The 274,248-nt window shown below is 43.6% G+C and overlaps 5 protein-coding genes and 2 non-coding genes across 25 annotated transcripts; 2 read left to right on the top strand and 5 right to left on the bottom strand.

Moving 5' to 3' along the window:
- The first annotated feature begins 10,449 nt into the window (after window positions 1-10,449).
- Window positions 10,450-14,220, top strand: PCARE (photoreceptor cilium actin regulator). The gene has a single exon (XM_053306275.1). It carries the CDS (start codon window positions 10,450-10,452, stop codon window positions 14,218-14,220), a length of 3,771 nt encoding a protein of 1,256 aa, XP_053162250.1.
- A 36,692-nt stretch (window positions 14,221-50,912) lies between these two features.
- TOGARAM2 (TOG array regulator of axonemal microtubules 2) lies at window positions 50,913-175,241 on the bottom strand. 10 transcript variants are annotated; one of them, XM_053306558.1, is made up of 20 exons: window positions 175,180-175,241; window positions 126,505-126,633; window positions 119,490-119,624; window positions 118,753-119,025; window positions 115,486-115,715; window positions 103,855-104,030; window positions 102,815-102,864; window positions 97,976-98,142; window positions 94,410-94,566; window positions 90,950-91,114; window positions 86,155-86,296; window positions 81,584-81,689; window positions 77,043-77,278; window positions 75,290-75,448; window positions 71,940-72,057; window positions 71,600-71,703; window positions 70,176-70,377; window positions 67,906-68,122; window positions 57,605-57,691; window positions 50,913-53,958 (listed from the first exon to the last, which is right to left on the bottom strand). In XM_053306558.1, the coding sequence occupies exons 2-20, from the start codon at window positions 126,530-126,532 to the stop codon at window positions 53,705-53,707; spliced, it is 3,006 nt and encodes a 1,001-aa protein (XP_053162533.1). In that variant the 5' UTR covers window positions 126,533-126,633; window positions 175,180-175,241; the 3' UTR covers window positions 50,913-53,704. The 10 variants fall into 10 exon arrangements, with proteins under 10 accessions (XP_053162533.1, XP_053162525.1, XP_053162502.1 ...); XM_053306550.1 differs by lacking the exon at window positions 175,180-175,241 and adding an exon at window positions 156,962-157,109; XM_053306527.1 differs by lacking the exon at window positions 175,180-175,241 and adding an exon at window positions 137,573-137,770 and having other exon boundaries at window positions 126,505-126,713.
- A 15,453-nt stretch (window positions 175,242-190,694) lies between these two features.
- Window positions 190,695-228,326, bottom strand: WDR43 (WD repeat domain 43). The gene is made up of 18 exons (XM_053306509.1): window positions 227,837-228,326; window positions 224,075-224,209; window positions 222,193-222,311; window positions 215,386-215,506; window positions 210,671-210,810; window positions 209,512-209,614; window positions 207,817-207,881; window positions 207,162-207,333; window positions 206,695-206,781; window positions 202,803-202,931; window positions 202,026-202,166; window positions 200,098-200,184; window positions 197,583-197,614; window positions 195,367-195,430; window positions 193,674-193,787; window positions 192,747-192,816; window positions 191,962-192,014; window positions 190,695-191,855 (listed from the first exon to the last, which is right to left on the bottom strand). Exons 1-18 carry the CDS (start codon window positions 228,122-228,124, stop codon window positions 191,715-191,717), a joined length of 2,061 nt encoding a protein of 686 aa, XP_053162484.1. The 5' UTR covers window positions 228,125-228,326; the 3' UTR covers window positions 190,695-191,714.
- LOC128341369 (small nucleolar RNA SNORD53/SNORD92) lies at window positions 215,188-215,271 on the bottom strand. Its single transcript, XR_008314378.1, has one exon. It is a non-coding gene; the product is annotated as a small nucleolar RNA SNORD53/SNORD92 (small nucleolar RNA).
- Window positions 219,702-219,779, bottom strand: LOC128341368 (small nucleolar RNA SNORD53/SNORD92). Its single transcript, XR_008314377.1, has one exon. It is a non-coding gene; the product is annotated as a small nucleolar RNA SNORD53/SNORD92 (small nucleolar RNA).
- A 7,047-nt stretch (window positions 228,327-235,373) lies between the features above and the next one.
- TRMT61B (tRNA methyltransferase 61B) lies at window positions 235,374-246,412 on the top strand. 3 transcript variants are annotated; one of them, XR_008318924.1, is made up of 7 exons: window positions 235,375-236,706; window positions 238,467-238,569; window positions 240,931-241,121; window positions 244,896-244,987; window positions 245,334-245,426; window positions 245,928-245,999; window positions 246,195-246,211. XR_008318924.1 is itself a non-coding variant. In XM_053306420.1 (7 exons), the coding sequence occupies exons 1-7, from the start codon at window positions 235,873-235,875 to the stop codon at window positions 246,260-246,262; spliced, it is 1,596 nt and encodes a 531-aa protein (XP_053162395.1). In that variant the 5' UTR covers window positions 235,376-235,872; the 3' UTR covers window positions 246,263-246,412. The 3 variants fall into 3 exon arrangements, 2 of the variants coding, with proteins under 2 accessions (XP_053162384.1, XP_053162395.1); XM_053306420.1 differs by having other exon boundaries at window positions 235,376-236,706; window positions 245,334-245,569; window positions 246,195-246,412; XM_053306409.1 differs by having other exon boundaries at window positions 235,374-236,706; window positions 245,334-245,569; window positions 245,928-246,412.
- Window positions 245,895-261,462, bottom strand: SPDYA (speedy/RINGO cell cycle regulator family member A). Of its 8 annotated transcripts, none has more exons than XM_053306447.1 (8): window positions 261,320-261,461; window positions 259,295-259,391; window positions 257,103-257,352; window positions 256,636-256,694; window positions 255,007-255,092; window positions 252,272-252,443; window positions 248,348-248,642; window positions 245,895-246,579 (listed from the first exon to the last, which is right to left on the bottom strand). In XM_053306447.1, the coding sequence occupies exons 3-8, from the start codon at window positions 257,332-257,334 to the stop codon at window positions 246,491-246,493; spliced, it is 933 nt and encodes a 310-aa protein (XP_053162422.1). In that variant the 5' UTR covers window positions 257,335-257,352; window positions 259,295-259,391; window positions 261,320-261,461; the 3' UTR covers window positions 245,895-246,490. The 8 variants fall into 8 exon arrangements, with proteins under 8 accessions (XP_053162422.1, XP_053162411.1, XP_053162430.1 ...); XM_053306436.1 differs by lacking the exon at window positions 261,320-261,461 and adding an exon at window positions 260,384-260,674; XM_053306455.1 differs by lacking the exon at window positions 261,320-261,461 and adding an exon at window positions 260,060-260,322.
- Between the last annotated feature and the right edge of the window lie 12,786 nt (window positions 261,463-274,248).

Here is a 274,248-nt window from a genome sequence, read left to right as displayed (position 1 = left end):
TTAAGTGCCACTTTTTGGAGGGAGAAAAAGAGAGAGAGAGAGAGAGAAGTCTTTGGAGCTAAAGCTAAAATACATTATTATAATAGTGTGAGCTTCCCCCCGCCCTTTCAGTTTCATACATGCTGCAGTCTAAATAAGGTTTATTAGGTTTATTACCTCATCTAGGAAAATGAGGCCTTAATTCCAGGCTGCTTTTACATTTTCTTGCCCAGACTTGATTTTTATCAGCTTTTGCAGGTTAGAAACAAGGCAAGATCAGACTGGTAACTTGCCTAGCTAGTTACTAGCCGGTGCTTGAAAAACAGCTTTAACTTGCAAGGTTGCACTGTTTCGTAAGGGAAATGGGGCTAAACTCACATATGTAACAAAATTACCTGCTAATTCTGGAGCTATTCCTTGTGATAGGATACTAAGGCAAGGGCGCTTTCCAGACTAACTGCTCATCAACAGCAAAATGCCTCCATTCAAGCAAGTCATATTCGAAACGTAAACAGCAGGGGGAGCAGGGGCATAACTACCATTAGGCAAGGGGAGGCAGTTGTCTTGGGGCCCCACTGCCTCAAGGGGCCCCCCAGAGGCACATCACATGACTCCCCACACACCCATGTTGCACCCCCTATGAATTATGTTGAGTCTCTTGGAGATCGGCAGGAGCAGAGAGTAAAAAAAACTAGATTCAATGTGAACTAGATATTCACCGTATTCATAATGGGGATGTGAGTGTGAGTGCACTATATATTGTGAAGTGTGTTTGTGTGTGTGTGTGTATCAGCGAGGGGCCCATTTTAAAATCTTGTCTCTGGGCCCCCTCCGACCTTGCTACACCCCTGAGGGGGAGCAGACTCACAGCAACTAACAACCTGAAAAATCAGCAACTTTTTCACACCAGATATACGATGTCCTAGCTCTTTATTGCAGTGATTAAATTTGAAACAAGGCATTGGAAATGTGAATGGTACCCTGCTGTCCACGTAGGGACTGCGGTGCCACGACGCAGGAAGTGTGGAAATACACTTCCGAAATACGTCCTGACCCTGTTATAGGGTCTAGTCTGTAAAGCGCCAAGAGCATGCTAATCTATTACATAGGAACATAGGAAGCTGCCATATACTGAATCAGACCATTGTCTATCTAGCTCAGTATTGTCTTCACAGACTAGTAGCGGCTTCTCCAAGGTTGCAGGCAGGAATCTCCCTCAGCCCTATCTTGGAGAAGCCAGGGAGGGAACTTGGAGCCTAGATGCTCTTCCCAGAGCGGCTCCATCCCCTGAGGGGAATATTTTACAGTGCTCACACTTCTAGTCTCCCTTTCAAATGCAACCAGGGCAGATCCTGCTTAGCTAAGGGGACAGGTTATGCTTGCTACCACAAGACCAGCTCTCCTCTCCCCACAAGACCAGCTCTCCTCTCCTAATCTTAGTCTATTGAAACTGGCTAAATATAATCTAGAAAGCCTGTGTGGTGAGGTGATTAGTGTTGGACTAAAACCAAGAAGAAACTGAGTTCAAATCTCCGTTGCTGTCCTGAGGATTTGGAATGCGCTCCCTAGTGCAATAAGAGCCTCCCCATCTCTGACATCCTTTAAAAAGTCCTTAAAGACGCATTTCTTCACCCAGGCTTTTAACTGATATTGTTTTGATTGTTTTGAATGTTATTTTTAGAATATTGTTTTAAAAAATTTTAAATTGTGTTTTACATTTCTTGCTTTTAAATTTTTGTTTTGTTTTGTTTTTGTTTTTAATTAATGTTTTACTTTTTAATCTTCTTGTAAACTGCCCAGAGATGTACGTTTTGGGCGGTGTAAAAATATGATGAATGAATGAATAAATAAATAAATCCCCATTCAGGCATGAAACTCACTGGGTGACTCTGGGCCAGTCGCTTATCCCTCAGCCTAACCTACCTCACAGGGTTGTTTTGGGGGGAAACATAACCATTTACACCACTCTATGCTCCTTGGAGGAAGACAGGGATATACATGTATAAATACATGAATAGATTTCTGCAGTACCAGGTCAGGGAGCATGGGTCTTGCTGTCCTAACACATGGTTGTACATTGCCAGTTCAAATCCCTACTGGTGTGTTTCCCAGCATCGAAATAGGAAGATGCTGAAAGGCATCATCTCATACTGTGCAGGAGATGGCAATGGTAAACTCCTCCTGTATTCTGCCAAAGACAACCACAGGGCTCTGTGGGTCCCAGGAATCGAAACTGACTCATAAGAACAGAAGAACAGCCCTGCTGGATCAGGCACAAGGCCCATCTAGTCCAACATCCTGTTTCACACAGTGGCCCAGCAGATGCCTCCGAGGAGCCCACAGGCAAGAGGTATGTGCATGCCCTCTCTCCTGCTGTTGCTCCCCTGCAACAGGTATTTAGAGGTATCGTGCCTCTGAGGCTGGAGATGGCCCACAGCCACCAGACTAGTAGCCACTGATAGACCTCAATATCTACTTCATGAAATATACCTGATTCTACTACATTGCTTGTTCCTTGTGTGCCACAACTCTTTCCTCTGGATTCTATACCCCCCATTCCTCCTAGTAGTAACAGGGGGAACCCCTAGTTTCCCCCGTTACTACTACTACTACAACAAATATTTATATACTGTTTTTCAACAAACGTTCTCAAAGCCGTTTACATAGAGAAATAATTATTAAATAAACAAGATGGTTCTCTGTCCCAAAAGGGCTCAGAGTCTAAAATGAAACACAGAAGAGATACCAACAACATAAGAACAGCCCTGATGGATCAGGCCCAAGGCCTATCTAGTCCAGCATCTTGTTTCACACAGTGGCCCATCAGATGCCTCTGGGGAGCCCACAGGCAAGAGGTATGTGCATGCCCTCCTGCTGTTGTTTCCCTGCAACTGGTATTGAGAGGCATCATGCCTCTGAGGCTGGAGATGGCCCACAGCCACCAGACTAGTAGCCATTGATAGACCTGTCTACCATGAACCTGTCTAAGCCCCTTTTAAAGCCATCCAAGCTGGTGGCCTTCACCACATCACAAGCTGGGGGCACACTTTACCTTCCCGCCCCACCCTACACACACACACACACACACACACACACCATTTTTGCCATCTGTTAGTGATTCTGGTAACACAGGCATGCATGCTTCCCATTGCTATTGGGTGCATTTTTTTCCCTATTTTAAAAAATTCCACAAGATTCTAGAGTAAGGGTAAGAAGTGCCTTCACTTTGATTTGACTTCAGGGAGCTGTCATATAGTCAGTGAGATATGGTGCGTTGATCACGGTAAGAGATTGGAGAGGATATTTGTTTATCTACCCCACCTGCAGCAGAAGTGCACAAGTAAGAAGAGCGCTGCTAATTACTATTATCTGGAGACCCAGAGTTAAGAGTTCTAAGTGAAGTAGTTCATTTAGGAAATACATCAAAGGGATACAGAAGCCTGGTGCCTAGCTGCTCTACATCAGGGCGCTTCCCAGTTCAGCCGCTCAACAGCAGCAAAATGCTTCCGTTCAGGCAAATCACATTCAAAACGTAAACAGCAGGGGGAGCAGTCTCACAAAAACTAACAACCCCCCAAAAAGCAACTTCTTTACGCCGGACATATGACATCATAGCACTATGCTGCAGTGATGAAATTCGAAACAAGGCATTGGAAATATGAACGGAACCCTGCTGTCAGCATAGGGACTGTGGTGTCACAACACAGGAAGTGTGGAAGCACACTTCAGAGATACATCCTGATCCCGTTGCAGGGTCTACTCTGAAGTAAAGAAATAAAAGAAAGCTTATTTCATCGGGCAGACTCACAGCACAATCCCAGGTATGTTCACTTGGAATTGTGTCCTACTGTGTTTAGGTCATAGTATCCCTATATTTCTGACCTGAATTCCCAACAATCCTTGCCTTCTTTCTGTGTGTGTATGTGTGTGTGTGGGTGTGTGTGGGTGTGTTTTAAGGTTAGTGGATAGGCCAAGCTTTACATTTTTAGGGGGGGAAAGACAATTTAGCTGAGAAAATGTTAACACTACAAGGTCATTCATACAACTGAAAACACCGGTGGGTGGGGGAGGGGGCTGGCGGAGAGGCAGGCTCCTAACCAGGAGTGTAGCTATAATTGAGCAGATGGGTTCAAAGAACCGGGGGCCCAAGCTCCTGAGGGGCCCCCCAGCTCTACCCCTTCCTATTTCCTTCATTATCCCCCTCACTCCAAGTAGTGAACAAGGGCCCCCTCTCCCCTAGCTACACCCCTGCCCCTCCCTGCACGTGATTAAAATGAGTTTTAAGGCCCTGCCGCTCGCCCAGCACACATGCCGTGCCACAGTAAGCCGCAGAGCAGGGAGCTGGAGGAGGAAATCCTCCGGTATCGCTCAGTGCATCGCGCCTCAGTTGTGCATCGAGGGATTCCCCCTCAGCCGGGTGCTCTTGCTGCCTGGCTCAGTGTGTGCTTGGGCTGCCCACAGCCCATGCACGCACACGAGCAGGTACCTGGGTAATCAAAAGGGTCATCAAATTAATCAAAAGGGCACTCGCACCCTTCTACCTAGGCAGAAGGCAGGGCAGCGCCAGGCCTGGCCTTGATCGCAGCACTTCACACAAGCAGTCCTACTACCTCAGTAGGACTGTGCAAGCCTAGGTAGGGCTGCTCATGTGGATAGCCTTTGTGTCTAGATTTCTCTCTCAATGCTAGTTAAATTTTTTAAAAAGGAAAATGTTACATAAATGTGATTCATCCTTTATTGAAAAAGCAGAACACTTCGTGTTCAAGACACTACTACATTTCCTTTGTCACCGGAGCTCTTTATGTCATGATGATTCAGATAATTAGGGACTACAGGAACTGAGAAGTAGAAAACCACAGCTAATCTCCTTGTTCCACAAAATCTACATTAATATTGATTTTCTGATTTATTTTTAAGTGAAACAAACTCTTTACGTGACTTGCAGCTGCTGAAGTTACTATTGTGTCCTCTCTCTGCAACCTAATGGGAGTGTGATGCAAAATTAATTAGTTATTTATCTTGTACCAGCTCTAAATGTGTATTTTCACAAGCTGAGAAATGGCTTTACAGAAAGGATTGCAGCATACCTTGCTCAGTTCTGCCTCGTTCTTGTATTGCTGACCACTGCTGACCTGCATGAAAGGAACATGGAGTCCCCATTGTTTTCAGCATATTTTATAACACCGCGAAAAATGCACCAGTACATTAATGCTTTCCAGCTCAGGACTCCTTGTGGAGAATCAATGAAACTTAAACCAGTTTCAGTTTGTACTGCAGGCAACCAGATTTCTTATACAAAATAAAGTAGATTAGTTTAACTTTACATGAATCTCCATGCTTATCATTTACAAGCTGATGCCCCTGAGATTCTGTTAACTTCTGCTGTAATGGGAGTGAGTTAACTCCTGAAATACTCTGCTATATAAGTAATTTTCTCAAACAACCCCTTTCCAGATGACTGCTTGAATACTGCACCTGGGGTGAGCCTGCTTCCCTCTTTAAGAATTACTGTACAGCACATAAAGTGTTGGTTTAGAGATGGCAGTTCTGGATTCAGTCTCCACCCAGCCCAGTAGCAGCTGGTGTGGGCACTGCTGGGGGAGGGGGGGGCAGCAAGAGGCACCTTTAAGAGTAAATTAGTAGGTGCTTACCTCCACTACCGCTGCACCTGAAAGCTGCTTAAAGCAGTGGCACACCACTTAGCAGCTGCTGTGGCAGGGATTGGCTCAGCCACTCAGCTGGTGGAGTCCATATGCGTAGCCAGCAAATGGCCTCCAGGCATGTGCAGAGGCCAGGTGAGTGGTGGAGCTAATCCCCCGCCACAGCGGGTGCTGGGCAGCACGCTCCTGCTCCGAGGAGCTTTCAGGTGCTGCAGTAGCAGAGGTAAGCACCTACTAATTTACTCTTAAAGGTGCCTCTCATCCACCCCCTGGTTGCACCCGCTCTGGCCACTACTGACCCAGCCATTAAATGTGCTGAGTGGTCTTCAGTAATTCACAAGATCATTGTATGTAGCGATCCATGAGATAAGAATCATAAAATGATCTGTATGCTGAAAAAAAGGTGATATAGAACAGGGATCCTCAACGCTGGGTCCCCAGATGTTATTAGACTTCAACACTCATAATCCCCAGCCCCAGTGAACTTTGGTTGGGGATTATGGGAGTTGATGTCCAATAACAACTGGGGACCCAATGTTGAGAATCCCTGATACAGAAAATGAATCATGGCCTAGGCCTCGTGTGATCCACCATATCTGTGCAAATATTCACTGGAGAGTTGTAAGTGTGCAGATCTTCACCTGGTCGGCACACAGGCTGCGTCTATTGTTTGTTCCAGCTGTAAACTGGTCTGGAACCGATCCAAGACAAGTTAAAGGGCATTTGTATTAGTCTAAGCAACTGCACCTGCTTCCAGAGGCGTATCTAGGGAAAGTGGCACCTAGGGCAAGCACTGAAATTGCGCCCCCTGTCCAAACATCTGACACCTATCTTTCAGATAACTTTACCATAATATCAGCTCAAAAATACAAGTCAAGCTCATTAATCTTTTAATATTTCAAAAACTATATAGCAGTGGACGTAGCCAGATAAAAAAATGCTGGAAAACTACAAATTTCAGTTTGCTGGGGCTCATGATTTACCCAAATACTATGTGGAGATGGAAAACTATTTGGAAAACTAAACAGAAGTGCCTGTCTAATTCTCTACTATGCATTGTAGCATCGCTATTACATACGTTTTAAAAATAAATGGAGAATTTGACTTTTCCCAGATACTCTGAAAATAATTCAAGGATATGCTGAGTAAACTGTGTCACTGCTTGGAATATATTCTAGTCTTTCAGAAAGACAGTGAAAATGAGAGAAAGAAAGCAAGAAACTCCCAGTGGGCCTCAATACTAAGGATTTCACACTGATTCAAAGACAAACTCACCATTAATAACCATATTAAGACACCACATTTAACTCACTTACCATAAGAAGCAAAGTAAGAGCAAATGAATACAATCCTAGCTCATAAGCTTCAGCTCAGTATTCACAAGCCTTGATTCTCTGTACATAGTGCCAAACTGAATATGTGTACAGTGAATTATATTATATTAATTTTAATTTTTTTAACCTGTAGCCCCTTGGGGGGGCTTCCTAAAGGCCATGGGGGTGTCTTCAAAGGTTCCCCTCCTCCCGCTGGCCTCTAGGGCTTTGCAGGGACCATTTGAGCATGTGCAGTGGCCATTTTTTAATTTATTTTTTTTAAGTGGCCACTGAAAACAAAATGGCCACCGTGCATGCTCAAATGGCCTCTGTGAGGCCTGGCATGGCCTAGGGCCTTACAGAGGCCTTTTGAGCATGTGCAGTGGCTATTTTGTTTTTGGCAGCCTTTTTTAAAAAAAAATAATTTTTAAAAATGGCACCACCCTTCAAGTGGTGCCCGGGGCATGTGCCCTACCTGTGCTACCCTAGATATGCCCCCGTTGTCTCCATCCAACTTTTTGGCACCTAGCACATTACTGAACGCAACTGCGATCTGATGCTGAGAAATGTAGCTCCAAAAAACAATTCATAGGCCACCCAAGAATGGCTTTAGGCATCCTTGCATTTTACATATAAACACTTGAAGAAGTACAGGCAAAATAAAGGGAGCAAGAAGGCAAAAAGAAGGTGAAGCATTTGAACAAATAATATTTTGCTTAAGCATAATTTTCTCTCTGCAGATGTTGAGCACCTTACAAATGGTCATAATCAAGCCTTGTTGGGGGGAAAACAATCTTAGTAACTTTGACTAAAAAATCACATTGACATTTCTCTGCTAACACCAACTGAGGAAACATTTCAAGAGAAAAAAAAATCAATTTCAGCAAGAAGCTTCACAGTCACAGTAAAACCTAAACGATATTACAAATCTGATCTTCCTGACTGCTGCTTCAACAAAATCTTGTTCTTTCTTAAAGCTGAATCTAAAGCTTAAAAAAGAAAAGAAAAGGATTCTTCCTAATTATACCAATTGGCACTGGATTAGACCAAGAACTAGAATTACATGCGATAAGCTAAAACTAATAGATGCAGATAATAATTATGTCTGGATAAGCTTGGTTATCTCAATTTTTTTAATGCAAAGGTAGCTTCATAATCTGTCCCAGTAGCATTCAAAGAATTTCCCTATACATAGTGTTCCTAGGATGCCCATATAATTTTTAGAATATGATCTCAATCAACTAATCAGACATTATTTGTGGGAAAGCTTCTTGCAGAACTAACACACATATTCATCTTATGTCCTGACTCCTACTCATTTTTAGTGGCCTTTTAAGTGGTGGTGTATATATGGATACAATGGTGTTTAATGTATCTTTAATAGATCTGCAAAGTTTGATAATACAAACTCATTCAAAACTAATCAATTAATGTACTAAAAAGAAAATAACTAAATTATTTAAGCAGTTCATATTCTTAATTTTTAATATTACCCTTTTGGAATGCAGAAGGCCATTGGGTTCTGTTCAGTTAAGTAAGATCTCTACACTCCTAGTATTTCATGATTCATTCAGCAGAGATATGATCTCATTTCACGAACATTGCTCCTCGGAGAGTGAATTGTGACATCTGAGAGTTAATTGTGGTAAATAAAATATCATTGAATGAAGTGGCAGAGATCAGAGAAATATTGGCAGGCTCTTTCCCTCCCCTCCCCTCCCCTCCATCCAGGATGCTGGGAGAATAACATGTGTGCATTTGTATGCTGCTCATTCATCTTCATTTTTGATGTATTGCTCCCCAGCCTCCTTCTTGCACTAAGGTACCAAAAGATTAGCACAGTAGTCCAGATGAGGTGTCATCATTGCTAAGCAGAGTGGTGCTGCTTCTGTGGGGTGTGAAGTTATAAAAACAGAGCAAAAATTAATCTTAAATCAACCAGGGGAAATGTTGCTATATAAAGATAGGGCTTGTTTGGACAATACTTCATCTGCTGGCCCAACCACCTGTGATAGAGATGTGTGCATGCCACTGAATATGTATGTCCTTCCCTGCCTCCTGGTGCACCAGGGCACCTTTCCCTAATTGTGTGGTTATCAATTTGAACAAATCACTTCTCTGCATACACTGCATATACTACTTTAAACCCCTTTTTGTAGTCTAAACCACACACTGCACATTATTTGGGAAGGACAGCTGGTCCTGCGAGCATAAATTGCCCCCTGTGCTAAGCAGGATCTGCCCTGGTATCATTTGGATGGGTGACTACAAGCTAGAATAGATTCCCCTTCAGGGATGGAGCCGTAGGTCAGTGGTAGAGTATCTGTTTGCACGCAGAAGGTCCCAGGTTAACTCCCTAGCATCTCTAGGCAGGGCTGGGAGAGACCCCTGCCCGAAACCTTGGAGAGCCACTGACAGTCAGTGTAGATAATATTGAGCTAGATGAACTAATGGTCTGACTTAGTATAAGACAGCTTCCTATATTCCTATGATTAGGGAAAGGCACCTTGGCATACTGGGAGGGGAAAGAACATATACAGTCATGGCACACGCTCATCCATATTATATACGGTAGGGAGATATCTTCTAAACCACCCCTTTGTATCAATCTCTCGCTCAAAATTTCACTTCTTCTGCATCCTCCACTTTTACTTCTTGCCTGCTGCTGCAAAGGGTTTAGCCTTCATTCATAGATGTATTTTAATCGTTCTCCATGGAATTATTTCATTCTATTATGAGAAATAGACAGAAGGCAACTGTTTTGAAGTTGCAGGTCAGAAGAGGCTGAGAAACCCTTCGCTGGATGGCCTAATGGGCTTTTCGCTCCCTCACCTCTTTTGACTCTGTGTCTTGTGCTTTCTTCCTGATCTGTATTATTCTCCAAGGTCATGTTTTGTCTTTGCAGGTGCCCGCATACTGTCATTTTGCCATTCACAGAGTATTTCCTCAAAGATCTGATCTTTAATGGCCTCTTTTCTTGGATTTCAAAGATCCAAGTACAGTGCAGACATGAGGAGTAGCAGGACAACTTATTGCAGGACATAAGAAGCTAATTTGTCTCAAAATGCAATGTGTAACAAGAAAGTCCTGTTACAAGCGCAGCAAACTAGCTGAGGGTTACTTAGCCTAATGAGCTTAAAATCTTATTTCTGGCTGACATCTGTCAAGGCAGAAGCAAGATACCCAAGCACCCGTAATCCACTAGCTCTAAATGCAACACAGCTCATGTGCTGCCAGTTCGCATCCCAAGGGAAACTAGTTAAAAGGGAGACTATGCTGTGTGCCTTTGTGAAGAAAAGCACCAACCAAATTGGAGTTGGAAGTGCATGGTAATTAAGAAGGATATCTACAAAACAGGGACCATTCAAGATGAAGATTTCTTCACAAATATCAGATCCTAATATCGCCTGAACTTGTAAGTGTTCATTCCTTTTTATTCCTTATTTGATCAGTTGGATATTTTTCAGCAATAAAGAAAGCTAGCAAGGGGGAGCATAATGGGCTGTACACCTTCTCACAGTGATATTGCTAACCACCATGCAAACCATGGAACAAAACCCTTGAATAAGGGCATCTTGCCAGTTGATCCGGGGGGTGAAGGTTTCTCTCTTCCATTACTGATCAAATGCTCCTCCTCTTATGAAATTGATGATTTGAGTCAGGGGGAGACTCAGATTAAAGATAACTTTTTCAGAAATGCATCAGACGAGGACAAAAATGTTAATTTCCGTTCCTCAACTGAGGATCCTTTGCTTTCTGAGCTTGACCAGGAAGAGAAGGACACAGAAGGAACCATCTCAGAGGCTGAGATAGCCCTATCTGGGCTGACAGGGTCTCAAAAACATATAGCAGAAGATATAAAGGTCAAAAAGCAAAATTCTTGGGAGTCAAAGGAAGTTGGTTTTGATTTGAAAAACAAAAATGAAAACAATGAAAAGCAGATCGCAAAGAAAGCAAAAAAACAAAAGCACAGTAGACAGGGAAAGCAAGGCCGTGATTGCAAAACAAAAGAAAAATCCAGTCCACCTGTATGCCAGGCTGAGAAAAAGGTGGATTTCCCAGATCTACTTGTTAAAGCCCATCAAAATGCTTATGCCTATTTAAATCCCAACCTCTCCAAATATGAGGTTATCTTGTGCATGGCCAACCAGGCCACCGAAACGCAGCTAATTCTACAGCAAATGGTGAGCTTTTTGCTGTTTCGTTTTGATGAAATCAACCATCTTTTGGAAGAAATTGCCCAAGATGGAGAAGACCTTCTCAAAGAGGTGGGAGGGAACCTGGCTTGGCCTCCTGGGAAAGGAAGCCCACAAGAGCAACCAGATCTCCTACAGCAACTACTGCAGTACACAGTCAACAAAATGCAGATGTTAAATGGAACTGTGGCCTCCTTAACCTCTAATGCCCTCCAGGAATCATGCAGCTTCTTACAGTCTGCAGGCAGCAATTTAGAAGAAAAGCTGAAAGCAAAACAAGGTTTTGATGAACGCCTGTTCAGGACAATAAAGCTCCTTGAAACATCTGCAGTCAAACCTTTTCAGCCTCACCCTGATGATATGACTCTCTATTCTGAAGACAGTGGAATTGGTATTGACAGTGAATCAGTCAAAGACTTGAATGTTCTTGATAAACAGGGAATGCAAACAAATTGTGGTTCTTGGGCACATGATCATCCATCTCAAAATCAGACCAGAATATCAGGAGAACACCAGTGGGCATGCTCATCAGTGTATGCCACAACCAGATCCCATGACTGTGCACTGGAAAGGCATTTTAAAGACATATTTTATGCCCCTTCACACAAAAAAGGTGTGTCTTCTCTGGGAATAGTTCCAGAAGGTTCAGTCACTATTTCTCAATGTCAAAACATTACCCAAGCTCTCTCTCTGACCTCTGTGCCCCCTGGTGTCACCCATGAGGTTGATTGTTTCAAAGAGTGTGAATCAAATGATGTTTTCCCCACAAATGAAGACATTGATGATGATAGTTTGTCTGAAGAAGAAGATGACAATATGTCAGAAACAAGAAAGGATGTTTTATCTAAAAGATTGACATCTCCAATTGTGGCAGCAGACAGCAAACGGCGGCTTTCCATGAAACGTTTAGAGAGCCCAGAGAACGAGGAGATAATACTGAAGATGAAAGATGCCATCAGCGAAAAGATCAAATTTGTCCCAGCTAAGTCTGGAAAGAGGGAATGGATGGAAGATGAAAATGGACGAGGATCACCACGACCTAGTACAGCAACTGAAAGCCAAAAGACTCAAGTGAAGCAGAAGAGGTCCAAATCTGAGGAGTCCCTCAGAAGTCGTGCTGAGGACCCAACCCTTCTAGAGCTCCAAAGAACTCAAAAAGGCCTCAGCAAACGCCTGGAGATGTTTTACACTCATAATGGAAACAAGGAAACAAATGAGAAGCCAGGACCCACAAGCCCAAAGGAACCATTTAATCTGCAAGATTGTGAGCACATTACTCATAGATCTTCCACTAATAAGCTGAAGGCATCTCTTGCGAAAAACTTCAGCATACTGCCTAATCAAGATAAGGTCCCCTTGCTAAGGCATGATCAAAATGTCATCAGTCAGCAGCCTGATGAAAGGAGATGTAGAAAGCCCTTCACAACCACCATGTCTTCACAGCATCCAATATCCAGAAAAGAAAATGAGCCTCCTGGGTCACAGAAACTGAACAGTGTTGGTTGTACTCCCCCTCGCAAATCTGTAAAAAAGCTCATTGAAACCTTCAGCCCACCTGAAGGCCTTGTTAAGTCTGCAAGTTTAAGGCCTTTGGGGCCAATTAAATGTATCAGAAAGTTTGGACTTCCAAGCATTCCTCCCAGTTTCCCAATTCCTAGAGCGCTTGTGCCTTTAAGCCACAAACACAGAGTTTCACCACTAGGAGAAATACATAATCCAACTCTCCATCCAACCCACTGTGCTTTCGGTAGTAGTATTCCACCGGTATTCGCAAGCGAAAGTGACACAAACGAGGAAACTGAAGATGAAAGTGAGATGGAAAACCTGCCCCCGCCACCTCCTGAAATGCTATTGGGCATCTCATGCGACTCAGCTGAATCTTTGGACAGTGCAAGGACTGAGAAAAACTACTCAAAAGTTGCCAAAAAGCCTGCCAAGACAAATGATCATCGCACTACTAGGAAAATATCTCAGATTTCTCAGCGGATGAAAGCCTCTCTATGTTCCATGGACTTGCTACCAAGTAAGAATCTCAGCAGTCTCAATCCCATTGCCAACAAAGCACCAAAAAACACTGGGGTGGACCCCAAACCTCGAAAATATTCCCTGGAGTCAAATGCTAGCCTTATGTCTGACTATATCCGAGAAAACTCACTAACGTCCCAGAGGTACCATGAAATGCAAGAGACTGCAGAGCTGTATAAGGAGTCGCATAAAATAATACCTCTTCGAAATCCCAAAGAAATGCCAGAGCAAAATGAAAGTGATTCAGCAAGCAAAGAATGTTGCACACCTCTAACTCCGGCACAGAAGCAAAGCTCCTCAGACTCACTTGGGAAAAGTGGGAAAGTGGCAGGTTTTGTCAGGCAAATGTCCCCGGCAAGAACACCACCTTCATCACCCCCCAGTGAGAAAAGGCTCCCAAGTCCACCACTGCATCAGAGACACAGTCGTCAAGCTTTTTCCTCGATGACCCATAGGCAGCCCAGCCCCCCAGCTGGCCGCTGGACATCAAGCCCTCCAGCGCAAAGGAAGTTGCCTTCACCACCAACCCAACAAAATCTGTCTAGCCCTCCACTAGGGCGTAAACAGCAAAGCCCACCAACCCGCTCCAAGGTGTCAAGTCCACCAGTCCACCGCAAGGAAGCAAGTCCACCTCCTTTCTTGACTACCCCATCTCCACCAGCTTCTCCATCTTGGTTGCACAAAGGATTACAAAACTACTTGGACTTGGGGGATGAGCAGCAATCTGCTTCCCCAAAGATTGTCACAAATGCACATTCCATATTTTGCCCAGCCACTTCCTCTTTGTTTGAAGCCAAGCCACTGTTGCCACCTAACAGCTCTGCAACAGAAATGATTATGGGACATCCTGAAGGTTTCGCCTTTTCACGGAGGAACAGCACACAGCTCAGGCAACATGGGGACCCACAGAAACGGATGGCCCTCAGTGCCATGAACCCCCAGCCTTTTGTAAGGAGAAGCTTCTCTGACCGCAGACCAGGGTTCCAGATTCCACTGCCATTATTTGCCTCTGCTGGTAGTGAACCTGTCCTTAGCAAGACAAGGTAGGAAATACTGTGCAAAAGTATTTCTCTGCAAAAGTTGCATTGAGATGTATAAGTTGCCTTGTTTCAATGATATCCCACTCACAACACCTAGTTGCTCACAAGTAGCATGTATGTAAGGATTTGCAAATATGATTTAAACTCTACCACTGACATCTTGACTAATAAAGTGTCCACACTTCAGGAAGCTGCAAGGATGCTGTGAGAGCCTGCACACTGCTCTGTTGCATTCTGAATTATGAGCTCAATTATGTAAGAGGCATAGAGTGCTAATATTTTGGAGTGCTCTCCAATGCTCCGGAAGTGCTCTGTAAAAGAGGAAACATGTCCCTTAAGGCAGGAGTGTGCTTCCACTTCTACAGAGCACTTCCAGGACATGAGAGTACACCTTGGAATGTTAGCACTCTGGCACAATTGTGCTCTTAATGCAGATCACAATGGAGCAGTGCATGGGCTCTCGTTGCACACCCACAGCTGCTTGAAGCATAGACACTTCATGAGGCATGATGTCAGCCTATGCTTCAAGACATATCTGCACATTAGTTTTGGTGGCATACATTCAGGTACTGCACTTACTGCCCTACCTCATATCCCTGGTAGTCCACACCACAGATGGGGAAAACAGCCCTGCATCAACGCCAGCCGTATTCCAGAAGGTCATTGACACAATCAAAAATTGTGTTCTACCAGGGTTTGTTAGCTGTGTGTGCTCCCATGTGGAAGAAATTTAGGAGGAAAACCTGGGTAGAAGTGATTGTATGGAAGCAAGGTGGAAGGAAAACCTGGGTAGCTTTTCCTCCTACCTTGCTTCCACACAATCGCTTCATCCTAGGTTTTCCTCCTACTTTGCTTCCACACAACCAAAATCGGGAGCACACACAGCTCCCAAACCTGGGTACAACACAATGAGGCTGTTCTTACAGTCAGCCAAAACTGGACTAAGGAAGCCAAGCCCAGTCTTGGCTGATCGTAAACACCAGTAGGATCGTGCCCAATTCCGGTGGCACTTTGGTGGCAAACCTCCTTTGGTGGCCAGCCTCTTAAATGTGGTTAAGGGAGTGAGTGCTCCTTTATCCCCGTTTTTTCGATCGTGTGGCAGCACACGATTTCAGCCAGGGTGGGAGGTTGCTGGGCTCCCGCCCATCACCAGGGAGGTACCCAGAATGCACCACACAATCATGTGGCGCATCATGGGATTTCCGGGGACCGTCCTGGCCCCTGATCCTCTGTGCTGCCTGGGGCAGCAGAGGATCGTCTGGGTGTGCGAACTGTGCACCCAGCTCCTTTGATGAATTGTCTGCAGGGAAGGTAAGGTTAGTTAACCTTCCTCCCCGCCCGCCCGCCAAGCCCTTATCATGGATCGTGAGAAAGGGCTCTATTTTTGATTGTGTGAATGACCTACATGTATCACCTCCATGAGAATCAGGTGTGGGTGTGGGAAACCCGGGATCAAATCCCTGCACACCTATGCAGCTGACTAGGTGGCCTTATTTTTCACCAAGCCTATTATCCAAATCAGGGGCAGTCCTTTCATGAGATAAAACGGGGCCATCACCTTAGGCAGCAAATTACTGAGGTGCCAGCAGGACAGCAAAATGGCCCCTGCCACCTCCATTAGAGCAGCTCTTCTGAACGAAGCTGACCCTTGCAATCTTTGCAAGGAGAGCTTCTCCTTCTTGCAAAGGAGTCACGGGAGAGAAGAAGAGGCTGCTGGCCACCTTCCCTCCTCCCTGTCCTCTATGCCACTTTTAATGTTTGCAAAGGTTGGTTGTAGGGTTGCCAACTGTCCTGCATTACACAGGACGTCCCTCATTTCAGGGATGAAATGTTGGTCCCTATAGGGACAGCATTTGTCCCACATTTTGGTGGTGAGGCGAGCAGGGCAATGTAAAATACTTGCAGGTGGGGGGCATTTTATTCCTTTTGCTATGTAAACTATTTTGAGAAGTTTTTGGTTGAAAAGTGGTATAACCTGAATATGTTCTAAATAATAACAATGCTGGCATTATTATTCAATAACATATACGTCATTGATACTCAGGCTCTTGATTACCACTGCATACACCTCCCTCCCAGCCCACCCCCTAGCCCCTCCAGATTTGTGTCCCTCATTCTGGCAATGAAATGCTGGCAACCCTAGTTGGTTGTGAAAGGGAGCCAGATCCCACCAGTGCAACGGGGCAAGGCAGCATTTGGCCCTACACCTCCAGCCACCACAATACCTTGGGCCAGCCTTGAAACCAAGTTATTGTGAGGCTAAAAGCCTCTCTGGCTTCTTGAAGGAGGAGGTGTGCGATGAAAATGTAACAAATAATTGATCTAAGAAGGTGCACCATGTGCCTATATTAGGAGATGCAGCTTTATTGCCTAATTCAGACTAAAGTGAGTGTGTGAAAGTTGCCCCGCGTGGATTTTCCCCTAGTTTGAAATACATAGCAATTATTACCTATTACTAGCTTATCTTAAAGAAATTAGCTGACATTCCATGCAGTGGAACATCAGCATTAGTGACACACTGGAGCTGCTAAACAATGGGAAAAGTAGCCCCGATGATATTGTGCTACAGGTATTGCACCTGTGTTATTGCACATGGTGGTATTGCACCTGTGGGACAGCTTAAAACAGGCTTCTGGGCAGTTGCACAGTGTCATTTCCATGGGAAACAATGGAAGTAGATCTGCACAATTGCCCAGAAGCTGTTTTAAGCCATCACAAAGCTGCCTTCTCCTGTAGTACCGATGGGGCTGCCTTTCACGTTGCGCGGCAGCCCCAGCAGATCCCTAACACCGTCACTGCGCAGCCACCATTTCTTTGTTGGTTCCATTGTAGTGCTTTCCAACAAGAAGTTCTTAAAGTTTTACATAGCAAAAGGAATAAGAACCTGGGCCAGACTGACCCCTTGGGCCACTTCTCACACTGCTGCTTAACGCACGTGTGCATGCGCATGACTTATTGGAATGACTAACTTATACAACTGGTTTCCACAGACATGTGAAGTCTGAGGATCTAGAAGCAGCCTTCCAGTGAGCATATACGCCCTGCAGTTAGCTATGTGCACTGATGATTTGGGCACAACATGTACAGACACGGAAGTGTTCTGGTATCATTGTGCTGCAATGTGGGGAGTGGCTGTAAGATTTAGAACCTGTTTACACACACTGGATGCAGCATTCTTTATCCTAGGGTTATTATCCTAAACATGACATGGGACCTCTGTGTATGGAGTTCCCAGTATCTTTTACTTTCTCCAAACGAGTCATGGAGGGGGTATCTGATTTGGATCGGGGTGATATGTGGGAGTACAAGACTCTAACTATTTGCCTTGCATTGTGGTTCCAATCCAAACTGACCATCCCCCTTAACCTGCTACTAGCGTAAGCTTTCCCCTCTGCAAGCAGCAGCAGCTTCTGGGATGGGGCAGTTTAAACTGGGAGATCAGCAGGGGCAAAGTGTCCAGCCTCTCTCTCCTTTTGTGATGGCAATCTGAGGGGACTTGGGTCCCCTCATAGCTACTTCCTGAGGAAGAAATAAGACACAGAACTCCCACATCAAATCTAGTTTGGCCCTAAGAACTCCCACATCAAATCTAGTTTGGCCCTAGTTTGGTCAAGGAACCTTTGAGTGCTTCAGATTGTCAAGTGGACAGTCTTTTACCACTGGATCCGGAATCTGGAGCACCAAAGCCTGGTAGAATTCTCCTTACCACTTGGCAGGATGAAACAGCCAACTAGCTTACCAGATGGTTCTGTGCAGGCCATTAGTGAATGATTATTGGCATTTGCCCTGGTCTTCACTGCAGGGCCCATGTGGCACCCAAACCATCATCTTCTCCTTTTCTTTCCCGCAGTAATTTCTGGTTCTACAAAATGTGTGTTGTGACATCATTGCACAGGGAAATTCCCATGTCTGCAAATGACAGCCCCTGAAATAGGTGCAAAGACATGGAAAGTTGTACAGCAAGAGTTCTTAACCCCTTTGCACCTCTGGATCCCCCAGATCCTCAAGAATTACCCGTGGGTGTCCCTCCCACTTAATAAAATATATTTTCATAACTCTTCAGTAAAAATTAGAGAGAGAGAGAAGTACTCAGGATAGTTATTTTCATTAATTATATTTTTAGTAACTTTATTCTGGCTCGCCAAAAAGCAGATTAAATTCAATGCGGCCAAGATTTTCCACAGACCACCTGGATGTAACCCATGAACCTCCAGGGGTTCCATAGACCCCAGGTTAAGAATCTCTGTTGTAAGGTGATGGTATTTTATTTATTTTATTTATTTGTTGTTAGAGTTCTATACAGCCTTTCATTAAAACAATCTCAAGGTAGTCCACACAAAAGTTAAAACAAAACTACAAAAATCACATAATTAAAATATCAGCTAGAATATAAAAATACAGCTCTGATTAAAAATTTAAAAACAAGCACAATATAACCATAAAAGATACAAAGCAGCAGCAATAGGAACAATCATATAAAAGCCTGCGTAAGAAGCCAAGGTTTTACATGCTTTCTAAAAACTGTGATGGAGACTGAGAGGCGGATGGCCAACAGGAGAGCATTCCAGAGTCTGGGGGCAATGACTGAGAAGGCCCTGTCCCATGCACATGGCAGCCGAGCCTCCCTCATTGTTGGCACCTGGCGCGCGCGCACACACACACACACACCCCGCCCATGATCTCGTCAAGTGGGCAGCAACCTTTAGGAGCAGGCAGTCCTTCAGGTATCCAGGGCCCAAACCATTAATGGCTTTAAAGGATGTGATGCCAGCAGTTTGCTCCAGATAAAATTCTAGATGCCACATGTTGCACTAGCTGCAGTTTCCAAATATTATTCGAAGGCAGCTCCACGTAGAGCACACTGCAGTAATCTAGCCATGATGTGACTAAGGCAGGGGTAACAGTGGCCAGATCTGCCTTCTCAAGAAAGGGACGCAGCTGGCGCACTAGCTGAAACAGTGCAAAGGCACCCCTGCCCACCGCCTCCACCTGAGCTTCCAAAAGCAGAGCCGGATCCAGCAATAACCCCAGGCTGCATACTTGCTCAGGTATCACTTCTTGCATTTGTTGTACTAGGTGTCATGAGGGCGTGAGAAGGAGATGAGGCTTCAGTTTTCAGCAGCAGCCCCACATGTACCATAACATCGAGTTAAGGCTGGTGAACTAGAAGTCAGTGAAGCCCTCAACTCACCAGTGAGAGCAGTCCTAAAGTTTCATTAGATAGTCATTTATTCTGGGGTGAGAAGCAGACTAGTCAAGAGCCTCTGGTTTTATTATGGCTTTTTTCTAGTCCTTTCCAACCTTGGATGCACCGTTTCAGCACATAAACAAATAAGGTTTGGAGTTTCAACATATAAGCAATAAGAGTCTGGAGTTCAGGGATTGTTATCTCAGGGTAACTGAGATGTAAACAAGCCTGGGATCAGTTTCCTATGAAGCAGTCACTCGCCCTTCTCTAACTCTGCAGTCTCAAGAGAGAAATGTGTCACTGGTCCCAATTAGAGCTCTAGCAGCTGTTGCAGCTTCATAAGTACCAAGGGAATTGACTTTCAGTGTTTTAAGCCATTAGCCATAGGAACAAGCAGCCATCTGGTCATGTAATAGAAGGATATACACTGAGTTACTTTGCTCTTCAGTGCCTGGCCTTTGGCTGGAAATCAGCCCAGAGGGGCACGTTTTCACGGCACGAATGCTGTGTGTACAAATCCTGCTAATCCATAATAGGATTTGTGCATGTGTAATAGGAAAAACAAAGACTATTTCAGTCGAGTGATGGATATCAGATTAAAGGCCTTTCCATGGGGCAACAGCTGGGATGGATGCTTAAGAGAAAAACAGCTCAAAAATTCCACTTAACTTAAGGCTATGAAGATAGTTTTATGACTCCAACCCAAAGAAAAGCCCCAGATCTGTATCCTTCTTGGAGTAGATGTGTACTAGGGTAGGGACCTCATCAGTGGAGAAGAGTCAGTATTGTGGTGGCAAGCATGGCTTGTCCCCTTAGCTAAGCAGAGTCTGCCCTGGTTGCATTCCAATGGGAGACCACATGTGAGCACTGTAAGATATTCCCCTTAGGGGATGGAGCCACACTGGGAAGGGCATATAGGTTCCAAGTTCCCTCCCTGGCATCTCCAAGATAGGGCGGAGAGAGATTTCTGCCTGCAACCTCAGAGAAGCTGCTGCCAGTCTGTGTAGACAATTCTGAGCCAGGGACGTATCTAGGGTAGGGCAGGCAGGGCACGTGCCCCGGGCGCCACTTGAAGGGGGACGCCATTTTTAAAAATAAAATAAAATTAAAAATTAAAAAACGGCCACCACAAACAAAATGGCCACCATGCAAGCTCAAATGACCTCTGTGAGGCTCTAGGCCATGCCAGGACTCGCAGAGGCCATTTGAGCACGTGTGGTAGCCATCTTGTTTTCAGCGGCCATTTTTTTTTTAAAAGTTATTTTAGAAAATGGCCACCGCACATGCTCAAATGGTCCCTGTGAGGCCCTAGAGGCCAGTGGGGGGAAGGGGAACCTTTGCAGACCCCCTCACGGCCCTTAGGAAGCCCCCCAAAGGGGCTAAAGGTTAAAAAAAATAAAATTAATATAATATAAGTCACTGTACACATATTCAGTTTGGCACTATGTACAGAGAATCAGGGCTTGTGAATACTGAGCTGAAGCTTATGAGCTAGGATTGTATTCATTTGCTCTTATTTTGCTTCTTGTGATAAATGAGTTAAATGTGATGTCTTAATAATATGGCTATTAATGGTGAGTTTGTCTTTGAATCAGTGTGAAATCCTTAGTATTAAGGCCCACTGGGAGTTTCTTGCTCTCTTTCTCTCATTTTAACTGTCTTTCTGAAAGACTAGAATATATTCCAAGCAGTGACACAGTTTACTCTGCATATCCTTGAATTATTTTCAGAGTATCTGGGAAAAGTCAAATTCTCCATTGGTTTTAAAAACTTATGTAATAGTGATGCTACAATGCATAGTAGAGAATTAGACAGGCACTTCTGTTTATTTTTCCAAGTACATCTCCACATAGTATTTGGATATTTCATGAGCCCCAACATACTGAAATTTGTAGTTTTCCAGCATTTTTTGGTCTGGCTACGTCCACTGCTAAATAGTTTTTGAAAGATTAAAAGATTAACGAGCTTGACTTGTATTTTTGAGCTGATATTATGGCAAAGTTATCTGAAAGATGGGTGTCAGATGCTTGGACAGGGGGTGCAATTTCAGTGCTTGCCCTAGGCTCTATTTTCCCTAGATACGCCTCTGTACTGGGCTAGATGGACCAATAGTTTGACTCAGTATATGGCAGCTTCCTGTGTTCCTATGTCCTTTGTTCCAGTAATTCCTGTCTATATTAATATAATTTTATATTTAAGGGCTTAGCAGTGCCTTATTTGAATATTTGCTGGGAAGTCATTCCCACTATGCTCAATGGGGCTTACGCCCAGGTAAGCATCCATAGGATTGAAGCCTGAAAAGTATACGAAGCACTTTACGATATTTTTAAATTAATGGGCCCTTGATAATATTGGCTCATAATCTCCACAAGAATAAGACCCAGAACTAAAAGAATAATAGATGATGAAATCAAGGAAAGGCAAAAATGCAGGCACAGAGATACATATTTGACTCTGCACTTAATACAATCCATGTGCATCTATAACTCTATAGAGGTACTTTATATTTTGGTAATATATTTGGCACATAGCCACCTTAATGGCACAGCAGGGAAATGACTTGATTAGCAAGCCAGAGGTTGCCGGTTCAAATCCCTGCTGGTATGTTTCCCAGGCTATGGGAAACACCTATATCAGGCAGCGGCGATATAGGAAGATGCTGAAAGGCATCATTTCATTCTGCACAGGAGGAGGCAATGGTAAACCCCTCCTGTATTCTACCAAAGACAACCACAGGGCTCTGTGGGCTCCAGGAGCTGACATCGACTCGACAGCACACTTTACCTTTACTTTATTTAGCACATGCCCTTTTTTATTTTTGAGAATTTTTTCTTGGTCTGAAAAATGGTGGCAAGTCCAATATCTCCTGCTGAGATACGATCCTCCCCATCTCTTGCAATTTTCAGAAAACACCTGAAAACACATCTCTTCAGCCAGGCTTTCTCAGCTTTTTAAAAATTTGTTTTTAAATTGTTTGATTGTTTAATTGTAGTTTTATGATGTTTTTAATTGTTAATTATTGTTATGTTTTATAATTTTTATTTTAATTATTAACTGATTTTAAGGTGTTTTAATGTAAACCGCCCTGAGCCTTTTGGAAGGGCGGTATAAAAGTTTTAATAATAATAATAATAACCTCTTTTTAAAAAATCTTTCTAGCAATTACTTGATGCTTTAAGTAATTTAATATATAAGTTGTCATTAAAAATATGGAAGTTGTCATTTACTTCTATGCATTGGACATATGAAGCAGCATTATACTGAGTCAGGCCATGGGTCAAACTTGCCTAGTATTGTCTGCAAGGTCAGGCAGCAGCCCTCTTGGTGCATATGCAGCTTTATTTTGGCATTAAAAAGTCAGAATTTAAAATAAGGGTACTTACCTTTTTATTCCACCCATTCTTCTTGTTTCTCCCTCCCATTTTATCCCCACAACAACCATGTGAGGTAGGTTAGACTGAGAGACAGATACTGGCCCAAAGTTATCCAGCTTCATGACTGAGTGGGAATATAAACCTGGGTCTCAGCAATCCGTTATCCACTAATCATACCCCATGCTGGAGTGCATGATAACAAATAGTACAGCTGTGTATCTATTTTAATTGTAAACCACTCAGAGACGCAAGTTTTGGGCAGTATAAAAATATGTTAAACAAACAAATAAATATTTGGATCCACATCAAAGCAGACCAGTTTGACCTGCTTCAACCCAAACAGAGCGACTGTCCAATTTGTGTTGAACTGCGCCCTGATTCGGCCTGATTTGCTTTGGGGGCACTTAGGCAATCCACAGCAGCAGCAACAAATCCCACCCCATACTTACCGGGCAAGAAACACTTTGCTCCCAGCAGCAAGGGAAGGATGTTAGGTCTATGCAAACTGTAGTAATTTTACCCATTGCAGTCCCCACCCTACCCCCCGCCCAAAAGACTACAATTCCCAATAGACCACACATCTTCCCCAGGAGTGTTGAGAGGGTTTTTACTCTATTTGTTTGTTTGTTTGTTTGTTTGTTTGTTTGTTTGTTTAAAAACCACCTCCACTACAACTACCTGAAAGTGGAGCCCCTGTGGCCACCACAGCTGCTGCCCACATCTGGTGGGCCATTGTGCGAAACAGGATGCTGGACTGGATGGGCCTTGGGCCTGATCCAGCAGGGCTGTTCTTATGTTCTCCCTCACCACTAAGGCTAAATAAAGTTTAAAAAGAAAATGCTCTGTTTCTGTTTCCTACAAAGGGACTTACCTGTAAGCACAGGGGGCAGGGTTCTTTGCTGTTCCTGCTGCCACGGCCACCTAATTGGCCCTGCTTTTAAGTTGGCTGAATCACACACAACACTCTCCTTCTCTCCTTTCTTCCCTCTTCTCCCCCACAACCAGTGCCGAGGGGGGAAGGGAGGGCTAGGTCCGGGGGTGGGGTGGGGTGGGGACAGGGGAACATGTTGTAAAATACAAAATGTCAAAAAAAAAATTTTTAAAGAGAGTCATGTCAAGTCAAGTCAAATCAAACCAAATCATTACTACCTCTCCAAAGTAATGAGGGGGCCTCCAAACTGAATCCGTGCTGCTTCAGACAGGTCTAATGCTTTTAAAGAGGGTTGGTGGCATTGTTCTTTCATGTGCTGACATGCTCTATTTATAATTATATTTTTTTAAAGGTCACACTTCCCCTTTTGTCTTAAGCATCTCTCTCTCTCTCTCTCTGCAGCATGGAAGAGAGCCCTAGGAAAGATGGGGACTCTTGGAATGGCTCATGTTTCTCAGAGGGCAAAGGAGCAGGGAAATCTTCTTCTCACCCTGAACTCTACATTGTGGGCCAAGGACTCCAGAAGGACTGAATGGAGATAGTGAGGCTGGGAGCTGGAAAGTGTCACCCCGGTTTAAGGATTTTTGTGTGATCCAACCAACACACTTGCCCCATTCTGCATAAGCTTGCTCTACATTCAAACAAACCACACCAAAGAAGAATTGGGTTGGAATGTCTTTCACTTCTACAGAAGCTTTCCCAGGCAGCAGGCTTTAGCCTGGGTTTTCTGTGAGGCTTTACTGCGAGTTCAACGCCCCAAAAAACTGACACAAAATGTGGATTTTCTTTACACCAGGTATAAATCAGGCTACATTCTAACGTGCAATGCAAAATCTGAATGGTATGTAAAATGCTCCCCGATAGCTCACAGGGACTTCAGGATAAATTTGGTCGATATGTGAATGCACACCTCCATTCTGGAGGAGATGCCAACTAAAAGCCAGGTATGAAAAACCTCCAGTTGTTTGCTGATTGATTGATTGATTGTTAGATTTCTATACCGCCTTTCGCTAAAAACAACCCCAAGGCGGTTTACAAAAGTTAAAACACATAATAAAAATGAATCAAAAGTATTTAGCTAAAAATATGAAAACAATCCAATATTTATATATTTAGTATCACACACAAACTTTAAAAGGTACTGAAAGTCATCTAGTAGTCCAACCCTCTGTTCAAAAATGAGGACCATCCTAGCCATTGGCACTCAGGACTAATGTACACAATCCAGACTATCACAAGCCAAAATCAGAGAGTGTGCAAACTGCAGGAAAGTACCTACAGAGGCAGAGCAAATAGCCCCAGATGACTCAAGCAAGGGCTGCCAAAGCACATACTTTAGAGGAAGGCAAGAAAAATCACAAAGGACCTTCCATGCCATCATATCATCTAACTACTTGGGGAGCAATCAGTATCTAAGTATCATTAAGTATCCACGAAAATATTTGAAAGGACAGGTCAAATAAGTCCTGTGTCGTAAACAAAGGATCCTCTATTAGAGTTTTTAAAACAGAAGACAAATTGAACGATCTAAAAATAAGAGTTGATGTCACATCTGCTCTGTACTGGTAGAGTTCCCATTCTTTAATGCAGAAAAAACAGGAGCATAATAGGGCACAAGCTCATAACATCATTCTTCCCTGAGCAACAATGAAATGTATTACTACTACAATTTATATACCACTTTTCATTTATATGCCTCGTAACAGGAAAATCAAGGATTTCATGCTGTAGTACGGACTTTGCTCTGGACCAAGGGTGTAGCTATAATTGAGCAGATGGGTTCAAAGAACCCGGGCTGCCCAGCTCCTGAGGGCCCCCCAGGTCCACCCCTCCCTATTTTCTTCATTACTCCAAGGAGCTGCCAGGGAGAGGGGCCTTTCCCCTAGCTACACCCCTGCCCTGGACACCAATACCAGTGATTTCTGTCTACATAATGGTGTAGTCAGAGTGCTCAGACATGCCTTGAATATACACAGTCTAGTTTTTCAGATGTTAGCCACAATATAATCTCTTTGCTTCCATATCTTGACAGTCTAGTGCTCTATCCTAATTCAAACATATGTGCCATGCCTAGTTAGGCTGTTTTGGAAGTTTTAAAAAATCTGCATATTTCATGGTATGGTTTTAGAGCACTATCAACTAAGCATTTCTCTCATTCTGTTAACTTTCATTTGGTTCATAATGTGGAGTAGTAAGAAGAACTGAGTTCTTTCCCCATTGCTGTACAATTTTAAAGATATATATTGCATAAAGTATAAGGATGAACCTAAAGGTCTAGCAGTCCATAGATTTATGGATGATTGCTGACAACCAGACTAAGTTACTCAATAGTACTACTCAGGAGTTAGCCTAACGGGTTAATTATTTCAATAGAATTACTCAGGAGTAATTTAGTCTGGATGTCAGCCACTATTTTTTTGAAAATAATTGTATAAGCTGTATTGTATAAGACTGTATATTGGTTTCTGATTTATGTAATTTCTGTATAATAAGAGTTATGTGTTTATTTGTGTAAATACCATCTCCATTTTGTTCCCAGTTTTGTATATTTGTGTATATGAATCACTTGATATTTATTCAAAATGTATATTTGTTGAATTTTTTAAAAAAATCACCATGAGCAACTCGGTTATGGAATAAATTCTTTTTTTTTAAGTTGCAAAAATTTAGATTGCTTTTGTATTTATGTGGTTGTAAACCAAGGAATCATAAAAGCAAATATAGACCTGAAGTTAAAGCTATAAAATGTATCAGTTCTCAATGTTGATATAGGGTGGATTCAGATGGCACAGGGATAAGTCTGGTTCTGCTAACTGCCGGTTTCTGGCAAGTGAGTGCTCCTGAGCCCCATTCAGACATCATGCTGTACACATGTACAGATATCTGTACACCCATACATGTTGTGTGCATGACTGTACCTGGGTTCATTTTTAAAGTGAACCTGGGTACTGGACCCTCAAATGCATGTGAATTGCTGTACTTGCATATAGATCTGTACCTGTGTACACTGTACACTTGTTGTATGAGTGTTGAACATAACATGTTAATGGGGCTCAGGTGTTGGCTGTTGGTTCTCCACCTTCCATCTTGTCCCAACCCACCAATGTCAGGTTACTGAGCAGCACTCTCCCCCACCGCGCCGCCACTCGGCCCGCTACAGGCCATCGCCAATGCATGCACGCCGCCACCCTCGGCGGGCGATCCAGGGTGGTGCGGGGGGAAGCCACTTTTTGGTGCCCCCCACGTGACCCGCCGGGGTGGCGCCCGGGGCACGTGCCCCCCCTGCCCCTCTATAGTTATGCCCCGTCTTGATTACAGATGCTGGGTGCAGAAGGAAGTGCGGCTCAGCAACCGAACACTGGTGGGTTCAGATGAAATAGAAGATGGGGAACTACTGGCTCATGCCAGGAGTGCACACTTACCAGGAACCAGTGGCAGGTGGAACCAGACTTGCTGCTGTGTCATCTGTACCCACCCACAGTGTTTGTCTGTCATCAGCACTTGGCCCAATATGGCTCCCAAGCCCACGTGGCAAGGAACAGCATGGCTGTTGCACAACCATTTGGCTCTTTGCTGGTGGGATTTCTAAATTCTCTGTCAATAGGACAGCTGAGTGTTGATGGAAAACAGGATGTAGATGTCAGCAGAACCCAGACTGAGGGCCAAAGTAGACAATATTGCATTATTAGGGCCTGTGTGTTTGTTTATTAATACAAACAGAAGGCATGCAGGGCCCCAATCTGGATTAGCACCAGTGCAGGGGGAGGAGCTTTAGCTTTTTGTCCTCACCCTATTCTTAAACTGGATTTCCCCACCTGCGTGGTTGCCATTTACCCTGAGAGGAAAACTACCATGGGCACCAATCAGAGTTTTCCTCCCAGAGCTAATTGCAACTGTGGTGGAGGAGCCCAATCTGGATTAGGAATGTGGCAGCGGGGAAGGGATGAGACCCTCCTCCTCCCACCTGTGATCCCAATTCAATTGACATCTCTGTGCTGCTGCGATTTGCATTAAAAACAAACTTGGAAATCAAAGTCCTTACCCTTTCCCAGGGATTCATTTTGATTGGCATTTTTGTATTCCCTGTTTCATTTTCATTGTATCGTATTGTTTGTTTTAACGTCTGAGTTTTAACTTCCATTTGTAATTGGCGGTCAGAGCTGGGTGAAGCAGCAGTGATGCAAGTCTTTTACCCAGCTTGTGCCAATGGTACTGCAGGTGTTCAGGGGTCAGTGTGGCTGGGTGGGCCCTCTGATGAACATGGTCCCAGCCAATGCACAACCTGACAGACCCCTGATGCCACCCCTGATCGCAACAGTTATTTCTACTGGGTTTTTTAAAGCATTTATTTATTTAAAAGATTTATGTGCTGCCATTCTTTGTTATGACTTCATGGTGGCTTACAACAAAATTATTGAAAAGTGGTATGTAAATATTATTATTATTATTATTATTATTATTATTATTATTATTATTATTATTATTTTATATTTTTGGCCCACATTCTTCACCACATAAGGAGAGTGAAATAAGAGGCTTGTCATGCAACCCAGTGCATGGGAGGAGGAGGAGAAGCTATTCTTTTGCTCCCAGCAAAAGCCCTTTTCATTTCCACAGATTTGTCCCTGAGGGTTGTGCAGCCCTCAGGGACACATCTGTGGCAATGAAAAGGGCTTTTATGGGGCGGGAGATAAGTGAAAATTGTCCCCGCCTCCGTATACTGGGCTGCATGGTAAGCCACTTATTTCACCCTCCTTACGCAGAGAAGAATGTGGGCCATTATTATTATTATTATTATTATTATTATTATTAACCCCCAGCAAAACATCACTGGACACTGTAGGACTGAAAAATATCACCAAACATCTAAGCTAACTTCCTGAGACTTAGCAGCGTTCAATGTTGCAGGAGCACAGCTGCAATTGAACAAGGGGAAAACAAATGTCCCTGGGCCCCTGAGGTAGGAAGCCCATTGGCTGGATGTCAGCTTGCTCCTTGCTCTTCCCCTCATGCCTTTCTGAAAAAGAAGGTGAGGGGAGACATGGACCCAGAAATGCCCTCAGAGGTCATTTCTGGCTGCCATTTTGAGATTGGAAGCCTCAAAATGGCTCCTTTTGAAGGAAAACCCCAGGGGGAAATTGCAATTTTCGGCCATTTTCGGGCATTTTTTTGGCGATTGGGCAGAATTGCTGTGCTGCTGGGGACCCGCAGATCATGGTAGGCCACTTTCCCCCTGCATTTTTAGGGCCATCCCCCCCCCCCTTTTAAAAACATTTTCCTGACCTACAGGAACCTAACCCCTGCGATCCCATTGCTCCAATGCCTCCACATTCTCAGTATCCGTGGTAGCAGCGGAGAATGGAACCCCCGGAGAATGGAACCCCCTCTTGTAATGTGCAAGAAACACATTATTGCTGCTCCATGGCCTCAGCCAAAAGGTTAAAACAGGATTATGTTCAGCAGATCCACTATGCTGGACTAACCAGCTTACTTTATATACACAGTACCGAAGCAGGAAGCAGTGAAATACAGTGGAGCTGCTTATATACTTCTCATCACATTTCACTTACAATGCAAGAAAGTTCAAGTGGTGTCAGCTTTCCGGGCAGGAATTACCTTTTGCGCAGCCAAAAGGCAAGGACTTCATGCAGCCGTGCATCTGCAAGCCTGTGCTTGAACAATAGCTGTGTTGGCACCTAGACCATCAGCACGGATTCATTTGTAAACTCCGGACAGTGTGAAATCCTCAGTGCTAAGAAGATAAATCTCAATTAGGAATGTGCACGGATCGGTTCGGAGGCCATTCTAAAGGCCTCCAGACCGGTCCGGTCACGGGGTGGTTTTGGTTCGGGTGGGGAGTTGGGGGGGTTCCATCAAGGGCGGGGGGGGGCTTTACTTACCCCTCCCGCGCTTTCCACACACTGCAGCTGTAATTATTCTAATAATCGCTCCTCCGTTGGCGGCTCCTCCGATGGCTCCTCCAGTTAAAAAAATGGCCGCCCCCTTGTAGTCCCGGCCCCCTGCTGCTGCCGCCCCCCTGAAACCCCCTCCCGCCCCCTTGAAGCCCCCTCCCGCCCCCTTAAATCTCGAAGAAGCCTTCCTAAAGTCATTTGCAGCCTGAGCCCGGCAGGGAAGGGGGCGGGAGGATATCTCCCCGCCGCTCGCCTCTGAAGTTATCGATCGGGGCCCGGGGCGAGATTTAAGGGGGCGGGAGGGGGCTTCAAGGGGGCGGGAGGGGGTTTCAAGGGGGCGGCAGCAGCAGGGGGCCGGGACTACAAGGGGGCGGCCATTTTTTTAACTGGAGGAGCCATCGGAGGAGCCGCCAACGGAGGAGCGATTATTAGAATAATTACAGCTGCAGTGTGTGGAAAGCGCGGGAGGGGTAAGTAAAGCCCCCCCCCGCCCTAGATGGAACCCCCCACCCCAGTGCCGGACCGCAGCTCTGCGGTTCCGTGCACACCCCTAATCTCAATGCTAAGAACATAAATCAGCAGTAGGGTCATTAATCTAAAACCCATATACAACGTTCTGCTCATCTCCTGCTAACTGAGCAAAGAGGCACCTTTTAAAAGTGATGGTTCTTTTTATTTGGGGGGGGAGAGAGCAACTGGTGCTATCCATCCCCAGCACAGCACCACTCCAGTGGCCATCGCTGGTGTCTATCCTATGTTTCTTTTTTAGACTGTGAGCTCTTTGGGGTAAGGGAGCCCGTTTATTTATTTATTTATATCTATGTAAACCGCTTTGGAAATTTTCATCGAAAAGAAGGATATAAATATTCATCATATTCATATTTGTTACTTTCTTTCACAATAAAATACAGATTTCACATAAAATCCCAATACTAGAAGTAACTTGAAAAATGAATGGCCCAGTGTGCTGCATCAGGACAACAGTTAGCTGATATGACTGAGATTGTTTAGGATTTCCAGTAGAAATAAGGTGTACAAGAAGTGTTTGTGGAGGCATACATTCATATAGGTCAAGTAAGTCCAACATGTCACAGACCGTGCAACAGATAAAAGATCACCAGCATGGATATAATTACATATGGGTGATAATGAGAATACATTCCCCTTGATGTATGTATGTATGTATGTATGTATGTATGTATGTATGTATGTATGCACTGCCTATAAGAATAGTCTGAAAGTGGTTCACAATTTAGAAACAAACTTTGAAAAGTGTATACAATTCAATTTAAAACAATAAATCAATGAAAATTCAACTAAAAGCCTGGCTGAACAGGTGTGCCTTCCATACTTTATTATTGCATTAAGTTCAATTGCAGAAGTGGGATGACCAAAACAAACAGCCATCTCTGGAGAGACAAAATGGAGACTAACACTGGAAGAACAAAGAGGGGAGGAGTCCAGCACTTTTATCCATGACTCTAACCCCCGCCCCAAGTGGTCACTATGAGACATTGCAGCTGAGAGCTGATGCTGCCAGGGTCCTAGCTCCAACACTCCTTCTCATCGGCTTGTGCTGCTATCTATAAGTCCCAACTTCTCTCTCAAGGTTTTGAAACAATCCCTGAGCAACAGCTTAGTTAAAACATTTGCTACCATTTGTTCACTTGGACAATACACCAATTTTACAAGTCCTTTTTCTTGTGCGTCCCGCACATAATGATATTTTGTTTCACTTTGTTTTGTCATAAATGGGAGAGGAGAGCTGGTCTTGTGGTAGCAAGCATGACTTGCTCCCTTAGCTAAGCAGGGTCTGCCTTGGTTGCATATGAATGGGAGACTAGAAGTGTGAGCACTGCAAGATATTCCCCTCAGGGGATGAAGCTGCTCTGGGGTGGTCATATAGGTTCCAAGTTCCCTCCCTGGCTTCTCCAAGATAGGGCTGAGAGAGACTCCTGCCTGCAACCTTGGAGGAGCCACTGCCAGTCTGTGAAAACAATACTGAGCTAGATAGACCTATGGTCTGACTCAGTATATGGTTGCTTCATATGTTCCTATGCTCCTAATTTCTTCATTTGTGAGATCTGGATATAGCTTTGATTATCCTCAAACATCTCAGTGGGTTTTGGTTCATCTATGTTGAAATCTAACATTAGCTTGTGCAGCCACACCCCCTCTTGACATGCTTGAGTCTGCATCTCTCAAGTTGTAGCAAATTTTTGTTACATTGCAATTAGAATTCGTAGTTCATTGATTGATGCTAAAGCTAATGGCTGAGTTAATGTTGAAAGCTGAAATAATGTTTAGTGTTTATGTTGTTATTTTGTTTTGGTCATCTGCCGTAAATAAAGTATCTATCTATCTTGAGTGGCAGATATATATTCTGCCTCAGTTGATGAGAGAGCAACTGTTGATTGCTTACAGCTATGCCAACCGACTGTTCCACCACCATAAAAGAATATATAACTGTAGGGGAGAATGGCAGTTCAGTCCTTAAATAGCAAAGCAAAACCAGTATGGTGAGAAAGCAGCAAAGCAAGAGGTCTTGAGAAAGTTCTTTAGTATTGAAGAACTATAAGGATTCATTTAAAGAAAAGGTTACAAACAAATGTGAATAAGACTGCAGCTTAATTTCAGCTGTAGTGAATGGCTGAAGAGAGACCAAAACAAATAGCCATCTCTGGAGAGACAAAATGGAGACTAACACTGGAAGAACAAAGCAGGGAGGGGTCCAGCACTTTTATCCATGACCCTAATCCCCCCAGTGGTCACTATGAGACATTGCAGCTGAGAGTTGATGCTGCCAGGGTCCTAGCTCCCACCCCCACCTATTTGCCCACTAGGATTTCAGGGACTTGGAGGGGAAGCTCAAATCACTTGCATTGCCGGTCTCAATTGTCACATTTTGTACATTCTCCAGACAATGCACGGGTCTCCTTACGAAGGTCCACCTCATGTTTTCAGAGTCATGGCACTAGAGAAATGAGAATCTGCTAGAAGAGCCTACTAGCTCTTCTAGTATAAAAGTAGAGACACATCCCTGCTGTTCATGGATAAATGCTTCAGTTACATAATGTGTTCAAATCCTGGAACAGCAAACCTGTGCCAATGTACAAGTTGGGATTTGTGCAGCTGGTCCTGTCTTTTGGTTTCTCTCCCTATCTGAGCTGTCCATCTTGGCACTATTGAATGTTTGTTCTGCAGATGGAAAGGCTGGAAAGTTTCGTTCATAGCTTGAAAATAATGCTCACCTTTCATTAAGCAGCCAAAATTTTTGTCTAGCATGCTTTTTTTCTGATTTTTAAAAAATGTTTGAACCTGGATGGAAATTGCTGGTTTGTTGTAGAAGCCCAAACAGTTGCAGCTTGAGAAAATTCAGCTTCCCCACCCTTTTTCTGCTTTGCTTAATATCCGGCCAGCTGAAGAATTCTGTGGACCTCAAAAGCATGCTCGTTCTTTATGTCATGTTGATTGCTCCTAATAAAGATGAATAAATGTGGCTGTTGGATTTTTGCTAATGGGCCAACATGGCTACCTATTATTCAGTTCACAAGACTTCTTTGCTTTCTTGTTCTCCCACCCCCATCATTATGTCTTTTTCCATGTAACTCTCCATGCCTGGAATAAAGTAGTTTGTCACAGAGAAAAGCTGCACCTGTTGCAATTCCCCTTTCTACACAATTATTAAATGCCCTATTCTTCTTTGCCTCTGGCCTCCCTCTGTAAGAGTGGCTACTTAGAAAGCAGGCATATGAGACAAATACAACGAGTGTGACTCTCCTTATTTCACATGTGAAGGCCTGGTGGAAAACTGGGGGTGGGGGTGGGATGAGGTGGGGGGGGTGTCAGTTTTTCCCCAGGCCTTCACATCTCTAAACTTGCATAAATCTACTCCAATACATATGCTTTATTGGATGACCCTCCACTCACATGAGAAGTGTGAGAAAGCCTTACCATATAAATGCACAGCAAAAACAAAACAAAACAAAAAATTGCCCCATGTTCACAGCAATACAGATGACCAAGCAATCTTGCAGTGGAGTTGCCCTACCGTGTTGCAAGCTGGTCGCAGTATTTGTGCTTTGGTGAAGAACTGGTGTGTATGGGAGGCAAAAAGCAAGGAGATAACAGGGAAAGAGTATGGATAAATGACTTAGCCAACATGTTAAGTCCTGTGTAGGACAAGTGCAGGTGTAGCAGAACATACCTGGAGACTATGAAATACACTAGAGGCAGCCCTTTTATAAGGCAAGTGAGGAAGTCACCTCAAGCGGCAGATTTTTGGAGCATCAGCAGGCAGCAAAAATGCCCCCTGCTGCCACCAGCAGAGCAGATGTTTGGGACCAATCTGACCTTTGCAAGGAGCATGAGGTGATAAGAGGAGGCTGCTGGCAACCTTCCTTCTTGCCCACCACCCAGGCCACTTTAAAAGCTAGCAATGGTTGATTGTGAAAGAAAGAGGCTATTCACACACGCGTGTAAAACTGGGGTAAGCGAGCCCAGCGGCACCATGGTAGCAAACCCGCCTATGAAACCTCCCTTTAAAACGAGGTTAAGGGAGTGAGCACTCCCTTAACCTTGTTTTAGTTATCATAGCAGACTCGGGGAGGGGAGGGGAGGGGATCCCCATAATGCATCACGGACTCGCGTGATGCATTATTGGAGCTCCGGGGTAGGGACGACTCTGACCATCAGAGCAACCGGCAGCAGCTGGTGATCATTTGGGCGGACGATCCTTCTGCCCAGAGGCAAGCACCTTCTCGTCTGTGGGCAAGGTAAGCTTTTTGAGGCTCCCTTCCCTTGCCCCGTCAGAGCCCTTTCTCAGCTCGTGAGAAAGGGCTGAACGTCGGCTGGTGAAAGGAGGTTGGGGCAAAGCAGCATTTGACGCCTCACTTCAGGCACTGCAATATCTTGAACTATCTGTTGTCATCTGATAGCCCTTGGTGGGCATAGAAACCCTGCCTCTTGGACATTATAGGCATTTCAAATACAGCTTGCACTCTTCCAGCTCCACTTCCCCAGCCAGGAGGAATCGGTGGGGGGGGGGGCGTGGTTAGAGGGGAAAGAAATCAATTCAAAAGAAATCACCACCCAGAGCCTTTGGATGGGGCGGTTTATTATAAATGAAATAAGTAAGTAAATGGATGGATGAATGAATGAATGAATAAATAAATAAATTTTAGAACGGCAAATTCTACATCCAGTAGCCGAGTCAGTCTGTGCAAACTGTGCACTTGTAGATTCATAGAAGACAAACATTTCTGGTCCATTTATTATTTCTGATCTGGAAGGGAAATGGTGTATAGCATTTCTGCTTACTTGTATGCCACAGCTATGATGCCTATGTTTGTAACAGATGGTATCACGGACTGAAACAGGGTGGCCAGATGTAAAGGACGACGGGGTCCCAGCATCTTTAATAACTTGACAGAATATTCCAGGGCCAAACTTCCACAATAATTTCAGTGACATGTAGCTTTTCCCTGAGGGTTCTTTAAATATATATATATATTATTATTTATTTAGAGGGAGTTACCTCCTGGTCAATTACCATGTATTCTCCTCTAAACTCTACTGCAGTTTTACTGACATTGTTTTAAACTGAATTTTGTATGTGTCTTAATTTTGGCCGGTCAAAGACCGTAATAAAGTCTTTCTTTCTTTCTTTCTTTCTTTCTTTCTTTCTTTCTTTCTTTCTTTCATGTGTTTTGATCTTTGTTTTTAAAATTATTTTTGGCTATTTTTATTTGTTTGGGAACCACCTTAAGACTTTTGTAATAGGTGGTGTGCAAATGTATTAAATACATAAAAGAAAAGCTCTCGGGGGGAAATGACCTGAGACTGAGCATCATGTGTTTCCTGGCCCTCAAAAAAGTGCATATGAGATGCAGTTCCCTACCCCACCCTCCGCCCGCCCTGCACAATTGTTACAAGTACTGTCCTCTTTGCATGTGGACACCCTAAGCTGAGAGGCTGCTGTGCATTTAGCAACAGGTGGGGAAGGATTGTTCAGAGATCTATTTATATGCCCTCCCCTTCTCAAGTGGCTGCTTAGCTCAGAGGTAAATGATCACGGGCAGAGCTGAGGCTGCACTTCCTTTTCTGGTAAAATCTTTTTGTTGGGGTTGAATTAGCATCTTTGAACCTGGCACAGGGGAAAAAATGCCCACTGTTGGTCCAGTTTCCTTCGAAATGTAGAGACCGCATTTGCTGCACTCTGATAAGCATAGCTCATCCCCATATAGGACTGTTTTTCCACATTAGATACTTATCTATGCTGGAAGTTAAAAACCCGCTGCGCCTGCTAAGTTTATAATCATTCTCAACAGGTGGGGAAGGTAGACTCAGTGTGAACAACAGCAGCTCGAAAGTAAATGCTGCAGCAGGGGAGATGGTTTCTCTGGTTTCTAATGCCCTGGTCCTGTGGACTGGCTATATTTATATATTCCTGCCAGTAAGACGCAAATACAGTACAGTATAGAGTGTTTGGATACTAGTCATGAGGGTCAGACTAAATGATTGCATCATTGGGGGGGTGTCTGCATTTTTTGTTTTTTCATCACTCCAGTTAAGGAGTTTATTTATCACATTCATGGCTATATCCATCCTGTCCCCACCTCCAGCACAGCATCCCTCCAGTGGCTGTTGCTGGTATCTATCTTATGTTTCCTTTTTAGACTGTGAGCCCTTTGGGGTCAGGGAGCCATTTGATTTGTTTGTTTGTTTATATTTATGTAAACCACTTTGGGAACTTTTGTTGAAAAGCAGTATTTAAATATCTGTCATATTCAGATTCAGATTCAGATTCATATACATTTCCCCTTAAATTTCAGGGAGGCAGAGGTGAAGATCTCTGGCAGTCTGCCCCCAGACACTGCCCAGACCCAGATCTGCTCAGATGTTGCCCAGTAGGTTCTTATCTGCAAAAATGGATGCCAGGAAGTCCCCAAGGTGCTCTAGCAATTTCCCTCAAAATTTCAAGGATCATTTTGCTTGATGTTTTGTTAAAAGCCACCCTAGGTGGAAAGTTCACCCTGGGTCATATAGTCCACTGGAACTGCTAACAAAACAGGGAGCACCAAAAACAGAAACAAAAAAACTAGGCTTCAAAGAAAGCCTAGTGAATTTTGGGCTGGAGACTGAAAGGCCTCCTAGTTTCTCCTACTGCGAGTTCTCCCATTTTCTAGTATCTAAAATGAAGAGCAACTCTCTCAGGCTTTTTGAAGGTCAACCTAATGAGATAGAGTGGAAACTGGAATCCTCTGTTTGTCAACAGGGTATGGTCTAGTAGAGGCCAATGTAACTAGAGAGGTTTCTAAACTCTTGCCAACTATCAACTGTCCTGACACTGACCGGTCTTTTTCTGGGAGTGCAGTGTAAATGGGATAATGATTCAGACCATCTCTGCTACAGCAGAAACTGCAGATTATGACTCTACGTTAGATTATTTCTGTGAGCTTGTTGTTGCTACTTCAAAGAGGAACAAAAAGGAGTGGAAAATCAATCTATAACAGCAAGATGAAACAGACGTATTGAAGTTTTTAAAAAACCCTCTAAGAACCCACAGATTTATAAAACTGTAACAAACTATTTTAAAAATCCAGCATTTATACATTTTAAACATTGATTTTCATCAGGGAAACATACATAGAATACAATAGCTATTGGAACTCAAGACAAACAGAATGAAACAGGAGTATGAATCAGGGGCGAAGCTATAATTGAGCCAATGGGTTCAAAGAACCTGGGGCCCCCAGCTCCTGAGGGCCCCCCCAGCTCCACCCCTCCCGATTTCCTCCATTATCTCCCTTGCTCTGAGGGGCCACCAGGGAGATGGGTGAACACAGGCCCCAGGCCCCCTAGCTAGCCCCTATATGTAATCCCGATTATGTCATTAAAAACATAATATTTAATAACATGGAAACAGAAATGTATTATTTAATATATATCTCTTTTAAAAGTACAAAATATATGCAATAATATTATATCATATTAATCGTAATATTTTATTGTAAAACATGTTGCTTATGCTCTTGTATAAAGCTCACTAAAACACATTGCAATAATCATAAGATAAATAATATGCAATAAAAGCACAATCATACTCGGGGAGGGGACATTTTAAGCCACTGACAGGTTAAAAGCTTGGTGAAACTAATGTTCCTTTGCCTGGCTGCAGAAGACCATCAACCATCCTAATTTAAATAATGAAGAATTTAAATAGGGTTGCTACCCAAATTCATTATATCAAAAATGACAGTTCATATATCTCATTTGCTTTGTCTTATAAATCTATGAAGCTTAGTCTGCCCTCTTTCAAGACTGTAGGGATAAAAATAATTATTTTGCTCTCATTTCTCCCCAGTTAAATGTTTATTTTGACTATATCTTAATCATATATATATATTATTTTCCTACATATACCTGTCACTAATCCCATGTTTGGCAGCTCTCATGAGAGTTTGCAAGCAGCTGCCTGGGGATAGCGACGAGGACGGGGATGACAATGGAGGTGGCAGCCAGTTGACCGGAGGAGGTGGCTGCGGGCCGGCCTGGCTGGCAGGACCAGAAAGCACAGTGGGCGGCCTGGCCACCAGGAGGAGGAGGCAGGCCAACCTGGCCCAGCCGGCAGGAGCAAGTGGCAGTGCCGGGCCAGCCGGCTAGGAGTAGGAGGAGGCAGCGGGCCGAGTTGGCCGCCAGGAGGAGGTGGCCGCTACCGGGAGTGGGCGGAAGGAGGTGGAAACCCTAACCAGCTTTCCAGTTGTCCCGCCAGCCAGAAACCATGGGGTGAGGGCGAGAAACAGGTGGAGTGGGGACGAGAGGAAGCCGGCCAGCTGGCCAGCCTGCCAGAAAGCGGGGGGGGGGAGAGAACGGGGGGAAGTGGCCAGTTGGCCAGAAAACCGGGCGTGCCAGTAGAGGGGGGAGCAGCGGCAGTGGGTGGGCCGGCCGGAGGTGCAGATGCTCTGCGCCTGGCGGCCCAGCTAGTATAAGATATATTTCCTCCAGACATGTGGCCTTCCTTTACTTATACCTCAGGTCTCCTAGAATAGAACTTGTTCTCTTCTAGAAAAAAGATGTGATGATTAAGGGCTTTTGATATAGAAACTCACTCTGCTTTTCAGAGAATTGTTTTAAAATATACTCAACTTGTTAAAAATAAAATACACCAAAGTGTGGCTGCTACATTAGCAAGTAAAAAAAATGATTTATAAACAAAATGCTGGTTTCAGTTTTGGATTTGTGTTTCAAAGCATTTTACGCCATCCTCCTGGATTTTACATTTATTAAATGACATAGCCTAGAATTATAAAACATAGTTTAAGTTGAATAAATATGTATTATCCAAAACTTGTGGACTGGGAGAATAATTCTTTGCCCCGCTTTTGGTGCTTTTCAGTACACCAAAAGCCTTGCATTTCTTCTTTAGCGCCAACAGAAGAAGAAGATAGAGGCTGCAGCTATACTGTGCTAGAATAACTTCATATTTACACAAGTTGTACAGATGTAAAAATTGCACAAGTTGCATCACACAAGAGTAAGCCCATTGTATCCAATGGGCATACTCATGTGTAATGCAATTTGCACACGTTTTGCATTTGCACAACTCACACAAATTGTGCAAACACAGCATTACTAAGGTGATGTACTCTTGTCCAGTATGTCAGGCAGCAAGAGCAAGGCCAGATAACCAAATTCAGTGGGCCCCATTCTGCACAGCCAGCCAGTGATCTAACTGACAGGTGCGCTTGCTGATTCCGAGATACGCTAGACTAATATAAAATATGATGAGAAATTATATTCCGCTTTTCAACAAAAGTTCCCAAAGCGGTTTACAAACAAACAAACTAATAAATATTTAGATATTTAGATATATGAATGAATGAATGAATGAATGAAATGGCTCCCTGTTCCCAAAGGGCTCACAATCTAACAAGCACACACATGCTACTTGTGATGGCAGTTGGAGGAGGGGCTGCTGTGTGTCTACTAAGGACTGCATAAACTGCCCTGAGACATTTTGGGAGGGGCAGAATATAAATCCAATCCAATCAATCAATCAATCAATCAATGCAGTAGTGATGGTACTCCCATTGAGACTTGTGCAAGTACCATTGCTACTGCATTTGCACAGTCCTCAGTAGGCAATCAGCAGCCCCACCACTGGAAGCAGTGTGGGCAGAAGCAGCAAGCACACCTGTTGCTTAGTTTGGCAACTCACTGGCAGTATGGGGGCCAGTATGAATTCTTGCTCGTTCACAAGGCTCAGGGGTCTCCCCAATATGCCCTGCGTGCTCACGCAGGGTATACTGGAGCTTCCGGGGGCCACGCGTAAGTCACGACTGATTTTATTTGTTTTGGCTCTTTAATTGGATCTTTTATGTTCTAAAAAGATCCAGAATGTTGGGGGCAATATGCTAAATCATTGTAAACCGCATTATATAAGCGGTATATAAATGTAAGTGCTATTGCTATTGCTATTGCTAAATGATTCATTGTTTGGTTATACTGATATTATTCTGGGGATATATTATTAATAATAATTATTATTATTTCTTGTTTGCACAGTCAGACAGGTGTTATTGACTGGTTTGTTTTATCCAGAGATCGAGTCCTTCCCAAGGACCTGGGATGGCTGAATTTTATTATCAGTATTGTTGTTATTATTATAGGTATCGCTGCAAAATTTAGGCTGTTCCCAGTAAAGTTGTTTTTTGTAGTTGGCTGATGGTGATTTCTGTGGCCCCTATAGTGTTGAGGTGCTCTTCAAGTTGTTTTGGAATTGCACCTAGGGCACCAGTTACCACTGGGATTATTTTGGTCTTTTTCTGCCACAGCCTTTCAATTTCATTTTGTAGATCTTTGTATTTTGTTGTTTTTTCTATTTCTTTTTCTTCTATTCTGCTGTCCCCTGGTACTGCTATGTTGATTATTTTGACTTGTTTTTCTTTCTTCTCGACTACAGTTATATCTGGTGTATTGTGTGGCAGATGTTTGTCTGTAGTCGGAAGTCCCATAATATTTTTACATCTTCATTTTCTACAACTTTTTCAATTTTGTGGACCCACCAATATTTGGCTGCAGGTAGCTTGTATTTTTTGCAGATATTCCAGTGTATCATCCCTGCTACCTTGTCATGCCTTTGTTTGTAGTCAGTTTGTGGGTTCTTTTTACAACTGCTGATTAGGTGGTCCACTGTTCCATGTGCTTCTTTACAGAGGGGGCACTTGCTATTTGTTGTTGATTTTTCTACTTTTGCTCTTATTGCACTTGTTTTTAGTGCCTGTTCTTGTGCAGCCAGTATTAAACCCTCGGTTTCTTTCCTCAAGTTGCCTGTCTTGAGCCACTGCCAGGCCAGGTCTTGGTGATGTTTTGATGAAGAAGAAGAAGAAGAAGAAGAAGAAGAAGAAGAAGAAGAAGAAGAAGAAGAAGAAGAAGAAGAAGAAGAAGAAGAAGAAGAAGAAGAAGAAGAACAAGAAGATTATTTAATCACCAGATTTAATTCTTGGGAACATTATATTTTTAAAAGCTGGCTATAAACTTGTGAAATAAATATAACAGAATGAATAATAAATAAATAGATAAATAAATAAAACCTTATACTGCAGGCAGCCTTTGCAACAATGATAGGAAATTGGCAGCCCAGAGGCTCAGTCTGGCCCTTGGTGTAATTCTCATGCCAGGAAAGTTATCCTCTGGCACTTCAGCCTCTTTATCCCATACAAACGAAAGGTTCTTTCTTTCCTTTAGCCCAGTATGAGAGGCAAGCAACAGAGGCTCTGTCAAGACATTTCTGTTATGTGCCTCCAGTGCTTATTCTTGTTTGCTTGTGCCTCGGGATAGAACTACATCTTTCTTGGCAAACACATAATTTCCAAGTTTGCATGTGCTAATGGGGCCATGCAAGTGCTTACTAGAGCAATTCAGTGGAGGGAAAGATGCTTAATTCCTCTCATGCATGCTACATTTTCCCTGCAAAATACACCGTCAAGTAGTGGTTACTTCAGGCTGGGCCAAGCCATAAGAAACCTAGGTCATTCACACAATCAAAAACTGTGTTCCACCCGGGTTTGGGAGTTGTGTGTGCTCCCAGTTTTTCAGTTGTGTGGCAGCAAGGTAGGAGGAAAACCTGGGTAGAAGTGATTGTGTGGAAGCAAGGTAGGGGGGAAACCTGGGTAGCTTTTCCTCCTACCTTGCTTCCACATATTCACTTCTACCCAGGTTTTCTTCTTTCCTTGTTTCCACACAACCGAAAAGTGGGAGCACACACAGCTCCCAAACCTGGGTAGAACACAGTTTTTGATTGTGTGAATGACCTCAAAGATGAATAACAATCTTGCGGGGGGGGGTGCTGGGGAGAATTGTGGGCAGAGGGAGAGTTAAACCCTTCTCTAACTCTGAGTCTCCCAGCAACTGCCTCTCCTCTGTATTTGCTTTGTGAGGAAAACACAGGGCTGGCAATTATAAAAAAAGAAACTTTATTTGTTAGCCATCCCATAACAAATTGTTCTCTGGGCAGTTCGTAACAGCACAGTAAACACATCCAGTTAAAATACATAACACAAAACAACTGACAATAGAAAATACTATGCACAATGCAAAACATTTTTAAAACTTTTAAAAATCAATCTTAAAAATCCCGAGTCTTCAGAAAGGCCTTCACATGGTGTCTAAAAGAACAATTTTATAACACCATGTGTCATGTGTAGATAACTGATGATATGACCAGCTGTCCCTGTGCTCATGCAGTTAGGGGCATGAGCACACTGTGTATTCATATTTTCCGTCTCCCTCCCATTTGCGCCATTATTCCATTGCCTTATTGTTTGAGGGGTAGTTTGCCCAAACTGCTCCTCCATGTGTATTTGAAATACTACTCTAAACCAATATTTAAATCATGTCATGCATGGAGGAGCAGTTCAGATGTCCCCCCCACATGATTACGTGGTAGTGCCCTGGCACCCTGGGAAGGGTCCAGGATGTGTACACTCACATCCCTAATCACATGGGATCAAAGCTAGTTCGACAATATCATCCACGCTGACCCAATGAGTGGCTGATCTGGATTATAGGTGACAGCCCTGTTAAACCTCTGTTGCTGAGGGAGCAGATTGTCAAAGTGCCTTATTCTCAACATGTGTGGGAGTGAGCTAGTTTGGAGCCAACGTTCCTGTCCTTCAGGTGGACACAGCTGGCGTATCAGCCAAAGCTGATAGAAGCGTGGTGTAGTGGTTAGAGTGCTGGACTAGGACCGGGGAGACCCGAGTTCAAATCCCCATTCAGCCATGAGACTTGCTGGGTGACTCTGGGCCAGTCACTTCTCTCTCAGCCTAACCTACTTCACAGGGTTGTTGTGAGGAGAAACTCAAGTATGTAGTATGTAGAGCCTCTGGGCTCCTTGGAGGAAGAGCGGGATATAAATGTAAAAATAAATAAATAAATAATAAAATAAAATAAAATAAAAAGCACCTCTGGCCACCGCCTCAACCTGGGACACCAAGGAGGGGTTGGGATCCAGAAGCACTCCCAAACTGCATACCTCTTCCTTCTGGGGAAGTGTGACCCCATCCCGAACTGGCAGATCGAAATAGTTTCCTGAGCATTGACCCCGCACAATAAGTACCTCTCTGTCTTATTTGGATTCAGTCTCAGTTTGCATTCTTGGTACTTTATAAGAGTATCAGTATAAGATATAATGCCGATGGAGGTGCACTACAGTTTTTTTTTATTGTGCACAAATCCCTAAACCTATGATGTACAAAACAGCAACACCAGTAAATCAAAGGATATGGGGTATATTGGCATTTTAATTTATTCCCAGAGCAGGTAAATTAGCCCAGGCCGTGCAGGTGATGGAAATGTTCTTCATTTCTGCCCCTGTTCTCTACAACCTTCAGAATGTGATGCCTCCTAGCGTACTTTTCAAGAATATGGCAAAGGCTCAAGCATTCTGAGAACCTTTAATTTTATTTGCAGGTCTTTTTCTAGCAATGACCCAAGCAAATTGACACCTCTGGCATTGTGGTATCCAGATCCAGAGTCAGCTGGGCAGGAATTAGCAATTACAACTGTTCCTTTGCTGTTTTCAGCATCACTATATAATTAAGGACAAAAATAGAAATGCTCTCTCTTTGCAACATTGTGTTCTTTGTGAAGCATAAGACTCAGATAATATATCAGCCAGAAATAAACACACTCAATGGAGCCTTCCCTGCAATTTCAACCAACTTTGCTCTTCTTTTTTCTAGTCCTTCAATTATTCTTGCAGCACTTTGAAAAGAGCCTTAGAGAGAACTGAGAAGATCCTATCACAACAGAGATCTATCTCTGTTGGCGGCTCTTCCTTTTCCTTCTGGTTTGTGTTGCAAAGAGACAAACAGAGAGACAAACCACATGGCCACTCTGAAAGACAAAGAGGCTATTCTCACAACCTCCCCAAACCAGGCCAAGGGAGCCTAGCCCAATTTGGGGAGGTCGTGTGCAGCACCGGGAAACACGCAGCTCCCGACTGCTAGCCCTCCTAACCCTAAAATAAGGGCAGCGTTGCTCCACTAACCCTGTGATTTTGATCGTGAGTCAGTGCTGCTCCACACCACGGTGACTCATGAGGAGACCCCTGACTGGGAGGCTGCAAGTTTCCTGGCCTCAGGTGTCTCCCCAGAATAGCCAGGCAGCCCCCGATCCCCGCCGTCCATGCCAGCTCCGTGATGGAGCTGGTAATCATGTGGGTGGTAATTGTGTGGGTGGCTAGGTGGATGCTCATGTGCAGGGAGAGTGGGCTTGACCCGCTTTCCCCACCAAACTCCTTACGGCTCTCCACACTGCTCGTGTGGAGAGCATCAAAGGAAAGCTAGTACTGAAAGTTAAGAACATAAGAGAACATAAGAACAGCCCTGCTGGATCAGACCCAAGGCCCATCTAGTCCAGTATCCTGTTTCACACAGTGGCCTACCAGATGCTGCTGGAAGCCTACAGGCAGGAGTTGAGGGCATGCCCTCTCTCCTGCTATTACTCCCCGCAACTGGTACCCAGAGGCATCCAGCCTTTGAGGCTGGAGGTGGCCTTTAGCCCTCCAACTAGTAGCCGTTGATAGACCTCTCCTCCATAAAGTTATCCAAACCCCTCTTAAAGCCATCCAGGTTGTTGGCTATCACCACATCTCGTGGCAGAGAATTCCACAAGTTGATTATGCATTGTTCTTTACCAAAAACCAAGAGCTATAAAGTGGGAATGATCACAGACAAAAGGCATGATTTTACTGTGGACTCCAGAGCCAGTGAGAATATTTTGAATACTGCTGATTGGTTTATTGAACTAGACAGAAATTACAGATCACCTGTTACTGTGGGAGACAGCAGACAGCTGATCACTGAGGGGCGGGGAGTCACAAAAATCCTCTGCCGGGGACCAGATAATGAGAATCAAGAGGTTTTAAGAAATGATGCACTCTTCGTCCCAGAAATGCAAACCAATTTAATTTCAATTGGGCATGGAATTAAAAAGGGATGCATAGTGATTTTTGAAGAGAAAGCTTGTTACATTTCCAAAGATGGTGAGTTAATTGTGACTGCTCATATGCGTGAAGATGGACTTTTTTCAATTAGACTGTGTTACTAAACCAGCAAATGTAGCAGGCATATGCCAAACCAGAAATTGTCAGTTCTTATAGCACAGGAGGTTAGCACATCAAAACTTAAATATTAAAGTTGATCTTCAGATGAGCAAATTGATCATAGATTTTAAAATAGAGTTATGCAAAGAAACGGCCACCAGATGTCAGGGTTGCATAAAACCTCCTCTAAATCATATCAGTGTGCTTGGATCAAAGGCTTATGCCTTTGACCTACTTCACAGGGTTGTTGTGAGGAGAAACTTAAGTATGTAGTATACCACTCTGGGCTCCTTGGAGGAAGAGCAGGATATAAAATGTTACATAAACAAACAAACAAATAAATAAAATTATGCATATGTACCAAAAAGCCAAAGGGACCAAACTCGATTGCAGATGTGAACTGGGAGTGTTAGTTAGATCTGCATCTAGCCATAGGGTATACAGAATTCTTGACCTAACAAGGGGAGAGGTCAGAATTTGCAATGTGGTGTATTTTGATGAGAGACAAAGGCCAACTAGAGATGATATGCCAGGACTTGTACCAGAAATCCAGATGAATGAGAAATCATATGATTGTACTCTAATGAAACTGGAAACAGACAGCGAACCCAAAGAATCAGTGGCAGAACCAGTGCCAGATTCAGAAGGGGCTGCACAACCTGAACCTGCTGAGGCACTCACAGAAGCCAAATGAAGGGGTTTCGCCCAAAAGACTTTCACTCATGGCCAAAGGAGGAGAGATACAAGAACCCACAACATGGCATGACAGAGAAAAGATGCCAACTGATGAAGCTGAGAACTGGAGAAAAGCAGCAATGGAAGAAATTGATTCCTTGCATAAAAAATGATACTTGTAGACTTGTGGAACTACCCACAGAAAGAAAAATTGTGGGATGCAAGTGGGTCTTCAAAGTCAAGCAGGATGCAGAAGGGGATGTACAATGCTACAAAGCCAGACTAGCAGCCAAAGGATACTTCCAAATCTATGGTCAGGACTATGATGAGACCTTTGCACCAGTCATGAAACACACTTCAATTAGGACATTGCTCGGTGTGGCAGCAGCCAGAAAGATGCAAGTTGACCACTTGGGTGTAAAGACTGCCTTCCTTCATGGGGAAATCGAGGAAGACATCTACATGCAACAGCCACCAGGCTTTGAGGAACCTGGAAAGAAGGGGCGAGTGTGCAAATTATAAAAGAGCATCTATGGCTTAAAGTAAGCAGCCAATGCATGGAATGAGAAACTGAATCAACTGCTACTTAAGGAGGGGTTCACACAAGGAAAAGCTGACCCCTGCCTATATTCAAGATTCAAAGACAATAGATGGACTTACATCTTGAGTTATGTTGATGACTTGATTCTTTCACATGAGGAAAAACAAGACAGCCATGAGATTGTACATCACCTGAACAAGGAAATAGAGGTGAAGGAACTCGGAAGCATCTCATATTACCTTGGCATCCAAATAGAAAGAGAAAAGAATGGGACATTCCTTTTCAACCAGAAGCAGAAGATAAAGGATCTTTTAGAATGCCTGGGACAGACAGATGCCAATGAAGTCAGTACACCAATGGATGCAAATTTCTGGAACCGAAATGGAGACAGTGAGCCTTTACCAGCTAACAATCAATACAGAAAGGCAATTGGAAAGTTTCTGTATATAGCCACAGTGACAAGGCCAGATATTGCCTCAGCAGTGGGAATCCTGAACAGAAAAGTAAGTGCACCAAACAACAATGATTGGATAGCAGTCAAAAGACTGGGAAGATACCTAAAAGGTACCTCACACTATATATTGGAGATTGCAGCAAGCAGCAGCCCCAAACTAGAGGGATACATGGATGCAGACTGGGGCAAAGACAGAACAGATTGCAAGTCTACAAGTGGACACCTGTTCTTGTATGGAAATGGAGCCAGAAATTGGAGTAGCAGCAAGCAATCACTTGTTGAGCAATCATCCACAGAAGCAGAATACATTTGCACAGCTTATGCATGCAAAGAAGTAGTGTGGATACACCAACTACTATTGGACTTTGGGATTGAGAAACCAAATCCCACAGTGATGTTTGAGGACAACCAAAGTTGTATCCAGATCTCCCAGATGGAGAAGATGAGGTCTTGAACAAGCACATTCCTGTAAAGTATCATTATGTTAGAGACTTGCAAGAGAATGGGGTAGTCAAGTTGGAGTATTGCCCAACAGAAGAGATGGTGGCAGATGGATTGACTAGGCCATTGCCCAGAGACAGATTCCAGATGCTTTGTGAGAAGATGGGAGTTGTGAGCCGGTGTGAGTCAGTGCGGTGAGAAGGGGTGTTGGATATGGAGTTCCAGTGCATCAACTTTTTGTACCAACTATCCCGATGATTACTAGGGGCACTGGGAGGTAGAGATAGTGAATAAGGGTCTCCCTAGCTGTTCCTATCTGTCTCTACTCTATGGCCCCTGATATGACTCCTCAGGCATTTCCTGTGGTGAGTCAGAATCCCTTCTTTTTCTCTTAGAGATCAGATGGAAACATCTCTCTCTCTCCCTGCCTATTCATTATGTAGCCTTTAGATAGGATTAGGTCTTTCCTATCCAAAGTGTACTTCACCAATAAATCTATTTAGTATTTAGATTCTACAAGAATCTCCATGTGTCTTCTCTAAATAGCTGCAACAACTAAACTCTGCATTCTACTCTGTAACTGGAGCGGGTAGCTTCTTTGGTGCTCTGCCGATTAATCATAAAACCCATCATGGGTAAATTCACCCTCCAACAAGAATAAAATAAATAAAATGAGAATTTTACAATATAGATTACTTAGTACTATAACAACTGCTGACTAAGCTAAGAGCAAGTAAAGAATTGAGGGAAGGAGAGGCAGTACAGTGATTTAAAAAAAATACTCTCACAGTCTTTCTACAAAAATAATGAGCTCTTTCTCATGATCAGGGAGAAAGGGTTCCACACTGCAGGGGAGGAAGCCTTAAACTGCTTACCGCCCCCACAGATGATCCTTGTCTTCTGGCTGGGTGAGCGGATCACTTGCCCTGGCAATCGCTGGCTGCTACTGGCAGCTGGGAGGTTTGGGGGTCAGGAGGCCCCTGGATCTTCCATCATACACCTTGTGAGTGCACGGTGCATTGTGTGAAGCCTCCTGACACAGGCCAGAAGTTTACTTGTGTGGCCACGCAGAACCTGCAGCATCGACACACGATCAGTTAGCCCTGGATACCCAGAATGTTGGGGGCAATATGCTAAATCATTGTAAACCGCTTAGAGAGCTCTGGCTATAGAGCGGTATATAAATGTAAGTGCTATTGCTATTGCTATAAGAGTATGCTCACGCCCTTAACCCTGGCTAACAGCTGGAGCTCCCTACAGTGTTTGCCACTGTGCCGCTGAGGGAAGCATGTGGGTCTCAGCGGCTCTCACATGCAGGCAAAACCAGGCTGGGCTTCCTTACCCCAGTTTCGCCTGCTTGTATGAATAGCCCCAAATTATATCAAGCTAATTAGGATTCCTTTTCTAAATATATTGTAGCACATGAAATAAACAGGTTTTCTTGCAGTGGGTGCACAAATGGGCAGTTTGTGCATGCAGTTTGTGAGTTTTCATTCAGGTTACTGATCCACACTGTTACTTCTCTTTCCTCAAGGGTCCCAGACAGGCAATAGGCACACACTCACATGAAGAAAGATCCAAGATATAGCCAGAACTTTTCTCATAATTGTGGGGGTTAGACAAAGCAACCACAGGAATAGATACGTGTGCACAGCCTTTTGGTACACATTTCCATTCGGACTGTTGGGGTGGTCCCCTTTGGGGAAAGTACAAACTATTGTAGCAGAGTGCCAAGGAAAGCTACTACTCCAGTTACAGAGTGTGGAGTTTAATTGTTGCAGCTACTGTATATAAGAAATGTAAGAAACACGCACGGAGATCACTAGAGTATAAATTACTTAACTATTGGTGAAATACATTAGGATAGGAAAGACCTAATCCTATCTAATAGCTGCATGATGGAGCTATTCACACGCACAGGCAAAACTGGTCTAAGGAAACCCAGCCCAGTTTTTCTGGTGCGTTTGAAGCGCTGGGAGCTGTGTTACTCCTGGAGGTGGCATGGCGGCAAACCTGCTTAGGGAGTCTGTTGCTTAGCCCAGGTTTGGGGCACAAGGGCGCCCAGAAACTGGGCTAATTGATTGTGTGTTGGTGCTGCACGGCTCCATGCGTCACCTCCATGTGTGTATCATCTCAGCCAGTGCTGGAAGGATCCCTACAGTACATTATAGAAAATCTGGGGGCTGGGAAGACGCATCCCATGCCCTGACACTCCACTTAGCCAGCAGTAGCTGGCAATCATCCGGGTGGGCGATCCACCCTCCCATGAAGGAGCCCTTGATCATCTACTGGGGAGATAAATATTTCAAGGCTTCCTCCTCTGCAGATCGGAGCCCTTTCTCCATGATTGTGAGAAAGGGCTCAATGAATCGGTAGGGAGAGAGAAGTTTCCATCTTCTCTCTAGGAGGAAAGGAAGAGGACTGACTCAACTCAGGAAGTATCTGAGGAGTCAAGGCCGGGGTCATAGAGTCAATCCCTGTAAAAAGGGGCAGGTAAGGAGAACCTCACTAACTACCACTACTACTCCCAATGCCCCTAGTGGTCATTAGGATAGTCCGTGCAAAAGGTCAATGTCACTGGAACTCCATCTGCAACACCTACATGCCACTATGGAGTAGCTGAATAGGTCTCAGGGCTGCTCACTCACAGGGTAACATTCTTCATATTAATAAACTTTCTGGGATGAATCTGCATAAAATGCCCCATGGCCAGTCATAGCTCTCAAAAACGATGGGCTAGCAACCCTGGATTGTTTTCCTGATTCAGTTGAGGTCCACCTACGTACAGAAACCATGCTGTCGGAAATCACATCAAACATACTGAAGCCCTACATACACATCCATAGCCAATATTAATCCTCCCATGCTTCCAGCAGCAACCCCAATTCAGACTTCACCACTGGCCCCCACACATCCCTCCGTGGAAGTAAGAGAGTTATCCATACCCCCGTTTCTAAGCAAAACCTCTCTTTCATCTAGCTTTGACCACTGTTAAACTTTTAGTCATTAAACACATGAGACACTGGAGCAAGTAAAGAGTTTGCTTTAGCTCTTGTTCCTGCTCAGTTGACATGATATCACTTTCCTTTTGCATATCAGAAAGAGCAGCAATGATGCCCTGATCTTTCTCAAATGCACTCCCTGGGCTGACAACCATCTTTCCTATTGAAATGCCAAAGTCCAATCTTTCTAGACATCCTACATTGAAGATTCATGGGAGGGATGAGAATATCTACTTGAAATGTAGATTCTTGCTCTCATAATTCCAGTGATATCGTGATTTTCATATACCCTTAAGAGCTGTCAGATAAAGGTTTTTAAGTATCAAACAAACAGGATTAGCTCATAAATCATATGGAGATTCTGACAACCCCTGGTGCTAGTTCAAACAGCAGAGCAGGCATATCTAATCCAAATCAATAACTGCAGTGCACTTGCTGATATCTCCTCCTTGTGCTAATTATTCCACCTCACTCCCATCTTAGTGGTACAGTGCAAATGAATGAGGAAAGAGGGTACCTTTGGGACACAGATGTAAAGAGGATCCAGAACTAAAAGACAAATAAACAGGGACGCTAAATCATGATTTTTTAATATTAGACTCAACCATCTTCGACATGTATACCACATACAAGACTTTCCCCAATGTTAACATTTTATAAAGATGTCTTCCATAGTGTTCTTCAAATGTTGCTCTAGAGCATTTCAGAAAGATAATAATGAAATATTTTGTTCTTCCTAATTATTCAGATTGAGATTCTGGGTGTTCCAGAATCAGTGCAGAATGCTGGTGTTCTAGAAACATTCCAATAATCCTGTATGTTTTAAAACCCTTCACCTCATCACTGAAGCAAGCTCTGTAATAATATTGGATAGAGAAGGGTGGTAGGTTCACATTCTACAAAGTAAACAGCATCATACTGCAAAATCTCAGGTATTTTAACAAGTCGGAACCAGGAGTCCTTCTGAGTGGCTGAATCATTGTGCTTATCTGTCTTCTTATGTTTAGAGATCTTTCTTTCTGCTCTGTTTTTTTAAAGGGTTTTTAATCCCCATTTAGTTATATGTTTTTCTAATAGATTTCCAGTTGGGCATACACATGATCACAGCCTTCCCCCCATCTCACCTCCCTAGTTCTCTCTCCATACACACGTCCACTTCCTGCTTTCCACAGTATGTCTTAGGTATTACTTTGGGTGGTTTACATGGCTATTTTGAAGTGGCAGCTGAGATAGTGAAGCCACCTCAAATCCCCTGGCACAGTGAATTTTAAACCAGTGGAGATAAAAGTCACAATTATAAAACGGGTCACCACACTGAAAAGAAACAGCCTGTAGCAGCTTCAACACAACATACGTCTCAAAATGGCCATATAAGGTTAGTGATCACAGCCACCTTTGAGGTAGTAACATCACCATGCGGTGATTTGTACTCATAATTTACATGTTATTGGGTGTTTCTGCAATGTTGTCTTTGTATAGTAAAATCAAAAGCTACCACGCCAAAATACTAAATTTTCTGAATATGCTATATGTGTTCTGTTTAACATAATAAAACTGGCAGCTACTGTATACAGATAATTTGTATTCAGGGCATAGTAACTTTTGCTTATAGCACATGAGTGCAATATTAAAAGAACACCTTTTTAATTGCAGCACAATTCCAGCAAAAAGTCAGTGGTTTGTATCATGACCTTCTGTGAGGCACTTCACTGGAGCTCCTTCTGCTTAAGGAAAGAGTCTTGTGTTTACAACTCTTTCTGCTCATGGGAGGACTTGTTATGTAAGCACAAGTATCCATCTATTCACAAAAGAAGCTTTCTAAGATGCAGGAGCACTTTGCAAAAGGTTAGGATACAACCCACTTTTTTGGTGACTATCAAAAAGTTGTTGTATCAAAAGTAGTTGTATGAACCAGGCCTCAATCTTCCTCCCTATCCCCCCGCCAACCCTGTCCCATACATACACACACACACACTTACAACGCTTACACCACTTATGTTCTATCCCTTGCATATATATAATTTGTTACTCAAATTCTGCTTATGAACGAGCGGTGCTGGTGTTATGACTGAACTCCCATCTGACACAACAAATTCTGCCAACTTGGCATCAGACTATAAAGACCTTATCAATTCTTTGCCAGGAATGATCTTAGAACTAGTTCTCACTGAGGTAGTAAATTGGTGACTGGACACTGTTGATCTGTGATAGGAAACTAGGTGTCAAGAAGGCTAGAGTAAAACGCTTCTCCTTGAAGTCTAATTATCTGTGTAGAAGGAACGGTATGCATGGAGGTCCATTCAAGCATTCAAGTCCCTTCTTGCAGTTTGGATGGTACAGATTGAACAGATGAACCATTCAGAGATAACTAGTACAGCCCTCTTCAGATGTGGTCGGTGTGAGCAGCGCTCATACTTACGCAGGGGAAAGTGGCGATGAAGTCCCGCCTCAGCGCTGTCACTCATCCCCTCCCTCTTGTCTGAAAGAGGAGGTGCCATAAGCATGTTCACCACCAATTCCATGAGCTACAACCTTGATTGATCAAGGTTGCAACTCACAAAATCACCAATGAACATGCTTATGTCACCTCCCCTTCAGACAAATGGCACCATAAGCATGTGATCCCCATGGGAGCAGGTGAGCGGCAGGGCAAGACGTCTTCCCTTCTTTCCCTGCTGTAAGTGTGCAAGTGCTGCTCACGTTGATCATGTCTGAAGAGGGCTTAGGCCTTAAGCCTTATACACCTGTTCTGTGAGGAACTTGGTAACTAGCCAGGCCAGCTGGCTCCTCCCCTCACTATCTCCTAAATTTTCCTGTGTTGGCATTCCAGCTACATGGCAAACCAGGCAGGCTTCCCCATTTGTTGAGGTGTCATGACACAACATCTGTACAAATAGGAGAAGTCCTACAGGCAAATAATGTGGATGCACGTGCAGTCCCCCAGTAAACAAACACACCTTCTTGTTTGGACAGTCTACTATGGTGGATCAAGTTGCCCATGATTTAAGGTTCATCCTTGTCATCTTCACCCTCTTTTTGACACACATGTATTACATAAATAAATTTTTCTTTTTTATATACAGTTAAGAATTACAATTGTACATACATTTTTTTAAAAAATAGAAAAATCTATTTTAAACTCTATCCGACAATAGTTAAGGACGTTAAACCTTAGAAAAATATGTGATTTAATTCTACAGGAAAATATATTATATACACTTTCCACAGTGGGTTACTACTATAAACTTTCTGTAGTAGATCATTACACTTTAAAATAGCATAATTAAATAATGTCAAACTCTCATTGTCCACCACTTCATTCCTGCCTTCTGAGGTGCCAAACTGGCTACTGGATCTCCTTCACTAGTGTTCATTATTTAGAAGGTCCTGGAGCATTTTGATCACGTGTTGTGGTTGGCTGGAAGCATTTTCTTCCAGTCTCGGCCCCATTTGCTTGTGCAGACTCTTAGCAAGTTTCGAAACCACAGTTCTGACATTCCCACTTTTTCCAGGTAATACGCCATTGCCAATCATGTTGCTTAGGAAGTACCAGAGAACAGGAAGGACATGACGCTCTACAGCCTGGGGCCTCTGTGGATAAGCAACAGCCACGAGGACTGCAAAACAGAAAACAGAGCACCATTATACATTCCAAGAGCTGCTCATTATTGTGAATTTGCTCACGCAGTCAAGATTCAGATAATTTTTCTTATGATGGTTTTTGTTTGTGCAACCCTTACTTGGGATGGGGCCATTGTTCAGTGGCAGAACACATGCTTTGCATGCAAAGGGTCCAACAGGCAATACTGGCATCTCTAGGTAGGGCTGGGAAAGACCGCTGTCTGAAACTCTGGAGAGCTGCTGTTGTCCCCTGAGACAATACTAAGCTAGATGGACTAGCAGTAGCAGCCAGTATGGACAGGATGGGGGGTGGCGGGCGGGAAACAAGCCACAGATGCAGCTCGTTCCTGGTCTCCTCTCCCCATCTCAGCTGCCACACCCTGCGTTGTTTCATCTGCCACAGGATTAACTCTTGGCACGCAGACTGGTTATCTGCCTGGTTTGGGGATTGGTTAGCTTGCATGCCAAGGGCTGACCCTATGGTGGGTGAGACAAGGCAGAGTGTGGTGGCTGGGGTAGGGAGAGGAGAGTGAGAATGAGCCATACCCACGGCTCACTTACCACCCCTCTATCCCACCCATGCCAGCCGCTATGGTGGACTAGTGGTTTGATTTAGGATAAGGCAGCTTGCTATGCTATAAACAAGAAATTCTGGAGTGTTTCAGCAACACATCCTTCAAGACCATTCACAGCACTAGATATCTGACACTGCTCTTGTTCCATTGCCATTCGTTTACTTTATTTATTTATTTATTTATTTATTTATTTACTTATTTACTTACTTATTTGTTTTATTACATTTATATCCCGCTGTTCCTCCAAACAGCCTAGAGCGGTATACATGGTTATGTTTGTCCTCACAACAACCCTGTGAGGTAGGTTAGGCTGAGAGATGCATGACTGGCCCAGAGTCACCCAGTGAGTTTCATGGCTGAGTGGGGATTTGAACTCAGGTCTACCTGGTCCTAGTCCAGCACTCTGACAACTACGCCATTAAAAGTGGATTATGCCTTTAGTTATAGGCTTTGAGAACGGTCTGTTTGGTAGGTTACAAGTTGTGTGTGTGTGTGTGTGTGTGTGTGTGTGTGTGTGTGTGTGTGTGTGTGTAGCAGATCTTTTTCTTTCTTTCTAAATTTCTTAGGGATATTTTACCAAACAAGCAGAGGAGCTAGTGATCTTGTGGCCTTATACTTTCCAAACCAGAGGCATCAATACTATATTTCCTCAGGAAAAATATAGCTGAGTTGTAATGCCCTCGCTATGATGAATGGCTTAGTTACTTATTTCATATATTGAGCTGTCTAAAATGGCCCTATCAGATTTCCAGACTGTAACTCTAAAGGGCACATTATGGGTTGAACTCTAATGACACCAGTGACCTTCTGGTGACATCTGATGAGAAAGCGACAAGTGCAATTTAGGTCTCCTAAGTGCATGTGGTCAGTGGCTCATGAAGAATAACTTCAGCAGGTTTTAGAGTCAAGGGTTGATTACAGAAACCAAACTTTCTGGTGAAGATCTTTCTGACACTTTTGACATTGGAGGAACTAGGCTTAGTTATTGCAGGGTTTTGCCTGTTCTCTGGGCCCAGTAAAACATTTCACAAAGTGATCTCAAGTCTAGTTTCAGGAATGGATTGGGCCTGAGGTCGCTATTTCTGCTTCCCTTCTTCCATTTTATTTAACTGATTTCTACAATGCCTTTCATTAGAAATAAGCCAGTGCAATGTACATCATAAAATCAATCAAATCAGAGAAATACTAGATCATGTTTAAAAATCCATGAGAAAGCAGTGGCATCAAGAGCAATGAGAACTGCTTATAGCAACTAAAACCATTTCCAAGGGATAATATCAAGGCTTTACAATATCAAGGCATGAACAGACCTGGGAGAACAGAAAGATGTGGACTTAGCACACAAAAGAAAGTGGTGAAGGTGTCAAGCAAGTCTTCTTACGGAGGAAGTTCTATTGGCTGGGCATGGCAAATGAAAAAGCAGTTTGTAGCCACCTTCTGCAATGAGGAAGGCAGGGGCACCCACAGGAGAGTATGACCAAAGTATCCAGCTGGATACTTTGTACCCCCTGGTGCAAATGGGTAACAGCTTGCCATTTATGTTATTTTTTAAAGGCATCGATATTCTCTCTTGTGTCATGAATGGACATGGAAATGTGTTGCTAAAGGTTACACTGAAGTACCAATACGGGAGTGTAAAATGTAATACACCCCACCCCATTAAATCTCCCTCTCCCCACGTATTCCACCCAATCGTCCATCCTTCCCTCTCCTCTGAGTGTACAGAGCACACAGCCTGCCCAAATACCCTTCTGATTGATCTCCATTTCCTCCCCACCCCTTTGCCCAAATACTGTCCTCATCTCCAATTAATTGTCTGCTGCCCTTTCCTTTATCTTGAAGGCCATTGGGGGATATCATGGGGCAGAGCACTGCTCAGTGATACAGAGCACTGTACAGCACTGCTCAAGGTATCCCCTGCTGCTACTTCCACGCTGCTTTTTCGAAAGGCAGCAGGTGGGGAATGGAGTGGGAAGAAGTGGTTCAAAACACTTCCTGCCGCTCTGCGTCACCCTCGGTCTTTTCAAAATAGCAATAGCAATAGCAATAGCACTTACATTTATATACCGCTCTATAGCCGGAGCTCTCTACGTGGTTTACAATGATTTAGCATATTGCCCCCAACATTCTGGGTACTCATTTTACCGACCTCGGAAAGATGGAAGGCTGAGTCAACCTTGAGCCCCTGGTCAGGATCGAACTTGTAACCTTCTGGTTACAGGGCGGCAGTTTTACCACTGTGCCACCAGGGGCAAGGAATGAGCAGAAGGGAGTGGGATAAGGATGGTGGCAGCATCTGTGGCACACCACTGAGTGAAGGGGGTGCGGGTCAGGTGAGATAGCAAACTGGGTGAGGTGGCAGGCTGGTGGGAGTGGCCACTAGGCAACTCACTGCCTACAGGAGAGGAGAGCTGGTCTTGTGGTAGCAAGCATGACTTGTCCCCTTAGCTAAGCAGGTTCCACCCTGATTGCATATGAAAGAGAGACTTGATGTGTGAGCACTGTAAGATATTCCCCTCAGGGTATGGAGCCGCTCTGGGAAGAGCAGAAGGTGCCAAGTTCCCTCCCTGGCATCTCCAAGATAGGGCTGAGAGAGCTTCCTGCCTGCAACCTTGGAGAAGCTGTTGCCAGTCTGTGAAGACAATACTGAGCTAGCTAGACCAATGGTCTGACTCAGTATATGGCAGCTTCCTATATTCCACCAATCTGCCTCCTGAGGCAGCTGCCTCATCCGTGGCCAGCCATGGAAGACCTCCATCTGAAAACACTACCAGTCACTGTAGACAATAGTGACCTAGACAGACTGATGGTTTGACTCAATACAAGGCAGCTTCATATGTTCAATATGCCTGACAGACTCCTTAGAATGCTCTAAAAGGAAGTGTATAGGAAGAAGAGCCCTCACATCTACTCAGAATAGGTGTAAATGGCAATATAAGTCACTGTGCTATGAAGACAGAAGCCCTTTGCCTCCTTCTGTTACCTAAGCTATTGCTTTATTCATTTAGAAGAAATTCTTATCCATGTTCTTTCATTTCCTGTGGGTATTAGTCAAGCTGTTTGTTACCTGCCAGGCGGTCTGTGACATCCTGCAGAGCCCGGCCACTGATGAAACGCACCCTGCTGGCCCATGTTTGAAGCAGCAGCAGATTATCTGAAAGAGACAGACACTTTTTTTCATGGAAATTATTGTGAACTATGGGTGAAAGAGGGGAGAGAGAAAGTTATTCCTATGATAAATGAGATACATTTGGATTTTATTTAATTATGCCTTTTAAAAGTATGGCTTGAGAAGGTTTTCGATGTTTACGTAGCTGAGGCTGAGTCACATGCGCAGATGTATCTCTACATTTCATTTCATTACATGAGTTTCAGCTGTGAATTGAGTCCACTGGAAAGCACTGCATTTGAAATGATATTAGCTGGTATGAAGGTCCCACCTATGATGTTAGATTTGTGATGGCCCAGTCACATGTCCAAATCATCACAGGATGTTGCAGTATTACTGACGAGCCCTGCACAGCACCCTTTTCTTTTCATGGGACTCATCCAGACACTGATCTAGCTGTACAGTGTTTTGCCTGGCTGGACCCGGCATCTTTCCCCCAATACATCAACCTGGACTCATGCCCCACATGTGTCACCTTGAATAACCCATACCATAGAAGAACAGTTCAAAAAGCAAAATGAATAAACTCTAGAACACCATGTTTTTAAAATATAATGTAATGGTCCACAGGGGGAAAAATACCGCACTTTATGCTTCTATGTTGGTTGTAATAAAATTAAGTGATGCTGGGGCAGGCATGTTCTCACTGCAGCCCCAATATTATTGCATGTAGAAGTCTGTGAATTCTGAACTGGCCCAGAATTGAACATATATTATGTTCAATATGGTTGACATAATCCACAGCAGTTGGTTAGTGTAAGAAGGGCTGCGGGGAGCTTCCAGCATCCCTGCAGCAACAACTGAGCAGGTGCGGAGGGGGAGGGATTTTCACTTCTCTCCCCTTCCTCCAAGAAGCCCTTTCGACTTGCAGGAATATGTTCCTGAGGGCTGTGCATCCCTCAGAAACATCCTCCTGCAAGTGGAAAAGGCTTTTTGGGGGAACAGGAGAGAAGCAAACACACACACACACCCCTCCATGCTTGCTTGAAAACTCCATCACCACAGGGTCCCTGGAGGATTCCTGCAGATCTGCAGTGCTTCTTACGCTGACCTACTTCTGTGCGTCATGTCGGCTGCCACTCTTAATTTGCAACCCACCCCAAGCCTTCAAAGTGGGGTAGAAGAGAACCAGAAATAAAGGCAAATAAATAAACAATCTTGCATTTATTTATTTATATATTCATTCATTCCCCAAATTTGTAGACCGCCCCAAACTTCTGTCTCTGGGTGGTTTGCAACAACATAAAATAGAATAAAAAATGAAAACTTTAAAAGAATTTCAAACCACAATCAAGTTAAAAAGCTTGGGTGAAAACATAAGTCTTTAGAGGCTTTTTAAAATGTTGTCAGAGAAGGAGATACTCTTATTCCAGCAGGGAGCACATTCCAAAGCCTTAGGGCAGCAACAGAGAAGGCCTGTCCCTGAGCAGCCACCAGACAAGCCAGTGGCTGTTGGAGATGAACTTCCAGTGCATCGACCTTTTGCACCAACTGTCCTAATGACCACTAGGGGCATTGGTTGTAGAGACAGTGAGTCAGGGTCTCCCTGTCTGTCCCTACTCTATGACCCCTGAACTGACTCTGCAGCACTTCCTGTGCTGAGTCACAATCCTTCCTTTCCTCCTAGAGAGCAGATGGAAACATCCCTCTCTCTCCTTACCTATCCACTATGTAGTCCTTTAGATTAGAGATAGGTCTTTCCTATCTAAGTGTATTGAACCAATAAATATTTAGTGTTTAGTCATACAAGGATCTCCATGTGTTTTCTTTAAATAGCTGCAATATCCGAACCATCCTCTGCTACCTACTCTGTAACTGGAGTGTGTGCTCATTCCTTAGTGCTCTGCTGTTTTACCTACTGTGGGTAAAAATCAACAACCTCTAACAGTGGAAACTGCAGATGAACCACTCCAGATGATCTCAGTGGGAGGTTGGGGCTCATGGTGAAGAAGATGCTCTCTTATATACCCAGGGCCTAAGTTGTTTAGGGCTTTATAGGTTATAACCAGCACCTTGTATTTTGCCCGGAAACGTATTGGTAGCCAGTGCAACTGGTTTAGTATAGGAGTAATATGGTCTCTCCAAGATGACCCAGAAACCAACCTGGCTGATGCATTCTCTACCAATTGCAGCTTCCAGACTAAATACAATGTCAGCCCTACATAGAGTGCATTGCAGTAGTCAAATCTGGAGGTTACCAGCAGATGTACCACTGTTCTGAGGACGTTTATATCAAGAAACAGACACAGCTGGCATACTGCTGTTGTCGTTTAAAGTCCTTTACTTTAAAAGAGAGGGAGAGGGAGGGGGAGGGGGAGGGAGGGAGGCCTCTTTTAAAGAATTACTTGAGCCTTTGCTACAGCCACAAATGGCAAAATGGAGAGAACAGAAAATTTGTGTTCAGATTGACGCTCCCAGTTTTCTGATAGTGACGGTGTGTAACCCCCGTTGAGCAACACTGTTATTTTAATGCAGGGGGAAAAAGAATAAGTGCTTGCTTCAGCGGGATGAATAAATGCTTTGAAATGCTAATATCAGGAGTAGGGGAGTTGCAGAGTATTAATTATTGAAGACTGTTCTTGTGTTAGTTCCCATAAAGATTTTAGTTCACCTTTAAAACTCTCTTTGAAATGCATTTTAAAGCAAGCACACTACATGTGTTCTTCTCTGTTTTCTTTTTCTTTTTTGTCAGCCTTGTGCTATGCATGGCATTTTGAAACATTTACTACCTAAGAAAGCACTAATAAGCAACTGATGGGGGTTGAACTTCAAAGTTAGACGTGAAGCACATCTGGTGTTTTCAGAACATACAATGAAGCTATTCTCACGCTCAGCTAAAATCGGGCTAGGGGAGCTAGCCCTATTTTAGCTGATCGTGAGAAGCACGGGGCTCGCAGGCAAGCCACAAAGCGGGTAACCTGCTTGCGAAGCCCTCCCCTAAGCCCAGGTTAGTGGAGCGAGTGTGTTGATCATGTGTTGCCATGTGTGTGGATCGTGTGTTGCTGTGGCACGGCTTCCTGCCGCAGCAACTCTCAAAGAGACCCCTGACCAGAAGGCTAAAAATCAGCCTCCCAGCTTGGGGGGGGGGGGTGTCTCTCCAGGATGCTCAGAGCGCTCGTGCAGAGCATGCGGCCCCGATCCCCGCAGCCCCTGCCAGCTCCATGATGGAGCCGGCAGTCATGTGGGTGGCCAATCTGGCCGCCCAAGGAGGGCTTGATGATCGTCTGCGGAGAGAGTGGGCTTAGCCCGCTCTCCCCGCAAACCCTCTGGAGGCGGGTCTCACCGATCGTGAGACCCGCCTCAATGTTTCTGTACAGAGTAGCCCTTGGCCCATCTAGCTCAAAGATATCTATACTGACTGAGTGGAAAGAGATGGACAAGGAAACGGCTTATAAGTCTCCTTGCGATGAATGTCATCTTTTTCTACCCAGTCATCACAGGATGCGTGCAGCCATGTAGTGAACCTATCTCCTGTAGCATCTGGCTACATGGTTAGACCTACCTTTACTACCTTTTACTTTCCAGTTGTTTGGGTTTGGTAGACTTCACTTCATCATGGGACCACTATGGACAGTAGTCACGATGGACAGCTGGCAGCTCACATGGTCACACATGCTCACTTGTAGTGAGCTTAAAAATGGCTCCCAAGCCGAGGCGCTCTGACCCCTGGACTTCGGGGCTGAAGTCCAGGGCCTCCGCAGCTCCTGCTCCCACCCCCCAGTCTGCCCTGGGTGATGTGGTCTCCCGGCTGAGCATGATGATGCTTAATTTGTATGGGGAGGGTGGGCTCCAAAGGCCTTTAGGTCCAGGCTCCAAAATTACCTAGGTGCACCTCTGCTCCTGAGGCTTCCAAACCCAGCCCTACATGGAGATGCCATGGACTGAACACAGGACCTTCTGCATGCAGAGCACATCCATTCTACTGAGTGATGGGTCCTTCGACAGAGGAAGTAAGTGAGGGTAAATGATGTATGACAAGAAAGATTTCCTTTACCCGTCTTAATGCTAGCCAATAAATGATACATCAATTACTAGACAAGAAGCTAAACTTGTAAAACACAGCAGAAGGGCCTCCTTGAATTTGTCTTGTCATTTTGATTACATGAGCACTAATCTCTTATCAAGCACAGAAAACCCAATATTAGATGATAAAGTACATTATTAATATTAATATTTTTGGCCTTTTTTATTGCTCATTCTGACAGAAGCATGTGAGATTGGGATGGCAAAACATGACACTATAGAGGCATGTATTTATTTATTATTTTATTTATTTTTACATTTTATATCCCGCTCTTCCTCCAAGGAGCCCAGAGTGGTGTACTACATACTTGAGTTTCTCTTTCACAACAACCCTGTGAAGTAGGTTAGGCTGAGAGAGAAGTGACTGGCCCAGAGTCACCCAGCAAGTCTCATGGCTGAACAGGGATTTGAACTCGGGTCTCCCCAGTCCTAGTCCAGCACTCTAATCACTACACTACGCTGGCTCTTATTTAGGCTTACACACAAAGCAAAGGACTGCGCCTTCATACACTACATTTTTCCTGTATGGATGGAGGCCATTTCTAGACTGGCAAAAAACATGGGCACACTGTAATGTAAGCAGTACAGCAATGTAACGAGACAGACAGTACCTAGAAATAGAGGAAAACTAGGAAGCTGCCTGACACCAAGGCAGACCCTTGGTCAATCTAGGTCAGTCTACCAAGGCTGCTCAACTTCGGCCCTCCTGCAGATGTTGGCCTACAACTCCCATAATCCCTGGCTATGGGCCTCTGTGACTGAGGATTATGGGAGTTGAAATCCAAAAACTTCTGGAGAGCCAAAGTTGAGCAGGCCTGGTCTACATTGACTGGGAGCAGCTCTTTGGTCTACACTGACTGGGAGCAGCTCTCCAAGGTTTCAGGTAGGAGTCCTTTCCATTCCTACTTGGAGATGTCAGGGATTGAACCTGGGACATAGCAGATGCGTTACTAATAAGATATGGATGGCCTCATCCCTAACTAAGCCCGATTTCAATAACTCTTCTTTAAGATCTCAATATTATATGTTTAGCAAAAATGCAGAACTTATGACTTTCAAAAATCATGAGAGTGCTACAACAGTAGCTGACAATCTTGAATCCCCGCAAGAGCTAGCATAGCATAGTGATTAGAGTGTTGGACTAGAACTGGGAAGACCTGAGTTTGAATCCCCGTTCAACCATGAAACTCACTGGGTGACTCTAGGCCAGTTATGTAGCTCTCAGCCTAACTTACCTCACAGGGTTGTTGTGAGGATAAAAATAACCATTTACACCACTCTGAGCTCCTCGGAGGAAGAGTGGGATATAGGTGTAAAAATAAAAAATAAAAATAAATAAATAAACAGACATTTGCTCATGCTGCCCATCAGTGATGTGGTCCTAAAGCATCTATCAAGGATGGCAAAGTGGTTCCTAATTAGTATTCAGGGAAGCTGCGCAACTGTATTCCAAAGTCAGAACATACATAAGGTATCCCCATTTTAAGAATCTCCAGGAATCCCTATCAAGATTTACGCAAGTCCCATTGACTAACATCCAGACTAACACTGCACTTATTTATTATTTTATGATTTATTTGATTTGATTTCTATACTGCCCTTCCAAAAATGGCTCAGGGCAGTTTACATTAAAACAAAAACTAAAATCAATTAACTATTAAAATCAAAAACTGTAAAAACAACATAAAACCATTATTAAAACAATTAAAACAGTTTGTAAAACATGTTGCACTAGTTGAGGACATTGTGCTAGCCAATTCCACTGAGTTGAAGCTTGCTTGAGCTTGAGTTCCAGAGCAGTGTTGCAACAAAGTGTGCTTGCGCAACCCGTGATGTGTCTCTTGCTGTGAAACCTTTTCCTCAGTCCAGATAGGTTGCAAGGAATGATGCAAAGTGGCCAACTATCTTTTTGTGCAAGAGCAATGCTTGCACAAGTGGACCAAGACAGCCAGCGAATGAGCATCTTTTAGCATCTGCTCAGCTATACGACCTTGTGTGCATGCATCTTTGCTTGTTGCATTAGTGCAGCGTTAGTCTGGTTATCAGCCACTTAATTTAAGTTAAGATTTAAGTTAAGAGCATAGGAAGCTGCCTTCTACCGAGTCGGACCATTGGTCCATCTAGCTCAGTATTGTCTACACACTGGCAGCAGCTTCTCCAAGGTTGCAGGCAGGACTTTCTCCCGGCCCTATCTGAAGTTGCCAGGGAGGGAGCCTGGAACCTTCTGTATGCAAGCAGACAGATGCTCTTCCTAGATCAGCCCCATCCCCTAAGAAGGATATATTATAGTGCCACAGCCTTCTTTCTCTGGATTAAGGCCATGCCATCCAGTACCAAAGAATTCAAGAATCTGAATGGCTCAAGTGAACCAGCCAAGTCACATATCACAGGGGAACACTACCCACACACTCTGAGGTCAGAACGGGCAGTAAATTCCATTTTTGACACAAAACATGCTGACCATTCTCTTAAACTAGGACTGGGAAGACCTGAGTTTGAATCCCCATTAAGCCATGAAACTCACTGGGTGACTCTGGGCCAGTCATGTGCTAATTGCATCTCTCAGCCTAACCTACCTCACAGGGTTGTTGTGAGGATAAACATAACCATGTTTATAACATAACTGCTCTGAGCTCCTTGGAGGAAAAACAGAATATAAATGTAATATTTTTTTTAATCCATGGACAGAAGTATGTTAGTGCCTATCTCAGTACTAACTCTTGAACACCCTACAGAGTGTCTGGCTATACACCCACTGCAATATTTCCACAACTGACATAAATCCAAGTGGCATGGGATTTATTGCAATCCTTGGTTGTGTAGTTATTGGCAACAGCAATTTCAACTTACAGAGAACAACATTTGGAACAAGCCGTCATTTAGATCAGGATTTATGCTTGTTTGTTCTTCAGAAATGAACTCAGCAAAACATAAATTTCCTTTAAAAAAGAGGAGTGCAGGTTGGAGATATTTATGAACCAGGGACAGAAGAAGAAGCTAGCTGGAGCTCATAACTTAGGACTTCCACGCAGCCTGCACAGAAGAAGCTTATGTGGGAAAATGTTCTCCTTGTATCTAGAGCAAAATAACTCACTAAGAAGTCCCGATAGCCCCAAATTAAGCCTGCAGAGCAAAATGCCATCTGGCCACACAGTGGGGCCTATTTTTACCACATTCCTGCAATCTCTTATTTCCAGTTGTTCAGGCTTGATAAACTTCAGTTCATCAGGCGGCCAAACTATGGACAACTGGCAGCCCACATAGTTGCACACACTCACTTGTAGTGAGTTTACAAGTGGTAAATGGCCATCCATATTTAGCACTTTGACACCAACCTCTGGGGAAGCTGTAACTCTTGTTATGAATCAGAATGGAAACCAATTTGCAACATGGTGCTTTTATGGTGATATAAGTTGATGATTTAAGTGGATATTAGCATCTTCTCCATTTAGAAAGATTTTCCAAGATTTAGGAAGATTTTTTGTGATCTGGCAACTTCCAACCTGAACATACATTGAAGTATCAACTTCCAACCTGAACATAAATTGAAGTATCACAAGTCTGGTTGAACACGCCAAAAAACAACAACAACAAGTTCAACCAATCATGGACAAAACTCAACCCCCATTAACTCCACTACCTAAAAAATGATGCTGTGAACTGCACCTGAGATCTACATTACACATCTCAAACATTTCTCATTGTTTTGTTAATATTTTAAAAACAACTGACTTCCCATTGCAGAGTCTCATTTCATGACATTGCTTCCTACAAACACGCTCACTTTTCATTTCATAACAAACTCTTTTCAGCTTGGATCTGTGCAGGCTGCAGAATGAGGTGGGTATGAGGTGGTATCAGGTATGGTGACAGTTCAGACTGCAGGCCACATCTCTGAATGTCACTCTATTTAAAGCACTCCCCGCTAGAAGAAAATTAACACAGCAGAGAGATGGATGAGCTAGAATCTTTCTCTCTCATGTGCTAGTTTTCTACTTGCATGGTGTTGTTTTTTTAATGTAGTGGTGCATGCAAAATGGCAAACTACAATGATTGTAGTTTGATGTGGTAGGGTCCCTTCTACCACCTTAGAATTCCACCACTTCATTCTCTTGCACATGTGAATCTGGGCTCCACCATCAACACTGGGCAGCCCCCAACATTCTATTTGAAATTAATATGTTCTGGACATCCCACTGAGAGTGATACATACATCTCTCCATTACTATTGAACATAAGTCTTCTAGGGCATACTTTCACTGCACTATCAGCTTTTAATGAGCTGTGGTCCCATGCCAACTTACAACATTTCCCCATAGTGACCTTCACTGCAAAGGTCATCTCTCATTTCAGATTCAAGTTTGCCTCCATTCCAAATATATAGTATTTCTTTTCTTGTAGGAATTCAACTCAGGTGAAAGGTGACAGATTTACAGCCTCAGGGACCGGTTTACTCTATGTACAGAAAGGGGAAAACCAAAGTAGCACAATTTAAGAAAGAAAAAGAAGAAAATTCCATTATTTTACTTATTACTATCAAATCAATCTTAACCCATAAAGGATAACTGGCAGAAAGGTCTGCAATCTTTACCCTGCCATCTTTGGAGTATCATAGTCACAACAGGGGAATTTCTCTAGAACAGGGGTTTGTTTGTTTTGATCACCAAAAAATGCATACAGTACAAACCTTGTCTGAACCCTCACAGTTTGAAGCCTGCCCATCCTAGACTCCTAAAGCTCCATCAACTTCCAGAGCAGTAGACATGTTAGTCTGTTGCAGCAAAACCAACAAAGAGTCATGTGGCACCTTAAAGATTAACATACTTATTAGGGACGTAAGTAAATAGAAAGCTGCTTTATACTGAGACAGATCATTGAGCCATCTAGCTCAGGCCTGCATAACATAAAGCCCGGGGACCAGATCTGGCCTGCAGGAACTTTTTTGCTGGCCCCAAGGTAGGAGTATCCTGCAGTAGGAACCATGAACAGCAGGATCCATGAAGAGCTCTAGGACTGCATGCCTAGAATTGGAGCTTAAAAGCAACTGTGATTGAGGAAGAGGAGGAGACGACTTGATATTTATTGGGGCTGGCAAGCATACCAGGTGCCCCACTGACTGAGCACGGATAGGGCCTATTTTATGGGCACTCTCCTTGGTTAAAATTGTGGGTCCCTTGACAGGGGGAAAGATCCATAAGTAACTAATAGTTGCTTCCATTATGGCTTTTAATAATTTTAATGTCATTATGCACTGAACATTGACCTTGGCCCCTACATGCCAGGTCGTGGTTGGTTCTGGCCTACTGGGACATTTGAGTTGTGCACCCCTGTTCTAGCTCAATATCGTCTACACTGACTGGCAGCCGTTCTTCTAGGTTCCAGTCTTACCCATCCCTGGAGATGCCAGGGATTGACCCTGGGATCTCCTGCATGCAAAGCCAATACTCTACCAATGATCTATGGTCCCAACTCATTTCACCACATGCCTGAATTGGCTCACACTCTATAATACTGCTTGCATTCCATGCCTATTAGTCCAGTGGAGATACTGTACTGTTTACCGTTTTCACCCCACGTGTATGTGTTAGCCATTAGGATGCCACAAGCCTCTTTACTAGTCAAACTGCATAAACGTCTCCATCTGTAGATGTACTTTCCTTATGATGATTGTAATAAGGTTAGGAGAAACAGCCAGGTAGTTTCTCCATCTTGATTACAGACCCAGAAATTCAGCCACCATATTGCATATGCATGACCATATCTGAGGTAAACACAGTGCTATCTTGGATATGGATCTTGAATATGGCAGCCCATTCCTATCATTACAACTATTAATGCACCATGTTAATCAAAATGGCAGCTACCATCTCACTGCAAATGTCACAGAAAAAAGAGCTAGTTATGGTTGAGAGATGAGGGAAATGACCAGTTGACCTGTCCCCAGTTCTGAGATGAAATGCCATTGTAGAAAAATTATTTTAAAATATGTAAATTTTGGCCTAGAAATGATTAGCTAATCGCTTCTCAAAAGAACATTCTATGGAGATCTGTGTGGCTTGTTTGAGGGCCTCACAGTTTGAAGCCTGCCAATCCTAGACTCCTAAAAACTGAAAGGTGACATGTGAAAGCAAATTTTAAAAAAGAATAAATGCAAGCAAAAGGAAAATAACTTTTACCTAGATTAATAATCATGATGTCCAGCACTTTCACTGCTGCACTGTAAATCCCAGAATTCTTTGAGTTTAGGTTGTCCGTGACTACGGTCAGCACAGAGACTATGACTGGATTTAAGCCGTCTTTAAGGATGGGGATCATGGAGGCAACTGATTCTAATGCATACTGGTTCACTTTCTTGTTGGAGTCTTGAAGTCTTGGGGTAAAGGCATCAAAGATCTGTTAATATATTAAAAAAAGTAAATTCTGCTATAAATAGCAGACTATGCATGGACAAAAATATAGGAACAGATGTTTCCTCCAAACCACAAAGAGCCTAAATACAAGGACACCCTGAAAACACCCAGGGTCAATATCTAGCTTTTTGTTGATTTATTTACTATCTTTAGTAGACGTAATTTCCAGTAGATGAAAAAAAAAAAAAAAACCCAAAAAGCTTGGCTGACTTTGGTTTTGACCAACAAGATGGGGTGATATTCTATTCTAATTTTACCAAAATGGACTACATTTCCAAATTAGTAGGTCTTACAGAGGAACTGCGCTATATTTTTATGTGCTATATCATGAACATTTTTATTTCCATTTCAGTCAGATGTAGATATCAAAGGTGACTCATATTGTTAAAAAACCCTTCTTTGATTTGGTAGTGTTTTCTTCTTTGTTCAGGACAGCAAACACCCTAGCTGATAAAAGCTTATTGGAATAATCAGATTTAACTGGGGACATCTCTTGTCTGAATAGGACCCTCAGTTGGAATACCTTTTTCATTTATTTTGAATTTTGCATTTTAATTAACAACTCTGTATGGGAAGAAATCTTCAAAGAATTATGCCTGAGTGGTCTAAGCGTAAAAGGAAAACCAGCAAGAGTGGTTCCCCCAGAAAACCATGTTGCTTTCCCCAGAGCCCCCTGGAGTTTATTAATAAAAAGGGGAACTGGTAGACATGGTTTTTAGATTGCATGAATCTAAAGATTCAAAAAGGGAGGCTGCTGGATTGCATGAATGACCACTTTCATAACATAGCTGAAACTCTGCATGGTTGGGAGGAGGCCTCTGAACCATGAGATAAAAAACAAAGCTGTGGTCATCTGTAATGTAACTCAAAGGAAGCAAAGTAAACCTACTCTTGATTTAAGATACATATATGACATCTGTGGTGCATTGATTTCCTTTTGTTTCAATTGTCTGCTTGTCAATGTTAAGTTAGTTATAAGTTTATTCGGTCATTGACCAGCAAATTGTCAATGTTAATGTCTGCTGCCCTTGTACAACAGCCTGTCTGAAAGCCGGTTTGAAATGGGTCCAGATAATCTACTTCTTCCAAAACTGATTGGAGTTGAGGAGCCACCACCCTCTTAATCACCTTGCCCAACCATGGAAGATTGGATACAGGCCTATAATTTTCCCGCTCCGAGGGATCCAGTGCAGGTTTCTTGAAAAGTGGTCTGCCTCCTTGAGAAAAGGAGGGATCCTGCCCTCCCTCAGAGAGGCACTGATGATACTAACAAGACCCTTTCCAATACTTCCCTGTTAGATTGTATAAGCCATGTAGAGCAAGGGTCAAGAGAACAGGTGATAAGGTGAACTTCTCCAAGCAACTTGTCCACATCCTCAGGAGTCACAAACTGATACTGATCCAACCTAACCATACAAGAGGAGTTTCTGGACACCTCCATAATAGACTCTGCAATAATAACTGAGGAATCCAGTTCAATTTTTGGTTGTGTTGGAAGCAAGGGAGGAGGAAAAGCAAGGCAGTTTTCCCTCCTACCTTGCTTCCACACAATCATTTCTACTCATGGTTTTCCTCTTAGCTTGCTTCAACACACCCAAAATTGGGAGCACACACGGCTCCCAAACCTGGGTAAAACACAGTTTTTTATTGTGTGAATGATCTCATTATTTACAGAGAGGCAAGTGCAGACTGCTTTCTATGCTCTTGCTGCTGGTTGTTTGTTAGCCCCGGCTCCGCTCCAGGACTGTACTAAAACTAATCTAAAGCAGCATTCAAGAGCTGGCCCAGATCTAGGAATTGATTAACCAAAAACACCACAGAGGGTGGCTAGTTGTGCCTCATGAGTGATCTGCCTCCAGGGCAATAAGGTAGATGGGAATGGACATACCTCTAATGGGAATTGATATACCTGTACACATAGACCATTTCCATGTACCAAAAGCATGTTAACAGTGCGGAGACAACTCTTTCAAATGGAAAGTATTACCTCAATGAGTGACTTGCATCAGTTCATGACATGCAAACTGCCTCAGTACCTGGATTATGTTTGAGGAAACAAGCTGGGTGTTGTTCCTGCAGTGCTCCATTAACAATGTTATTCCCTCCATTCGTAGCTGAAATTCCTTGGACATCAGCAGCTTGTTCAGATCCTTAAGCTGCTCCATCACTTCTATACTGCGAAGGGATGAGCGGCGAGCTACTGGCTGTGGCAAGGCAAGGGCATTGCAGGAGATGGACCTGTGTTGAAAATCAAAGGCATTTTGATTGCATTTAGAATATATCAATATTCTATACAGGATGGCAGTCAGCATTATCAAGCGCTAGTAAATATATTCAGCACTGAAAGAAGCAAAAAGAGGTGTAATTTCTGAAGTTCAAAATACATAATTCAAATTAAAAATTTTTATTTTGCCCAAAGGTTCAGTTCTTGTGTAATGTCAAACTATGGTTGGGCGGTACATGAGTGAACCTTAAGCTTATCGGTCCCTCCGTACCTCTCCCCTCCATTCACATGCTCGGATTCCTCCCATTTCACATGGTAAACCATAATTTGCCACTGCATCTGATCCACAAACTATGGTTTGTAATTGCTTTCCAAACTAGAATGCAAACCATAGTTTGACTGTAGTTTGCAATTCTGTCTTAGTGGGCAAATGCAAACTATGGTTTGCTGGTTCAAATGTAATCAGGGGCGTAGCAAGGTTGGAGTGGGCCTGGAGACGAGATATTAAAATTGGTCCCTCACTGCTGATTAAAAAAGGAAACTTTCAACCATGTAATTCAATCCTATGTAAGTTTTCTCATAAATCCTAACACATTCAGTACAGTTTGCTTCCAAGTAAATGTGTATAGAATTGCCGCCTCAGGCAGCAAATCTAACCACATTTAGCTGGAAGTACACGGAGGCCTCTCTGGAAGCCCCACCCACTCACCAAACATCTGGGAGGCGGAGACTGAAGGGGCTGCAGCAGCTTGCAGGCTGCTTCACTCCCCTGACCAGAGCAGGAGGGCTAGCAGGAGAGGGGGCCAGCAGGCAAGGCAAGGGGGACTGGCTAAGGAGCCTTGGGGAGCCCTCCAGGCCCTGTAGGCCTAGAGACATTTTTCTCCCCTTGCCCAATGAAACTTACGCACCTGAATGTAATGACAAACTGGTTTGCCATGGACAAGAAGGTGCGGGGGGGGGGGGGCTCCTTGAAGGAAGGAGGGAGAACTTGAAGCCCAAGGCTCACCCACGAAATGTCAAACCATTGTTCAACATTACATCTGAACTAATCCAATGAAGCAGAAAAAATATGTTGTGCTAAGCTGGTAGCAAAAAGCTACAAACGCTCCCCCTTCAATGTAGCCTGCCTGGCAGGGTAAATATCCAACAGCCTACCATTTACAGCCACCAGGGATATTTTTTTAAAGCATCATCCATATTTTTAGGAATAACAGAAAAGAAGTGAGTGCTGCATACCCTTCATCTGAAGGCAGACTGTCCAATGAGGTTGTCAAGCTGCTGTTCTTTGAGCCTCTATGGCTTTTGGCAGAAGGAGCCTGGGATACCTGATCTTCTGTCCCCTACACAGAGAAACACATCAGCATTTTGATATAATAAAAATAATCTCACATGTTCCACAAAGGAATAGTCCCAGCATTTTCATAGGGCGTGGATCTTTTTGAGAAGATATGAAAAAGAGACATACACACCCAAACGCATTGACCATTTCCATGTACCAAAATATGTTGTGCTTGATTTTCTGATTGTGCTTTTGATCCAGATATTTCCAAGATATTTCTTGCTCCCGCATACTCACCTTCTGCTTAATTGCAGCCATGACATCACGCAAGTTATGTGATGGTAAACACTGCTTCAAGTACCAATCAAATTTTGAATGGGACATAAGTATATTCAGCATCTTCCGGCCATAAAATCTAGCACAGGAAGGGAAAGGTTAATTACCAACCTATGCCAGCAAAGTCTCATCTTCACATTTCATTATTTATTCATTTAATTTATTTATCAGATTTATATTCTGCCTGATATACTTATCTCTCTCTAGGTGGTGTACATAATCCAAATTACAATATTTAAAAAAAAAAACAACCAATCAAAACACTTCCATACAATTAAAACAATTTCACAATTAAACAGTTTAAACTTAGTTTTAATTAAAATCCTGAGGAAACAGGTGCGTCTTAAAATAAGGGTCTTTTAAAAAAGCAGTCAGAGATGGAGAAGCTCTTGTTTTGACAGGGTGTGCATGCCAAAGCCCTGGGGTAGCCACAGAGAAAGCCCGGCCCCGGGTCTCTACCAGAAGAGCCAGTGGCAGAGTCTGACTGCCAGTGGCCTGTGTGCGGCCGCTGACCTCGCCCCCGCATCTGATGTCAGACGCAGGGGCTAGCCACGCCCCCACGTCTGACGTCAGATGTGGGGGGCGTGGTCTGGCTCCTGAACGGAGCCTTGAAGCTAAGGCTGGCATTGCTTTCGCAGTGCAGCCAGGAGCAGCTCTTTCCTAGCAGGGAGGAGCCGCTCCTGGCTGCGCTGTGAATGCAGCACCAGCCTTAGTTTAGTTCCCGAAGGGGCCACGCGGCTCCCGCTCAGGAGCTAAACTTGCACCCCCGCGTCTGACGTCAGACTCGGGGGGCGTGTCGGCCACAGCCCTGATTGGGCTCCACCCCTGAGAAGAGCCAGTGGCAACTGTAACTGGACCCCCCCCAGATGATCTTAGGCTGCAGGATTCGTGAAAAAGGAGGTGGTCTCTTAAGTACCCTGGACCGAAGCCATTACACCATTCAGAAAGTGAGTAATGGCTCATACTGAAATTTGAGACATTATACTCTTGAAATACACACAAATTGGCAGATTTATTCTTTTCAGACATGTCTTGTTATATTATCCTGTCCTCCTTCCTGCCCTATTAACTGATAATGCTTCCTGCAAATAATGATGAACAGAAGATGCATACATATCTTATTTATTTAAATGTATTTATTTATTCATTTATTTTAAGGGTTTATTCCCTGCCTGTCCTCTCATAAGAAAGCCCAAGATAGTTTGTTGTCTTCTGTTTACTCTTAACTGATTGGCTAAATAAAATGGGTTCTGCTTTCTTTATCTGGAACAGACCTAACATAAACATCTATTAACATTATAAGATATAAAAGAACCTTAATTGACTTGGCTTTCATGTTATAGAATTTCTAGTGACTGAAGAGCTCTCTTCTATTCTACAGTGAAGTGGTTCTTCAGCATTTTTATATAACAATGTTAATAATGTCTCTTTTTGATTTTATATGCCTGCCTTCTCCTCTTGAATTATCAGCAATGAGAGTTATCGTTGGAAAGGAAGTGAAAAGGAAGTAAATGAACCCCTTCTTATTAATGTATTTGTTACAGTCTAATACATGACAGAAAGACTAGGCAAACGTAGTGGCTGATATGTCCCGCAGCATAATGTGGGCAGTTCTGCATTGCCCATACTGCTGAGGGCATCTAAAACAAACATCCACGTTGCTGTTCCACGACTACTTACCATTGTGAAATTGCACATTGTGACACGACTTGCATTGGAAATAATGCAAGTCATGTCACAAAATGTGTTTGTGCAATGGCAAGTAGTAAAGTTTTTAAGTAGTTTAGTAATTAACTACTACTGAGCAATAGTTTCATTGTACTCATATTGTAATGCATTATTCCCAGTGCAAGTCATGCCACATGCAATTGCACAACTGTCAATAACAGCCCTGATGTGCAGCAACATGGATGTGTGTGTTAGATGCCTGCAGCAGTGGGGCCAGTTCAGAACCACTCACGTTTTGCTGTGGGACATGTCAACCAGTGAAGTATGCCTGTGTTAAGATGGATCACTAGCAAGGGTCAAAGGGTAGTTGCAAAACTGCATTTTATATCCTTAATTTGAGGAAAGGGGCAAGTTTAGTCTGGTAAAGTCCATAAAGACTACGCTTACCCTTGTTCCCAAAAAACATTTTGAGGAGAGTCTCACGATCAGTAAGACTCGCGGGGAAGGGGTTTGGGGGAAGGAGAAAAGGGGGAAGGAGAACCTTCCCCGCAGACAAGTGGGAAAGCAGCCCTGGGTGCCCAGATCAGTCACCCACGCAACTGCCGGCTCCGTCACGGAGCCGGCGGGGGCTGCGGGGTTCGAGGGTTGAGTGGCCCCTGGAAGTTCCAGGATGCCTGCGTAAGCACACGGGGCATTCTGGAGAGACCCCCAGGGCCGGAAGGCTTGTTTCAGCCTCTGGTGGGGGTCTCCTCGTGTGTTGCCGTGCTGCAGAGTCAATCGAAAAGACAGGGAATTATTTTTCACGATCGAAAAGACGGGGTTAGTGGTGTGCTCGCTCCGCTAACCTCGTCTAAGGGGAGGGGGAATTAGGAGGGTTTGCTGCCGGGAGCCACGCAGCTCCCGTGGCAGCAGACGATCAGGCAAAAGTGGGCTAGGCTCCCTTAGCCCGCTTTTGCCCAATCATGAGAATCTCTTCATTGAAGATTGTTCTCTCTTATCACCTGCTTCTCTTGAGCTCCATGTTTGCTTTAATGCTAATGCCATCTACATTACCATATCTACAAACTAGGCAGATGTTTATCACTATAGATTTTGTATTAATTTCCAACTATGAAACAATTTACCATTGCAATTCAAAGCAGCAACAAAAAGTAAAGGAACTTCTAAAACAACAACAAAGCCCCCACAAATCTATTGCAATATTTAATCAAATTCTAAATGCTTGCTTCCCTTCCTAACACCTCTTGCAAGGTTTATGATACATTTTATATGTTAATTGTTAATTTAGGATATTATAAAGATAGCTCCTTTCCTAGACAAGGAAATAGATTTTCAAAAAATGAATAATATCTTCTTAGCTGGCCATAATTATACAGAGGCTGTCAAAAAAAAATCCTAGGTAAAAATATGGACTTGTTCCTTTATGAATTATGCTCGTGCTATAGAAATTGACACCTGTATCAGAGCACAAGCTGGAACCCTGTTCAGTTTTTCTTGTCCATATATCTCAGCGTATGCTTTCTTGACCCAACTAAATCTTGAAACGAAGCACATTCAAAGACTCCGTATTCCTAATTGACACTTAAGAGATTTTCCCTCCCCACATACAATAGAATGTTTCAACATTTAAGGGCAGTTGTTACCTTGTCTCTTGATTGCAGTCCTGAGCAAGCTTGACCAATGTCTGTACCAGTAGTTCTGTGCTCTCCCGGTTGCCCGAGAGCAGTTTCTCAGCCCCAATCTGTTCCACAGTGGTCAGTAAGTGCTCAGCAGCACATTTTCGAACAAGGGGGTTACGATGGCTGCAATTAATACATCAAAACCATCAGAAAAGAGTCAGCAACAGCTGCTAAAAGGGAGAAGAAGAACCTTTTAAAGGGGTGGCTCTAAATTGCCACCCCTTTAAATACTGAGTAGGGGGAGAGCAACTGTCCTTAGGCAACCAGCACAGCATCCCTTGCAATGGCTCTTGCTTGTTTCTCCCTTGTGTTTCTTTTTGAATTGTGAGCATCTTTAGGACAGGGAAATATCTTCTCATTCCTTTTGCTACGTAAACCGTAGTGTGTATTTTTTTGTTGGAAAAAAGTATACAATGATGATGATGATGATGATGATGACATTCTTCATCATCATCATCACCACCACCACCGAAATCACCATCAGCCAATTACAAAAAGCAGCTTTCCTGGGAACAGCCTAAATTCTGCGATGATATCTATAATAATAACAGCAACAATATAGATAATAAAATTCAGCCATCCCAGATCCTTGGGAAGGACCTGATAGCTGGATAAAACAAACCAGTCAATAACACCTGTCTGACTGTGTAAACAAAATAATAATAATAATAATAATAATAATAATAATAATAATAATAATAATCCATTAGGTTTTTAAAAAACTAAAGTGATAAAACATGGGCCACTAGAGAACATAAATGGCTGAGAGACCAGGAGAGCTGGTCTATGGGAGGAGAGCTGGTTTTGTGGTAGCAAGCATAAATTGTCCCCTTTGCTAAGCAGGGTATGCCCTGGTTTGCATTTGAATGGGAGACTACATGTGTGAGCACTGTAAGATGTTCCCCTTAGGGGATGGGGTTGCTCTGGGAAAACCACCTGCATGCTTGCATGCAGAAGATTCCAAGTTCCCTCCCTGGCACCACCAAGATAGGGCTGAGAGAGATTCCTGCCTGCAACCTTGGAGAAGCCGCTGCCAGTCTGTGTAGACAATACTGAGCTAGATGGACCAATGGTCTAACTTGATAGAAGGCAGCTTTCTATGTTCCTATGAGAGTAGGAACTACTCTAGTTTGTCTAGGCCAGGAGATCCTAGCCTCTTCTCCCCGACCCTAAAAGTTTCTCTTAAATCAGGGTTGACAAGCAGAAAGACCCAGAAGCCTGATTAGTCTCTAGAAGGATTCCCAGTGTGGCAGTCAGCAGTACTACCACATTTTTTAAAAAAAGAAAAAGAACAAGATTCATAGCTAAGATGAATGCCTTTTGTAGGACTCGCTGCCCCAATCCACTCTAAATTAGCAGTGCAAATATTAAGGAGCATATTAAGGAAGAAACAGACTGGGACAAAAAAAACCACTGCCCAGTGACAGATTAATTATCAAAGGGCAGCATTGCATTATGTCTGCCTGGCTTTCATGTTACATCCTGCAGTCTTCAGCTGACTGCACTGCTTCAGAAAGGTTGTCACCCATCCACATGTGTGTCAGCAAAGAGCTGACAGTCCTAGGACCCTGCAGCCCCCACAGCATCCCAGTAACCGGTCAATACGGAGGCTGTTTTTCTGCCTCTCCCTTCCTTGCACCATGTCCTGAAAATCCTATTGGCTTCCTGCCCATGCCCAGATATCACTGAGGCCTCAAGGGAAAGGATAGTTATGTACTTCACTCCGTTGGCCATGAGGGCTGCTAGTGCTCGTGAAGGAGTCACACTCCGTGCCATGACTCCTAAGGATTCGTCAGCTGCTTTCTGGATGAATTCACTAGAATCAACAGTCTTCTGGAGAAGGACCCGAGAAATCTCCTCAGTTTCTTGATCCATGTGCTTCTTCAAGGTCCTGAAGAGTTCAGCAAGGGTCTCAATAGCAAACCGAGAAACCTTTGACCGGAGGTTGCTAACCTGGCAAAAGAAACATTATGAACGAAATGATCAAAAGTCATGCAATCCTATTTGCCTTTGCAATTTCTAATTGCAAAGATGGGTCAATTAACTAGAACAGTACAGTCACTGGAATGGACCAATTAAGCAGACACACACATCCCTAGATCAATCTGTGTAAGGTAAAGTGTGCCGTCAAGTCGATTTTGACTCCTGGCGCCCACGGAGCCCTGTGGTTTTCTTATCATTTTAACCATTTTACATCAGTGCCTCTCCCTATTTGCTCCAGAGTTTTCAGAAAAAGTCACTTAAAACCAGCATTTAAAAAACCCAGAAATACATTGAGATAAACTAGCATTTGGAAGACAAAGCCCAATTTGTGTGAGGTGTGCTTCCAAGGATCTCAAATGGACTTCAGAGTAAGTTTGGCTGGTGTGTGAACATACACACTCTGTTCCAGAGGAGATTCAGGGTAGCAGTCCTGTCTGTAAAGCCTCCTGGTGAGGAAACAGCCGGGTGTGTGGGTGGGTGCGGGGGTAGATCGGGGGGGGGGGGGAATGTCTTGTGGGGAAAGGCTTAAACATCCCTCCCTGGCTCTGATCAAATCTGCAAATCCACCCACCCTACCTTTCTCACTAGAAAACCAAAACCAAAAAGAGTCAAGAGACTGCTTCCATTTCTCCCATTTCTCTCCTATACAGCTGCTCTGTTTTGTTTTTATGGCTATTGCTTTTGGGTGTTTTAATGTTTTTATGGTCTTAATTGATTGTAATATCTTAATGTGATTTTATGGATATTTTTGAAGATATTAAAGATTGCCCAGTACTTCACACAATGGGACTTGCAGAACAAACCCACTCTCCCAATGACTGGAATAATGTCAGGAAGACTAAAGCTCACAGTAAATCCTGACCCTGGTACTTGAGAGATGTCAGGCAGTCTCTGTACCATTACCCAGTTCTGGCTGAAGCAGGAAGGTCAGGCCAACAAAGAATACTATAAGCCAAGTTAGGCATGTTGTACTCCCTAAGAAAAACTCCTCAGTCAGGATTGCTCATCGATTTGAATAGCAGGGGGCTCTGCTGTTGCGTTCCATGTGAGAGACTGTGTTGCCCTCCCCCTACATCAACTTTGTCTTCACACACACACACACACACACACACCTTGAGAAGAGATGAGTTTGGCAACTGGACACTGCCAGTATTAGGATGCAGCTAAATCTAATTTCCTATATTACTTGAAGACTGCAGACTGAAAAAAATGCAGTCCTTCACTGTGAAAAAGAAAACTGGGCAAGCATTAAAACTGAAGATGGAGCCGCATCTCTGATCAAGGACTATGAGATGGGGAGTGGGGGGTGGAAATCAATCCCTCTGTGTCTTCCTACAGATCACAGAGATTCTGAAAAGTGTTCTCTATCCTCACTTTTTCCAAAAGCATACTTGTGTTTGCAAGATGGGAGAATATGAATCCCACAGAACTAAATTCCACACAGCAACAATTAACATTTGAAGATGCTGCAATCCCATAACCTGGGAATCAATTATACATCCACAATAATTTCAGAGAGAGGTTGGAGACCACAAATTACACAAATGGCCAACTATTATTTGCTACAGAGGACAGAAGTCTTAATAGACTTGCCAACTTTGCTATGTTAATGGCCCAGTCAGCTGCTCAAACAATGAACAAGCGTAGAGATGGCCCCTGTGGCTTCGTTTGGCTCCTGCTTTTTATTAGAAGGGTTTAAAATGAGAGCAATAAAATCTCTCCATTAAGTGGTCAAATAAATAGCAAAGCTGCTAAGAGCAGCCATGGGTGAATAAGCTTTCTGGAATCCAAAGGCTAGATGGCTCACACAGTCCAACACAGGCTCTCTAGGAGAGCCAGATCGTATTTGGGCTTGGAGAAATGTAGCACAAGATAAGTGTAGAAGTGACTATAGTTAAGTATTATTCCCTCTCTCTTGGTGGAAAACATTCCAGGCACTGAGATGCGATAGATAAAAGCACAGAGAAGGATTACTTCTTATGAGACACATTGAACTTGGATTTTGATATTCAAGTTCAAAAAATAGAGACATCAGGCCAGCTTTGAAAGTAACAGGCACGGATAAATTGTGGTTCCCATCACCACCAAATATGCCCAAGGAAAGTCCTTTCCTAGTCACTGTCATATGTGATATATACCCAGATGTGCCCTTCATAACTGATAACACAGTTCTTTAACACATAACACAGATATTTTGTATAGCAGTATTAAATGAGTCCAAAACCTCTTGTTTATCACAGGCAGATAGATTATAAGGCTATACTGATGAGTGAGCAAAACCAGGCTAAGGGACCCAAGCCGGTTTTGCTCACTCATGAGAACCACCGGGATCGCAGGCGAGCCCGGTGGCTGCATGGTGGCAAGCCCATCTAAATACCCTCCCCTTAAATGAGGTTCATTCATTCATTCATTCATTCATTCATTTGATTTCTATACCGCCCTTCCAAAAATGGCTCAGGGCGGTTTACACAGAGAAATAACAAATTAATAAGATGGCTCCCTGTCCCCGAAGGGGTCACATTCTAAAACGAAACATAAGATAGACAACAGCAACAGTCACTGGAGGTACTGTGCTGGGGGAGGATAGGGTCAGTTACTCTCCCCCTGCTAAATAAAGAGAATCACCATGTTAAAAGGTGCCTCTTTGCCAAGTTAGCAGGGGTAAAGCAAGTTAGCAGGGGTAAAGGTTAGCAAGTTAGCAGGAGCGACCGCTCCATTAACCTCATTTCTTCAATTGTGTGTCAGCCACGGCTGCTCGCAACCACGACAGGCACAGTGGGGGAGAGGGAAGGGGGGATCCCAGGATAATTAGGCTATTCACACGCACATGCAAAACTGGGCTAAGGAAGCCTAGCCCAGTTTTGCACATCCGTGTAAACTTCCAGGATCGTGCCTGATCCCAGTGGTGAGTGCTCTCCTAACTCTGTTTTGGCAATCATGTGTCAGCCATGGCTGGCACACTCAGGGGGGATCCCAATATTGCACCACGCACCATGTCCCAGCACCTCGAACCCCGGAGCACCAAGGAGGAACATACACAGGAACATAGGAAGCTGCCATATACTGAGTCAGACCATAGGTCCATCTCGCTCAGTATTGTCTACACAGACTGGCAGCGGCTTCTCCAAGGTTGCAGGCAGGAATCTCTCTCAGCCCTATCTTGGAGAAGCCAGGGAGGAAACTCTGAAACTTTCTACTCTTCCCAGAGTGGCTTCATCCCCTGAGGGGAATATCTTACAGCGCTCACACCTCTAGTCTCCCTAGGCAGCACTGCTCATCTGCGAGGAGAGTATGGTTAACTTGCTCTCCTTGCAGACCACCCTGGAGCCCTTCTCTCTGATTGTGAGAAGAGCTTCAAGATGTTTCATAATTTGTAAATTATCGTATCTCAGCTATTTTTCAACGGATCCGCACTAAATATGGTGGGGTGGTGTCTCTTGTCATCTAATTGATGTCTGCATGTGGTCAGGTACATTTGACAGAGGATTTTGATTTTATGACCAGTAGAATTTTTAGGGCTTATAATAGCATGTTGAAACAACTCCTCATCTTAACTATACTGGCATTACCATGCCAGTATAATCAAGAAGCCTTTGGATTCTGTGCAGGTTTATAAAAACAGAAAGTAGAAGCTGACATTGTACTGGGCAACCAGCGAACCTCAGTCTTCATATTTAAAAACTAGTAGCTAAGCCTCTGAGAAAAGCTTGAATGGGCCACTCAGTGGGGCAAGGCCTCCAGAGGCCAGGAAGTAGGGCTTGAACTTGCTGAACAGCTTCATCTTCATCTTCGATGGATACTATTCCTTGGAAGAAGGTGCAATTGTTCTTGCCCAGAGAACAAGTTGCTATGAAGCGGCTAACAAATAAAGTTGTTTATTATTTTCCCTGACTTACTGAGCCTCTATCTCTCTTTATTCCATTCTCTCTCTCTTCCCCCCCTCCACTACCATATGCCTTGCTAGAATAAAGTGATTTTTCCCCCCTGGAAGAAAAGGACAACTCTTCTGAAAAGCATAATTTTTAGAAGCACTTTCTATAAAATTAAGATGTAATTTTTTTTCCTGCATAGAATGTGAACTTTTCTGGGCAGATTCTAGATTGTTTATTAATTACATATTTTTCAGTACAGATAAGTAGCATATTGGGCAGATACAAGTACAGATAGTTATAAAAGCTGCTTAGAGACAGTTTGGCTAAATAGAAACAGATTGGAAAGCATCAGGTAACACACAGAGAAGGTAGATTGGACATATGTCAAATACACATTTCCCACCTCTTTCGTGGCTGCCAAGGAAACATCATGAAGTCTACACAGGAGAACTTCAGAATGGCAGGTAGCCAAGCATTTAATGCTGAAGAGTCCTTTCTCCTTCAGCTGCCTGAGAAGCAATTATCAGAAAGATGGAGGGAGAGAAGAGAAGAAAAAGTATTAGTCTCGCCTAGCATTTTTCAGAAACAGGATTTCTCACAGCAGCCAAAGAGTCTGAAAATGAGATGTGTCATATAAGTCACACATTGGGAATACAGAAAAGCAAAGATGCTGCATTTCACAGAAGCTGCTAGACACCATGGTTTTAAAATGACTGTGGGGAGAAAGACCTTTCTCCACCAACCTATGTGCCAGAAAGCATCTCCTGCGAATTAAACGGAATAAAAAGTGTGTTTGATTTGCTCGTTCCACATGAGAGCCTCCATCGTTGGGGAAGGGCTAAGACCAGCATGGCAGACCTGCTCCTGGGTGACCCCAGGACACAATGCTTTGCATCTGCTAGTTCCAATTTTGCTAAAATTCCTCCTGACTTCCTTGCTGAGTTAACAGCCCCATCTATTGGTAAGTAACGAAAATTAGCACAAGTGACAGATTTCAGTTCTGTGTCACACTGCTACAACAAACACCCCCAAAAGAGCAGCTTGTGGCACCGTAATGATTAAAAGAGTTATTGTAGCACAGGCTTTTATACACATATGCATAAAAATTGTAAATGGTGGTAGCAAAAGACCATGGAAGACAAGTGGTGCAGTTCCTTTGGACCACTATTTACCCTTTTTTCTTGACACCATGCATATATCTGCCATCTGAGGATAACCATGCATCTGGTTAATTTATTAGCACAATAAATATGTAGGTCTTTAAGGTGCCACAAGGATATGCTTGTTTTGGAAAAATGCACATGGTTGATAAGGAGTTCTTGGCTTTGTTTCTTTGGGAGTGTTCATTCACAAGGCATAAATCAGTTTTTCCTAAAAACAGACCGGAACCCAAATGTAAAACAACTCAAACATGTATGTTTGATTCCTCCTCTCCTTTGAATCTTGTAACATTCACATATGGTGCAAATAGCATTAGAGAAGAACAAAGATATGTCTTGCATGAAAATCACCTTTGACAAACTAGGGGGAAAGTGGAAAGAAAAAGAGAGCCAAAGGTTTAAGCCAGGGAAAGACATATTTGCCCACTCAGGCCTTTTTAATATTTATGTTTAAATTTTGGTTTTCAAAGAGTTTTTAAATTGCTTTGTATTGTATTCCATGCATGCACGCACCCAACCCACTTTTGTATTCCATGCACCCACCCACCCACCCCGCTTATAATTTAATGTGTTGTGTGTTTTTATTTCATGTTTCACTGTTGTGCTGTGAGCCACCCAGAGAACAATTTGTTATGGGGCAGCTAACAAATGAAGTTGTTATTTATTTATTTATTTATTTATTTATTTATTTAAGTTGCAGACTAAAAAGGGCACAGTTCAAAGAAAGTTAGTTGCACTCCAGTCCCATTGGCTGACATACTGAGGAAAATTTCTCAAAGTACTTCCATTGAAACTATGGAAAGTTCCAGGCTGCACCTAAGTTGTCCTTTTAAGTTCAGTGCAACTACTCTGAGTAATCTCCCTCAGTATGTTAGCCACTGCAATCAACAGGACAAGTCAGTCCCATTGACAACGGATACCTGCTGAAGTGGGCCAGTGGACCTCCTCCTTGCACTGGGCTCTGCATGAGCTTCAACTGCCATGAAATTATACAGATGTGAATTTGGTCAGAAAGCAGCCTCTGTCTTTTGAAATCCCTGCAGGATTTCCTCCTTCTATTGACATTAATTTTGAGATGCAGAGTTGTTGTTGAGAGATACATAAATATTTTTAATATAATAACGTTAATAATAAGCAGTCTCTTTTGAAATGGGGCTTGATTCATTTTAAGGAATGTCTCCAAGCAAGCCCCAAAGATGAGGCAACATCTTCCACAACATTTTTTGTAAGGGGGAAACAAATTCTTTTGGAACAGAAATGTTGAGGGTCTGTTTAGACCTCTGTACTCTATATTGACATAAATGGAAGCTTTTATTCCTTTAAAAACAGTATAAGTTGTGGGAGGTGATTAGAATCAAGCCAATGTCAGGGGGTAAGGATATACCAACCCTACCTTCTGCCATGGCCTCAATCCACAGAGCCCCCAATCCAGCTGCTGTTTACCAAGGAACATTACATCCATACCCTTCAACATTCCACCAATGAAATCAGAGGGCATGGCCAATGAAATCCACCAGTGAAATCAGAAAGTATACCTGGGAGGTGTAGTGTACAGTTCTGATGCCGAGCATATCACAAATGGAAAGCAGATAATAAAATGCATGCAGAGCATATTATTTCAGATGATCTAAACAGATGAGCCATACCCTTCAACATTTCACAGATGAAAATAAGTATACACTTGTAACCAAGGATTCTCATACTAATACTCATACCAATAATTCCGCCTAAGCCCCCACCCATTATTAACACAATGCTGAAGTCTGGATTCTACCTACTGTATGCATCATGAAATACTGCACACCCATTTACCTGCAAATAAACAGGTGCACAACACTCAGGCACTACTAAAGTGTGCACCCATTTGCATACAGGTGCACTTTAGGGATGTACACGAATTGTGGTTCGAACTGCGTTTTGAGCACTTTTGTGGAAACTGGGCAGAGAACTTTAAGAAAAAGGAGAGCAGGTCCTTACCTGCTTCCCGCTGCCTCATGCAGCTTCCTGCTGGGGCGATGCACATCCCAATAACCCCTCGCGTGGCGCCAGCAGACTCATGGCTTCCACGAATGCATGGGTGCCATCTGTGGGCGAAGCAACACCATGCTGACCATGCAAATGGCTACCGCGCATGTGCGTTCTGGTGCCATGCAAGGAGTTATTGGGATGTGTGCCACCCCAGCAGGAAGCTGCATGGGGCGGGAGAAAGCAGGTAAGGACGTGCTCTGCTTTTTCTTAAAGTTCCTGGTCCAATTTACCTAAAAGTGCCCAAACCATGGTTCATGCACTTACAGACATGTTGCATCCACCCACATGGAGATTTAATTTCCAGAGACTCTGAAGAGAGAACTGAATCTTGACGAATGACAAGGCATTCCCAAAAGGCAAATATAGGGACAAAATAGGGGCAGTGATTTCCAGGGAGAGTTTCCAGAAAACAGGGTAAATAGGGACAGCTGAAGCATGTGAGAGCTAGTGAGGCATTTAATGTCACATGCCATTTGGCCCCAAGGGTGTGCTTTTTGTAAAGATCTGGGGAGCAGGAAATATCAGCTTCATGGAACTATAGGATTGTCTGTTTTACAGGGTTCAACAGAGATGTGAGGACCTCTGTAAAGGAAGGGAATGGCCGGGAGTGAGCTGGTTCCAGAGGGCTCCTTGAATGCTGTGCTGCCATAAAACTTCCCACTTCTGAACTAAGCTCCCTGCTTTTCAAAACTGGCTTTGCAGGCCCACTGTTATTTCAAGATCCTCTTTGGGGAGGGAAAGAATGCAAAGAAAAAGAAGTTGGGTGTGTTTTGTCTGGAATGTAGAGTTTTTGAATCCCCCCTGTGGCCTTGCCAGACAGGGACACTCACCAGTCTTTATGACATGAGTCAGAGGAGGCAAGCAACAGGGGAGAAGGTAGGTAAGTCAGTAAGTAATTCTTTACTTCACTCTTTGACCAGCAAAAAGATTGACATATGCAAAACATATAGAGGCACTCCACACGAGCAATGTGGAGGGCCTTACCAGGCTCTGCGGGGAGAGCGGGCTTAGCCCTCTCTCCCTGCCGCAGATGAGCAGTCGCTCATTGCTGGGTGGCTGGATCGGCCACCCGCATGACTACCGGCTCCGTGACGAAGCCAGTAAGGGCTGCAGGGATCGGGGGCCACTCGGCCCCTGGAAGTCCCAGGATGCTCCGTGCGAGTGTGCGGGGCATCCTGGGGAGACCCCGAGACTGGGAGGCTTGTTTTAGCCTCCCGGCGGGGATCTCCTCACAAGTTGCTGTGGTGTGGAACCGTGCCGTGGCGACTCACGATCAGGAAAATGGGATTAGCGGAGTGCTTGCTCCACTAAACCAGTTTAAGGGGAGGGCTTCTTTGGTGGGCCAGCCGCCAGAGAACCACCAGGCTTGCCTGTGAGCCCGGTGGTTCTCACTATGGGGGAAAACCAGACTGGGCTCCTTTAGCCCGGTTTCCCCCCATTGTGAGAATAACCTCATCGACTCCGAGAATGTATAAATCAAACCAAGAGGTCATTCACACAATCAAAAATTGTTGTAACTGGGTTTGGGAGCTGTGTGTGCTCCCAGTTTTCGGTTGCGTGGAAGCAAGGTAGGAGGAAAACCTGAGTAGCTTTTCCTCCTACCTTGCTTCCACACAATAATTTTTATCCAGGTTTTCCTCCTACTTTGCTTCCACACAACCAAAAATTGGGAGCACACACCGCTCCCAAACCTGGGTAAAACACAGTTTTTGATTGTGTGAATGACCTCCGATTTAGATTACTATAATGGGAGAAGGTATCATTCTTTCTTTCTTTGTTTCCTTACCAATCATTACTATTGAGCCATTTCAGAGCATCCATCAGCCCTTGCTCTGGATGAGACAAAGGTCTTACTTCTAAGGCATCTCTGTTCACAAGGTCCTCCTCCCATACTGAAGAATCCAGGAGGTTTGCTGGCAAGGAGTTGGCTATAAATTGAAAAACACCAAATATAAATACTTATAAATATAAGTCTTCAAGTAAGGTTGCTTTTTAGTTTTAATTCTCCTCTCTCAGTTCCTTTAGCTGCTGATGGTTTGAATTGGACTTCAATAATGGATACAATTACAGGACGAGTTTCTGAAATTCATGACCAGTATTCAGAACATTCTGTCAGTGATAGACCAAAGTATTGTGGTACTTGAGGCGAAGCATCAAATGCTGCCTGGCTCCAAAATGGACCCTTGCAGGCTTTGAAAGTGTCCTGGGGTGGTGGGGAGGAGAGAAGGTTGCTAGCAGCCTCTTCTTCTCTCCTTGCAGGCTTTGCAAGCACTGTGCAGAGAAGCACTCCTGCAAAAGTTGCAGGGGTCACAGCAGTCCTAAGGAGCTGTTCCCAGGGTGACAAAGTAGGGAATCTTGCCATTCTGCAGGTGCCCCAATCATCTGCTGCTTGAGGCACTGCTTCACTTTGCCTCATGAAGGGCACTCTGTTAACCCAAGACTGTTCCCTGCACTCTGTTAACCCAAGACTGGCATTAGTATAAGAAGGGAGGGCATGATGGGCTTATGCCCTGATTCTTAGTTTATTTACCCAGAAGTAAAGGCCACTTTCCCCGTGACCACCAAAGTGGTATTTTGAGAAAGTGGGTGGGAATGAATCCTCCCCTACATTTAAAAACAAACAAACACCCTCCCTTCAGTAGAAGAAGGCTAGGGAGAGGGTTGTGATAGAACCTTTCTCTCTGATGTGCTAGTGTTCTACTTTCAGAGAGTTTTTACATGGAGGAATATTTTTTAAAATGGCATCCCCTATACTACCACATTTTGCTGCTTGTCTTCTAGACCAGGCTCAGTCATAGTATTCTGAAAGCAATGCAGCATAGACCAGCCACACTGGAATGTGCTTCCAGATGCCCATCCCTTTTATTGCGGGTCCAGTTTTGGAGGGTGGCACACATCTTCTATGGCCACTCACCTCATTTCCCAACCTTTAAACTGTGAGAGAATAGACCCCCTCACAGCTCAAAGGACAAGTTGCCACCTGGCAAGCATTCCTAACCAAGGTGGTGGCGGGGGCAACAACACCTCCGGAGCTCAGGTTGTGGCTGATGCCTGGCAGGGACTCCTCTGGCCTTCTGGCTTTTGTCATTCAAAATGCAACAGCAGCACCAACTCTTAAGATACCTCCAGCATATTCTACTCCCAAGACACCACTAGGAGGAGGATAGCTTTCCTATAACATCCACCCTCATGCAACCAAGCAGTTGTGCATATATTTGATTAAACTCCAGGCTTGTTAACATGACCACCAGTAAGCCAGGAGAAGCACTTAGCCTGGGTGTGCTCTCAATTTTCAGTCATGTGCTTGCAAACATTAAGGTAGGAGAATGAATATGTGCGGACACGTGAAGCGCACGCGCGATGTGTGCGCACGCTACAGGCTTATTGAAGCCTTTTGCAGCGTAGCCAGTAGCAGCAGCAGCAAAACGTAAGAAGCCGCCCCAATTATTAACAGAACTACGGGCGCCAGAGGGGGAAAGTGGTGGGAGGGGTAAGTAAACCCTCCCCCTGCTCTTAAAGGAACCCCCCACCCCAGTGCCGGACCACGGTTACGTGCACACCCCTACTCCTTGTGGGGGAAAGTACCTTAACGTTTGCAAGCCCACGACTAAAAATTGAGAGGACACCCAGCTCTCCTATCCAGTCTGGGCACTTCTCCTACCCTGCCAGATCATGTGAACAAGCTTTCTATGTCCTGCCTTTCAGCACACCTGACAAATCTGCAGAGTTGTTATACTGCTACAAATCTGCAGTATTATCTATATATTTAATTCTCTTACCGCTGACCACGTAGAGAACTGCGTGGGGATGCATCTGGATGTCTGGTGGAACTCTCGCGAGGTCCTGCAAGAGTTCCAACCATTGCCTTGGGAAGGAACAGCAATGAGGGGGGCAGGCGGGAGAAAGGAGGAAACCAGACTACAGAGAGGGTGGCGAGACAACGGACACCCACCGTCAAGGAGCAGGAGGAAAAGCGGCGGTGGAGGGACAACAGGGAGGGGGCAGCTGGGACAAAATAAGGACACAGGACCCCTGTGAGGTAAACGAACCCAAGGGGAGCCCTCAAGGAGCAGGAGGAATTTCAGCAGTTGGGCAAGCAGTTGTGAGGGGGCAGCTGGGGCCGGTACTGATGACTGAGGGACTGCAAAATGGCAAGCGGCTCAGCCGCAAAGTTCACCACTTTCTGCCTTCAAACAGGCCCGTTTGCTCTGTGCAGGTTGCTCAGGGCAGAAGGGGCGGGGTGGGGGGAGAGGAGACTGGGGCAGAAGGGGGCAGGGGAGGTGGGGGGCGTGTACTGCTGCACAGATGCTCTGTGTGGGTTCAGCTAGTTATTATTACTTCACAGCTGGGCTCATGGTTGCCTAACAATTATGCTGCATTATACCATATCTTTTTAACTAGGCACAATTTTCTTGCTATCAATCAGCAGGAACAAGTGAAGTGCAGGCCTAGCAATACTAGCAAATCACCCCAACAGTCTGCTTTGACTGCAAAATCCAACCATTTCATGGGACAAGGTGATACAGTTGCAGGCCAAAGCAAAAAAAGAACACTTTCTACAGACACAAAAGGAAGCTGAGTCATATGCTATTTGCAGGGACCTTGAAAGGGCAGGAGAGGCAATAGGGAATACGGTAGATGTTCACCATTTCAGTAGGGAAAGGGTAGGGGTTTACTTCCTGACTGCTGAGTGGCCAACCTAATCATTAGGAAGAGGACTGAAAATAAAACTGCTAATATTTTCATGCACTTAAACAAACCTATGGTGCAGCCACATTCAAAGAACTGTGTACAGTTCCTGTCACCACATCCCAAAAAAGACATTATAGAACTGCAAAAAGTGCAGAAGGCATCCAAGATGATCAGGGGCCTAGAGCAACTTCCTTATGAGACAAGGCTACAACATCTGGGGCTTTTTAGTTTAGAAAAAAGGAAACTGAGAGGAGACCCCTCAGTTATATAGAGGTCTATACAATTATGCACGTTATGTTATGGATAAAAACACAACATGATCAGGGCAATGTCATGGTGCAGGCAACAGAGAGGAGAGAGAGAGAGATTTCTCTCCCCCTCTCATAACACCAGGACCAGGGTGATTCTGCTTCTAAAAGTGATTGCCAGGAGATTTAGGACTGACAAAAGGAAGCCCTTTTTCACACAATGCAAAATTAATTGATGGAATTCTCTGCCACAGGATGTGTGATGGCCATCAGGTTGGGTAGCTTTACAAGGGGTGTGTAGACAAATGTATGGAAGATAGATCGATCAATGGCTACTAATCTTGATGAATATAGGGTACCTCCAGGCTCAGAGACAGGATGTCTCTGAATATCAGTTGCAGGGCAGCAACAGCAGGAAAGTGGGCATACCTTCACCTCTTGCCTGTGGGCTTCACAGAGGCATACATGGGAACACAGGAAGTTGCCTTCTACCCATTGGTCCATCTAGCTTGGTTTGGTCCCAGGGCTGTCCTTAGAGAACCCTGGCAGGGTGGGGGGCCCGGGACGATCGCCCTGCTTGCCATGCCCTAAGGACAGCCCTGTTTGGTCTACACAGACTGACAACTGCTTCTCCAAGGTTACAGGCAGAAGTCTCTCTCTGCCCTGTCTGGAGATGCTGGCAAGGGTGGGGGGAACACTTGGAACTTCCTGCGTGCAAGCATGTAGGTGCTCTTCCCAGAGCAGCCCCATCCCCTAAGGGGAATATCTTATAGTGCTCACATGTAGTCTCATTCAAATGCAAGCTAGGGCAGACCCTGCTTAGCAAAGGGGACAAGTCATGCTTGCTACCTCAAGACCAGCTCTCCTCCCATAAATGGCACCTGGTGGACCACTGTGTGAAACGGGCTGCTGGACTACATGGATCTTGGGCCTGATTCAGCAAAGCTCTTCTTCTATCTTTTATAAGAAGGGGCGGGGGGGGGCAAGGCATCTCCTAGTGAACCTCAGCCTGTCAGGAAGAAACCATTTTTTCATTCTAAAATCAAATAATTGGATAAATAAATTTTTAAAAATGGAGAGTTAGGGTTCTCTAAGTGCATAAAGTGGGAGCAGGTGGAGGGGATTATGTACTCTGACATGTACTCTGACACTACCCAAGTGGCATCGTTGCACCTAGAAAACAGAGCAGGGAAGCCTGGACAAAGACATTGCCCTGATCGTTGTGTTGTGTTTTTATCCATAACATAAAATATTAACATAACACACTTTGTTTATATAGCCGCCCCATAACAATTGTTCTCATATCCAATATATATGTCCAATAGGACAAACATAAGAACAATGGCTTTCATCCAGACAAAGAGTTGCGCATGATGAATGCCTCCCTGCACACACAGAGGGCAAGGGCAATTTTCAGCAATGTCCCTTCCCTCTGCTGCTGCCTGTGCCTTCCAAACATGTGTCCTTGAGGATCCAGCAAGCCTCAGGGACATATTCTTGGGAGGCACAGGTGGCTGAGAGGGAAGAAGAGATTGCCAAAAATCCCCCTTCCTCTCCATGAGCACATGGTTGCATTCCCTACTTGCAACTTTTAGTTTAATGCAGGCCAGTAATTCTAACAGCATTAAGACTGTGTCTCACCTGAAGCATGCCTCAGGAAGCTACTCTCATGGTTGATGACAGGAATGCTAGGCAGAGAGGGCCTATTCACCCGTTTTTTTAAGGCCATCCCAACAGGCGTTCTGCAAGAGTTGTTCAGGCTGAGTGCACCAGGGGTGGCCCCAATGCTGTTCAGTGGATCAGAACCTGTAAAGTAATTAAGAGAGGTCAGCAAAAACTAAAGAAACAGAGCTGAAAGAACAGGCTGGGAGGCAAGGGTTAGTTCTTTGGTAGACTGGTGGGGGGTGGGCGGGCGCGGTTTAGTATCCATTACAGTACTAGAGCTGTGCCTAATAATAGCCCTATTCACATGTTGTGTTCAATGCACACACAATCTGTGTACAGTGTATGCCTGTTAGTCTTCAGGGTGCCACAAGACTCTGTGTTGTTTCATCTCAAAGAGGCAAATGCCTCGTGCTAGAATGACAACAAGGAATGCCTCTTATCTAAGACAGCATTTACCACCCATAGTTTTTGTAAGTACAATTTTTAAAGAACTCTGCTGCCTACTTTTAATTAGATTCATAGCATCTATTATTGTTTTAAATTGTTTTAATGTTTTAACATGGTTTTTAACTTGTGTTCTTTTATTGTAAACTGCCCAGAGGCATGAGTTTTGGGCAGTAGACAAATATGCTAAATAAATAAATAAAATAATCAATCAGCTATGTCATGTTAGTCAATCAAAGGGTTTGTGTCTTATTACTGAAACTCGGGGGATCTCATCTGATGGTACTCCAGATGCTGCTGATCTATAACTCCCATTATCCCCAGCCAACAATAAATTGTAGCTGAGGATGATGGGAGTTGTAGTCCAACAACATCTGCAGTACCACCAGTTGAGATCCCCTGCTGTAATTGATCAGCCAACTAGATATCACCACCCTAGTTTTGATGAAACTTTTCTTTGTGAATGCACCATGAGATCACTTTTAAAAGGCCATACCAAACGTTATGAGAGGGAGGCCCAAACCCATGCAGCTCTGAGTCTGACATTTCAGCACCTCATACCAGTGCTAAAGAACACAAGTAAGTGACCTTGCATCACAGTCAAGTTCTGGCAGAGTGCTGACTTGCAACTTTCTCTGCTGCTGCAGCTGCCCTTCTTAAAGTTTCCACTGCAGCAGTACAATCAGTGCATGTCGGTTGCAATCAGATCAGTCCAGAGAGTTCTGTCACATGCCTTTTTTTCTTATTTAATATGCACCGCTATTGTAACAGCTTTGGTTTTTCATCTTAGCGTATCGTTCCTCAAGAGTGTGTGTGGGTGTTAAAACAGGGAATTTCTTTCTGTATGACTAAGTGCTCCCTTTGAATGAAAATGTCCTCCTGGCTGTAATTTAGTGAAAATTAAATATTATTAGAAAAAGCATCTATTTTGCCTGACTGTAAGCGCAGTTGCTATGCTGAAATATGTGTGGGTTTGATCACAGTGAAATCAGATCTAGGATTCAACATTGTCGGGAGCTAGAATATTAGGGGCATTTTCTTTACTACTCTATGACTCAGTCCTCCATTGCTCAGACAACTCCCTTTCTTCTTCCCCTCTGTAAAGTGTAGCAAAATATTTGATGAAATGGACTGTAAAATAGGCAATAACAAACAGGAACAAAGAGACATAATGTTAAACTACTTTTGTAGGAGTTGTTCAGCAATAAGGGCCTTATTTTGATACTGTATGGGCACATCAAAGTATATGAGGATATGCCCTTCTTCACTAAAAAGAGGATCAAATTCACTGAAGACGGTGGCTGCAGAATAGACTCAGAGCACCCCACTGAATGGTCTGGGAATGCCAGTGCTGTAGCTTAATATAACAATGTTCAACTTCTTACAAATAGCAAATGGGGAAATACACCTGTGTTTGGACTGTACCACTTCAGATTGCAGTGGGGCAATATGATTAAATGTTCCTCTCTACAAAAACAAATCAAATAAAAATTAAAAAGAACCCTGCAGATATAAGAATAGCATGTCAGATAAAAGGCTAAGCTAGAGGTTTTCCCTAGCATCTAGTTTTCTATATGCAATGTTGTTGTTCCTCCCACCAATGGAGGAAGCATCCAATCATATGGATGCCACCTGCAATATGAAGTGGTCCAGCCCAGAAACAAGTTTACCTCCTCATTCACTGGCACTAGGCCATTGTTGAAACCCTAGGGCAGGGATAGGCAAACGTGGCCCTCCAGGTGTTGTTGAACTACAACTCCCATCCTCCCCAGCCATGTGGCTGGGGGTGATGGGAGTTATAGTTCAACAGCTGCTGGGCCAAGTTTCCCACCCTTGCCCTAGGGGCAAAGATATAATCAGTGCCTAGAGGGAAGCTTCCTGTGAGCTGTTATGAGTTTTCAAAAGGAAGAATTGGACATAAGAAAAATAAATGAACATTTGGGGATTTCCTGTTAACAACAGTATTGGCAACAACTTAGAGTGCTCTTCAGCAGCCATGCTGCTGGCTGGTATCTATTTTCCCTATAAAGCAACATCCCTGCCCCCCATTGCTCCACCCAATGATGCCTCAGCAGGAAGGTCAAGAGCACTGCATTACAGGTAAAAGAAAGATGGTGCCACAACTGATGGGCACTTTCCAGACTAGCTGCTGGAACAGCAGCAAGATGCCTCTGTTTGGGCAAGTCACACTGAAAACGTAGACAGCCGGGGGAGGAGTCTCACAGCAACTAACCACCCAAAAAAACAGACGACGTCCTAGCTCTATATTGCAGCAATTAAATGCGAAACAAAGCATTGGCAATGTGAACGGCACCCTGCTATCTGCGTAGGGACTGCAGTGTCACAATGCAGGGAGTGTGGAAGCACACTTCCGAGATACAATGTGACCCTGTTGCAGGGTCTAATCTGGAAAGCGCACTGGAGAGTGTTCTGGGCCACTGCCACTATAGTAAGCTCCCACTGGGATTTATCTTACCTTTACTACCTTACCTTTAAAGCAGCTGAGATAGCAGCTGCCATCTTTTCTCACCAGTGGGGGTCAGCTGTGGGCCCTTTAATGGCCCTGGGCCCTCAGCCAGTGCCCAAGTTGGCTAATCCCAGATGTTGGCCCTGAGCAAAAGTGGCCTGAAAAGATGGTTTCTATGTCAAGATAAAATGGTGTTTTCTGCAAAGAGTTATTCCTGGCTTTGTTGTTCCTTCATTAAGATTAGAAAATAAGATTCATCACGCTTTTTCCCCTGACAGAGGCGTTATGCCTTTAGGCAGAAATTGAACAGGTATCATTTTCTTTTCCTCTATTACTATGTCTATGGGCTGAGGGAAAGTGCACTTCTAGAATTTCTGCTTATCATCCAGGTGTCAAAGACTGAGGTGTTTTCTCATCTCTGCAAGATAAACAATCTGGATGATGTAAAATGCTACTGATGCTACCGTTGTCCAAACATTACAAAGCTTGTACAACTAGCCATTTTTTCATCAAGTAGCTACATACCTTCCTGAGCAGTTTTCTGTAGTTGCTCTTGGAACATCATGAACCTCTCTTTTTCTCTCTCTTTCTCTTTTTCTCTTTCTTTGCGCAAAAGCTCTATCTCCTTTAGCTGCTTCTGACGCATTTTCTCTTGAGCAGACTTGGATATAGTTACATGGATCTGGTCACAACAGAAATACGCCATAGTGCATGAGATGGACATATGCCTTGCTGTACACAACAGTACATTATTTCTGACATAGTGTGACCTAACATCTTCATTTATTTTAAAGCAAGATAAATAAGTCAAAATGAACAATGTTATGTTTTTCTTTTCTCTTCTGATGAAGAGGCACTCCGTGCCTTGACAAATTATTTGTCAAGTGTGAACTCCATTACCAGAAATCCCAATGTATTTTTTCATTTTCAAAAAGCAACTGGAGAAACAAATCTGGATTATTTCTGCGCCTATATGTCTATCTCTCCACAGCCTTGTGAGGAATGGTGTAAACTGGGGAATCAGTGCAGGAGTAAAGGGTTAACCTCCTCTTTCCCCAGATCATGGTCCTGATTAAAGTCCACACACACACACACCCTGCCAGGAGTGCTTTTTGAAAAAGAAAGCAGAAGTTTCAGTTATGAAACCCATCTCACAGTTAGTTTGGCCCTCCTCACTGAAATCTGAGAGAGGGTTTATCTAGAAAAGCTCTCAAGGGAAATGTATATCAGACTTGTTCAATAGGTGTTTTTGCTTGGTCTCCAAATGTGGTTTGTAAAATACTAGTAGCAATACAATAATGACATAGTCCTCTGAGTTTGGTCTCTCTGGGACACACAGGGCCAATTTCCCCATGATGAGAACTCCTGACATAATTTTATTTCCCTGAGAGAAACCATGGAGAAACCTGAATTGGATAGGGACTGTGGCACTGGGGGAGAGGGGCTTAACCCCTTCCCCCAACATTGTTTTACAGACTTAAATATATCTCCATTGTGATGCTATTAGCTGTGGAGAGGGCAAAAGACAGGTCCAATACAGGTATTTTATTCTTCCTCCACCTGTAACAGCATTGTGGTCCTGTCAGTAAAAGGGAAGGGGGGGTATTAAACCCCTCTTTCTCCGCACCATGGGCCTGATCCGATGCAGGCCCCACACCACTGGTTGCTTTCAGGGAAATTATATTAAGACATCTAATCACAGATCTTTCGTGTCACGTCTAGTTAGCTTTCAGAACTGGAAGCAGCTGCAGGAAAAAAGTACAAGTAGAAGCAGAGATTGAGCCACCTAATGGCTCAGCAGGGAAATGCTTGACTATCAAGCAAGAAGTTGCCGGTTCCAATCCCCACTGGTACACCTATATCGAGCAGCAGCGATATAGGAAGATGCTGAAAGGCATAATCTCATACTGTGCAGGAGATGGCAATGGTAAACCCCTCCTGTGTTCTACCAAAGACAACCACAGGTCTCTGTGGTCACCAGGAGTCGAAACCAACTGGACAGCACACTTTACTTAGAAGCAGAGATTACAGCCAAAAAACCTAGGATGGAAATAGTACAAGACTGAGAAAAGTATATCTAGAGGGAAGAGGGGCATGCAGTCATATTATTTATATAATTGATTTTGTATATATTTTCAGCCTGATTTTTTAAAAAAACATGCTGAGTCTAATGTTCTTTTAGTCCAAGAAATAGAAAAGTTTTAGCGGGGATATGGTGAGCAAATTATAAAGAATCTGGCTTGACATATGTAAAATGCAAGCAATTTCCATTAGTAGGAATATAGAAGGGCAGTGTGCCTTGAGCCCAGATCCTCGGAAATTGTTAATCTACTTCAGCATCCCAAGACTTTACGCACAGACTTTGGTTAATGAAATGTAATGTATTCTTTTGGTTCATTTTTCCATCACAGAAGAGCACTCACGTAATGAAATAGCCTTTAAAGGAGGACCTTTCTGTACAATCAGCTTAGTGCAGAAAATGCACACTTGATTTCCTTTAGCTGCATACAGTTAACATATCTTCCTTCAAGGTAATCCATTATATTTTGTTTCCTACTCTTCCTCCAAGGAGCCCAGGATGGCATTTATGAGAATCTCACAACAACCCTGTCAGGTAGGTTAGACAGAGAGAGTGCCTAGCTCAAGATCATCCAATGAGCTCATCCAGTGGACACCCAGCAAGCAGGGATTTGAACCCGTCTCCGCAATCCAACTCCAGCCACATGTATTGCAGAGAAAGAACATTTCTCAAGCATTCAAAGTGCAATATTTATATTGCAGAAAATACAATGCTTCAGAAGCTGCTTTATAGAAAGGTAGAACAGAAATGCTTTAAATAAATGAAATGTAACTGTGCACGTGGTGTGCCCACCTGTTGGGTGTCATCATGAGATTAGTGACACACGACACAACTAACTCCTCCTATACTCAAACACACAATGCCCATTTGAACAATACTTTATCCACCAGCACATGCAATCAGTACATGTGTACTCCATGAGTGGGCATGTCCTTCCTCTCTACCAGCATGCCAGAGCACCTTTCCTTAATTGTATGGGGGAGTATTTCATCCAAACATCTCCTTTGCATTTGGCCCAAATGGAGGGGTTTGCTCCCCCACCCCAGTGATTAGGGAAAGGCTGCCTGGCACATGGAAATGGGGGGAGAACATGAACACTCACGGCATGTATATGTCTGGATCATGTGTGTTGGCCCTGGTAGATTTAGCATTGTCTAAACCAATAGGGATGTGCAAATCATTTTGCGGTTGAATTGATTTGACTCGAATCTGGTCGATTTGAGTGATTCAAGCTCAAAACAAATATGCCATGTGCCAGTGGAGAGCCAGCAGGGTGTAGTGGTTAGAGTGCTGGACTAGGACAGGGGAGACCCGGGTTCAAATCCCCATTCAGCCATGATACTAGCTGGGTGACTCTGGGCCAATCACGTCTCTCTCAGCCTAACCTACTTCACAGGGTTGTTGTGAAAGAGAAACTCAAGTATGTAGTACACTGTTCTGGGCTCCTTGGAGGAAGAGCGGGATATAAATGTAAATAACAACAACAACAACAACAACAACAACAACCCCCCAAGGCAGTGGGGTACTCAGTGTTCCTCACAAGTTTATATCTTCCTTCACATGTAGCTTGTGGTCAGCTGGCAGCAGAAGTTGGTGTGGCTGGACACCAGCCAGGGCCCAAGGGGCCCACCGCCAAAAAATCTCTGCATGGGGCCCACTGACAAGAACCCCCTTGACCCTCCTGCTGCTGCTGCTGCTGCTGCTGCTATGCCCCCTCCTCACCATTGCCACTGGCTTGTTTGCCTCCTTTGGCCAGTGTGCAAACAATAGACATGAGAAGGAAGAAGAGGAGCAGCTATCATCGAATGCTCACTCACTTGCTAGGCAGCTCTCTGACCTACCAGTGAGAAGGCAACAGTGGTGAGAACAAAGCAGCAGCAACGAAGAAGGGGGCCCTTCAGAATGCCCCTGCTACAGTTGGTGTTATGAACACAAGCCCTAAGATACATTTCAGCTATCCCAATAAAACACTTGTAATAGAAGTAGGCAAGAGGAAGCTGGTGGCACATACCCTTCCATGGCTCTCCTTCCACTCCTCATCTTTTAAATGGTGAGGACTTGAGAACTGTGCTCCTTCCTTGAGCAGAGTGAGAGAGGAGCTGGTTAAGGGCAGTAGGGATTCAACCTTCAAGGCTGTAGACAAGCCATTTTTGAAAGCAGGTTCTGACGTTCTGGTTTCTGAGAGCCATGGGGAGAAACAACAGGTTACCATGGACAACGAGGGTGAAAGAAAAGTGTTACTGCAGAGAGCCTATGCCAAGAAATCACACAATGAGGCTATTCACACCTGCATGTAAAACCAGGCGAAGGGAGCCCAGCCTGGTTTGACATGCGAGTGTGAACCTCTGGGATTGGGCCTGATCCTGGCGGCTACATAGTGGCAAGCCCGCCTATTTAGCTACCCTATTAAACAAGGTTAAGGGAGCGAGTGCTCCCTGAACCCCATTTATTTGCTCATGTGGCTGGCACACTCAGGGAGGGGAGGGGGTCCCCATAATGCACAGCGCACTCACACACTGCATTATCGGCGCTCTGGGGGGCTGGGTGACATGTGGCACTATGTCCTGGCACCCCGACCCCCAGAGCTGCAGAGGGAGCTGCCACTTGTCCGGGCGGGTGATCCACCCACCCAGGGAAGGAGAGGAGATCACCTGCAGGGAGGGTGAGTGTAACCCACTCTCCCCGCAGACCACCCCAGAGCTCTTTTCACTGATTGTGAGAAGAGCTCCCCTATATTAAGATAGAATCCAGAGTATGGACTAAGATACTCTGCTAGACTGAATCACTCCCTACAGGGGGATGTGTGTGCGTACATGTGCATGGGAGAGAGAATGAAAGCTGGCCCCACCTGCCATATGATTAGGAAGTGTACAAATCCTCTTCCCCTCTCTCTGCACTGTCTCATAATCACATGGGGGGCAGTTCATTTGTACTGCCACCTCACACACAATTTAAATACCAATTTGATGTAGGGCTCATGTCCCATTCCTTGTATCTGTGTGCTGTTCCACTTTTCACAATTGTGTGGATGGCTGGGAACTTTACCCTCCTGGGACAACCATCAGCCATAAAGGTGTCCAATCCTGATTCGGACCACAGTGGCAGCAAAGGGTTATTGCTGCCCTCCCGCACACCATAAGCCCAATCCAGCCTGGGCCTGCTTTCTATTTAGTATAGAAAAGTTAGTATGCCAGCTCTAATGACATGATTAACATAATGAGGCCATTCACACAATCAAAAATGGTGGTTCTACCTGGGTTTGGGAGCTGTGTGTGCTCCCAATTTTTGGTTGTGTGGATGCAAGGTAAGAGGGAAACCTGGATAGAAGTGATTGTGTGGAAGGAGGAATAGCTATGGTGCTGCTTTCATTCCTAAGCGCTCACCCCAATGCCAGCTTGGGAAAAGACTGCCGGTGTACAGAGAATACACACTATTCACTGCGAAAGGCTGGCCTCTGGGAGCCAGTACAGGGGTGTGTCTGAGCAAAGACAGGCCTGTGTTTCCCCCAGCTTCTGGTTAGAGTGCTGAACAAAAAACAGAAGGAGTTGCCATGTGGACATGTCATTAAAATCAAACCAGCCCAGGGAGATTGGACAATAGCCATACCAAAATTAAGGGAGTAAGCAAATCAATAGGAGCCATGAGACCCAAATAGAAATGAGTGGCTGGTTTATCTCCCAGGGCCTAAACTGAAGCACCTCACCACTGACTTCCATAAAGAGTGGGCAACACCCAGACTGACTAAGGACCATTGACATCAATGAGACAAGTTAGTCACAACTAATGCAAGTCTCGTTGAATTCAATGGAATGTGGTTGTGACTAACAAATTTTGGATGTTGCCCAGTATTTTTTATTGTCTTCTACTTATTCAGGCCTGAGTTACATATCCAACCACCTCCTTCTGAATGAAGAGGGATTCTTTTTATATGATGCCATTTTCTCTTATTCTGTAGTGACAGGCAAGTATTTTGATCCAGGGAGACAGAAAATAAAAACCTTTTTTCCTTTGATAAGAAAATTGCATATCTTTTTTCAACAACAACAAGAAGAAGAAGAAGCTGCTGCTAAAGTCATTGCCAAAATAAATTCCCTCCTCACACATTCCCTGCCAGGGATTCATTACCAGAGCTAGCAGCTCAGCCCCCTTGAAATTAGCACCTTTGACCAGGCAGTCACCCTAGAGACAGAAGTGAGATTTCATTTTCAAGTACAATTCAGACCTTGCTCTCCAGCAGAGCTACCTGAGGCACAGAGAACTAAAAACGCCATGCTTTAGAAATGATAAAGTCACATTAGAAACTAACCCTAGCTTACACAACGGTGCTGTTGAAATAACATATTTTATGTTATTAAAATAGTAAAATTGAACAGCAGCATTAACTCACTGATTGCTTTTATTAATTTTTATGCCATGTAAATCCCATCACCATGCTGCTCAGTCAATCAGCAATGCAAGTTCTCATGGTTGCCAATGGCACAGTGCCCAGCACTGTGGCAACCAAAGCAAATCCTGTCATCTTACCCCTAAAAGTTAACTATATAGCTAAAGCCTAGTTCATATATTATCCAAATGGTGTGGGTACCATTGTCCTGGAGCTTTCCCAGACATCAGGCTTTACCGGGGTTTACTGTGAGGCTTCACTGCGAGTTTGAATTTGCCCCGAAAAAAGACACAAAAAGTGATCTTTTTTAAAAAAAAACAACTCTGGACATAAATCGAGTTAGGTGCTATTGCACAACGAAAAACCCAATCCTTGTGTGAAGTGCTCCCCAATATCTCACATGGACTTTGGCACAAATCCAGCTGATGTGTGAATGCACACGCTCCATTCTGGTGGCGAAGTGAGCTAAAAGTCCCGTCTGGGAATGCTCCTGGGGTTATATTCCATTCTGCTCCCATAATGTATGGCATTAGGAAATTATTGGGATCATGTCTGGGAAGCTCTCACATCAATGTTCTCCTCTATTCAACTGGGGCCAGCAGCACTGACATGAGAACTTCTTATGCCATCTTCCCCATCTTACATAATCTTCTCATTTCACATGTTATCAGAGCAACGTTGGGGCACAGGAACACAGAATTTCCTCAGCCAACATATGACACTGAAAGTACATGACGGTGATTTATCCCTTCCTCCAGGTTTCATGGCCATCTGTGTCTCATCATGATTCTCTTTCTCCTACATATGTATTCTGGGGGCAGCATTGTTTATTTATTATACATTTTTAATACTGCATTGCTATGCCATGAAACCATGCCTAGACAGTTTCTCAGAGCAGGGGTTCCCAACCTGAGGTACTCCAGATGTCGAGGAACTAAAACTCCCATCTTCCCCAAGCTGCAACTGTCCCCTGCTAACTGAGCAAAAAGGCACCTTCTTAAAAGTGGCGATTCTCATCTCTCCAGTGGCTGTTGCTGGTGTCTCTCTTATGCTGCATTTTTAGATTGTGAGCTCTTTGGGGACAGGGAGCCATTTTATTTATTTAATTTGTTTGGTTTTTTGTGTATACCTATGCAAACTGCTTTGGAAACTTTCATTGAAATGCAGTATATAAATATTCATTGTATATTGTACAATTTATCAGCGCTGGGGATAATAGTTGTAGTTCAGCAACATCTGAAGTACCACAGGGTTGGAACCCCTGAATTTGTGCATTCACGTTTCAGGACTGTCCTGCACCTGAGAGTCTCTCCCATGCTTTCATTCCAGTGTGTTTGCTTTATTTCCCTGATTCCAGATCCTGATCCCTCTTGGCCCTGTGGGTTCAACCCTGGCTTCCCTACCTTCTAGTGCCACCGTTCAGTTTGACTTCCTGACTTTCATTGTTATTCTGACATTGGCCTGTCCCCAAATTCTGTTTCAGAGAAATGACTCTCTCCACACACTGGATAAACATCTGCCAGGGATGGTTAAGTCTAGTGATTTCTGTGTCAACACAGAAAGATTAGGCTTGATGAACATGAACAGTCCCTGCCAGGCTTTGTGATTCTTTTTAATCAAGAGGAGCTGCTGAGGACCCTTCAGTGGACTTTTTCAATTCCATTTCCTCTCAGCAAGTATGCAAATTCATAGGCTGTACCTGGCAAGAGCACATCACTCTGCTAGACTCTGAATGCATTTGCTGTGCTTGAGCACCTTTTTCCAAGGGCTGTGTCTAGTGCTACTAAAGATGCATGCAAATGTCTCATTGGATGGCTAAAATGAACTTCTGTTCCTCTGCAAAGAGGTACATTCTCCAGACTGCCTTGCTATATTTTGCATTGGATGGCTAAAATGAACTTCTGTTCCTCTGCAAAGAGGTACATTCTCCAGACTGCCTTGCTATATTTTGCTGACCGTGTACCTTCGGTGGGAAACAGCTGCAGATGTTATCCACACCTTATGGCACCAGTGCATACTTCTCTGTCAATAAAAGTACCATTATAAGCATCCCAAACAAGAACAAGAACATAGTGGGCTATTTATAGTGTGATAATTTCAATATTCAATATTTAAATTTTTAATGTTGGTTTTAAATGATTTTAATGTTAATGAATTTAATGTTTAAATTATCTTAACTATTTAATTGATTTAGTTTTGATTTAATTTTTAATTTATTTTAATTAAGCTATAATTAAAGCTTAATTGCTGAGCTATACTGTAAGGGTAGTCTAGAAATCGAACAAATAAATGAATAAATAATAATTGTTTTTATTTTGATGTAAACCACCCTGAGTCATTTTTTGAAGGGCGGTACATAAATCAGATAGATAGATAGATAGATAGATAGATAGATAGATAGAATCGATTTATCCTGAAAACCGTATGTATACTCTTCAATAAAGTACATAGACAATCTTCACGTACCTAGAGTTTTGAAAATGTTCTCCTCAGTATTACAAGGCTCTGGATTTGACCTTAAAACAATTGGGAGGGAGGAAATGTGAAGACAGAAGAAGATAATATAACAACTTAACAGTTATATAGTCATTTACAGAGTGTTAAAAGAACTTCATATGCTGGTCATTGTGTGAGCGGTTGATCTGGCCATCCACGGCTCCGCGGGTGCTCATATGCGGGGAGAGCGGGCTGGGCCCACTCTCCCCGCCTAATCCCTCAGACAGAAACAGTCTGTAGTATTTTGAATTAAGATTTTTTTCTCTTTGTTCTTTGCATTTTACAAGCCACTGAATTGATTTTTAACTCAGGAAAGGGGATTTTACTCTGGTGCAACACACGTCTCAATTTTGATTGCTCAACAACTCTACCAAATTTTCTCACTACGTTTAAACTGCACATGGAGGATTTTTGTACTTTTCCAATAATAAGAGAAGAGAAGAATAGTCTCCCTGGACATTCACCCAAATCTAGGATGTGTGTGTGTCAAAACCTTGATAAGTGGGTGTGGTGGCAGCGTATTATCTACCAGGAAAGTTGTGGGGAGCAGTCTTTGTGGGTGAAAGCATAGAGAGGGGATGATTCAGCATCCCCCCTCCATATGGGCTTGCCTTAAGACAAAGGCTGGGTTAAATCCGCTACAGGCTCTTATTCCAATAACTCACCAATTAAAAGAGGCGAAAAAAGACATGCCCTGCTCCTCATCTCTTTGACCAGCTAGCAGGGGAAATGTTGTGTTATCTGGTGAGCTCATGACAGAGGTGATATTTGAACCAGAGACTTCCTGATGCACAGCTACTATGCTACACCTGAGTTGTCTTAGAGAGCTATGTTCAGATCAGTAATTCACATTTCAAATCTTCTGTTTATGACGGACTATTAATTCACTAGCTAGTTAAGGCACACAAGCAGACTCTATCCTAGAATCTACACATGTGGCCTCTTGGACTTGGCTTTGGGAAATAGGTCTGGAAGGAATGGACCAAAAAGAGACAGCACATGAGGTTTACCTTGTCTCAGGGGACTCTCTTGCAACACCAGGAGCTGGCTTCAACTGTGATGAACTTGGAAGAGGTTCCTGAAATGTCTGAGAATTATCCTCACATGCCTTCGCTGATTTGGAGATTGGGGGGATCAAGGCAGTACCTAAAGACTTCCTCAGATTCTCATTATGGCCATGTAGGATCTGCAGGGAAGAGAAGCAGCTGGAATTCAAACAAAAAACAGCTTCAATTCTTAAAACAGCTTCAGTTCTTTGCTAGCTGGCCCTGGATAGCAGACTACAGTGCCCAAACTAGCCGAGGAAACGCCTCACCAGTTGTCTAAGACCTCATGCTCACCTGTACTCCTTTATCTGAGGAGCCAGTAGGTCCCAACACTGAGTGCTTCCTAGGTTTTGTTCCAGACACCAGCCCTTTTAAGAGATTTCTTCCTCACCAAGAGGACGGGGAGTGTTCGATCAATATTTAGAGTCTTCTCCCTGTACAGGCTTTAAAGGTAAGGTTGTGCCATCAAGTCAATTCCGACTCCAGGCGCCCACAGAGCCCTGTGGGTTTCTTTGGTAGAATACTGGAGGGGTTTACCATTGCATCCTCCCATGCAGTAGGAGATGATGCATTTCAGCACCTTCATAAGAACAGCCCTGCTGGATCAGGCCCAAGGCCCATCTAGTCCAGCATCCTGTTTCACACAGTGGCCCACCAGATGCTGCTGGAAGCCACAGGCAGGAGTTGAGGGTGTGCCCTGTCTCCTGCTGTTACTCCCCCGGAACTGGTATTCAACTCACCTGCAACTAGTACTTAACTGGTACCTTCCTATATCGCTGCTGCCCGATATAGTATCAGTGGGGATTCAAACCTGCAACCTTCTGCTTGTTAATCAAGCATTTCCCCGCTGCGCCACTTAAGGTCTTAGGTACAGGCTTTAGCTCTTCTCTAAAGATTGTCAGAGGAGATTGTGTGCTGTGGAGTGGCCTATAGTCCTGCAGAACTTATGTCCTTGCCCAGGGCCCTATTTTCCCATGGTCATATTTATCCTAGGGCTGTCCCTAGGATAAATATGCAGACAATTTATCCTAGGGACAGGATAAATATGCACCCTCGCCATGGTTAGTTTATCAGTATTATCAAGTTTCATTGCTTGTCCAGGACTGTAAAACCTATAGCCCTTCCTCACGACCCGTGAGAAGGGCTCGAAGAGGTGAGGGGAGGAACCACTTTGGGAAACTTTTTTTGAAAAGCGGTATATAGCAATAGCACTTACATTTATATACCACTCTATAGCCAGAGCTCTCTAAGCGGTTTACAATGATTTAGCATATTGCCCCCAACATTCTGGGTACTCATTTTACTGACCTCGGAAGGATGGAAGGCTGAGTCAACCTTGAGCCCCTGGTCAGGATCGAACTTGTAACCTTCTGGTTACAGGGCGGCAGTTTTACCACTGCGCCACCAGGGGCTCTTTATATACATATATATACATATTATATACATATGCATATTTTTCATATTCGTATCTATACACACATCAAATGGAAAGCCACCAAGTTCAGCATGGCACCCTCTTCAGGTAAGTGCCTTGGTTCACCCACCCTTAAGGCCAGCCCTGTGTCCACTGGACGGTGGGCACCCTGCCTGTCTTAGTAGTTGGACCTACTCTGGCTCTTGCCCAGACCATCACCTTGGGTTTGAGGCCGTGACAGCCTGCTGCCTCCATTTTGCCTCTGCCTGGCTTCACCTCACCCACTACTCAAGGGCTCCCCTTGCCCAAATGGGCTTCAACTAAGCATTTATCAGTAAGTTCATTCCCACTCAGTGTTTGTTTATAAGCAAGAGATGTTTCTAAATCAAAGCCATAGTGCTAGCCATTCAATTTTTGATGCCCTGCATGGATTTCACTTAAATTGTATCCACACCACATGAGCAGAACTCCATGTCCTTTGACTTCCTGATAACTCCCGCCAGCAGGGGCAAATCTAGGGTAGGGCAGGCAGGGCATGTGCCCCAGGCGCCACTTGAAGGGGGCGCCATTTTTTAAAATGAAAAATTTTTTTAAACGGCCACTGAAAACAAAATGGCCACCACACATGTTTAAATGGCCTCTGCAACACCCTAGTATCTGGGAAAAGTGAAATTCTCAATTTATTTTAAAAACGTATGTAATAGTGATGCTACGATGCATAGTAGAGAATTAGACAGGCACTTCTGTTTAGTTTTCCAAGTACACCTCCACATAGTATTTGGGTATTCCATGAGCCCCAGCATACTGAAATTTGTAGTTTTCTAGCATTTTTTGGTCTGGTTACATCCACTGCTAAATAGTTTTTGAAATATTAAAAGATTAACGAGCTTGACTTGTATTTTTCAGCTGATATTATGGTAAAATTATCTGAAAGATGGGTGTCAGATGTTTGGACAGGGGGTGCAATTTCAGTGCTTTCCCTAGGCACTATTTTCCCTAGATACACCTCTGCCTGCCAGCTGACTCATATCACTTGAATGCACAAACTCATATGGGGGCACAGCAAGTCACTTGACTAAAAGCCAATACAGAAAAGCCATGTAGGACTTCAGAATGCAAGTGGCTCCCAAGTGCCCGTAGAAAGCGAGTATGTCAGAGAGAAGAGTTCTGGTCTAGCCTTCTCTCTAGTCATCTTAGTGAAAAGGATGGGACTTTGAAGCAGACGAATGAAGCGGGATGGAGTAGAATGTAAACTGAGAAGACTGTGCAGTGAAAAACTGGGACTAACTTCTCACTTCATGTTGCACCTTTAAAAAAATAAAAATAAACAAAGATCCGATGTCAGTCCCACAGAGTAAGAGAAGAAACACAAACTGCAATTTTTATTTTTGCCAAATAAACCAAACTCTGTTGGCACACAACACAATTTTTTGAATTGTGCATAACTCTTTGGGAGATTTTAAAAAAGAAAAAACCCAAGGAGTTCTGTGTAGCATGAGAAGTCTACATTTCAGCAGAAGTATGCAGTTGGGAAATTACTTGACTAGTAAGCATGAGGTTCCTGGTTTGAATCCCTGCTGGTATGTTTCCCAGACTATGGGGAACACTTATATCAGGCAGCAGTGATATAGGAAGATGCATAATCTCATACTGCGTGGGAGATGGCAATGGTAAACCCCTCTTGTATTCTACCAAAGACAACCTCAGGGCTCTGTGGTCGCCAGGAGTCGACACCGACTGGACAGCACACTACTTTACCTTATTTTGGTAGGTTTTGACACTGTTCACATCACCTGTGGGGTCAGAGCTCCCCCTACTTGTCCTTCTTCCCTTCTTTGCTAGCAGAAATGGCAGCTCTAATTCTTCCTTTCTTTTTTTTAATTACTGGAATGAATTTAGATCACACTCTCCAGGATGTATCTATTATTCCTCCCAGACAGCCTTGAACTCCAGCCAATTTTGCAACTCCTCCGACCTTCCGTCAAAATCTGCTGCTCAGAAGTCTATTAATTTCTTGCATTCGTGCTCCTCCTGCCGGCCCTCATCAGCTTCCCAGCCTGGATGATAAGGGGTGATCACCAGATCTTTGGTCCTCTTCAAATGCCACTTAAAAATCTGGCATATCTAGCTTACCACAGGTGATTAACTCCAGAGCAGCTTTATATCTCATTGACTATGTAATATAATACATATGATCTTTCTAAGAGAGGAGTTGTGCGTTAGGAATAGATATCTAATGCAGCATAGCTTGCTTAGCTGGTGTGTCATATAAACAACTTTTTGATAATCTGGCATGAAACATTCTTTGCCTACATAGACTGGTGTTACTCTGCTTCCCAACAATGCCCATAAGCAGATCCTCATTTAACAGGAGCTTTCTCAGACAGCAGGCTTTACTGTCTGCAGACAGCAGGCTTTTACTGTTTACTGTGAGTTTGAAGTTGCCCCCCCCCCAAAAAAACACCACAAAAAGTGGTGATTTTTTTTTTTACCCCGGATATAAATCAGGTTACACTATAATGTGAATTGTGTGTGACATGCTCACTGACAGCTCGCAGGGACTTCGGGTTAAATTTGGCCAATATGTGAACACACATGTCTTCCATTCTGGAGGAGATGCAAACTAAAAGCTGGGTGTAAAAAAACTTCCAGGCAGCAACAGAGTAGAAATTTATCTCCGTCTCTCAAGCTGGCAAAAATAGCCTGGAATACCAGGAATAGTCTCTTTCCTTTCCCCTCTTTTCACCATTAGAAAATAGGTGGGTATGTAGGTCAATTAGACAGAGCAAAAGAGGCACTTTTTAAAGTATTTGCTCTCTTATATTTAACAGGGGTATAGCAACTGTCCCTATTCAACAAAGCACAGCATTTCTCCAATGGCTGTTGCTGGTGTCTCTCTTGTGTTCCTTTTTAAATTATGAGATCGAACAATTTCTGCTCAATCTCTGACATCCCTATTTATTTATTTATTTATTTAACATATTTTTATACCACCCAAAACATGTGTCTCTTGGCGGTTTACAACAAAACAAATAAATGACAACAGAAAAAATTAAACATTAGTTAAAATAAAAGACAGCAAAAAAGTTAAAACATTACAACAATTTAAAATTTTTAAATAATGTTTTAAAACAATATTAAAACTATGAAAATGGTATTTAATTAAAAGTATTTAATTAAAAGCCTGGATGAACAAATGCGTCTTTAAAGATTTTTTTTTTTTAATTGTCAAAGATGGGGAGGCTCTTACTTCAGCAGGGAGTGCATTCTGAAGCTTCAGGGCAGCAGTGGAGAAGGCCCGTCCCCGAGTAGCCACCAGACAAGCCGGTGGCAAATGCAGATGGATCTCCAGAGGATCTCAATGGGTGATGACGTTCATGATGAAGAAGGCGTTCCCTTAAATACCCAGGGCCCAATCCATTTAGGGCTTTATAGGCTATAACCAGTACCTTGTATTTTGCCTGGAAACTTATCGGCAGCCAGTGTAGCTCTTTCAAGACAGGAATAATATGGTCTCTCCTAGATGACTAGAGACCAACCTGGCTGCCACATTCTGGACCAACTGTAGTTTCCAGACTACATACAAAGGCAGCCCCTCATAGAGCACATTGCAGTAATCCAGTCTGGAGGTTACCAGCGTATGTACCACTGTTCTGAGGTCATTTATCTCATGAAATGGACGCAGCTGGCTTATTAGCCGAAGCTGATAGAAGGCACACCTGGCCACCACCTCAACCTGGGACACCAGAGAGAGGCTTGGATTCAGAAACACCCCCAGACTGTGTACCTATTCCTTCTGGGACAGTGTGACCCCATCCAGTACAGGCAGATCAAACTCACCAACTGAGTTTCGACCCTGCACAATGAGTACCTCCATCTTATCTGGATTCAGTCTCTGTTTGTTATCCCTCATCCAGCCCATCACCACCTCCAGGCAGGCATTTAGAAAGGGTATGCCTTCTCCCAATGATGTTGACATGGAGAAATAGATTTGGGTGTCATCAGCATACTGATAGCACCTTGCGCCAAATCTCCTGATGATCTCTCCCAGTGGTTTCATGTAGATGTTAAACAACATCAGAGACAATACGGAGCCCTGAGAGACACCACACAAAAGTTCAGATTTTGAAGAAAAACAGTCTCCAAGGGACACCATCTGGAACCTGCCTGAAAGGTAGGTGTGCCAAAGCAGTGCCCCCTATTCCCAACCCCCTCAGATGCTCCGTAAAGATACTATGGTCGATAGTATCGAAAGTCGCCAAGAGGTCCAAAAGGACCAACAGAGTCACACTCACTCTGTCAGTTCCCAATTGGAGATCATCCATCAGGCCGAACATAAAAGGATATCAAGTAGCAGGGCTTTGAAAACTCCTGGCTAAGGTGCTGCAGAGCTACTAAGGTGTTGCAATCCAAGTAGGCTAGACCGACCAGTGATCTCTCAGTCAGTATAAGATGGCTTCATACATTCACTTTCTATCCCTGCACACATTTTTCTAGCATGCAAATAATCTCTGCCTCCCTTCAAAGCAATGCAACCTGAATTATACAAATATAGCAGGGTTACATATGCCAGTTTCCTGATGTTTCTGCTATATATTCTCCAAGTCTGCTGCAGATTAAATCAAAAGCAACTGAGTGCTATGGACATAAAAAACAAGTTTGTTGGGCAGAACAGGGATTCTCAATCTTTGGTCTCTAGATGTTGTTGGACCACAACTCCCATCATGCCCTTTCCATCTCCTAGTTAGACTACTGTAACACAATTTATATGGGTCTGCCCTTTAAGACCCTCTGGAAAGTGGATAGAACAGAGCATAGCGAACAGGGATAGCAAACAGGACGTAGGAGTTTTGCAGGAGTTTAGCGGGAAGTGTGCGAGGGAGCCTGGAACAAGCCCCTGCGATCACAAAGATCACAAGGAGCCTGGAGGAGAAGAGAACATAAGTACATATCCCTCCCTCATTTCCCTCATATTCTTGGGAAAGGCTGATTGGACAGTTAAATAGATGACCATTACAGCTGAGACCTATCCTAATAAACTATCTAATAAATGGACAATAAGCTCCCTAAATACTGTAAACAGCCAACAAAAACAGTATGAAGATAGAAGGTCAGCAGGGGAAGGGGCACTTCCCAGTGTATTGCACAGAGTGCCACATGTATGACTATTTGCCCCATGGGCAGAAGTCATGGGTGTGTGCTTGGTGCAAGGAGCTCCTGGCTCTCAGGGAACAAATCTGTTCCCTTGAGACCAAGGTGGCAGATCTGGAGAAGCTCAGAGAGACAGAGAGGCATGTGGACGAGACCTTCAGGGATGTGATAGAGGCATCCCACTCCAGGGCTGCTAGCTCCTCTGCTGTCAGGGAGAATAAAGGTCTTGGGCAAGGAGGACATCAGTCTGAGGAAGAGGGAAATGCTCCTTTAGAAGGGACCCCTTCCGTGGATGATGAGCCCATATCCTCTCGCACAGGGGATACTCCTCTGGTGGGGGGCCTCCTTGTAGTTGGTGATTCGATCATTAGAGGGATAGAGAGATGGGTTTGTGACCCGCGTGTTGACCGCACGGTGACTTGCCTGCCTGGTGCGAAGGTTGCGGACATTACACAGTGTCTAGACAGGCTCCTAGGCAGTGCTGGGGAGGAGACAGCTGTCGTGGTGCACATCGGCACCAACGACGTGGGAAAATGCAGTCGGGAGGTCCTGGAAGCCAAATTTAGGCTAATAGGTAGCATTTTGAAGTCCAGGACCCCCAAGGTAGCATTCTCTGAAATGCTATCTATTCCACGCGCAAGTACAGTGAGACAGGTAGAGCTGAGGGGTTTCAATGCATGGATGAGACATTGGTGCCAGGAGGAGGGGTTTAGATTTGTTAGGCACTGGGACACATTTTGGGGCAAGCAAGGCCTGTACAAAAGGGACGGGCTGCACCTGAACCAAGATGGAACCAGACTGCTGGCGCTTAAAATCAAAAAGGTTGCAGAGCAGCTTTTAAAATGACACCTGGGGAACAGCCGATGGGAGCTGGGCGGTATCCCGTTTGGCAAAAGCCATCCTTTAAAGTGTGAGGCTGCAAAGAATTCAGATAAAACAGAAGGGGACAGAGCAGAACCGCATAAAGAGCAGATGGGAGCCTGTGCCAGCAGGTCAAAGAGTCAAAAGAATAGCATACATCAGGGGAGAGATTCAGCATATAGGTGCTTATATGCCAATGCCAGAAGCCTCCGAGCCAAGATGGGTGAGCTGGAGTGCTTGGTTGCTAACACAGAAATAGATATAGTGGGCATAACAGAAACATGGTGGAACAGTGAGAACCAGTGGGACACTGTTATCCCTGGGTATAAACTCTATAGAAAGGACAGGGAGGGGCGCCTTGGAGGAGTGCTAGCACTGTATGTTAAAGAAGGGATAGAATCTAACAAGCTAGAAAACCTAGGTGGACTGGAGTCCTCCACAGAAACCCTGTGGGTGACTATACAAGGCCAGAAAGGGAATGTGCTACTGGGGACGTGCTATCGCCCTCCTGATCATAATGCCAACAGTGACTGGGAGTTGCAGGAAGAAATCAGGCAGGCATCAAGGAGAGGCAGGCTGTAATTATGAGTGATTTCAATTACCCACACATATACTGGGTAAATTCACATTCAAGTCAGGACAAAGAGGTCAGATTTCTAGATACGTTAAATGACTTTGCACTAGAACAGTTGGTCATGGAACCAACCAGAGAGAAGACGACCTTGGATCTAATTCTGAGTGACACCCAGGACCTGGTGCATGACATCAGTGTCATCGACCCTTTAGGGAACAGTGACCACAGTGCCATCAAATTCAGCATACATGTGGGGAGAGAATCACCAAGGATGTCTAACACAGACATTTTGAATTTCAGAAGAGGAAACTTCTCCAAAATGAGGAATATCCCCCCTGCTAACTGGGCAAAGAGGCACCTTTTACCATGGTGATTCTCTTTATTTAGCAGGGGGAGAGTAACTGGCCCTATCCACCCCCAACACAGTACTTCCAGTGACTGTTGCTGGTGTGTGTCTTATGTTTCTTTTTAGAATGTGAGACCTTTGGGAACAGGGAGCCATTTTATTTGTTATTTCTCTTTGTAAACCGCCCTGAGCCATTTTTGGAAGGGCGGTATAGAAATCGAGTTATTGTTGTTGTTGTTATTATTATTATTATTATGAAAAGAAAGCTGAGGGGGAAAATCAGGAGAGTCACTACGCTCCAGAGTGCATGGAGTTTACTCAAAATCACAATACTAGAAGCCCGATTAGATTGTATACCCAAAAGGAGGAAAGATACCACTAAGTCCAGGAGGATGCCAGCATGGCTAATGGGTACCGTCAAGGAAGCCATAAAAGGGAAGAAGACTTCCTTCCGAAACTGGAAGGCCTGTCCAAACAAAGAGAACAGAAAGGAACACAAACTCTGGCAAAAGAAATGCAAGGTGACAATAAGGGAGGCAAAAAGAGAGTTTGAGGAACATTTAGCCAAAAGTATCAAGGGGAAGAACAAAAACTTCTTTAAGTACATCAGAAGCAGGAAACCTGCCAGGGAGGCAGTTGGACCATTAGACAATGAGGGAGTGAAAGGGATTATTAAGAAGGATATGGAGGTTGAAGAGAAGCTGAATGAGTTCTTTGCATCTGTCTTCACAGCAGAGGATACTGAGCACATACCTGTTCCTGAACCAGGCTTTTTAGGGATGGAGGCTAGAGAGCTGAGTCTGATAGAAGTGACAAGGGATGATGTTCTAAACTGTCTGGAAAAACTGAAAGCTAACAAATCACCAGGGCCGGATGGCATCCATCCAAGAGTCCTCAAAGAACTCAAATGTGAAATTGCCGACCACCTTGCTAAAATATTTAACTTATCCCTGAAATCGGGCTCTGTACCAGAGGACTGTAGAGTAGCAAATGTAACACCGATTTTCAAAAAGCGATCCAGGGGCGATCCGGGAAATTACAGGCCAGTTAGCCTAACGTCCGTTCCAGGCAAATTGATGGAAAGCATCCTCAAGGATAAAATTGTAAAGCACCTAGAAGAACAGGCCCTGCTGGGAGTGAGCCAGCATGGCTTCCGCAAAGGTAAATCTTGCCTCACCAACCTTTTGGACTTCTTTGAGGGTGTCAACAAGTGTGTGGATCAAGGTGATCCAGTTGACATAGTCTACCTGGACTTCCAAAAAGCTTTTGACAAAGTTCCTCATCAAAGACTCCTGAGGAAACTTAGCGGTCATGAGATAAGGGGACAAGTACACGTGTGGATTGCTAACTGGTTGAAAGACAGGAAACAGAGGGTAGGTATAAGTGGAGAGCTTTCACAATGGAGGGAAGTAAGAAGTGGGGTCCCCTAGGGATCTGTACTGGGACCGGTGCTTTTTATTTTATTCATAAATGATCTAGAAGCAGGGGTAAGCAGCGATGTGGCCAAATTTGCAGATGATACCAAACTCTTCCGGGTAGTGAAATCCAAAACGGATTGTGAGCAGCTCCAAAAGGATCTCTCCAAACTAGGGGAGTGGGCGACAAAATGGCAAATGCGGTTCAATGTTAGCAAGTGTAAAGTGATGCACATTGGGACGAAAAACCCCAACTTCAAGTATATGCTGATGGGATCCGAGCTGTCGGTGATAGACCAGGAGAGGGCTCTTGGGGTTGTGGTGGACAGCTCATTGAAAGTGTTGACTCAATGTGCAGCAGCTGTGAAAAAGGCAAATTCCATGCTAGGGATCATTAGAAAGGGGATTGAAAATAAAACAGCTAACATTATAATGCCCTTATACAAAACTATGGTGCGACCACACTTGGAGTACTGCGTACAATTCTGGTCACCACACCTTAAAAACGACATTGTTGAACTGGATAAGGTACAGAAAGAGGGCAACCAAGATGATCAGGGGCCTAGAGCACCTTTCTTATGAGGCAAGACTACAACACCTGGGGCTTTTTAGTTTAGAAAAAGAGACATAATAGAGGTCTATAAAATCATGCATGGTGTGGAGAAAGTGGAGAGAGAAAAATTCTTTTCCCTCTCACACAACACTAGAACCAGGGGTCACTCCATGAAATTGATTGCCAGGAGGTCTAGGACCAACAAACGGAAGTACTTTTTCACACAACGCATGATCCACTTGTGGAACTCTCTACCACAGGATGTGGTGACAGCCAACAACCTGGATAGCTTTAAGAAGGGTTTGGACGACTTCATGGAGGAGAGGTCTATCAATGGCTACTAGTCGGAGGGCTGTGGGCCACCTCCAGCCTCAGGGGCAGGATGCCTCTGGGTACCAGTTGCAGGGGAGTAATGGCAGGAGAGGCGGCACACCCTCAACTCCTGTCTGTGGCTCCCAGTGGCATCTGGTGGGCCGCTGTGCGAAACAGGATGCTGGACTAGATGGGCCTTGGGCCTGATCCAGCAGGGCTGTTCTTATGTTTCTTATGTATGTTATGAAATAACAGCTGGTGCAGAATGTAGCAGCAAGGGTTCTGGCCAGGGTCAGAGGCTTGGCCCATATCACTGTACTGCTGTGCCAGCTATATTGGCTGCCTGTGTTTTTCTGGACATCATTCAAGGTGCCGGTTTTAGCCTTTAAAGCCTTTAATGTCTGAGGGCCAAGATCCCTGAAGGAGCGCCTACGCCTGTGTGGGTAAGCTGTCTCAGTGGTGGTTCCAGCTCTCTATAACTCCCTGCCCCTTGATCTTAGGCTCGCTCACTCCCTGTTTAATTTTAAACAAAAGTTGAAGGTTCTAGCAGGACTTCCCCTAACTTTACACATACTTCTCCTTGACTGCTCTGTTTTAATGATTGCCTTGTATCTTGTGTTTCTATGATTTTTGGGTTATCGTGTGTCTCTAACAAACGTTGCTGTAATTCTGAACGAATCCTGCTGCCATGAACAGCAATATATACGTCTTTTAAATAAACAAACAACTAAATATAATCCTCAGCCACAATGGCCTTTGACAATGAGATGATGATGGGTGTTGTAGTCCAACAACATCTGGGGATCCAATGTGGGTTCCCCAGATGTTGTCTACTGTTGCTGGTGTAGATAAACTTTAGAAGAACTTCACTTTTTCATAACAGAATCCCCAACTGCTGATCCTTCTAGATGCGCACATTTCTCAGGCACAACCTACGCACTACAAATCCATATATTTATTTTGTTGCACCTGTTGGGTAGCTGCTATTGACTCTGGGTGATCTGTGCCAACTTCCAAGTAGCCTGTTCCATTCTCCAGCACTTTCTGCTCTTTTCCATCAGCTCCATTTATCTCTGGGGAAGTGGGGATGCTCTGAATAGGAGGCATGGGCTTGGAAGTAATCAGCAATCTTTGAGAAGAAGATCTGGAAAGGGCTGGTTTCAGCACAAGTCCTTTTGAACCAGAGGAATCAAGCATGCCTGTGAAGACATAACATGATTGATTTCAAAATGGAAATACTGCAGGCTAATTATAAACTTTAGTGTCTCTCAGCTACACTGAGTGGATTATACAAAGGGCATTCAGTTGTTTATACATCAGCTTGTTGCTGTAGTGTAGGGAACAAACAGAGAACTGGAAAATATCCTTAGGCAATCCTTAGAGACTATGTATCCTGCAATGTTCTCCGTCAGTCATTTTGCTCGGCAGGGCAGGTACCAACAATCGACCAAAGCATCCTATGTTGTGAACTACACCTGGTTTCGCACTCTGTACATGCTCAGAGGGAAAGTCACATCATACACAAACTGAATTGGTTCTTGGAGATGGTGACCATGTAGGATCTGGGCGCACAAACAGAGATAGAGACACACTCAGAAAGTTCAATGGGCTTTATTATAAAAAGTTAAACATCAGGACAAAATAAAAACATGTTTCCGATTCAAAGTGTAGTGTAATGTGCCTAACTAACATATGTGTGTGCAATCAGTAATTGCAGCTATCTAACAATCTAACAAATCCTAAATAAAACATTTAGAGAGAAGCAGAGAAAGAAGGAGGAGGAAGGGGGGGGCTTAGGAAGGGGGTAGCAGTGATTAGTAGGAAGGAGGGAAGAGGGATCCAAGGCTTGTGAAGGCAGCATATTACCCGGATAGAGGCTTGAGAACGGTGGAACTTTCAGCTGAAGGAGAGGAGCTTTTGGCTGGAGACAGGAGCTTTTAGATCAAGCATGCAGTTTGCTCAGAGCACGGCTGAGAGTCAGAGCACCATGGTTGGGGAAGTCTTGACTTCTCACTTCGCAGCAGAAGTCACAAACAGTCCCTTCTCCCATGGAAAGAGTTCCTGCCTCTAGCCCCGCGGCTTGGGCAGCAAACCCTTGGATTGCTCGTGAGCAGATCTTGCTTGTAGGCACAAGATTGCTTGTAGGCAAAAGACTGCTTGTAGTCTCTTGCCACTTCTCTGTCCAGTAAGCTATTCTTTATAGCTGTATCTTCCTTTTATCTCCCATCATCTTTCCTGGGTCCCAAAAGGTGACAACTTGCTGCTACCTTCTGGATAATGTCTTTTAATTATTCAGGATATTAGCCCAGTCCAGGGAGATCTTAATCCCATCTTCTGTTAGCTGCTATCTTGAGGAGGGGACTTTGCCGAAGGCAAATCTGCCTCTCTGAGCTGCAAATGGGCATCTTCTCTTGTCCCCAGATTTGGGCCTGGTCCCAGAAGGTGTTAGTAAAAGGACTAAATCTACAGGTGTTCTCCTAGGGTGGAATTTCTATAGACAGCAACTGAGTAATCCCCTTTGGGCATAGCAGAGCAATCATTGACAAAGATTAACATAGACTTCTTGCAACAGGAAAGGGGAGATCAGCCCCTGGCCTCTTCCACAGACATTATCTGATAGTGAGTTACATTTTAGCATATTGATTAGCTCAGGCCTAGCCCTTGTGTTTCTGTGAGTGTCCATTTCACAATACAATGCTGGATTGCCTCCTCCTTCACAGAGCAGTACATGAGGCAGGCAAGAGACCTGGGTGTCAGTTCACCTTGAGTTCAGGCAACTCTTCTAAAATGGAGTCAGACACGGGCCTGAATTCCATATAATTCTGGGTTGGAATCTCTGGGTCTAATGTTGGGTGTGTGTGTGTCCCCAATGGGGGGGCGTCTCCAACACCTATGAAAGTGGGCTTCTGGAACAGGATCAACTGCATGTATAAATTCCTAAAATAAATGGCAAATGGGCATGCCCCTGTTTGGAATGAGAGAGGAAATACTACTTTAAAATATCTGGGCTAACCAGAAGGAACATAGCTTAGTGCTAGACCATGCCTACACTGGCATAGTCAATGAAAGCCAATGAGGGTTTTTTTCACATGCTATGTATAGAGTTGGACAAGATCTTGTGGGACATCTAATCCAACCCCCTGCTTGATGCAGGAACTCCAGAGGTACAACATTCCCCTCAGATGGCTGTCAAGTATCTGCTTGAAGACCTCCAGAGAGGGAGAACCCACTACACTCTTAGGTAATGAGTTCAATTGGCAAGCTTTTCTTAACATTCAACTGAACGTTACCCTCCTGTAACTTAAACCCATTATATCTAGTCCAGGGGTGGAGATATAATAGAGCGGGCAGGCTCACAGAACCAAGGCCACCCAGCACCTGGGAGCTGCCAGCCTCAGCTCCCCCACCTCAGTACTTATTTCTCAGCTGGATTTTGCTGGATGGGGGCATCTATTTTCCTTTCTCTCCCTCACTGGAGGAGCTCTGGAGGACTTGCTGGACCTGCCAAGGCTCTGGCCATGCACCCTTGCATGTGACCTCACACACAAGGGGAGTGTCTGGCACATGCATGGTGCATGCCCAGCAGGGCCGCAGTGATGAGGGTAAACACAGTCTCCCATTCCCCTGGTTATGCCAGTGATCTAGTCTGAGCCCCTGAGAACAAGTCTCTGCCCTCTTCATTGTGACAGCCCTTCAGGGATTTGAAAGGTGCTGCCATGTCCCCCCTTAGGCTTTCTCTTCTCCAGGCTAAACCTACCCAGTTCTTTCAACATTTTCTCATAGGGCTTATTTACAGTCCCCCAGCACCACTCACAGGCATACCAGCGGCTATATTTACATATTTATCCCATTATAGTTATTTTGTCTTGAACTGGCCTATTTCAGATAAATAAGTTGCCATTTGCAGTACAAGTGCCTTGACGATATATGATGCCAGGATGGTTGGCTGGTTGGTTGCTCAGTATGTTATCAGGGGCAGATTATAGCCTTTCTGCATTTGTTGAGAATACTGAGCCAGCCCTTAGACTAGGAAAAAGATAGCCAAGTCTCGTGATCACACTGGGCAACGATGGCTCCATCTCAATGCCCTATTTGCAAAATTGAACAATTGTGATCTACCTCACAGGAGTGCTGCACATGGATTTAAATAACTTTGCACACAATGATATAAATTATTGCTAACAACAACAACAACACATTTAATCAAAAAATCACTGGTGAATATGCATCTCTTGCCTTTGTTGGAGTTGCCCTCAGACATTCTCCTTTTCTTGAGTTTGTCCTTGATCTGAGTGGTCTCCACAGCTGCACTGCTCACCTCCAGCTTGCTGGGATCCTGTTTTGGTCTGGGGCTGGGCACCAGAGAGGAGTCAGCCATAGCTGTAATATCCGTATTCTTCTTTGGAAGAAGGTTTTTAGTGTCCCAGCTCTCCAGAGGACCAATATCCAGAAGTTCACCTTTGTTTCCCCACAAACATGCCTGCTTCTTTAGCACTGAATGAAGAGACGCTGCAGGACAATTTAATGAAAGGGGCTGTTATTCAACCAGTCTGCCTACTGAAAAATCCACTTCCATGCTTCCATTTATTTCTGCAGAAAACTAGAAGATTAGTGGCACAAATGGCCAGAACCATGGACAGCAGGCTCATTAGACACAAAATAAGATGAGGCACCTGTACTTTTAAGAACTATGTACAACAAAAGATCCTAGCAGGCTTTGGGCAAGAATGGGGAAAGTAGCATCTACCTGAATTCCCTCTTCTATCATATACAGCCCCTGGTCACCCTAATGCAGGAATGCGCAACCCATCATCCTCTCAGCCACAATGGCCAAAAGTTAACATGTATATGACAAACTGAGCTGTAAGACAAATAAACATCTCTGCCAGATATCAGGCATCTCATTTATGAGTGGGGTTTTATCATCTCTTTGGACTATTACAAGTCACATACTCAGTATGCCCTTTCCTCACCCTCATCTGCTGTCATCCATCTGTTCCCACACAGCTGCAAATTGGAATCGATGCTTTCTCCTCTCAGTGCTCTGCATCCAGGCTTCGCTTGGGGGATGCTCCCACAGTACATTGCAATGGAGGCTCGGTACTTAGCTTTGAAATGAAAACAGCAAGAATGAAATAAAATATAAAGGGGAGAACAGAGATGTGCAAATTGTTACGATACTAAGCAAAAGATGTGTAATTTCTTACACGGAGTTCAGAAATTTCCCCTCACAGAATCACTTCCATTTTTAAGGCATTTCCCCAAAGTTCAGACTGGAGTATATTTGGGGAAATGCGATTTGCTCTCAGCTATCATTGTGATGGAAACTTCTGAGAGAACAGTGGATTTTTAAATTAGTGATCTGGATATTTTAACCTATAGATTGTTTGTTTTTGTTTTTCAAACTTTTTTCAAGGCTGGCCACTCTCCTATGTGTTGTCTATCCTGATCTCACTATGTCATCTGATCCCAGGGAGGCAGAGGAGGTTCTGAGCCATAGTTTGGAAGCCATGATGAGCTGGATGGAAGCCAACAGGATGAAACTTAATCCTGACAAGATGGCATAAGGTGATGGTGGTTAGTAGAAGCCCTGATCAGGGTATGAGATTTCAGCCGGTTCTAGATGGGCTGGCACTCCCTCTGAAAGAGCAGGTTCACAGTTTGGGAGTTCTCCTGGATCCAGCGCTGCTCCTAGAAAATCAGGTGTTGGCTATGATCAGGACAGTGCCCTTTCTCAGCTTCAGCTGGTGCACTAGCTGTGACGCTTCCTTGAGAAGGCTGATCTGGCCTCTGTTACCCATGCCTAAGTCACATCACATTTGGATTATTGCAATACAGTCTATGTGGGGCTGTCCTTGAAAAGCATTCGGAAACTACAGATGGTGCAGAATGTGGCAGGCAGATTGATTTCTTGGATGGCTCACGGTGCACGTATTACTCCAGTCTTGAAGATACTGCACTGGCTGCCAGTCTGTTTCCAGGTACAATTCAAGGTGCTGGTTATTGCCTTTAAAGCCCTAAATGGCTTGAGTCCCGGGTACCTTAGGGACTGCCCACTACCAGCTGAATCTACCCACCTGACTAGATCAGCTGGGATGACTCTATTTCCTGTGCCAACACCTGCTGAGGCTCATTTGTTGAGCACGTGGGACAGGCCCTCTCAGTGATTGCCCCTAGGCTTTAGAACTCACCCATGGTTGAGATCCACATGGCTCCCTCTCTCCTAGCCTTTCAGAGGAATTTAAAGACTGGCCTTTTAAATACAGGCTTTTGGTCAATGAGTGGCCCCCGGCTCTCTTTTAAACATAGCTGTGGTTTTGTTTTATTTTATCAGCATGCTTTTATTGAAGTTTTATTACTGTTTTTATCTTGTTGTTAACTGCCTTGGGGCGGGCGGTATATAAAATATAAGTAACAGCAGTCCCATTGCAAATATGATGGATATTTATATACCGCTTTTCAAAACAAGTTTACACAGATATAAATAAATAAAGTGGCTCCTTTTCCCCAAAGGGCTCACACTCTAAAAAAGAAAGAAAGAAAAGAAACATAAGACAGACACCAGCCACAGCCACTGGAGGGATGCTGTGCTGGAGATGGATAGGACCGGTTGCTCTCCTTCTGCCAAATAAACAGAATCACCACTTTGAAAAGGTGCCTCTTTGCTCAGTTAGAAGGGTAGTGGTGGTGGTAGTAGTAGTAGTAGTAATGATGATAATAAATACTAGTGCTGCAACATTCACATTCAAGAGGACTCATTTTAAAATGTGGACTACACCAGCAAGTTTGTCACCTCTTCTGCAGCGATGTGCTTCCATTTTGTGAATGCTTTCTTTCTCGTGGATGGCATCCAGTGCAACACTCCATCAGCACAAAGCTCTTTCTGTGTCTCAGCCCAGTCTCTTGAATTCCCCCCTCCCACTGCATCCATGGCTTTCCCACATTATTGCTGAGAGTCTGTTGACACTTGGAAAGAGCTTTTCCGGTTACTTTGGAGGCTACAGTGGGAAGTGGGGGTGGGGGCTAGCACAACAGTGCAAGCACTGCTCTGTATGCTACTAGCCTATGCTATTTTCTTTTTCTGGAGAGAATCCAAGAAATGAGTAACAAATGCACATACCTTGCACAAAAAGAAATTTCTTGTACCATCTCCTTATTGGACAGTGAAATCAAATACGGAGTGCATAAACAAAATTCGCTAAAAAGAAACTGCTATCCCATACTCAGGGTGGCTTCATGAGACTGATTTGGACTTAGGTTTTGGATCCGTTGTTGTTGGGGTTTTTTTAACCTGAATAGATATTTGCACTTTTGTATTTTTGTGAGCAGTGATTCTGCTCACAGTGGGACTTAAGGTCAATAGGAGTTGGGTGGGAACGGGGTGACTGAGGATGACCGAGGACTTGTAAATCTTGCCTCACCAACCTTCAGGGCCGGATTAAGCTAGTGCGGGGCCTGTAGCGTATGTTATGAAGGGGTCTCAAATTTTAAAAATGCACATAAATATTAAAACATAAATTATTCACTTGCATAGTTAAATGATTACATTTTTTTCATTTGCTATACAGCCAGATAATACAACAGATGTCTGACACTTCAGTAATACTGTTATTTACATGTAGGTATCAATTTCAAATGTCAAAAGTAAGACAACTACAATTTAAAAGTTACATTTTCTAGATTTAGCATAAGCAAATTTCTTGATGATACTGGAAATGTCTATTTCATGCAGAAGTTCATGTTCAATGCTCATTAGAGTGAGATTGCTTAATCTGTTTTGACCCAACATCTGGGAATCAAATAGGACAGCAGAATGTTACATATGGAGTTATCCCAATTTTGCAGAATGTAAAGATAACCAATCATTTCATGGGCAAGGGAGTTTTAAAAATGAGTTTCTTGTGAACTGATTTGCAAAGCCTTATTTTGAAGCAAGTGTACAAAAATAGACTTTTGGTGGGGGAGCCTGTTACAAGCACAAACAAAATAAAATAGTAATGTTTAAAAGGGGAAACATGTTAAGAGAACCATGTTCTCATATTTTGCTATTTAAGCCATTTTGAGAACTCTGCTGCTAAAAAGGCAGCATATAAATATTTTTAATAAGGGAAGGGAAGAGAAAGAAACCCACACAGAGAGACCAGATTAGAGCTATAAGCAGTGTATCTTCAGGAACAAGATCCATTTTGTCAGAGCATCCCCACCACATTCTTTTCAAAGCTTTTAATATTTTTGCACTGGCTAATTTCCTCACAAGAAGGTATACTGTTGGGATGGGGAGGGGTTTTCTTTCAAGTTTGCACTAGAACAGTTTTGGAAATGTTTTTTTTTTTAAAAAAAAAAAGCTTAAGACTCTCTCCCTCACACACACGGGGTGGAACTTCTCTCACATGTACACAGAGGCGTAACTATAGGGGGGCAGGGGGGGCACGTGCCCCGGGCGCCATCTTTTCTGGTCACATGGGGGGCGCCGACATGACAAAATTTTTTAATTTTTTTTGTTAATACAAATGTTTCCTGCTCAGTGCAGCAGCGCTGCAGCAGTCAAGGGAGTGTGTAGGCAGCCCATCCCCCACGAGCGGTCCCTTCCGCGCTGCCCGCACCCCCCCCCCATTGCTTTGCTGGCACCTGGCGGCCAGTCAGTGGCTTGGCTTGGCGGCAGCGGCGGGTGCTTGTGAGGAAAAACCTAAGTATAATGTAGTATGTTGTGGTGTGGGGGGGGGAGCGCAGGGGGCGCCATTTCAGTGCTTGCCCCGGGCGCCATTTTCCCTAGTTACGCCTCTGCATGTACAACTCACATGGGGGTGGAGGGGCGGGGAGAGAGAGCAACACAGTAGCTTGACCAAGTGGAACAAATCACACACAAACCAAACAAACAGCAAAGGGTTGGTTTTTACAAAATGTTTTACTTTCCTTCTTGGAGGGAGCCCAACAGCCAGCTTCCTCGGCTCTGCAATTACGTACAAACTAGCTGATCGGGCACAGAGCATCTGTGCCCCTAGTTCTCCCTGACTCTTTCCCCCTCTTCAGCCCCATTTCATTCTCCTCCCGCCCAGTTTGTTCCCACCCCCAGTTCTTTCTGACCCCCACCCTCCCAGTTTGTTTTCCCTCAGCAGCCAGACTTCTCTTCCCCGCCTGCTGCCGCTTCTCCTCCCCACAACTTCCAGAAATCCTCAGTCAGCCGTTCACTGCTCCCTGGTGCTAGTCCAGGTGTGGCGGCCAGCCAACCGCCTCCTGTCACGTGTGTGGCTCCACCGCCCAGCCCAACTCCTTGCCGCCTGCGTCTGCCAGGAACTCTCGCGAGAGTTCCATCACTCTCACGAGGTTTCTGCCACGCCTTAGAACTGGCATGTCTTGGAGAAATAAGTATATAGATTCCAAGTTGGGGAGGTGCACAAGACTCCAGGAGAACCAATAAGGCTGGGAGAAAGGTTAACCCTTTGTTTACTCTCTGCTACTGCCGATCTCCAAGAGACTCAACATTAATTCACATGAGTTGCAACTGCACCCTTGTACCCCCCCTCCTGGATCTGCCCCTGGACTGTGAATAAAACTGTTAATATCATAATGCCCTTATACAAATCTATGGTGCAGCTACAATTCGAGTACTGTGTATGGGGTTGAGACAGCCTTGGTCGGCCTGATGGATGACCTTTACCGGGGAATCGACAGAGGGAGTGTGACTCTGCTGGTTCTTCTGGATCTCTCGGCAGCGTTCGATACCATCAACCATGGTATCCTTCTGGATCGCCTGGGGGAGCTGGGGATAGGGGGCACTGCTTTGCAGTGGTTCCGCTCCTATCTCTCGGGTAGATTCTAGATGGTGGAGCTCAGTGACAGTTGCTCCTCAAAACGGGAGCTGCTATATGGAGTCCCCGAGGGCTCCATTCTGTCACCAATGCTTTTTAATATCTACATGAAATCTCTGGGTGAGGTCATCAGGAGATTTGGTCCTGGGTGTTATCAGTATGCTGATGACACCCAAATCTACGTCTCCTTTTCATCTTCAGGAAATGGCACTCATTCTCTAAATGCCTGCCTACAGGCAGTAATGGGCTGGATGATGGATAACAAATTGAAGCTGAATCCAAGCAAGACGGAGGTGCTCATTGTGGGGGCTCAGAATCTGAGGGATGAGTTAGTTCTCTCTGTGCTGGATGGGGTTACACTCCCCCAGAAGGAGCAGGTGAGCAGCTTGGGAGTATTCCTGGACCCAGGCCTCACCCTGGTATCTCAGGTGGAGGCCATGGCCAGGAGTGCTTTTTAACAGCTTCGGCTGATTCAACAGCTGTACCCATTCCTTGGAGAGGATGACCTCAAAACAGTGGTGCATCAGGTGGTAACCTCCCAGCTCGACTACTGCAATGCACTCTACATGGGGTTGCCTTTGTACATAGTCTGGAAACTTCCGTTAGTTCAGAATGCGGCAGCCAGGCTGGTCTCTGGGGCAACCCGGAGAGACCATATTATGCCAGTTTTGAAACAGCTACACTGGCTGCCGATATGTTTCCGGGCAAAATACAAAGTGCTGGTTATTACCTTTAAAGCCCTGAATGGCTTAGGTCCGAGTTATCCAAGAGAGCGCCTTCTTTTACATGATCTCCACTGCATGTTAAGATCATCTAAGGAGGTCCAGCTCCAGTTGCCACCAGTTCGTCTGGTGGCAACGCCTTCTCTATAGCTGCTCCTGGGCTGTGGAATGCACTCCTGCCAGAAATTCATAATTTGAGATCATTGCTGTCCTTCAGGAGAGCCCTTAAAACCTACCTATTTGGCCTGGCCTTCCAGGGTTTAAATGATTAATTGTTTTAAATTGTTGCCCTGGTTTTCAGGGCTTTTAGCTGTTTTATTGGTTTTATTGTGTTTTTATAGTTTGATTTTAATTGTTAATTTGTTTTAATTGTTTTTATCATGCTGTGAACCACCTTGAGCCATTCTGGAAGGGCAGAATATAAATCAAATAAATAAATAAATAAATAAATAAATAAATAAATAAATAAATAAAGTTCTGGTTCCCATACCACAAAAAGAACATTATAGAATTTGAGAAGGTGCAGAAGAGGGCAATCAAGATGATCAGGGCCCTAGAGCATCTTCCTAATGAGGCAAGGCTACAACATCTGTGGCTTTTTAGTTCAGAAAAAAGGCAACCGAGGGGCGACATGATAGAGGTCTATAAAATCATGCATGGTGTGGCGAGAGAGAATTTTTTTCTCCCTCTGGGTGTTCTAGTCCCTGAAACTGATTACCAAGAAATTTAGGACTGACAAAAGGAAGTAATTTTTCACACAACACATAACCTATAGAGTCCTCTACCATAAGATGTAGTGACAGCCACCAGCCTGGATGGCTTTAAGAAAATAAATTAATGGAGGACAAGTCTATCGATGGCTACTAGCCTGAGGGTTCTAGGTCAGGGTTTATTAACCTTGGGCCCCCAGATGTTGTTGGACTACAACTCCCAGAATCCACAGATATGGCTTTTGTGGCTGAGGATTCTGGGAGTTGTAGTCCAACAACATCTGAGGGCCCAAGGTTAAGAAACCCTGTTCTAGGTCACCTCCAACATAAGAGGCAAGATGCGCCTAAATAACAGTTGCAAGGGAGCAACAGGAAAAAAAGGGACTTGCCTTCATCCCCTGCCTGTGGGCTTCCCAGAGGCATCTGGTGGAAACAGGAAGCTGGACTGGATGAGCTTTGGGCCAGATACAGCAGGGCTGTTCTTACGTAATAGTCACCGAATTATTCATAAAATCCTGAAGGCATATGGATGACCACTGCAAACAAATGTGAGATTTTGTGTATCTGTCCTCACTGATGACAGTATTTGGTACTATATTTGCATGGAGTGGTCTGGTATACTTATGCATCCAGAGACAAGCCTTAGTGCATTATGATTGACCAGGAACATGATAACTTAGCAGAGAGTTTTTGATGTGAAAAATGAAAATAAACGAAAAATGAAAATAATTTAAGCCAGCTTTTTACCTGCTGTAAAATCACCATGTGCTGCCATGAGCAAGGAAAGGCACAGGATACCTTTACAGCTGAGAGATGGCTGGTTTTGGTTCTTTCTGCTGGCCCTGCTGCAGCTTTTCTCCCTGAACTTCCAAAGGTCTGTATGGAACAACACCAAAAACACCAACATGGGTGACATGCAGGTGCACCTCATTATTTGCAGGAGTTCTGTTCTTTGCCTACAACCATGAGTAACAAAATCATGAATAACAAGTCATTGCACATTGTACCTATGCAAATTGGAGGGTTAGGTTCCTGGCGGCTCAAAAATCACAGGGAAACAGCCAAAACACATTTAAAAGGGTGAAATAAAGTGCCCTACCATGCTCTTCAAGCCTCTAGCTATGTAGCAATGTCCCACCAGAAGTCCAAATTCTTCAATTTTTTAGCAATTTTTAGTCGGGGGGGCAGGGAGAAAGGTTTTGGTTTTTTTTAAAACTAAATGAGCCATAAAATGGCTCCCTTTTACAAAATGGCAGCCAGAAATTATGTCTGAAGTAATTTCTGTCTACAAACTGCAGATACACAAAATCAACCCCTTTTTGTCCTTTGAAGAGCCAAGGTTGGTTGTTAATTACCCAGCCGCGGATATGTGAAACCGTGGATAACGAATCCACATATAACATGGTTCACCTGTATTCCTTCTTCTATCTGCCACTGGAAATCTGGAACACTTATTTAATGGACTAATTCAGATGTCACACAGATAATTGGTAAAAGCCAGGTTCCACATGATGTCTCTGAGCCTCAGGAGTGCACAGTTCCCTCTCACATTCCTGAATGAGCATCCGTTTCCACTCTAGGATAAAGTAAATCAAGATCGGTCGTGATGTCCAGACCCATGGATCTTGGTTTATTTTAGACTACTTCCTTCAGATAATCTGATATCTGTAACTTACTTCAGATCTTGGGTACAGATCTCAGCTAATTTGAAGTAAGCAAGCTAGAAAAAACAGAGATTGGTGGTTTGGATGTCACAACCAATCTTGGAGGTCATTCATACAATCAAAAACTGTGTTCTACTACCCGGGTTTATGAGCTGTGTGTGCTCCCAATTTTCAGTTGTGAGGAAGCAAGGTAGCTTTTCCTCCTACCTTGCTTCCACACAACCACTTTATGGTTGGATGCTTGCATGGGCATGGAGTTCATACTCCTGAGACTCAGTTATGTGGAGCCCAGCTTTAAGCAAGGTTTCGTGTGACATCTGAACCAGCCCAAAGAGTAAGGGCTGCTTCACACCATTATATTTTCCTACACATAAATCATCTCCATGTAGGAAAACAATGTGAATTCAGTCTTGTGTAAAGTCAGCATGAGTGTCTGTATTGCTACCAAGGTGCATCAGGAAGTTGATATTATTGTAGGCCAGCATTAACTTTCCCTGCCCTGGTCATAACATACAACTGGCAACTGCTTGCTTACAACTGAAGCTTACAAACTGCTGATAGAAATTTCTGAGGGAAGTTAATGTACCTGTGAAGGTCAAGACATGTATGGTTGGTCATGAGGAAGCCATTTTCTGTAGCCTTCCCATGGCTACGGGACTCTAACCTGCATTCCATCCCAATTTGGTACAACCCACACATTATCGGGTTCTGTGGCCCTAAGGGAATGTAGTTATCAGTTCATTATGAGATAGCCCAGGAAGCTCAATGAAAACAGGTGTAGAAATGACATGTGGAAAGGCAGGCAGAAATGATAACTGTACTGGGAAGGTGTGAACATATCCTCTGAGCTTGTAACAGAGGTCTCATTCCTTTGGGAATAATACAGTCAGCCTGGCCTGTATTGTCAGAAAGGCCCCATTTTGCTGATATAACAACTTAAGGTAAAGTTCATATTCATTTCAGTAGTAGGGAAGCTCAGTTATGATGATAAACACCTTTGACTATTCCACAGAGGGGCTCTAAAAGAGAGAAGAGCCATTTCAACAATAAACCAACTGCAATGGGGACCCAAAGCAATTGATTTGTGAGGGAAAGATGTGGCGGGGGAGGCGAATGGATATGCTATGCCTGGTTAAACCATAACAAAAGAGCGTGTGCCGGGAACGGAACAACCAGAAGTATTTACTTCTTCTTCCAATAAAAATGAAATATTGAGAAAACCTCTATATGCCTCCCCGTGAAATAAATGTGGAAGGATAAAATACCAGCCAATTAACTGTAAATTTAGATGACTCGAGCATTTGTTAATTTATTTATCCATTTATCATACCGCAGCCTGCCAGCCATTTCTCAGGCATCTTCCCTATGCAGCAATATATTTCTGTTTCTGCTCTATATTATACTCTGCTACATGAATTCCTAAATTTAATCGGATGAAGGTGTAGAATAGTTTCAAGCACTAAGATGATTTCGATGTTTCATGCTCAAGAAATCCCATATTGAGAAGAGACCATGCTGCATATAAAATCCAATTGACAGTGAGTGTGGCGGACAATAAAAGCTCTCATGCCTTCTCTATATTCTTGTGGCCATGGGATTCCATCATGCAAACTGAAGGAATTCCCTTCCATTTTCAGAATGATCAGACCTGTGAATTGCATATGGCAATGGGAAACTTGATAAATGAGCAGCTAGTTCAGGGTCATAGTTGTTGTTGATCTTCACTCTAACAATCTCTGTTTCCACCACCACCTGTCTCTTGATGGCTAACGCTAACCACCTCTGATGTCACTGGTATACCTGCCATTGGTTTACCTGCGGGAGTTGGAGACTGACTGATACAAGACTGAGCAGGTCTTTTATTTTTGTAGTTTTCCTGTTGTTTTTAATGTGGGCTTCTTTCTCTTTCTGAGAGAAATAGCAATTTATTTTAAAAATTAATTATTCTAAGGATTCAACTCCCACAGGTAAACCAGTGACGCCATCTGGGTGGCACTGTTTTACAGTGGCTCTGCTCCTACCTCTCTTGTAGATTCCAGATGGTGTCACTTGGAGACTGTTGTTCTGCAAAGCGAGAACTAAAGTGTGGAGTTCCACAAGGCTCCAAGCTGTCTCCAATGCTCTTTAATATCTACATGAGACTGCTGGGAGAGATCATCAGGAGGTTTGGTGTGGGGTGTTATCAATTTGCTGATGACACCCAGATCTACTTCTCCATGCCTACCTCATCAGGAAATGGCATATCTTCCCTAAATGCCTGCCTGGAGGCGGTAATGGGCTGGATGAGGGATAAAAAACTGAGGTTGAATCAAAATAAGACGGAGGTACTGTCTGAGTGGGGGTTGGGACCCAAGAGATGGTTTAGATCTGCCTGTTCTGGATGGGGTTACAATCCCTCTGAAAGATCAGGTACATAGCTTGGGAGTACTCCTGGACCCAAAGCTCTCCATGGTTTCTCAGGTTGGGGCAGTGGCCAGGAGTGCTTTTTATCAGCTTTGGCTGATACATCAGCTACGTCCATTCCTAGAGGTAAATGACCTTAAAACAGTGGTACATATGCTAGTAACCTCCACACTTGACTACTGTATTGCACTCTACATGGGGTTGCCTCTGTACATAGTCTGGAAACTACAATTGGTACAGAATGTGGCAGCCAGATTGGTCTCTGGGACAACTCAAAGGAACCACATAACACCAGTTTTATGGGAACTGCACTGGCTGCTAATATGTTTCTGGGTGGAATACAAAGTACTGGTTATTAACTATAAAGCCCTTAATGGCTTGGGTCCAGGCTATTTAAGAGAGGGCCTCCTTTGTCATGAACCCTGCCACCAGTTACGATCTTCTGGAGAGGTCCAGTTATGCTTGCCACCAGCTCGTTTGGTGGCGATTCAGGACCAGGCTTTCTCTGTGGCTGCCCCAGGGCTTTGGAATATGCTCCCTGCTGAAAAAAGAGCAGCTCCTTCTCTGTTTGTTTTCAGGAAGACCCTCAAGACTCTCCTGTTCTTGCAAGCTTGTAATTTAATAATTTAATAATTTGTTTTCATAACTGTTTTATACTTTTTATTGTCATGTGCATTTTAATCTGTGTTTTTTTAAATTTTGTACACCGCCTAGAGATGTACATATCAAGCAGTATAAAAATATGATAGATAGATAGATAGATAGATAGATAGATAGATAGATAGATAGATAGATAGATAACTTTGAGTAATTTTTCTTCATCCTGTCAGCCAGTTACATTTAAAACCATCTAAACATTTTTGTACTAAACTTGCTACAGTAATAAATTACTCATTAAAAGTCCCCCTTCCAAAAAAAATCCCTTCTTAATTCTTAAAACAGTTCTTAATTCTTTAAACTCACCATGCTCAGATTTCCTTTTCCTTATAGCAAAATTTTCTTTTAAAAAGATGGAGGCCACAAACCATATTAAAAAGCTGCAGAAAGCAGATTCATCAAAAAATCACCACCACCACCCCCCAATCACTAGCAGGAGCTCAAGTGGAAATGAGTGTGAGATCTGGGCAAACCGGTTTGGAATCCAAACCCTAGCAGTAATTAAACCACAGTATTGAGTGCCGGGCCTAGGACATCACAATTATTCAAGTATTGTACCCAATGTTTTCAGAGTACATATCGTTACTGTGTCCACTAGAGATGCAGCCAAGATACACCAATTTCTGAAAGATGGCTGATTGATTGTTCTGCAAGTTTTTCTAACTAAAGAAAAGCAAAGAGGCAAGAACACCAAGCATATTTTCATTTGTACTTCCTTGGGGCCTGATTTGGTAAGCAGTGAAGGAAACAAAATGCTTTTTGTTGACTCTGAGGAATTTTGGATCAGGGTCTTTTGCAGACTGGTTAAGTCTTATCCAGTATGAAAGGCCACAGACATTTTTACCCACTCATGCATCTGGGGCAGCCATATGGAGAAAAGGACAAGTCTCCTATACCTTTAAGAGATGTACAAAAGAAAGAATTTCAGCAGGTGCAGCTTGTTGTGCAGGGGAAAGAAAAATTGCACCTACTGAAATTGCCTCTTCTCTGCATCTTTTAAAGGTACAGGAGACCTGTCCTCTTTTCCATTGGGCAGTTCTACATACACACACACTCCCTCCTTCATGCTGGTCTCAACAGTAGGCTAGCCTAGGAGTGATAATTCTTTAGATCTTCATCAGAAAGAAGGCTGGTTCACACACGCATTTGTGATAGGGATCTGGATGAATGTTAGTTCGTGCACATCCCTAATCCATGAAGATCACTTGATAACTTGTATAGATATGGTGGTGTGGTATAGTAGTTAGAGTGCTGGACTAGGACTGGGGAGACCCAAGTTCAAATCCCCATTCAACCATAATATGCTGGGGGACTCTGGGCCAGTCACTTCTCTCTCAGCCTAACCTACTTCACAGGGTTGTTGTAAGGAGAAACTTAAGTATGTATTTACCACTCTGGGCTCCTTGGAGGAAGAGCAGGATATAAAATGTAAATAATAATATTATACAAGGTGATAACTTGTATAGATGAATAGGCCATCACAGATTTAACACTAACATATGCCCCAGCTTCCTTTAGTTACTCAGGTGCAACCCTCTGTTGGTATTTGTCCTCATTGCTAATTTGCCTTTTGGGGGAATATTTGGGGGACTTCTTATTTTTTGTCAGTGTGGGTATATGAGGATTAGGGTATATGTGCTTCTCTTCCACCCACTTTCACGCCACCCCTATAACTGCCAATTCAGATCATAGATGTTGCTGAATGCATGTAAGTTATCACTATTCTACAAGAAGTACAATCAAATCCAGTATGAGGTTGAGCATTTAATTAAACATGCTTATGGGTTAAAAAGAAAAAAGAAAAGATTAGTTTCTGTATTAATTAATTAAAGTATTAATTATTAATTATTATTACTGACTGACATGGCTTACAAACTGCTCAGCCCTTCGGAACATAATTCTACAAGTGATCCAGGCTTCTGTGGAGAGGGCCAAGAAACAAAAATCATGTCTGTATCTCCCTCCCTTCGCACTGCCCTGTGAGACAAGTCTGCAGGCTAGTTTACTCACTTCTAGCAAGGTTCTCTAAGCAGTACATATAATAGCAAAAGCAATGAGGAGGAGGTTCTCTGGTCCAAAGGGACTCCTAATCTAAACAGAAACAAAAGGGAGACATCAGCAACAACCACAAGGAGGGATGCTGTGCTGGGTTAAATGGGGACGGTTGCTCTCCTAGTCTAAAATATGAGGAAAGGAAAGGAAAAATTGTGCTGACGAGTCAGTGTCAACTCCTGGCAACCACAGAGCCATGTGGTTTTCTTGGTGGGATGCCTCTTTGCCCAGTGAGCCGGACAAAGCCAGTGCAGAACAGGCTATTTCAGACTAAATGAATTCAGTGTACAGCAGTATACAGCCATCAGCAATACACAGTAGTGAAGGAGGCAATTGCTTAGTGGAAAAGCACCTGCTTTGCATCCAGAAGGTCCCAGGTTCAGTTCCTGGCATCTCCCAATACATCTAGGCAAGGACTCCATCTGAAACTCTTGAGAGCTGCTGCCAGTCAGCGTTGTGGCTCATTAGAAGGTAGCTGAATTTGTTCCTGTGGCCTCAGTGTCCCTGGTTTAGTCTATGGAATGCTGGGCCATGAATAAAAATTTTCTATCACTCAAACGGAATTGGTTCCACATTCAGCTGCCAGTCATCTGGGTTCACGCATATGCACACATGTGAATTCATCACAACATCAAGGGGTGACTTGCTTCCCTGCATGAATGAGCCTTTACAGATCTAACACCATAGGTAAAACTTACATATAATTCCAAATGCAATTAAATTGTCAAAAAAGAAAAAAAGCTTTGCCTGTTCAAACACTCCACTGCAAAGTCATCAAGTGTAGAGAGAGCAAACGATGTACACTTACTATCAACCATACACAATGGTTTTTAAATTGCATATAAACCGCCTGGAGGTTTATATACAATTATACAGTTTATATAAACCATCAGGTGCTTTACAAAACAAACAAACAAACCAGTCCAGAGAGACTAGCAGGAGAAGCCTTGTAGAGCTCACTGCAAGGCTCTGTTAAGTAGCAGTCGTTAGGGAGAGCTTACAAGAGCAGATTTTGAGGGCATGGGTATTGTGAAAGGTTTCAGTGCTGCAACAAATTGGTGTAAGCAATTAATGGCAGAATAAGAGCTATAAGGATTTGGAGAAAACATAAAGTTTCAGAGTGGGAACATCCTTCATTTTCAAGATTCTTGCATAATTTTGAATTGCAATGGAATTTCCACTTGAAACACAGAACAGTAGGTGTCCTGGACTTGACATCTGTATGCATAAAGGACTCTGCATTCTTGATTGGTTGTACAGTGTCTGTCTCGTACAAAGATGTCTTGACCTTGCTTTGAACAGCAGCGTATTTCATATAGCTGTCAATGGGAGCTCAGGGCTTTACATGCTGGCACTTAGCCCAACACTTTGACTGAGGAAGTGTCCAGAGCACAGGTACATGGGCAACCTTAGGCCCTTGCAGTTACCCAAGGGAACCGCTTGGATTGGCCAGAAATAAGGGTCCATCCATTCCATTTGTCTTCCCCACAGACGGATGGTTGCTGTACAGGTTGTTTGTCTAACACAGCATACCCAGCCAGCCAATTGTTTCCCAACCATGACTTCAGCAGGCCCCTACCAGCTTGAGCCTCAAGCTCTCCGGCTTCCATGCTTCATTAGTCCTTGTTTCCTCAAGTTATTGCTACAGTGCGCCTAGCAATTTATGTTTCATTTAGAAATCTGGTTCGCTTGGAACGGAGGCTGCAGAGAGCTCCTGTTTCAATGGGGAGTCCCCCTGATTATTTCTCATTGAATGAATTTGTGCTGAACATAAGGGAATAGGGGGAAGTGTTCTGAGTTTGGGCATAGTGGCTATAATCCAAGACAACAGTCCTAAAGCAGCTGCTTGCTTCCTAACAGATAATTAGACCATCTGGCCATCAGATTCATGTTACTCAATGTGCTGCTGCAGCACATACCCAGTGAAAAATATTAGACCAAAATTAGATTACAAAAAGGCTAAATCTTGAAATCCCAAATGCAGGGCTTTCTAGAGAGTGCTTGTGTAGGGTAGTTGTGAGAGTACCAGCCTAGAACTAGAGAGGGTCAGGTTATTAGAATTCACCAAGTTAAGAATCATAGCTTTCATTTAAAAACACACACAAAAAACACACTACATAGTAAGAACGTAAGAACAGCCCTGCTGGACCAGGCCCAAGGTCTATCTAGTCAAGCAGCCTGTTTCACACAGTGGCCCACCAGATGCCTCTGGGAAGCCCACAGGCAAGAGCTGAGGGCATGCCCTCTCCCTTCCTGTTGCTCCCCTGCAACTGGTATTTAGAGACATCTTGCCTCTGAGGTTGGAAGTGGCCTATAGCCAGCAGACTAGTAGCCTGTCCTCTGTGAATTTGTCCATTTTAAAGCCATCCAATCCAGTTGCCATCACCACATCCCGTGGTAGAGAATTCCATAGGTTAATTATGTGCGGTATGAAAAAGTGCTTCCTTTTGTTGGTCCTAAATCTCCTGGCCTTCCGTTTCATGGGATGACCCCTGGCTCTAGTGTTGTGAGAGAGGGAGAAAAAATTCTCTCTGTCCACTCTCTCTACTCCATGCATAGGTTTATACACCTCTGTCATGTCTCCCTGTAGTCACCTCTTTTCCAAACTAAAAAGCCCCAGATGCTGTAGCCATGCCTCATAAGGAAGGTGCCCCAGGCCCCTGATCATCTTGGTTGTCCTTTTCTGCACCTTTTCCAGTTCTACAATGTCCTTCTTAAGATACAGTGACCAGACTCCAAATGTGGAGCAGTACTCCAAATGTGGCCACACCACAGATTTGTGTAAGGGTATCATAATATTAGCATTTTATTTATTTATTTATCTATCATATTTATATATTGCCTGATATAAATATATCTAGGCAGTTTAAATAATCTAAATTACAATACAAAAACAAAATAAAAACAATTACAACAACTTCACAGCCTAAAACCATTAAACAGTTTAAAATTAGTTTTAATTAAAAGCCTGAGAAAACTGGTGTGACTTAAGGGGCTTTTAAAAAACAATCAGAGATGAGGAGGCTCTTATTTTGATAGGGAATGTATTCCAAAACCCTGGGGCAGCCACAGAGAAGGCCCAGCTCCGATTTGGCACCAGACAAGCCGGCGGCAACTGTAACTGGACCTCCCCATATGATCTTAATAGATGTCAGGGTTCAAAGGAGGCACTCTCTTAAGTACCCTGGACCTAAGCCATTCAGGGCTTTATAAGTAATACAGTAACCAGCACTTGGTATTTCACTCAGAGAAATATCGACAACCAATACATTTCTTTAAAAATCAGTGTTATATGGTCCATTCGGGTTGTCCCAGAGACCAACCTGGCTGCTATATTCAGGGATCTGCATGGATTTGGCGGGGGCATGTTCAGTGCCAGGGGGTAACTTTAAGGGTGGGGGAGGGTACATTTCCTCCCCCAGCCGCATTCCCCTTGCTGCTGCTTGGTTTCCTAAAAGTCCATCGAGGCGGCAGCATACCTCCCTGCCACCCCGTTGCCCCCTTTACAGGAAGTAACCGGAAGTACGCAAAGCACCAGTGCACATTGGGCATGTGCACGCACCCAACGTAAAGGATAAAGGGGGCAAGGGGGCAGCAGGGAGGTACGCTGCCGCCCCGATGGACTTTTAAGAAACTGAGCACCAGCAGGGGAAACGCGGGGGGGTGTTGTGTACCCTCCCCCATCTTAAAAGTGACACTCCCCCAGGCATCGAAACTTTGAACCCGGCAGTGTTCAAACCATAGAAGGGCCTCTGAACAGGTTCGTGCACATCTCTAGCCACATCCTGTATCCGTTGTATTTCCTGGACTAGGTAGAAATGCAGCCCCACGCAGCGTGCATTACAGTAGTCAAACTTGCAAGGTAGAGTTTCAGTCCCCTTTCTAATGATCCTTAGCATGGAATTTGCCTTTTTCACAGCTGCCACATACTGAGTCAACACTTTAGGAACATAGGAAGCTGAAATATACTAAGTCAGACCATTGATCCATCTAGCTCAGTATTGTCTACAGAGATTGGCAGAGGCTTCACCAAGGTTGCAGGCAGGAGTCTCTCTCAGCCCTATCTTGGAGATGCCAGGGAGGGAACATGGAACCTTCTGTGTGCAAGCATGCAGGTGCTGTTCCCAGATTGGTCCCATCCCCTAAGGGGAATACCTTACAGTGGTCACACTTCTAGTCTCCCATTCAAATGCAACCAGGGTAGACCCTGCTTATCAAAGGGGACAATTCATGCTTGCTACCACAAGATCAGCACTTCCAATGAGCTGTCCACCATGACCCCAAGATCTCTCACCTGGTCTGCTATTTCCTTCCTGATCTTTGGGGTGTGAGGGACTAGGAAACACAGACCCTGCTTGTATTTTTCTAGGGTCAGAGCCTCTGAAGCAATCCTCAGATCTTAGCAGGTCCAACTCCCTGCTCAGATCTTGTACACATTACCTATTCCCAAATTAAAAATACAGTCCAGACTACATTGTGCTACAAGCAAGCAGCAGAAACCACCAAGGTGCTAGCAAAGAAAATAACTCCAGATGGTTTGAGACTCCACAACTCCACTGAAGACAAGAAAACCAGGGGCTTTAGTTAAAGGGTATCTTCCTGCCTCAGAAAAGGGGGTGGACTAGCCTATACTGTATTTACGCCTTGGTGAGGAGACATGAGAGGATTTTTATTTTCACCTATCTTTCACACAGACGTGAAAATCTTAAGTAATGATCTTAAAGGCGGAAGGAATTATTCATGGGTAGTCAACGGACCAGAAAAGGCCAGCTGGCCCTTTAACGGTAGACTGCTCTACAGGAATCTGCAGGCAACACTTCTCAAAGCATGGAGATATAAGTATGATTACTTGGCAAACATCTTCAAATGAAGCTGCTGTTAAAAGCTCAGGAGCAAAATCTAGTAAAATGTTGGTAACCCTAAAATTTACTCAGGTATTCTCTAGTTTTCCTTCCTACCAAATACACGCTGCAACTCTGGGACCGTTTAACACTTCTGCATCACTATTTCCCTGTCTTCAAGGTACAGGAGATCCTTACCTGCCTTTTGCAGAGTTTTGATACTGAACAGCAATAGTCTTTCCATGCACCAAAAGCTTCTCTTCACCCCCCAGAAGCCTCTCTTCATCTGCTGGCCCTCACAGAATGGTTCCTTGCTTCAGAGCTGAGATAGACTCTCTCGAAGTAACACCAAGCACAGGTGTCTCTCCAGAGAGGGAAGAGAGTAACCAGCAAACATCTCTAATCATGACCTGAGGGAGGGAGGGCCTCTCTTATATCCCTTGGAGGAGCTGAGTCTCTGAACTCGCCTGCCAGTGATGGGAGGATCAGGATGGCATCTCTGCAAACATTCTTAGGAATTTTCAAGTGGAAGGGGGAGCCGGCTTTAAGCATTCATGCATCGCTCCCACTCGTGTTTTTGCAGATTTGTTTTCTTTTGAGAGTGACTGCACCCCAAGCTATACTTGCAGCTCCTTCACAGAATTTTATGCCCTGAGAGTTGCCATCTCTGCACTACAGAGGATGCTAGCTGAGCAAGATCCATTTATCCAAATGCACAGTAGAATTCTTCCCCACTGTACCTATTCATGTAACCAATATCTCAGACCACTGGCTCTGTAGCCTTCAGAACTCTTTTTTGCAATATGCTTATGCTGCGCCAGATAAACAGAGCCAGGATGATGATGATTATTTAAGGCTTCAGATTTGGAACTTGCTTTCCCCCTCCTTATCCACAACTTAACAATTACACTTTTAATTGCACAGCCCTCAGGAAGCTATTGCTCCTTGACAGCTCCATAGTTACTGCCTGAGTAGTCAAGAGCATCCATTCTAGGAAAATTCTGATGCATTTGGCCAGGGACTGTTGAGCAATTACTGAATGGGTTCAAGGGGCAAGCTCTATTGCCAGTCAGCTGAAGAATGTCTTAAGAATGTCTGAAGGCTGGTGATTTTTACAGAGACTAGTTAGGTCTGAGGGAACATGAAGTACTCACCTTGCTCAGAGCTGGTCTGGTGGTAGCAAGCATGACTTATCCTCTTAGCTAAGCAGGGTCTGCCCTGGCTGCATATGAAAGGGAGACTAGAAGTGTGAGCACTGTAAGATATTCCCCTCAGGAGACAGAGCCACTCTGGGAAGAGCAGAAGGTTCCAAGTTCTCTCCCTGGCAGCATCTCCAAGATAGGGCTGAGAGAGATTCCTGCCTGCAACCTTGGAGAAGCTGCTGCCAGTCTGTGAAGACAATACTGAGCTAGCTAGACCAATGGTCTGACTCAGTATATGGCAGCTTCCTATGTCCTATGTTCCTTACCTAAGCTGGTGTAAGTCTGGTCTATGCCTGGATGGGTGACAGCTTGAGAGCCTCAAATACACTGTCTTGAGTTCCATGATGGAAAAGGTGAGATGTAAATTTAAAAAAATAATTATCCATCCTATTTCTAGCACATCCAAGGAAGTATGAATCAAGTTGTGTCACAAGCTAGACCCATAGCCAGAGAGGCTCTTGCCTGCCCCCAAATTTGTATCTGCCCCCCTAAAGTGTTTACAAACAAATAATTTTAAAATTGCTATTTTGTAATGTAATGGAGAGCACCTAAGGTAGTAAAACCTGGTCCTTTGACTTATTTTTTTGGTGCCCTCCCTAAACCTTTGGACTGGCTATGGGTCTAACAAGCATACACATGGTCAGCCACTATCACTGAGTACCTCTTGTTGAAATACCCGATTCTACATGGCTTGGACTGAAGTAGGAATATCCTGCTCAGGGTTGCTAAATTTCATTTTTAGGGATTCTGACACATTGGACTGAGCATTTTCTCAGAGAGGAACACAGTTTTCAATAGGACCTTCAGTGCTACTACCATACACAAAGTATGTGTCTCCGCAAAGTCTTTCTAGAAACTAGCTGGGCATGCCACAGGATCTGGTACTGGGCACCTCTTCCTCAGCATGTTTGCTAGGCCAGAGCAGCTTTGCTGATGCTACGCCGGCAGGGTGCCATCTGGGGCAAGCTGGTAAACATTCACATGCTTAGAAGAGAGGCTGAATTTCTGCTCTGGGATGGTTAGCTGGTCTTCTCTGTATTGTGCCTGGGAGACACATGCCTGCAGTCTCACCAGAACAGCCACCTCCCTATGCCTCTTGTAAAAGGGCAGATCTCCTAATGCTCACCGAGCACAGCATTCGCAGCAAGTAAATGCACCATATTCTGCAAATGCAGCTGCCATCTCACTCACACAACTCCTGTATGTGTGCACAAGTGTTATGACAGCTCATATTCTTAACAACAACAAAATGCTGAACTTGCTTACCCTCCCCCTTCTCATTCCTACAGTTCTTACACTGCCCTAGTCTGACTTACTGGCAATTCTACTCCAAGTGCATTTCTGGCCCTGTGGTGTAGGTTCATGCTAGGAGTGGCCCTCTCATGAGGCAAGGTGAGGCAAGTGGCCTCAGGCGACAGATTATTGGAGCACCAGCAGGGTGGCAACTTACTACCAAACTCAGAGCAGCTTTGGAAAGAACACAAGGAAAGTAGCCCCTCCCATGCTACTTTCAGACTTTGCAATGGCCGACTTTGAAGACAGGCTGCCCCTAGTAGAGTTGTGGAGCACGACAGCATCTGGTGCCTCATCTCTGGCACTGTGATACCTTGGGCCATCCCTGCTTCATCCCCAGTGACAGAATTTAACTTACTCAGAGCTCACTCAAGCATTCTTTGCACAGAATACCTTGGATGGTCAAATGAAAGTTACAGCCCCTTTCGTTATCCATCTCCAGAATGGCACAAGCACTATATGCGCTATGTGATTTCGTGCGCCAAGAGTCTTACACTAGAAGGCTAGAAGTGATCCAGGTTCAAATCCTGGCTCAGCCTGACTAGTGTCCTGTCACTCTCTTTCAGCCTCACCTACCTCACAGGTTTGTTGTGAGGCCAACAAATCTCCTTACTGGTCAACAAACCCTTTCAGACTTTTCACAGTCAGATTCTGAAGTCCGTGAGGAAAAGGTGGGATAAACACTACTCTGCGGGAATTATTCTGTTATCACTATAACTCACCTTCACTGAGGTAAATCTATTTCTTCTTTTCTCCTCTTCTTTCTTTTTGCGGAGAAACCAGCCAAAACAGCTGTTTCCCCTCATAGTTTCTCCATCCCATTCAAATCATCTTGTCACCCCAGATGAGCTCTTACAAAAGGGTCATTAGCCTATTCTCCGTTCAGGTCTTGAGTGGCCAGCAGGCTTTAAGACCTCTCTGGAGTGTTCTGCTTTTCCGCAGAGCATCAGCATGGAGAGCTCTGTACCGGTGTGAAGCAGCGCTCATCCCTAATTCGAGGATCAAGTAGTTACATGGCAATTACATAACAAGCATTACCTAGCAGAATGCTGCATGATCCGCAAAGGCATTTGCCTCCAAACAAATAAACAGAAGCCATATATGAGAGAGCTTAGCCCTCAGACAGCAGCCAAAAATGACTTCAGGTCACTCACCTGCTTTGCAATTCCTTCCTTCACTTCAGAAACCTGATTCTCCTGTAATTATTAAAGTTGCCCTCCTTCAGAGAACCACCAAACTTGGCTGCAAGCATCCTCCCCGCTCTGTGATTTTGCCTTCCTCTAAGTCCAGGCAGCAGGTGGTGTTGTGTTGTTGTTGTTTTGAGAGGAGCAGGAATGGGTTTCTCTCAGGCTAACCCTGAACTAACAAGCTCGCACTTAACAGGTTATGCACACAGGCAAACAGTGTCACATACCGTGAACAAACAAGGCTGCATAGCAACCGCTTCTTCAAAGAAGTCTTGAGATAGAGGCGTGAAGAAGAGGTTTTGCTGGCAGGCGTCTCCCTGGGTGTTTGAATGGCAAGCACCAGAGTGACCTTGAAGTACCCAAAACCTTGAAAAGGCACATGCAACAAGTAACAAATGGAGAGAGACTGTGTGTTTAGGGCCTCTGTTTGACCGTGATCTGCTCCCAGAAGCATGCACATAATAAATGAAAAGCACCCAACAGGGCAGCCACCTAATGGTGCAGTGGGGAAATGACTTGATTAGCAAGCCAGAGGTTGCCGGTTCAAATTCCCGCTGGTGTGTTTCCCAGACTATGGGAAACACCTATATCAGACAGCAGCGATATAGGAAGATGCTGAAAGGCATAAGCTCATACTGTGTAGGAGATGGCAAACCCCTCCTGTATTCTACCAAAAAGCAAGCACAGGGATCTGTGGTCGCCAGGAGTCGACACCAACTTGACGGCACGCCTTACCTTTTTACCTTTACCCAACAGGGCAGGGATGTTTTGAAAACTCCAAAATCTATGAATGAAAGAGGAGAAAACTGAGTTCTTGGATAAAATATCCTTGTTACACTCCCTCCCCCCCCCCTTCCTGATGTTTTCCATCAGGCAGGAATTACTAATTATTCCGTAGAACAGGGGTTCCCAACCAGTGGTCCTACAGATGTTGCTGAACTACAACCCCTGTCACCCCCAGCCATAAACTGTGGCTGGGGGTGATGGGAGTTATAGTTCAGCAACATCTGGAAGACCACCGGTTGGGCCGGGAGGCTTGATTCAGCCTCCTGGCAGGGGTTTCCTCGTGTGTTGCCGTGGCGTGGAGCTGCACTGCAGCAATACACAATCAAACAGACCTTGTCTAAGGGGATGGGGAATTAGAGGGTTTGCTGCCGGGAGCCGCACACAATCCTCCAAAAGCGGGCTAGAGAGAATCTCCTCACTGACTTGATATGCTGCCTAGAACAAAACCCATTTCACATACAGTAGAAAACAATTAGAGGGAACGCTGGTCCTGTTCAGACACTGTATTTTCTGTGTATACGCACATATGTACACGTCTATGTACACTTTAAAAGTAAACCTGGGTACAGGCCCCTTCAAATGCAGGGAACAGATAGGAAGTAGATCTGTGTTGAACATGATGTATGCATAACTGTACATGTTTACAGATCTGTATGTATGTACATAGCAGGCAGATAGTATGTGCACTCTACATAATGGCTACAGTTTGCAAAACTTCAACATGTTCAGTTTTGCAATAACATGGTCATTCTAGCTTTGCTTTGTTAAATACCATCTCTGGAGGAAGAGGGAACCATTGTCTGTATTTGGGATTAAACTAATAGAATCAGATTTCCTGATCAGTTATAGTTTGGCCATTTTTGCTGGAGTCTCCCTTTCAAGTTCCTTTGCTAAAGGATGGAAACTGGTTTCTGAATGCTGCCATGTCTGATGTCACATTTGAGTCCAGCTCACTCGATATTTGCTCCTGCTATGGCATTTCTCTAGGAGAGGCAGCAGGGGGACTGAAGCTGGGAATGTTCCATTTGCAATTAGGGGCACTAATCATATTAAGAAAAAGATTTGGCAGGCTCATATCAAATGCTTGCCTAGGCACTGAATAGCAACAAAACCTGAGATTGGGGCGATTCACATGACCACGCATGCTAGCAAGCGGGGAGGCGGCGGGGAGGCAGGGTTCAGGGGTGTAGCTGGGGGAGATGGGGCCCGTGTTCATCCCTCTCTCTGGTGGCCCCCCAGAGTGAGGGAGATAATGAAGGAAATAGGGAGGGATGGAGCTGGAGGGCCCTTGGGAGCTGGGGGCCCGTGTTCTTTGAACCCTTTTGCTCAATTATAGCTACGCCCCTGGCAGGGTTCAACAACGATGATCAATGATGATTCAAATGATGATCGTTTGCAGCCCCTGCAGTGCACAAGCTGCGCACCCACACAACCCATGCTGCTGGGAGCAGCAGGGGAAAACAAAGGCCAGGACTTCAAATATCCCACAGCCAAGCGCGGCTCACTGGGGGATTTCCCCAAGGGGATGGGTTCTCTAGGCACCCATCTCTGCATCAGCACAAGTTGCACGCAGCTTGCACTGACACATGATCCTGGCAGCTTGGTTTTTGAGCCCTTAACCTCAGCTAAGAGCCGGGCTTCAGTGCTGCGCTTGGTGCTGCAGGTCTGCCAGGATCCGCGTGGATCCCGGCGGTTTTCATAGGCAGCCAAGCCCAAGCTCGGTGACTCAGGAGAACAGCCTCAGTGAATGGGAGCCATTTGCTTCATTTACTTGCCAGAACTCAAGGCAATATGCACAGGGTTCCCAGACAGACCCCCATCCAAACAGTGATGAGCCCTGATTTGCTTCAGCAAAGTTGCGGCAACGTGTGCTTCAGACCGAACCCTAAAGAAGCTACAAGCAAACATACCTGCGAACATCTGTTGATCATTAGACGACACCTCTGCGTCCCAAGAGAGACTTTGGTCATGCAGAGCACTATCGGAAGACAAGCTAGAGGGAAAGTGAGCCACTCCTACTAGTGTGGGGGGATTATATAGGTTGGCTCCTTTTTCTTCCAGCCCATTTTGCTGAAGAAAGCGAAGGGCCATTTCTCTCAGCAAAAGTTTGCCTCTTGTTTAGAGAGCAGTGCAAGAAGCAGATGCAGAGCTGGTTCTGGAGGATGGCAAGGTTCGCTATTTGTGAGGGCACTAGGATTAGCAAGGGGCCTGCCTACCCAATAGGACCACCATCCTCACTTTCCATGAAGCATCCAAGAAGGTCAAGAGAATTCTCAGTTTGCATGTCGTGTTGCTACAAGTGGATCTGCTATCCACAGTTCTTTACTGTGTATGCTGGAGGCAGACTGACTTCTTCCAGATCCTGAAAAAGAAGGCTCTGTTTGTACCTTGTAGGGCACGCAGCTCTGAAGTCTTAGTCATAAGAACTTAGGAAGTTGCCTTATACTGAGTCAGACCATTGGTCCATCTAACTCAGAATTGTCTACACTGACTGACAGCGGCTCTCCAAGGTTGCAGGCAGGAGTCTTCCCAGCCCTACCTGGAGATGCCAGGGAGGGAACTGGGGGCCTTTGGCATGCAAAGCAGGTACTCTTATCTCTGAGCTATTGCCTCATCCCCATGGGGAAGATCTCACAGCAGACAGTGCTTACTTTGGCAGCATATATACTAAAATGTGCCAGGAAGGAGAGCCAGCATAGCGTAGTGGTTAGAGTGTTGGACTAGGACTGGGAAGACCTGTGTTCAAATCCCCATTCAACCATGAAACTCACTGGGTGCATCTGGGCCAGTCATGTATCTCTCAGCCTAACCTACCTCACGGGTTTGTTGTGAGGATAAAAATAACTCTGAGCTCCTCGGAGGAAGAGCAAGACATAAGCAAAATAAATAAATAAATAAATAAATAGAAAGAAAGAAAGAAAGCCACCCATCAAAATGTAAACCAAGGCAAATCCTGCTTAGCGAAGGGGGCAATTCATGCACACTAATGCACGTCTGGCATTTTTCACTCTTCTAAATTAAAAGGGCCCGCTGCCAGTCAGAGAAGCCTCCTTTATTCTCTGAAACCTGCTAAACTGAAGGCCCTTTGGCCTTTTTGCATGGTAACCTGACCCACACCTGGACAGGGAGCAGTCAACCACTACAGTTGCAGGCAGGAAGGAAGAACACACACAGGATAAGCATTCATTGGAACCTGGCAGCATATAGGCTCACAGTTCATAGACAGCCCCCACTTATTTCACTTAGAGCAACAGAAAGGAATTAATAATTCACCACCAAAGATCTGAATGGAGTCCTGCAGAGATACAGAAGAAAGTGTGTGGAAGCCTAGTACCAAGAGCATGCTGAGTTCTGAAGTAGCCTCCAGTGCTAAAAAGAAATGAAACCAGCTACTGATAGAAACAAAATTCGGGGAAAGAAGATTATACAGACTATATGTAATATTCATTATTGAACTAATTTGCAAAAGCTCTCCATGTTGTTCTCAGTTCCCCCCATGTCCTTTCCTTTCACAAGCTGTCCTGAAATATTAGTAAGTTTGAGGGGTTGGTTTTTCTGTTCACTCACAGACAAATGCCTACAGACCCCACATCCTAATCCTAATAGCCTGAATACACAAGAACAGATCATGTAATCCAAATAAAATCTTCATATCCAGGAGCATCAAAGCATGAATATTAAACACCACCTTTTGCTGTGAGAGATGTAGATAAAATCCTTTTTAAACCATGGGAAGCAATGTTGAGTTGGTTAATATATTCCAGTTCCGCAGTTACTTCTATTTCACCTTAAATTGTTTTTGTTTTTAAGTACAGTGGCTCAAGGTTGCTTGACTGTCAGCAAAGTGTTTCCAATCTAACTAGAGCATTTCCAGTGTGTGGGCACACTATCTGAGGTATTCGCATGCTTGTGCAAAAGCACAACACTGCTGGCATCTTACTAGAAAACCAGAGGTGCTCTTATCCCTAAATTTTGGGGCCGAAGTCCAGGGCCTCCACACCCCCTGGGGCCCCCCAAATCCTCTTTAGTCTGTTCTGGGTGGTGTGGTCACCGCATCAAACTGCCACCCCGCACTGCAGCGGGTGGCCGAGTACAATTGTGGTCTGCACTGGGTGCTTTAGAAACAGAGGGAGGAGTGGGGAGAGAAATATGTGGGAGGGGAATATGTTAAGTTGCGTGTTGAAATGTTTCTGCTAATGCATATTTGCATAAATGTACTTGTTTTATATTCTTACATTCTTGTGAGTTCAGTTGCTGTTTGTGCCCTCAAGAGCGTGTGTGTGTGTGTGTGTGTGTGTGTGTAAAGGAATGATGCTTAACTTGCCAGGGGGCGGGGTGCTCCAGGCACCCAAATTACCTAGGTGCACCACTGCTAGAACCCACCAGCACCGTGGATGGATCAGCACCGCCTGCATTATGCTGTCAAACCTATAGGCAAACAATCGTAATGTCTACGCTAATGTTCAGGGAAATTAAAGTCTCCGCCCTCAACAACCACATCCTTTTTGTATGGTTTTGTTTTCTGTTGATTCCCAGTGCACAGCTACTAGCCATGGCCACCCAGCACAAATGATTCATCCAACTTTTGGCATGCTCCCTGCCACACAGCAAAAACCATGAGTTACATAACACTGAAGTAATGAATAAATAGCTAAGTCCTGTTTTTGGCCAAAGGTGCACATAACTGTCTCACTATACACCAGGAAGCTACACCAGGAGTCAAGCTTTTTCCTGTGGTCACCAATATTGGTTGTATGTTTGCTAAAGGGTATTGCTGGCAGGTGATGACTTAGATCCCCTTTGTGGATGTGCAGATTAATAAGCCCCCTAATAGAAGGATTATTCAGAGTTGGCTTGCCACCTCTGAGAGAAGGTATTCCTGGAGATCTGTTTTTCTCATACTTTTCTCCAGTATTTTTTCAAAATATAGTCATTAAAAGCTCCAGTATTGTTTTCAATAGTCACCGGAAGGTTGATGTTGATTCGTGGAGACTGCAAGAATGGCATTGACCATTAACATGCTTGGGAAGTTAGCATATTGTTTATCCAAATGTGCATCACTTAAGGGTAAGGGAGTGCTCGCTCCCTTAACTTCAGCTAACAGCTGGGGTAAATAGTGGGGCTAGGCATGCTGCCCCGCTGGGATTGGGTCCTGATTTTTCTCACGCACAGCCTAACCTGGGCAGTCTCTATGTACACCTGACTTAATTAGCACCATATCTGTCCCACTCACTGTTTCCTCACTCATTATGAAAACCTTTGATTTTGTTTCCAGTTATTAGTGTGTAAGAAGACTGTTATTTTCATTGGAGTCTTGATAAGGGACTTCATCATAAACATTTGAAAATCCAAGTAAACAGTAGGTCTGTTCATATGAACATTTGGGGGTGGGTGGGTTAGAGGGTTAGAAAGCTCCTGCCATGCACACAAACAGAACCTCCATTTGGATCAACAAACCCTGGAAACACACGATTAAGCCAAGCCTGGTGTTGAAATCAGGAGCTGATAGTCTTCCAGAGCCTCCATGGCTTCCACACATGCTTTGAGCTGCCAGTTCATAGTGTATCCTTTTCAGAGTGGCACATGCATGGGCAGCAGTGTTGCAGCCACAGTTTTATATTGTTTCCAGGACTGCTGGGTCCTGGTGGCTGGATAGAAGAGGTAAGTGGATCCACATGATCAGAAAAGTAAGGTAGGAGAGCTCTCCTCTTCTTCTACCTTGGTTAAGAGCAGGGTACAAAAGCTGGGCTACCCTGTTTTAAGGAACATGAGTTGGAGGGATTTTTATGAGTTCACACAATCATGCAAACCAGGGTAGAATGCCTCCTACTTTGATCTTGAAGATTGTGTGAATAGGCCTAATATGTCTCATATCATCCATATCTGTCTATTGTTGTTGTTGTTGTTGTTGAAAAAGTAAAATAATTCTAACAAATTAATGCAGCATGACTTCTTAAAGAAGCTATGCTGATACTTCCACAAGGCTTGTTGAAGTTGTTTGAGTTGTAGAACAACCCTAGCTATAATGATGATTTTTACTAAGGGACCCACTCTGGAAGGATTCAAATGACGTTGATGAGATTGTGGAAAGGGGGCACTCTAGTGGCCCTAGTAGTGGGGTAAGGAAGACAATCTGAATTTTAAACATCCCAACCCAGGATGGGAAATAAGTAGACAGGGTAGCACTCAACACAGCTCAAGATCACGACAGTTTGCCTAGAGTGACAAATCTCTAAAGATGACTCAACGTTTGAAAGTCCCCTCCTTTTACAATAGCAGTGAATGGGAGACTAGGGGGCTATTCTCACGATCCGGCAAAACCAGGCTAGGGGAGCCTAGCCCGATTTTGCCTGATCGTGGGAGCCACCAAGCTCGCAGGAGAGCCTGGTGGCTCCCAGGCGGTTAACCCGCCTAAGTAGCCCACCCCTAAAACCAGGTTTGCGGACCGAGCACTCTGCAAACCTGTTTTTTTTTTATCGTGAGTAGCCACAGCGCGGCTCCACGGCACGGCTACTCATGAGGAGACCCCCGAGGGGAGGTGAAAAGCCACCTCCCGGCTCCAGGGATCTCACCAGCATGCCCTGCACACTCACGCAGGGCATACTGGCGCTTCCAGGGGCTGATCAGCCCCCACTTCCCCCAGCCCCCACCAGTTCCATCATGGAACTGGCAATTGTGTGGGCAGCCGATCCGGCCGCCCAGGGCTCCCTCCCTGCTCATGTGCAGGGAAAGTGGGCTTAGCCGGATCACCCCGCTAAACTGGGTCTCACTGATCGTGAGACCCGGCTCTAGAAGTGTGAGCACTGCAAGATATTCCCCTCAGGGGATGAAGCCGCTCTGGGAAGAGCAGAAGGTTCCAAGTTCCTTCCCTGGCGGCTTCTCCAAGATAGGGCTGAGAGAGATTCCTGCCTGCAACCTTGGAGAAGCCGCTGCCAGTCTGTGTAGACAATACTGAGCTAGATAGACCAATGGTCTGACTCAGTATATGGCAGCTTCCTATGTTCCTATGTTAATGTAGGGTTTTTTCATTCTTGGTGGGCCAACAGCATTCTATTCAGCAGTTGTTGTCCACCTTATCCCCTGCCTGCAGTGCCCCAATTAGTATGCGATGCAAAGCTTTGTGGAGCATTGTAAGGGCAAAATATGGCAAGTAGCAATTGTCAGCTAGAATGGTTATTACTGACCCACTTGGGGATGAAAGAAACCTGCTTTTGCTACTCCGCTACTACAGAAAAGGGTGAGAGACCCACTCCTTAGCTGGTGGCCACCTGATGCTGGCTGGACCCCATCTTTTCCAGGGGACCTAGTGGGCCCACAGGATGCTGAACCCATGGCAGCTGCCCAAGGATGCCTTGTGCTGACCTCACCCCTTATCTGAAAGCCTACAGAGCTGCCATTCATTCCCCAGCCGTAAGGACCAAGAGCCAGGTAATGGGAAATTCATTGATATAGAGATGGCTTTTATTTATTCAATTTTAGCCTTGAATCTGAGTTGAGTGGCAGAACGTACTTCCATTATGCCATGCTCTTGTTCCATGGAAATCATTGACCCCAAACAGAGCAAATGCAATGTGGCCGGCCCATGGCAGGAGTTAATTCCTTGGAACAATGTACTTGTACCAATGCACATCTATACTTGCATCATGCACTCAAGAACATATCCTCCCCGAATTCTATCAATTGCGCTCTCGCTCTCTCTCTCTCTCTCTATATATATATATCCTATAGAATATAGGATATATATATGGAGAGAAGATATATTCTATCGCCTATATAGAATATATTCTCCCCATATCCTCTCGCACAGAGGATATTATGGGGCTTGGGGGCAGTGTTCCCTTTAAAAGGGATTCCCAGATGTTGTTGACTACAACTCCCAGACTCCCCAATCAAAGACCATTACACCAAGGTTTGCTGGGAACTGAGGTGACTACCAGGAGACATGACAGAGGTGTATAAAATTATGCATGGAGCAGAGAGAGAATGGACAGAGAGAAATTCTTCTCCCTCTCTCACAACACTAGAACCAGGAGACATCCCATGAAACTGATGGCCAGAAAATTTAGGACCAACAAAAGTAAATACTTTTTCATACCGCACATAAGTAATTTATGGAATTCACTGCCATGGGATGTGGTGATGGCCACTAGCTTCGATGGCTTTAAAATTGACTTGGACAAATTTATGGAGGTCAGGTCTATCAGTGGCTACTAGTTTGGTGGCTACAGGCTACCTGCAGCCTCAGAGGCAAGATTACAGTTGCAGGGAAGCAACAGCAGGCGAGATAGCATGCCCTCACCTGGGCCACTGTGTGAAACAGGATGCTAGACTAGAGAGGCCTTGGGCCTGATCCAGCAGGGCTATTCTTATGGTATGAACTAGGCATTTATGGATCTGCTTACATCCTTAAGAATCACATGGTCAGGAGTTAACCTCATTAGGTTTCCTCTGCTATTAATCCAGTTAATTGTGTATTGGCTTAACAGCATACTTCAGCTTTGCTAAGGGCACAAAGTTCCAGATGCAGTACCTTCTCAGGTTGTATTCACTCTGGGTAATCCAACAGGGAAAGCTAAAGACTGCAGGTTTTTATGGGCTCTAACAGTGGCCAGATGGGAATGTAAGTAAACCATCAAAAGTGGCCTCACATATTAATAGTTTTAGACTGGTTGCTAGGATTTGGCTGAAAATGTGTTAGATTTAGTTTTATTCTATCAAAATATGAACTGGCTTTGTCTTCAGTAATAACAAACTTAGGGCAATGGGCATGATCTGCTTGAAATCAAACCTGGAGTTTATAATTCCACATTTGGAATACTGTGTGCAGTTCTGGTCTCTGCATCTCAAAAAGGATGTTCTAGATCCAGAAAGGGTACAGAAGAGGACAACTAAAATGATCAGAGGGCTGGAACACTTTCTTTATGAAGGAAGACTATTGCATTTGAAGCACTCTAGTTTAGGTAAAAAGGTGACCAAGGTGACATAAATTAGGCCTATAAAATCATGCATGGTGTGGATAGGCAGGGAGCAGAGAGAGAATGGACAGAGAGAAATTCTCTCTCTCTCCCCTCCCCCCACTAGAATGAGGGATTATCCATTAAACTGCTTAGCAGAAGAGTTAGAATGGAAAGAAGGAAGTGCTTCTTCACACAGCATGTAATCAATCAAAGTAATTTGCTGCTGTAAGTTGTGGTGATAACCACTAGCTTAGATGGCTTTTCAAGGGGCTGAGACAAATTCATGGAGGTCAAGTCTATCAATGACTACTATTCATGATGGCTATAGGCTAAGGCTACCTCTAAGTTCAGTGGCAGGATGCCTCCGAATACCAGGTGCAGGGGAGCAAGGGCAGGAGAAGGGTCATACCCTCATCTCCTACTTGTGGGATTCCCTTAGGTATCTGGCTGGCCAGTGTACCAAACAGGATGCTAGACTAGTTAGGCCTTGAGCCTGATCCAGCATGGCTCTTCTTCTGAAATTATACTAGGGCTGCAATATTTAATAGGTCAATTTATCAGAATAAAATCAGATCCGTTTATTTAAAAACTTTTAATTGACTAGCAAGGTGTGCCTGATTCATCAGCCTTGTTTCAAAAATGACAAATTGTCCCAACTGCCGTCTCACAGTAAAGATGTTTAAGGCATGTGAAAACTACAATGGAAACATTTTGGCAGGAAGAGAGTTCTGCATTGACATGAGACACAAGCAGAGCAAAACCACAGGTTGGCCATTACAGGTCAGGTAATATGGGGGAAGCTTTGATGTTTTAATTATTCTTCAAGGTAATTGTGGTCCTTGAAATCTAAGTGTCTATCAGCAGTAGTCCACCTTGATGTAGCTGAGCACCACAATTTATTTATTTATCATATGCTTCAGGACTGTAAACTTTTATGAGGCTAGAACTTTTCTAACCAAGTACACCTGTGTAGACACATGCTTCACACATGATTGCATTCTGAATATAGATTGGTTCCATGACTATGAGTTATCACGAAGAATGGCAATTCTCAATTCAATCCTAAATGGTGACTAGAATTTGGCGTAAAATGTATCAGTTGCCATATAACCTGGCAACAGTGACCACCCAGAACACTATCACATTGAGGCGAGTCTCACAATCAGTGAGACCCTCCAGAGGGGGTTCTGCAGAGAGAGTGGGCTTAGCCCGCTCTCCCCACAGACGATCAAGGCTGCAGCCCTGGGCGGCCAGATTGGCCACCCACACAACTGCCAATTCTGTTAGGGAGCCGGCAGGGGCTACAGGGATCGGGGGCCACACAGCCCCCAGAAGTCCCAGGAGTACCAGTTGCAGGGGAGTGACAGCAGGAGGCAGGGCATGCCCTCAACACCTGCCTGTGGCTTCCAGCAGCATCTGGTGGGCCACTGTGCAAAACAGGATGCTGGACTAGATGGGCCTTGGGCCTGATCCAACAGGGCTGTTCTTATGTTCTTATGTTCTTATGATGCCCTGCACGAGCACGTGGGGCATCCTGGAGAGATTCCCGAGCCGCTAGTGTTCTTCTCCCAATGGGGATTTCCTCATGTGTTACCACAGTGCAGAGCTACGCCGCGACAATACACAATCAGGAAGCCCGGGTTAGCAGAGTGCTTGCTCTGCTAACCTAGGCTAAGGGGAGGGGTATTGAAGCGGGTTACCCACTTTGGGGAAACTGTACTCGCCTGCGAGCTCCCTTAGCCTGCTTTCCACTGATCGTGAGAATCGTCTCATTGTCTAGCAGCTTAAATACAATGCCTATCCAGAGACTGGTACAGGCACTAACCAACAAGTCCTAAAAGATATTGGTGGGTTTAATAATCAAGTTAACTAATGAAAGATAAGAAGTCTGTACCAAAAGGAAGAAAATTAACAAACACTTTGAAAAACACCTATATGTTGTCAAATTATAAGAAATCCAAGAAGGAAGGAAATTGCTAAACACATAAACATAAATAGCAAACATTTATTGACATACCTTAAAAACAGAAAACCACCCAAAGAGGTAAGAGGACCCTGCTCAGGAGTAACTAGTTTAGTTGGAGGGCTATTTTGATTTTTTTTTTTAAAGTGAGGAGTTGTGGGTCAAGTTCTCATCATCCCACCTATGCAGGCTGCTGGTAAGCCTAACACTAAAAATGTAATCTCTCCCTACCTCCCCTTTACCACTGGATTGGCAGCTGGGGAGGTCAGCTGGCATTCCGCTTTGGCTCAGGGGCTTCCAGTCGCTGACCCCTGCAATAAGACCTTTAGATGGCAATGGAATCAGTGATGAATGACAGAGAATCAGGATCTGGTCTCAAGTCAAATTGAGCTAAGCTTCTAAAGCAAAGTCACCTTGGATCTGGCTAAGGCCTGATAGGAGACTATCTAGGAACCTCATTATGCCACCTTGAATTCCGGAACAGTAAGATATAAATAAACTATGAAAGCTGATGATTCTTTGCATCAGCCCCACTGCAGAAGATTTTGGAAAGATTACCCATCTTCCACCTAAGAATATCCACATGAGCCATATTATTTCTGCATTCCCCGCAACTGTAGGGTATATGAATTTTGCTCAGTCAGTAATATATTAATTCACTATTTTTAACAATAAAAATACATAATAATAGAAATGAAGTGGAAGAATTGGAAGAAAAAAACTGGAACAAAAAGTTTTGAAAAACAGATACATTGCCTCCTTAGATGATACAAAACTCTTTGGAAGAAAAGAGGCTTCAGTCATTAAATTATGCCATTACCATTTACATTCTTGGGCCCTTGGAGCTGTTATCACAAGGCCCTCTCAAATGCCAGATCCGGGTGAGCCCCACTGCATATAGTACTGGCACAGGTGAGCTCCCACTTGATTTCTTCTTGTACTAATGCTCTGATCCAAACCGCATTGAGAGCCTGATCAGGAGGAGAATGAGCGAAACCACTTAAGACTGAAATTGGTGGGTCCCAGTTTTAAATTATCCTCCACATTTAAAAAAACAACAAAACCCTGCCTGCAAGCAGAAAAAAAATTAAAACTGGTTCTGTCCCATCTCTTCATTGCCTGCTGTGCTGATTCTCTATTTGCAAACATTTTTTAATGTAAGCAAGCAAGTATTTTAAAAATATAACCACCCATGTGCAACATGGAGTTGCAGAGTCCATTTGAGCACCCTGCCACCTCATCTCAGCTGCATGTATAGACCAGGCCTGCGATAGAACCAAGCTCCTCTGAGGTTCTGTGTCAGCCATGAAGGGTGTGTGTCCATTTCGAGTGCAGTTCCCTTTATAATGCATGGCCATACCAGTGTACTTTAAAAAGGAGTGTGTTAGGCCAATCCAGGCTCATGCAGAGCCATGAGTCCATTTGCAAACTTTGCTAGATTATCAGATCAACAGCAATAGCATAAAAATAATCTTTGCCATTATAGGTCATGACCCGAAGGATGAGAAACTCTCTCAATATGCTTTTTTATCAGTGGAAAAGCAAGCAAGTCAGCATAAGAGTAACAAGGCTGCCTTCTACAGTAATTAGCATCATTCATATGCAGGGGAATTGACACTCCACGCTAGAAAAGAGAGCAGTATTCAGGTCCTAGCATATAAAAGGGCATTCTCAACAAGCCATTTATGGGTGGGCCATGACCCACCACAACCTACTGCTCACATCATTGCTAATATTTTCAGTGGTAAAATGTGCAGAATGAAGAAAAAATAAGTTGACATGTCAAATAACAACGCTTGGCAGGCATGCCAACCCTCAGTAATCCCTCCTCCCTCTGGGCTGTGCAGTGAGGTACTGTAAAAAAAATGGCAAGTGGGGGAAGAGAAAGGTCTTTGTTCAAAGGACACATACATTAATTGAGCTTTATTTTTAAGCTTCATAAATGGACCAGAAGAGCCATGTTCTCCAGTATGCGTCTGCCAGAGAATTAGGATTTTTTTCACAGATCCTTCTCAAGATGCCTTGAGAGCTTGAGCTGGGGAGAAAATCTTTTGAATATATAAACTGGCTTTGTGTCGAATCAGACCACTGGGTCATCTAGCTCTGTATTGTCTACACAGATTGGGAGCAGCCCCCCCAGAATTTCAAGTCGGGGTCTTTCCCAGCCCTACCTGAAGACACATACACTTCATTATGTGTTTTAGTTTGCCCCTGAAGGGACTTTGGCCTCCCCCCCTGCTCCCCCCCTTTTTTGCATTTTGATTGGGTGCTTCTCGTTTTTCTTCATTTCAAGAAAATCTTTTGAACATATAAACTGACTTTCTGTTGAATCAGACCACTGATTCATCTAGCTCTGTATTGTCTACCAGATTGGGAGCAGCCTCCAGAGTTTCAGGTCTTCTTTCCCAGCCCTACCAAAAAATGCCAGGGACTGAATCTGGGATCTCCTGCATACAATGCATATGTTCTACCACTGAGAGGTGGCCCATCTCCATTTCAGTAGTGATGCCCCATTTAGGAAACACGCTTCCCAGAGAGGCTCCCATTATGCCTCCTTTCCTGGAGATTCTAATGGCTTGATACCAAGAAAATATTCTGTCACCACTTGAAGACTTTTATTTTCCAACAAGCTTTCAATTTGTCGACTGCTGAGTAGAATGGTTGTGTTTCCATCTTGGTTCCTTTTCCCCAGTCTTCTGCCTCATGGATTCCCAACGTTGGGTCCTCAGATGTTGTTGGACTATAATTCTCATCAACCCTCAGCCTCAATGGCCAAAGAGCATCGTGGCTGGGGATGATGGGAGTTGTAATCCAGCAACATCTGAGGATCCAAAGTTGGGAACTGCTGTTTTAGGTTGGAATTGCTTTTATTGCTGCTTTCTTATTTCATGGTTGTGTTCTGCTTTGGATTGGTTTAGGATTATATCATCATCATCATCATCTTTCCCTTTATATGTATGTCAAGATTGAGGCAAAAGTGGAAAGAGGGGGTGTTATATAATAAATGTGATTTTTGACCTAAATAAATGTTTTTCATACATATAAGAGAGACCCAGTATGGTGTAGTGATTAGAGTATTGGACTAGGAATGGGGAGACCCACATTCAAATCCCCACACAGCAATGAAGTTCATTGGGTGATCTTGAGCTAGTCATTCTCTCAGCCTAACCTACCCCTCAGGGTTATTATGAGGATAAAAAGAGTGGAAACTATGTGTGTTTCTCTGAGCAACTTCAAGGAAAAGTGGGATATAAATATTTATTTATACTTTGATTCCTATTTTCCCCTTGCCACAAGATACTAACTGTATAGATTTCATTTATCTGAATTCAGATGGGTTTTTAAGCAGCCTCCTGGTCAAATCTCTGTAAGCTAGAGAGTGTCTCCATATGATTTCCAGGAGCTTTCCCAGACAGCAGGTTTTACCATGGGTTTTCTGCAAGGCTTTACTGCGAGTACAAAGTTGACCAAAAAACCTGAGGCAAAAAGTGGATTTTCTTACCCTGGATATAAATCGGGCTACACTCTAACGCACAGTGAAAAACCTGAATTGTGTATGAAGTGCTCCCTGATAGCTTGCAGGGACTTCGGGGTAAATCTGCCCAGTATGTGAATGCACACCCGCCATTCTAGAGGAGATGCAAACTAAAGGGATTTTTAAGCCCTATGTGAACAATTCCGAGAAGTCTTCAGGGACCCGCCTAGCTCATTGACTCTCACCCATTATTCACACGACCAGAATACATTGCTATCCAAGGGAATATAAATTAATCCATTTATCTAGCAGAATTCAGCTTTTCATACTGCATTTTTTTTAAATTATTAGTTCTGAGTACACACGACACACCCCTGAGAAGAACCAAGCTTTTGATCTGAACTGTGACTGGCTTCTCAGACACTGTAACCCAGACATCCATGCATACCCAACATAAAAGTGGCAAGGAATTAAGTGAACCCCTTTAAGTGTGAGATGGTTGAAGCCATAGCCGTCCTACACATTCCATGTGCCGCGCATTACTGTGCACTCTGGCATGCCACTAATGATTCCAACAGAAGCAGTTCACTTGGGAGTAGTAAACAAATCCTATTCAGCTTTCGTTTTCCCAAACAGCTTCAAGCTACAGTACTTGGCAAAAGGCAGGAAGCAGACAGCAAAAGGCATGTTTGCTGCAACAATAACAACAAGAGAGGAAACCTACCTCCATCCTTGTTTCAGTGTCCCCAGTTGACCCTTGGGGCTTATTTAGAGTGTTCACAGTGTGATGGATACAATGGAGAGGTTCTGCATTCCTCCAAACATCCTTCACCCTTCTGGGTCCCTTGGAGTTCTTGCTAGGTGCAAAAGCCTGTTACCTCTTGCTAAGGAATTAAGCCTGCTTGCACATAAGCAGATTCATTAATGCATTAGGTGAGTCTGATCTGATTGGCTCCTTTTTTTAGGCATTTGGCATGTGAGAGGCAAACAAATCTCTGGGACCTGGGTGTCAGGGGAGACCAGGCGACCTGCCAACGTGGGAGCTTGAAAAGAAAGACGAAAGCCAGCAGCCGTTCCTGAAGCTTGAATGCCAAACAAATTTCCCTGCAAAAGGAAATTCAGTGGCGCCTCAAAGCAACAGCAGCAGCTTTCTGACAAATGGAGATCCCATGGGTTCCTGGGATCTGGGGGTCGTGGTGGGCAGCTCGTTGAAAGTGTCGACCCATTGTACAGCAGCTGTGAAAAAGGCCAATTCCATGCTGGGGATCATTAGGAAGGGGGTTGGAAATAACACTGCTAATATTTTAAACGTTGGTACATATGCTGGTAATCTCTAGGCTGGATTACTGCGATGCGCTCTATGAGGTTATTCCCATGATCAACGGAAAGCGGGCTAAGGGAGCTTAGCCCACTTTCCGTGGAGCATGGGAGCCACCAGGCTCGCAGGCTCACCCAGTGCTCCCAAGGCTGCTAGCCCGCCTAACTACCCCTCCCCTAAGACGAGGTTAACAGAGCAAGTGCTCTGTTAACCTCATTTCATTGCTCATGTGTCACAGTGGCACACGGCGACACATGAGTGGATTCCTGGGCTCAGGGGTCTCTCCAGGATGCCCCGCATGCTCACGCAGGGCATGCATGCGGTTGCCTTTGTACGTAGTCCAGAAACTGCAGTTGGTCCAGAAAACGGCGGCTAGGTTGGACTCTGGGTCATAGGAGCATAGGAAGCTGCCATATACTCAGTCAGACCATTGGTCTATCTAGCTCAGTATTGTCTTCACAGACTGGCAGAGGCTTCTCCAAGGTTGCAGGCAGGAATCTCTCTCAGCCCTATCTTGGAGAAGCCAGGGAGGAAACTTGGAACCTAGATGCTCTTCTCAGAGCGGCTCCATCCCCTTTGGGGAATATCTTACAGTGCTCACACTTCTAGTCTCCCTTTCATATGCAACCAGGGTGGACCCTGCTTAGCTAAGGGGACATGTCATGCTTGCTACCACAAGACCAGCTCTCCTCTAGGAGGGACCATATTACTCCTGTTTTGAAAGAACTACACTGGCTGCTGATACGTTTCTGGGCAGAATACAAGGTGCTGGTTATTACTTTAAGCCCCAAACAGCTTAAAGTAAAGTGTGTCGTCAAGTCGATTTTGCCTCCTGTCACCCACAAAGCCCTGTGGTTGTCTTTGGTAGGGGTTTACCATTGCCTCCTTCCATGCAGTATGAGATGATGCCTTTCAACATCTTCCTATATAGCTGCTGCCCAATATAGTACCAGTGGGGATTCGAACCAGCAACCTTCTGCTTGTTAGTCAAGCATTTCCCCGCTGTGCCACTTTAGGTGACCCCTAAACAGCGTAGGCCCCTGGTATTTAAGAGAACGTCTTCTTCGCCATGAGCCCCACCACCTGTTAAGATCATTTGGAGAGGTTCATCTGCAGTTGCCACCAACTTGTCTGGCAGCTACTAGGGAATGGGCCTTCTCCGTTGCAGCCCCTGGACTTTGGAATATGCTCCCTGTTGAAATAAGAGGGGGGGGGGCATCTCTGGCAACTTTTTAAAAGGCACTGATGACACATTTATTCACCCAGGCTTTTAATTAGATTTATAGTTAATATTTTAAATATGGGTTTTAAATGTTTTAAATTATTTTAATTGTAAACTGCCCAGAGATGCAGATTTTGGGCAGCATAGAAATATTATAAACAATCAATCAATCCCCAGGCCCAGTGGCGTTTGGTTGGGGATTATGGGAGCTGAAGTCCAATAACATCTGGAGACCCAGCGTTGAGAATCCCTGGTTTACATGACTGATGAGAGGCATGGTAGAGGTCTATAAAATCATGCATGGTGTGGAGAGAATTGATACAGGGGAAAATTTCTCCCTCTCACATAAAACAAGAACCAGGGGTTATCCTATGAATAGCCAAGAGATTTAGGCTGACAAAAAGGAAGTACTTTTTCACACAACGTATAATCAACCTATGGAATTCTATGTCACAGCAAGTGGTGACAGCAAACAGCCTGGATGGCTTTAAGAAGGGTTTAGATAAATTCATGGAGGACAGGCCTATCAATGATATACTCTGAGGGCTATAGGCCACCTCCAGCCTCAGAGGCAAGATGCCTCTAAATACCAGTTGCAGGGGAGTAGCAGTAGGAGAGAGGGCATGCCCTCAGCTCCTGCCTGTGGGCTTCCCAGAAGCGTCTGGTGGGCCACTGTGTGAAGCAGGATGCTGGACTAGATGGGCCTTGGGCCTGATCCAGCAGGGCTTTTCTTATGTTCTTATGGGCTGTGTCTGCACCTTCTGGTGTTGTTGCAACAGGAAGAATTGTGGAAACTTATTGTACCTGCTTTTAATGCATTATGGAGATGCATTGAAATCAGGGACAACATGGCATGAATCCATGCAGTGCAATCCTGGGAAAGTGATATGAATGTAAGAAGAATCCTACTAGATCAGACAAAGGGTCCAGCTAGTGAGTAGCCTGTTTCCAATACTGCACTGCCAGATGTCTCTAGGAAGCTCCCCGAGCAGGGTATGATGACAACAGCCCTTGTTCCCTGCATGCCAATTTCAGAGGTATACTGTATCTGAGCATGGAGGTTTCATTTAGCTAGCATGGCTAACAATCATGAATTTGTGCAACTATTTTAAAAAATGATCAATGTTAGTACATCTTGTGGCAATAAATTCCATAAGTTAATTATCTGTGATATAGTACTTCGTCTAGTCCAGGGATACTCAAACGTTAGTGCCCAGATGATGCTGGGCTAAAATTCCCATCCTTCCCTACCACAATGGTCTTTAGGCATTGTGACTGGGCATGATGGGAGTTGTATCCAACAACATCTGAGGACCCAGGTTTGAGAACTCCGATCTAGTTTGTTCTGAATTTACCACAATCAATTCCATGTTGGGCGATGGAGAAAAATCCCCCCTTTATGCGTACTCTTTTCATTCCATGCCAAGTGTTCTATCATTAAATTTACAAAATATAAAAATAAAATTTTATATCATTTTATTGCTCCATCATACTATGATTAAAAAAACAAGAAAGCCCCAAACAATTTTGCCTTTCCTTGTACAGAAGGCACTGTAATCATTTTCGTTTCCACATTTTTCCCAGCTCTCCACTGACCTTTTTGAGATGTTGTAATGTGAACCGTACAAAATATTCCAGCCATACCACAGATTTCTATAAAGCTATTACGAAACTGGATATTTTAATTTCAATCCTTTTCCTAATAATTACTAAGAAGGGATGTGCATGGACTGAACTACACCAAAGCAAACAAGTCTGGTCGAACTGATTGGCTGGGCTGGTCGGTTTGATGAACCAACTTGAACTGGTTCACGATCGAACTATTCAAACAGGCCCGGTTTGTGGCAATCCAGTTCACAAGTAAGCCAGTTCTGCACATTCCTATTCCTAATATTGAGTTTGTCATCTTTGCCACACACTGATCTAATTTTTCAGTGAGATTTGCTATGACCCCAAGATCTCTTTTTAGGATAATCACAGCCAGTTCAAATTGCAAAGGGTTATCATTGAAAATAAAAGGTTACCAGCGCTGTAGTTAAAAGCTTACTTAGTGGGGTTATTTTTAAAGCCTGCCTTTTGAAAGGCCTAGCTAGCTAAGTGCAAAAGAAAATGATATCAGCATCTCAGGATTCATGTTTGTTTATTTTAAGCATCTAATGCAAGAGTTCTCAAACTTGAGTCCCTAGATGTTGCTGGACTACAACCCCCATCATCACTAGTCACAATGGCCAAAGGCCAACAGCTGGGGACCCAACTGAGAACCCCTGGTCTAATGCCTTTTCTGGCATGCAAAAAAAGGGGTCAAAATGAACAGAAGAAATGAAGGTGTGTAATGAAGACACCAAAGAATCTAAACACTTCAAAAATACTTAAAAAATAAACTGAGTATCCCAGGGTGTGGGGTGGGGGAGAGGGTGTAGTTGACACATAGCAGTTGACACTGTCCAATGATAGTCAAAATGAACAGAAGAAATGAAGGCGTATAATGAATCCTCATAGGGATTCATTATGATTCATCATGAGGAAAAGTTATTAGACACCAAAGAATCTAAACATTTCAATATTCCTAAAAATTAAAATGAGTACCCCACTGCCTTGCAGGTGGCTGTAGTTGGCACATGGCAGTTGACAGTTGGCACTGTCCAGTGACAATCAAAATGAACAGAAGAAATGAAGGTGTATAGGTGCTTGTATGCCAATGCCAGAAGCCTCCGAGCCAAGATGGGTGAGCTGGAGTGCTTGGTTGCTAACGCAGAAATAGACATAGTGGGCATAACAGAAACATGGTGGGACAGTGAGAACCTGTGGGACACTGTTATCCCTGGGTATAAACTCTATAGGAAGGACAGGGAGGGGCGCCTTGGAGGAGTGGTAGCACTGTATGTTAAAGAAGGGATAGAATCTAACAAGCTAGAAAACCTAAGTGGACTGGAGTCCTCCACAGAAACCCTGTGGGTGACTATACAAGGCCGGAAAGGAATCATTCTACTGGGGACGTGCTATCGCCCTCCGGATCAAAATGCCGACACTGAAGGGGAGATGCAGGAGGAAATCAAGGAGGCATCAAGGAGAGGCAGGGCTGTAATTATGGGTGATTTCAACTACCCACACATAGACTGGGTAAATTCACATTCAAGTCAGGACAAAGAGGTCAAATTTCTAGATACGCTAAATGACTGTGCCTTAGAACAGTTGGTCATGGAACTGACCAGAGAGAAGGCGACCTTGGATCAAATTCTGAGTGACACCCAGGACCTGGTGCGTGATGTCAGTGTCATCGACCCTTTAGGGAACAGTGACCACAGTGCCATCAAATTCAGCATACATGCGGGGAGGGAATCACCAAGGATGTCAAACACAGACATTTTAAATTTCAAAAGAGGAAACTTCTCCAAAATGAGAAGTATGGTGAAAAGAAAGCTGAGGGGGGAAATCAGGAGAGTCACTTCGCTCCAGAGTGCATGGAGTTTACTCAAAACCACAATACTAGATTGTATACCCAAAAGGAGGAAAGGTACCACTAAGTCCAGGAGGATGCCAGCATGGCTAACGGGTACCGTCAAGGAAGCCATAAAAGGGAAGAAGACTTCCTTCTGAAATTGGAAGGCCTGTCCAAACGAAGAGAACAGAAAGGAACACAAACTCTGGAAAAAGAAATGCAAGGTGACAATAAGGGAGGCAAAAAGAGAGTTTGAGGAACATTTAGCCAAAAGTATCAAGGGGAAGAACAAAAACTTCTTTAAGTACATCAGAAGCAGGAAACCTGCCAGGGAGATGGTTGGGCCATTAGACAATGAGGGAGTGAAAGGGATTATTAAGGAGGATATGGAGGTTGCAGAGAAACTGAATTGAGTTCTTTGCGTCTGTCTTCATGGCAGAGGATACTGAGCATATACCTGTTCCTGAACCAGGCTTTTTAGGGATGGAGGCTAGAGAGCTGAGTCAGATAGAAGTGACAAGGGATGATTTTCTAAACTGTCTGGAAAAACTGACAGCTAACAAATCAACAGGGCTGGATGGCATCCATCCAAGAGTCCTCAAAGAACTCAAATGTGAAATTGCCAACCTCCTTGCTAAAATATTTAACTTATCCCTGAAATCAGGCTCTGTACCAGAGGACTGGAGAGTAGCAAATGTAACACCGATTTTCAAAAAGGGATCCAGGGGTGATCCGGGAAATTACAGGCCGGTTAGCCTAACGTCCGTTCCAGGCAAATTGATGGAAAGCATCCTCAAGGATAAAATTGTAAAGCACCTAGAAGAACAGGCCCTGCTGGGAGTGAGCCAGCATGGCTTCCGCAAAGGTAAATCTTGCCTCACAAACCTTTTGGACTTCTTTGAGAGTGTCAACAAGTATGTGGATCAAGGTGATCCAGTTGACATAGTCTACCTGGACTTCCAAAAAGCTTTTGACAAAATTCCTCATCAAAGACTCCTGAGGAAACTTAGCTGTCATGGGATAAAGGGACAAGTACATGTGTGGATTGCTAACTGGTTGAAAGACAGGAAACAGAGGGTAGGTATAAATGGAGAGTTTTCACAATGGAGGGAAGTAAGAAATGGGGTTCCCCAGGGATCTGTACTGGGTCTGGTGCTTTTTAATTTATTCATAAATGATCTAGAAGCAGGGGTAAGCAGTGATCTGGCCAAATTTGCAGATGATACCAAACTCTTCCGGGTAGTGAAATCCCAAACGGATTGTGAGCAGCTCCAAAAGGATCTCTCCAAACTGGGGGAGTGGGCGACAAAATGGCAAATGCGGTTCAATGTTAGCCAGTGTAAAGTGATGCACATTGGGACGAAAAACCCCAACTTCAAGTATATGCTGATGGGATCCGAGCTGTCGGTGACAGACCAGGAGAGGGATCTTCAGGTTGTGGTGGACAGCTCGTTGAAAGTGTCGACTCAATGTGCGGCAGCTGTGAAAAAGGCCAATTCCATGCTAGGGATCATTAGGAAGGGGATTGAAAATAAAACGGCTAACATTATAATGCCCTTATACAAAACTATGGTGTGACCACACTTGGAGTACTGCGTACAATTCTGGTCACCACATCTTAAAAATGACATTGTTGAACTGGAGAAGGTACAGAAGAGGGCAACCAAGATGATCAGGGGCCTATGAGGCAAGACTACAACACCTGGGGCTTTTTAGTTTAGAAAAAAGACGACTGCGGGGAGACATGATAGAGGTCTATAAAATCATGCATGGCATGGAGAAAGTGGAGAGAGAGAGAGAGATTCTTTTCCCTCTCACACAACACTAGAACCAGGGGTCACTCCATGAAATTGATTGCCAGGAGGTCTAGGACCAACAAACGGAAGTACTTTTTCACACAATGCATTGTCCACTTGTGGAACTCTCTGCCACAGGATGTGGTGATGGCCAACAACCTGGATGGCTTTAAGAGGGGTTTGGATGACTTCATGGAGGAGAGGTCTATCAATGGCTACTAGTCGGAGGGCTGTGGGCCATCTCCAGGCTCAAGGGCAGGGTGCCTCTGAGTACCAGTTGCGGGGGAGTAATGGCAGGAGAGAGGGCACACCCTCACCTCCTGTCTGTGGCTTCCAGCGGCATCTGGTGGGCCACTGTGCGAAACAGGATGCTGGACTAGATGGGCCTTGAGCCAGATCCAGCAGGGCTGTCCTTATGTTCTTAAGGTGTGCAATGAATCCTCATAGGGATTCATTATGAGGAAAGGTTACCAAAGAGTCCAAACACTCGAAAAATAATGACAGCACATTTTGCTCCATAACTCCACTTCTACAAGGACTAGAGCTTAGCTTTTTTTTTTAAATGAAAGCTGGGGATCCGTTTTAGGGTTAGGATATGGCAAGTTCAAATCCCCATTGTTTCCTATGGCGGAAAATCAGTAAAAATCAGTAAAAACTTTAAAAATTCATTAAAAATCAAACAAGTGTCCCACTGCCTTGAAATTTGGGTGGCAGGTGGCACCCATGGGGACCTACCCACCACCCAAATTTGGTGCCCTTAGGTCCTTGTTATGTGGTCTGAACCAGTCTGAATCTGAATCAATCAAAGCAAATACAAATCAAATCTGGGGTGATTTGGAGGGGGTAGATTTGGATACAAAACAAATCGGGGTGATTTGTTTGGGGCACAAATCAAATTTAAAAATCAATTTTTGCACATTCCTACCAACAAACAGTTCAAGTAGTGATTAGCTCTTGAATAATATGGCATGGCACCCTAAAGGCGTGGGAACCCTAAAGAAAAAGAGGGCTCTGAGAATAAGAGAGACATGCAGCATTCTGGAAAGAAAGGCAATCTCAGAAAATTTCAGATTCCAGTGCTGTCTAGCTATGCGTGAACGATACAAGATATTTTTCCCCACTGGCCATCCTTTAAAAAAAAAAAAAAACCACCAGGAAACCATCCCTATACTACACCCAGGTTTTCCTCTCGAAAACGATGTACACAGATGCTTGGCCTTCATGGGAAAGAGACCTGGTCCATCCAATTAAAACTTTAGCTGCTGCAGTCTCATCCTTTTGACAAATCTCTACCTAAATTTCTACTTGCTGATCTTGCAGTTACTCCTAGCCTTGTAATCAATAACATTTAATTCCTCCAGGCTTCATAAACAATGCTGACAAGTAATAGCAGCAGCTCCAAGATCAGATAAACACCCCAAACACAGAGATGGGTAGAAATACATCCCAGCTGCACTGGCAATCAGTAATACACCTCGCGTCACGACAGGCCCAACCGTATATAACCAGGAATTAGACAGGGAGAGCTCAACAAATCATGGCATTCTCAGAGTTGTAAAACACAAGGTGTCAGACAGAGACTATTCAAGGACTAATTGGAAAGGAAGAAAGAGAAGAACCACAGACCTCTCTCTAGTGGTTGCTTCACACCCCACCACATTCCTTACACACAAGGGTTTCTGGGTAGAAATGGGTGCAAAGCCAGTGCGCAGAATTTAAAATGTCATGATTGACGATTTTACAGTATTTTACAACCCCTGTATAAGAGATACCCCTGTATGATCGATATGATGTTTGTTTCCTACATAAAAGCCAGGGTCTACTCCAGATTTCAGGGGACCCTTGGCAAATTTCAGTTCCTGCCTTCTCCAACCATCCCCCTCCATGTTCAGTGACACCTAACAGGAAGGAGCAGGATAGTGGTCACTAATTATCCCCCTGATGTTGACAAGTCCACTGGCAATCCCAACCGCATAGCTGCACATTCATATCAGTGCCCACCGGAAGGGGGTTGAGCCATATATGGCAAGGGCTCCTCCACACTATCTGGAGTTTCACATTACCTTGAGGGTTGCCAAAGTTCCAACCTGACTAGGATTTCAAATTGCAGGGCTCTAAAATTGGCTAGCATCCCACATTTCATGGAGAAGCCCTCCTTGCTCACAGCCCAGCTCCTTTCAGACAAATGCCAAGCACTCATCCACCAAGGGTGTGACTAGTGGCTGCAGCTAGTGGATACAATCCCTCTCTCTCCCAGGCATTCACTGAACACAAGCGGTGGTGGTGAGGAGGTTATCAGAAAAGATAATGAAGATACAACTGCAAAATAGCAACTGCAAAATTGTTTGCAAAAGAAATGGAGATGGGAGTTGAAGACATTTGAGGGGGAAACAGCAGAGTTGGTGAGACAGCTCAGACTTACAACTGATTGGCAATCCTGGTTTACAAGCAAACTATGATTTGAGCAAACCACTGTTTGCCCAGATCAGACAAAATGGCAAACGATGGTTTGATAAGGTCCTGGAAGTAGAATTAGACATGCATCAGAAGATGTGTGTACAGAGAAGATGTAACAAAGAATGCACATAAGACTTCACTAGCAATTTAATCTTTCAGCCACTCCAGCGACGTCAATTTCTCCCCTCTGCAATAAAACTTTTTTCCACCAAAGTTCAAGCACAGCTCCTATATGGAGCTCAACTTGGCACACGTTCTAACTTCTCCAAGGTGGAATCTATGCAATCTAAATTATTGAGGGACATTTTCCAAGTACCCTAGTGTGTGCCAAATGCTGTCCTTCGTCTGAAAGCAGGATTGCTTATAGTGGAGGTCAGAGTATGAATTAGCATCTTTGAATTCTGGCTAAAGCTGGTTTTCCATCCCACAGGTTTAATTCTATCTGTGCTATTAGACACCTACCCCTCCGGATGGAAAAGAGAGTTAGAGGAGAGATAGCACTACTATGGTTTTGCTCCTTCTATCATGCTATCTATGGGGTACAAAAATGCCAGGGCAAACCTTAGACAACCAATATACAATAAGGAGCAACAAATTGACTTCAACTCCTATGATTCCCAACCAAAGGCCCCTGGGGCTGGGGATTATGGCAGCTGAAGTCCAATAACATCCAACGTTGAGAATCCCTGGGCTAGACTGATATCAGGAAATGCAAACCCAGTAAATGCTACCTTGCTGATTCCAAGGTGGGGAAATGGCCAAAGGGAGGTTAGCTTGATTGTGATTGCATAGCAATGGCCAAACCAATTTTTTGAAATGCAGCCTGGACAACCTCTCTAACTGCACAGCACCTGGGACAGCATCCTTCCCAAACTACTCTGGCTGTTTTTGCAGTATCAATACTATAAGCGCATGTGGACACTCCCCCGCCCCCACCCTTTAGTACTGATGGCAGCAAGCAACTTCTGAGGATACCAGATATTCCAGCCGCCCCTTATTTGTCCATTCCAAGATGCCACAGACATCATCTCAAATACTCTAGCTTGCATCCACACACACATCAAATTGCTCGAAATTCATCCCTATTAAACAAAACCTGGCAGAAGTGTTTCTCCTTCTCCTTCTCCTGACTGTATACAACCACTCTCTCTTAGGAATAAGCCTCCAATCTCCTACTGTCATCACCCATCTGGGAAATATATTTTCCGAGGGACAGCTACAGCTGTTGTAGTAGTACCTTTCTCCGCAGTAAGAAATGAACTAAAGGCAAAAGCAAAACTTCTCAAACAAGACCAGAGTCATGTTGATGAATCATTTTGCTTCACCGCAGGGCAAGTTTTCATTTATCAGCATTTATTTATTAGTCCCTTCCTCCAAGGAGTTCAGAGCAGCAGCAATGTGGTTTCCCCATTTGATCCTCATTGCAATCTCATAAAGCAGGGAGGCTGAGAAATGGTGAAGATCAAAAGCAAAAGGAGGACACAAAATCTGTACTTATCCTCTGTCTGCTCTGGAGAGTCAGCTCTGCAGTATTTATGTTTTTTAAGAAAGTAACAGGTTATGTGTATTCTGTGATTTTATGCATGTGTAGAATATAGTACTAGGTGCAGAATTCAGCAGTCTGAGAATCAGAGTTGTTGTTATTAAAAAAGCAAGTTTGTAGCTCCTAGGACTGATAAACAAAATTTAAACTATTTAGACAATGAGGCCATTCACACAATCAAAAACTGTGTTCTACCCAGGTTTGGGAGCTGTGTGTGTTCCCAGTTTTTGGTTGTGTGGAAGCAAGGAAAGAGGAAAAGCTACCCATGTTCTCCACCTACCTAATTTCCACACAATCACTTCTACCCAGGTTTTCCTCCTACCTTGCTTCCAATCAAATGAATTGGTAGTGCACACAGCTCCCAAACCTGGGTAGAACACAGTTTTTGATTGTGTGAATGACCTCAGTGGCAACTAAAATCTTAGAATCCAGAGGATAGGCTAAGTGGGATTCTCACTAATCAGGATGGGGGCTTCAGAACCATAGCTTTTCTCATGCCCAGAAGAAGCAGAATTATGCATACACCAATTTTCACTCGAGGCACAAATGACCAGGCTCAAACTATCATACTTCGGACACAGTGGACCGGGTCTCACGATCGGGTGAGCAGGGAGCCCTGGGCAGCCGGATTGGCCGCCCACATGATGGCTGGCTCCATGACGGAGCCGGCGGGGGGTGGGGGGAGCGGGGGCCACGTGGCCCCCGCAAAGCCCCAGTATGCCCTGCACGAGCGCGCAGGGCATACTGGGGAGACCCCTGAGCTGGGAGGTGGCTTTTCACCTCCAGGGCGGGGGTCTACTCGTGAGTAGGCATGGTGTGAAGCCGCACCGCGGCTACTCATGAGCCTAAAAAGCAGGTTTGCTGGAGCGCTTGCTCCGCAAACCTGCTTTTTAGCAGGGGTTCTCAAGCGGGTTACCCGCTCAAGAACCACCGGGCTCTGGGAAGAACAGAAGGTTCCAAGTTCCCTCCCTGGCAGCATCTCCAAGATAGCCCTGAGAGAGATTCCTGCCTACAACCTTGGAGAAGCCGCTGCCAGTCTGTGTAGGCAATACTGAACGAGATGGACCAATGGTCTGACTCAGTATATGGCAGCTTCCTTTGTTCCTATCAGCATGGAGGTGGGGCTTCAGAGCATACTCTTGGGGCATCCTCACTTTTTATAACACCAGAATAGGGTTTTTGTGGCTCCTGAAATGTCACCAACATAGCTCTCAGAGCTAGGAACGCTACCAAAATAAATAATTTCCTGGTTCAGAATACAAATGTGTCCATAATAACATGCAGGTGCATTATGAATAGACTCATGACACCACTCAGATGTCTTATGAATTGATTCTGAACCATGGGGTCCTTTCTCACGATCAGGAACCCAGGCAGGATAACACACAGGGAGGAAGGCTACAGAAGCTGACCTCCCCTGCAGACGACTGGGTGGGTCCCAGTTGCTGGGTGCATGGATCATGTGCCCAGACGACCTGCTGCTGCCCCAGGCAGCATGGAATTGTGGGGGCTGGAAATCTCACAGTGCACTGCTTGAATGCATGGTGCATTGTGGGTATCCCCCCCCCCCCGCCCGGGCAATGGGTGCACACCCCTCAGTGTCTCCATGTCAGCTGAAAGCAGCTGGTGCTGGCACAGTCAGTTAAACAGGGTTAAGGGAGTGCTCACTCCCTTCACCTCGTTTAACAGCCAGGCTTCATAGCCGGGTCTGCCCTTGCCATGTGGATCCTGGCAGTTCGCCCAGGCCTGGCTGCCTTAGTCCTGTCTTGGCTGCTTGTGAGAAGAGCCTCGTGGAGTCCTGCTAGTTGTCCTCTGGCTTACAATGTAAAATGAGATTCTGTGCATGCACAGCCAATGTTCAGACTGATCAGGTTGATTGTTAAGTGCACGTGCAAAATGTTAGCCCCCTCAGTCAAGCTTTTGTTGACTGCTGCAAACGATGTGACTAAACCATACAACTAAGCCACCTTTTCTTTGGCAAATATATCTTCTCTGTTTGGGTAAGTATTCCAATTGCTTCTTGCGTGTATTTTATGTGGTTGCCATCCCCCACCAAGTTCTAAACTCCTCTCTTCTTTCTGAGTGCCTATATTCAGCAGTGTATGTTGAACTTCCAAGTGACCTTCCTCCATAGCTGTAGCTGCAAACTATAATTCCCAGGATAAGATATAAGGTGCATGCGTCAGCACCATAAGTGCACATGCACCAACATTGCTCTTGGAAACTGACATGCTTTCGCCCCCCGCCCCCCCAAATACTCACCAAGAAAGTTTGCAAATATCAAGCCAATTCCAATCTGAGCAGAGAGCGCAGTCTTTCCCATTACTTTTTTTAAAAAAATCTGAAACCCAGGAAATGAGGAGAGGTATATGTTGCTTGTAGTCTGCAACAAGATAACTTCTTGAAAATAAATAATAGGTTTGGGCATAATGAGAGTTAAGTGTATTAAGTGTATTAGCTTTGGAAGATTGTAGCACAAGTGGGATACATCACAAGTAGGATACATCTCCTCTAGAATCATGCCCCCCCCCTTTCCCAGAAGTCCTAGTCTTGCTTCCATACTTTAGTTTACAGCAAGTTTTGCTACTCTTATTACAGACAAGCTCAGTATGGATTCAAACTTGTATGGATTAAGGCATAAAAAGGATCCAGCAAGATAGAGCTTAAAGTTATTGGCCAAGTAACTGCAGCTGGTTAAGATTTACCATCAGTTTCACAAATATTTATAACACTGAGGAATGAAAACATGCTCCATCTGGAGAGTTCATTCAGTTGAATGAGACGTGGTGTGTGGAGCTGCAGATGGATTATTTCACCTCTTTTGTGTCTTCTTCTTGTTGTTGGAGGGTTGCACTTCATCGTTTAAAGCCATCAGCTGCCTCTTTCTGAGCAGAAATGGTTCAGTACTGAAAGCCTGGAATGAACACATGCTGTGACATTGTGTTGTTGTGTGATGATAAGCAGTGCACCACAAGGATCTGTATTTTGTTAGCTGCATTAGCTCTATTTCGTACTTATATCAGAGACAGATGCTTGGGCCCGAATGACAAGAGTATAATATCAAGTTGTCAAGGTGCTTCTTCAGAGCTGAGATCTGGCATAGATACAAGCCACAACCTGATGAATTAGACATGCTGAAGTGAAGCCCTCTGAAATCATATGATTGTATGTATAAACTGAAAATACCCTGAACATTTTGCCTCTCTCCCTCCAAACCCAGGACATGAACTCTGCCTAATAGTAGCCAGGACACCAGCACAGAACAAGCTAAGGCACAGGTGGGACAGAATGCTGAGTTAGGTGAAGGTTCACAACCAGTCTGCAGTAATTAATAATAAATAATAATAATAATTCGATTTCTATACCACCCTTCCAAAAATGGCTCAGGGCAGTTTACATAGAGAAATAATAAATAAATAAGATGGATCTTATAGCAGCCAGGAAACAGGACACGCCACACATGTATGAGACACTCCCCCTTCATGTGCTTTAACAGCCCTTGCATTAAGGGAGCCCCAGCTTGCAAAATTATTCCTCCTACTCCAGCCTGTCTTGGGCCTGGCATAAAAAGAACATAACATCCTGTATTTACCTGCATCCAAGACTAGGAGTGAGCCCTTTCTCACGATCAGCCTTAAAATGCCTACCTCCCCAGCAGATGATCAAGGGCTCCTTCCTGGGCGGGCAATCTTGACACCCACCCAGACGATTGCTGGCTACTGCCAGCAGCATGGAGGGTCAGGGGCTGGGACACATCCCCAGCCCCCAGAACTCCTATAACGCACCGCGTGGGAGCATGGTGCATTCTAGGGATCCTCTCGGCACTGGCCGGAAGGCTGCTCACAAGTAGGTGCCATGAGGAGCTGTGCGGCCCTGACACATGAGCACTAAGCCTGGTTTAAGGGCTCCTTCGCGCCCCAAATCCAAGCTAAGCGGCGGGCTCACTGAGCAGGTTTGCCGTGGCGAGCCATGCTGCTCCCACAGTTCACACGCAAAGGCAAAACCTGGCTGGGCTTCCTTAGTCAGGTTTTGCTTGTACATGTGAATAGCCCCAATGTTTATTCCCCGCCCCCCAAGTACTTTGATGTTAGGAACTGCGGTCATCTTAAATTCGGAGTCCTTTTCCTTTTGGTTAAATCTAGGTATAATCTGTATTTTGACCTCTATTTTTTAAGGGTGTTGTCTTGAATTCAGAGTCGTCTTGTATTTGGGTAAATATGTTAGCTAGGCCGTATTCTGGCTCTCCAAATCCAGGTGCCTAATTTGCATATTTTGTAAAATGGCTTGCAAATAATTTGCATGTGCAAATTAGCAGCTGTACTTTCCAGTTGACTTGTATTTGCTCTGGATATCTACCAACAATAACTGGGGAAGATATCTTTGCCTGACCATTTTCCTTTACATATTGACAGCAGCAATAGCACAAAAAATGCACAGCTTTTTAATTAAGGCTGCAATTCTGTACACACTTATTTGAGAGAAGATCTGATTGAAACCAACGGTGCTTACTTCTAAGTAGGCATGCATTGAATGTAAAGCCACGGAAGTCCTTAAACATTACAATACACAGCCTGGTAGGCAAGTAGTGATTAAAATCAAAAGCAAGCTATCCTCTCAACTGCCCAATAGAGAGATCCCCTGCTAATAACAAACAAGGCAACATTCCTCAGGGGATTACTGTACTTGTGAGAGTGAAACTCTCCCAGCTAGCAACCTGTGCTCTTCCTCTCTTAATCCAAGTCCAGTGGTTGAACAGAATAGTGACTGCATGTTTTGCTCCATAACTCCATTCTACAAGGGCTAGAGCTTAGCATTTTTTTAAAAGATGAAAGCTGAAATCCCGGCGAATCCATGTGAGATGCTTAAAATCGAGGTGATACCCAGAATTCCAGGGGGCATGGCAACCCTAGGTCAGGCATACCCAGGAAGGTTATCTAACAAGATTATTTTAATTCCCACCCACAACCCAGTTGTGCTACTGAGAATGTCAGTTATATTCATGTTTTAAGACAAAAGGTTTCTAAGGGAAATTTTGCAAATATGTGGATAATGTTTCTTAAAAGTTTGGAAATTAAAAAAGGACATTGTATAGGACCTCCAGCTATCAGTGATCACTTATAACTCCTTGGCCTTCCTTCCCCATTACCACCCCAAGTTTGCCAAAATATTCCGAGTTTTCATTTATCCCGTATAGAGAAATCAGACTGAAATTCTGCAATGTAACCATTATTTGCCTAGGGTAGCCCCAAGACAGACTGGACAGGAGCCAGTGGTGAGATTGGAATGTGCACATTCAGTCACTGGAACAGACTGGAAAGCCTGAGCTGGAATCCACTGTTTTCACTCACAACCAACAACAGGGCTCCTTCCAGAGGGGTAGCCATGTTAGTCTTAAGGAGCAAAGCCAACAAAGTCTTGTAGCATCTTAGAGACTACAAAGGCCAGCCAGCCAGCTTCTGCTCATGTTAGTATCTAGCACTTGTGTCAGAGAGGGGTACAATGTTCACCACCGACCCGCCCGCTTCCTTCCCCAGTCTCCTGGACCTTCCTGCCCCACCCCCCAAAAAATCTGGTCTTGAGGGTTGGAGAACTTGGTCCTTTCATCTTTTTTTTTTTTTTAGGATGAATACTCACTACTTTGTAGGCTTCTCTCTTGCAGGTCTGCCCCCAGACCAGAAAGCAGGACAGTCAGTTCCCACCCCAGCAACTTTCTAGCTGTTTCATGAAAGCTGCAAGTAACCGGCATGCCAAAAAAGGGCGGGTTGCGGCAGCAAGATGGGGCATGGCTCAAAGAAGACGCTAACTAGAAAAGCATTATGTGTGCAATGTACTCTGATGACATAGTCTGGCTTTGGGGCAGCAGAACTTCGTTACCATCACCTGGCTGCTATTCTAGGGAAACCCCATTAATAAACACAGCAGGACATTTGCACCAAGCCTTACTCTGTAAGTGCTCACTCAAGCGTTCACAGAGTGCATTCATTGGGAGTCAGCTGATAAACTGGAAAAAATAACCCTTTCACTTCTTCCCACTTGACACACAGTTCCAGAATGCCTTCCTTACCAACAAAAGGTCTGACTGGCATATGATACTGTTTCACAAAGAATCCCTGCTATTTCACTACAGCCAAGTAGTAAAACTATAAATAGAACATATAAGTAAGTAAAATATAAGTAAGAATTTAAAGCACTGAATTCTCTTTGCCTTATTCAGACTTGCATTCTGTTTCTTTTAAATTTAAGTTTATGCACAGTAATCTTCTACTTCATTTATAATAATCTACTCCAGTAGGAGTAAATTGCTCTAAATTGTTATAAGCAACCTACTAAACCACTGGATTAAGTTCTCACACACTGAGCAATTTTAATAATGGACGCCTTTGTTTAAAAAAACAAACAATAAGAATGCCAACTAGTGGTAATACTAGTATTCACCAAAAATGAATTCCCTTCACTAATATTGCCATCTCTACATCCAAACTGAAACAAAACATTTTGTTTGGGGAATGCAGGAGAACATTAGGCTCCATATTTTCCCAGTTTTGCTCAAAGCCTTTCAGCATAAATTGCAGCAGGGGATGATGGGAGTTGTAGTTCTACAGCAGCTGGAATGCCAAAGGTTGCCTACCCTAATCCGCTCTTTTTTTTAATAGGAAGTTTCTTCTTTATAGCTTCTTCCCATTACCCTTCCACACAGGATATACAGAGAGATATACAGGCTCTCTTCAGTGTTTATTTGGCTCACTCTGCACTACCCTTTTAAAAATCTACATGAAGGGTGATCAGCAGAGATCCACACGAGGTTGTTTTGTTTTTTAATTTTGAATTATCCCAATCTTATCTTATGCTTGAAGGCAACAGAATGAAGAAGTAACATGAAGCAAGCATCACTCAAGGGAACAATCTCTCTAAAGCCACTCTGCATTATGGAATGCTCTGAATTCAAGCATTTCACACTCTTCTTCTTTCAGCTCATCAGCTCCAGTAATTCTGTGTGAACAGACACCCCATTCACTTGTAGTGCTGGCACAGGTTAAGGAAAAGAGGGTCTAAGGGAAGGGAAGGGGGTGGAACAGCTTCCTGGGCATAAGTAACTCCATTCCAGAAAACAGTTAAGTGTTCCCCCAAGCAAGATATTTTTGGCTGTTTCATTTCAGTTGAACTTACCTCAGTCAAAATGGGAAAGTGGCACAAGTGGTCTTGTCCAGCTGGAAGTGTGAGGCTCATCACTCCCCCAACTCATTGATGTGGGCATGAAAGAGATTCTTGTTGATCCCAGTTTCTCACAGCAACGGTTGCCATGGTTATAAATCATTTCTTATTGCCCCCATCGGTCAGTAACAGAATATAAAGAGTGGGTTTACTAGGTAAGAGCAAATGCAATGATTATACACACAGACCTGTTCATCTCAAAGTGTGACATTGAGCACCGATAGGCTTGAGAAAGCTTTATTGCCCACACTTCAGAAAGCCACTACAAGTCTTTGGATGAAACCCAGCTAATAAAAGAATTGCTAAAGCCAGAGGCAGAGATTAAAACCAAGCAATCTTAACATGCACACACTAGTGAAGGGCTGAGTGGTGTGTGACTTCTCAATGCACAGAGACACTAAAAAGGGAAAGAAAGAAAGAAAGAAAGAAAGAAAGAAAGAAAGAAAGAAAGAAAGAAAGAAAGAAAGAAAGAAAGAACCATCCCTTCTAATCTGAAGTGCTAGCATACTGGGTTATTTTGTCACCAGTAAATGAATTGGGCAGCCTATGTACAAATCAGTTGCCTAAATTGCTTGCTTGCAGCAAAAGACATTCAAACCAGACTTCAGAGAGGGGAAAACGTCACCTATGAGGTGAGAAAGGTGTGGATAACATCTAGGAATCCAGATTTGACTACTGCAATGTGCTCTATGTGGGGCTGCCTTTATACGTAGTCCAGAAATTGCAGTTGGGTTGGTCTCTTGGTCACCTTGGAGAGACAATATCACTCCTATCTTAAAAGATCTACACTGGTTGCCGATATGTTTCCAGGTAAAATACAAGGTCTTGGTTATAACCTATATAGCCCTAAACAGCTTGGGCCTGGGGTATTTAAGATAATGCTTTCTTCGCTATGAACCACACTGCCCATTGAGATCATCAGGAGAGGTTCGTCTGCAATTATCACTGGCTCGCCTGGTGACTACTTGGGGACGGGCCTTCTCCATTCCAGCCCTGAGGCTTTGGAACACGCTTCCTGCTGAAATAAGAGCCTCCCCATCTCTTACAACTTTAAAAAAGGCAGTTGAGTTACATACATTAGGCTTAGCCCACTCTCCCAGCACATGAGCAGGGAGCCATCCCTGGGGTGGCCAGATCGGCCGCCCACATGGCTCACGGCTCCATCACGGAGCCGGTAAGGGCGGTGGGGATCATGGGCCGCCTGGCACCCAGAAGTCCCAGAACACCCCACGCAAGTGTGCGGGGCATTCTGGGCAGAATCCAAAGCCAGGAGGCTTGTTGGAGCCTCCTGGTCGGGGGTATCCTCATGAGTTGCTGTGGCACGGAGCAGCACTGTGGTGTCTCACAGTCAGAGAAATGGGGTTAGTGGAGTGCTAGTGGAGGGGGAATGAGGGGGGTGTCTTGTGGTAGCAAGCATGCATTGTCCCCTTAGCTAAGCAGGGTCTACCTTGGTTTGCATTTTGAATGGAAGACTACATGTGAGCAGTGTAAGCTATTCCTTTTAGAAGATGGGGCCACTCTGGGAAGTTCCCTCCCTGGCATCTCCAACATAGGGCTGAGAGAGACTCCTGCCTGTAACCCTGGAGAAATAGCTGCCCGTACTCTGCACTAGACTACTGAGCTAGATGGACCAATGGTCTGACTCGGTAGAAAGCAGCTTCCTATGTTCCTGTGCGAGTGTGCACACTTCTGTATAAAATATTCTTCAAAGGTGGATTATTCATCCTCTTCATCATCAGTCCTTGGCTACCTGCTCCAGTCACATTAACTTCCACAACATCCTTAACCAGTTTCTGACAAACCTCACCCTCCACAAAAGCCCAACTTCCAGTTGCAAAGTGTGTGTTTCACACACACACACACACACACACACACACACACACACACACACACACGTGTGTCTGATTTGCATCGATTTATCTGGGATGTTCTGAGTGCAGAATTCTGTGCCTTCTGCTGAAGGAAGCAGGTTTTCCTTATTAAAAAGATAACACTGTTGTTCCTAAAATGATTAGTGTAGAAAAGACTTTCAGGCTGCTTAACCATGGGAGTGGGGTTAAGGTGACCTGAGCTCAGGAGACCTGAGGAAAGTTTCCATGTCTGACCACAGCTTCCACGGCACCAGCTCCACTCCCATGAGGTCCAGCAGCTATGCACACCCCAGGAGTCTTGTTTATATTACTGTAGTGAAGAGCAGCTCTGGGAATTCAGCAGTTGCATAACATACCATGTCAGTTCAGAGACAGGGAGGTGGGGGAGAGAAAGAAGTCAAAACTTGTTACCGAACAAGTGGGTAGCTTTTTTTCTTTGTTTGTCTGACAAGTTTGGTCTGGAGGAAAAACAAAACTTTGGCACCATTAGAGCAGGTAAGAAACAAGCCACTGAAAGGACACAATAGCTGTTCACATAATGAGGAGGACTGCACTTTTGACAGCAACTGAGTTGCCAAAAAATAAAATAACAGTGAAGAGAAACATTATACCAAATTAATAAGACCCCTTTTGTTATTCTTATGGAATAGAATTTAGGCTTCTGGTTTTATGTTTTCTGTATATTGCTAATGGTTATTATTTATATGGAGATCTTTCCTATATGCTCAAACCATTCTACTTAGATGATCTCAGCAATCATTACAAGAATCCTGTAAAGTGGGCTAGTATTATTATATCCATTGTAACTGGGGTGAGAAGAACTGAGGGAGGGAGAGAGATCTGTCTGAAGCTCACGGCTACCAGACTCATGGCTGAGCTGAGACTTGAACCAAGGATGTCCAGTGCACTTGCTGTGCCATTGGTTTTCACCTGGTGAGTTGGAGCCCACAACAAGACTGTAACATAATCCAAGGTGGGACACACTAGTAGTACCATCACCATCCACATACAGTATATCATGAAAAGTGGGCCCATCGTGGCAGCTGATGCGCCCTGGAGAAGCAGTCACCTTGCTGAAGCTAAACAGGTATAAGTCTAGTCAGTGCCTGGGGGATGACCACTTGGGATTTCAATGTACAGCACCATTGGGCTCCACAATGCAAGAAAGATGAGATATATTTATTATATTTATTTATTTAGCATTTTTATACCACCCAGAACTTACATCTCTGGGCAGTTGACAACAAAGCAAAATAAATGACAACAGAAAAAGTTAACACATTACAACAATTTAAAATTTTAAAACAATGTTAAAACTATTAAAAGAATATCTGACATTTCCTAAGAAGCCAGAATCCTTCCTGCTGGGAATAATGCAAGGAGTGTTTTCTGCAACCAATTTAACATTCTTTATGTACGCTACTACGGCGGCCAGAATAATATATGCGCAGAAATGGAAGAGTAATGAACTGCCTTCAAAAGAAGATTGGCTGATAAAAATTTTGGAATACGCGGAGATGGCAAAACTCACAGCACTGATAAGAGATCAAAATTTGGAATGTTTTAAAGAAGATTGGAAACCATTTTTATTATGCTTAAAGAACTATTTTCCTAATATTGATTTTACAACAGGGTTTGAAATTTAGTAATAATAGCAAGTTGGGTAAATCAAAATCGAGTTTGTAAGGTTTAAGATATATGTTTTGAATTACTATTATAGCAAGGGTTAATTCTATAGTTGGTGATTCATGAGAAGGTGTAAGCGGGAAGTCAATATTTGTTTAATGTGATCTGAATGTTAAGATACTGTTAAAATCAATAAAAATTTAAACATGGGGAAAAAAAGAATATTTAATTAAAAGCCTGGGTGGACAAATTTAAAAACTTGTAAAAAGTTGTCAGAGATGGGGAGGCTCTTATTTCAGCAGGGAGTGCATTCCAAAGCTTCGGGCAGCAGCAGAGAAGACCCATCCCCAAGTAGCCACCAGATAAGCTGATGGCAACTGCAGACAGACTTCTCCTGATGATCCCAATGAACGATGAGGTTCATGATGAAGAAGACAAACATGTATTAAAATAAATGTTTGGGTTAAGAATAACTCCTGGGAATGAAAAGGTTGAAGTGACTACAATAAGCTATTCCTGATCTTTGTTGGAATGTCATACTTTAACTCCTGATAACTGGGCAAAGAGGCATCTTTTGAAATCTATTTTATCTCTTCTGCAAGCATTCAATATTTTCAGAGACAAAGATCATTTTAAAAACCCCAAAGCAAGCAAATTTGGATGACAAGTAAAGGTCGAATGAAATCCTCATTCCTCTGATATTCTGGGCAGAGCTAATCGAATAGCTTTTGGCCATTGTGGCTGGGGGGAGTTGTAGTTCCACATCTGAGGAACCAAGGTTGGAAACACCTGCATAAGGATATCAATCCACAAATCCTTTCATTGAGCAGAAAGCATGGTGGATCTCTTCACACAAAGTGGGGAGTGGGAGGAACTCAAAAGGAAAAGCAAGTTTAGAAGTGTGTCCCACTACAAAAAAACTTGAGTTGTACTATCCAACATTTATTCACATTTATTCATCTTCAGTAAATATGTACTGTGTGGAGGTCATAAAGGTAGAAGCTGTGGCAGCTCACATACTGAAAGGTTACCCCCACAGCACTGGAATTCATTCTTACTGGTGATGTACCAAAGCATCTTGTGAGGGGGGGAGTAAAAAAGACAACTTTGCCTTCACTAACTTGAGCTAAACTGCTGTGTTGGAGAGTTGGCTGAGAATGTTTAGTCTTGTAGTTCAGGGATTAATTTTCTTAGGATATCACCCACAACTTTCTTTTATAAACAATGTACTGGCAAGTCAGCTATCACTCTGCTATCTGAAGCACTTCTGTGAAATAAATCTTTGAATAAGGGTGCTCAGATTTTGAATTTCTTATCCAACATAACACTAATATTAACCAGTCAGGGTCTGTTTGTGCATGTCTGCATTTGTGTGCTTGTGTTGCATCTATTTGCATCTGCATGCCTGGGTTGCATCTATCTCCATTTGTGCACCTGTGCTTTTCTGTTGTGTTTAGGTGTTGTGCATTGTGTTGTGTGCATTTGTTACACATTTTTGTGTTATGCATTTTCATGTTGTGTGCTTGTGTTTGAACTACATGTTTGTGCAGCCGTTGGTGTGCACGAGCGCTGCCTGTTCACTTTTCTATGTGTGTGTTTCTCTGTGTTTGAATTTTCAAAATAATCCCATACACCCCCAAGCCTTCACTGTTTCCCCACCCCACGATAGTGCTAACAACCCACCTGGCTTTCCCCAACTGTCCATGTCTCCCCTTCCATCACCAAAATAGGCATGGGGGGCTTGCAATAGGATCCACTAGTGGGCTGCCTCAACTAAGCAGCGTTCTAGTTTCACTGTCAAACCAGACACACACACTATACTTTTACCAGCACTTATTACCCATTAAAGGCCATAGGCTTTGATGGGGCAGGAAAACATTAATAACTTCTGAACTGCTGCTCAAAACTTCACCAAACCACTAAAAGGCACTCTTCCTAGACAAGCCTGGCCAAGCATATCAGTCATTTTCACCAAAATTTGGAAGATAGAGATGATACACTTGAATACAGTTTGGTCAAGAGGGAGTCAATTTTCAGCACTTTTTAACTTGCTGTAGCTGTAGAGATTTTTATCAGATTTCCTTAGAATTCAGCACATTGGTAGACCTCATCAAGTAGATCACACACAACCAGGCCTGCTCAACTTAGCTCCCCCAGCTGTTTTTGGACTACAACTCCCATAATCCCTAGCCACAGTGACCAATAGCCAGGGATTGTGGGAATTGTAGTCCAACATTGGCAGGAAGGCCGAAGTTGAGCAGCCCTAACACACACCAAGTTTCAAGTTACTAGCACAACAGTTGTCATATTTATGAAGCAATAGATTTGAGGCTTATAAAGGCAGCTTTTTTCGTGCTCCTTGCCTTAACTCAGGGTTTCTTAACCTGGGATCCCCAGATGTTGGACTACAACTTCCATCATCCCCAGTCATGGCCTTTGTGGCTGGGGATGATGGGAGTTGTAGTCCAACAATATCTGGGGACCCAAGGTTAAGAAGCCCTGCCTTAACAAAAGGGCACTCTTGTGCTCCTTTAATAACCTTTTACAATCAGACTTTGCAGGAACTGGAATTAATGAAGAGCAGTGCATTAATACAATGTTTGAAACACCAGGTTTCTTGCTAAGTATACTATTGTACCTCAACATGACTTTTGCCAAGCAACTTCCTATTATTCTGTGTCACAAATCTGACACCCAATGGCCATCTTTGGTATTGATTTCTAATACAATATAGGCTCTTGTACACCAAATTCTGCTTCTATAGACCCTTGTTGGGGATAAATTCGGGTGTCTGCAGCTCTGAAACACTAAGATGACTATCAAACAGTGATACAGAACTTTATAAAGAAATGACTTGACTAGCAACCCAGAGGTTGCCGGTTTGAATCTCGGCTGGTATGTTTCCCAGCCTATGTTTCCCAGACTATGGGAAACACCTATATCCGGCAGCAGCGATACAGTAGGAAGATGCTGAAAGACTTCATCTCGTATTGATGGCACTGGTAAACCCCTCCTGTATTCTACCAAAGACAACCACAGGGCACTGTGGTCACCAGGAGTCAACACCGACTCGACGGCACACTTTACCTTTACTCCAAGTATGAACAAATAGAAAACTATATTTAAATGCTAAATGTTCTGATAACTGAGAACACACACATTTTTGTGGCACCTGAGAAATTGAGATTTATTGTTTTGTAAGCCACCTAATGGCACAGTGGGGAAGTAACCTGCCTAGAGAGCAGGAGGCTGTTGCTTCGAATCCCTGCTGGTGTGTTTCCCAGAATATGGGAAACTTCTATATCGGGCAGCTGCGATATAGGAAGATATATCACGGGAGGAGGCAGTGGTAAAGCAACTCCTGTATTCTACCAAGAAAACCACATGGCTCTGTGGTCCAGGGGCGTAGCAAGGTTGGAGTGGGCCCAGAGACAAGATTTTAAAATGCCCCCACCCCCACTCACTGAAGCTCAGCTCATGAAGTCTTAAATGAGGCTGAATAGTGGTAACAAAAAGCATGGTAAAATATAACCTATGTGCCACAATAGAACATCATCCTAAATTATGTTTTAAAAGGTTTTGTAAATTGTGGACGATGCAAGTCATTTAATGGTCCTAGAGAAAGACATGCTGTTCTGGTAGCTCAACACTCACATCCATTTCGGAGGATGAATACAACTGAAGGAAGCCCGGGCAGGTGCACGGCTGGGGGAGTCAGTCATGTGACTTGCCTCTGGGGGGGCCCCAAGGCAGTGGGCCCCCAGACAACTGTCTCCCCTTGCCCTATTATAGTTACGCCCCTGCTGTGGTCGCCAGAAGTTGACACCGACTCAGCCGCACAACCTTTCCTTTCCCTTAAGCCTTTTATGGAATACAGCCTACTTCAGCAGATGCCTGAAGAGTATTTAAGAATGTCTTGCCAATAGTGAATGTCACTATGATCACAAATGTCCCACAGGTTCAGTATGAGCCAGCAGGGCTATAGGGTTGCTTAAAAAGCTGATGTACTCTTGGGTGCATTAACAGAGGCATAACGTCCAGATCACATTACGTAAGAGTCTCACTCTATTTTGTGCTGGCAAGACCTGATCTGGAATACTGTGTTCAGTTCTGGGCACTGCAATTTAAGGACACTGATAAGTCTAAAGTGGCTCAGAGGAGGGTAAATATGGCAAGAGGACTGGAAGAATAAATCCTATGAGCAAGTTAAAGAAGCTGAGTATGTTCAGCCTGGGGAAAAGTCGACTAAATGGAGATTGGATACTTTGAAGGTGTCTATATACAAAGGACTGTCACAAAGGTGTGGACTAGTACTCTATTGCTCCTGGACTCAAGAACTAGAACCAATGGATTGAAATGAAAAAGGAGGCAGATTCAAGCTAGACATTACAACTTCCCTAACTGTAAGAACGGTTTGACAGTGGAACAATTTGCCTCTTGCAGTGGTGGGCTTTCCTTCTCTGAAGGTTTTCAACGAGAGACTAGACCGGCCATCTGTCAGAGACGCTGTAGCAGATTCCTGTAGTGACCGGGGCTGGGACGGGGAGGGGGTGGACTAGAAGACTTTCAACTCGAAAATTCCATGATCAAAGCTTCCCTCTCTTGACCGAGATGAACAAACACTGAAGGCAAAACTGGTTTTCATACATCAGTTTCCATAGACTTTGGTGGGGTGCAAGGAATATTTTTTCCACTGCCCCACCTTTACTCAAGCGTTCCCTTTTCCGAATCATAGTAGTTCCCCTTTTTTTGCACACCCTTTTGTCAGGGTCCCTGCTCCACCCCTTTACCTCTTCTTTTATTTGTACAAATGCCAACACTCCGCCCCATCTCATCTGAGGCAGCTGCACCTGGCTTCAAGATCATCTCCACTCTCCCTGATTCTCCCTTTCATACTGGCCGGGGCGGGGGATGTATTAATACCAGAGCAGAACAATTTCAGGGGTAACAGAATAGGGGATAGAATTAGAAATGGCAGCAGTCAGCAGCTGCCAAATCATTCTCTTTCTGGCATTCCTACAGGGCTCCCTCACATGCCTTTTAAGCCACATGGAAATGAGAGTGGAGAAAGTAAACTAGCTGACACAAGTGTACCGACATGGAAAGGAAAGGTTAGGCCGTCGAGTCGGTGTCGACTCCTGGCGCCCACAGAGCCCTGTGGGTTTTTTGGTAGAATACAGAAGGGGTTTACCATTGCCTCCTTCTGTGCAGTATGAGATGATGTCTTTCAGCATCTTCTTATATCACTGCTGCCCGATATAGGAGTTTCCCATATTCCGGGAAACACACCAGTGGGGATTCGAACCAACAGCCTCCTGCTCTCTAGGCAGGTTGCTTCCCCGCTGCACCATTAGGTACATTAATGATATACTAAGAGGGAGAGACCTAACACCCTTTTGAAACAGGAAGCAACTTCACAATATTCCTCAGCAGCTGGTAATACAAGTACACTATAGATATTTGCATCTCTTGGAATATAATCCTTATACTTCGGTGGCAGGATCTGAGCATTCCATCTCTACAACTAATTCTATACAAAAACCTCCAGATTACTTGCAAACCTAGACATGCTATTTTATTTATTTTAACAGATTTATACACCACCCAAAACATACATCTCTGGGCAGTTTACAATAAAAACAATACAAATTAAAATAAAATTAACACAGTAAAACATTAAAACAGCTTAAAATTTAATGCAGTGTTAGAACTGTAAAAACTGTTAAAAACTATCAATCTAATTAAAAGCCTGGGTGAACAAATATGCCTTGACTTTAAAACTCTTTTTAAAAGTTTTCAGAGATGGGGAGGCTCTTATTTCAGTAGGAAGTACATTCCAAACCCTCGGGGCAGCAAGAGAGAAGACCTGTCCCTCAGTAGCCACCAGACGACCTGGTGACAACTGCAGATGAACCTCTTCAGATGCTCTCAGTGGGCCTCATGGCAAAGACGATATTCGCTTAAATGCCCAGGGCCTAAGCTTTTAAGGGTTTTATAATTTATAACTAGCACCTTTGTATTTTGCCCGGAAACTTATCAGCAGCCAGTGTAGCTCTTTCAATAAAGGAGTAATATGGTCTTTCCTAGATGACCCAGAGACCAACTTGGTTGCTGCATTCTGTATCAAATGCAGTTTCTGGACTATATACAAAGGTAGCCCCACAGAGTGTGCATTGCAGTAGTCACATCTGGAAGTTACCAGCAGACATATCCCTGTTCTGAGGTAGTTTATCTCAAGAAACAGAATCAACTGGCTGATCAGCCAAAGCTGATAAAAAGCACCTCTGGCTACAGCCTCAACCTGGACACCAAGGAGAGGTTTGGATCCAGAAGTACCCCCAGACTGTGCACCTGTTCCTTCTGGGGACGTGTGACCGCAATCCAGAACCAGCATCTCCCAAGTTCCAAATTTGCACAATAAGTACCTCTGTCTTATCTGGATTCAGTCTCAGTTTGTTATCCCTCATTCAGCCCATCACCACCTCCAGACAGGCATTTAGGGAGGTTATGCCTCTCTCAATGATTTTGACATGGAGAAATAGATTTGGGCGTCATCAGCATACTGACAATACCCTGCACCAAATCTCCTGATGATCTCTCCCAGTGGTTTCATGTAGATATTAAACATCAGAGACAATGTGGAGTCCTGAGGGACACCATATGAAAGTTCAGATTTTGAGGAGCAACAGTTTCAAAGGGACACTATCTGGAATCTGCCCAAGAAGGAGGAGAACCACTGCAAAGCAATGCCTCCCACCCCCAACCCTCTCAGACATTCCAGAAGGATACTATGGTTGATAGTATCGAAAGCCACTGAGACCAAAAGAGTCACACTCGCCAATTCCCAATGGAGATCATCCATCGGGCCGATCAGAGTAGTCTCCACCCCATAGGCTTGAAATGGGTCTAGATAATCCGTTTCCTCCAAGACCGTCTGGAGCTGGGAAGCAGCAAGGGTCAAGAGAACAGGTGGTAGGCTGCACCACTCCAAGCAGCTTGTCGACAACCTCAGGAGTCACAAACCGAATTTAATCCAGCCTAGCCACATAAGAGGAGTCACTGGACATCTCCGCATCAGATACTGTAGTAACTGTGGGGTCTGAATCTAAGTGGGCCTAAATATAAGAGATTTTATCCACAAAGAACTCACTAAAAATGCTACAGCAGGTAACTGATGGTTCCAAATTCTGATTCAAGGGATGAAGGGAACACACTAGCCCTCTCAACCCCAAACTACAGTGGATGTGAGCTTGCGGATGAAAATAGGGGCAGAAAATAGCATATTTGCTGCACGTATTGCCTGAGCAAAGGTCTTCAAATTGGAAGGTCTGCCCAAATGAGGAGGTCAGAAAGGAACACAAACTCTGGCAAAAGAAATGCATAAGGGAGGCAAAAAGAGAGTTTGAGGAACATTTAGCTAAAAGCATCAAGGGGAATAACAAAAGCTTCTTTAAATACATCAGATACAGGAAACCTGCCAGGAAGGCGATTGGACCATTATATAATGAAGGAATGAAAGGGATTATTAAGGTGGATATGGAAGTTGCAGAGAAGCTAGATGAGTTCTTTGCATCTGTCTTCACAGCAGAGGATACTGAGTATATACCTGTTCCTGAACCAGGCTCTTTAGGGATGGAGACTAAAGAACGGAGTCAGATAAAAATGACAAGAGATGATGTTCTAAACTGTCTGGAAAAACTGAAAATTAGCAGATCACCAGGGCCGGATGGCATCCATCCAAGAGTCCTCAAAGAACTCAAATGTGAAATTGCCAACCTCCTTGCTAAAATATTTAACTTATCCCTGAAATCGGGCTCTGTACCGGAGGACTGGAGAATAGCAAATGTAACAACAGTCTTTAAAAAGGGATCCAGGGGCGATCCAGGAAATTACAGGCTGATTAGCTTAATGTCAGTTCCAGGCAAATTGATGGAAAGCAGCCTCAAGGATAAAATAGTAAAGCACATAGAACAGGCCACGCTGGGAGAGAACCAGCATGGCTTCTGCAAAGGTAAATCTTGCCTCAAACACATTTTGGAGTTCTTTGAGAGTGTCAACAAATGTGTGGATCAAGGTGATCCAGTTGACATAGTATATCTGGACTTCCAAAAAGCTTTTGACAAAGTTCCTCATCAAAGACTCCTGAGGAAACTTAGCTGTCATGGGATAAGGGGACAAGTACATGTGTGGATTGCTAACTGGTTGAAAGACAGGAAACAGAGGGTAGGTATAAATGGAGAGTTTTCACAATGGAGGGAAGTAAGAAGTGGGGTCCCCCAGGGATCTGTCCTGAGACCAGTGCTTTTTAATTTTTTCATAAATGTAGAATTAGAGGAAAGCAGTGAGGTGGCCAAATTTGCCGATGATACCGAACTCTTTCGGGTGGTGAAATCCAAAACAGATGGTGAAGAGCTCCAAAAGGATATCTCCAAACTGGAGGAGTGGGTGACAAAGTGGCAAATGTGGTTCAGTGTTGGAAAGTGTAAAGTGATGCTCATTGAGATGAAAAACCCCAACTTCAAGTATATGTTGATGGGATCTGAGCTGTCAGTGACTGACCAGGAGAGATCTCTATCTATTTTATTTTATTTTAACATTTATATCCCGCTCTTCCTCCAAGGAGCCCAGAGTGGTGTACTACATACTTGAGTTTCTCCTCACAACAACCCTGTGAAGTAGCTTAGGCTGAGAGAGAAGTGACTGGCCCAGAGTCACCCAGCTAGTATCATGGCTGAATGGGGATTTGAACTCGGGTCTCCCCGGTCCTAGTCCAGCACTCTAACCACTACACCACGCTGGCTCTCGGGGTCATGGGGTCATGGTGGACAGCTTGTTGAAAGTGTTGATTCAATGTGTGGCAGCTGTGAAAAAGGTCAATTCCATGCTAGGGATCATTAGGAAGGGGATTGAAAATAAAACTGCTAATATTATCATGCCCTTATACAAAATGATGGTGCGGCTACACCTGGAGTACTGTGTAAAATTCTGGTCACCACATCTAAAAAAGAACAATGTAGAACTGGAAAAGGTACAGAAGAGGGCAACCAAGACGGTCAGGGGCCTAGAGCACCTTGCTTATGAGGCAAGGCTACAAATAAACCTGGGGCTATTTAGTTTAGAAAAAAAGATGACTGTGGGGAGACATGATAGAGGTCTATAAAGTTATGCATGGTGTGGAAAATGTGGATAGAGATAAATTCTTCTCTCTCACATAACACTAGAACCAAGGGTCATCCCATGAAATTGATTGCCGGGAAATTTAGGACCAGCAAATGGAAGTACTTTTTCACACAACGCCTAATCCACTTGCGAAATTCTCTGCCACAAGATGTGGTGACAGCCAACAACCTGGATGGCTTTAAGAAGGGTTTCGATAACTTCATGGAGGTCTATTGACAGCTTCTAGTGCGAGGGCTGTGGGCCACCTCCAGCCTCAAAGGCAGGATGCCTCTGAGTACCAGTTGCAGGGGAGTAAGAGCAGGATAGAGGGCATGCCCTCAACTCCTGCTTGCGGCTTCCAGCAGCATCTGGTGGGCCACTGTGTGAAACAGGATGCTGGACTAGATGGGCCTGATCCAGCAGGGCTGTTCTTATGTTCTTAAAGGTGCTCTATGGTGTAATCTGTCAGATTAGAGGAGTCTTCCTCCACTTGCGCTCGTTGTCTACCTTGTCGCTTCAGCCTGCATAGATCTTCTATATATCATGGGGCCAATCTCGAAGCAGATCAAAGAGGATGCTTAGGAATGATCCTGTTTACTGCCCAGGTAGGTTTGCTGTTCCAGTTCTCCACCAGGGCATCTACAGGATCACGGGCAGAGCCAATACTAAATCCTTCCAAGGCTGCTTGGAATCCTATTGGATCTAATAACCTTCTCAGGCGGACCATACTAATAGGTCCCTCACTCCTGCGAAGGTGGGAAGTGACTGCGAGTCCAACCTTAACCAGATGGTGGTCCGTTCATGACAAGCTGGGACCAGACCGGACCAACAACCTTTCCCAACCAAGTCTCTGTGATACGTACCAGGTTGCCCCCTCATCCATAATCAAATCCTGGATTATTTCTGATTTATTTCGGACCAACCTGGCATTACAGAGGAGCAAGGTGAACGCTGAGGCTAGTTGATACTGCTCTCCGAGGTCAACCCCTGCTAACTTGGCAAAGAGGCACCTTTTAACATGACGATTCTCTTTATTTAGCAGGGGGAGAGTAACTGGCCTTATCCATCCCCAGCACAGTACCTCCGGTGACTGTTGCTGGTGTCTATCTGATGCTTCTTTTTAGATTGTGAGCCCTTTGGGAACAGTGCTCCATCTTATTATTTCTCTGTGTAAACCACCCTGAGCCATTTTTGGAAGGGTGGTATTAAAAAAAAAATCAATCAATCAAATAAATAAAGAGCTGGCCAGACAGCTGAAGAGAAAACAGCTAAAAGGTTTCTGATTTCCCTTCCCCTGTAATGGCCTGCTGACTTGCCAACGTTACTTCTATTCCCCACAACCAATGGAATAGCCGTCCTAGAGTCAGTGGATACACCCTGTCTCCCTATCCCCAGACAAATCCAGACACATTAGAAACACCCAGGGCTTTAAAGCAACTTAAGTTACGATAGATACCCACCCCACATTACCACCCCAAGTTTCTGGGCCAGAAAACCTGGCCCTCACCCTTATTGTCCCTCGAAGCGGTTCCCCCAAGGGGCAACCCTGCCAGTGCCAGGCCCGGTGCCACAGGCAGAATACCTATACAGGCCCAGAAAGGTGGCTAGTCTGGGCAGATGGTCTATTATGAAATGCATCTTTGGATCAAATTTGCACCATCCACTTTTAACTCAACACATTTATTACACCTTCTAAAGCACCATAGACCTAAATACACAAGCTACTTATTCATTCAGATCTGGCAATTCTTCCAACCACAGCTTCTATTTGCCCTTTAGGTCCTATGATAAGCTACAATTATGTCTAGATTTCTCCATCTTCACAGCACACTCTTCACAGGGGTCATCCCATGAAATTGATTGCCGAGAAATTTAGGACCAGCAAATGGAAGTACTTTTTCACACAACACATAATCCTCTTGTGGAATTCTCTGCCACGAGATGTGGTGACAGCCAACAACCTGGATGGCTTTAAGAAGGGTTTGGAAAACTTCATGGAGAGGTCAATCATCGGCTACTAGTTGGAGAGCTAAAGGTCACCTCCAGCCTCAAAGGCAGGATGCCTCTGAGTACCAGTTGCAGGAGAGTAAGAGCAGGAGAGCGGGCATGCCCTCAACACCTTCCTGTGGCTTCCAGGGCATCTGGTGGGCCACTGTGCGAAACAGGATGCTGGACTAGATGGGCCTTGGGCCTGATCTAGCAGGGCTGTTCTTATGTTCTTAAGATGCTGATGATCAGATCATGCAGGCAATTCAACTTTACACACAGGGACCTTTCATGAGCAGAGCTAAACAGACTACAATTCTTGGCATGATAATAATAAAACTTGTATTAACATAGCTCAGTGTACCATTTTTTGTGCAGTTATGGCCTCTGAAGGTTGTTGGGGATTTCCGTACCAACACTCTTCCTATGACTCTCCCTGCTTATACAAAACATTTTGACAAGTGGCAGTAATTTCTATTTGCACCCAAGGTCTAGAAGAAAACAGCTATGTTGTCTCTCACACCCTTTTGCATTATAGCATGTATACTCTAAATCAAGAACTTGCCCAAGGACAGAGAGGGTATTGAGAAAGATTTCCAACTTGCATTTTGCCAAGACAACCCTGGCAACAGAACCACATCAGGAAGTTGCAGGAAAGCCCATGCTCGCTCGCACGCACACACTGCAGCAGTGCAGTTCTAAACAGCTGGAATCTCTCCCTCGTCTATGTCATTTTCATACCAAGAGAGAGAAAAAGAACTTATGAACCACCAATTCCACCTGCAAACACTCAGTCTATAACCCACACATGACAGGACTAGTACTTGATAAAGGTGATGTATATTTATTCACTTTACAAAGAGGGCATTATTTGGTTGCAACAGCTCCAATTATAGACAAATATAACTGTACATTATACTGGTGAATGGCTCAAAATGTGTACCCAATCTTGTTCTTAAAAACTGTTCATACCACTTCAGTTTAACTGAGCTAATAGCAACCCCAGTTCCGCTCCTAAGATTAAAAATTCATAATAAATGTATATGCTTTGTGTTACATATTCACAAGCATTTGCCCTCCCTTCCATTATTTTTAAATTTTACCCTTCCAAAGATGAACTCTCTCTGGTTCAGCATTAAACTCATATATACACAAGCTCAATTAAAACAAAAGGTTAGGAACCACCAATGAGTAATTTATTTTTTTTTAAGTACAAGAAAAGTGACTGATTTATACATACATATAAAAAGTCAGTTTGGTTGTAAGAAGAAAACGCTGCTTACAGCCTGGCTGGAATGGTATCATTGCCAAGGCATGAATGATTCTGTTATGGGAACGGAAGTAGGGTGAGGGGAGAACTATCAAGAAACTGAATGGTAAGTTTTTAAGTCTTACAAAAATATTTCTTCTCTTTCAAAGAACAGAGCAAGATGCCAACTGGAAAGTATTTAACTAAAAGAGGTTAAGAAGTGGTCGTCAATCCATCGGAATCTGGAACAGATAAAATGTAGCTGCAAGAAGTTTACCACCCAAAGAGTCTTTTGGTAAAACTATTTCAACAGATGCAAAAACGAACTTTCAGGTAATGGGACTAGTTGGCCTACTACACACAAGAAACATGTTTCATTGTGATCCCCAGGAAGTATTGGGCAGAGGAACAAGGCAGATGGTTACACATTCTGGGTTTGGAAATACAGCATCCCAACGTGCCCTCGCACACATTGGCCACCTATTGAGTCTGCACTTCCTTGTGTGATGCAAGCGGCTTTCAGCATGGCAATCCAGAAATCAAGACGTTTTGGTGGCCAGCTCTTTTTAATAGACTTTGTTTCTTTTTAAAAGTATGTGTTATTCTTCTTCACTTTCATTTTCTGGGTCCAAATCAGAGTCTCCATTGATTTCTTTTTCTACAGCCCTTTCTTGTTCGTCATCTGATTGTTCTTCTCTGTCCTCACCATCCTCTCTCTCATCATCTTCATCCCAGTTGTCCTGCAGGAGAAGGCAACAAGACACATGACTCTGCAGTCATTGTTGCAGCAGTGCTGCAACACATGAGCCCCACTCGTCGGAAGAGGAGAGATGAATTTTTACTTACATCTGAATCTTTTTCTGCAGCCATTTCATCATCTGAACCTTCTTCTGATGATTCTGCAAGCAGAGAAAAGTGCTCCATGTACATTTTTCTTCAAACAGATGCCAAACACATGTGCTACTTATTGGTAAAGGGCCATGCTGCTTCAGATGTTGTTAAATGTTTTAATAGATACAAAGGTATTGACATGAGAAGAGACTGACCATAGTTCAAAATCTAACACTAGCCCCCAAATCTTTACTAAAAAGCCGATTCCAGTCTGTAATGTAGAAGAAAAATCCCATGATGCTTCCTGTTAGGTTGCGCCCTCACCCACACCTTTAATTACAACCCTGAAGCCAGCCACAGAATTACTACAATTCACTAAGTCGTGGGTTTCTTTTTTAACCTTGGGCACCCAGCTGTTGTTGACTACAATCCCCATCATCCCCAGCCCTTGTAGCTGGGGATGATGTGAGTTGTAGTCCAACAACATCTGGGGACCCAAGGTTAAGAAACCCTGAACTAATTGGTTTTGACCTAACACAGGGGCTAGTTAGGCTGCATGGGCTTGCAATTTATCTAGGACTTTGATTTCCTGTCATGCTCATGTCAGGCTAACAGATTCAAATACTTAAGGCTGGTCCAACAATCCTCTTCCCCTTCCACATTTAGTTTCAGCCAATAAAGATTATTGAACTGGGACCTACACAACTCTCAATCTGAAACAAAATGACCAGGAACTAAATGGAGTGCACCAGGTTTCCCAACTACTCCCAAGGAAAGTCCACGGAAGTCACTTGGCTTACCTTCTTCATACACCAGCTTTGCAGTCTGATTAACAGCAGTTGCATCCTGAGCCTGTTCTAGTGCAGCAACCTGAGAAGCAACGGGGACATCAGTAGAAGCTACGGTTAAGTTTTCTAATCAGGTAATTCCACCATGTTTGTTTAACACTCATTCCTTCATCAAGCAGTAAAGAATTCAGTATGCAAAACTGACACCATTTCAAAGCAGAACGCCAAGCTATAAAGAGATACTCAAAGTGCTTTTGTTAATTTGTCCGAGTTAACGTTGGAATACAAACAAGAGCAGAATGGGTATCTTTAAACAGCTAGCTAGATTCTTGCAAGTGTTATAATGCTTGTATCTGCGTCTTCCTTCCAGAAACCTTTTGGAGGCATATAAATGACGTTTGCCATATGAACACGCAACAGTGTCACACTATATAAGCACACCAACTCTTAGTAGCTTAGGCATTCCAGTATAAATTTGACTTCAGATGCATCCCAATCTAACACTTTAGAAATCAGTTTCTTCATGTTGATCTTGAATGTCTTAGATTTAAGCATTTTGGGGGAAATACTGAATTACTGAGATCATATGAATTCTGTTGTCTGGTATACTGATTATTAACTGGAAACTATGCTTAATCACAGATTATGTGCTTCACAGCTGAAAGGTTAGACCGATTATGGTGGTCTGCAGAAACTTTCTGCACTTCAAAAGGTTCAGAAATAAAAACTGAGAAAACATTATCTGAAATTTAACCTTCTAGGAAACCCATCTGATGGAAGGTGATTGACCCTCATTGTGTCACACACATTAATTCTGCCACACCTAGAAAGCTCCTGAAGTTTCCCACCACTCAGATAGCCACCTTCATTGTGACATGTAACATGCCTCCAATTTACATCCATATCCTTCCTGTGCCCACACTACCAACTTCAACTCACCTGGGTGATAAGGAGATAGAGTTTCCCATGTAAGCGAGAGAGTTTCTGCAAAGTCTTCACTCTGCTCTCCATTAACTGATATAACATTCCCAACTGTGGAACTAGATCTGGCAACTGGGTGGATATGGAGGATAGGAGAGGGAGAAAATGAAATGTTAGTCACATCACTTGCTCTACCTTGCTCACATCAGATACAGTTCTCCCCGAAGAGCTTCACCATGCTCCCTCCCCTCAGTGTTTTTAAAAAACATCTTAACGCACACCTTTTAGAGGAGGCTTTTTAATGTTCCATTTTTGGTTCTATCTAGTAGGTTCTTTAGCTTTTTATAATTTTCAGTTTTTTGCTTTTAAAGTAACTTAATTTGAACCTAATGATTGCGGTTTTTAATCTGACTTTTAACTTGTTTGTTTAATTTGGTTAATTTTATTGTTTTTTATTGTATCTTGTATATATTTTATTGTTGTGAACCACCCCGAGCAGTAGTGCACTGGAGGGGCGGAGTATAAGTATTTTAAATAAATAAAATAAATAATAGAGGAACACTTTGCTGCCACCCCTCTGCTAGATACCCACGCATCTGCTAGATACTAAAAGATAAACATTCAGGCTGGGTGTAATGAAACCCCATGTTCTGAAGGCATGGCTTTCCTTGCTTAATCTGGAGACATCTAGCCTGAGAGCTGTGCTGCATCTCTCCAGTCATGTTTTCAGAGATTCTCTACCAAGCCTCTACGGGAACAAGAGTTTCTTGAGAAGACCTGAACATCAGAGATGAAGGCACACTTTCATGGCTTCATCTCAGCACTATGCAGAACTACAGAATTAATTTGGTGCCACATGTATTCCAATCCAGCTGGCAACTGGTACTGAAGTTTGTTCAGGACCAATCTGGGTCTTTTTTCTTCTTCTTTTTTTTTGCAAGATGAGACTACATTCTGCTCACCACTTTCTCTCCATCCTGTAATGCAATTACTGAATGAACAGGGCACATGATGAGCACCTAAGAAAGCAACCCAAACTGGACTACACTGAATAACCTCCTTTGCCTCCTAGCATGAAGTATGATGCACACAATACAATCTCGAGGTAACACTTGCAGTTAGAAGGTGTTTTTTAAAAATCCATTAAATCTTGCGCCATAAAGGCAAAAGCATCAGTCAAGCTATGCAGTTAAATGCTATAGCTCAAATGCAGAACCACAGCCTTGAAATATGGGCAAATTACTACTATACAGGTACCATTTTGCAAAAAGTACACACTTTAAAGCAAGGCTGTACAACTTTGAGCCTCCTGCAGACACTCCTGCAGACACAGCTCCCATTATAACAGACTACTGGCCAATGTAGATAATGAGAGTTGGGGGGCCAAATTCGTGACACTTTAAAGCAAATGGGCCTACATTTTAAACTTAGAATTGTACATGGGGGACCACTTGCATGCACACACAGAGGGACAATTTTCAACAATCCCGTTTCTTCTACAGTTGTCTGAGCCACCTCAAAATATGTCCTTGAGGGTCCTGCAGGAGTCTCCCTTCCCCTCCATGTGTGTGCACAAAAGTTACCTGCTTGCAACTCTTAACTGAAATGCAAGGCATGAGTTGTAGAACCAGTAATTCCAGACACAAGAGAAAATTTAAGAACAAAATGAACATTTTAAGCAGCTCTGGTAAACAGGAAACAATGTGCTTACCGTTGAAAGATAGGATGCATGTATAGTTAACACAGACTTCAGCCAGCGGACCATTTGTAAGGCACTGAAAAAGAACAGTAACCAAATGCACTGTTTTTACTGAAAAGGGTTATAAGATATTTACATGGGAAATATCTGATGCTTGAAGATCATAAATCCTATTGTTTATTTAACATATTTGTATACCACCAAAACAATTTTTAAAGGTAGTTTACTTACAAAGATAGACAAATGAAACAACAGTAATAAATCAATGGTATTCACTACACCATTAGTGAGATGCAGTGTTTATAGCAGCGGTGTTCACACCAGTCAAAACTTTATCAGAGACAAATGACCACACACGTATGAACCAAACAACCCTATAAAGCAGGCCTGTTCAACTTTGGCCCTCCAGCTGTTTTTGGACTACAATTCCCATAATCCCCAGCCACAGTGGCCAAAAGCCAGGGATTATGGGAGCTGTAGGCCAACATCTGCAAGAGGGCCAAAGTTGAGCAGGCCTGCTATAAAGTGACTGACCATGGGTCCATCTAACCCAATATTATGTCCCTCTGATTGTCCCTTATTGTCTAGGGTCTCAGGCAGAGGTCAATCAAAACCACTTTAACTAATGGCACCATGCAACCATTTGGAGGAAGCTAACAGTTTATTGATCAAGGGGTGGATTGGAACTATTCTGTCACTAAACAGTTATACATTTGAAGTTTGCACTCTAGGCCACTGAGGAACACCACCCTCTGTTTCAGAGAAAGCTTTCTGGATTATTCTAGTTGTATTTGCTCACCCCACCCCACTCACAGTACAAGCCACATAAGAGTATTGAGTAGTGACCATACAGATACATTGGTAGTAAACCAACACCTACACATGCACTGTGACATTTTTCAAACCTATTTGGTTTAACATAGGTGATGTGTAACAGGTAAAGCAACTTTTAATCATTTAAATAATATTCCTTCTTCATATGCCATGGATCCCCTAATGGGTTGCCATATTAGAACTTTGGTTTTCTGGCAGCCATGCTAATTGACCCAGGAGAAGTGCTATGGCTCAGATTGTGAAACAAAATCGTCCTGTACTGCAGACACACACTTAGATGCAGTTAGGCAAGTACTCTCCACATAACATGGTAAATTAAGGTGTGGGCAATAGGAGCCTGTGGCTTCAAAAGTTCCTTATTTTTAGGGTTAGAAGGAATATCTTAGTTTTTATAAGACTTTACTAGCATTTGTGACTATAGGAAAAGTTTAAAATAATCAAACATAAATTCCTTCAAATGTAGTTCCTCAAATTAATCAGAATGCAGAAGGGAAAGTAAAAATTAATTTGCAAATATCCAAGTGGCATTAAGATTTGTGTGGTTTTATTTTGTTTTGTTTTAAGTGAAGAAGCTCAGTGGCACCATTGGAATTAACTTGCTTGCTGGAAAAAAATAATTGCAACCAAACAGCCCAACCTAATTCTTACTGCAATGCCCTGATTCTGCTAAGGAGATCTGTATGTGTAAGTAGGCTTGCAGTATCAGGAATTGAGAGCTTAAAACAGATCTGCATCTGACTATGGCTAGCTACAATGCTTTCAACTGGACAAAAATTCAGATATGCATCCCCATCCATTTTCTGGTGCAAATAGTAGAGTTTAAATACTATTTAGCAACTAAAGCAGGATTGGGTATCACAGTTTTATCACACACTACCCCTATTTACATTCTGGTCAGCAGTCATGCAATCTGTGTACAGTGTATAAAGATCTGTACGCAGATACCTTTAGTAGTCTTCCTATCTGTGCCATGCATTTGAGAAGGCTGTACCCAGGTTCACTTTTAAAACAAATGAAGTCATTCACACAAAAGCATGTACATGTGTATAGATATCTGAAAGCGGGTACAAGAAGGTCTGAATAGGGCTACCACATAATACTACTACTATGATGCCTCTTTGGCACAACCCCCTAGTCCCCCTCTCCTATAGTAACTAAGTCCAAGTGCATGTAACTACAATAATCACATATTTCTTCCCTTGCTTATCCCACCTCCAGTTCCCTCTCCTCCTCAGTTGCCTTCCCTTGTCTCCCTTGTATCGCTATCTAGACTGCATGCCTCTCTGGGCAGATATCTGTTCTCTCATTGTTTGCTACTACTAATACTAATAATCTGAAGCAAAATGTTCTCTTTTAAAGGTTGATCATTTAAATTTCAGATCATCTTTACTTACCTGTAAGGGTGACCTTGCAACCTTTTTGTGAGCTAAAAGAGGGAAGGGAGAGGAAGAAAGAGAAAAAGCTACTTAGAAATACCAGTGATACCAAGAAGTTTCATCCAAGTTCAACACATAAGTCAATACTGCAGTTTCACAATACTTTCCTGCACTGCAAGAAAAGCATTATATATTAAATAATTTATATTAAATAATTTATCCCTAGATTTATTATGGTATTCATTCTCCTACAGCAATAGCAAGAGAATTGAGATAAATCTCTCTTCCCCTTCCCCTCTCTGATGCCTGGCACATAGGAGACTGTACACCAGATGGTGGGAACTGTAGTCTGTAATGTTTCTGATCTATGGCAGAAGCAACAGAAAGACCACTGCCAGCAATTCTTGCATCTGGCACACTGAGATGACTACTCCAGGCCAGGCATGCGAGAGCAGAGCAGTGAGAGAGAAACATCTCCCCAATTTCTAAATTCTGGGGAGGGCGGGAACGTTTTTTTTCTTTCTTATCTTCCCTTCCTCGCTAACAAGTCTGACTAGGCAGAGTTCACCTATCACTAGATTGAACCAGTTCTCTTCATCAAGATGCAGTTCAAACATTCTTAGGTGTAACAGTCTGCTTCAGAACATGTTTATGAATTAGGTTTCCCACTGGAAAACTCTGCTAAAGGTAAAGTGTGCCATCCAGGGCGTAGCAAGGTTGGAGTGGGCCCAGAGACAAGATTTTAAAATGGGGCCCCCCTCACTGAAGCTCAGCTCATGAAGTAAAGAAATCTTAAATAAGGCTGAATAGTGGTTACAAAAAGCATAGTTTTTATATATATATATATATATATATATAAAAATAGAGAGAGAGAGAGAGTTATATTTAGTTATATATATATATAGTTATATATATAGTTATAACCTATGTGCCACAATAGAACAAATTATTTTTTAAAAGGTTTTGTAAACTGTAGACGATACAAGTCATTTAAAGGTACTAGAGAAAGACATGCTGTTCTGGTAACTCCAGGTCTTAACACTCACATCAATTTCGGAGGATGAATTCAACTGAAGGAAAACCGGGCGGGTGCACAGCTGGGGGAGTCAGTCATGTGACTTGCCTCTGGCCCCCCCCCCCAGGCAGTGGACCCCCAGACAACTGTCTCCCTTTGCCCTATTATAGTTATGCCCCTGCCATCAAGTCGATTTCGACTCCTGGTGCCCACAGAGCCCTGTGGTTTTCTTTTGGTAGAATACAGGAGGAGTTTACCATTGCCTCCTCCTGCACAGTATGAGCTAATGCCTTTGGGCAACTTCCTATTTTGTGCTGCTGCCCGATATAGTACCAGCAGGGATTCGAACCTGCAACCTTCTGTTTGTTAGTCAAGCATTTCCCCGCTGTGCCATCTGCTACTACTGGAGTGCTAACAGACAGAATATAGAGCATTGCATAATAAACCAGACCCATGATAAACCAGATACCTCATCCATGAATATCAAATTCCATTGAATGGGAGTAGTCCACCAAATTTCATAATTGTATATTTGGCTGACAAATGTATGACAAGACTCTAACCGAACTTCTGGAGCATGTGGCATACCATTTCTAAGCTTGCTTACAATGCAGTAACTCTACTGAGATATCACAACTGAATTCTATATGACAGTGGGGAGAACCTTTGGCAAGCACCTGTGGCTCCCAACACTATGACTCTTAGAGTTGAGACAACCACGGGCAATTGCAGAAGGAAGAGATCACCCTTCCCCTCCTTGCACAACAGATAAAGTGGCTGCGATGGTGGATATGATCATCCAGTTTTTCCATAAGCTTCATGAGCAAAAGACATGTAATCTCTGCATCACAAGAAAAGTGTCCATCAGGACGCATCAAAAGTAAATTTGAAATTGCACTGTCATAGTATCCAAAACTTAGACAAATACAGTGAATGATATGGGTATATACCAATTTTTCACTTTATCAGAATGATCATTTATTACACTTTGATGCAGCACCAACAGCTGCCCTGAGATACACAGCCAAGTCATTCAGAGGCAACTCAGTGGCAGGTGGGCAATCCAGTTCGTGCTGGATATCGGGCATGGAACATGCTTCACTGAAGATGACAACTGCCTCCACCACCTCCATCCTACGAGTCAAACCCTTCCTGGGAACGCTGGTGTCTAGGGAGATTTGGCAGCTTGGACTTTCTAATGTATAAATTGGAATTGCTCTTCCAATATGTATAAATTATATGTATGTATAAATCCCAGTGCTCTTAAATTGTTTTAAAGGGTCTTTGATGTTTGTGAACTGCCCTGAGGCTATTTTGTAAGGGCGGTCTAAAAATCAAAACAAACAAACACACACTCCCTTGCTTCAACTTGACATCTTATGATTTTTGAGAACCAAAGGCTCCCAATCTTAAATGAACAGAGGCACCATTCCTGTTTATTTTGTCTATATTTGGGTTCCTTGAATTAGTAGTCCAATATAAAGTTGGTATTATAGTAACTAACATGTGATCTCTTACCTCATGCAGCAGTGGAATGACAGCATATACAGGCATTCTGGCTATGGTTTTCTTTATCATTGCTTCCTTCTTGATTTGGAGCACTTTCTATTAGGACAACAAAAATGGTCAGTGAAGGAACCATGTTAGTAAGTATAGCACCAGTGCCTGGAGCCAATGTGGTTCAATAGGTAGCATGCTTTAACTCAACTGGGGAGACCAAGTTCAAAACCCCATTCAGCCATGAAGCTCTCTGCATGACCTTGGACTAGTCACCATCTTTCAGTCTCATCTACTAGTGCAGAACTATAGTGCAAAATGTTTCACCTCTACTTACAGTACCTGCTGTATTGCCGATCAGGTTTGTCAACAGTGAGCCTATGAGAAGATAACCATATGCAATTTCAGAATAACTCATTTCTATAATTGGTTTTTGTCCTTATCCCTTTTCTTAAGAAATGTGTATAAGTTTTTCTTGAACTGCATATTGGTGAGCTCTCAATGAAAGGTATAGCTCTACAGTTCCAGTATGTATTATCTGATTTTCAGGCTCCCCCCACAACAACCCTAACCCTCAATCACTGCTGGAGATGGAACAGCTAGATTTTGTTTTGTTTTTAAAATGTGGGAACAGGCATTCTTCTTCGTCCCAGAAACTTAGTGTGCAATCTGAAGTCGGTGCCCAGCACCTGTGAGGCTGATTTAGACATTCCTTTAAGACTATTAAGATGCAGACTTTGGGCTCCTACAGCATGCCTGGTTCCCTCTATCCTGTTTTTTGCTTTGCTTAATATGTATCCTGATGAAGAGTTCTGGGGAACAGAAAGCTTGATTAAGACCTTGAGCAACACCTAGGCTCATTAGTCATAACTATCTCTCTTATTTATTTATTATTTCTCTATGTAAACCAACCTGAGCCATTTTTGGAAGGGAAAATTGAAATTGAATGAATGAATATAATAATAATAATAATAATAATAATAATAATAATAATAAGTAGTAGTAGTAGTAGTAGTAGTAAAAAGATCACACAGACTGACTATGAACAAAGGCATGACAAGGTAACAGGGATGATACACTGGAACATCTGCAAAAAATACAAGCTACCTGTAGCCAAAAATTGGTGGGACCATAAAATTAAAAAAGTTGTAGAAAATGAAGATGCAAAAATATTATGGGACTTCCGACTACAAAGAGACAAACATCTGCCACACAATACACCAGATATAACTGTAGTCGAGAAGAAAGAAAAACAAGTTAAAATAATTGACATAGCAATACCAGGGGATAGCAGAATAGAAGAAAACGAAATCGAAAAAATCACCAAATACAAAGATCTACAAATTGAAATTGAAAGGCTGTGGCAGAAAAAGACTGAAATAATCCCAGTGGTAATTGGCGCCATACGTGCAGTTCCAAAAGACCTTGAAGAGCACCTCAACACCATAGGGGCCACAGAAATCACCATCAGCCAATTACAAAAAGCAACTTTACTGGGAACAGCCTATATTCTGCGACGATATCTAGAACAGCAACAACACTGACAATACAATTCAGCCATCCCAGGTCCTTGGGAAGGACTCGATGTCTGGATAAAACAAACCAGTCAATAACACCTGTCTGACTGTGTAAATAAATAAATAATAACTAAGCTCCAATGAAATCAATTAGACAAGTCCCATTAATTTCAAAGGGAATTAGACATGACTAACTAGTCCGGATGTTGCCCTGTGTGTCATTTTGGCTGGCCCTAATAAAGGTATTACTAGACGTGGTTGTTGGATCTTTCTAGCGGACCAATATAGCTACCTGCAATTTCTAAATCCACCCTGACCAGCTTTTTAAATGTCAGACACTAGATTGTTGCATATACATGAATGAAGCAAAAATGCAGAACATCCTTAAGAATGAACATTTAGCCTTCTATGAACACCACAACTAATACATACATTTAGGATCTCGGGATCGTTGCTTTCCAACCCTTGAACTAAAAGCACTGCAAAGTTGTCAGTCTGTGGAAGGCCTCCTGATGAGGATTTCACTTTCATCACATCAATATCCATTGCACCAAGGCGGTCTTCAATACTCTCCTATAGAATAAGGGGGGAAAGTTATTTCTCCTTACACATTTAGCGGTAGCTAAATAGAGGATAATGCCCACAAATAAATTAGCATTGTGTCTTCTGGCACCACCCACTGAGAAGCAGAACCCATCTTTAACAGTACTATGGTTGCCTGTGCTAACTAAAACAAACCACTCAAGTCTTCATGACTTAAGCAACAGAGTGGTTGAGTTCAATATAATCAAAATGAGACTGCTGAAGCCAACAGCACAGCAACACAACCTACTAGAATGCAGCAGCGCAAACATCAAAACAAGGGCAATTTACATAAGAATGAAGTATATTCCCCTATTAGCAGAGAGCCAGCTCTTCTCTTGCTTGCTCACCTAGAAGCCATCCTTTTTAAGGTTGACAGATATTCTTGATTTCATGTTCCACATGCCAGAGAACAAACACCCTTACGAGATATTTTCCTTCATTCTACAACACTGTAGGAGCCGAACTCCATAAAGAAAGGACACAACAGCTCCATCGCCTCATTGTGAAACCCTAAAGCAACTTTTCTTCCATAAACATTTGTTGTAGGAGACCAAATGGATGACTGAAGAGCTAAAACCTGGCTTGGAATACATGTTACTGCATGACAAGATCACATCGAGTTACCTCTTTGCCACCTGCCTTCCGTTTGGTTTCAATTATCTCTTTGCAAGATGACGACTGGATAGCGGCACTATGCCCTGGAATCCCAGGCAGTAGTGTTTTGACTTCAGAGTTCACCATCGGAGTTTTTACCTAATTAAAAATAAAAATAATAATAATAGAAGGGAAAAAATCCAACTGAATACATTCACAGTTATGGGTGCCATGATCAGCAGATCAGTCTTAAAATATATTTAGCATGACAGAATTTCTCTGTAGGGAAATTTCATTTTAAAATATCACTCAAAGAAATGAGCTACCAGGTGCATCTTCTGTGAAATTAAGTAGGCCAAACTGACCTTTTCAACTCTTTCTTAAGTAACTGAAGGCCACTGTTGTTGGAGAGGAAAGAAAATTAGCCATATGCACAGGCTTATCAACCAATAACAGCTATCAATGGCGTGACATACCAGTCCTTAATTAACCCAGTGACTTCTCACACACTTTTATTAAAGGCATATTCTGCACTAGTTAATGTAGTCAAATCCCTCTGACTGGGTCGAGTGCTTTTTGGGGAAGAACCATAGCTCAGTAGTCACGCACATGTTTCACATGCAGGTGGTCCCTGGTTGAATTCCTTGGCATCTCCACGTAGTGCTGTCTGGAACCCTGGGGAGCTGCTGCCCGTCAGTGGACAATGTTGAGCTAGAGGGACTAAGGGTCTGACTCTGCATAAGGAAGCTTCCCATGTCAAGTTAAATACAGTCATCCTTTGCCAACCAGTAAGTCCACAGAAAATGGCCTGAACACTCCTTGAGTTCTATGTCAATTAATTATGCCAAAGCTATAAGTGGAGGAGATGCCTCTGCTTCCCACGTGCATTCTGCCTTTGTAGTTCTTGCAACAAATGTAGTGAACTCATATGGGCTCTCCTCTTTTGTTTAACCTGCCTGTATCTGAAACCTCGGGGAAGAGTAAACCCTTTACCAAATTAAGGGAGACAACAGGACATGATCTGGGAGGCAGTTCAAGGTTTTTTTAAAATTAAAAAAAACCTTGACTTGCGGACACACTGGGGAAAGGTTTTAGAACCCCACAATACTAACTGATGTAGTCATCCTAGGACTGAGAATCTTACATTGTTCAGAGAACAGGTTTACACAGAGTTGCTAAGCTCTACAGCAGGACAGAATGGTTAAATATTTATTATTGGTAGACATCCAGACTATAAGTTGCAGGGAATGCTTCCATTTGAACACAGGAGTAGGGAGATGGTAGTGCTTTCATTTGTACCTGCTTATATGAAACACTATGCACAGTTTGGGGAGGAAATGATGACTTTAGCATGAATTTTGACTGGATATTGCAGACAACAAAAACTGGATTACAGAGCAAATGCCACAACTTCTTAACAGAATCCCTGCTGAGCAAAGAGGTACTAGGGATGTGCACGAAACATCCCTTTGTCAATTTGAGATCCAGCAAAACCAGATAGTTATATCAGCAACAGTACAGCATATTATACTCAGTGCTGAGAAAAGGACCAACAAAAGGAAGTATTTTTTCACACAATGTATATATCTCTGCCACAAAATGTGGTGACAGAAAATAGCCTGGATGGCTTTAAATGGGATTTAGATAAATTCAATGGTCTATCAATGGCTACTAGTCTGAGGGCTATAGGCCACCTCCAGCCTCAGAAGCAAGATGAGAGCCAGCGTGGTGTAGTGGTTAGTTAGAGTGCTGGACTAGGACCGGGGAGACCCGAGTTCAAATCCCACTTCAGCCATGATACTTGCTGGGTGACTCTGGGCCAGTCACTTATCTCTCAACCTAACCTACTTCACAGGGTTGTTGTGAGGAGAAACCTAAGTATGTAGTACACTGCTCTGGCTCTCTGGAGGAAGAGTGGGATATAAAATGTAAATAATAATAATAAGACTCTAAATACCAGTTGCAGGGGAGTAACAGTAGGAGAGAGGGGATACCCTCAGCTCTGGCCTTTGGGCTTCGCAGAGGCATCTGGTTGGCCACTGTGCAGAGCAGGATACTGGACTAGATGGGCCTTGGGCCTGATCCAGCATGGCTTTTCTTATGTTCTTAAGAAAGCCACAAAATCCAAGCCTTCCCTCCTCCTGCCCCAGTGTATCCTCTTCTTCAAGAGAGGCACAGTATAAGGGCTTTCTCTCTCTGCCTCCCAGTCCCTCTGAAAACATTCTGAATTTGCAATTCCCTCCTTTTGTGTTCCCATGCCCTCGTCCAAGCCAATGTGGACACAGTTGCCCATGACAACACTTTATTTGTATGATAAGCCAACCAAGGAGATCACAAGCCAATCAGTATTCCCTCTAACAGGGATTTCCAGATGTTGTTAACTACAACTCCCAATCCCCAAGCAAAAGCCATTGCAGCTGGGGATTCTCGGCTGTTGTAGTCAACAACATCTGGGAATCCTTGTTAGACGGAACACTGAAGCCAATCCAAAGCCAGTGCCAGAAAACCAATCAGCAAAAGAAAAGGGGGGGGGGAACCCTCCAAAATGGTGCTTGGAACATCAAAACATTTTGATCGAAACGGGGTTGTTTTGCTCTGAGCTTGAAACAGGCCCTTCATTTAGAGGGCATTCTGTTTCGAGCTCAAGAGACTTAAAATGGCCTGTTTCGAGTAGAAATATTGGCCAGTGAAACATTCTGCACACCCCTAAGATGCATCTTTTAAAGTGGTGATTCTCTTATATTTAGCAGGGGGAGAGCTAGCTTCTTATCCAATTCCAGCACAGCATCCGTCCAGTGGTTGATGCTGGTGTTTATGTTTCTTTTTAGATGAGAGCCCTTGAGTACATAGAACCATCTTCTGTATTTTATATTTGTTTTGCTATGTAAACCATTTTGAGAATATTTGTTGAAAAGCAATATATGAATATTCGTCATCATATTCACAGAACATGAGTGAGAGAAGCATAAAGTCTTATGTGCAAGAGAGATTTTCTACATGGTCCTCAATAATCAATACAGATTCAGCTCATCTCCCATTTTTCTTGCAAATTCCTGAGTTTTGCCTATTATAAAATAGTCATAAGGACATAAGAACAGCCCTGCTGGATCAGGCCCTATAGTCCAGCATCCTGTTTCCCACCGTGGCCCACCAGATGCCTCTGAGAAGCCCAAAGGCAGGAGGTTGAGGGCATGCTGTCTCTCCTGCTGTTGCTCCCCTGCAAACAGCTTAATATCAGAACAGAAGGAAGGAAATATAGTACAGTACCAGATACATGACAAGGCTTGATATTTTCAATACATAGTTTGGCTCATTAAGCAGAACTGCTTAAATGTTTGTTATATGTTTGAAGAAACTATCCTATTTACAAAGTGTCTATAATATTTGGGTGGACTCTCTGATCCCAATTACAAAAACGTTTATATGTCCATATAAGAAACATGTCCATCACTTCGTCACGCTCTCAGACAGCCAAGAGAATGTCCTCATTGGAATTTTTAGAATGTCTCATTGGAGGCCCTTTTCCCTGCCTCTTGGGCTAGCATATCAGAAGTACTCTGCTCATCTGTAGCAAGCCTTTATTTATTCACCCACACATGTATGCAAGTGACTCAAATACCAATAAACCAACCATGGAAACACTCCTAACATGTTTAAGTCAATAGATATTCCTCTCCATGTAACTAGCACTAGAAGTAACCACATTTGTGGCAGAATAGAAGTGTGTTAACTAGAAGTATTTTACTGGCTAAAATGTAGTTTGGGTTCACTTAACTCTGTGCTGGAACATGTGTGTATTTAAAAAAGATATCCTAGAACGCTATCAGTTTACTGTTTTTGCTCTATATAATAGCATGATTCCGACAAGCAGCATCTCCATTAAAATAAGAATGTTTTTTAAAAAGAAAAATTCAAAGCTCACCTTTGTTACAGCCATTTCTGTTTTAAGTGCCAGAGTCCTCCGAACATCCCTTACTAAGCATATGTGCGATTCTGTAGAATTCAAAGACTATAACAGGAAGAGAAAAAATGATTTCAAGGTCTTCATAGATAATTACAGATTTTATTCAGACACAAGTGGATTCACCAGTGGAATATATGCTAGAGATGTCGATATCAGGTACAGAAATATGATAAATATGATATCAGGTACAGAAATATGATAAATAATAAATATGCTTGCAAGTTTTTAATTGTAACAAGATGACAAAAACAAGCGATATGAAGTATCAGAAATTTAAATTTTGAAATAATGCAAGAAATCCAAGCTTTCTAGTAATATTAGAAGCAGCAGCACAGCATACAACAGTGCCACCTCAACCAAGAAATTTCATATTTAAATTTTCACTCAAGCTTATCAATTTTGAGTTTCAGAAAGGTTTTACATACCACTTTCTCAATGACAGGCTGTAAGGAGTTGCCATACACAATTAGCAAGTTCTCCTTATCTGAACAAAAGGCAGCGGCTAGAATAGGGACTGGCTTCGGTGTGGAATCTGCCCCCTCTCCTGGTGTTGCTATCTGGATAGTACAGTTGGATGTTAAGGGCTTTTTGCAATACCTGCAAAGAAAGTAGTCTATTAAAATAGAAATGAACAATAAAATGTGCGGAGTTTTTAAAAAATATTCTCTTTCATAGCTTATACATCTTGTAACCAAGCTTGGGACCTGTTCTCATGACCTTTTACAACACATGCCAGTTATTGTTTTCAGTCAATCTGTGTTCATTTCCAGCTGTGGCTGCCATCAGATATGTAAATGCCAATGTCACACATGTTGAGCTCAGTGCTAAACTGCCTTGCCGAAATCAACCAAGGGGCTTCCTGTTTCCAGAAGTAGACACTTAAATGCCTCAGGTGGCCTGCCACCAACACAGATGCTTCAGAGTATGAGGACTGAAGGTGGATGTCAAGACGAAACAAATGAAAGAGGGTTGTGAGGATAAGCCCCACATTCTTCATTTCATTAACAGGATAATAAAGGCAGCTACAAGTTAAACTGCCTGTTGAAATCCAGATAAAGGTTTTCAAATATATCAACTTACCCATTCAAGACTTGCTCAAAGAGATGCAACTGTCCATCTCTGCATACAACTGCTAGCTTCACTGGCTGAAAAAAAAAGAATCAGTTCAGAAATTTCCCCATAAACAATATATCAGCTACTACACCTCCATTAAGTGTAACTCTCACATTAATGAGTGTTAGCATAATCAGGGTGAAATGGTAATAAAAATAAGGAAATCTAAATCTTTTTTTATTTTTAAATTAAGTTATGCTTCCGTTGTAAGTACACACAAGTATGGAGTTGCAACAAAATGATGTGGCATATTCCTTATGGACATGTGTTACATGAACCTGTGCGTGGTGAGCGTTTCAGGTACTCCCCCCCACCCTGGAAGCAGAATGGGCTGTGGTTCTTCAAGCTGAGAAATTCCCCACTCTTTTTCAAGCACTCCTTCCCCTGCTCCTCACCACTGAGTTCCATTAACTTGGTTGTCTGTTAACTGTTCTGAGACCATGAACATTCCATTCCACTTGGAGTATTTTGGGCCCTTAAATTTTCTTTTTTTTTAAAAAAAACAACCCAATGTATCTTCAGTTTTCCCCAAGTCTACCAGTATCACCCTCTTACCCACAGGTGCTCTGGTTATGTGTTCATAAGGATTATAACACTTCCAGCTAAATTGGGAATAGTTACAAGATATCATCTAATTACTGAAGCAATTGAACGTATTAATTTTATTTTATTATTTGTTTATTATTTTTACACAGGAGGGTGGAGTGGGGGCTCCGTTAAAGGGCAAGGGAGGCGGTGCCTACCTGCCCACCCTGCCAGCGCTCTTGTAAAAAGCAGGCATGCGGGGCTGCAGCCCGCCTCCCTGCAGCCCCAGTCAGTGGTGCCCTGGAAATGACAACGCACATGCGTGCAGCCTCCCTTGCCCCTTAAAGGAAACACACACACACCCCGAACAGGCTCGAATGCCAGTCCGTGGAACCAGTTTGGCGCTCCCAGAATGGAGCACCGACAGTTCCATGCACATCCCTAGAACTCCTTTCCATTGAACAGAGTGGGACTTCCTTTCAAACTAACATACTTTCAAACATGCACAAGCATCCAGAATTTTTAAAAGCAAGGGCTGATAGTTACTGTGAAAAATATTGTTTCTCAATAAAACAGGAAATAAGTGTCCATACTGTTTAGTTTATAAAGGTAACTATTCATGATTTGAGAACTGAACATATTGTTGGGCTCAGGTAGTTAGGGGGCATAAAATACGAGCACAAAACCACTCACATGGGTTCTGTGGATGGTCCTATCTGTATGCAAGATGGCATTTCCTGCTTCCTTGCATCTCTGATGATTTGCTAATCCCTGGGTCCATCAAGGAGCCCAGAATATAACACAATATATGTAATTTATAATGCTTCAATCCTGAATTCATATACTGTATTTTCCCTGCATTTTTCCCTACTCCCCCATCAAGCCTGGTCAAGCAGCCTTTAACAAAATGTATTTCTAAATGCTCATGAACCATTTTTAAGAGAGACTGTGTAGACATTGGCAGTTTTGTATTATTAAATCCAGAAGCCCCTTTTCAAAGAAAGATTGCTATAATAAATTTTATTAAAAAAACAAACACAGATTTCCCTCATCCTTTTGTCATATAAATAGATCAGAATGGTCTTTCTAGAGTTACATCAGAAAATCAGTACAGAGAGCTTAAGCTACATTCCTTACCTCCTCTTTGCTTTCCGATATCGTCAGGTCAATATGGATTGGTTCATCTGTAACTGTGAAAGTCATGACAGCATTTTTTTCTTTCCTTTCTGATCTCACCTGCCTTAATACACAAAAGCACATGAATGAGTAAAGGTGTGTTATTACAGATGGCAGTTTAGAAGATTGTTGGTCCTCTGAATAGAAACCCTGTCGCTTTTGTGGAACTTAAGTTACTATGTAGTAAATATATGTTTGACCCTAGTGAATGTGAAAGCCATTACTCGACAATGCACTAGAAGAGGGTGGCAACATTTCACCCTTTGTATCAACTTTTATGCCACTCCCCACCTGCCCCACAGGCATTGTGAAAATGCTTCAAAACGACTCCAGTATGCATAGCAACTGTCTGACACTACCATCCTGAAAGAAGCATTTTACATGCATGGTATGAACATAGGAAACTGCCATATACTGAGTCAGACCAGATAGGCCAGGTCTATCTGGCTCAGTATTGTCCGCACGGACTGGCAGCGGCTTCTCCAAGGTTGCAGGCAGGAATCTCTCACAGCCCTATCATGGAGATGCCGGGGAGGGAACTTGAAACCTTCTACTCTTCCCAGAGCGGCTCCATCCCCTGAGGGGAATATCTTACGGTGCTCACACATCAAGTCTCCCATTCATATGCAACCAGGGCAGACCCTGCTTAGCTATGGGGACAAGTCATGCTTGCTACCACAAGACCAGCTTTCCTCTCCATGAAGCATGGTTAGCCACTCTTTAGCCCATACTGTTCTTCATTACACACCACTGAATAACTTCTACCAATTAAAACTGCCTCTGACAAAGATTAAACAAAATTCTAAAAGCAAATGACACATATTATAGATTAAAAGATAACAAGTTACCAAGAAAATTCTAGCTACATAAAGACAAAATGATTACTATGAAGAATAAAGAGGACCATACCAAAATAAACAATTTTAGAAAGGTAAGAAAGTCTAGGAAATTCATTTCATCACTGAATTGCCAAGGAGTGGAAACCTCATTTACATTATACTTGTTCACTGCAATGATCCACAACCTTTATTTTTTGATCACGGGATTTAATTTTACAGTTCTGGGTACAAGCTGACATCCAATAAAGATTATGTTTAGGGGGTAAAAAAGATCTACATACCACACACTGAGTAACCGGTCATGCACTGCTCCAGACAAGAAATAGAGCCCTGTAATGCCATCAAAAGGTTGACTTTCATTGGGTGGCCGTACTGTGATGAACATAAGTGTTGAAACTGATGTAGCATGACCTGTGAAATGCTAGAGAAGAAACTTAATTTGAGACTGAGCAGTCAGGAAGATCTACACAGCAACATTTTAATGCTTAAGCTGCATAGAAAAGTATAAGCTAAAGGATCTATCTACATCCTAATTCTAACACATTTTCTTTGAAATAAGTTTCACTCTAATCAATGGTATTTTCCTACAAGAAAATGAACTTGGGGTCTAAGTGGCATGCAGTAGTGGTGTGCACGGAACCGCAGAGGTGTGGTTCGATGCTGGGTGTGTGTGGTTCTTTAGGGGTGGGGGAGGGTGCACTTACCCCTCTCGCCGCTTCCCCCCGCCAGCACCCCGTTTTTAGCGTAATCCATGGGGCAGCAGCAAACCTCCCTACTGCCCCTTCCCCCGTTCTTGGCTGGAAGTGGCGCCAGCAGCCAAGAACAGGGGAAGGGGCGACATGGAGGTACGCTGCCACCCCATGGATTACCCTAAAAACAGAGCAGCGGCAGGAGGGGTAAGTGCACCCTCCTGCACCCTTAAAGAAACACACGTCCCTGGCATCAAACCTTTGAGCCAGCACCGCCTTCGAACCGGTTCGGAGCCCTCTAGAATGGCCTCCGGACCGGTTCGTGCACATCCCTAGCATGAAGCAAGTATTACAGAGAACCCTAACCCAGCAGCAGCAAACTTTTATACTGAACACACAAGTCTTATGTTTAAGATAGGAAAAAGGAAATAGATAACCAAATTCCAAACAAGGAATGCAGTTCTTTATGGAATCTTAAACAAGCCATTTTAAGAATTATTTTGGTACTATGTTAGATCAGTTTCACACAGTGCTGCAGCTTTATAATATTTCTTTGCTTTATTCATCTTTCCATGGTATTTCCACAAAAAGCTTTTAGGTTCAAGTGCAACAAATCTGATTTCCTGCTGTTCTGAGAAACCTACTACAAATGGCCTTTGCCCAATAGTGTTATTACATCTTGGAGCAGGGAGGGAGAAAGTGTGCTTGCTATGATCTCATGTGCTCTGAAATATATTACGATAAGCCAGAGCTCTTATGAGAAAGTTCTAGACAGAGCAACTATGTAACAAGAAGTATGAGGATGCAGATGAGACACAAGGAGAAAGGTACATTGCGGTTTCCTAAGATTACATCTCGCAAGCTGAACAAGTACATAAACACTAACTCCGGGTGTGTGACATGATTAGCCATGCACAGTGACAGCCACAAACAAGCTAAATGTTTGCAATGCCACTACAGCTGTACTATGCCCACTATAGGTACTTGAAATATCCTGGTCAAATTGAGTTTATATGCTCTTGACAAAGATGATTAACACACTGCAGTCAATGAGAAAATAGGAAGACAGAAGCAAGCAAGAATCTACAACAATGCAGTAAGTTACAACTCAGAGCAAGTTGTAATGATAAATGGGATCTAGCAATCATGCTTAGATAGGAGTTATCAACACTTTCATCAACTGTGTTTTATGGAGCAACATGGACATGTGTCCTCAAATCTATGCTAATATATGAACTGAGAAGCCAGGCATCTGTAGTAACTAATCAGAGGAATAGTGATTACAAGAAATCTGAGGCATGCTTACTAGCTAAAGCGTGGTGTAGTAGTTAGAGTGCTGGACTAGGACCGGGGAGACCCGAGTTCAAATCCCCATTCAGCCATGAAACTAGCTGGGTGACTCTGGGCCAGTCACTTCTCTCTCAGCCTAACCTACTTCACAGGGTTGTTGTGAAAGAGAAACTCAAGTATGTAGTATACCGCTCTGGGCTCCTTGGAGGAAGAGCAGGATATAAAGGCAATAATAATAATAAACTATGATAATCTATAGTGAGAAGAGAGAATATTCTCATTACTGAGAGACACAATTGAGAGAGAACTGAGAAACAAAGAATATTCATTTGCTAAGCTAGTTTGTGATAGGTATAAAGACTGCTACATAAAGGTGATAAGTAGGGCATTGTAGGTCTTTTCAGATTATGGTAAACACCCCAAGCCCTGATGAACTGCCTACGGAGGACTAGACAAAGCAAGCTATAACTTTTAACAGTCTTAAGCTGTAGTTATTTTAAAAGAAAAATATACTACAATCCAGCCTGACACACACCAAGATTATATGAAGTCTGCTTAGTAAACAAGAGGCTGCCAAATGAGATGGGCCTCCGCCAGTAGTGCAGTGAGTGACAGGAGTGCTTCCCATAGCTATAGCCTGGTGTTCCCTCTAAGGTGTGCGCAAGCTCACACGTTTTTTAATGTCCGCTCCGTTAATTTTAGATACTGCTCAGGTTGAATCAGGAAGGCCCCATTCTGAATGCATGTATGCACACACTGCCTTGATACTGCTGCCCAGAACAAAATTCATTCCACACACAGATGAAAAGAATTAGAGAGAACGCTGCTGAACAGAGGTACGATATTACAGGCAGCCCTTGCCAACCTTGGTTTTGAGTATATGTGAATAGGAAATTGTGACAGGTCTTGCCAACCGCAACCCAAGTATCCACAGTTGGAGAGGAGTTCTTTTTAGTGATGGGGGTGGGTTTCCCGTGGTTCAATCTGCTCATTCCTCTTGCTGACCCTGTTGTCCCTTGCCAATTAAAAATGCCTTTGAGTGGTTTTTTGGGGGGGCGAGAGGTTAAAATTTTTTCCAGAGGTTCAATCTGTTCATTCTTCTTGGTGACATTACAGGATTTAGCGGGGTGTGTGTATCCCCCCTTATTTTTAGGTCTTTTTGTGGTCGTGGTTCCCTTAACCCCATTTCCCATAGACTTTATTGCCTCACCAATAACGAATTTGCCTACAGTGAGGTTTTGCCAGAAAGGAACCCTAGCAGTTGGAGAGGTATGACTGTATACAATATATTGACAGTTATTTAAATAAGTTTTAAATTGTGCAAGGCTCTTGTTCACAGGCCTAGTATGGGGGCAATGGCCAGGCAGAGAGGCACCACTGCAGCTTTTCACTGGCCTGATGTGTGCAGTCGAATACATTCAAGCACATTCAAGCACCATTACTGCTGTTAGGGGAAAACAAAAATAAGAAATGTCTGGAATTAGACAGCAGCAGCCAGAACATAGTCGTTTAAAAAAACACCACCACAGCATCTGAGCAGAAATAATCAGAGCCCTGAATAGTAGTAGCAGTACTTTTAAAGGTCTGCAACCATTCTTAACTCAGTCCAATATCCATTCCTACGGGGGAAAGAGCACAGAACTAGTCCTCTATTTCTTTAACTAAAAGCCTGAAAAAAATGTGTGGTCTTGAGAGCTTTCTTGAAGGCAGCCAGGGATGGGGAAACTCTTAGTCTGACATGGAGTGCACTCTTATGGCACTGCCCACTGCCAATGAAAGAGGGGTCTGTAGATTATGTTAAGCAACATCATCTTTGGGGATGTAGTGCATCAGCCATGTTACTGTTCCCATCATGAGTTGGACCATCCAGATTTGGCTGACACTAATGAACAGGCCAATATTAAAACACCACAAATATGCAAGTGACTGTCCATGTGACTCAAAATACATGTATCCAGTGAATTTTTGACAAGAGTTTTTAGGAAGCATTGCAGACACCCTGTGGGCATGAAGTAGACAAGATCGGTAATTAGTCTACCTAGCTTTTAGAGTAATAAATGATGCTGAAAAGTTATTTCTGTCAGTTATTAAATGTTAAGAGTTTGTATAAGTTTAGGAAATATCTAAGCATGTTTTTATTGCTTCTGTAAGTTTCTGCGCTATATATTCATCATTATATAAGGTTTTCTTTCATTGCACTGAAATCCATATTTATTCCAAAAGATATTTTCAACACAATTAATGTTGGCATCTTGTTCCTGGAAGCAGTTAAGGTCAAGAAACACATACAGAACAGCACAGAAGGGTCACCAGATTGAATACAGATTAACAGAGGAAGTTACCCAGCACCTGATGGATTCATACTCAAAATATCATAAACATAGAGGGCAAAGTCAAGACACACCTTAACTGTACTTTTTTTTCAGTTCACTCCCAAATCAGCATTTTACACCTTGACTACATAGACTGCCATGTCTGGAAAGCATTCAATACTATTCAAAATGAGAAAAGATATGTTGCCAAGGTTTCACTTATTTGGATCCTATTTTTGGTTAAACAAGGCTACAAAATTCCTTCTTCGCTACAGTGCTAACACTTCAATCATGGTAAATGAAACAATACACCAATATTTATTAATTTAATTTACATGTCATTCTTCATAAAATGAGCTCAAAAACAAAAATTTTTTAAAAGATCATTATTCAACACATCATTCAGTATGGCCTTATTATTTTTTATTTAGCTCAGATCATGATTACATCAAAATGAAGTTTTGGACAGATGTTAGCTCACTATATTAATGCCACAGATGACTGGAATTGCTCAGACACAGCCAAGGAATTGAGTGTCCTCATTCAACCGTCAGCCAGTCGAAACCACATTTGAGTGTATCATCACAGCAAATGTTCCAGCAGCCTTAGACCAGTATTTGATTATCTGTACAAGCTGAATTATTAAGCAATTCATTTCAGATTTAAGAGTTCGTGCCCCCGCTCACACACACACCCCATCCTTACTCTGTAGACTTCTTTGGTCTCCAGGTCCCACAACTTGATAGATCGACCAGCTGAAAGAAGCATCTTTCCATCTGGACTGATGCACAATGAGCTCACACTGCTGTTATCTCCTTTCCATTTGCTGCAGAGTTTTGAGAAGAATGGAAACAGTTAGTACAGCCTCATATTTAGAACACCATGGCTAAAGGGAGAGAAACAGAGGAAATTTAAAAATATAGTTCTAAAATACCAAAACATATATTTTCAAGAATATTAAATGTGATAAAGGAAACAAAGTCAAGCCATCTTAAACAACTCTCTTGGGCATTTTTTTTTTTGAACGACTTAGTACAAGTGAATGCCACTGAATGTTCACAAGTTGAGTCCCATGGGGAAAAAACCACACATGACATGAAGCAAACTCTGCAAGGCTGCCTATTAGCATGTGCATGTCAGTAAAACTAAGATTCCAACATCAGAAATCCCTCCCCTCACCACCCGGAGGCATCAAATTGCAGGGCAAGTGCATGCTAGCACAGGCACAGGGGTGGAACAGCCATGTTGGGGGGCTTCAGTGGAAGTGAGTGACACAGGGCAGCCTGGGAAGCCCATGCTAAGAGGATGCACGGGCATCTAGGGATTGTAGTCCCCCTCAGAACTAGTGGGACTATAATCCCCAGAAGCCTGCACGTCCTCCCAGCAGCCACGCTGGCTTCCCAGGCTACCCTACAACACTCCCTGCCCACAGCTCCCCAAGACTGCTGTGCCACCCAACTGCCCCAGTGCTGGGTGGGCAGTTAAAGGGTACTACCCAGGGCAGTTGCCCCACGATGTTGTGCCTCCTGGTGGTGGCAGGGATTTCCCCAGTTGGAATGCCAATTATACCAACATGCACAGTCCTATTGCTTATACCCATCAGGCCTCACTTGAGTACTGGTGGGATCAGGAGAACAGCAGTCCAGTTCTCAAACCTGTTTCATTATCTGCTCAGTGCACTGAGACTTGATTCACTGAATAAAGCTGAAGGCCATCAGAGCAGAATGGAGTAGTTTTTAAAGTTTCCACAGAGCACTAGGAAAGAACATGTATATCAACTCTGACCTCATGCAAACATTCACATTCAGCATCTGGGGAGTGATCAGGTGTGTGCTAGGTCACAACTGGTTTTAACATTTGCACAGAAGCAAACATATGAGAAGTATGTGAACATTAGCAGGAGTGGGGGGGGGGAAGCGTCTAGGTGGTGGGCAGAGTAGCACAATTCTGATTCTCCATCATATATAGAACTTGAATGTCCGTATGAGGCTTTTAATATTCAAATTCAGATGAACTTTTGTTTAAGCAAAGCCCTGAGTTAATCCTCAGGGTGGATTTGATTTAAATAACTTCCTAGAAAGACTCAATTTGATTATTTAAATAACTAGTAAGGATCATATTTAATCATCCCACCTCTTCACCCAAGCTTTTTCAGCTTTTTAAATTTGTAGTTTTAATTTTATACTGTTTTTAAATTGTTAAATTGTTTTAACCTTTTATATTTGTTTTAATTGTTTTTATGTTATCGTTAACAACCCAGAGATGAAAGTTTGGGTGGTATAAAAGTTAAATAAATAAAAATAAATAAAATAAATCTTCTTTTTAGTAAAAGTACATTCTTGTTTTCTTGTATAACCTTAATACATATCCACTACTATTCCTAAATTTAGGTTTCATTTTAAGAAGTTAGGTACACACCATACATTATATTATAATAATCATTATAATAATCAGCAATTATTCTGAATTTTTAAAGAAGTTTTCATTAAAAAAATGGAATGATGATTTGGTCATTTTATTTACCAAAGCAGATACACACTGGCATGTTCAGGCATGCTCCCTTCAGTATTTGCAAAGCATGAACACTTCTTATTATGCTGTTTCATTCAGGCAATGAACTCCTGCATTTCTTTGTTGCACTCTGCATTTTGCACACATGCCTGTCTTACCCACAGGTACAGGAACGTCATTAAAATATTCCCAAATAGGGACTCTTTTATAGGCTGCTGCCATGATAGGCGTTTCCCTTCTGAGTGAGGGTAAACTCAGAATAAGCTTCCTCAGGAAAGCATGAATATGTTTTACTCATTTTTTGTTTCACTATCTATCCGCCCTGAGACCTTGGGTTAGGGAAGTATAAAAAATGTACTAAATAATAAATAAATATTCCACTCTCTTGCATTTATATACAGATTCGTCCTTGCGCAGATCTACTCTATCCCCACAAAATCTTCTATTCATCAAGCTTATCTATTTATTTAACATATTTCTATGCTGCCCAAAACCTTCTTATCTTTTCACTTTTAGGGGTGGGGTGGGGGTACAGACTTGACTTTGCATGCGTGCACATGTATACCACCTGAAGAATAGGACTGATCAAGTCTGTTATCTCTTATCTCCATATACTATTTAACAATACACTTTTAACAAGTATGTTCACATAATTCATTGTATCTTTTAATACACTTTTATTGTTTTTTTAAAATTAGAATTATGCTGGTCAATTACCGTAATAAAGATTGAATTGAAAAAATATATACTTTATTTACATTTAAACATCCTATTCTTAAAAAGAATTTTCTTTTTTTTAAAGAAAATCATTTATTTTTATCTGCCCTGGTTGTCCTTGCAGAGGCCCTACCACTTCAGGAAACCTGGCACAAATTAATCCTTCTCTCTGTTTCACAAAAGCTTTTCTTTTAGTGGTCAACTGAAAATCAACAGCTAGATCACACAGGTGGCCACATCTTAAGAATGCCGCAGCTCATTCATGTGCTTTTATGTTCAGAAAATGCACTTTAACAACATATGAATCACCACAGCAAATAGAACACTTGTTTCATATTTTTCAATATAAAATTATAAAGTGTGTAGTAGTGTGAATGCAGAAAATCTGTTTCTATTTTGTCTACTGCCATCTTAAAAAGGGGGCTGAACTCATATTTTCAATAGTGATCAGTCAACAAAAGGTTAAATGCTGATATTACTGTAGTGAAGAAAATCAGGCTTAATACAGAAAGTTATGAAAGACAGCAACACAATATAGTTTCAATAATAGTACTCTGGAACATTTCTTGATTTTCACAGAAGAATCTCTCAATGCTGAAAGTGCTCCCAGAACACAACTAAGCTAATTCAGAGGATGCTTTAACATACAGTGAAATTCTATTACTTTATTAATCCAAAACAGGGCCACCCCCACCCACCACTTCTTTCCTGTTAAATATTGGGGGGGGGGGGTCATCTGGAAGTCCTCTGGGGACTTTTAATCTCTCTCTTTTAATCTCTCTCTTTTAAGGCATTTAATCTCTCTCTTTTAAGGCATTTAATCTCTCTCTTTTAAGGCATTGTCTTAAATTCAGAATTGCCTTCTCTTTGGGTAAATACAGTAGTTGCAAAGTAACCATCAATGCAAGAATACATAGACAGCAATTCTAAATAGATTTACTATGAAGCAAGTCCCATTGCACCTTATTTACAAGTAAACATAAAGAGACAGGACTGGCTTGTCCAACTATAATCTTTGATTGATTTTAGTGATTAGTCGAAATGCATCAAGACAATGATTTAAAACCAAACCATGAAGTTTTGCTGATCAGAAGTCCTCTAGGACACTCTCTTCTCTAATATTTGCTCCAAGATAAGACCAGAATGTAATATCTGTGAATTATTCCTCCAGACACTTAATTTTACGCAAAGCACACTTTTTCTTTTAACTGCAAGACCGTCTCTTTCAACAGAATGAGAACAGACATTCATTCTTTTTTAATATTATTACGTAAACTGTAGATTGAGGTGTCAGGATATACATCTCTATTCTCATGACTGACAGCTCATGTGGCTGATTCAACCACATCTGCTCTATTATTACTGATTGCTGCCTTATTGGCAAAATAAATAAATAATAATAATGGCTTACAGCACAGGCAAAGTTTAAAGGATTACCAAGTTTATCTATTCTACTCCATTCTGAAAGACAGTGTGGTGTAGTGGTTAGAGTGTTGGGCTAGGATTGGGGATATCCCAAGTTCAAATTCTCCCATGAAGCTCACTGAGTAACTCTGGGTCAGTCACTTATCTCTCAGCCTAACCTACCTCACAGGCCTGTTGTGAGGATAAACATAACCACATATACTGCTCTGGGCTCCTGGAGGAAGAGTGGAGTATAAATGTAATAATAAATAAAATGACACCAATACAGGAGGAACATGTTATATTCAATTTTCCAATAACCCTACACCCAGATTATGATGTTATTCATTATGATCTAGAATGTTTATCTGTGACATGTTATGATCTGCCTGCTCAGACAGCCAAGAGGAAATTGTCCTCACTACATATCAGAAGTGAGCGAAACCAAATGGATATCATCACAGCAGTGCATTTTTTTTAAAGAGTACTGGACAATTATTTATTATTTATTTATTATTTATTTAACACATTTCTATACCGCCCTAACCCAAGGTCTCAGGGCGGTTCCTAAATTATGCTTTAGATATTAAATTATATGTCAAATAAAAAATGCAGGCAAGTCATTGATGCCTACAATTTGGACTAAGAGGCACTTGCATCCAGTTAGAATGGACAGAGCAACTGTCCCTACTGAATCCAAAATAGCATCCCTCCTAGTAACTGTTACCTTCCTTTTGTTTCTTTAAGACTGTGAGCGCCTTTGGGAACCATTTCCTCAATCCTCAACAAATTTTAAAAGGCTGAGAAAGCTTGGTTAAAAAGATGGGGGTTTAGATGTTTTTTAAAAATTGCCAGAGATGGGGAGGATCGTATCTTAGTGGGGAGTGCATTCCACAATCTCGGGGCAGCAACCGAGACCCGATAGCCCTGATTAGAACTTGGTAGAGTTATCAAGAGCCAGATAAATAACTCTGGAGGCAGATCTGGTCCCCTGTCTTAGGAAGTCACAGTGTTAGTTGAGTCATAGGAACTATTCTCTTTACAGAATAGTAAAGATAATATTTATCCTCTAAGGCTACAACACAAGAATCCTATTCCTGTAACACAGCAACACTTAGGAGACACAAATGTAGGCACAACTGGGTTTAGAGAAGCAGTCCAAAGACATTTATTATGGAGGAAGCATGCAAAAGGGAAATTGTTTGGAAACAGCTCTGATTGGCATAGCAGCTAACAGCTATGAATCAGGAAATCCTCAGTTTGAATCTTGTTTCTGCCATGAACTCACTAGGTGGGCGTAGTGAACCACCCTCTCTCAACCTTAGCCTTCTAGCAGCAAAATGGGGATAAAAGTTATCTTACAGGGTTGATGTAAGGATTACAAGGAAATACAAGTAAAATGCTTCAAACACTCAAAAGCCCTATATAAGTGCTAGTTAACATCAAGGTACGTGACCGGATTTCTTTGTACTTGCACTTGGGTGTGGTTCAGATATTCACTGCCACATGTAGACAGGACTCCTTTTCTGGCTGTCTAGAACTCCTACTGACTAACGTTCTGCTTCCTTCAAGTATGCTTTGCCTTGGACTGCAAGACTCTCTTGCCCAGATGGTTCGTGTGAATGTCGGAGAACAGCCATATTCAACATTCCAGACAGCCAGAAGATTCAGAACCATGTGTGGGAATTTATTTCTTGCATTTGTTGCCAAAGCAGTACCCAAAACAGTATACAACATTAACATCCCAAGAAAATCATATCTACAATTTGAAATGCTGATGGTGATTAAGATAGAGTATCGGTAAGCATGCACAGCATTTGAAATAGCAGCAACCAATGCCCCCCTCCACTCTTCATCAGGAGGTACTAAATTTATTTAATGCATTTGTATGTATACCACTCACTACCAAAGTCTCTAAGCAGTTTACAAAACAAAACAAATCAAGAATAAAACAAACCAAGAATTCAACAGTTAACATATAAAAATCTGATTTAAAATATCTATAAAAACACCAACCTAAATGCCTTCCTGGTCAGCAAATTTTTAACCAGTTATCAAAACTCTGGCAGAGAGATGGGTAAATGCACTTCTAAAGGCAACATATCCCAGAATGTGGGGGCTCTCACAGTTCTCATTTCTGTAAAAGTGAGACAGGAAGCAGTGCCTCTTTCACAAATTCAATTGTGCAGACATATGGAAGGGGACTATCCTTAAGTTATACAGGCTCTAGACCTTGCAGGCTTTAAACCAGAGCCCAGAAGCCTATAGGCAGCCAGTGCAGTTGAGCCAGAATAAGTCATCTTTGAGTGTGACAGTTATATCAAACTCCTTTATTCATGGAAGTGCTTCAGGGCCAGTTCACACTTGCCATGGCAACCACCAAGGTGAACCCATGAAGTGTGATTGGGAGATGGGTCCCTGAAATGTGGGAGCTCACATGGAGAAGCATGTCCAAAGGAATCACAACCAATCATGACTCCCTGGTGAATGCCCACTGTACTGGGGACTCGCATCTCCCTGCCTGTTTTATGTATTTAACACAACTAAGATTGGTGTAACACAATTTCTGCATGAAGCAAGAAGGCTTTTTCACATTCCAAGTTTTATGAGACTTCTTACTGCTTATATATATTGCAGTACAGAGAAAGCAAAGAACACCAGGCCAAATTTTCTATTTATCTGGAATCTACTCCTGAACCTTTTAACAGAGCTTCAACGGTCACAAGCTGAGCCTACTTCCAAAAGTAAACACCGGCTGCTTTTTCTTGAACTTTATATCCAAATGCTGGGCATGACAAGGAATTTTTACTTGAGCTAGTGTGATACAAGAATGGGTGGGGGGAGAATTGCGTAAAATAACTGTCAACCTTGAATACTCACCATTTCACTTTGTATGTCTGTGTGTTCCATTCCACAATATGTTTGTCATCTGAACAGCTATATAAGCAGCTGTTGTTCTGGTGCCATTGTACACAGTTTATTTTACTGTCATGACCACTCTAGATGAAAAGAAAAGAATTAGCAAGCAAAAGCACCACCACCACCCTTACTAGGGCCAGTCAATGAACTCTACTCTCTGGAGTCAGTTCAAGGTGCTTTACCATGGCTCTGTTGCTGTGGCTTTATGAGTCTTATTCCCTGTCAATCATTCTAGTGAATTAATGTTTAGGTAAAGTCAAACATACCTTGTCCTGATTTTCTTAGAAAGGATCAGATATTCTTATTGAGAGTCAAATTAGACCCAGGAGCAGATAAGTTTAAACACTGATCTGCTTTTATCAGGTGGGGGGGAAGGGGTGTGTGTGTACTTTTAACAGCAAAATGGGCATGCAGATGAGGTTCCCACCATCCATTGCTTATCTACTCACAATGTTTTCTCCTATTTGAGCACACTTCCAAGAATGGAGCACGATTGAGGAGAAAGGCATGGTGGAATGCAGACTGAAGAGAGGTAAGCTCCAAGCAGGGTAAAGGTTTGTATGCCTCACCTGCATGCCCTTTTTGTTATTAAAGACAGGACCCCCCCCCCCACACACACTTTCTACATGACGGGGGCACATCGACCTTAGATATGTTTTCTGCCACTATTACTAGTTTGGCCCTCAACAATCATGTATATTGTGTGAATGCATGTACTACTTTGAACTCAGTGCTTGCTTTCACATTTTATCCACCTCTGCACAATGAGGTGCCATCCAACTCTGGTATTACACGGTAAGGAAAACATGGTTACCTATTCTATGCTGTTCATTCTTTTAGAAACCTCTATCTCAGTCTCTCTCATGTTAAATATCTCTCTTCATATAAAATATGAGCTATAATGCTCATCAGATGTTAAGAGGGACAACTATATACCCATGACAGAAGCTTGTTTTTTAAACTAATTTTTAATTAACATGAGAAGAATTTTATTTTATGTATTTGCATAAATTATCTTAGTCGTCTCCCCAATTTTCTTGCCTTTTGTTTACTGTAGCACAGTAGAAAAGGGTAGATCACTCAAACTCCTTTTCCAAATATGGGGGCAAATCTCCATAGCATCAAGGGAATGCTGTTCGCCCACCTGTGTCCACATGAGACCTGTTATTTTCAGTCTGCTTCAGACACACCTTGAATATTTTACAATTATTTATCTTATTCATCCCAGTACAAAATTGCAGATACCCCTGCAGATGTTTGGATCACATTGTAACTTACCTCTCTTATAACTCCTTTCTTTTCAGTCACCAACCCAAGAAAATACATTCTCTTACAATGACTGTTAAAGACTATATTAACTGAATCGCACTGCCATCTTCTAATACATTTGCAAGGCACAATTCCAACTCATAAAATCCATGCAAACATATCCTTATTATACTGTTAAAACATTCTTATGATTTTTAATCTTGTATTTTGAATAGTTATTCTATGTCTGGGGGTATTATGTATTATATTTTGATTTAAGAAGTTGCCATCTTCCTTGAATCCTGAGCAATGAGCGAGTTACAACTTTAAATAAGTTAAAAGTAGCATGTTCTTGTATAGAAAAGTTGCATGAAACTTAGATAAATAATTTCTTCTGCCTTCTCTCATCTGAAACACAGCCATTCAAGATTTCTATGTTGTTGTTCTGGATATTAAGAAATCTACTTCTAGCAATATCAATGCTGAAACTATTCCACATCAAGCATGATCATGTTAATCTATTGAGGACAATGATTAGAAAAAGAGCAATGTGTCTTAGAAGCAGAAAGGCAATGTTTTTGTAATTACTACTTACTAATTTGCTCTGTAATTCTCCTTTTCGTGTGCTGTATAATAAAATGCTGCCAACTGCAGTACCAATTGCCAAGAGATCGAACTGTCCACCTGCTTCTACAGCTTCAGATTTCCTCTTCTTTCGCTGAGGGCCTTCCTGTAAATAGATTTGGTGAGGTCAGAAGATCAGCTATAATAAATGAGAGCGTTGTAGGCTAGATAAAATTAAGCTTGTCTACACCGGAACTGGCATGTGTTCAGAACCTTCTTGATGTCTTTATTATATTTGGACAAAATCAACCTGCTTGTTTAATGGACTTCTGCTACCAGAGGGACAGCCCAGGTTCATTTCTAGTTGTTCCTGTTATTATAGCAAGAAGTCCGAACAGTATAGTATATGGAACTTCCATTCCTGAAGTGCAACATCCACCAGCATTGTGCTGTTTTATCTTCGTCAAAGCAAGTTAAAAATACTCAAGCAAATCTCTTGGCTACACAATGAAGACTATCTTCATTTTATATATGGAAAACGTTAGGCAGTACAAAAACTGATTCACTTAAGGCTTTTCGAAGAGCCAGTGGGAATTAACAGGCAAGGTAGTTCTTAGCTGCTCCGTTATTAGTTCAACCAAGGGTGTATAGTTCAGATCATTCAGAGCCACTGTTAATTTTTTTTTACTAACTCAAGAGGGAGGGAAAGCATTTTGCTACAATATTAACTATATTTACCCTAATCTTGGTTAGTCCTTTTTTCCTCTACACCCCAGAGCATGCTCTGTGAACCAGTGCAGTTCTCTCTACTAAGTTTCCCAAGTGCTCTTCCTCCTCTCTACTCCATAGGCATGAGATCTCTTTTCTCTTTCTGAAATCCACCCACCCCTACTCATTAACCATTTCCCCATATTCTTATCCAGCTATCCCTCTTCTTTCAGCTATCCGGAAATCTCCCAGCGATTTCTGCACTTCTGTGTCTCAGCTACTCACTCACTTCGTAGATATCTAATCCCACTTTTCTTTCTGCATCTTACAGAGCTCTCTCTTCTGTGAATCATCACCCTTTACTTTTTTCTTTTGCTCTCTCTGTATCTAACAGATCCATTATGTGACCTCAGGCAAAGCTGTGCATTGGTTTTCCTCATTCTACAATGCAAGCACACTCTCTTTCATCACAGGGCTAACCATTTTTTTTAAAGTCACATTTACAATGTAACCAAGACAAAAATAAAACTCACAAGTGCGAGAAGGATGTGGTTATAGTGTAGGTGCCCAACTCTGTTTATCATTTCACACTGATTCACATTTAGTACAAACAGTCCGTGCGGTCATGTGGTCCTTGGGGAACAATACTAAGAAATTAATAGATGAAAATTGCTGCATTTCACTTTGCATCTATGGGGAAAGGGAGGCCACAGCAAACATAAGTTAGGAAGCTAAGGCATCAGTATTTTCCCTTCATGTCAGCTAAGGAGACCTGTGGCAGCACAGCACAAGGCTACAGCCTTAGAAAATCAAGTCTATTTACATTTCATATCTGCCATATTGTGCCGTCAAGTTGGTGTCGACTCCTAGCAATCACATTCCATGTGATTCTTGGTAGAATGCAGGAGTGGTTTATCAGTGCCTCCTTCTACACAGTATGAGATGATGCCTTTCAGCACCTCCCTATATCACTGCTGCCCAATATAGGTGACTATAAATGTATTAACTAGGCACAGTCTGGGAAGCACACAGGCAGGGATTTGAACTAACAGCCTCTTGCACTCAAGGCAAGCTGCTTCATATAGCAGACTCAAAAGGGGGGGGGGGGGCAGAAGCCTCCTCTACAACCAGACTTGTGAGCACCTTGGAGTTGTAAAGACAACAGGATCCTGTTACTCACAGAATGCACAGCATGGATCTATTATGGTATGAAAAATCGCTCCTTCACTAACCAAAGAAAGCTCCTTGAATGTTAAGAGCCTAGTCCTATAATTTTCATTCAAAAATAAAAACTCCATGAGCTCAGTAGGACTTACTCCCAAATAAGCACACATTGGATTTCAACCACAAATCTTCTCTTTTTAAAGTAGTTGTCTTTCTTGCCATCATCCCAAGTAAAATAAGTAATAAAGAGACAAAATTAGCCGGAAATCAAGCCCTCTATCCTTTTATTTTAGTTCTAGATTTTTAAGAGGGTAGTGGTGGTTGCTAAGAGGCGAGGAAAAGCCAATTTTTGCACACTTTCAAAGACACCATTATTGCTTGCTTATCACAACTGACAGAAAGGTACAATACAAGTTTTGTTTTAAGTTAAATTACAAAGGGTTTATCAAGCCTGATTAGCAGGGAGGAATGCAGAGTTCTAAACCTAACCCTTGCCTCAAACCTATTGGTAAACAAAGATGTAAGGTATTACTTAATTGTGGCATTTGGCATATAGCAAGAATAAAGATAAGAACTCAAATTCACCATAGGAATAGCCAAAGCTTGATGAATTCTCTTTGGATCTAAGAGTCAGCACAAAAATCTAGAAGCCAGAAATTAGACTCTGTAACAAATATTGTAGAGGGTAAGAGTAAATGGGCTTCTCTTTATTCCCTTGATAAGTAAAATACTTAAAACAGAGGTAGTGCTGCCTGGGACAAATAAAATTTTATTAAATAGCTTTACTTTTGATTATCCTCATCTAGGCACCTTGACTCCCCGATGCTTGGAGAAGAGGCTACACTTGTTTTTTTGTAGAGACCCCTTGTAGTTGGAGACCAAGCCAACTGATCAAGGTATCACACCCACCTCCATCCCATTCACTCAATTGTACAAGAAAAAGGGGTCCACAGAGGGACACAACTGGGTGGACCAAACTGCCCTCATGCCCTTGATGGCCCAAGGCATTACAAATGAAGCCCACTTCTTCTGAATGGCTTAGTTTTTTTGGCCACACTTGTGTGGGACAGAATACCATGCTGCTAACTGGGCAAGGAGACACCTTTTTAAGTGGTGTCTCACTTCTCTTCAACTCAAAGTCCCACCAGCAGGTATTACTGATGCCTCCTTTGTGTTTCTTTTTAGTCTGTGAGTCTTTTGGGGACAGGGAACCCTCTTGCTGCTTATTCTATGTAAATTAATTGGGGGGGAGACTAAAAAGTAGTTTAAAACAACATGTTGGGAACTGATGTTTTATGCACTGGCAGCAAAACTGAAACCTGGCCACAACCGGTTTTAGGATCTGAACCTGTATCCAGAGGGCCCCTGCAGCTGGAGGCTCAGCATCCAGTAAGGGACGGCATACAGGCTTTTCACAGAAGCCTTCATGGAGGCAAGATCTCAGGGTTCACATACACGCCAATAGCACGTGATAAGCACGGGGCAGGTCCAGGACGGCGCAGCGCACATGTGCTGCTGCGGCCCACGGCAGCCCTGGCTGCGTAGGGGCTGAATTGGGGAGGAAAAAGCCCCACAGGCAGCTCTAGGAGGGGGAAAAAACGAGAAGAGGCAAGGAGGACACCCGCATTCCCCAGCCCGTCTGCCCCACCACCCCTCGCAAAAGGACGGCCTGCCAGGAAGTGGCGGCTTCCCTTTGGCGCTCGGGCCCAGCCACACGTGGGGAGAAGCAGCCAGCAGCCCGGAGCGAGCTGCTGCCACTTCAGCCGGGCAGAAGGTCCCCTCTCCCCGCGCCCGAGGAGAGGCGCCCCCCGTGGCTGGGCGAAGGTGTTTTTATCCACGAGGGCAGGGCAGGCCCCAGCCCAGCCCCGCGTATGCATCCCGCCCGCTCTCCTCCGACGCAGCGGCCCACCCGGGCAGATACCTTGCTGGAAGACGGGGCCCAGGCCAAGCAGGTGCAGGCGGCGCTGAGGTGGGCCGAGGGCACGTACTCGTGCTGCAGGCGGCTGCTGGCCGTCTCCCACACGCGGAGTCGCCCGTCCGGCCCGGAGAGCGCCAGCAAGCCCCGCTCGTGGGGGGAGAAGGCGCAGTGGGCCCCTGCTGCGAAGGCTGGGAGCGAGAAGGCGGCAGCCGCCGTCTCTTCCCTCTCCCGGCCGCCACCGCTGCCGCACATTGTCGATCCTACCGAGGCCCTCGCTCCACTGCCTGCCATGGCGCTGGCTCCGGCCCGGCCCTCTCTGTTCCCAGCGGGCAGGCGAGCGGCCGCGCAGTGGCCACGTGTTCAGCCCCGGCGCAAGCGCACTCGCCTGGGCCCGCCCCGCGCAGGGGCATGACGGGCCCAGCGAGCGACGGAGTCCCCGTGAGCCTCAGCCGCGTCTGAGCTCCGGCCCCTCCCCTCATCCTCTCGAGGGAGGCCTCGCTCGGCTAGGCAGGGCCGTTGTGCGCCGCCGAGGCCTAGAGCTCCTCCTCGCCAGCGGGGAACCGACCTTCCTGCCCCTGTTTTCTCGGGAAGGGAAGTCCGTAGGAGGAGGCGCTCCAAGACGCCTACTTCCGAGGAAGGGGCCTTTTGTAGTCCTCCTGGGCGCGTCGGTTGTACACACCAAAGGAGGGCGATGCTTTTATTAGGACCACTTGAAGAGTCGCCAAGTCGCCCGACCCGGGGATGCTGCTAGAGTTGAGTCAGAAGAAGGATTTTATACCACTGGACGTAGCTTTTATGGGGTGAAATGCCTTCCTAGGTTAAACGTGAAATGCTTTCCTAGGTTAAACGTAGCCACCTAGTGGCCCAGCGCAGAAATGACTTGACTAGCAAGAGTCAAGGCAGAGGTTGCCGACTGGAATCCCCGCTGATCTGTATCGGGCAGCAGCCATATAGGAAGATGCTGAAAGACATCATCTCATACCGTGCGGTAGGAGGCACTGGTAAACCCCTCCTGTATTCTACCAAAGACAACCACAGGGCTCTGTGGGTGCCAGGAGTCGACACAGGCAGACTTTATCTTTACGAAGTTAAACACCCAATTTAGCTATGGTTGATTCTCACCCTAGCACAACACTTACATTTATCTTCTGCTTTGTCAATATTATAAATAAAATTTACGTCAGACATTATGCTCAGCGCACAGATTTGTATACATGTACAGTTATTCACACATTATGTGCAGTGCACATTTCCCATCTGTATCGTACATTTGTTCCCAGGTTCTTTTAAAATGAACACAGGTAGTCAGTCTTACAAAAACATGTACATATGCACAAACACGTGTATGCGCATGTGTTGTAATGTCTGAATAAAGGCTCCTGTTTCTCTTGTTTTTTCTTGCCTTGGAAGGAACCTAGACCTAGCAGTTTTGATTAACTGAGGACTGACGGGCAGAGTAATTCCTATAAAGGGCAGAGTAATTCCTAGATGCTTTATTCCCAGAATATGCAGGTACATGCGCTTTTTGCTTCAATTGTCCTTGCAGGCCTTGGTGTGCATTGAAACCCGCTCATGTCTTTCAGAGCCTGACCCACCACTAAAACAGCCTAATCTTCATAATTTAGTTTTGGTAATATTTAGTTCCACAAGTAGTTCTTTCCCTGCAACTGGACTAAATTTGGTCCAAATCGATTATGCAGTTCACAAGTTAGCCACTTATGCCCCAAACGTTCATGAGTCCACCATCCTGAATTGGGATGGATGACATCATCACAAACTGCCTTTGAGGTATCCCTATGTGTCCCTGTTACTACCAAATCTGGTCCAAATCAGTTCCCACTTGCACCTCAAATGTCCATTTTCTGCCATCTTGAATAGGGGTGGATGACCTCATCATAAACTACGCTGTTGAGGTGTCCGTTTGTGTTGCTACAACTGCACCAAATTTGGTCCAAATCAGTTAGTCAGTACACAAGTTAGCCCATTTGCACTTCAAATGTTTATGTGTCTGCCATCTTGAATCGGGGTAGATTACATCATCACAAACTAAGCCACTGAGGTGTGCCTACAGCTGTAGCAAATATAGTTGGAATTGGTTAGACAGTTCACAAGTTAGCCCACTTGTGTCTCAAACATTTATGCATCTGCCATCTTGAATTGGGGTGGATGACATAATCACAAACTACGCCATTGAGGTGTCCCTATGTGTCCCTATTACTGTACCCGATTCGGTTCATATTGGTCCAGGCATTACAAAGTTGATGGGGAATACACGGATGGACACACGCACACAGGATGCCAGGTGATCTTAAACTTAATATTAAACAATATTAAACTTAAGGAAAGTAGGCTAAAAACTACAGACCAGGCATTTCCATCTTTTCCCTTCCTCTTTTGTCCTGCATATTTAGCCTGACAAGATGTGTTTTTCCACTATACAGTTCTAATGATTCTCAAGTGGTACAGTCATCCCTTGCCAATCGTGGGTTTCCCAATTGTGGTTTTAAGTCTTTGCAACTGGGAAATTGTGGCAGGTCTCACCAACCGTGATCTGGGTATCCGTGGTTTGGTGAAATTTTTTTCTAATTTGGTGGGGTTGCAATTTCCGGGAGTTAGGGGATGATTTCTGAGAGTCGAGTGATTTATGGGGGTTCGGAGTGATTTCCGGGGGCTCAGGGGTGATTTTGGGGGGTATTTTACGGGGTTTAAAAAACTATTTTTAAACTGTATTTTGCAGTCTTTTTGTGACTGCGATTCCCCTAACCCCCTGTTTGCCATTGATTTCAGTGGCTCATCTACTGCGAATTCGCCAACCACAAGGTTTTCCTGGAACGGAACCCTTCTGGTTGGCGAGGAATGACTTTATACAATAATAATGAAATAGTTATACTACATTAAAACAATTAATGCAAAACTACATCTAATCAATATAGAACAAAAGGAAATAAACATGCATAGGCTGCATGTTCCACTTAACATGATGCCAATTGAACTGGGGCTCCTACAGCTCATAGTTTTGTTACTTTTATGTCAATAAAACTATGTCTTGAGCTGAATTTGAAACCAAATTCTGGGGCTAGACCCTGATGAGTCCTTGGCTCAGATTAAATTTATCTGAACTTCCCTGGAAGGATGTCCCATTTATTTATTTATTGTTATTGTTAAATTTGCATACCACCTTTCATTAAAACAATCCCAAGGCGGTTCATATAGAAAAATTAAAACAAGACTATAAAAATTACACAATTAAAATATTAAGCTAAAAAATAAAAACAGATATAACTAAAAAGATATTGTTATTTATCCCATTATTCCATTTGTCCCACTGGCTCAGTAAAATGTTCTTTATATTTCTGTTCTGCCCACCCTCCAAAGATCTCAGGGCAACATACAAAGTTTGCTCCCCCTTTTGTTGATTCTTACAACAGCCTTGTGAAGTAGGTGAGGCTGAAAGATGGTAACTCGTCTAGGGTTACCCAGAGAACTTCATGGTTAGTTAGGAATTTTAACTTGTGTCTCTTTGTCCAACATTCTAACTACCTCATCATGAAGCCTGTTTAGAAGTGAGTTTAGCATTGCTGCATTTATTCCCTACCAAGCATTACCTATCCCACAAGGAGGGAGGGAGAGACCTTTTTGATGACTCTGAAGTAAAAAGAAAATTATACTATACATTTTGCCATTTGCCATCTTTCACCCAGAGACTCCTACATTGCTGGTCAGTGGCGTAACTAGGGAAAACGGCGCCCAGGGCAAGCACTGAAATTGCGCCCCCCCCCACTGCACCCCCCCGCCACCCCACCAACATACATCTGACTGACACACATGTTTCAGAAAACTTTTATTTTAAAAATTAAAAAAATTACAAAAATTACCAATATCATACATGTGGTCAAGCTCCTATCTACCACTTCAGATTTATTTTTTAAAACTATCCAAATTGTGGGGCTATCATTAATTTGTTTGGATAGCTCAGGTTAAAATGCTGGAAAACAACAAATTTCAGTATGCTGGGGCTCATGAAATCCCCAAATATTATGCGGAGTTGTACTTGGAAAAACTAAAAGAAGTGCCTGTCTAATTCTCTGCTATGCATTGTAGCATCACGATTACATAAGTTTTAAAAATAAATGGAGAATTTGACTTTTCCCAGATACTCTGAAAATAATTAAATGATATGCAGAGTAAACTGTGTCACTGCTTGGAATATATTCTAGTATTTCAGAAAGACAGTAAAAATGAGAGAAAGAGCAAGAAACTCCCAGTGGGCCTTAATACTAAGGATTTCACATTGATTCAAAGACAAACTGACCATTAATAGCCATATTATTAAGACATCACATTTAACTCACTTATCACAAGAAACAAAGTAAGAGCAAATGGATACAATCTTAACTCATAAACTTCAGCTCAGTATTCACAAGCCCTTATTCTCTGTACATAGTGCCAATCTGAATATGTGTACAATGACATATTATATTAATTTTTTTTAAAAAATTACCTGTAGCCCCTTTGGGGGACATCTTAAAGGCTTTGGGGGGTCTTCAAAGTTTCCCCCTCCTCCCACTGGCCTCTAGGGCCTTACAGGCACCATTTGAGCACGTGCGGCGGTCATTTTTAAAAAAAAATTTTTTAAATGGCCGCTGAAAACAAAATGGCCACTGTGCATGCTCAAATGGCCTCTGCGAGGCATGGCATGCCCTAGGGCCTCACAGAGGCCATTTGAGCATGCCCAGTGGCCATTTTGTTTTTGGTGGCCATTTTTAAAAATTATTTAATTTTAAGAAATTGCGCCCCCCCTTCAAGTGGCGCCCGGGGCACGTGCCCCCCCTGCCCCCCTATAGATACGCCCCTGTTGCTGGTGCTTTTAAAGCAAAACCTTCAGAGAAGGAAACTTTACAATTAATTTGGGCAACTTGTTCCATTGCCCAGTTTTTCTTAATGGTAGGAAACTTCTTCCTGAGATCTTGCACAAGGAGAAAAAGCTGCTTTGTGTCCACATTGACTGGAAGATATATTGAAAGTGTGTCATTCAGCTGAGATACAGTGGAGAGGATGGAATCTAGGATCTAAGGCAGGGGTGGGGAACCTTGGCCCTCCAGCTGTTGTTCAACTACAACTCCCACCATCCCCAGCCACCATACCCAGCCATTGTGGCTGGGGATGATGGGAGTTGTAGTTCAACAACAGCTGGAGGGCCAAGGTTCCCCACCCCTGATCTAAGGATATGGGAGACATTTTCCTCTTAATTAGGCTGCTGCCTGCCCCTGACTCCTGCCCACATTCCCACTCTAACTTGTTCTTCAGTCCCAGCTATTACAAAAGACAACATTCTGGAGTTGTCTCTTTAAACATAAAAATAAGTAGAGAAAATACAGTACAAATTACCACACTGTTTAATAAATAAATAATAATAATAATAATAAATACACTGTTTATCATATTATCACAGACGTTTAGGACTACAAGATTTAGTTAATTAGGCAGTTAGATGTATTGATTATAAATCATTCAAGCATTTAAAAAGGAGACCCCAGTTATAGGCAGCAGATTAAAAAAAGGAATACAAGAGCTTACAAAAAAGGCAGATAGCAGGAATCATCTTAGAGGCATTCCTTCTTCTGCCTTACATAGGCTAATTTTCCATACAATGCATAATCAACTTGTGGGATTCTCTGCCACAAGATGTGGTGACAGCCAACAACCTGGATGGCTTTAATAAGAGGGGTTTAGATAAATTCAGAAAGGAGAGGTCTATCGATGGCTACTAGTCTGAGGGCTATAGGCCACCTCCAGCCTCTAAATAGGCAGGATACCTCTGAATACCAGTTGCAGGGAAATAGCAGAAGAGAGGGCATGCCCTCAGCTCCTACCTGGGGGTTCCCAGCAGCACCTGGTGTGGGCCACTGTGTGAAACAGGATGCTGGACTAGATGGGCCTTGGGCCTGATCCAGCAGGGCTGTTCTTATGTTCTGTCTCCCATAAAGAAATGCCTCTTCTAAGATGGTGGCAACATAATCTAAAAGCAATTGAAGTGTGTTTGTTTTTCTTCAATAATATTATTCTAACCATACCAGTAATTAATTGACTAATAGTCATGCATGCATGCATGCATTCATTCATTTATTTTTACATTTCTATACTGCCTTTCGTTAAAAACAACCCCAAGGCGGTTTACAAAAATTAAAACATACAATAAAAAAGCAGTAAAAACATCAAGCTAAAAACATATAAAAACAGGCATAAAAACAATACAACAGACAAAAACACACCGAAGCAGCAGTAAAAACGATTATGTAAAAGCCTGGGTAAAAAGCCAAGTCTTTACAAGCTTTCTAAACTGCAACTCAACTGCAATTTCTTTAATTTGTGGCCTATTGATTTTTTCCAGTCAACCAGCCACTATTTATTTATTTATTTATTTATTTATTCATTTATTTAACTTTTATACTGCCGAAACTTTAAAAGCACATAATGAAGGTGCTCCTGGGTTATGTGTGCAAAACCTGAAGATGAATGAACAAAATTTTTCAGAAGCCAGCCAAACAAGCAAGTCAATCACAAAGGAGGGAGATGGGATGGGATTTGCAAAAGAAGAGACATGGGGGAGACATGGGGGATAGGGGTGACAGAAAAGTGCACAGGCTCATGGCAAATTTGTCTGAAAGAATTCACATTCAAGGTGAAATTATGCTTTTTTCAGGGTTTCTTAATTTTCCTGGAGGCACAGGCACAGGAAGAATCCTGAATTGGACTGGAGATTAGTAATTAAAATTTTTTCCTCCTGGCTCCACATCTTTCTGCTTTGGTAAATATTCTGGTATTCGTGACTTTGCTTTTATTATGGGTGAAGTAATGGGGCCAAGTAACATTAGCTTTCAAGATCATGAAGAAAAGAATAAATTTCTCTTGGATTACCACCATCTGGCACACAGACAGGAAGCTTGTTCTGTTGCAGGCAACAGTTAGTTTCCTAAAGGAGGGACGAACAAAAGAAAATCCCAATCGTGCACACACACACGAATTCATAATTGGCAGGAGGAAATTCAGAAGTCGCAAGGCACTACTACAGCACCGTTTACTTAGAAGTTAGAGAGACATGTGGCACTACTTCGTCGCAGAATTTAGACGTCACCACTGCTCTAAAGGACGACAATCTCAACTGTTCTACAGTAGAACGTCCGGTTCCCAATTGCAGTTCCAATTAAACTGCTTCATGTGCGGGCAACAGCAGTGAAAATTCATAGGAATTAAGGAGTCATGCTTTAATCATGACTCCCACGACCACGATTACAAAAGAAGCCAGATTTATATGACAGGCAGAAATTGATGGAGATGGATGGAGATTAGAAAGACTTCGCCTCGTGAATTTTTTTTGTTGATGGCTCAAGAGTCTAATTTACAGGCTGGGGTTCCCTTTTGTTCCAGAATTTTGAAAGTATTCTGCCGTCACGCCTATAATAATAAAGGTGTAGAGGGAGGCTTCTATACTTTAGATTGCGTACCTAGCAGATATTCAAAAAGTACAACCTTCCCCGTTATACAGTGGTGAAAGAAATGCCTTTAACGCCTATTGCATTTAAAAATACAAAACGACGGTCTCAACAGCCACTGAGAGGGCGCGATTATTTTAAAGCACAGCAACGAAAGACAGTTTCTAACTCTGCTGCTTTTCTTGGTTTTGACCAAGAAAATTCCGATTTCCACCGCTCTTGCCCCGCACATGTAGGAGTAAAATTACAACCGGAAGTGATGGCAAAACAGCACGAGCGTTTCTCGCGGCTCTCTCTTTGATTTATTTTCGATTGGCTCTCAAGAGCAGCGAAACGACCCGTGTGCGACGTCTGCGAGGGGGCACCTGCGTGTGTTGCACTTTCTGGACCGTGGATAGCGGTCTGCGTATCTGCGGGCATGTAAATCCTCTTGTCTTTGGCGGCGTTAGTGGCTTAAAAAGAAGGAAACTAAAATCAAAGGGAAGAGATTGTTTAGAAGTTTGTACACACAAGGAGGACATCTCTAGCAAAGACGCCCCAAGAGCCATGATTGGGTGCTGCAGGGCGAGAAGGCTGGATTTTCAAGCATTGCGCGGGGAGGCTTGGGCGGCTATTGTGGGCAAAGCGAAGGGGAGTGGTGGGAGAAGCAGGCTCAGCTCCCAGGCTGGGATCCACAGCGGTCAGCCGAGGGAGCAGCAGCAGCGAACGCGGCGCCTGGAAAAGAAGGCTACTACTCTGCCCGCGATCGGTTACCAAGACTTAAGTAGCCGGCTGTTTTCCAGCGATGCAAAGAAAGGAGACGCGGACGAGTCAGAAAGGCAGAGGTCCTCCTCACCGGCCACCGCAGCTCCGGCAGACTCCGCTCGGCCCATGGCCATGGGGAACCGCAGGAGGCGGGCTTGGGAAAGATCCCTTTCTCCCCTGGAAAGGGTAAGCCAGCTGCTGCCGGAGGAATTCCTTTCTCCGGAGATCAGAGCCATGAGGAACTCGGAGGCAAAGGAATCCCATCCGGAGACCTGCGCCAAGGAAACTGGCTCCTCGCCTTTCCCCGCCGTTCTCCCCCAGGCAGAATCCCAGCTGGAGTCGATGCCCACGAAACTCCTAAGCACGCCTAATAAAAACGTCCCTTTCCAAGTAGGGGATCTGATCCTAGCAGAAATCCGCAGAAGACGCCACACCGAGTTTAAAAAGCTGTCGCAACTCACCTCCACCGGAGTGCTGAATAGCAGCTGGGGGATGATTCAGTACGCTGATATAATAGGCAAACTCCCTGGACAGATGTTCAGGACGTCGACTGGCCACGTGTTCCTAATCAGGAGGCCAGCCTTGGAGGAATTTGTGACGATGATGAAGAGAGGACCGACTATTTCCTATCCGAAGGTAGAGCTGGTAACCTAGTCAAGTTGATGGAGATGCTTTAAGGGGAACCCAACCATTTTGTAGACAATTCTGGCTGAGGGGACGCTTTAGGGTTTACAATTGCTGGTAAACCTAGTCCAAGTAATGGCTGTGAGAATATGCAAGTTTGCTTCTCTGGACATAGAACCAGCCATTTCTACCTGTCCTCTGCTACCTTCAATTATACCAAAGTTTTAAAAAACTTGCAAATTGCTTCCTTGATGTGCAGCAGTAACCCCATTAAGATGCGCCTTTATTCTGTAAGTATTAAATATCCTGCTATCACTAGGTACTCAGTTAGACTTTGATTAGCTCTGTACCTAGCAGAGGTGCTCTTACCCCTGGACTTCAGGGCCTCCACAGCCCCCGGGGGCTCCCAAATCCTCTTTAGTCTATGGGGAGGGGCTCCAAAGGCCTTTAGGTCCAGGCTCCAAAATTACCTACCGTACGTACACCTCTGGTACCTACTGCAACACTAATTGACCACCCCCCTCTGCTGAGCTAGACCACACTACTGAGCTAGATGGACCTATGGTCTGACTCAGTATACGACAGCTTCCTATGTTCCATCTTTGGAGAGGAGAGCTGTTCTTGTGGTAGCAAACATGACTTGTCCCCTTAGCTAAGCAGGGTCTGCCCTGGTTGCATTTGAATGGGAGACTAGAAATATGAACACCAAGATATTCCTCTTGGGATGGATCTGCTTTGGGAAAAGCAGAAGGTTCCAAGTTCCCTCCCTGGCTTCTCCAAGATAGGGCTGAGAGAGATTCCCGCCTGCAACCTTGGAGAAGCCGCTGCCAGTCTGTCAAGACAATACTGAGCTAGATAGACCAATGGTCTGACTCAGTTTCCTATGCTTTCTGAGCCTTCATCACGCACAACTGATGTATTTTCAAGCTGTTATCTGCAACTGAGTTAGAAGCTTCCTGTGAAGGGAAGCTGAGGTTTTCCCATTTGCCAGTTGTTTGCACCAGCTACCAGTGGGGATGTGGATCACACACAGTCTTTCCATGTATTGATGCTCCAAGCAGGGGTCCCAGTCTTGGGTCTCCAGATGTTGTTGGACTGCAACTCCCAACATCCCCTTCGGCCATTGTGGATGGAAATGATAGGAATATACTGAGTCAGACCATAGGTCCATCTCATTCAGTATTGTCTACACAGACTGGCAGTGGCTTCTCCAAGGTTGCAGGCAGGAATCTCTCTCAGCCCTATCTTGGAGATGCTGCCAGGGAGGGAACTTGGAACCTTCTGCTCTTCCCAGAGAGGCTCCATCCCCTGAGAGGAATATCTTACAGTGCTCACACTTCTAGTCTCCCTTTCATATGCATCCAGGGCAGACCCTGCTTAGCTAAGGGGACAAGTCATGTTTTCTACCGCAAGACCAGCTCTCTTGGGAGCTGTAGTTCAACAATATCTGGGAATCCAAGATATTGGGAAAACCTGCCCCAAAGCATGCTGCTGCAGTCGTTTCAGTGGGCACTTTCAATTGGGAGAAAGTGATCAATGGGAGTAATCTGCATGTGGCAATTCTCAGTAGTCATCATTGTCACTCCTTGCAATTTAATTTAATAATATATTTGCAGGAACTGTGTGTGAACTGGCCCATTGCTACTGTCCAGTTGCAGTGACAATCAGTTTGATCTGCACTAAAGTTAGATATGTAAAAGCACCCGCATCAAACACTGTTTGAATGTTAGTTTAGAAATGTTTATGTTCTGCAATGTTCTTTTAACCTGCAGGATATCAACGCAATGCTGCTACTAATGGATACTAGTCAAGGAGATACAGTGCTGGAAGTTGGTTCTGGGTCTGGTGGGATGAGCTTATTTCTGTCAAGAGCAGGTAAAAAATTGATTTGGGAGAGGATTTTATTGATAGTACTGTAGAATTCCAGCTAATCAGCTGGCTGAACCCACTTCTCTCATTCATCTTGTGGTTATCATGTCCCAAATTACCTAGAATATTTTCAAATGCAGTCCATGCCCTAGGATAGAGATTCCGAACTTTGGGTTTCTAAATGTTGTTGAATGCAACACCAAAGGCAATTGTGGCTGAGGATGATGGGACTTGTAACCCAACAACATCTGGAGACCCAAGTTTGTGAACTAATGCTCTAAATAATATTAGCTTTCAGCCAGTATCAAAAAGATGATAAGCCTCAGATCTGTCACAAGACCAGCTCTCTTGGGAGCTGTAGTTCAATAGTATCTGGGGATCCAAGGTTGGGAAACATGGCAGCTTCCTGTGTTCCTATGCTTTCTGAGCCTTCATCACCCACAACTAATGTGTTTTCAAGCTGTTATCTGCAACTGAGTTAGAAGCTTCCTGTGAAGGGAAGCTGAGGTTTGTGTGTGTGTCCATGCAAGTGTGAATTTGAATGAAATATGAATACTAGCCGACCCGCACAGAGCATCTGTGCGCTTTTTGTGGGCCTGCTGTTCCCACTCCCTCTTGCCCCCCGCCCCTTCCTGCCGGCCCCACTCCCTCTTGCCTCCCGCCGCCCCCACTCCCTCTTGCCCCCCACCCCCTCCCGCCGGCCCCACTCCCTCTTGCCCCCCGCCCTCTCCCACCACAGCCAGGTCCTTCTTACCGGGGTGGCAGTGGGCCGAAAAGTTTCCCTCCCATCCCGGCCTCCAATGCCTCCTGCCTCTGGTGGCTAGGCCCAGCCAGGCCACCGCCTCTTCCATATCTTGGACGGCCAGGCCATCCCACCGCCTCCTGTTTGGTTGGGCGGCGGCTGCTGCCGCCTCCTCCTCTCATACCTGGGATGACCTGGCCAGTCCAGGCCATCCCACAGCCTTCGCCTCCCGCTTGCTCAGGCTGCTGCCGCCGCCACCTCTCATACCTGGCACGGCCTGGCCAGGCCAGGCTTCCACACCAGGTCAGGCCACCGCCGCCTCTTCCATACCTGGGATGGCCTGGCCTGGACAGGCCAGGCTGTCCCACTGCCTCCACCTCCCAGCCGCCAGCCGAGGCCACCTCTTCTGGCCGTTTTGCTTGTGGCCCGCCCCCACCGCCACCATTTTTTCTGTCCCCTCAACTCTCGCTGGGCCCAGGAACTCTCGCAATGTGTCGCGAGAGTACCGCTGTCAAATCCAGGACACGCTAAGAGTATTAAATATATAGATACAATGATTATATACCTCCACTTTCCCCCCACTGTTGCACCGTTTTTTTAAGGCTCCTTCGGAAGACAGCATACCTCCCTGCTGCCTCGTCCCCTCCTTGCCCGGAAGTACCAGGTGAGTGTGCAAGCGCGCCCAGCATGCCCACGCCTGCCCGGTACTTCCAGGCAAGAAGGGGACGGGGCGGCAGGGAGGTATGCTGTCTTCCGAAGGAGCCTTAAAAAATGGAGTGCCGGTGGGGGGAAAGCAGGTGGGGTAAGTGACCCCTCCCCCCGCCTTTGAACCGGCCGAACTGCCGGTTGCTTAAACTGGTTCGGAGGCCCTTAAAAGGGCCTCCGAACGGGTTGGTGCACATCCCTAGTAGTGGTCCCTCTAATTTTTTTTCATCTCTGTGCAGAATGAGTTTTGTTCTGGGCAGCAGTATCAAGGCAGTGTGTGTGCACCTGCATTCAGAATGCGGCCTTCCTGATTCAATCTGAGCGGGATGTAACATGAACTGAGCGGACATCCAAAAACATGTGAGCATGCGCACACCTTAGAGAGAACTGTGATCCCTAGCCCAGTTCACAGTCATGTGAACGAGCCTAAAGAATAGCAGAGTCAGGAAAGAATTGGATAGCAGTGGAGTAGGGAAGTGAGACTTGGTGATTCACCATCTATCATTACTTCTTATTGCCTCAGGCAAATACCCCTCAAAAATTAAAGCCGAGGTTATGAAGATCATACAAGAGTACACAGGCTCCACAAAAGTGCCCCCTGGACTACAGGCAATTGGGCTGTAAGTTGCAGTTTATAATTTTTGACCTACTGGTTATTCACTGGGCTGAAAACAAGCAATGACTCTAGCACTGGGGCATTCTAATAAAAAGGATCTGCTGCCATGCAGGTTGATTTACGTTTGATTACTTGGTTAAATGCCAGATAATTAATTATAACTGAAATATCTTTAACTAAGTGCTTGTAATACTAAGGAAGAAGAGACTGTTTCCGATAGCCTGTTGTTTTATCTCGTTTGTTGTTTGTTAAACTCGTTCTGGAAAATAAGAGAACACTCAAGTTTAATTCTGTTTGTTTTCAGTTGGGCCCCAAGGACGTGTTATAAGTTATGAAGTCAGAAAAGATCACTACGGAGTGGCAAAAAGAAATTACAAGAGATGGTGTGATGCATGGAAAATAGGGCACACTGTGGAGTGGCCAGATAATGTGGATTTCATTAATGAAGATATTGTAATGGCAGCTGAGGATCTGAAAACTGTAACATTTGATTCAGTAAGGTTTTTGTTTTGCTTTTAAAAAAAATATCCCATTTCTGGAATTGTCATTGGAATATTGAAATGCAATCTAAGGGGACTGATCTTCTTTCAAAGCTAGAAAGCATTTTATAAAAATATGATATTTTTTTATCTTCAAGAGGAGCAAGAATCATCTTTTGGCTGGTAAATGTATATTTCAGTGCTCACAGTTGTGAGCAACTTCTTTTCACCTGCTATAGATGAAAGAGGAATATGGCTGTTGAATACATATTTTTAAAAGAAAAAGAAAAAACCCACCTTTCCGCACAAGGCTTCCATGGTGGTTTACAAAATTAAACAAGATAAAACCACAGTTAAAGCAGTTAATAAATGGTACTAAAAAGAGCACAACAGACTATAGAAACCTGAGTAGATCTACAGTCAAAAGCGGACAAATTTAAAAAGCCTTCTCCTGGGCACTAAAATATAGTAAAGTAGCCACTGCAGATGTATCTGGGGACAGCATCCCATCGTCAAGGTTTTGTAACTGAGAGAGCTCTGTCTCCGATAGCCACCCACCTAACCTGGGAACATGACGGCACCTGGGACAGGGCCTCTTATGAGTATATGAGTCAATTCATATGAGAGCAAACATTCCTTCCAATATGTATCTAAGTACTTCCTTATATTCAGAGATGTTCAGGGTTTAAGAGGGGAGGAAGTGGGAGGGGCTACCTAGACTGAACCCCAGCATTCTCATCCCTCAAACACCCTTCGAGAGTTGATCAGTAGGGATGTGCACAGAACCATCGACGGCCGGTTCAATGGTGGTGGGGTGGGTTTACCTTTAAAGGAGCAGGGAGGGTGCTCTTCCCCCCGCCGGTGCTGTGATTAAAAACGGTCCCACGGGTCGGCAGCATACCTCCTTGCTGCCCTGGTGTGCATTGGACCGGAAGTGCCCAATGTGCATGCGTGCATTGTGCGCACGTGCACCGGGCACTTCCGGTCCAACATGCACCAGGGCAGCAAGCAGGTACGCTGCCACCTTGAGGGACCGTTTTTAATCACAGTGCCGGTGGGGGAAACGCAAGTGGGATGGGGTAAGAGCACCCTTCCTGCTCCTTAAAGGTAAACCCCCGCTGCCGAGCCACCAGACCTTCGAACCAGTTCATGCACATCCCTAGTGATCAGGGCTGAGACAAGGTTCTGCTCTCCTTTCAGTCTTCAGCATTGCTTACAGTTAAGGAGTTGGGCCTGTTTAATTTTGGTAAATGTATGAGGATTCTGGATGATAAGCTCCTGAGAATATCAATTTAATTGTTAAATGGTTTTGTTTTCATTCTAGTGATTGCAGAGAAAATCTCAGTAACATGACTTCAGTGTTTCACTGGATAAAAAGAATGGCCAATTCTAGTAAAATAATAACTAGCTGAACCCGCACGGAGCATCTGTATGCTAGTGCACTCAGTCTTTGTTTTTGGACTGAAATGTTGTATGAATGGAATAAATTAAGCCAAATCAAAAATATATATTTTTAAGTCCCCACTATCTTTTAGATGAAGCTTAAGGTCAGCCTGCAAGCTCATTTTTCTTGACTAAGAGACAACATTTAAGAACCAGAGAGAAGCGATCTTAAACCTACCAGCGCAGCCACATGCACTGGGAGAGTCCCCAGTTCGAATCCAGCCTCAGCCAGGACGCTCATAGAGTGACTCTCTCTCAACCCTTCACAGGGTTGTTGTGCAGATAAATGAGAAATCACATCACTTACACCATACTGAGCTCCTCCTTGGAGGAAGAAATATGCCCTCCATCCAGTAAGGCAACGCAACGACATCTCCCCACTGCCTACCCCGCTTTCCTCAGTGCAACTCTGGAGGTTCCCAGCTTCACTTCTCCTTTGCTTTGGGCTCCAGAATGGCCTCCCTTAGTGCCCTCTGCTCTCTACTCTCAGGCAAGCTCTAGACACCGCTGCGCCTTCCTTTTTCAGTTGGTGCCCCCCTCCCCTAATGTGTAAACCCCGGCACCTTCTTGCCTGCAGTAGGACGTGGCTGGGGTGACCAAAGAGCATGTTGTTCCCTCCATGACGCCAAATGGCCTGCACCCTTCCCGTTGTCCCCAGCAGCCAGTGGCAGAGTTGAACACACACTCTCTTGAGGCGACCTCTCACCCCCACAGTGTGGGAAGGACCCCAAGTAGAAGCCCAGAAGCTGCCTGAAGGCTTCTTTTACGCATAATGAAGCACACGAGAGATTCAAGATCGCCACTGCATGATCAGCAAACTCCTTCTTGGGTTGTCAGGAAGACACTGGCGAGGGGTGGGGGGGACCCGCAGGAAAACAAAAACCCTACAGAGTTTGACAGAGCTCATTATTCACAATGAGACTGCATATCCCAGTAGGCTTTACTTCAGGCTGCGCTCGTTTGTCCCACTCGCCTGGCAGCTGTGCCTGTCGCCACTCGCCTGTTCCTCCCCCACACCCACTCACCACTCATCCCCACCCACTCACCCATTCGTCCCCCTGCTCTCCCGGCAGCTGCTCATGAGCTCTCTAGTTCTCCCTGGCTCCCCCCTCCCATCTTCATTTTGTTCTCTCCCCTGTCCCCTCAGCCGGCCGGCCTAGCCGCCATTTTCCCTCCCTACTGACTGGCCTGGCCGCCGCTTTCCCTCCCCACCGGCTGTCCCTGTCTCTATCTGGCAGCTCTCTGAACTCTCGCAAGAGCTGCCACGCATGGGATTAGCCATGGGTCCATTTAAGAGAATTATATAGATAGAAGATAGTGCCACATCTTGCACTTTTAATATCATAATTCACCCTAACCTAAGAAGCCCTCCATTATCTCTTGAACACTTTCTTTTTTAATGGAATATATTTTACTTTGTGGTGCAGAAGATCTTTACACTGTAGCAGAGTGTTACAGAGTAGAAACTTAGGCTTAAGTTTATTGAACAACGTTACTAGGGTTTATCATTTAACTAAGACCAAATTATAAAGAACAGTACTACTCTGAGTGAAAGATTATCCTAACAGAAAAATAAGCCTCAAGCGTCTAGTCAGAAACACAAACTGACCAATCAGTCTACAGAACTGATGATTGACATGAATATTCAAAACTCCATCCCAAGCCTATACACCGATGTACATACATCACATCAGTGGTAAGAACAAAGACCATATATATACACACATACATCCCAACATTAACTACCATAACTGACAACTTATAAGGAAAGCTCTGGTTTGATTTTTATATGTAAAATCAGCATTACAAACCAACCATTTCCCTCTTTTTGTCCATTTCACACTTCCACTCAAAATTAACAAGCTTCTTTGGAACACTAACCATTCAGCTGCCAACTTCAAATTCCCTTGAGGAGTTCACTCAAAATATGTTCCAACATTGTCCCTAGCAACCTGGCTTCAGTGTTTACACAGATCTTTTACAATAAGCAATCAGGGATATATAAACATGTTGGTTTATTAGCCACTTGCACTGGTATAGCTCTAGTAATGAGTGTCTGGTCCTATGGCACTAAATATTTGTTTAATATTTATTTATTATTATTTATTATTAAAACTTTTATACCGCCCTTCCAAAAGGCTCATGGCGGTTTACATATAACATCACATTATGTTTTGAGACTTGTTCTGATATATTGACGTTTACCCCATGCTCAAAATGTGTTTTCAATTATCACCAGTCTTAGAATGCTACAATCTGGGTGGGTGGGTAATGTGGGTACATGTTATAGAATCAAACTCCTTGTCTTTGCCTTTAAACTTCATCAGTTTATCTGTTTCTTCTACAGATAGCTTTGGATATGATGACCCCACAGAATGCTTTACCTGTGGTTTTCCAAAATCTTAAAGAAGGGGGCATTTGCACTGTTTATCTTGCAAAGTGAGTATGAGTTTTGCTCATTTACAGGTTTGTTTACATTGTCAAGATTTGCTTTTAAAGTGTAGTAAAGTGTGCAGTCGAGTCGTTGTCAACTCGTGGGAACCACAGAGCCCTGTGGTTGTCTTTGGTAGAATACAGGAAGGGTTTACCATTGTCTTCTCCTGTGCAGTATGAAATGATGCCTTTCAGCATCTTTCTATATCGCTGCTGCCTGACATAGGTACTAGTGGGGATTCGAACTGGCAACCTCATGCTTGCTAGGCAACAGCTTGATTAATCTATCATGTTTTAGAGTCTTTAGAGCTCTTTGGGTAAATTCATTAATAGTACTGAATTTCTCTACAAGTATCACACAGGTTATTGATCTGTTGGAAGCCATCTCGCTCAGCAAGTTAACCCTTTTTTGTGAAAGGATAATTGAAGTGACACACAGAGATTGGTTAGTACTCCCAGCTACATGGAAACATTGTCGCTTTTTCCAAAATATGGAATCCAAGCACAACATGGATGATGAATCAACTTGGTATAATGAAAATGATGAGGTTCCTGCTGAAGAGAGTGCTGGTGATGATGAAAATGATGGTATGGAAGGAATTCTAGTAAGACCTTGTTTTGTGACGGTCACTTGAATAATATTTGCAGTTGCACATGCAGTATCAAAGAGATCTGGATCTGTGTAAGATGCAATTAACAGTCTGATCTGCTGAGTACCTGCAAACTGCTGCTGCACTGACCATGCTGTAAAGGCCTGGTGTGTGCTGTGTTTGTCTCTGAGGGGTAAGGGAAGTATGAGAGCACAAATGTTGAGCACAGAGGGGATGGGCTGGTGGAATAAAAGATGGGATTGACGTGAGGAGAGAATGTCTCATGGGGGCATTATTTAAGGCACAAACAGGAATCTGGAAACTTGGACAATAATATCTGTTTTATTTTATTTCAGAAGTTTTCGTTTCTGACAAGGCAAAGCCTCCTTACATTGCTAGACCTTTCCCTTGGCAAATTGGCCACACAGGTAAGAATGACTTTATAAATATAGCTTTCAAAAGCTACAATTTCATTACTGCTGCTGCATTTTTCATATGCACCATTACTTTTTTAAAAGAAATGTAATTAATAAATCTGGAGCCTTAAGACTCATGCTTTTATTCATTATACACATATTGTATCAGTATTGTTGATGAATGTTTTTGTTTCCTTCCCATACTAGCATTTCTTGTCAAGTTGCGGAAATTTAATCCAGCACATCCAAACACTGATACCAATGGTAACTGCTAATTTGAAGACTGCACTTTACCAGAATAATCAAAATTGTATATTTGTTGTAATTTTTAGGAAACCAGAGCTTCTAATTATACTGACAATTTTTGATATTGTATGTTTCAACAAAAATAGAACTTAAAGAATAATAAACTTAAACAACAGATATTTTGAAGAGTATCTTGCATTTCTTTCAAAAGATTAATTGCATTCCCCATTAATTTCTAAACGTGCCCGGAAGTATATTTATTCTTCAGGTTCAGTAAACCAGTTCATAGATTTATCTTGACTTGTGTAGCTACTTTTTCTTCCTTGGTTGGGTAGTTTTCCACAATCTGTGGAAATCAGGAAAAAAATTAACATTGTATTATGGTGAGTACAGTGCAGTTGTTCTGACTAACCCGATACTTATGTCCAGGGAGGTTACATATTGGAACAATGGAGAATACCAGGACAAAAACCTTATATTCCCTAGCTAAATAAAACATGTTTTAAAGGGACTTGCCATTGGAACTTTACACTTCCTCAGGATTCATCTGTGTTCCTCCTGGCATTTGATTCTTTCTTTAATTTCTTACCATGCTTTATGCACACTGTGATGGCAGATGCCGCTCCTTTACCAATTACTGGGTTCTGTCCCATCATTTGATAATACGGAGAGGCTTCTTTCTCTTCATTAGCAGTGCTTTTACAGTTGCTCTGGAAGATACTACCCTATGTTTGTTACTATAATAATGAATCAGGTTTTAAAGAGAGAGACTGAGAAGTCACTAAGCATGTAGAATCACTTTCTTGGTCCTGGGCAGTGATCCCTTTTAAAGAGAGAAACTGGTAGACCTGTATGAGTGACTTTGATACTCATGTACATGTTCTACTTTTGTGGTTAAATCCCATGGGTAAATGTCATACTTCATTTCATTTTCCCCCTGTCCTGTTGGGACTACTTTTTGAATGCTTTTTCCACATAAATGTTTCCTCCTTCCAGAAGGTGTGTTTGTTTTTGATTTTGCCCATCAACAAGAATTACAGGATGCTGAACTACAAAAATGAATGGTTTCTCAAAAATGTTCATATGTTATAGTTGTGATAAAAATTACAACATATAAACATTTTTGAGAAACTATTTATTTTTTAAAATAGTGATTCACTATGATCCAACCCAGGCCTGTGTGTGCATGGAAGCTGGTTACATGCACCTCTCTCTTACTCAGTTAGGAATTACACATCCCAATCCATCAGCCAAGGCAGTGTTCCCACAGTCTTTTTAAAAAGCTGAAATCCTACCAATCAGCTGTTTGGGTGCTGAGGTCTGGATTTCATCCATTACCTCCCCCACTCCCCCTTCCCTGCTCAACAAGTGACTGGCAGGATACACTTCTCCATATCCAGGGCTATGCATGAACAGTATGGGCCACTGCTCTTGTTGGATCAGGGCCATTATAACTACCATATACATGATTGTGTTGTAACTGGTTGGTATGTAACTAACATTATTTAGAATGTAATCTCTTTCTACAGGCCAAAGTAGAAGTTACATCTTCCAATTCTCAATGGCAAGAAAGAATATAAAGTAATTTCTCTCTCAATTCTTGTTAAACTTTCATTGCAGCCATGAAAACCTTAGAACAGAACAACATATTGCTGTAGAACTGGTGTATACATTTAAACTTCTGCCAAGTCAGATACAAAAATTGGCTGTCTAATGACTTGAAGTAAGGCCTATTAGCTGACATCTTGACTAAAGCTATGTGTGTGTGCAGAAGCACTTCTGCTTCAGGAGTGTGGGTGCCTGTGTGGTGGAGGGGGCAATTTTTGCTGTTCTCTCCTTCCCCCAGAAGTACCCTGTGCAGTGCGAAAATACATCTGTGAGTCATGCAACCCTCAGGAACATATTTTCATGTAGGAGAAAGCAGCAAAAATCTCTCCCCCTTGCACACAGGCAACCTACGTGCATGCTTTTTTTTGGCTGCATGCACACATCTTTAGTCAGGATGCTGGCCACTCAAATCAAGGAGGCTCTTCTTGGTAACATGGATAGGCTGTGCATCTTCAAGCACTATGCAGCAGTCAGTAACACTTACTTTTATGCTAACCACACCATACCTTGAGTGTAAGAGCAAGGAAGTGGCTCCAGGAGCTTTTTCTCAGCTGGAAGAGAGTCCTGCAATCCCTGAGGTACATGTTGCTCCGTCATTTCCAGAGTGCCATTGGAGGAAGAGGATGATAACCCCAGCCGTACGTATCTTATTCTTTTACCACAAAGCAAACAATCTACCGGTGTGGCATTAGGTCCTCGAGGCAACTGCACTTCATCTCTGCTGTTATTTCTTGTGGCTCCACTATGATGCAGAGAACGTTCCCGTTGCCATATATAATGTGTCGGAGCAATAGCCATTACCTGTATTAGAAAATCTTAATTCTGAAGTGGAACTTCATCAGAAAAACAACAAGCAAATACAGCACCAAACTCATCAAGGCTTGGTGTTTTGGGATTTTTTTAGTTGTCAGTGAGACAGTAATAGAGAAATTGGAACTTCTCAGAACTGCCCTGGCATTTGTTAGGGAAGTTACATGTTTTCTCTTATGCTGGGAAAATCTGATGAGTTTATGACACAAATACCTTTCTATTTATTATCTGTTATCACAACTGTTTAATTATTTACAAGATTGCAAATGATTAGTCATAGTTGAAGGTTTAGTTTCTGAAGTGGCTAGGCACTGATGCTTTGTGATCGCACCTATGAAGGCCTGTGTAGTTCTATGGTAATTAAATTTGATTTAATTAACATACAATGCTTGTGTTTATGACAGCCCACTCAAAAACTAGGTTTTTCTCCAGGGGGAACAGACAGTCCCCATTGCAGTGGGAAGTCTCCCTGCATGGCTACAATCCTATGTCCACTTATTAGGAAGTAAACCCCTTTTAATTAAATAGAACTGACTCCTGGGCAAACATGCATAGACTTGTGAGGGGGGAAACAGACTGTTCTTTGACGTGGTCTCTGTCTCCTACACTACACGAGTCTTTCTTCGTCTACGCTTCAGTGAACATCGTGGAGTCTGCAGTTCAACGAGTAGGATCCAGTTATCCCCTAGTTGTTTTTCTCCCTGCTTCTTGATTTCTTTTTTATTCTTTCTTTATTTCTCCATGTAGTAGCGTTTTTTGTTATTTGTGTTTTTGCAGGTTTTTTCCTCCCATGGAGCTCACTTGGCCCATGTTTTTTCCAAATCTTCCATCGGATGCAGAAAGGAGGTTACACCATTTAGACATTAGGAGAGCACTGTCCTTCGTTCAGAGGTCTGCTGAGTTGAGAAAATCTCCTTCCTTGTTTGTTCTGTACGATGGGCCATGTAAAGGTCTCCAAGTTTCGGCCCAATCCATGTCTAGGTGGATAGTTTCCACAATTGAACTTTGTTATCAACTGGCTCATGAGCGGGGACGAACGGTAAAACATGGACACCACTTTGGGCAGGAACCTGACATCCGTCCTGAGTACGACCTTGTCCTTATGAAACTGAAGGTACAGTTGGTCAGCCCTCAGGGCCCTCAACTCACTCACCCTCCTGGCGGAGGTAATGGCCACCAAAAAGGCAACCTTCCAGGTGAGGAGACGGGGATCAACTGAAGCTAAAGGCTCAAATGGTGGCTGTAGTAGACCTGCCAAGACTACTGACAGATCCCAAGCCAGTGACATAACCGGATCATCTGGGAACATGTGTGTCAAACCTTTCAGAAAACATTTTACCACTGGATCTTTAAACCACGAAATTCGGTCAGAGGGGGAACATGCCACAATGGCAGCCAAATACACCTTAAGGGATGAAAACTTTAAACCAGATTCCTTAAGGGACAACAGATAATTACACACATCTTGTACAGATAGATTAAATGCATCAAACCCATGTAGGGAAGGGAAGGAAGTGAAATGAGTCCACTTGTGCTCATATGCCTTCCGTGTGGACTGCTTTCTAGCAGCAACCAGAACTTCCTTAAGTCTCAATGGGAAGTCAGCAGGACCTTCCACGCTGTCAGGTGGAGAGACCAAACATCCGGGTGGAGCACCCGTCCCTGTTCCTGAGACAGCCTGTCTAACCCGCTGCCAAACACTTTAGGGTTGGAAACCAAGGCCTCCTGGGCCACCACGGGGCTCTCAAGATTACCTTGGCTGGATCCACCCTCAGTTTACACAGGACCCTTGGAATGAGGGGAAACGGGTGAAACACATACAGAAGAGGGCCCATCCAGGACAGGATGAAGGCATCACCCAGAGAACCCTCACCCTCTCCTCCCCTGGAGCAGTAGAGGGCACATTGTGTGCACATTGTGTCCTAGGATGCAAATAGGTCTAGAGTCGGGACCCCCCAAGTTACAAATATGTCCCTCAGAACACCCTGATTAAGGGTTAAGGCACACTCTGTTAGGTCTGTGGCCTTTGATCGGGTGGTCCCGTTGGATGCTATATGTCAGGCAGCTACTTGGGCTTCACCCCATTCCTTTATCCACCATTATGCAATTGATACCAGGGCACGAAATGATGCTGAATTTGGCAGTCGTGTGCTGCAATCCATTTTCAGTTAATGTATTTGTTTCTGAAATAAAAAGTTCTGGTGGATTATATTTGCTTCTGTTCTTCCCTCCTTCTTGAGTGCTAGCTTGTTATGTGCCCATTTGTGTAGAAGACAGAAACCACGTCGAAGAACAACAGGTTACTCACCTGTAACTTTGGTTCTTCTAGTGGTCATCTGTACTTCTACATGACCTCCCGTCCTCCCCGCAGGTTTCACTGAAGCTGGACTCTGTGACTGAGGAGATGAAGAGTGGCACAGCCGCATATAGCGGCTGAGGGCGGGGTTCCCACGCAAAGCAGGAGAATTGACCTTGTTAGATTCTAATGATGTCTCTGCGCAGGCGCATAGCCCATTTGTGTAGAAGTACAGATGACTGCTAGAAGAAGGTAAGTAACCTGTTGTTTTAGTGGGGAAGTATTAATATTTATATATATTACATGGTAACTCACTAATTACTAGCTGAATGTAAATTATAAATTTCTTATTTATTTAAAATATTTCTATACCGCCCCAAACTTGCATCTCTGGGCGGTTTACAATTAAAATCACTTAAAACATTAAATCAATTAACAATTAAAATCATTTAAAACATTCAAACATTAAAACATTTAAAACCCAATATTAAAAATATTAAAACTATAAATCTAATCAAAAGCCTGGGTGAATAAATGTGTCTTCAGTGCCTTCTTAAAAGTTGCCAGAGATGGGGAGGCTCTTATCTCAACAGGGAGTGCATTCCAAAGTCCAGGGGCAGCAATGGAGAAGGTCCGTCCCTGAGTAGCCGTCAAATGAGTTGGCGGCAACCGCAGACGAACCTCTCCAGATGATCTTAACAGGAGCTGGGGCTCATGGCAAAGATATTCTCTTAAATGTATCTCTTGATGCAGGGAGTGGAACAAAACTAACATTTCCTAGTTGTGTTCTGGAGATATTCTCATTTAGGTTGATTATTTATTTATTTATAAAAGCTAGATGTGTTATTTGAAGGCTGCTGTCTGAAAACCTGATTCCATCTGTATTTACTGTATAGTAAATTCCACTGACTTCAGTTGAGCTTATTCTCAAGTGGATAGGATTGCAGCTTTAGAGTTGTAAATTACTGTTATTTTGCATGCTTAACTATTTTATGTTTCCATTGTAAATGTTACTCTATTTTTGGTTTAATACTTCCCACTAATTGTCAATGCCATACTTTTTCTTATAGGAAACTCATTCTGCTGAAGATAAATGCATTTTAGCAATATTTTCAAAATGTTCCACAATCAGTAATAAAACTGAGCCAGTCAAATGATTTTGTTGATGTTTTAAAACTGTTCCTTCATATGGTTGCTGAAAGCACAAGAAGATACTCAATTTCAAAACAAAATAAATTGCTTTTTAAAATTCAGGTGCCCTAGTCTGTAACAAACTTCCATAACAGGAAAATATCTACATGAATACAAAATATATCCTCCTTACCTCCTCACAACAGCGTCTGCTTACAATGGCCCTGTAGTCCATCTTGCTCCATAATTCATCTCTTAGAATTAAGAAATCAGGGAAGAGTTTTCTCCAAGTTTTTCCTAACGCCCATGGGAAAATCTCATATTTTGACTCTTCATCATCTTCTTCAACAGTATTGGCCAGATACCTACAAGGATGTGAACAGCAATTGACTTAAATACAATGGCAATCTCAAATGTGTATTGCTAAGGCTTCAAACATACCCTAGTGCTTTTCTTTCTAAAATATATATACTATCATTCTAAATTATTTTTCATTTGGAGAAGTGTTACCAAAATGTATGTTTTTTTCCAAGATGACAAGAATTATCCTGCTCAATAATTCTCTTTATCAGCGTAACCTGAAGTCAGAGCTATGTATACAGCTTCATGCAAAGTCAGCAAAAGCCCAGAATGTGTAACTGAGCACAGATTTAGCATCCTAAAAACTTCAACTTTGTTTTCTTGAAAAAGCTATTTTTTATCTCTTACAACTGTAAAAATAGTTTTGAAAATGCTTAAGCAATGCCTGATGAAATATCAGACGCCACATTCCCACAATTCTCACTCTGTTCTCCTTTAGATTTTAGGCCACAATCTGGCTTTTACATAAAACCTGACTTAATATAGCATAGCTGTAGTTGTCTGCTTAAAGTGTTAATTTATTACCCTCCTGCTTTGTGTTTCTGCTATTTTTCTGTTATTTTTGTACTGATATGCTTCGTTAGCTTCTTGTTTTTGTCTGTAATGCTTTTGTTAATTGCTTTGAGTTATTTTTCAAATAAGATAAAGCAGAGTATATAATAGTAATACTCATATTACCATTAGAAGCTGACATCCAAACCAATGCTGCACCAGTGCTACAGGGAAAGAATGATTTTTGCCAACTTCCTCTTCCCTCTGAAGCTCATTGTGCCCACTGAAATATGTCCCTGAAGGTCACATGACCCTCAGGGATATGTTTTTGGAAGCCACCGGAGCTTTCAGATGGAAAGGGAGATTGGTGAAAATTGCCCTTTCCCCATAGCACTGGCAAAGCATTAGACTGGATGTCAGCCAATATAAGTGCTACTACTAACAGTAATATTACTGTTATCACAGAGGCTTGTGCAAAGTTCAATGAAAAGGTTGTTATAGCAACACAAAATCCAGGGACATTTTAAAAGCAAAGGGAAAGTATTTATGAATAGTGTTATATTTTGCTTATTTTGATCTCATAACATTACAGGAATTATATTATTCAAATGTGATATGCCTATATACATTGGTTCACACCTACACTTGAACCCTTGTCAAAAACTCTAGCAAAGACTTCCTAGATACAGTATCTACTGGGATCTTTTATGTGGCTAACCAGTTTTGCTTTCTTGGTTCTTAATTCTCTAGTCATTCAAGAATATTAGAATGGAAGAAAATTAAACTTATATTTAGAAAGAAATCTCACAGCCCTTTGGAGACAAATATGCTGTTGCAGAAATTATGGACAGAGATGTAAAACCAGTGCTGTAGCCAGCAAAAGGATGGCCGTGTCCCACCCACTGGCAGCTGTGTGATGTCCATGAATGTGATGCCCCTGTGTGATCAAGGTGTGGCTGCTGTTATTATTATTTATTAATTCAATTTCTATATCGCCCTTCCAAAAATGGCTCAGGGCAGTTTACACAAAGAAATAATAAATAGCCGGAGGGCCCTCTCCAGCCCTCCCAAGCTCATTTCCAGCCAGCATATATTTCCCTTTCTCTCCCTCGCTGGAGGGAGAGAAAGGGAAATAAATGCATCCAGCCAGCAAACGCTGGTTGGAAATGAGCTTGGGAGAGCTCACACAGCAATCCAAAGCATGGGCCATGCCCCCTTTGCATGTGATGTCATGCACAAAGGGGGCATGGTCTGGGCTCCAGCAAGCCCATTCGAAACCCCCCCCCACCACCACTTGATTGCATTTCCAGCCAGTGTTTGCTGGCTGGATGCATTTATTTCCCTTACTCTCCACTCTGGAGAACCTTGTGAGCACTCCTGATTGCATTTCCAGCCAGCATTTGCTGGCTGGCTGTTCCAGCGAGGGAACAGGAAATAAATGCAGCCAGCCAGCAAACACTGGCTGGAGATGTGATCAAGAGGGCCAGGGTAGGCCCTCTGGCTATTGGGCCACACCCCTTTTGCGTGTGATGCCACGCACAAGGAAGGCGCCGCGGCCCTTTTCATTGGCAGCCCAGGTTCTTTAAAGCCTACTGCGCAATGGTGGCTCTCCCCCCCTCCCCCGTTTAAAAACAGCATGTGTTAACCCAACTTATTTTATCAATATTAGTAGTGATAAACTAAACTAGGTTAAGACTGTGAGGAAGCATATAAGGGGCTGGCCCCAACACAGCAGCAATATGTGATATAATACAACCCCAGCACACCCCAATACAACCCGAGCACAGCATCCCTTCAGTGGTTGTTGGTGTCTACCAGCTGCTGGGGCTAGGTTCTCGCCTGTTGATGGGCCGTCCTCTTCTCCCTGGCCACTGCTCATTCCTGCCTCCACAGAGCACCCCACAGCCCCGTCCGCGGAGATAAGGATGGCTGGTCACACCAGACAACCTAATCCTAAATACTTATAGGTGTGGTAAGACTAAATTTCTTTCTTCAAAGTTCTCTCAAATAATAAATACCCTTGAGAAAATGTCCCTTGTGTTTTAATCTAGATCAAAAAATTTACAGGATACTTACAGAGCAATGAAGAAATTAAGCCGGGTGTGTTCATTTATACTATAGCCAGCCCTCTTGAAATAAACAAAAGTCATTGCCAAAAGGTACTGTTGAAAAAGGTAAAATATTAACATCTTTCTTTTCTATTTTTTTTATTTCTTAAAATGATAATCCTTTTTAATCTTCTGGAAACATCTGCACAAACAATGTTACTTAGATTTACCAACTAGGAAAAGCTCACACGATGTATTCATTAACTGGACAGTGAGGTACTAAAAATTCATTTTAGCTGCAGCAGTACACTGACTTGTACTACTGCAGTTAAAGCAAAATGAGGCCAACAACTAGAGAAAATCTCCCTTACGTTATGCTGTGCCAAAGGAGGAAAAACCTAAAAGTCAAATTCTAAGCAAGGCTTATTAGCAGAGGATCCAGAGGATAGTGAGGAGTAGCAGACCACCCCTCCAAATGATTTCCCCGCTATCCATTCTCTTACTCTACATATCAGATCAGATAAGGAGCATAGATATATCACAGCAAAACCAACAAATTTAATACCCAAATTTGAAAAATCTGCCCGTGGGTTTTAAATAATAATAAAAAGTTTCCCTCTCACCTCCCATGTTCTAGTCCTGCAAATAGGAGTTGATGGAAGTAGCAGAGAGGAATTCCAGGCAAGCTCTGAGGCCACAGCATAACACCCACCCACCCATAGCCTATTCTGGAAGATTCACCAAACAGAACAATACAAAACAAAAACTTGCTCCCATAATAGTGATCTCTGCCCCACCTTTGCTTCACCAAGTGAGTTATTCTAGAACCACCCCGCTTGTTAGGAAGTGCTGCCTGATAGATACTTACTGGGTAGCTGGTCCCATTGAATTGTGGGAATTATCAGTGGCACAGTGGGGAAATGCTTGACTAACAAGCAGAAGGTTGCCAGTTTGAATCCCCACTGGTACTATATCAGGCAGCAGCGATATAGGAAGATGCTGAAAGGCATCACCTTATATTGCACAGGAGGAGGTGATGGTAAACCCCTCTTGTATTCTACCAAAGAAAACCACAGGGCTCTGTGGGCGCTAGGAGTTAAAATCAACTTGATAACACAGTTTACCTTTAAACATGCTTAGGATCAGGCAATTTAATTTTATTTAATCAGATTTGTAAAATTTCAGTTTAACAGTGCCAAGAAGAAATGTATTAATTTCAAAATATTAATTTCAAACAATATCTTGGACTACCAAAATTGATGGAACACATTTGCTGCAAATGTGCTCCATCAACTTTGGTAGTCCAAGATATTGCTTCTTGTTTCTGAAGAAAGGTTTTTTTAACAGGATTACATTGGATAAGATTTCTTCAAAGCTCCTGAAGAAGGCTTTGGCCAAAATGCGTTGAGCTGAAATAAATAAGTTTACAGCACCATGGGACTTTTGTCTCTTCAATTGCATCTGCTTATTTAGACTGCTAAAACAGGAATTGTGGCATGCTAGATGTATGACAGTACATGAATAGTAGGCTGTATTTTGTTTGTGGGTCATAAATTTTGTTTGTGGTCATAAATTATGCAAGTCTTCAATAGAAACATTAAATCCTCCATTTTATTCCTTAAAGTTGCCCTGACTTCAAGATAACACCAAGCTTTACCTTGTCTGCAATTTTACAGCAACAATCCATCCACAAGAAATCTTGAACTAAATCATCATCTATTAAAAAAAAAAAAAGCCAGTTGTGATATACCAGTTATAAAACAATTGTTTTGATAGTCTTAGTGAGTGGTGTTTTTTTAAAAAACCCTTTAATAAATCAAATTAAATTTTGAAGGAATGATTAGTTTGGGGAGGTAAGAGAGGCCACTGTTATGCAAAGCCTGAAGAACATCAACAATTAAAAGTGACTGCTAAGAAGCCAAAATGGAAATCTCTGTACATAGATGGATGTGTCTCTAATTGGAAGCAGAACTGGGTCACCTTGGGCAAGTTACTTAGCCCCAGACTAATATACTGTATATCACAGAAAAGCACTTTGGACACTGGGAAATACTATTGAAATGTTAAGTAGGATAATGGAAATGTACTCAGTGCATTTTACCAAATGACTATCAAGGAACCTACCAAATAGTTTAAAGAAAGCTGTCATTTCCTGACGTTGAATAACTAGGCATGAACCTTTTGGCCGTTTTGATCTATTATTGTTCATGTTTCTTTCACAGGTCTCCTGACTGTCCTTAAATTTAGAACGTTTAAGGCTAAGGGCTTTTTTTTGCTGATATGATCTGGATGCACTTGATTTTATATGAACAGTGACACTGAGAGGCGTCTGACAGCAGCTCTGATTATGTTTCATTTTTCTAAGTGAAGTTTCCTGTTAAAATAAAGAATGAATTGTTAACTGAATTTTCAGAACATTTTCAATAAAAAAGGCATAAATCTGCACTGACTTTTAGTATAATGAGAAACTGTTGTGCATGTATTTATGTATTTATGTATAAAAACTCTTGTGTTTCTTTTGTGTTATCCCAAATTCTCCTATTAGTTCTTGCTTGATGGTGTAAGATGTAACAGTAGTGCACAGCTATTAATGTAATTAGTAAAGTACAACACCTTTGTAAGTTATTTAAAATTATAAAGAACTTTATAAACAGCTATGTAAGTTACCTGTGTGGATCACAGCCACACCTGATAAAGCTATTAATATGGCATCCATCCAGTGGCTGTTGCTGGTGTCTGCCTTATGGTTCTTTTTAGATTGTGAGCATTTTGGGGACAGGGAGCCATCTTATTTATTTACTTTGGTCTTCTATTTAAGCCGCTTTGAGAACTTCTGTTGAAAAGCGGAATGTAGTAGTAGTAGTAGTAACACTTTTGGGATAACGGATGACACAGTGGTTCCTATCCCAATATAATTTGCAAACTGGTAAACTGCCTTCAGATTGTGACTAATTCCACATTCTTACATTTTCGGTAAAGTTGTGTATCCATTATGATGATGAAGACAGGAATAGTCTCCACAAGATAGTTATATATTGATTTAGGATTTAATAATGCACATTGCTTTTTGCATATACTAATGTAATAAAATGGTTTGGTTATTGTGCAGTGAAGGTCAGAATTGGGAATCTGGGTTTTTAAACATATTATACAAGTCCTAAATAGAATGCTCAATATATTTCATAAACTTTAAGCATTACTATTAATCAAATTATGAATCTAAAGCTTTTGTACTCACTTGAATGAGTACAAAAGGTGTTTTCAGCTTTTGTACTCGAGTGTAAAACTCAGATGTAAAAATACTGATTAGTAAACATAAATGACATTCAGAACTTTTTTGTTGAAAAGTGGTGTATAAATAACAGTGGCTCTTGGAACCAGTTTCCCAACAAGTCAGCAAGCATGGGCAGAGTGTGATAGCGTGAATTTGTTCTATTCTTTTTGCTCAGCTCTCTTTCCTTTAAATTACTGGGAACTGGTCAAAATCATGGTGACCCTATCCACTTCCACATACACACACTTTAGTGAGAGTGGATGGAAACCTCCCAACCAGTTTAAAGCATATATGTTTCACTTTTTGTACTGATAGCCAGTGTTGGGGGGAAACCATTCCTCCCTTCCTTTCAAGGATTCTTTTATTTTAACTTCATTTGAGGTTTTTTGCTGCAGGCCCCACATCCTGATTGCCTGACCTTTTTCCTTTGGTTCTTCTGCCCTTGGCCCAGGGTTCTGAATATCATAAAACATGGAACATTGTAAATACTGAACAGTGACCAATGCTGGGTGCTTTAATTCATCTTGTTATACTTCAGCAGATCCAGATATTATTGTTGTTTTTAAAATTAGGGAGACTTGCTATTTCAGCTAAAGTCTGAGTAGAGTAAAAGAGAGAGATGTATCTGTTTTGTGGGATCACACATTATTAATTTATTATTTCTCTGTGTAAACCGCCTTGAGCCATTTTTGGAGGGACGGTATAGAAATTGAATTAATGAATAATTAAATTAAATTAGATATGCCAAACTGCACAGATTTGCACCTCTCTTTCAGTGCAGTGACTTTACAGAGAGCAATGATATGTGTGTTAACTTAGAAGTAAGTCTCACTGGATTCATTTGGATTTACTCCACAGTAAGTGTGTACGAGATTGCAGCCTTAAACCATTTTAAGCAAACCAGACCTTTTGTTTTGTGTGCGCTTTTAAAGATATCCATATACAAAGTCAAGGGCAGCTTTGAACATGTGTATTTAAATAAATGAATACATACAAATTAACAATTTCTTTTCCCCTACCCTGTGTGTGAATGGTAACTTACCCAAGGAAAAGTAATGGATAGACAGCTGACTGTTAACAGGATAAAAAGACCTCCACCATTTCTTCACAATATCCATTAATTGCACTCCAATAAAGAACTGTGTGAGAAGCAGGAAAAATTATGGTGGCTACTGTTTGTGCCTCTCTGCACTGGGTTTTTGCCAGAGATCAGCTCAGCTCCTTTGCCTTTTGGAGCTTCCAAAACAGGGCAGGGAATGGAAATGGCAGTGCAAGAGTCAGGGCCATAAAAGCAGGATGGCAGAATGCATCACTCTACTTTACAAGTTTTAACAGTAAAAATGGGCTCATCCCCATCATTTTTGAGAGTCCAGAATCAGTACAAACTCCTTAAACCTAATAGGAAAAACAAACATGGTCTGCCAGCCATTTTTGTCTGCTTTAAAATGGTTGGCAGGAGTGGTAAGGATAGTGACAGTGGCCATATCCAATTTACTTACTTTGCAGAATTTTTTTTTTCATGTTTACAGAAAAATACACATCTGTTATCTTGTATCCTTCAGTGTTTATGAGGGCCTCTGTGGATATTCTGTCTGAGGGTAGATGTTCTGCTTAAGGAGGCATGTACTTCCATTTCAAGGGTCAGGTTCTGGGGGGGCCAGAGGGTGGAGCTAACACACCCCACACCCCACCCTGATCCAGCTCTGCCCCCAATATCTTAATGCTGTCTTCAAGTATTCAGGACTGTGCATTTTCCTGCCAGAAAAAGGTCGGGGGTATATCTGTGTGTCTGAATGAGAGACTTTACCTCCTGATTTAACATTATTGCTGCCCACCCAGTGCTGTGTTTGAAGGAGATTAGCAGTGGTGCGAAGGGACAAAAACTCTTGAAGAGTGATCTGTTGCTGCCTTGAAAAAGCAGCATTGAAGCAGTGGCTTATTTCTCATAGAATGTGCTAGAGTTGTGATAGAACAAGACTTAATGTGGACCTTTCAGGCCTGTGTTGGTTTTGGGGGGGGGGCTCCCCCATAATGAAAGTCTATGGGATAAAGCCCAACAAGGCTTTGGGTCTACTGGCACCTGGCAGCATTCAACAGGAAAGCTGGAAACATCAATAAGTGTCACAATTACCTCAGGCTATGTGGCCTATATAGGGAAAAGAAAACAGGCTGGATCTCAAGTTGCCTCCACCAATCAAAAATTCTCTTCAGATTGACATCTTCCTTCTCTGCACAAGTGAATTCAATATCATTCAGGATCCCAGCTCTTTCACATCCAATCAGAACCCAGGTATGATCAGTCTTAGCCAATTAAACTACTAGGGGGTTATCAGTCCACTGGCAAAGCTGAAGCATGTCTTGAAGCAGCAGTGCTAGCAGCTTGTTCCCCTTCAGGCCAAAGGCAAATGCAGTGCCATCCAATCAGGAAAAGGTGGGCCTTGTTGCTATGATGGGAGACAGGCCAGAAAGCAATCCTCAAGTCTTTGGTCTACGCAGGCCATTATCTACACTAACTCTGTTACTAAGGTGATATGTGAGAAGCAGAAATCTAGAAATCATGCAGTTGATCCTTCTGACCTATATAATAAATTATCTGTATTCTCACAAAGATACATAGAGAGAGCGAAAGAACACAGGGGTGGTAGGGATTGAGAGCTTGTGCGGCAACCAAAACGTTTTTCCTTCTGCTTATTGTATTGTTTGGTCGATAGATTAACAGGGGAGGTGAAAATGAATGTATCAGCTTCTTAGCTTGGCCAGACTGATCGATGTCCAGAAATTGAGTATAAAGCAATATATGGGCCATTGTGCACAGGGAAAATCTGCACACATTCTGAACCTGGTTAAGATATACATTATATAATGACATGATCATAAAGATGTTTGCACTCCTAATTGTATAACACTAACACAATATGTAAAATGCATCTGCCACAGCAATTGGACTCTCTCTCATTTTAAAAAGCTTGAAATAAAGCTAAATTTCTAGCTTTACTCAAAAGAGATCTGAGAAGTAAAGGGGTTGCCAAGATGGTCAGGAGATCAAGCTTTATTCTTTGTAACTTACCATTCCTCCCCATGGTCCCCAGCCCTTTCCACTTCTCAAGATAGACTGTGTGTGTGGTGGTTAAAGTGTCAAACTAGGACTGGGAACTAGGGAGACCTATTCACATCCTCACTCAGCCATTAAACTTGAGCTAGTCACAGAATTTAGAGCTGGAAGGGACCTTGGCAGTCTTCCAATTCAACCATCTGCTCAGCACAAGAGTAGTCACCGGCTCTCAGCTTAACCTACTTTACAAGATTGTTGTGAGAATAGAATGACTGGAGGGGGAGAACCATGTACATTATTTTCTTTTGGGGAAGGGGAAGGTTACAGGAGATTACAAATGTAGTTTTTTTTAAAAGCCAGTGGGAAAGGTTTCCCTAATTGTTAGAAGAAACTGAATATTTGCTCAATTGGTCAGAACATCTTATTTATTTATTTATTTATTTATTTATTTATTTATTTATTTATTTATTTATTTGAGACATTTAATATACTGCCCACTTCAAAGACTCCGGGATGCAAACAGGCAACATTAAAATTACATGCAACAGAAAAACAAACTGCAGGGCAAAAGCCTTAGGGCCTCTGTGTTGCCCATTTAGTGCAAGCACTCAAACATTTTCCTTATGGATAATGAATATGGATCATTCCCATCCTGTCCATTTTCACAATGGTGGGAATTATTTAATTTTTAATTATTCATTATAATTTATTTATTTATTTATTTGATTTCTATACCATCCTAACAAAAATGGCTCAGGGTGATTTGCATTGGTTTACAATATAAACTGTGCAGGGCAGTTTATATTGGCTGATATGATGCACGCACTAATGGAGCTGTAAGTCTCAGTTGCAGGGCTGCAGCAAAGCCGGAAGACAGCCCTGGAACTTTTAAAAACCCGCGGCTGTGCAAGTAGTGTTACCACATTTATCACCATTCCCATGCTGCACTGTGATGGCTAGAGAGAGAGACCAGCCCAACCTCCTTCCTTTACTACCTAACCATCATTCAGGAGGAGGAGGAGATGGAGATGGTGGTGAGCTACTCAGTTGCTTCCCTTCCTGGCTCACTTTTCTGGGAAAGGAAGAGAGGAAACATGGTAGTTCACCACTATCTCCTCCTTCTCCTGGGCAACAATTAGATGGCGAAAGGAGGAGGATGGGTGGGAAGTGACATGTGGGCTGTGAACAGGCCAGGCTATCTCTGTCGCCATCACACTGAAGCAGAATTAGACAGGTAGAGTGGTGGGTACTAGGGATGTGCACAAAATCGGCTTGGCCTGTTTGGTTCGAATTTGAACCAGCTTTGAACCAGGGTGGGTAAGTTTGGTTTTGGTTTTGCTTGAACCCACTACCGCAGTTCAGTTTGAATTTGAACCCAGTTTGAACCGGTTCTAAAAGGTTCTACATAGGGTATAATGGGGACTTGATCTGGCCCATTACTCCCTATGTATAGCACCTAGGGGCACAAAACAGGGGCGAGTGGTAGGAACCCAGGGGTGCCAACCACTCACCAAACCCTGAAGCAATCAAACACTCCTATGATTTTTAATGAATTTTTGAAGATTTTTCCAATTTTTGCATTTCTCCCATAGAGAATAATGGGGATTTGAGGCAGCCCCATTCCCCCATTTAGGGTCTATCTCTATCAGAGTAGCTTTTCTGGTCTGCAATGAATCCCTATCAAGATCTCTCCATACACACACACACACACACACACACACACACACACACACAGAGATAGATATATACACACACACACACAGAGACCAGGGAAGCTACTCTGATAGAGACAGACTTGTTAAAAGGACAGTAAATGAAAACATTCCTGGGAGAAACCCATGAACCCCAGCAGCTTGGGGCTGCTGGGAGGGGGAGTTGTGGCACAACCCACCGTGCCCCCAGACTCACTTTGGGGTGCCCTGGCACCCCCCCCCAAGGGGAGAATTGGCCAGCTTGGCCACCTCAAATCCCCATTATTTCCTATGGGAGAAATGCAAAAATTGGAAAAATCTAAAATCATAGAAGTGTCTGATTGCTTTGGAGTTCAGTGGGTGCTTGGCACCCCTGGGTGCCCACCACCCACCCCAGTTTTGTGTCCCTAGCAGGCCACCATACCAACACACAGTGACACAACTAAGAAGACAACCAACTGGAAACCAAAAAACCCATCACAGAAACAGACCTGCTGCTGTGCCCGCACAACTGCAAAGCCAAGGGAACCAAACCAAACAACAGCACAGACTACCCAACAACAGCCACAAACCAACAAGACCTAACTAGATGGCGCAAGGCAGTAAAACCAACCCGGCACACAAACTTCAAAGAAAAAGGGGCAAGGCAAAAACACCCCAACACGCTGAAGGAGCACTTAAAGTAACACGCACCTGGTTCTTCTGCTCTTCTCTTCTTGTGCAATGCATGGTTTTGCCTGTGGGGAAAGAAACGCCTCATAGTGTCTGGTCCACCACATCTTTGCTGGAGGCCACACAGGCATGTGGTGGCACCAGTGGCGTGCATGTGTGTTTGCATTTGGGGTGTGCGTGTGTGTGTGCTGCTAGCTAAAAGAAGGGAAAGAGAAGGGAGCCCTTAAAAAATTAAAGGGATAGGAAAGTCCAGCTCAGAGGCGGGTCAGTGGTGGCCACACACAAAGTGGTGTGTTGGGAGCCCACTTACTCATCATGGCCAGTGCATGCATGTCTGGTGTGCGTGTGTGTGTGTGTGTGTGTGTGTGTGTGTGTGTGTGTGTGTGTGTGAGAGAGAGAGAGAGAGAGAGAGAGAGAGAGAGAGAGAGAGAGAGAGAGAGAGAGAGAGAGAGCAGAACCAAACTGGAGGCAGGTCAGTGGAGGCCACACACAACATTGTGTGGTGGGAGACCACTTACTCATCATGGTGTGTCTGGTGTGTATGTTCGCATGCGTGTTAGCAGAACCAAACAAGAGGGGAAAGGGGGGGCACACTTAATAAAAAACAATTCACAAATACATATATACACAAGTATATATACAAATCCATCTATACAGCAGCTATATAGTAATATTTACACCACCAACTATCGACACAAATACCAGACCAAAAACACTACAGAAAGCAAAGGAAAAACCTCTATTACTACTACTGTACTGACAACATCCAACACACACACACACACACACACCAGAAGAAACCTCCATGCACACACACATTCACACAAACATATGCACACACAACACTTCTATCTACACAAGCACATATTTACACACACTGAAATATTTACAGACATGCATTTTGGCAGTCCTGCTGCCCTCTCCCCGCAAGTCAGCTATGTACAACAAGCAACACAACACACATCAACATATTTACATGTCATCTACACAGTGCCACACTGGCACAAACCGCCTAGTATCTGTCTGTGTGCCCATGCCCCCCTGAGTGTTGTGGTCAGGTGGAACCAGGGGCTAGTTCAGCATTGGGTTATGCCAGTGGGGGTGTGTGTATCCAGTTGCCCAGATGCTTAGCATCCTTGCCCTGACCAACCTGTACCCTGCAGTGGACACAGCAAACAGCTGTTGGGGCATCTTGAAGGACCTCAAAAATTTATAGTTATTTATTTATTTATTTTTGCATTTTTATACCGCCTTTCGTTAAAATATAGCCCCAAGGCGGTTTACAAAAGTTAAAAACATACAATAAAAACACAATAAAAACAACATGCTAAGAGTATAAAAACATATAAAAACAGGCATAAAACAATACAAGAAATAAAAACACCCAGAAGCAGCAGTAAAAACGATTATGTAAAAGCCTGGGTAAAAAGCCAAGTCTTTACAAGCTTTCTAAAAGCGATGATGGAGTCCGAGGAGCGAATGACCACTGGGAGAGCATTCCAGAGTCTGGGGGCAGCAACAGAGAAGGCCCTGTCCCGAGTGCACGACAGCCGGGCCTCTCTCATTGTCGGCACCCGGAGCAGGGCCCCCTCAGATGTCCTCGTCAAGCGGGCAGCAACCCTTGGGAGCAGGCGGTCCCTCAAATACCCTGGGCCCAAACCGTTTAGGGCTTTAAAGGTCAAAACCAGCACCTTGAATTGGACCCGGAAACGAACCAGTAGCCAGTGCAGCTCTTTCAAAATGGGGGTGATATGTTCCCAACCGGCAGCTCTGGATAACACCCTCGCTGCCGCGTTTTGCACTAGCTGTAGTTTCCGGATATTCTTCAAGGGCAGCCCCACGTAGAGCGCGTTACAGTAATCCAGCCGCGACGTGAGTAAGGCGTGGGTAACTGTGGCCAGATCTGCCTTCTCGAGAAAGGGACGCAGCTGGCGCACCAGCCGAAGCCGTGCAAAGGCACCCCTGGCCACCGCCTCCACCTGATCTTCCAAGAGCAGAGCCGGGTCCAGTAGTACCCCCAAGCTGCGTACTTGTTCCTTCAAGGGGAGTGCAACCCCATCCAGAACTGGTAAAATCTCCACATCCCGATTGGCTCTCCTACTGACCAACAGCACCTCCGTCTTATCCGGATTCAATTTCAGTTTGTTAGCCCACATCCAACCCATCACGGCCTCCAGTCCCCGGTTCAGGACATCCACCGCCTCCCTAGGATCAGATGACAAGGAGAGATAGAGCTGAGTGTCATCCGCATATTGCTGACAACTCAGTCCAAATCCCCGGATGACCTCTCCCAGCGGCTTCATGTAAATGTTAAACAGCATGGGGGACAAGACCGAACCCTGCGGGACCCCACAGGCCAACGGCCACGGGGCCGAGCAGTAGTCCCCCAGCACCACCTTCTGGACCCTCCCCTCAAGAAAGGACCGGAACCACTGCAACGCAGTGCCTCCGATTCCCATACTTGAGAGGCGGCCCAGAAGGATACCATGGTCGATGGTATCGAACGCCGCCGAGAGGTCCAGCAGAACCAACAGGGACGCACTCCCCCTGTCTAGTTCCCGGCGTAGGTCATCCACTAGAGCGACCAAGGCAGTCTCAGTCCCATACCCAGGGCGGAAGCCAGATTGAAAAGGGTCCAGATAATCCGTATCATCCAAGACCCTCTGCAGCTGGGACGCCACCACACGCTCCATCACCTTGCCCAAAAAGGGCAGGTTAGACACAGGTCTATAGTTGTCCAGGCTGGAGGGATCAAGGGAGGGCTTTTTTAATAGAGGTCTTACCACCGCCTCCTTAAGGCACGATGGCATCCTGCCCTCCCTTAATGAAGCATTAACCATCACCTCCAGCCATCTGCCTGTCCCCTCCCTGGCAGCTTTTATTAGCCATGAAGGGCAAGGGTCAAGAGCGCACGAAGTCGCCCGCACACTGCCCAGGATCTTGTCCACATCCTCAGGCCGCACCAACCGAAAAGAATCCAACACAACGGGACCAGATGGTGCCAAAGGCACGTCTGCCGGAACTGCCAAAACTCTGGAGTCCAGGTCAGCACGGATGCAAGCGACTTTATCTGCAAAGTGACAGGCAAACCGATCACAAAGAGCTGTAGATGGCTCCTCCCCCATTGTCCGGGGGGATGTGTGGAGCAATGTTTTCACCACACGAAACAGCTCTGTTTGCCTGCACTGAGCAGACGCAATGGAGGCGGAGAAAAAACGTTTCTTCGCCGCCCCCACCGCCACGGCGTAGTCCCTAAAATGGGTTCTAGCCCGTGTTCGATCGGATTCGTGACGACTCTTCCTCCAGCGTCGCTCCAGCCGTCGTCCGAGTTGCTTCATCGCCCTAAGCTCCGAGGAAAACCAAGGAGCGGAACGGGTTCCACTAAGCCAGAGAGGGCGCTTGGGGGCAACCGTGTCAACAGCCCGGGCCATCTCTCCATTCCAGAGATCAACCAAGGGGTCGACAGGGTCACCAGCTCTGGACACTGGAAACTCCCCGAGGGCCGTCTGGAATCCAAGCGGATCCATAAGCCTCCGGGGGCGGACCATCTTAATCGGCCCACCACCCCTGCAGAGGGCAGACGGAGCAGTCAAACTAAACCCCACCAGGTGATGATCTGTCCATGACAAGGGAGTGGTCTCAGATTCCCCCACCTCCAGATCATTTATTTCCCGGTCGGCAAAAACCAGATCCAGAGTGTGTCCCGCCACGTGGGTAGGGCCCGATACCAATTGAGACAGGCCCATGGTTGCCATGGAGGCCATGAAATCCTGAGCCGCACCCACTAGGGGGGCCTCAGCGTGGACATTGAAATCCCCCAAAACAATAAGCCTGGAGGAACCCAAGGCCACCTCCGAGACCACCCCCGCCAGCTCAGGTAGGGAGACTGAAGTGCAGCGGGGTGATCGGTACACCAACAGAATCCCCAGCCTATCTCGGAGGCCCACCCTCAAGGACAAACACTCAAAATTCTGAGATTGCCTGACCGGGCACCTGGAAACGGGGAGGGTCTCTCGAAAGATGACTGCAACGCCTCCTCCCCGACCCTCGAGGCGGGGCTGCTGCACGATCTGGAAACCTGGAGGACAAAGTTGAGAGAGACTGACCCCGCCCAGCGCATCCAACCAGGTCTCCGTCACACATACCAGGTCAGCACGCTCATCCACAATCAGATCGTGGATAAGAGATGTTTTTGCGTTAACTGACCTGGCATTCAATGACCTGCCAAAATGCTGCCAAACATCACTGCTCTGGGTGGTCTCCAATGCCCTGGGCATCGTCTTGGGTCTCTTGGGTGATGGTGGACCTAGGAGCACTCAGACATTCCAAGGAGACTCTCACCACACCAGCAGTAGCTGCAGCAGGCCAGAAGGAAGCCAAGGAACACTGCAGCCAGAGTGATTTTGCTAGGCCAGAGGCTTGGCTTTAAATAGGATTTGAAACTCCCTCCTTTGGGAGCCCCCACCTTTGCCCTCCCCCCTGGCCAATAGGGTGCCAGTTCTCAAGGACTGGCACAGTGCAGAGCCTACCAGAGAGCCAGACTGGCCAATCAGGGAAGCAAGAGCTCAGCCAATGAAATCAAGCAACACAGTTACACAAAATGGAGGACAACAACTAAAATGGTCTCTAGAACCTTCAAACTGGCTTGAACAGGTTCAGCCCAAGCCTGGCTTGATCGGTTCAAACTCAGACCGGCATTGCCAATGCAATGCCCTGTTTGGTCCGAGTTCGAACCTTCGAACTGAACCGGTTCAAATTCAAACCGGTTTTGCACATCCTTAGTGGATACATCCCCAACAGTCCAGATTCTTGCAGCATCTCACTTCTGAAAGGGGCAGGGCTTGTGGTCGTGGGAGTAGACTGGGAAAGAATGGCTGGCAAGGGTGAGCAACTTCTGATTCTCCACCATCAACTTCCCTGCTGCACACCTGTGACTGACACACCACCAACTCTCACAACATCAGAGAGAGCCCTAAGCTTCCTATAATTGATTTAGTATAAAATTATGGTTATTTTGGTAAAAATTGGGTATCTGGCCTTGGCTCAGGCACCAACCCCCCAACTCCCATTACATTGTTTCCTATGGGAAAATCAGTTCCAAGTTAAGACATTTTGACTTGAGGCAATTTTCAGCAACCAATTGTGTTGTAAGTCTGAGGACTGTCTCTAGTTTGGCCCAACATGATCTCAATTATTGAATGTGTTTTATAGCTGCTTCCCTCACACACACAAAGAAATCTTATGTGGTGACGAGAATTGTACACAGTACTGCAGGTGTAGCCGCACCATAGTTTTGTATAAGGGCATGATAATATTAGCAGTTTTATTTTCAATCCCCTTCCTAATGATCTCTAGCATGGAAACGGCCTTTTTCACAGCTGCCACACATTGAGTCGACACATTCAATGAGCTGTCCACCACGACCAGAGGCGTATCTAGGGGAAATAGTGCCTAGGGCAAGCAGTGAAATTGCGCCCCCGTCCAAACATCTGACACCCATCTGATTCTCTGTACATAGTGCCAAACTGAATATGTGTACAGTGACTTATATTAATTTTTTTAAAAAAATTACCTGTAGCCCCTTTGGGTGGCTTCCTAAAGGCCATGGGGGGCGGTCTGCAAAGGTTTTCCCTCCCCATTCTGGCCTCTAGGGCCTCACAGGGAACATTTGAGCATGTGCGGTGGCCATTTTTAAAAATATATATATATATTTTTAAATGGCTGCTGAAAACAAAATGGCCACTGCACATGCTCAAATGGCCTCTGCGAGGCCTGGCATGGCCTAGGGCCTCACAGAGGCTATTTGAGCATGCGCAGTGGCCATTTTGTTTTCAGCAGCCATTTTAATTTTTTTTTAATTTTAGAAAAATGGCGCCCCCTTCAAGTGGTGCCTGGGGCACGTGCCCTGCCTGCCCTATCCTAGATACGCCCCTGACCACGACCCCAAGATCCCTCTCTTGGTCACTCACCGACCGTTCAGATCCCATCAACTTACACTTGAAGCTGGGCAAAACTGCATTTGCCGTTTCGTCACCCACTCACCCAGTTTGGAGAGATCCTTTTGGAACTCCTCATAATCCATTTTGGATTTCACTACCCAAAAGAGTTTGGTGTAATCTGCAAATTTGGCCACCTCGCTGCTTACCCCTGCTTCTAGATCATTTATGAATACATTAAAAAGCACCGGTCCCAGTACAGATCCCTGGGGGACCACCACTTCTTACTTCTCTCCATCTTACTTCCCTCCATTTCCTAAAAGGAATCATAAGAGAGGCACCAGAAACAGCTACTGAAAGAGACACTGTGCTGGGACTGAATAGGGCCATTTGCTCTCTCCCTGCTAAATATACTATAATGGAGCCACCACTTTAAAGGGTCCCTCTTTGCCCGGTTAGCAGCATTTTATTTACACTTCCTTCCTCGCACATTTTTTTCAGATGTGTGCTTGAAACTGCCTAGCCTTGTTTCTAAATAACAAATTCAGCATTGAGGTGCAAGTTTTGTGGGTGTTTTTAACCCTGCTGGCTATACATTCTTCTGTTGTGATGATTTCTAAAGCCCTGGAAGATAGAGACGAAGAAATGAAGAGGAGAAATGTGTTCATGTCATTACTCTGGGCCCTCTGTAACATTGTGTTTTGCTTGCTTGCTTGCTTGTTTAAATCGTGGTATATAAATATGCAGAGTAGTAATATGTTTTTACTGTTGCTGTTTTGTGTTTTTTGCATTACTGCTTTATATAGGATTTTAAACTTTTAAATAGAACTAGATTATATTTATATTTATATTTGATATCTGTACTTTTTGTATTTTAATTGTGCATTGTTTTAATTAGATTGTAAACCGCTTTGGGATTATTTTAATGAAAAGCGGTATAGAAATTGAACACCACATACATAAATACATGTAACTAAAAGTTTATTTAGCAACAAATCCATTTTCTTCTCCTCCTTTCTCTCCCCTTTCCTTTCTGACTCCTCCTCTAAACCCTCAGAAGGATCCCCACTGGGACAAATGTCCAAACAACTAAATACAAAAGATTACTGGATCGAATACAAGAGTATGTGCTGTGCACAATATTTCTTCCTACTAATATTTCTTCCTACTGAGTTTGTACAATTCTGTATGTAAATCTTATCTATGAACCTTATGTCATTAGCTGGACACCAGGGGGCACTAGTAGATCACTGTCCACATTAAAACCAACAACCCTTACTTGCTAGTTCAGCTGTATGCATCCATAACTGTCTGCAAATACTGGAGAACCGGGTATTTAATCCCATACAGCCTAAATGTAAGACTCCAATCCTAAACAACCCAGGGGCATTTCTTGGCTATTTGTTTATAATAACATACTTTCTATCAGGCTTCCAAGGCAGTTCACAATATAAATTCTAAATAAGTACAGTCACACAACCAACTCCAGAACAAAAGCCAAAGAGACAATAAATCAGCCAAGACAACAGGTGGCAAACAAGGTCAAAATATCAAGAGCAGGAATTTGTGCTCTGTGCATTGTTGCTCCCATGGCAAATGTAGCCACGGGATCTCACCCTGACAGTGCCAGTGGGCCTCCCATTGTAAATTATGGCTGGGCACGCACATCACAGCACACCAACCCTATGTGGCTCTCTGGCCAAGGACAGGATGATAAAGGCAGTTAAAGGAATTCACTGATTCCTATAAGGACTCCCTTCCTGCAATGCTGCATGCACTGGAGGTAATGGATCATGTCACTGGTGAACAACTGCTTCCGGCCCTCATATCACTGTCCCATTTGCTCACCTTTCCATGTTTGTTTGTTTTTAAAGAGCTTTGGTTCCATCTGTGTGTTCCCTTTCTATGTACTGGAATGCACCTGCCCTCTTTTGACAACCGAGTGGCAATACAGATATTTGTCCCTACCTCAAGGTTACTTGAAATCACGTCCATCATTAGAATATAGCATTGGGCTGCTAGTTTACATTGGACTAGGGCTGTTTTAACTGTCCTTATCACTAATGTATACTTTAATGCAATCTGCTTGTATAGGATTCAGGCTAACTTTTACAACTAATGGTGGCCACTAGAGAAAGGGCCTTTTCGGTTGTGGCACCCCATCTATGGAGTAGCCTCCCCAGTAAGGCTTGCCTTGTGTTGTCACTTTCTTCTTATAAGGTGAAGACCTTTCTTTCTGTTCACTCAGGCTTTTAAAAACTAATTTCTAAAAGAGTTTTAAAACATTTTGTATTGTATTTTCTGTTTTATATAGTAATTTGTTTTGTTTTATGCATTTTAACTGGATGTTTTGTTGTGAGTCGTCCAGAGGACAATTTGTTATGGGGTGGCTAACAAATAAAGTTAATTTAAAACCAGTATGAGCCTGGTGACATTCATTTCAGTGAAAGCCTGGACTTCCTAGATTTCAGTAGGCAAGTCAGTATCACCCTGACTGAGTTCCTGCATCTGTAAGATGTTGTGGGGGCAAGTCCATTGAAAGCTTTGGGGCTGCATGTAAGTGAAACAGAGTGAGGAGGCGAGAAGGAGTTGCATGTTCCTAATCCAGCTGATAGTCTCTCGAAACGATAAATTTTCTTCATGAATAAGTAGTTTGCAGGTAAAATGTGTGCCACTTTTGTGTACATCATCACATGGTTATGCACCGTGGGAGCCATGGTGATGTGGAAGTGTTATCCATCTAGGAAATGCATCATATTTCCGGCTTGAGGAAGCAAAGGTTTATCAAGTGAATACATACACCCGTTTAAAAGATGCAGTTTTACTAATAGATTATACTAATCTGCATGGATAATTGGTAAGGCTACAATGTTTAATTCAATAAATTAAAACCCTTTTGACTGACTAAAACGATATCCCTGATTAATCTGACACTGTGTCTGGGTGTTGCTGTTATTATTATTTTTACATGTTAAGCGTTTTGAATATAAATACACTGCAAGACAGAGATAAAAGGTTCTGCAATCCTGTTCCTCATAATGAGCAGTGAGAGACTTTGACAGAGCCCTTTCCCTTAATATCTCAGCTGCTTCCTCCACAACACAGAAGATTCTTCTCTTGCAACTGACTTTGCGCAAGCCAAGATAAACACTCAATGGCGAGTCGGGTAGAGACAAATCCTAAGGGAGAGGTGGCACAAGAGCATCTTGCTTGCACCTAACTTGGTGTGGGAGTTGCTTCCTGGGTGAAGCCAAGATTGCCACCCTTCGAGCCCTTGCTCCATTTTAAACACTTGTTTAAAAACCAGTCACTGACTTTTATTTTTTTAAATCCAAAGACAACTTGATTGTGCAGGATTAGAAAGCGATTCTTGGCTCTATGGCTCAAAACACAAAGGGTGGGTATGAGAGGTCTAATCCGGTGACATCACAACTTGTGATTCTGTTCCACAAAAGACACTTCTACAACACTGCTGCCAAAGTACACCTTTACGGGCAGGAAGGAGAGGGTGAGGCAGGTGCAACCCTGTATTTCCTTTTCAGAGTCCAGGGACTCCTCGGGTCATAACTGCAGTTAAGGTTTGGAAAATATGATAGCACAAAGACTAAAGGAGCAAGCAGAAGCCTGCTTACAGTGCTTTTCAATAATCAGGTATTCTAATTGCATAGATCAAAATTTTTCTAGGACTGTCCCAGCCCACATTTCTCCTATTTGAAGAGAAGCATTTCAGAATAAGGACTGATTTAAACAATAACGGAGTCAGCACTTCATGCAGCAGGCATAACTATATTTATGCAGAGCCATCAATGTGCATGGCCCTTTGCTAATATCTTGAGCTTGCCCTAAATTTATAATCTGGCACGAAGGCAGCAGTGGGAAGGGTACATAGGAAACTGCCATATACTGAATCAGACCATTGGTCCATCTAGCTCAGTATTGTCTGCACAGACTGGCAGCAGCTTCTCCAAGGTTGCAGGCAGGAATCTCTTTCAGCCCTATCTTGGAGATGCTGCCAGGGAGGGAACTTAGAACCTTCTGCTCTTCCTGGAGCGGCTCCATCCCCTAAGGGGAATATCTTACAGTACTCACACATCAAGTCTCCCATTCATATGCAACCAGGGTAGACCCTGCTTAGCTAAGGGGACAAGTCATGCTTGCTACCACAAGACTAGCTCTCCTCCCTGAGTTTGGGGCAAATGTGCTGTTTGGTTTCAGTAGGGGATGAGTACTAAGAAGATAAGCCAAAAGCTTCATAGAAAACGTGGCTTTTGAGGAAAGACTTGAAGAGAGGCCCTATCACAGGTTGTTTGAGGAATACGTTCCAGGCAAGAGGGGGCAGCAAGAAGTGTTCAAGGGAAGAGGTGTTCAGGTACCTGAGGGCTAAGGAGCTAGAGCAGGGGGCTTGGGAACTGTGGCTCTGCTGCAGTGGTGGTGGAACTACAACTCCCAACATAGTAAATTGTGGCTGAGAAAGATGGGAGCCCGAGAGCCAAGGCTGCCTACCCTTGACGAGAGGACTGACAGTCACAGGCAGGCAGTATTTCCGGCTTTAAGGGTAAGTGTGGGCAAAGCCATGGAAAACGCTGGAAGTGTGGATGAGTTTGTGCTAGATCCAGAAGCGGACAGGAAGCCCATGCAGAGATCT

Source organism: Hemicordylus capensis, chromosome 1, assembly GCF_027244095.1.
Source record: "Hemicordylus capensis ecotype Gifberg chromosome 1, rHemCap1.1.pri, whole genome shotgun sequence".
NCBI lineage: Eukaryota > Metazoa > Chordata > Lepidosauria > Squamata > Cordylidae > Hemicordylus > Hemicordylus capensis.
This window is presented reverse-complemented; position numbering and strand designations above follow the sequence as displayed.

Excerpts from the sequence above, each read along its gene's own strand:
- PCARE (XM_053306275.1), top strand. The coding sequence starts at position 10,450 with ATGGGCTGTACACCTTCTCACAGTGATATTGCTAACCACCATGCAAAC.
- TRMT61B (XM_053306409.1), top strand. The coding sequence starts at position 235,873 with ATGATTGGGTGCTGCAGGGCGAGAAGGCTGGATTTTCAAGCATTGCGC. Across the intron at positions 236,707-238,466 it reads CGACTATTTCCTATCCGAAG|GATATCAACGCAATGCTGCT; the intron begins GTAGAGCTGGTA and ends TTTAACCTGCAG. Across the intron at positions 241,122-244,895 it reads AAACTGTAACATTTGATTCA|ATAGCTTTGGATATGATGAC; the intron begins GTAAGGTTTTTG and ends TTTCTTCTACAG.
- SPDYA (XM_053306447.1), bottom strand. The coding sequence starts at position 257,334 with ATGAAACATAATCAGAGCTGCTGTCAGACGCCTCTCAGTGTCACTGTT. Across the intron at positions 256,695-257,102 it reads AGCTTTCTTTAAACTATTTG|ATGATGATTTAGTTCAAGAT; the intron begins GTAGGTTCCTTG and ends TTTTTTTAATAG. Across the intron at positions 248,643-252,271 it reads GCAGACGCTGTTGTGAGGAG|GTAATGGCTATTGCTCCGAC; the intron begins GTAAGGAGGATA and ends TTTCTAATACAG.
- TOGARAM2 (XM_053306522.1), bottom strand. The coding sequence starts at position 137,660 with ATGAAGAGAGGCTTCTGGGGGGTGAAGAGAAGCTTTTGGTGCATGGAA. Across the intron at positions 94,567-97,975 it reads GGAAGGAGAGCCATGGAAGG|ATCCATGTAACTATATCCAA; the intron begins GTATGTGCCACC and ends TGTTGTGACCAG. Across the intron at positions 86,297-90,949 it reads CTTCCTGAGGCATGCTTCAG|CCAACTCCTTGCCAGCAAAC; the intron begins GTGAGACACAGT and ends TTCAATTTATAG.
- WDR43 (XM_053306509.1), bottom strand. The coding sequence starts at position 228,124 with ATGGCAGGCAGTGGAGCGAGGGCCTCGGTAGGATCGACAATGTGCGGC. Across the intron at positions 207,882-209,511 it reads TATCGGAAAGCAAAGAGGAG|CCAGTGAAGCTAGCAGTTGT; the intron begins GTAAGGAATGTA and ends TTTTTTTTTCAG. Across the intron at positions 193,788-195,366 it reads ATGCATCCTATCTTTCAACG|TTGCCAGATCTAGTTCCACA; the intron begins GTAAGCACATTG and ends ATATCCACCCAG.